The sequence below is a fragment of the Nomascus leucogenys genome, chromosome 17, assembly GCF_006542625.1.
Source record: "Nomascus leucogenys isolate Asia chromosome 17, Asia_NLE_v1, whole genome shotgun sequence".
In the NCBI taxonomy this organism is placed as follows: Eukaryota; Metazoa; Chordata; class Mammalia; order Primates; family Hylobatidae; genus Nomascus; species Nomascus leucogenys.
Window position 1 is genome coordinate 3,366,176 of NC_044397.1, and position 288,358 is coordinate 3,654,533.

The 288,358-nt window shown below is 45.5% G+C and overlaps 2 protein-coding genes, 3 long non-coding RNA genes and 2 pseudogenes across 15 annotated transcripts; 2 read left to right on the forward strand and 5 right to left on the reverse strand.

The window, feature by feature from the left end:
* The first annotated feature begins 1,059 nt into the window (after positions 1-1,059).
* On the forward strand, positions 1,060-114,282 carry DAAM2 (dishevelled associated activator of morphogenesis 2). 6 transcript variants are annotated; one of them, XM_030795785.1, is made up of 27 exons: positions 1,060-1,309; positions 35,116-35,235; positions 66,335-66,558; positions 71,001-71,090; positions 74,475-74,549; positions 75,038-75,132; positions 77,559-77,892; positions 78,874-78,984; positions 80,386-80,489; positions 81,554-81,620; positions 83,221-83,338; positions 85,306-85,444; positions 87,767-87,825; positions 87,965-88,149; positions 88,742-89,041; positions 93,516-93,623; positions 95,927-95,953; positions 96,961-97,067; positions 98,149-98,233; positions 100,848-100,954; positions 101,142-101,230; positions 106,310-106,478; positions 106,641-106,748; positions 108,320-108,380; positions 109,538-109,669; positions 110,751-110,921; positions 111,265-114,282. In XM_030795785.1, the coding sequence occupies exons 3-27, from the start codon at positions 66,391-66,393 to the stop codon at positions 111,487-111,489; spliced, it is 3,234 nt and encodes a 1,077-aa protein (XP_030651645.1). In that variant the 5' UTR covers positions 1,060-1,309; positions 35,116-35,235; positions 66,335-66,390; the 3' UTR covers positions 111,490-114,282. The 6 variants fall into 6 exon arrangements, with proteins under 6 accessions (XP_030651645.1, XP_030651642.1, XP_030651643.1 ...); XM_030795782.1 differs by lacking the exon at positions 35,116-35,235 and adding an exon at positions 63,825-63,959; XM_030795783.1 differs by lacking the exons at positions 35,116-35,235; positions 95,927-95,953 and adding an exon at positions 63,825-63,959.
* On the reverse strand, positions 91,377-98,525 carry LOC115830851. The gene is made up of 3 exons (XR_004026358.1): positions 95,256-98,525; positions 93,504-93,578; positions 91,377-91,901 (listed from the first exon to the last, which is right to left on the reverse strand). It is a non-coding gene; the product is annotated as an uncharacterized LOC115830851 (long non-coding RNA).
* On the reverse strand, positions 99,551-101,217 carry LOC115830850. Its single transcript, XR_004026357.1, has 3 exons — positions 101,131-101,217; positions 100,813-100,886; positions 99,551-99,681 (listed from the first exon to the last, which is right to left on the reverse strand). It is a non-coding gene; the product is annotated as an uncharacterized LOC115830850 (long non-coding RNA).
* Positions 106,759-109,528, reverse strand: LOC115830849. Its single transcript, XR_004026356.1, has 3 exons — positions 109,209-109,528; positions 107,669-107,879; positions 106,759-106,864 (listed from the first exon to the last, which is right to left on the reverse strand). It is a non-coding gene; the product is annotated as an uncharacterized LOC115830849 (long non-coding RNA).
* Positions 113,687-147,900, reverse strand: MOCS1 (molybdenum cofactor synthesis 1). 6 transcript variants are annotated; one of them, XM_003281494.3, is made up of 11 exons: positions 147,649-147,900; positions 140,694-140,820; positions 135,280-135,447; positions 125,328-125,492; positions 123,045-123,106; positions 122,587-122,698; positions 122,162-122,274; positions 121,534-121,644; positions 119,093-119,213; positions 118,441-118,503; positions 113,687-116,504 (listed from the first exon to the last, which is right to left on the reverse strand). In XM_003281494.3, the coding sequence occupies exons 1-10, from the start codon at positions 147,841-147,843 to the stop codon at positions 118,448-118,450; spliced, it is 1,230 nt and encodes a 409-aa protein (XP_003281542.1). In that variant the 5' UTR covers positions 147,844-147,900; the 3' UTR covers positions 113,687-116,504; positions 118,441-118,447. The 6 variants fall into 6 exon arrangements, with proteins under 6 accessions (XP_003281542.1, XP_012351974.1, XP_030651648.1 ...); XM_012496520.2 differs by having other exon boundaries at positions 114,734-116,504; positions 118,456-118,503; XM_030795788.1 differs by lacking the exon at positions 118,441-118,503 and having other exon boundaries at positions 114,734-116,504.
* A 19,709-nt stretch (positions 147,901-167,609) lies between these two features.
* Positions 167,610-168,034, reverse strand: LOC100593079 (annotated as a pseudogene).
* Positions 168,035-202,013: 33,979 nt separating this feature from the next.
* Positions 202,014-209,539, forward strand: LOC100594801 (annotated as a pseudogene).
* The last annotated feature ends 78,819 nt before the right edge of the window (positions 209,540-288,358 follow it).

The following is a 288,358-nucleotide window of genomic DNA, read 5'->3' on the forward strand; positions in this document are numbered from 1 at the left end:
CCATTCATGGCGAGATGAATACCTAAACACTTAACGTTGTCTAACCATATAAGTATTTTGCATCTCACGTGTATCATTTTAAGTTCATTACATTCTCCAGTCCTTGGGAACCATGAAGGATAACACACTACATTCTCTCTCTTTTTTTTTTTCCTCTGGAAGATCATGCGTTACATTCTCTTTTTTTCTCTGGAAGGGTGGCCCTTAAACCAAGCCATTTCCCTAAGCCCCTTTGGCTAGGTGGAGAAACAGACAACCACAAACCCAGAACAACCACTGAACACCCCGAAAACTCTATACAGGTCATCACCCAGTGGGGGCACCATTTGCTTGCAGAGGGAGCTGGGGGAAATAGGAAACAGAGAAGATCAAATACTCCCCATGAGGCTGTTGCCAATCCCAGAGAGGACAATTGCTCTTGACCGAAGCAATCGCTAGTTCAGTCAAGTAGACAGACCACAATCGCATTAAAAAAAAAGAAAGAAAAAAAAAAACAACTAAAAGCAAATTTTAAAAGTATGAATAAGAGCTATTGTAAACTGCTCAAACTATGCATATAAGCAATGAAGTAAGATGAATTGACTGGCACTGAGTTGGAAAAGCTATACAGAGGCAGGGAGTGTGGAACATAATTTAATAAAAATAAACTTAAAAAATATATATATACACTCCCAAAAAAGAAATGGAAAAGTTGTTAGGGTGTGGACCAGGGCTCCTAATTAGCTGTTCTGTTGTGCCTGATTTCGCTCCCGTCTTGCCCAGCACCCCTTGGGACACATTGTCCAGTGCAGGGACACTTTGGGAAGGGACAGGGGATTCCTTGGCCTCCACCTCCGAGCCGGCCTCAGACCAGGCCTTTTGCCCGTAGCCCAGAGGAGGAGCCGGGGAGAAACCCGCCGCCCAGGTGGCCACTTTTGCCTCCTTGACCCTTCCATGTTTCCAAAACAGAAGGGGCCCTGAGAAGGCTCCCTGCCAAAGTGGGGAACAGCTACCCTCATTGTACGCCTCGCCCTGCCGGCGGCGCCCTCCCCTCCGCCTCCGTTCGGTCTGAAAGTGTGAAAATTACAAATCCCAAGAAACTGCAATCAGAACTCTACCTAGGGAAAATTCAGAGTATCCTTGCCATAAATATCCCGCTCCAAGACGCCTGACGTCAGAGCGGGGCGGGCGGACGGGCGCGAGGCCGGGCCTGGAGGGGCGGCATCCGCGGCTTCCCGGGAATAGCGCGGAGCACGCAGGAGCGAGCGGAGCGCAGGCGGCGGCGCCGGACCTCGGGCTGCGGGAGCGCGGGCGCCCTGGGGTCCTCGGAGTAAGTGCGGCCGGTCCTGGCGCTCCCCGTCTTGGGGCCGGGGCCGCGGGGAGCCCTGTCCGCTGGGCTCCCACACTTCTCTCCCCTCTGCTTTCTTTAGCGTGCCCCGCGGGGCTTGGGGAGGCAGCGGCTCCGCAGGCTGGCGGTTTTGTTTCTCCGAAGTGTTTGCAGGAGCCGCCGACCCCGGAGTGGGCTCCCAGGGCCTGTGTGTGTGTGTGTGTGTGTGTGTGTGTGTGTGTGTGTGTGTGTGTGTGTGTTGTGTGTGTGTGTGTGATTGCGTGTGTCTGTACTGGCACATCTGGACATAGGAAATGTCTTTGGAAAACTTTTTAAAAATGTTTTCTTGCGGCTGTGAAACCTGACTCCTGGTTGTCACAAGTGGACAAACACAGAAGATACCCCTGCAAAACTGACAACTTTTTGGTGGTGGCTTTTCCGGGTTCGGCTTGAACATTCACTTGGCTGGGCTGAAGTCTTCACAAGCCCCCAGCTCCCACTTGCAGGCCTGGCCTCTGGCCAGCGGGCAGGGCAGCCGTGAGGTTCTTGTTCTCAGTGGCAGTGGGACCCTGGGCGGGGGAAGGAGCATCTCAGGAATGGGGTCCCCGGACTCTGGGGCTCTCAGCACCTGCGGTCGCAAACCAACCTCATGCCCTGACCTTACCAGGCGTCGGGACTCTGACTTAACCAGGGAAAGAGGGACTTGGTCTGGTGGCAGGTAATTTTGTGAAGAGCATGAGAAGGAAGAGGGGGAGGTGGTGGTGATGGCCAGGACGCTGTGGCCCTGTGTCCAGCCGTAGCTTGGGAGTGGGATGGATGGTTCTGCCACATGGCCACGGTGAGGTACGTGCCAGGTTCTCTGGGAGTGCCGCGTGTGGTGCCCCAAACAAGATGCAAGCTCCTAACATAAAGAGACGTGTCTGAGTTGTGGGGTGGAGGAAGGGGGGCGGTGGGGGAGAGGGAGAGAGATTTTTATCAAAATTGAACACAGATTGCTGAGGTCTGGGCTTGATTTAACTCTTCTCTCTCTGCCTCGGCCACTTCTCCACAGTTTTGGAGTGGATTTGGAACGTTTCTCGGAGGGTTAGAGGAAAATCACACCTCTCCGGAAAAGAGTCCTCTTAGGTTTTCCTTGATGCCCATGTGGGAATGAAAGCAGCTTCCCATCTTTAAAAAGTTCAAAGTCTTGTGTTTTCCCCCTTCTGAGTTTGGTGTTAGTTTCCTGAGTTTCTTTGCAAAGCCAGCTGAAGCGGGGGATGGATTTTCCCTAGGGCCTAGGGCGGAAAGTGTGCTCTACGGAGAGTAGGGGAAAAAAGTAGCAGTGGGCTGTATGGATCCATCAGCCCTGAGTAGCACAGTGCCAGGCACTGCCTGTCAATAGCTGGGTTCCACAAACGAGTGACCACAGACAGCCTGAATTTTCAGCTTTGAGCTAGCCAGGTCTCTGGTTTTGTATTTTGCAATAGAGCCAACCTACAATGTTTGGGTGGGAGGAAGATTACTGGACTCTCCCTATGTCCTAGAAAAATGAGAGAATGAAGGGACAGGGAGGAAATCTGGATGTAAAAACAGACCCACAGGAAGTTAAGATTCAGGAAGGATTTTAGAAATTATATAAATTGACCCCCAGGGAAGCCCCATAAAAGATGGAGCAGGCAGCAATGTCAGAAACAGACTCATTCAACTTCAGGAGTACGTTGTCAACTGAAGTGTAATGAAGAGGAGGAAATCATCTCGTAGACAATGTAAACAAGGGTGCACGTAAACAGGAGTCACTGGTCCCCATGAGATGCACGTGCCTGCATGTATTTACGCATACATGACTGTGTGGTGATGGCCATGGCCTTAGGCATGAGAGGATAAATGGTCTATTTCTTCATCTGTGCTGGGAACTCCATCTAACCCCCATTTCTTCCTTTATGCAAACAACTGTGCTATTATTGTCTTGCTCCCTGGTAGTTGCAAACTCTGGCTCCTAACTCCCAGCTGAGTTTTCAGAGCTTTTCCTCCAGCGCCTCGGATGCTGAGGGAATACTCGTGCCCCCATCAGGACAAAAGGAGGAGAGAACATTCTCCTGGGCATTAGAACTTAGAGACTCAGGGGCTCAAGAAGGCGGAGGCTGTGCAGGCAGGACCAATAGGAAGGCCTGTAAATGATTTTGCTTTTGGTGAGTGTGAAGGAAGTTGAAATACTACTGCTTGCTGTGAGAACATGTTCTCTCCCCAGTCTCCTTTCCCAACTGTCTCCAAAGTTTTTGATGCAAAACAGGTTAAACTCCCCATTACTAAATAGCTTTGGATCCAGGTGTAAAAAATGAAGATAAAGGGTAAGTACAGGCAGTAGAGAAGGCATAGAGATAACGAAAGATGAGGCTTTCTTATTTGATTTTAGTAGAGCCAATGGAAGTAACAAGTTTAAATGTTCTCATTCATTTCCATTATTTAAACATAGAAGACTACCCAGGGACAGAAGGGACCCCTCGGAGCAGGATTCCCAGAAATACTCTTATCCCAGCATATGACGCCTCAGGGACAGGTGCGGGGCAAGAAGTGGGCTTTCAACTCTTTCTACGTGTGGGGTTTCTGGGAGTGCTATGTGTGAGATCAGTGGAGTCCTGATGCTTCAGGGCTTGTACTAGGAGACATTTCACCATGGCTGGGGTGAATTCCCAGGCCATGGATGCCTAGGCTGACATTGAAGCCCTCTCATGGCTCATTCTATCAGTTCAATCTTCTGGCAGCTCTTTGGTCATCTTTGAGATTAGATTAATTAGATGGGATGCATTCCAAGACATCCTTGAAGATCCAGAGGGCAAACACAGCTGACAGAAAGAACAAGTTGAAGGATATCTTTGGCTTTGATAGCAGATGACCCTCTAGATCTCAACAGCCAGAGACTCTGTGTCAAGGATCCTGTGTCATTCAGTCCTGGACTTGAGAGGCAGCCCGACACAATGGAAAGAGTGCAGATTTCTGATCAGCTGCCTGGAGAGAGAGAACTGTGACCTATATACGAATTAGTAATGTGGGCTACATGACTTATTCCTTCTGAGCTTCAGCTTCCTCATCTGTAAAATAAGGATAGTATTTCCCTCCCCAGGTTATTATGAAAACAACATTTATGCACAAGAACTAAGAACAGAGCTCAGAATGTTGTAAGACCCTTAATAAAGGGAGTGCTGTATTTTTATTTTTCAGTTTTTCCGCCATCATGAGCCAGTATTGCTTGAAAAGAACCTCTCCCCAAATCTAGCTACACATTTTCCATGATTGAAGGCCAGTGGGTGGAGTTTCTAGGGCTCCGATCACCCTTACTTCCTTCCTGTAGAAAAGGTGACCAGTGAAGATTTTCCATGAGCATCCCTGGTCCATTATCCTGAGGGGTGGGAGGAGAAACCAGGGATCCTGGATGTCTGGCCTAGAAATCACTCTTGTGTTTGTGCTCTCTAGGGAGGGAGAAGGACAGAAGAGCAGGTTGTATAAGTCTGGTGGGGAGGGAAAGGTAGGGAGGTGGGGGCAGGGCAGGAGGGTCAAGGACCAGTTGAATCTTGAAGGACAAGCGTGAGGTCAGAGAGCGGGTAGGGAGCTACTCCTTGTCAAGGGTGCTCAGGTCAGAGTAATGGGGGAATCTGATGGGTTGTAAAGAATGAAAGCTTTAGTCATTGCAAACATCTTCAGTGGGTACGGGGTGGGAGGCTGCCCCCTGAACCCTGATTGATACATTATCCAAGGGAGTGACTACTCCAAAGGAACAAAGGAGCATCTGATGCTAGAGAGCAGCTGCAGGTCCTCTTGGCCCATCTCAAAGCTTGTAAGTTATCCTTCAAGTTGACATTTAAGACTTTGAAGATCACATTTGTTTTTGTTTTGTTCAAGCTCCCTCTTTAACCATGGCCTGGGATGACTTTTAAGCTTTTAAGAGGCTCAACCAGTGGCCAGCTTCTCTTGAGATGGCCCAGAGCGGGGGTCAGTGAATTCCTCACTCTTGGCAGCATCTATTTCTCCAACTCTCTCCACATTTTTTGGTTTGTTTTTTGTTTCATTATGAGGTTCTAAAACTGCACAGTCAAGATGCTGTGGGGGGAGGAAGTAAGTGCCTGTTCTTGGAACCTGTGCAGCATTATGCTAGCACTGGCCAAGACTTATCAGACTTTGGTTATTAATAGGTGTTATGGGTTTCTTTCTGGGTTCCCCCTCCAAAAAAAAAAGAAAACAAAGAACCTGTAAAAAAAATGAACTTTAGGCAGTTTGATATCTCTTTCAATCCTGGCCAAAGAGGAGCTGAATTATTTGTGGTACATCCTATGGTTCCAAGGAAGAGCTTTAGAATCAAGCAGACAGAGATTTGAGTTCTGGCACCACCAGGTCACAAGCTTGCTAACCTCTCTGAGTCTTCTTTATCTGTTAAATGAGAACAATAACTATTCTCATTCCCTAGGGTTGTTCTGAAAATGAAATGGAATAACATATGGGAAGAAGCTAGCAAACTGCTCAGTAAAATGTTAATGCCATTCCCCTCTCCAGTTCTAAGTTCATGAAAGTACATAGGTTTAGACATTTGTCCACAGGTCAAAGTAAATAAGCCACTTATTCAAGGATGAACAACTGTGCTCAGAGGTCAGATATCTCAGCCTGGAGATGGAGACCCTTTATACAAAAGTGGGGCACAGAACAGTGCTCCCCATGCCAGCCAAATGGCAGCCCCATGTGACCCTCTATTGGAATAAAGGAAAGGCCACTAGCTCACTCACCCATGAATTTGGGCTATTTAGTGAGCTCTCCATAGAGCTTGTTTAAAAAGCTCAAACACTGTCCTGAGAATCAAGGTCAAAACTGAGGACAGAAATCATTGAGGCAGTACCTAACATTAAAATCTAATAATGATGTCACAATGACAGCAGTACTTTATGTAATATTGTACCATTTGAAAGGTACATTGTCTCATTTAAACATCATTGACAATCGTATGAGATTGGTATTAACCACATTTCACAGCCCAAATTCTGAGGACTTAAAAAACTTACCATATTTCACACATTAAGTAAGCGGAATAAACAGAAAACAAACTATTCCCCAAGCAGTGGGTCTCAACCCTGGCTGCACATTAGAACCACCTGGGGGAGCTTGTAAAAGTATCAGTACTTGGGCCCACCCCAGATCAATTTAATTGGACTCCCTGGGAATGGAACCTAGGCATCCATAGTTCTGTAAGCTTCCCAGGTAATCTGAAGTCTAAGCTGAGAATCACCGGTCTAAGAGGAGTGAAAAGCACCAAAGTTAGGACCCAGGGTACCAGGCATGGGAAAAAGAAACAGCCAAGACTTTGCTAGGATTTAAGCCCTATGAGGGTGCGGACTTTGTATCCCTGTATCCCTGGAGCCTAGGACAGTGCCAGCTACAAGGTAAGTGCTCAATAAGCATTGGGTAGATGAACAAATGAACAAGATACCGTAGATTAGAAGTTGTCAATTTCAACAGTGAAACCCAGCTTGTCATCTTGTTTTATAGATAAAGTTTTATTGGAACACAGCCATGTCTGTTCATTTGTGCTTTGCCTATGGCTGCTTTTGTGCTGCAATGGCAGAGTCGAGTAGATGGGACAGAGACTGCGTGGCCTACAAAGCTGAAAACATTTCCCATCTAGCATTTCACAGAAAAGGTTTGCTGGCTCCCGCTCTGGATCCCAGACATGAACAGAGCAAGTATAGTAGCTTAGGGAAGGTCATTACTGCATGGTCGTTAAGAATATGGGTTCTAGAATTAGATAAACCTATGTGTGATTCCTGGAACACTTACCTATTAAAAGAGCTTGCAAATTATTTCACCTTTCTGATTCTCAGTTTTCTCATCTGAAAAGTGGGGATGATAATAAAATACCTCCCTCATAGGATGACTGTGAGGGTTGTCAGCCCCTGGCGGAGAGTAACATTAGCTATAGCTATGGTGGTTGCTGTAGTTACTAGCAATTAGCCACATAGAGAACTAATTAGACAAAAGTCAAAATCTAAATCCAATATCACAAGGTAGATCAAGGGATGAGGTAGGAAAAAATAAGCAGTCAGTAAGCTTGTGTGAAGAAAGACTAATGTGAGATTTCTGAGATAAAACGTGTCTTTTTAAGACAACACAGATCAGGCCCCAGGAGGTGTGAGTGAGGTGCTTTTGTATGACCAGTTGCTGTGTCGACCAGCAATCCCCATCAGTCCTCAAGGGTTAACTTAAGTTTTATTGCACCAAATCTAGTCTCAAGAACAGTGCACGTGTATACATAGTTGTTTTTACCTGGAAGTCCTTGCCTCAATCCTGGTCTTCCTGATCTACTCAGCCTCCAAGGCCTGCTCAGGTGTCCCTTTTTTTTTCTCAAATTCCCTCTGCAAGGCTCATTCCAACCCCCTTTTCCTCCTTATTCCCATGAACCTGGCACACAACTCTGTTATCACATTGAACACATTGCATTACCGTTGAGGAAGGACCAAGTCTTCTTCATGCTTTCTACATGTTTGCAGCTCATAAAAGTCAAATTGCGTTATAGAATCAATGCCTGGAAGCCAAACCGTGTCAATTAGGCCCTTAATCCAAGGCAATCATGTCTGAGTTTGAGGAATGAGTAGGACTTGCCCAGGTGGGATGGGCTTGCAAGAGCTAATCTCCATAACCAGAGGGACACGAGCTACCCAGTTTATCGACTATGTGGATGCTTTGTGTCCTCATCTCCCCATCCTTTGGTGGCTCCTGCCCTCCGGAACACTTTTAGGGGGTAGCCACGGACAGGGAAAGATGGAAGAAACTTAAAACCAACTCTTTGATTTCTTGTCAGCAGATGTGGTGAAAAGTCGGGTTTTGGCTTCTTTAGGCTTTTCATGAATATGTGCCAAGATAATTGGGAATTGGTTTGGTATGTGCCAAGAGAATTGGGATTTGGCTGTTTCGTTAGTGCCGTAATAGAAATATGGCCACAAATAACAGCAAACAAATAATGCACAGTTTTGCTGTTTGACTACAGAATGTGTTGCATAATTTTTATAGGCTTTAGTGGCAGACTTATTTTGGTGGCAGATATGTATCGTATGTGGAATAATGCAAAAATGAAGTTCTATTCTGATGGTGAAGGGGAGGGCACAGAAAACTCTTCACCTTGAGTTAAATATTTCTTTTAATCATCCCCAAATGAACGACTGGGAGCTGCCTCCTAAGAGGGGCAGGAGGAGAGGAAATGAAATACTATTTATCTATATGCTTCACTATGCACATGACACTAGGCAGCTCATTTTTAAAAATATATTCTTCATTTGATTTTTCCATATTATAAAGGTAATTCTTTCTTGCTTAAGCAAGTGAATTAATACCATGCAAAGATACATAAAGACAAGTAGAAATGTATTCACCCCCCTCTACACCCTGGTAATTAACGTTAATAGCCTAGTAATATATCCTGCTGTAACTTCATTTGTCCATACAAATACCTACTGGTATATACAGGATGGAGGTCTTTTGCCTGAGTATTTTTCACTGAAAGGGAATCTCATAGTACATGTTACTCCGTAGCATACTTTTCTTTCCCTTGACCATATGTCAAGGTCATCCCTACACTGGATGTAACTAATTTTTATTTTTTCTGACGTCTTTATGCCTAGACTTACACAGCTTTACATATTTGGGATCACATTGTTCCCGGTGAGGTGTTCATTTTGTCATCAGTCAGCTAGTAAGTGTGGTTTCATTCTGGATGATCACTGGTTTGGGTCCCTAAGCTGCTAGATCAAGCATCATCCATCACCCAGGCAAGCTTTGCTTTGGCTCTCAGGCTGCGTGATGGATATACACAGCCTGCTGACCACGCTGGGGTGTGACTACCTGGTGTGCGTGGCCTCCTTGTGTCTCCTGGGCCTGGGGTAGCTATCAAGCATCAGGCCCCTGTGACTGCCCTTCCTGCTCATCAGAGTTAGGCTTACCTCCTTGGACCTCCTTAATTACTGAATATGCAGGAAACATAGCAGGCTGATCAATGAGATTGGAGAACAGTTTTGATGGAGCAAATCAGGCAGCATAGTATAGTGGCCAAGCATGTGGGCCCTGCACTCAACTTGCCTGGCTGGGTCCACATCCCTGTGTAGTGGACACTGGGCTGTGCTCTCTGACCCCCTTGAGGACTGAGTCCCCAACTGCAGGGAGTGCTGGACATGGTTAGCCTTTTTGGAACAGCCCCTGCTAAAGAGACTTGCTGTGTCAGGCACTCTTGCCCATGCTCCTCTCCTGGGTCACCCTGAAACCAATGATGGTGGGGAGCTGTGCCTACCTGGCCCCTCTGCCGCAATGTGGGACAATTCTAAAGGGCGTGCCAGCTTCAGGGCTCCCTGTGGGTTTGGCGGAGGCCTTAGCTGAGGCTGCATCCCAGCTCCATTTCTCCGTCTGCCCAGTGCTGCCTCCAACTAGCCCTCCTGCCTGGAGGACTTGACTCGAGGAGCCCTTCCTAACAAGCCTGCTGCCCACTGTGCTCCATCCCAGAGTCTGCCTCCCAAGGAGAAACCCTACCTACTTTGCCATTTAATAACTTGCCCAACAAGTTATGAACCTTGTCTGGGCTTCAGTTTTCTTATCTGTCAAATGAAGATAATAACATTTCCTTCCTCATGGGGTTGTTGAGACAATTAAATGGGAAGATGCATGTTAAGTCCCTGGCACAGCACCTGGAAAAATGCTACAAGTTTTAGCAATTTTATATGAAATTGTTTTAGAGGAGTCCATTATTTTCTAGGTAATTGTTGGTAGCTATGTCAGGATATGAAAAAGTACATCTTCCCCCCTGTGCTTTGTGTGGTTTTTAGGTGACTCTCAACTGATTTCTCTACAAATAGACTTGTATCAAAACTGGGCAGACCGAGTGACTGTCTTGACTTTTATTGGCAAATTTGCTTTTGTTCCCCAACCCCATGCTAATCTGAGGGTCGTGGATGTATCTGGGTGGAAGCATAATGAGATGGCCTTGTTGCCGACCTGCCTGGAGACAAATGGCTGGACAAGTTGACCTTTGGGAATTCCTCTCTACCTTACCTGTGCTTCTGCAGTATGAAGGGGGTGGTCCCAAGGGACCCTGCTGGCCCACTGGGAGCTGCCATCCTGCCTGCGTGCTTATTCATGTCATGCCTGCATGGCTGTCTGCCAAATCTGATTCCTCCCGATGGGTGTTTGTTTCTTGCTCCTTTGTCCCAAGCACAGGCGGTCTTTGGTGCTGTGCTTTGAACATTCCGCCTTTCAGGTTATGTACACCCGTTGTCCATCCTGAATGCCAAAGCAAAGCTTGCCTGTGTGATGAATGCTTGATCTGCCAGACTCTGGGATCCAGACTCACAGCTCATGTCTGACCACATTCCTGGGGGGTCAGTGTCAACACTCCCTTCCTTGTTTCCTCCCAGACACCACAGCCCCCTGCCTCCAAGTTCCCTTGACCAGGGCAGGGAGGGGAGAAAGTAATTCCAGGTCAGTGGGGAGATACGTCAATATTTTCACAGTGCCAGAGGCAGCCCCGAAGTTATTTTGAAACAAATTCAGAGTTTCTGTGGACTTTGGGCTGCAGAAGGATCCGGCCATTATAACTCTCTATTTCTTTTGTAATCTCTGTCAGTGTATTAATCAGACTGTTCCCCACCAGGAAGCATTGCACTAGCAGCTGCCCAGAGATAGAGTTAGGAACTGCTCGGCCCTTCCAAGACACAAAGTCAGTAAGTTACCATCCTCGCTGCCCTGAACAGAGGTAATGTTATTGATGTCTGTGGCTGCCTAAATGGAAGCTGAGGCTGACAGCTGATAAACAGACCAGGTTTCTCAACTGTTAGAGGCAGCATAAGGCTGTTTTTCAGAGCACAGGCCCTGGATTCAGATGGCCTGGATTCTGATTCTGGCTCCACTTCTTGCTAGCTGTGTGACCTTGCACAAGTTACTTTATCTCTCTGTGCCTCAGTTTCCTCATCTGCAAAGCAGATTGTTTTGGAGGTAAAGTTAATACATTACTTGGTTAGAAAAAAGAAAAGTCCTTGACATCATGTCTGGCCCATAGTAAGCCCTGAGAAATGTTAGTGAGGATGAAGATGATGATGGTGGTGGTGGTGGTGAAGATAGTAGAGAACAGAGACCGCATCTCGTTAGCTGTTTCCCCAGCATCCTGCATAGTGTCTGGCACAGAGTTAGGGCTCAACAAACATTTATTAAATAATACATCCCAGTGCCTTTTGCTGTCTACTGCCTACCTAGTCCACTCAACTCTCTACCAAAGAAAGAAATATACTCTCCATTAAAAATTTTTATTTTGTCTTTTTATTGAAGCCCAACATAAATCAGAAAAAATACACAATTTTTGAGGCTGTAGCTCAATATATTTCCATAAACTGAACATCCACCACCCCAGCCCTGCCCAAGAAGCCCCCTCGTGCACCTCTCTGGTTACTACCCTTCCATGATCCTGACTTCTAGCACTATAGATTAATTTGGCCTTTTCCTGCACTTCATATAAATGGAATCATAGGGTGCTTATTTGTGTCAGCTTCATTTGCTCAGCATATTGTTGTGTAGATCATTCATTCTCATTGTTGTGTAGTAGTCCATTATGTGAATATAACACACTTTACTTTTTCCATTTTTCTGTCGATGGGCATTTGGGTGGTGTCAAGTCTGGGGCTGTTGCGAGTAGCCTTGCTGTGAACATTTGTGCACTTTTAGGTGAACACATGAATGCATTTCTTTTGGTATGTTCCTGGGAGTAGAATTGCGAGAGCATTCAGCATGCATATGTCCAGCTTTAGGAGGTATGGCCAAAGTTTTATAAAGGAGTTGTGCCATGTTTTGCATATTCTTGACAGATGAAGAAGCTGTTCCAACTCAATAGTGCAGAGGGTTGACAGTGATATACGGGGGTTCCTGGGACGTTCACAGTTCCCAGGCTCTTTCTAGCTGAGAGTTCACATGTTCTAGAAAGTCTGCTGGGGTAGGTAGTACTCTAAGAAGCAGGCACTGTGTCAGGGGTTTTCACTTACACTGTTTCACCAAATCCTCACAGCAATCCCATGAGATGGGGCGTGGGGGTATCACTCCCTTTTCACAGATGAGGAGACTGAGGCTCAGATGAGGAAACGAGTGATGTTAGAAGCAGAAACTGTCAGGGTCAGGATATAAAACAGGGATGCCTGAATCTGAAGCTCATGCATACTGGATCCCATGGTGACTCACTTGAGCCTCAGTGCTAACACTGGAAGGAAACACAGACACAGACTTGGGTGCTGTCCCCCTAGAACCTGTGCAGGCTGTGGGGTGGGGTCTGTGAGGAGAAGTCCTGTAAAGAGGAGCAGACATAAGCAACTCAGTGACCTTGGGAAGCCAAATTGTTTTCCTGCCCAGGGGCTGCTGGAGAGTCATGAATTTCCTGGAAGGCAAAGGCGACCATATAATTTACTTTCTAAACCAGGACTCTCAACAGTGAAAGGGGCATTAACTGGATGGGACACTGGAGGGAATAGTAACAGACTGAGACTGCCCTGGGCAGCCTGGGACAATGCTCACCTTCTGGAAGTCTGTGTGGGCATTGCTGTCCTGGTCAGTGGGGCTGTGTGGGTTATTTTTAACTCTTTCAGAGCACTGTCTGTCTGGAGTTTGGCCTGATGTGGCATCCTCCCCAGCCTCCTCTGTTTATGGGAAGAGTCTGGCAGAGCCTGGCTGTTTTCTTCCCCTTTCCACACCATTTCCTGTTCAAATGGGGCTCTGACAAGGTGAGCTTCTTTTCTCACATTCAGTTGCTATTGAGACTCTTCTGTCAACAGATTTGATACTCCTAGAAGGCTAGGACTGTGCCTAAGTCACTGCAGTGTTTACAGTGTCTGGTGGCAGACACAGAGTTAGCGCTCAGGGGATACTTATTGACTGTATCTATCAATTATCCATGTGTGTATTCGTTTACTGAGTCACTCGCTCACTCATTCATTCACAGTCCATAAACAAGAACTTGGTTTAGATTCTTTCCTTTTTTTCTGAGCTGATGCCTATTCCACTGGTCCAGAAAGAGAGATCACTTCTCTCTCTCTCTGTGTGTGTGTGTATGCATGCATGCGCACATACACATACAAAGGACAAAGAATAAAAGGGATCAACTTAATTAGTAACAAAAGATGTGGTATCATGGGACTTGGTGTCAGGACTTCGGTTTGAATTCCAGCCTTCCACTACTTAGCTGCACCGCCTTCGATGAGCTTCTGAGCATTTCCGAGCCTCAGTTTTAGTCATGTGTGAAATGGAAATGACAGTAATACTGGTGGTACCAGACTGAAGTGAGCTGGAATGGTGTAAAGTGTATGAAAAGTGCCTGGCACACTGCAAAGTGCTGTGTAAGTCTTATTTGTTAATGCTTGTGGTCATTCAGCAAATATCTGGGAAGCTGCCTGGTATGAGACACTGTGTGCTGAGTCAGGTGTTGTGGAGTGAAGTCTGGTGAGCAAAATTCCCATGCACCTCCAGAGCTCCAGTCTGTTAAAGTGAGGTGACCGCATATGAGGCAAACCCCTGTGACTGGGAATTTTTATTAATAAGAAAGGAATCAGCAAATTCCTCCAAGGCCTTAAGGATTTGATGTGGGTTTCCAAGATAAGGATGCAAAGGATAATTAATTTCTTATTAAGCCCACAGCTGCATTTTCACCAGAACAACAGCAAGAAGCATCTAAGGGCTTGTGTGTTTCCAGAAGTTTTGGTATAGCGTGGTGATTTCTAGTGCAGATTCCGGGAGTCAAACTAGTGGGACCCAAATTCAAATTTCACCACTTGCTAGGAGTGTAGTCTTGGAAACCGAGCCTCAGTTTCCTCATCTGTAAAATGGTGATGGTAATGATACCTACTCCCAAATGAGGATAAAATTAATATATGTAAAATACTTAGAACGGTGCCTGGAACATAGTATGTACTCCATAAATATTATTATTTGCCACGTAGTTTTCTTTCCATTGGAATGCTAGGTATTATACTATATGGTGTTACTGCAACACATGGATGAGGAAAGATCATTTTGAGTTGGGGGAAGTTAGGGAAGGTTTCATGGGAAAGAAGTATCCTAAGGTACTTTTTTTTTTTTTTTTGAGACAGAGTCTTGCTCTGTTGCCCAGGCTGGAGTACAGTGGCGTGATCTCAGGTCACTGCAACCTCCGCCTCCTGGGTTCAAGTGATTTCCCTGCCTCAGCCTCTAGAGTAGCTGAGACTACAGGCACCCACCGCCACACCTGGCTAATTTTTTGTATTTTAGTAGAGATGGGGTTTCACCATGTTGGCCAGGATGGTCTCCATCTCCTGACCTCGTGATCCACCCGCCTCAGCCTCCCAAAATGCTGGGATTACAGGAGTGAGCCACCACGCCCGGCCCCTAAGGTATTTTTAAGGTATCTTTTATAACCTGAAAGAGACTGGCTTTTTTATTTCTATCATTACTCTGTTCTTAAAGCTCAGAGAAAATTCAGTGTGGAAGAATTTCCTTCCCTTAAGAAACATAAATCAAATGCCTCCTGAAACTTTGAAGTTGAATAACATGTGGTCCCTACTCTCAAGCATTTCCAAACTAGTTGATCTATTTTGCTACCATCCTTGAGCCAGAGATAGGGGACATATAGATGAGTCCTCAAGGTACTCAGCAATGTCATGGGAGAAGGATCTAGAAGTGAAGATTATTGCTATAAGAGGGAGATGCTCAAAGTGGATGGAAATTAAAGAAGTCCGTCTTGCTCAGCATGTAAAAAGATACTTGAAAAATACCTTAGGATGCCTCTTTCTCATTTCAGAGTATTTGAGAGTTGAAGGACATTGTGGAGTCTCCTTCCAGGTATCTGTTATTAGAGGAGCCATTTCATCTTCTGATATGATCAGTATATGGTGCTTCTTGCAGTAGGAAGATGGACAAATGGTTCCTATGGTTCCTCCAGCCTATCTGCTATACCCATATAGCTATGTGCCTTGCAGGTGAAGCGTACGATGAAATCATTCAGAGCTGCTCCTAGACAATGACAACAAGGTCTAAAAAATGCATTCCCCACATTGCCCAGGAATGGCTGGAATTTCTGCTTCATGTGATTTATCTCTATTATGGCTTATTTTAAAAAAAAATCCCTGTCTCATAGCCAGGATGCAAAAGGAAGTCTTCCCTCTGCCTCTATCCTCTACCCTTCTTTCCTCTGCAAGTTTTCCAATGAGGATTAAAATAAAAAATCCTTTAGTTTTTTAAAGCATGTAAACATAATGCTAACATTAAAATAATGCCATAGAATCATAAACATATGAAAAGATGCTTAACCTTACTTGGAATCAGGGAAATACATAAATTAAAATCACAAGGAGACTGTTTTATACTCATCAGATTGGCAAAAAAAAAAAAAATCATGCTCATCATACTGGATGTGGAGCCAAAAATAACTCGTCTTCACTAAGGGTGGAATTAAACTGATAGGAACACTTCAAAGGGCAATTTAACACTATCTGGTAAAACTGAAGATGCACTTACCCTAAGACCCAGCAATTTCACTCCTAGATAAGTCCAGACAAAGTCTAATACATATGGAAAGAAGATATGTTCAGGAATATTCACTACAGCATGGTTTTTAAGAGCTAAAAAGCAACCCATATACCTATTATCAACCAGAAGACTGGTTAAATAATTGGATACATACATACTTACAGTGGAATACTATAGAACACAGAAAAAAAAAAGGGGTGCTAGACATTGTTAAAGACAGATACTAGTGACATATAATCTCAAATGATATGAAGTGGAAACAATATTAAGTATACATATTATATGTATAATTAAAGCATAAAATTATGTTTGTGAACAACCACGAAATTCAGAGAAGTGGCTCCTTGTAGGAAAGGCAGTAAGGCAGACCAGGGGAGATGCACATAGGGGCTCCATTTATATCTGTAATATTTTATTTCTTAGACCGAAGGGTGGGTATACAAATGTTTATTTTATTTTTGAGACAGAGTCTTACTCTGTCACCCAGACTGGAATGCAATGGCGTGACCTCCTTTCACTGCAACCTCTGCCTCCTGGGTTCAAGTGATTCTCCCACCTCAGCCTCCTGAGTAGCTGGGATTACAGGCGAGCACAACTATGTCTGGCTAATTTTTGTATTTTTGCTAGAGATGGGGTTTTGCCAAGTTGGCCAGGCTGGTCTCAAACTCCTGACCTCAAGTGACCCGCCCACCTCGGCCTCCCAAAGTGCTGGGATTATAGGCTTGAGCCACTGCACCAAGCCTATTTTATTATTTATATTTTTTAGATATCTAAAATATTTTTTGGTTTAAGCAAAGCTAATTTTAAAAACTAGGCGCATACTCCTAGTTCATCTCCTTTGACCATTGGTAAGTAGTTATGCTGAAGAGTGAACAGGAAGCTGTCTCCTATTGGCTGTAGGTCCATCTGGAAAATTTCAGGTAAATGTGACATCTCCAAATAGGCTGTTCTCCAAACATCTATATCTCATGTGCACATGGTAATCACTGTTTTTGACCTTTTTTTTCTAATTTGCGGATTTGTTGGGATCATATTTTGATATACTGGTGGAGATGCCAAATAGGGTCATAGTAATATAGGTCGGTCCAAAAGTTATGGCAAAAACCATGATTACTTTTGCACCAACCTAAAAGAAACCAAACAGCAACTCTCTGGCTTATTCCCACACAGCAAATTGCTGGAGCCTTCTTTCTCCCATCCCTTCCTTGAGAGCTACTGGGATTTCTTGCAAGTGCTAGAAAGTGACCACAGGCTGTCCTTTTGATAAGGACATGGGACCAGATAATGTCAAGTGCTTCTCTTTGCCACAGGGTGAAAGAATTTCCCTCTCTCCACCATCACTGCCTTGTCTCCATGAAGTCCTCCGTCCCTTCTGATTTTCATTCATATACAGCCATTGCTCTGTTCCTTTTGTGAACACCCCAGCCTGAGGTGGGAAAGTACCCACCACTGGGAGTTGCTTCGCTTTCTTTTACTTGACAATGAAGCCATGCTGACTTCTTCTCTGGTGTCTTATTGAAATGCAGTCGATTCAGCTCTTTCATGTCCCTTACTTTTTATGATAGCTTCCTTCCCTTGAAATCTGGTCTGAGCCCAATCCAAGTGACATACACTGTGTTGGCCCTGAGGGCCCTTGTCCTTGTTATATGGCCTTTGTCCTTGACCCAGTCCGTGAACCTTAACTCTCAGTTCAGCAGCAGTGAACCCCTTATCGGGTCGGCATGGTGCTTGCACTGGGGACTAAAGTTGGGGGTGGCTTTCCTCCCTGCATCCTGCTTATTTCTACATTGTATAATTCACCTTAATTAAAAGACAAAAATCATGAAATTGGGACTTGTTTGAGCAAATCGTGGGAGCATGGTTGCTCTAAGAATGTGTATTGTTGTCTCTGTCAGTCAGGCTCCAGGCAGGAAGCAGTTGGCACTCCCAAAAGGGTTTGATGGATAAGAGTTTAATGAGAAGGCTATTTACAGAGGAGGGAGTAGAGAGATGGTGACGCCCTCGGGAAGGAGCAGCACCAGGAAGCTGTTAGTGCTCCTCCACCTGAAGGTGTGAGAGCAAAGAGTGGTGTCGTCAGAGCTCTGCCTGCTGGAGCTGTGCAGGAGAGACCACTTGGCAGGAGCTGTGGACCCAGAGGGCCACAGCCTCTGCCAGACTCACGACTTAGCAGAAAGGGAATGGGGGAGTGGGCACTCCAAAATTTCAGGGGACTTGGCACCTCCCTGAGTTTAATTTACCTAGTTCATTGCTCTTCCCTGACCAACCTCACAGGCCTCAGTTCTTTGGCTCTCATTCATGTCTCATTAAAGTCACGTGCCAGGGCTGCTTATAGACCTGGCTATCTGCTCGGTTTCTTCTAGCCGGGTAATGGTGAAATGTTCAGGAGGAAAGAAATCTGAAGAGGTCATCTATTGTAGCATTTCCCAGACTGCCTTTGATAGAACATGAAGTTCTCACAATGGTTGTCCTAGGGAAAAAGAAAGTTCTGTGGTTAAAGAAGTTTAAGCAGCCCTTTTCCATCTCCCCTACTTTTCCCCCTAGAGAGCCACAGTGCTCAGAGAAGCACTGCAGTAAAAAAACAAAAACAAAAAACACCCTAGTTTTACGATGTCTAAACTAGCACTTCTCAATTTATCTAAAGGGACTTTTTCCATGGTATACCCCACAGAACGAGTGTTTTGAGGTTTGTATCGGAATTTATATTCAGCTATAGCCACATGGAACAGAAACCTGGCTAGAGTTGTTCTGTCACCTGGGGTTCTTTATTTTTCTTACACCACCAGTTCAGCAGACACACTCCAGAGTTGGTAGGGTGGTTCCACAGTGCCATCAGGGACCCAGGCTCCCTCTCTTTCTCTCTCCTTCAGCCTTCTTTAGAATGGAACCTTTGTCTTTGTGTTCATTGCCTCATGGTTACAATGTGGCTGCATCACCTCCATCTTCAATCTGCATTCCAGGCAGGAAGAAAGAAAATGACAATGCATAAAAAGTGCATGCCAGCTACTTCTAGTCTCTTTAATAAGCTTCTCTGAAAGTCCTGTCCATATACATCAAAATTCTGTTGAATAGAGGTCCCTAACTGCAATGGAGTCTGGGGGGAAGCTGAACGTTTTTTAATTGGGCATGTTGCTGCTGCAAACAAAAGCAGGGACCCATTCATAGGAAGAAAGAAGAAGAGACCAGACATTAGGTGAACAATGAGCATCAAGTGTCACATCGATCAAACCTTTGTTTCTCTCTTCAGCAGGCTGATTCTAAAATCTTCCCAGGTAAAACAAAATAAAAAACAAAAACCTATGTAATCAATAGAAAAAACAAATTCTAAGCAACAAGCCACTTGGTATGGCAGAGTCTGTAGAAAATACTACTGGTGCGCTGCCCAGATCCCCGGTTGCTGTGGGTGCTCCAGCTAACGGTTCACGCCTGTGTGGACTGCCCTTGGGTTGTCCATCTCCCTCTACCCAGAGGTACCTGGAAGTTACACCCACCTGCCCCACCCCAGCCCACCTCTCCCCTGCATCCTGTGACCAATGACTCACTAGGAAAGGCGAAAAGCCCCATTTCTTTGCCCCTTAGGGGGACAAATGTGTCTCAGTTCAAGTCACCCTTCAGAGTTCCTCACAGCATAAGGCTGAAGTTAGACCTCACCCGAAACCACATTCTTTCCCGGATCCCTCCCCTGCCTTTTCCTATTTCCTTCATTCCCTTTCTGGTTCTTCCTGAGAGCTCAGTTTCACCAAATCACACATACACCCATCCTGTCCGAGTCTCTGCTTCTAGGGAACCCAGTCTAAAATGTCCTGGGTAAAGCAGGCTGTTCTTTATTACACCCTAAGGGAAGGGATCTAAAACCCTTCCCCTCAGCCCAGTTTGTGGCCACTGGTGGGCTTTGGCTTGGCCTGGGTGTTGTGGAGGCAGGCTCCTCATTCCACCCTGATGATGGCTGTGGGAACGCTCCTTGCCAAGTCCTCAGATATGTTTGAGGAGGCCTCCTGACAAGGCATTTGGCACAAAGGGTCCAGCATTGTCTCTTCTCAAGGCAGATATTCTTAGAAACTTTGATTTGCATTTGTAAGCCTGTAAACTGAAGGGAGTGTGTGTGTGTGTGTGATTTTCCATCTTGTGGCAATGGCAGCTGGGTATTTATAGCTGGATCTTCAGGGCCATTCTCACGTGGCTAAAGAAAATGAAAACCTCATGTGGATGTTGTTTTGTTTTCTCTCTGCCTTCGCCATTGCAAGCACTCCAGTCGTTAAACCCTTATTGTTGTAACTGGAGCCACCCTGAGCATCCCTGCGATGGAGGGGTTATGTACATTGACTGTTTCAGGACAAAGTGCCCGTCCTCCTTCAGGCAGGCCACAGAGTAAAGGAGGGGACTTTTGGGGAGAGCTCGTGGGCAACACCAAATGGCAACCCCACCCGGCACCCTCCTCTCTGGAACGTCTGCCTGGATTGACCCCATGGAATGTGGATTCCTTAAATCACCTCATGATCCCTCTGCATATATAAGCTCCTTTGAAAGCAAACTGTTTTCTTTCTCCCTTGTTTTTCTGTATTTTGAAGTCTTTTGTGTCTGGGTTTGGCCTTGTCTGTTAGGCTGAGAACACCCTGGGGGCCATGGTCTGTTTGCCCAGGTTACTAGAGCTCTTGGCAGGGGATGTTGGCAGGGAAATCTGAGGAGGGTGGCAGGAACTCAGCCCCTGGCTTTCTCCAGGGTGGCTTGAGAACTCATGGAGCTCCTTAGACACCAGGGTTGGATAGTTTGCCTAATGTTTACTGAGAAGCCAGTCCCCTTCCTGATAACTGAGGGAACTGAGGATGCAGGGCACCTGTAGACCGTCTGTGATTTCATTCTGGTGACCTGGAACCCACACGTTTACTCCTTGGACTTAAGCACTGAGGCTACGGAGGATTCGCATCTGGGGCATAGGGCAGGGCGCATAGCCCAAACCTGCCAGAACTAACAAAGGCCCCCCAAAGAGCGTGTTAGGAGGGGGAATATAAGCCTAGTTGCTGTGGACCCCGGGAGCTAGGTCTTCCCACTCCCTGGCCAGACCCATGGCGGTCAGACCTTCTGCAGCTGTTCTCCTATGAAGGGCTTTATACACTCCTACTCTTCAAATTCAAATTCTCTAAATAACACCTACTATGTGTGGAGGGCCCACTGGGTGCCAGACACGGGGCTAAGCCCTTGCCTATTTCAACACATCTCATTCTAACATCTCTGCAAAGTGGGTATTATCCCATTTTACAGAAGAGGAAACTGAGGTTCTGAGAATTTAGTCAACTTTCCTGAAGTTGCACATCTAGTTTGTGGCACAGAGGGGATTGCAAGTAAAGTGTGCCTGACCCTAAGACCTGTGCTTTCTGTACCGTACCTCAACCATTTCACTTCATGATGAACTTGACAATCGACTGTACCTGAATTCTGCTTTGTTATAACTCTCTAGCCTCCACAAACACTCAGTATCCCCTGCCTCCCCACCCTGCCCCTGTCAGCCTTCTATTCTTAGTGTGGATGGTGACCTCTGACTGTGGGGTCAGCAGGTAGCTTTTGGAGTGCGTAACTTGAACAATTTAATCTGACATCTCAATCCTGCCACCCTCCCCTCTGTTGCAAACATACCCTCAACTCCCTTTTCCTGCCTGCCTCTGTCCTCCTCCAGCTCCTGTGAGTTCTAGAGGGTTTCCAAACCTAGGATAGAGCCAGCAGTTCATTAGTCTTTGTCCTGTTTCCAAGAATCCCAAATATACAAGAATTCCTCATTGAAAAGCCAAGCATTCTTGGGGGAAAGTGTGTGTCACCAAGAAAGCACGATTCCTCACATTGGGAAAGGGGATCGTAGCCCAGTCCAGGAAAATAAGTGTAGATTTCAGTGCCAGGTGGAAGTGGATTGGCTCTCCCTGACACCTCCCCTCCCCAGCCACCCACCCCTCACAAACCACAACCGGGGAGCTTGCCTTCCCAGTTCATCTGAGGGCACTAACCGGATGACATTTTCCTCTGGAGAGAGAAGGAAAGAAGAGGCAGATTGTGTGTGTGTGTGTGTGTGTGTGTGTGTGTGTGTGTGTGTGTGTGCGCGCGCTTATGTGTACACAGTTCTCCTCACCTACAGGCCACTTTCTGTGCAGTTCCTTTTGGCATGGACCACTTACTGTATGAAGAGCCCTCTAGTGAGTTTTTGGGGTGGGGGTGAATCATAGGCGATGAGTCTGGCTGCTCTTCCACTAGGAGGAAGCGTCTCCTTCCACTTTGGGGCAGCTCAGCTTACCAGAAGATCTAAGGTAAATGAATAGGAAATCTGCTCGAAAGCATTTAGAAAGCAACCTCTTATGGCTGCGTTATGCAAATTCATAGGCTAGAAACAGGACAGGCGCCAAGAAGGAAGCACGTGAGCTGAGTGAGCAGAGTGCGTGTGGAGTGGGTTATAATCAAGAAAAGCTTTAGGAGGATATGAAGTTGCTTTTTAAAAAAAAAAAAATTTCTCTCCTTTATTATAAAAGAAACATGGATTTATTATACAATATACATAGAAGCAGAAGACAAAAATAAAATTAGTTTATGAGCCCATCACAGAGCACTGAAAAGAGACTTTGATCTTTCTGTTCCTCTGCCCCCTTTCCCGCAGCTTCCCACCTGGCCACAAACAACACTTGGAGAATCTGCCTTCCCAGTTCACTTAACATTTGGCAATTAATGTTTCCAGTCTTTTCTCTCCACATACATTGTAAAAGCGTGGTTGAGTACATATTATATGTGCAGATGTTAGACGGTTTTGTATTGTGGTTTTATCTTCTGCTTAGTATTACCAACTTTGTAAATGAGGAGATAAGTCCAGTGAGGTGTGGAAAAGGGTCATGGCCACTGTTTGGTAGAGAAGAAACTGAGAACTGGGGGAAAGGGGCCCTAAAAGACCAGCTGATACCCTGTGGGATGGAGGATCTTTTAAATCAAGCTTGTTCAACCTTTGGCCCATGGGCTACATGCGGCCCAGGATGGCTTTGAATGAGGGCCAACAAAAATTCATAAAATTTCTTAAAACGTTATGAGATTTTTGCAAGGTTTTATTTTTTTAATTTAATTTTTCTTTTTCTTTTTTTTTTTTTTTTTTGCTCATCAGCTATCGTTCATGCTAGTGTATTTTATGTGTGGCCCAAGACAATTCTTCTTCCAGTGTGGCCCAGCGAAGCCAAAAGATTGGACACCCTGTTTTAAATGATAGAAGATGAAGAACATCTAAACCTCAACCTCCCAGCTCCTATGTGGGTTGGGAGCAGTAACAAAACCAGCCTCCCCTTTGACCTTGGCTTGGTTTTCCTGGCCACAGATGGAGCTCTGATGCCTTTGTTGGGGTTGGCGTTGGCGTTGGGTGAGCACTGTGGTGAGCACTTCACATACAACTGATTGTCTGTTTTACAGATTTGGAAACTAAAGTTTAGAACAGCTAAGGATCTGGAGTAAGATCCATGTGGCACAGCAGCAGAGCTGCAATTCAAACGTGTTCATCTTTCTCCTAACCAGTGTCCTAGGCAGCTTCTAGTTCCATGGAAGAGAATGTCTTCTGATTCTTCACTTTCTGCTAAGCCTTTCTGCATTGACTCACCAAAGAACAAGGGGTGCCCTTCCACCATTTCTCTGGAACTCAAATGCCTGAGCCCTGCTATATGGAGTGTGTATCAAGGAGATTTGAGGAAATAAGTAACCTCAGCATCTGTTCTCACCACGTGGCTTTTCCTCCAGGAAGTTTTCCAGGTTGAATTCCACTGGATACTCATCCCTCTCCTCCTCCATTCTCTTCAGTATTAGCCTGATTCAATTCAGAGCCACTCAGTCATTGATATTGTGACCACATGTCACCCAAGGAGCCCTGTCTTTGAGCTTCAGAATAAATTAGCTGAATCTCACTGCCACAAACAGAGGGCAGTGGTTCTCAAATTGTGGGACCTTAGACCAGCAGTATCAGAATCACCTTTGAACTTGTTAGAACTGCACATCCCTGGGCTCTGCCCAAGGCTTCTGGATCAAGCTCGAGGGGTTCAGCCCAGCAGTTTGTGTCTTATCAAGCTCACATGGTGATCCTGGTGCACACTGATGCCTGGGAACTGCTGGTCTGGAGATTCCAAAATAAGTGGTGGTGGCTTATATTTTTCACATCACCTCTGGCTCTGAGTTCCTATTTCCATTGAATTCGTTAAGATTATTAACACCCCTAGGTGACAAGCATGGTGGCCCAGAAATTAACATGAACTCTGGAGCCAGACTGCTGAGATTTCAATTCTGTCTCTAAGGCTCATTCATTGTATGGGTGTCCCTGAGCGAGGGGCATAAATTCCCTCTGCTGCAGACCTCTTATCCCTAATATGAAATAACAATGGTATTCCCCATAGGGCAGCTGTGAGCATTCAATGAGACTGTGTCTGTTAAGTATGAAATACTTAAACAGTGCCTTGCACATGGTAAGCTCACAGGAAACATTAACTCTCATTGCAAACCACGAACTCTTCTGCACTGTGTTGACCCAGATGTGGAATTACTCCCATACCCCTGGTTTACACACACGCACACACACACACACCATTTACAGAAGGCTTCGTGAATGCGGTGAAATTTAAGGAGGTCTGGGGAGACCAAGGGTATTTGTATTACAACAATTTAGAATTGAATACTGGATAAGCTTATTCTAAAAGAGATTGGCCAAAGGTTACGTCATTTGGTCTTCCTCCTCTCTCCCTTGGTGCTCACCAGCAACTCACTCAAACAGGTCCCCCTCTTTATTATGTTGAGTAATTCAGCTGTCTTTACTCTCCAGCCCCACTCCTCAACTTTGCTCCTCAGTTCACTTTGCAGATCCAAAGACAACTTCTAAAGAATGGACCTTCTACCCTGATTCTCATGCTGGATTCCTCCCTCATAGGGAGAAGAGAGTAGCAATGAAGATTTATTTTTCCTACTGACATGAACTGTGCTACCTCTCAGGATGCTTTAGTGATAGTCAGTTTTGGTTTTTCTCTATAGGTATATGAATCACACATCGTATTTTTTCTAATAAATACTTGAGAAAGAATTTGATCCAGGAGTCTGGGGCAGAGCCCAAGGCTGTGCATTTCTAACATGTTCACAGGTAATGCTGATACTGTGATCTGAGGTCCCACAGTTTGACTGCAATGTATTTTTTTTGCAATGGGGCATATTGCTTTACAAATGTTCCTCCTGCTCTTGTTCTAAACCTTCACACCCTCATAACTAGGGATTCGATGGCAGCCACAGGTTCTCAACCTTGATACTAGGCCACATAATTCTTGGTGGTGGGGGGCTATCTTTTGTATTATAGGAGGCTTATTAACACCCCTAGCCCCTACCCGGTAGATCTCAGTAACATTTACTAGTTACGAGAACCATAAAAGTTCTCCAGACATTGCCAAATGTCTCTGGGGGCGGGGGGTGTGATGGGTAGCCACCCCCAGTTTTGAGAGCTGCTGGTCTAAGCTAAGTAGCTCCTGTAATAGTTCAAGAACATTATATCTTATTCTACCCCACACTTTATCTCAGTATTTAAGTTCAGGGGCCTGGATTTATTCATTGAGAAGAAAGGTATGGAGGAGTCCCAGCAGCCTCTGGATCACCCTTGATCCTTGGAGGAGAATCATCAACACTTTGTGACTGCTTTTTCTCAAAGGGTCCACACTTAACCCATCTGCAGTGGAGCCAAGGACGTCCAGGTCTGTTTCCAGTACCGTCTCTAGTCCTGTTAACCCTCCCCGTGTGGCAGGAAACCTCACAGGAACTAGGGAATGGCCTTTGGTTTTTGGCTTATAAATACTCATCATCACATTTCTTTTACTGAGAACTTTTTCAAAATCGTGTTTAACATTCTTGTTGCCGTAGTGGAAACTTTTGTTCTTTGGAGGGCTTCCCATCCTAGGCCCAGGTCAGATTCCTCTGCAGAGCTCTGAACATTTTCTAGGGAAGTTTCAGCAGTGAGATTGTACCTTAGATGCACTTACACAACCGTGGTTGGATTCTGGGTTAAGACTCCCAGGATTCCAACACAGACAACAGGGAAACTATGCAGCTGGAGGAAGGGCCATGTGTCTGGGAGTCTTTCTGGGAGGCCAGGATCAAAATCCTTTTATGGTTCTATTACTTTTCTGGGTTTCTCTCCTTGCCCCCTAATGTCTTAAATCTAAGATAAACAATGAGCACTTCAGTCAGTAAAAGATTATGCGTAATAACACACAATCTCCAAATTTCAGTGACTTAATACACCTTACAAAGGTGTATTTCTTCCTCATGTTATCTGTCGGTAGTGGATCAACAGAGAGTCTCTGCTTGTTTTAGTCCCTCAGGAACTGAGACTGGCAGAACAGGCCCTGACTTCAATGTTGACAGTTGCTGTTCTAAAGGAAAAGGGAGTCTGGTCCTCACAATTAAAAGCTCTAGACCACTAATGATGCTTGTGTTCATCAGTGTTCTACAGTGAAACAGAACCAATAGGATCTCTCTCCACATATATCTGGATTTGTTTTAAGGAATGGGCTCCCATGGTTATGGGACTGACAAGTCAAAAATCTGCAGGGTAGGCCAGCAGGCTGGAGGCCCAGGAAAGAGCTGATGTTGCAGCTCAAGACTGAAGGCAGTCTGGGGGGTAGAGTTCCCTTCACTGGGGGACCTCGGTCATTTTCTCTGAAGGCCTCCAACTGATCAAATGAGGCCTACCCACATTATGGAGGGTAATCTGCTTTACTCAGGGTCTACTGATTTAAGTGTTCATCTCATGTTAAAAAAAAAAAAATCTGGGCATGGTGGCTCACACCTGTAATCCCAGCACTTTGGGAGGCCGAGGTGGGTGGATCACCTGAGGTCAGGAGTTTCAGACCAGTCTGGCCAACATGGTGAATTCCCAGCTCTACTAAAAATACAAAAATTAGTCAGGCATGGTAGCACATGCCTGTAGTCCTAGCTACTTGGGAGGCTGAGGCAGGAGAATTGCTTGAAGCTGGGAGGTGCAGGCTATAGTGAGCCGAGATCGTGCCACTGCACTCCAGCCTGGGCGACAGAGTGAAACTCCATCTTAAAAAAAAAAAAAAGACAAAACAAAAAACTTCACAGTAACCTTTATACTGGTGTTTGACCAAATACCTGGTCCCATGGCCAAGTTGACACATAAAATTAACCCTTATGACACTCACCTTCTATTTTCAGCAAATGGGCCAAAATTAGCCACATGGCCCCACCCAACACAAGGACCCAGGAAGTACGATCCTCTGTGTGTAATCGGGGTAGGGACCAACAATATTTGACTAAGCACCAACAACTAGAACAACTATAAATTATTTTATCTGAGGATGAAAGAAATTATTAATCTGTGGTATTTTGAGGTTAATGCATTCTACTAACACAATTGCAGAAATAGTGTTAGACTTAGCTCTACCTGCTCAATTCATTCCTAGGGGAGGTCATGGAAGAACATGGGTTGTAGCATGGCCTGGCCTCCAGGGTGAGTAAATTTGAACACTGTTACTGAACATCGTCCTGTTATTCTTCTGTATTGTTTTCTTTATAACATGTTTTCTGTGTGTGATGTTGCATTTAAAGCCCATTTGTGTGCTGTGTAATTGAAGAATGCCTCACAATTAATTTGGCCTTTGTGACCTCCTTTTAGTATAAATTCTTTAGGTTCCTTTTTCTTGCTTGGATCAGAATCATCCGAAAAGGTTCAGGAGCCAGCTGTTGCTCTGTGTTTTTTGCTACTGAGTCACTGTGTTTCTGACAAGTCCATCCCGAGTCTGGGCCCTCATTTCCCTGTCTAGAGTGGGGTTGAACGATGTAATTTCCAAGGTTCCTTCTGGCTCTGACATTCTGTGTGCCTTTGTTCCACACCCTCTCTCAGTGATGTCAGTGCCAGGGGGTACAGCCTCAGGGATGTGTAACAGGGTTTTCCTCCACAAAACTGGCAGAATTGTTCTGGGTTCTTATTTGAAAATGTGGCCCCTCGTCAGTGCTTTGGCCATTTTGCATGCGCTAGCTCACAGAGAATGTGGGCTACACCCCAGCTGGTGAGCATCATCATCATCTCTATGCCCACTGGCTTTCTGCTTGGCTGGAGGGAAGCTGAGGACAAGAGGATGTTAGGTTGGAGCGTGGGGAGGCCTGTGGAAGGCAGGGACGGGGTAGAGTCTGGCCCAAGTGAAAATGGGCTTGGGGAGCCTGGTCAGTCCTTCAGGTCCATCTGGGCAAACCTAGTCTTCAAAGGGCAGAGTTACAAGGACCTCAAATGCTACTTACCTCCTCCAGTACTAACACTGGGCACATCTAATGCCTATTCATTTTTGTGAAGTTCAATTGAGGTAACTCATGAGGAAGTGCCCGCAAAACTAAACACACTCTCAAACAATAAGAATTACTATCATGAGCTGCCTGACTCCACAAGATTTTAGTGCTAGGTGCTAGGGACAGAAAAGTGAAAAAAAGATGATCAGTTAATTAGCATACAATGTGATTCCACCTCTAACAATAGACTTTGGATGATGTCTTAGTTCAAGCTGCTCTAACAGAATACCATAGATTGGGTGACTTACACAGCAAACACTTATCTCTCACAGTTCTGGAGGCTGGAAAGTCAAGATCCAGGCACTGGCAGATTTGACGTCTGGTGGTTCAGCCTTCTCACTGTGTCCTCACGTGGCAGATGGGATGAGACAGCTCTCTGGGGTCTCTTTTATAAGGGCATGAATCCCGTTCAGGGGAGCTCCACCCTCATGACCTAATCATATCCCGAAGTCCCCGCCTACACATAGCATCAGATAGGGAATTCTGCCTCAACCTATGAATTTTGAGAGGACACACACATTGTGGGAGCACAGAGGAAGGAGTTTTTAACGTTCAACACACTGCTCGTGGGGGTGGAAGTCTCCATAGCAGCACTGACCGTTGAACCTGGTCTGGAAAGATGGCAAAGACTGCACAGGCGGAGGGAATGGGCATCCTAGCCTGAGCGAGTGGCAGCGTGCTGGAGAGGCTTATGGAAACCTCTGGTAATCTGGCCTGGTGGCTGGGTGGGGTGGGTGGGACCATGTGGGGGAAGCTGCAGAGGGAGCTGGTGATCAAATTAGGAAAGGTCTTGGATAATCTATGAGGAGCCTGGACTTCACTGTATTTTTCAATTACCAGGTTTTAAGAAACTTTTTATTTCAGTTTTTGGCTGAAAGAAGAAGCTATTGCTTTAATTTTATTTAAAACCTGCCTGTGGATCTATAATAGGCAAAACTTAACTCAAATAGATTTAATCATAGCCTTGCTGCACTGTCCTGTTAATTTTGCTACTCTCCTTCCTCTTAGAGCTTCCATGTAGAATACATTTATCTTCTCACTCTAGTCTCGTCTTGGTTGAAATATTGGAATGAGAGATAGAAAGTGGGATCTTTATTTTATTTCTCTTTATACAGAATAACGCTTATTTTAGAATGTGGAAAATACAAAAAACTATAAAGATGAAAAAAGAAATCTACCCTCCGGACAAGGTTGGTGGAAGATGAGTGGTTGAGCTCCAGTAGAATCAGTTTTGTTCAAATCCTAACGTTTTCACATGTTACCTGTAAGACCTTGGCAATTTACTATCTCCAGGCCTCAGTTTCCTCATCTGTAAAATGGGAATAATAATCACAATACCTACCTCCTAAAGTTCCTATTGGGACTAAATCATTTTCTTCATGCAAAGCACTTAGAAAAGTGCTGTGTACATAGTAAATAATTAATATTTCTTATGGGTTATTGCAACACCCTCTGGGTGAGTTCAGCCCTAGAGTTGGAGCTACAGGAGGACACCTTCCCCTGGGGAAGGGTCTTTCTGCCTCCATGTTCCACATCAGGAAAGTGGAAAAGCTTGTCATACCACAGGATGAGGCTAGTGCCGAGTCACAGACTGGTGTGTGTTCAGATTTTTCCCTAGAGGATGCTAGCTCATCCTCCCTTGCTCCTTCCTTTCTAGCATTTCCACCCACCTCGGGCTCTTGGGGCAGACTGTCCCTTTAAGAAAGACAGCCACACATTCTGCTCCTGACAGTGGCCCTGCCTCCCTTGCTGGATACCTTGCTGGGCTGTGGCTGGGACACTCCTGGGCTGGATTTTAGTACTGAAGCCTCCAGAGGAGGGGGCACTGCTTCAAATCAAGCACACCCCACCCCAGGAATCCATGCCCACAGAAGGACTCCCTGTCTGCAGCCCTCTGCTGTGGCCCTGGGCTCCCAGCACCCAGCTCTGGGACATCAGAAGATAATTCTTGAGGACTGAGCTCAGGATCCCTAAAAAGAAAGTTGGAAAATAGCTGGATAAACTTGGTAAGTGAAAGAAAGCCGCGTTACATCCTCTTCCTTGGATTGCGGATTGCAGATTTTGGGTTGAGTTCTGGTGACTCTTGCCAATAGTATCTGATGGGCAAATGTGAGGAAGAGGAGACAGAGGTGGGGACTGGGATCCCCAGTGGGTAGCGAGTCTGGAACTTGGGGATAACCTCCCCACCTTCTCCCGGTGGTTGTTAAGCTTGAGGCAGGGAGCTCTGGGGGTTGACATCTGAACGTAGCTGGAGCCTGGCCCAAGGAGTGAAGATCCGGGAGGGGCAGATGTCAGATTTCTCCCTCATTTGGGAAAAACAAAGTGTGGTCAGTGAGTGCTATTTGTGACGATGCCAGAGACCAGTGACATTTGCAGCCTGAGGGTGAAATGAGTGACCCTGTGGGTCTGTCTCAGCAGAGGACCAATTCCTCTTCTTCCTATAGGGTCAGGGGACACACCAGGCCTGGGCCCCAAGAAGTCTGCGTTGTCTCCTTGGATTGAGGCAGCTGCCCATGAGCAGCAGCAGACGGTGTCTTAGTGGGAGGAGGCAGGTCTGCCAAGGGCAGGGAAGAATGGAGGGCCTGTTACTGCTGAAGCCTGGGAACGCTGCCTGGGGGGAGGCCCACGCTCCCCAGAGCTGGAGTGAGAAGGAATGGGAAGAGAAGTCTATGCAGCAGGGGGATGGGCTCAGCCAGCATCCCCACCCTCTGCAGAGCAAATGCCCCCCTGCCCCATTTCCTGTGGCATGGACACAGGTGAGCTTCCTGGCCTTGAATGCTCAGGTACAGTTTGGAGGGCTGGGGTCTGTTACAAAGAGGTGGCCTCCCATGGAGGAGGCAGGAAGTGCTAGAAGCCTCAGCCCCTGGCACTCACCCGAGGCCAGGGTTTCCAGATCAGAGACACTTTCTGCTAAATTACGCTTCAACAGATGTTTTCTGTGTTCCTACTTGTGCCAAGCTTTGTGCTTGGGATTTACCAAAATATAATATGGCATGATGGAATTGGGAAGGTGTGTAGAGCTGGAAAGATATTTTGGATGTGAGATTAAAGCCATTTTTGAAAAGTAACAAAAACATTTATTCTGTACCTTGAATGCACCAATCACTCTGCTAAAGGCTTTGCATCTCCTTTAATTCTTGCAGTAGTTTATTGACTTGTGACTAATTTTGTAGATTTCACAGATGAAGAAACTAAGGCTCAGAGATTAAGGGCCTTTCCTTAAAGATACAGGGCTGGTAAATGGCGAAGCCAGGATGGACCTCTTAATTCATCTAACCATTCATTCATTTGTGTGTTCAACAAAGTCAAATTGCTGGCCTACTGTGTGACAGCCATTGTGGAGGGCACTCAGGACACAGCTGGGACAGGGAAGGGTCCAGCCTAACTCCATAGCCTGGGTCCTCACCCCCAGCCAGAGCCCTTCACACTGGGCCCCAGAGACCCCTGGGAACATTGTGTGATTGTTTTCTCCAAGGTCTGAGACTCTGCTTGAGAATGTGCTTTTCCTTGAGAAATGTTTCTTTGTTTTCATTTTAATAATGATACTGTAAAAATTGAAGGCATTTATTCTGAATCATCTGAATGACCACCATATAACCTACTATTGGCATGCGATTTTAGTCCCCAGGTTTGTGTTTCTGTGCAAGTTGGCACCGAGTGGTTTCCTAAAATGATAGTTTTTAACTTTTAATGCTTTGTTTCTCAAACTGGGCTCTACACTGTGTGCTTCAAAGGCCCAAAGATTAAGGAAGGCTACATCGACTGATTCTACTGCAGGAAGGGAGATGTGCAGTATGGGTGTCCCAGGAGGAAATGGTTCAACATCCCCCTCTCCTGGGGGGTGAAGAAAACTGAGGGGTTTAGGTTGGGGCAAAGCAGCTTGGGGGTTCTGAATCTTCCAACCTCCTGGTCTCCAAGCTCAGGATGGACCTAGGCCAGAGACTCAGAGAGGAACAGGCAAGTCAGGAAAAAGGAAGGCTCTTGAGTTCAGATTGGTATGCTCTGCTCTGACATAGCATCTCTGACCTCCAGCAAACTTGCTCCTTTCTGGGCCTTTGCAGATGGGACGACTTGTGCTGGGAAGGGGAAGCGTGGGGCCTCCCTGGAACACTGTGTGACTTCCTCCCAAAGAGGGATGTTTTCTGGTCATTCAGAACTTCTGACCTCTCCTGAGGCCCAGCTGTTAGGTGAGAAGGCCATCGCATGATCCCTGGTGTAGAGAACTGTGCATGTGACTTGGGCCTCACCACCCTGGGGGCATCCAGGGCTGTATCATGCTAGCCTGGTGCCTTGGCCCTTAGATGGGGCTGGGCAATCAGCATCCTTTCTGGATCGGATGTCCTGCCAGTCTAGGAGGCTGGAGGCAGGAGACTCAGGACCCCTGCCTCTCCATCCTCTTCCACCTCCTTTCCCTCCTTCCCCTGCTGGAGTTTTGGGTCTTCTCTCATCTCTGCTTTTGAATGATGCTCCATTGTATCTCCACTCTCTGGTTACCGTCCCTCAGCTGGGCTCTGGGTGGTCATTCTGGTCATCTTTTCTGCAGACTCCACTCTACCTTTTTCTGTCTTGTACATTAGGAGTCAGTGAACACTATCTGCAAAGGTCTTGATAGTAAATATTTCTGCTCTGGGGGCCTTCTGTGCTACACATTAGTAATTTGTTCCTAATTTTATCTCTTTGAGCGCAGGAGTCAATAGAACTTGGCTATCTCTGCAGCCTCCCCTGCCCCCAGCTCCGTGCCTGCTGGGCAGTAGGCACTCAGGAAGTATCGCTGGCATAAATCCCAATGACCTCTCCCCATCCCCCTAGAGCCCGTGCCCCAGCAGAGGGCATCTTGGTGTCTAGCTGTACCATTTTGGGAAATCAGGATCTGGTCACCTGTTGGTTGCTGTGGCATCCTGTAGCTAAATCCATCTCTGGCCCTGTAACCTGAACCTGCCCCAGGCCCTGTGCTCCAGGATCAAGTGTCCCTGTTTGTTTTGACATCCCATGTGGGGCATTAGAGATCCAGATTTCAAAGCAAGAATTTTTTCTAGCAGCCGTTGAAGGCCAGGCCCCTGCCAGCTCCCGGGCTCCCATGTTAGCATTTTCAGTTAATTAAGAAAACAAACCCCACATCCCTGACAGAGGTGGTTCTGCCAATTCAGGACAGAGAACTACAACTGAGGGAGGCAGATGTTTGAGCTGGAGAGGACCCACTGGTGCCTTCCCAGCAAGAGCAGGTGCCACGGAAGTCACGTGGTTGGGAAGCCAGCTCTAGGCAAGGTCCAGAGCATGGAAATTTCTGTTCCTCTTTCCCCCTCCAGGGTGCATTTATTATGGGTGAGGGCCATGGGGGAAAGGCCAGCTGGATGAGAATAGCAGGGGGAGACACAAAGACTTTCTTGGGACTTGCCAGTCTTCCTCTCCAGAGCCAGGTTATCCCAACTGTCTAGCTTCTGGAGGAGAATGATGAGAAGTGACCTGGGGTGGCTTCAGAGGGGCCCAGGTAGCTGACCTGCCAGCTGCCAATGGGGAGCCTGATCAGAGAGGCTGCTTAGCCATGCAGGGCCTGGGTGCGAATTTAAGAAGGGTCTTTGTCAGGCTGGGTGTGGTGGCTCACGCCTGTAATCTCAGCACTTTGGGAGGCCAAGGTGGGAAGATCACCTGAGGTCAGGAGTCTGAAACCAGCCTGGCCAACATGGGGAAACTCTCTCTCTACTAAAAATACAAAAATTAGCCAGGCATGGTGGTGTGCACCTGTAGTCTCAGCTACTCAGGAGGCTGAGGCAGAATAATGCTTGAACCCAGGAGGTGGAGGTTGCAGCGAGCTGAGATTGCGCCACTGCACTCCAGCCGGGTGACAGAGCGAGACTGTTTAAAAAACAAACAAACAAACAAAAAGGTTGGGGGGTGGGGGGGCCTTTGTTTCTTGAAGGAAACATAGTTAAGCATACTCCTGTAAAGTAGCCCAGCTCTGCCAGTGTGTGTGTGTTGGGGGACACTTTCCTGAGCCTGGCTGTGCATTCACCTACAGAATCACCCTCTCACCTGATCACACACTGTCTCTGTCGTACCAGGGATAAGATATGCCCTTCCCCTGCTCCCACCATGGCTGTGATTGGGCAGGTGGGAATGGAGGGGAGTGGAGGGAGCATAAGTGGGACTGGCTTTCTGCACCCCGATATCTGAGTGTACTGAGTGTACTCTTTCCCAGGTGTACAAGCCCTGCAGGCAGGGTGGGCTCATGTATCTCCTTGGATGTGGGATTCTCTTGCAGTTCACAGCCTGCACACTACATGCAGTGGTCCTGGTACCTCTTGGGTAGAATGGAATAGGAGGGAGACCCAGTCCCGCTCTATCATTGCTAAATGGCCCAGCACACATTATTTGGGCTTTGTGAACCTCCGATTTCTAATGGGAAATGGGGATGAGGTTCACATTTTCTGTGTCCCCATGGTGCAGGTGTGTTGGCAAATTTGAGATAAGGCGTATTTCATGCCTGGTGCGGTGAACCTGGCCTCCATCCCCATTGGACATGTGTCTTGGTCCAGCTTCTGCCTGCTGGCTTGGGATGTGGCTGCCTTAAAAGATAGTGGGGAGAAATGATAAACACACGACTGGCGTCTGCTCGGCTCAGGAGAAGTGCCCTGGGGAAGAAGCGATTGTATGGTCTGCTCCTGGTCTCTGGTATAACTAGTTCAAATAACTGCCAGTTAGTAGCAGATTTTTTTTTTTATTTTACTTTTGAGGGTCTTCTCCTTACCTGCTGGAACTCTCTGGGCTCCCTGCCATGAGTACTTTGTCATTCACAGCACAATCCCAGAGCGAGGGGCTGGGGCTATTCTAGGAAAGCAAGTCTCTTAAAAGGTGAGCCTGCCTGTGGTGTTCTAAAGCTGGCGAGAAGCCACTTAGGGTTTTGGGGGACTCTCGACTCCTTCTCTTTCTCTCTTTTTCATTTCCAGTGGAATCCTCAGGTGATCATTTGTGTAGCTGATACGCCCAATAGCTCCCCTTTCCTGGAGAACACATCTAATTTGCCTCCTGATCCTCCTGAAATTCTCGAATCCGTGGACACCAGGCTGGTTTGTTTGCTTTTCTCCTTTTGCCAGTGATTTTTTTCACTTCATGTTAGGACTGTTTGCACACAAAAATTAAGAAAAATGTACGTAAAAAATCAGATGTGAAATGTGAAAAGGCATACTAATGGTAGGCAAATAATAATAATTAGTATGCATAGTCACAGGTGTCTGTAACTTCAGCTTGGCAAATCCAAATCTCTTGGAATGACTGTCAGGAGCACCTTCTCTTTTTAAAGAGAAGTTTCTAAGTACGCTTCAGGCTTCAAAGAGAAAATCTGAGGTGAGGAAATCAGGAGAAGTTGGGAATCAGTTTCCTGGAGTATTTGGGAGTATTTAAAGAGAGAGACTGTGCAGCTTGGATCCTAGCAGGGCTCACAATATTTAGGGGAAATATTCATGAATGAATCTTGGCTAAGATTTTTGGAATTTTTAATTTTCGTTTTTATATTGCATTTTTGTAGTTGTTGTTTCCACTTCAGTAGAAACTCAGGGGAAACCAGGAAGCAAAGCAGGATTTGTCTGCGACTGTTCTACAGTGGGAGAGAAGAGTTCTGTGCTGTGAATTCGATAACTGGGTTCTAGACATGGCTGTGGCATGAGTTTGCTGTGGATCCTGAGGCAAGTAGCCTGCTTCTTGGGCCTCAGTTTTCTCGCCTGTAAAAGGATCTTGAAATGGTAGTCCCCTTCATTCTCAACATCTTGTGCACGCCAGCAGCTGTATGAGAGGTCTCCTGCAGATCACGGCGGAGAAAGGAGGAGTTGAGTCCATTCGCACACAGGTGGGGAGTGTGACATCTCAAGAGGGGAAGGCACAGCTATCCAGGAGCTGAAGGGAGGGGTAGTCTTTTTCAGAGTCTGATTGTTGGGTCTGGGTTTGTGGAATGGTGCTTGGTCACCCCAGGGAATGGTGGCCCTCACTCACGCCTTGGCTGTGTGTGTGTTTGGGCTCATGGAGGTGCCCCCCGGCCCGGTAGGATGCGGGGGCCTGGGCTTCAGAAGCAGTGGCTGGAGGATTCTCCCCAACTCTTTTCCTTGGGGTCCTCATGCCTGGATTACTCTTCAGGGTCTCTGTCTTTGTGTGAAGCATGGTACCCCTTGACCCCCTTGGTCCGAGAATGGATTCTCTTAATGGACCAAAGGGGAATCTGGAAAATCCCAAACCCAGTTTCAGAATTCAAGGGGTATAGTCCCTTCATGTCTGAGCCCTGGACTACCTCTCGGGTCATCTCCTTGCCAGCTGCCCAAGCTCTGCCTGCTCTGCCGCTCACACTTCGAATTCCTGCCCTCCCCACTACCTGAAGGCTCATACCTGGGGAACGACTCGCTGTCCTTCGAGACTCAGTCCAAAAACCACCGCACCTGTAAAGTCTGTCTAACCCCTCCTCCTCCCCACCAATTTCAGGTAGTAGGGTTCCCTCTCACCTCTGCTCCCACAGGCCTGTCCCTGATGAAGCACTGAGCACAATGTTTGAAAACCACTGTTCTCTCTGACTCTCGCTGGACTATTAGCTTCCAGAATGCAAAGCTCTGACTGGTTCAGTTTTGCATTTCCAGTATGTCTTAGTTCATTTGTGCCACTATTCCACACACTGGGTAATTTATAAACCAAAACAACATTTCTCATGGTTCTGGACTTTGGGAAGTGCAAGATCAAGGTGCCAGCAGAGTTGGTGTCTGGTGAGGGCTGCCCTCTGCTCCTAAGGTGGTGGTTTGTTGCTTCTTAATGAAAAACTGTAAAGAGCATAGGTACTCCTTGCATTTTTGCTATTCATTCATACAGCCAATATTTAATAAGGACCTACTTTGCATTAGCCCCTGCCAGTGGAACTATGCTATGGTTTGCATGTCTGTGTTCCTTCCCTTCCTCTGGAGGGGAAGAACGCTGTGTCCTTACATGACAGAAGGAATGGAAGGGCTAAAAGGGCCTAAGTTAATTCCCTCCAGCCCCCTCGGTCTTTTTTTTTTTTTTTTTTTTTTTTTTTTTTTGAGACGGATTCTTGCTCTGTCGCCAGACTGGAGTGCGATGGTGCGATCTCAGCTCACTGCAGCCTCCGCCTCCCGGGTTCAAGCGATTCTCCTGCCTCAGCCTCCCGGGTAGCTGGGACTACAGGTGCATGCCACCATGCCCGGCTAATTTTTGTATTTTTGGTAGAGATTGGGTTTCACCATGTTGGCCTGAATGGTGTCGATCTCCTGACCTTGTGATCTGCCTACCTCTGCCTCCCACCCTTTTATAATGCACTAATCCATTCATGAAGGTAGAGCCATCATGACTTAATCACTTCCCAAAAGGCCCCACCCTTAATATTATTACAACAAAGATTAGGTTTCAACATATGCATTTTGGAGGGAAAGCAGACATGCAAACCATAGCACAGTTCCACTGGCAGGGGCTAACGCATAGTAGGTCCTTATTAAATATTGGCTGCATGAATGAATAGCAGAGATGCAAGGAGAATTTATGCTGTCTACAGTTTTTCTTTAAGAAGGAGGCAAGAATGGTTACTGTTTGGATAATTCACCCAGGGACCAGCTTCATGGGCTGCTGTTTAAACAGATAAATCCAATTGGCATCTCTTCCTTGTATACTTTTGCTGATGGCAGAGGCCTGGGGAACAGGCTGCGTGTTTCACACAGGATGTGTGGATGGGCCTGCACATGTGCCTGTGACTGGTTGTGGGTAGCAAGCACAGAATGATCCTGTTTTTCTGTAAATACCGAGCCACAAACATTGGCAGCGACTTTCTGGCCATTATCCTCAGTGGTGTGTGATTTTTGTGGCTTTTCCCAGGGTGTACCAAAGGAGTGCGACTGTGGTGACCATCGATGGGGAGGCTGGCAGCACTCAGGGTGATGGACAGAACCCCATGATTGGTTCCTTCTAAAGAGGCCTGTGTTGGAGGCTGAGTGATACCTCGTTTGGTACCAGTTGGAGAGTTTATAGCCTGTGAAGGTTCTTACACTTACCAAGAGGAAGTTGGGCAATAGAAATTTATGTTAATGTCTGTGGGATAACAAAAAAGCAACATGTCCCTGGGTCAGTAGTGATCTTACCTTCAGGGATTTGCTTATTCATTGGCACACTCAGACATTTCTACTCAGTGCCTGCCATATATGCCTGTCCTCATTCTAGGGATGCAGACTGAACCTGGTCCCTGCCCTCAGAGGGCTTAGTTTCTGATAAAAGTGCTTGAAGATTGGGAGGATGGGAGCTGAAGCTGGCACCCTTCCCAGAGCCGTTCTGAGCCAGCCCCTTGGTGTGAAATATCATTTCTCCATTCATTAGCTCCTCTATTCTCCCCCGAGTTGTTGCTGGCCAGAAGCACCTTGGTACCACCCTTCTGGATTTCTCATGCTCCCTCCTTCCCCATGCTGAGTAAGAGACCCTTCATCCATACTCGCGTCATTCCCTGTGTAGCTCCACCAAGATACTTCTGCCCACTACCCCGGCCACTTCTGCCCACTATCCCGGCCTGCTCACAGTTGTACCCCCTTTCTGACTGGGAGCTTTTTGATGATCAAGTCTGTGTTTTATTCACTGCCGCATCCTACAGTGCACAGTGTCTGGCCCAGAGTGGGGGTTCATAGATGGTTGTGGAACGGATGACCATGGGACAATGCTGGACTGCATTTATTTCATCTTCAGCATTCACACTGAAGCCTGTGTCTATCTATTTTCATCTCTTTCTGGGTCCGTCATGGAGAGGCATGACTCTCAGAGAAGTTGCTGAAAAGCTGGGGCATTGTGCGAAATTGGAGAAATCTGGGAAGCCACTGTCTGGAGTCACTGGGCTCTGGTGAGTCCTCTGTGACTGTCATTCCACACACTCCCTCCCAGGGAGGGAGGCAGGTGGGCTTCAGGGCTGACAGAGTGGGGCTCTGAGTCCAGACTGCTTGCGCTGAGGCCCACGTCTTCGTCGTGAGTGGGGACAAGAGATGCTGACAGACAGACCTAGCCCTGCAGCCCTCCGGCTCAGGCAGCGCAGCTGGGCCAGCAGGAGAGCGGGCCGCCTGGGAATAGCTGGGAAGCAAGTCCAGGCCTTGGGCCCACCTCCCCCAAGGCCAGGATGTGGCGTGGGACCCAGGCCTGCGGAGGTTCCCACCGCTCAGCTCCTGCACTCTCAAATGCTCCAGGCCCAGGCAACATTGCTTAGCAGGAGGGGGTGGAGAGGGGCTCCAGCTGCCTGGGTCAAGACTGCATCAGGACCAGGGCAGCTCTGCAGGCACACACCTCTGACATTTAGCCTCCACCTGGATAGCTGCCAGTGGCCCTGCAGCCCAGACCAGCTTTGCATGAGGGAGGAGAGTCAGGGATTAACCATTTCAGGCCCTTCCTCCGTCAGGCAGAGACTGGTCCTCCCAGGTCGACCATGTACCAATGACTGGAGTGGGCATATTTACAAATGTTGCCTCATTTAATCTTCACATCATTGTGAGGGTGTGGGCATCATCTCCATTTCTCAGATGAGTAAACTAAGGCAGGTGGGGAGTTTTGTAACTTGCCTTAAGTCTACGCAGTAAGTTTCTTATATTCCTTCTTTATTACAAGGGCCTATGATGCACCAGGGAATAATTCTAGTCACTGCGGATACAGCAATGAATGATAGACAAAAATGCCCCATGGAATGTACATTCTTGTGGGAGGGATAATGAATACATGGGATGTATAGTCTCTCAGATGGTGATAAGTCTACGTGGAAAATGAAGGGAAGGGAGATGGGAGGTGCTGGGAGCGGGGCTGCTACTTCAGATGCCCTTGAAAGACCTCATTGAGAGGGTGTGAGTTATTCACACTTAGTGCTGAATAGGTGCCTGGTGCTACCCTAATCACTGTACCTGACTCACTAAATTAATCCCCACAATTAATCCCCACAATCTTTGAGGCAGATTACTATTATTATTCTCATTTTCACATGGGGGAACTGAGGCACAGGGAGGTTAAGTAACTTGCCAAAGATGACACAGCAGATGAGCAGCTCTAGGATTTGCACCCAGGAAGTCTACCTCCTGAGCTCTGGCTCTTAACCTCGGTGTGTTACTGCCAGGGCCACAAAGACAGGAAATGGGTGGGAAGGTCAGGAGGCTTGTAAGACCCCAGCTGAACAGTCCAGGTCCGTGGCCTTGGGGGCAGGCACGCTGAGGGACAGGTGCACTAGGGGGCAGGTGCACTGTGGGGACAGGAGCAGTGGGGGGCAGGTGCACTAGGGGGCAGGGGCAGGTGCACCGAAGGGGCAGATATAGCGCGAGGGACCGGGGCACTGAGGGGTAGGTGCACTGGGGGGGTATGTGCACTGGGGAGGCAGGTATACTGGGGGGACAGGTATATTGGGGGGACAGGTGCATTGGGGGCGCAGGTACACTGCGGGGACAGGTGTACTGAGGGAGTAGGTGCACTAGGGGAACAGGTGGGCTGAGGGGACAGGTACACTAGGGAGGCAGGTGCACTGGTGCTCACTCCTCTGCAGCTCCCTTGGTGAGGAAAGGGTAGAGGGGCCGACAGGTCAGTTGCAGTTAAACCTGAGAGAAAGTGGGGCTTGACTAGTTTGTGTTGAATAAGGAGAGGATGAACTCCCCAGTGAGGGGGTCCCAGAGGCTCCCCTTCTCCGCTCTCCTCCTATGCCAGCCAGCCTCCCTGAGCCCTCTGAGGACTCAGATCTGAAACAAAAGTGGGACTATTTTTTGCTCTTGTCCTCTTCTTCCCTTCCTTTTGTCTATCTGGGAATAACCCACTTAGTGGTGATGATGATGATGATGACGTAACAGCAGCTCATATTTATTGAAGACTTACTAAACTGGGCGGCGAAAATGAATAATGACACTCAGCTGTGCAGGAAAAAGTAATTGATTCTTATAATGGATAATTTTCAATGAAAAACTTAGTGTGAAAAATAAAGGTACTTTAGTCTCTGATTTAAATAAGTTGCTTTGGAGCAAGGTCCCATCAAGTCAAAATTCAAACTTCCTGTGAGGGCAGCTCCCAGTGCCCCTCCCCTGAATGGTCTGGCTTCCTGGGGAAGCTCCAGTATTTCCCTGGTGACCAGGGAAAGGCCTGGGGGCTGCAGGGTTTCTGCAGATCTCCACGGAGCTGTATCTTGCTCTCACTGATGCTTAGGCCTCTGTGCTGAACTCCATTGAAGGAGCCAGGTCTGGTCTGGTCCCCAGGGCCTCTGAGGGTAGATTTGGCACCCACTGCTGAAGCTTGGGGCTTCCTGAGGCTCCTGGCTCTTCCAGGACGTCCACCCACCCCTGGAGGGCCCAGGTGTCCAGTGGCTGCTCTGGGACGTGAGGGTTCTAAATGGGTGGGCCCGAGGGCAGCCCCCAGGTAACTTCCTCAGCTGTCACCAGCCATGTTTGCTCAGAGCTGGGTTTAGGCAGGGTTTCTCCACATGACCTTTCCCCAATCCTGCACCCCATTCTGAAATTCTCCAAGTCATTGAGTTATTTCTAATGACACTGCAAACCACCCCCCTCCTCTCTTCTCTGGAGGTGGGGAAGGAAGTGGAATCCTGGGCATTTACTTTCTTTTCCTCCTAGTACTGGAAAGATTTTTTCTTTTCTTTTCTTTTTTCTTTTCTTTTCTTTTCTTTCCTTTTCCTTTTCCTTTCTTGTCCTTTTCTTTTGCTTTGCTTTGCTCCCTCCCTCCCTCCTTCCCTCCTTCCTTCCTTCCTTCCTGATGGGAGTCTCGCTCTTTCGCCCAGGCTGGAATGCAGTGGTGCGATCTCGGCTCACTGCAACCTCTGCCTCCCAGGTTCAAGCGATTCTTCTGCCTCAGCCTCCCAAGTAGCTGAGATTATGAGTGTGCACCACCACACCTGGCTAAGTTTTTTTCATATTTTTATTAGAGACAGAGTTTCACCATGTTGGCCAGGCTGGTCTCGAACTCCTGACCTCAAGAGATCCGCCTGCTTCAGCCTCCCAAAATGCTGGGATTACAGGCTTGAGCTACCATGCACGGCCTATAAAGGTTTTCTATTGCCCTGTCCTGTCTAGAGGAGATGACATTACCTCGTATCAACTGTTCCTCCCTCTATGCACCATTTTGTTCTGGAAGCTATCAGTCTTCTTTTCCCAGGGAAAACAAGGTCCTGGCTTAGCTCTGATATTAGAAGTGTACAAGAAAAGGAAGAAAAGGAAAAAAAATGAAACACTGGCATTTTCCAGAGGCAAATATGTTGGGAAATATTTTAAATATTTTCCTTGTGAAATCCTCTGTATCTGACAAGCAGTGCTATGCCTGAATTCTCACTCAGTGCTCACCACTACCTTGGGGTTAGGTCCTGTCATATTCTCTACAGATGAAGGACACAAGGCTTAGAGAAGTCAAGCAAGTTTCCCAAAGTCTTGCAGCTTGTGAGTGGCAGAGCCAAGTTTAGAATCTAAAAATTCTGGATTCTTGACCCCGTCGTATGCCTGAGGCTTTTGCTGCTTCTCAGAAATGAGTCTTCGGGTAATGGTTCTTTAGCACTCAGTGACATGTGATGTAGCTCTTTGAATAATGTACAACATCCCCCAGAGAAATGGGGATGGGTTTCAGTTGGCTCCACCAGGGGTAAATATAAGGGCATACCTCTTATATTGTCATAGGATATCTCATTTCAGATTTAGAGAGGGGCTTGTTGGTTTTCAAATTCCCCTATTTGTATGCACGTGACTGCCTACATCCTTCTTTTTTCGCTCATTTTGACTATGATTTTTCACTAACTGTTTGGGTGACTGCACTGGAGAAAAAGTGTGATGTGGACATCCTTCAACTCCACTCTGCTTCCCTAGTGAAAGAGGCCTTTGATTTGCAGCTGTAGCTCCTGTTTGCCGAGCCTGGTACAGCCCTGACTCTCAGTGCTCTAGTTGGCCAAAGCCCTGCCCTTTTCTGTCTGCTGGTAGCTGTTGAGGATCGTGTGCGACATTTGAAAACTCAGCTCTGGCTTCACTTGCACTGGAGTTGAAAGGCGAAGGAGGTATCTGGGCACCACCTAAAAATAGTCAGGGGGAAATTAACTCTCACTTTATGTTTTAAGCTTTTTTTACATAATCAGCATCATGCTATTGGTGTTACATTAACTCTATATAAGAGGAAGGAGAAAATCCAGCCATAATCACACCACATGCATTTGGATTCACATTTCCCAAAGCTCCAATGCCCTGGGAATTCTGAGATGGAGGGCAGGGAAAGGAAGGGAGCAAAATCAATGAGAGGTGATTAAAGTGACCTGAAGTGGCAGGAGTCAAGCCAATGCACGGGCTCAGTTTCACACTCACTTTCCCTTAAGACTGAGCTCTGGCATTGTCTTCTCCGGAAAGCCTTCCCTGGTGTCCTCCTTGTCAATAGCCAGCTGTATTAGGTGCCTCTCTCCACCCACACCACAATGCCTTACTTGGGTCACTGTGCGCTTCCCACATTGTGTCATGACTGTCTCTTTCTGTGCATGACTCTCCCACTGGACTGTGAGCTGCAGGTGCTCAGGAATGTATTTTGTTCATCTCTTTATCTCCGGGGCCTGGCACATCTGAACAGGCCAAGAAATGCTGGTTGACATAGTCATTAAGCTAAGATGCTGGACATAGGGGTCCAGGTAGTGACTGAAGATGGCATGCACTGAGACTCAAGACAAATTTCTGAAGTCTGCAGGGTGGAGAACAGCATGGAGTCATGAAGTGTGTTATCCATGTCTGATACGATACGTTTTATTTTATGTATTTTCTGTGTGCAAGAGAGAGCGCAGGAAGATTTGACTGTGTCTCATCAGTGGCTGGGAGATCTCTTCCCATGTTAGAAGAGACTTGATGAACATGAGCTGGGGCTCTATTTTTTCCTTATGACAATGTGAGCTCCCAACTCTGGACTCCAAATCTAGTGCTCTCTTCTTTAGCCTGCAGGAGAGCAGGGACTGTGTCTTTTTTCGTATTGGTGCCAGGTCACAGATTTGGTGCTCAGAGAACATTTGTGGAATGAGTGGCTGAATGAATGAACAAATATATGGAGGAAGAAACTCTTGTCATCCAGTGAGATTCATCAGGGAAGGCTTGAGGGTTTGCGCATTGAGCGTAGCTATGAAAGAGACAGGGGCATGGGTTGGCGAAGATGCAGAGAGGACTCTGTGGTTGAGTGGTTGGAAGAAGGCTGTTGGTGCCCCTCTTGATGCCTCCCCTAATGAGATGGCCAGGCCGATGATGACTTGGAAGGGCCCTGTCTTGGGAGAAGGGGAGGCTGGGGAACTGAGGGAAGTCATACAAAGACACAGGCCCAGAGAGGGCTTCCCCCTTATATTCTGCTTCCTTTCCTCCAGAACTTGGAGACATTGCTAAGATTCCTTGAATCCCTAGGGCAGGGTTGGGGGTGGGGTGGTGGTGGGGGCAATTCTAACAAATGAGTCTGGACACAGGCATGTGGAGTGTGGCCCAGAGAAAAGGGGAGGAGGGGAAACACGGATTGCAAGCTTGGAGAGAAGGAAGTTCTATTTTGGGTGACTTTAAATCCCAGCCCCTCTGCCGGCCAGATTCACAGCAGATCTCCCCCCTGTGCAGAAGATTCCCTCATTCTCAGTTCTGTGCACTGGCTTTGGCTCCATTTTGGCTCACATTGCTGCATCCTTTAAGACTTAGTTCATTCATACTTTGGTGTTCTATCTCTCGGTATTCTTGCCTGCATCTAAAACCTCCTCCAGGCTTCCAGCCTTCTTAAAGAAGGCATCCCTAAATAAAAGCAGCAAAAATGACATCTACAGTTTATCCACATTTCTACTATGGCCCTGCACCACCCTGGGTACCTTATGTGTCCTTCTTCAACTCACAAGAAAAACGCGAGGTCATTATTACTGTGATCTCTAGTTGACAAATGAAGACACTGAGCCCATGAGAGGTCAAGTAAACCAGGCAAGGTCATATTGTTAGTTGGTGGCAAAGCTGTACCTAGAACCCAGGTATGCCTAACTCCAAAGCTCCATTGTCTTCTCTTCTCACAGCTACAGAGCCTTCTCTCTAGATCAGAAACTCTGGGGTGGGGCCCAGCAATCTGCATTTTAACAAGCCCTCCACGAAATTCTGATGCAGGATAAAGCTTGAGAATGGCTGGCTGATCTGGCTTCAACCTGGCTGCAAACCTCCAAGTCCACCCTAAATTGGGAGAAAGCCCATTTGTTAACTGCCGTTACTCATCCTTACTATTCTATTTACTAGCTCTGGACTTAGGGCAAGATACTCAAGTTTCCTGAGCACTTGTTTCCATGGTTGTCAAATAGGAACCATTCCAATTCTTCTAGAGGCACTGCCCTGGTTTCTGGTTTCCAAGAGAAGACCTGTGAGTGGCTGTCAATACTCAGCACCTTAGCATCACCTGGGGAACTTTTACAAAATATTAATGCCCACTCCCTCCCTTCCCAGACTAAATCAACATCTCTGGGAGTGGGCCTGGGGCATGAGTAGCTCTGATGTGCATGTGGGTGGAGAACCCTGCTGCCCACTCTCAGTCTTCTCCCTCCCTATCACTTCCTCAAGGGAAGAGCCAAGGCATCTCCAACTGGTGACTCTCGAAGAAGTATGAGCTGGGCCTGCCAACTGCCTCCCCGTCTCTCTTGGATCTGCCACCTGCAGGGTGGGTGCATCTTGGCAGTGGGGTCAGGAGCTTGCTCCTATGGGGAGGTCCATGGTCCCTATCCTATGCCAGTGATTGGATGTGTGAATTGGCCTCATTCATGGGTGGAATATTAGGAGTGCATTTGGCCAGTAAAGCCACATCCTCCCAACAGCTCTATCATAAACATAGCTGCTATTCTCGAACTCCTGACCTCAGGTGATCCGCCCACCTCAGCCTCCCAAAGTGCTGACCAATATGATGAAACCCCGTCTCTACTAAAAATACAAAAATTAGCCAGGCGTGGTGGCATGCGCCTGTAATCCCAGCTACTCGGGAGGCTGAGACAGGAGAATCGCTTGAACCTGGGAGGCAGAGGTTGTGGTGAGCTGAGATCGCGCCATTGCACTCCAGCCTGGGCAACAAGAGCGAAACTCCATCTCAAAAAAAAAAGAAAAAAAAGAAATGACTGCTATTTTGACTTTTATCAGGGGCTTCATGTGTCTATTTCTCAATTGGTCCTGAACTTGAGCATGAAGGGGAAACTTTTATGTATGGCCCTTACAAAACCCCAATGCCATATATTTTACAGAGTTATCGCTGAATTTAATGAGATGGCATATTCAAGCCAGTTAGTTAGTTGGTGGTCAGTAAATGTTTGCTGCACCAGAATCAAAACAGGCCCCCGCTGATCATCTCCCTGTGGGATGGACCTCCCAGCGTCAAACCACCTGTACCACCAGCCCATGGCTGATAGATAATTCCCTAATCACCACTTCACTCAAGTCAGTCCACGTGGATGCCTTCTGGTAGGGATTTGCAGCAGATCTGCAGGTGAGGGAGTAGCATGGGGCTGTTGAGTTAAGCATGTCTGGGCTCTAGGCACAGTGTTGCCAGCAACTAGCAGACCTCACCTGGTTCCCTCAGCCTCTCTGGGGCCCAATGTCTTCATTTGTCAACTAGAGATCGCAGTAATAATGACCTCACGTTTTTCTCGTGAGTTGAAGGAGGACACATAAGGCACCCAAGGAGGTGCATGGCCCATAGAAGAAATGTGGATAAATTGTAGATGTGGATTATTATTATTATTGAAGATGGTGCCACCTTTTCAAACCAATTCCCAGGTGATGCTGATGCTGCTGGCCCAGGGACAAATTTTAAGATAACCAGTGCTCAATGAAAACAAAATGCAGGTGAGCTCTGACTTTTGGGAATTGTAGGGAGAGTGGGCTGGTTGGTTGAGGCCTTGCCTGACCTGGATGTAGTCCAGTGTTTGGTAAACTTGCCTACAAATTAGTGTCACCTGGAGAGATTTTACAACTGTCAGAGCCCAGAAGAGTGACCAACCGTCCCAGTTTGCCTGAGACTGAGAAGGTTCCTGTGATCTGGGACTTTCTTTTTTCTTTTTTCTTTTTATTTTTTGAGAGGGAGTCTTGCTCTGTCACCCAGGCTGGAGTGCAGTGGTGCAGTCTCGGCTCACTACAACCTCCACCTCCTGTGTTCGAGTGATTCTCCTACCTCCGCCTCCTGAGTAGCTGAGATTACAGGTACACACTACCACACCTAGCTAATTTTTGTATTTTTAGTAGAGACAGGGTTTCACCTTGTTGGCCAGGCTGGTCTCGAACTCCTGACCTCAAGTGATCCACCCACCTCGGCCTCCCAAAGTGCTGGGATTACAGGCATGAGCCACTGTGCCTGGCCGGGACTTTCAGTTTTAAAACTAGGGTGATCTTGGGAAAACCAAGATGAACTGCTCACCCTAGTGGCTCCCCCTCTCTCTCCTCCCACAGAGATTGGGTTTAATTGGTTCAGGTTGGGTCTAGGCTAGGCATCTTTTTTTTTTTTTTTAAATGCCCCGTGATTCTACTTTGCAGCCAGGCAGGAAAACCTGAGGGATCTGCTCATAACTTTGGATAGAAAGTGTGAATTGTTAAAAGGTTTGTAAAAATTCTGGCGAAAAAGAGGAAAGAGAAACGGCAGTAAATTAAACTGCCTGCATCCAAATCACCTGGGGGAACTTGTTAAAATGCAGATTCCTAGGTCTTCCCCCAAGATCTGTTTACTTAGAAATTCTGAGGGCAGGGCCCTGGAATCTGCATCTTTTGTAAGTGCACTAGGTAGACTCAAAATGTGCACTTAGTTTGAGATGTTCTGTTGAAAGTGGAAAAAACAGGAATTAAATTGAGAGAAGAGAGCTGGGAAACTCAGGATATTGTTTAAGCAGGTAGTCTGTTGAGTGGTTCTGACCTGAGAACCAAGCTCAGGACCTGAAGCCAAAAGGAAGAATGAGAAGGGTACAGATGGAGTCCAGAAGAAAGGGGTCAGCCTCAGCCTGGGCTGGAGGTCAGCCAAACTGGCAAGAAGGGACAATGCCTGAGATAAATGGTTCCAAGTTTAGAGCATGTGCAGCTCACAGAGCAAGTATGAGGTGAGTCCACACTGCCAGCAAATTGCAGGGAGGCTCTACACAGCCAGCCTCCCAGAGGCCAGTGAGGGGAGCCCAGTGTTCACACAGGTGAGCACAGACTTGATGCAGGAAGCATTTCTAAGTAGAACCCAGTAGACTGGATATGAAGACTGGATAATCTATAAAATAGAGAACTGTGTGTGGGTGCAGGAGTACCTGGGTGTTGGGGGAGAAGAATGGGAGTTTAAGACAGCTGGGTCATGGCCAGGCGCAGTGGCTCACACTCATAATCCCAGCACTTTGGGAAGCTGAGGCAGGCAGATCACTGGAGGCCAGGAGTTCGATACCAGCCTGGGCAACATGGTGAAACCCTGTCTCTATACAAAATCCAAACATTAGCCAGGTGTGATGGTGCATGGCTATAGCCCCAGCTAATTGGGAGGCTGAGGCAGGAGGATCGCTTGAGTCTGGGAGGTGGAGGTTGCAGTGAGAGATCCCACCACAGCACTCCAGCCTGGGCAATAGAGTGAGACAACATCTCAAAAAATAAAAGAAAATAAATAAATAAATAAATAAATAAGACAGCTAGGTCAGAACCTGCCTCTAATCTTGGCTCAGTCAGTTTTGTGCTTGTGACCTTGGGAAGGTTGCTTCACTTCACTGAACACTGGTTTCCTTATCCTTAAAATTGGGATGCTAATGCCCACATTTCGGAGTTTCTTGTGAGAATTAAGTGAGATAGTACATATAAAATACCTGGTATATAGCAGTATTTAAGACAAAGGAAGAGTTAAAGATGCTTCTCTGGCTTTGAAGTTCAGGGTGGTCCAAAGGGGGAAGGAAAGGAGAGGTCAGTTGTAGGGGAAGTTGGTGGCACCAGCATCGGCACATCTGAATAGAAATGCAGATCGTTGGAAATATGGAGCTGCAGATGAGGGAAAGGAGAATTTTGGAGTGACCATTGCTGAATTAGTCTGAAGGAAGGAGATGGAGGGGAGTTTTGGAGGGGAGAGGGTACAGGAGAAGGCCAGACAATCCAGGGTCTGCACCTCGGCAAAGCCCTGGTCTACCTACTGTGTGCCAGGCTCTGTGCTGAGCACCAGGGTTCCCATTACACTGTGCGACACTGTCCCTGACCTAAGAAGATCACAGCCCAGGGAGAGTAGCTATAATTCCGGAAACAATAGATCTGCCTAATGTTTGATTATTGGAGAAACACAGGATGCTAAGGAGGAGGAAGGGTGGCCGGGAAGGCTTCCAGCAGGAAGTGAGGCTTGCTAGGTGTTTTAGCTGAGGTTCCAGGGGAGGGGCTCCAGGAGGAGGGGCTCTGGGGGTAGGGGTCCCACAGGGAGGGTTCCATGGGGAGAAGCTCCAGGGGCAGGGTTCCAGGGGGAGGGGCTCTGGGAAGAGGGGTTCCAGGGTGGAGGGAACTCCTTGGGGAAGGGTTGGGGGGGGAATCCTAGGGGGAGGGGCTCCAGAGGGAGGGCCTCTACATGGAGGGATTCCTGGGAGGAGCTCTGACCTGAGTGGCTTTGGCTGAATCAAAGAGGCTAGAGAGAGCTTGGAGTTCTCAGGGCAGGTGGATCAGATTTCACATCGTTCACAACTTTGAGGAGGGAGAACTGAGAGAAGGCTTCTGAAGGAGTGACAGGATGGAAAAAGGCGACACACAGGCACTTTCCAGGATGAGGTGGGTAAGTGGCTTCAACACTGGGCACTGAGGAGGGGGATCCCTTCGGTGGCAATAATCAGCATAGAGCTTGCAAGGATGTCTGGGTTGAAAAAAGGCAATTTAGAAACGGGGAATCCATTCAAGGACTGTTCTCAGGGCCTGAGGATTGGCCTGTGTTCTCAGAGGAAATCTCAGCTTCTGTAGCCTGAAGTCCTGGAGCCAGAGTCTCATTTCCGTCAGAGAAAGCATCCCTCAAAGCACAGAGATAAAAAACATCTCATACCTTTTACATGCAAGATGCCTTTTGTTGACAGGGAGGAGGGGGAAATTAAAAACAGAAATGAAACAAACAAATGAAAACATCCTGCATTTATCTAGAATTTCAGGACCTGATTTAACCATGCAGGTTTGTAAAGAAGCATTCCTTTGCCACTTGCTGAGGGTCACTTGAGACACCTATTGAGGGTGCCTGGCCAAGGCCTGGATGCCTTCATGGATTGAAGGACCTGAGTCATTGGGTGGGCCATGAAGGTTCATTCCTGGGGTGTTAACCACTTTCTTCACTCTGCCTCTCCCCACACACTGCTGTTAGATGTCGTTCCTTCAGAAGAGCTCACGGAGGACTGAGGACCTGCTGCACACATTCCACTGTGCCAGGGGCTATTCTCATGGACTCAGAGTCTAGATGGAGGAGAAGTTAATTGGTATAAAAAACATAAACGTGGCCAGGCGAGGTGGCTCATGTGTGTAATCCTAGCACTTTGGGAGGCCAAGGCAGGTAGATCACTTGAGGTCAGGAGTTGGAGACCAGCCTGGCCAACATGGTGAAATCCCATCTCTACTAAAAATACAAAAAATTTGCCAGGCGTGGTGGTGCATGCCTGTAAACCCAGCTACTTGGGAGGCTGAGGCAGGAGAATCGCTTGAATCCGGGAGGCGGAGGTTGCAGTGAGCCATGACTGTGCCATTTTACTCCAGCAGGGGCAACAGACAGAGAGTCCGTCTCAAAAAAATAAATAAAAATAAAATCAATGACTATAAGATATTAAATAACATATATAATGAAGCATATAATGACGTGTCCTATAAACAGCAGACAAAAACTGCTTTGACTTTATTTAGGAGAATGCAGGTAGATTGGAGTGGTTAGGAAGGCTGCTTGGGGAAGGTGGGATCTGCAGTGGGGATGGATGAGAGAAGAGGGGGAGGAAGCAGGGGAGGTGGGCGTGAGATTGGGGTGAGGGATAATGTTGAGAATCCACATGCGGAACGAGCAAGTCTATTCTTTACTATGTTTCAAAGCTAAAATAGTCTCCTGCTTTTATTATTTATTTAATTTCAGAAGGATGTACAAGCTTCGTGTATGCTTAATGTCATGTCATCACATTGATGATATGTCTTATAATTGATAGGGTCAAGAATTCAGGAAATATAGCAATTTATTTTTTATCATACCAATTTTTAAAAACTTTATTTCTTAAATTGACAGATAACATTGTAGCAATTCATTTAATCCTTTAGCTCTTACCAAGTTCCTGCTGTGTGTATGGAAAGAGCACTGTGGGGGAGTTGGAGATAAAAATGTCCCTGCCCTCTAAGAATTTCAGTCCCTTGAGCAATGGTGCATTTAAGGAGGAATGAGTGGGACAACGTGGCCGGAAAGCAGGGAGTGTGGAGTGGAGGAGTGGGGTGCGATGGGGAAGAAAGATCAGGGTGGGGAGTAGTCCAGCAGTTACTGAGATGTAGATCAATGCCACTTGAACAGGAAGCCACCCCAGATTAAAGTAACTTGTCTCTGTTCAGTCCTGACCATTCAGGGACTGTGGGTGACATTTTTGGAAACACACAGGGAGTGGCCAGCCAGGCTGCTCTTCCTGGGAAAGGCTGCCTGCGCTGGCTGCTGGAGAAGATGGGCAGGGCCAGCTGCATGATTTGCGGGCCCAGCACAAAATGAAAATGCGGGACTCCTTGTTCAAAAATTATTAGAAGTTTCAAGATGGCAACAGCAGAGCTTTAAAGCAAGCGCAGGGCCCTTCTGAGTGTGCCCAGCTCGCATGCCCAAGAGGCCAATCCTGAAGGTGGGACAGCCTGGACCTTTCTGTGACTAAGTGTGTGGTGAGACGATGGGGCCCAATTGCTGTCTGTGATTAGGGACAGGGTTTCGTCATGTAAGCACTGAGTTCTTTCCTGTGAGCTGGGATGGGGAGATGGGGAAGAGATGGGAAGTGCACCATAGGAGGTGCTAGGGCTGTGGGGATGCCTGTGGTGTAATGCTGCCATTTACGAGCTGGTTCTGCTTGCAGTGGGAAGGCTGTATCTGAATGTTGGAATCAGTCAGACTGAGGTCACATGTTTTACCAACTTTACTAACTTGGGCAAGTTACTGATCTTCTCTGAGCCTTAATTTCCCTATATGTAAAAATGGAGATCATATTACTGCTTTTGCAGGATGCTAGCATACTCAAATAATAGGTGTAAAATTTTGAGCCTAGCCTAGCTTTTAATAAATACTAGTATTCTCTTTTCTAGAAATGTGTGAAATATTTATGTTTTAAAGTGTGGAGCATGGAATAGTTTGGGATACATTATTGTCAGCAACTTGCTTTTTCTATTTCAAGCTCAATGGGGATGCAGCTAAAACCTACCACCCTGATTTCAAATAGCAGAGGCGGGGGGTTGAGGGGAGGTATGCCCCATTGTAATATACACCCAAGGGAAACCCAGTTACACACACACACACACACACACACACACACACACACCACCCAGAGCTAAATCGAAGCTGGGTTGGAATGCGATACTGTGTTACAGGAAGAGCCCTAGTTTGGGCACCGTCTCTTGGTTTTGAACCTCAGGGTCCTCAACGGTCAAAAATTCTGACCTCTCTGGGTTGTAGTAAGATTAAACGAGATGCATGTGTGGATACTCAGTCTCCGGTCTATGGCGGATGTAAGCATCCTTTGAATGGGTCTGTGCTCCCAGGCCATAGTGTGGTTCATGGGAAAAAGAAGAAGAGACATCGCCTTCTCAATAGTCACATTTCCTAAATACTATGCTTGGGCAACTCCCTTACAAACGAAGAGTGGGCTGATCAGACACTGGCACGGGGGCTGATTCCCAGTGATCTTACTGTCTCCTCTGCTCATATACTTCGGGGTGTTGCCTGGGTGCTCTTTCTACTTAGATGTGGAAGTCGGTACAAGCATGTGTGTTTGCTTTTTGGAGATGAACACACATGTATGCATACCATACATGCACACATACATCACCTACGCCCCCACCACACATACATACACCACACACACCACACGTATACACCATACACACACCACATGTACACAAACCCCATCACACACTACACACACCACACATACACACCCCCGACACACATATACATACACCACACATGCACATATACATCACCTACACCCTTACCACACATACATATACCACACATATACACCATACACACACACCACATGTACCCAAACCGCATCTACACACACACTACATACACCACACACATACACCATACACCACACATGCACATAAACCATCTACACACACATCCACACATCCACATACCACATTACACGCATATCACACACACACACCACACATACACAAACCCCAGCTATACACACATCACACAGATACCACATGTATACACCACACATACACATCCCATACATATCGCATACCACACATGCACAAACCCCATCTACACACACATCACACATATGCCATATGTATTAACCAGACATAGGCACACCACACACATACCACACACCACACACACATCACACACACACCACACACATCACATACACACCCCACATTCACATATACACTCATCACACATACACACACCACCTAAACATACCCTGCCACACATACACATATCACACACACTGCACATACTACACATATACACCACACCACACACATACCACACAAACAAACCCCATCTACACACACGGCACACACACAGCATGCACATACCACATAGACCACACATACACATATACACACCACACACAACCTGCACACACCCCCTACATACACACACCACACACACCACTCGTACAACACACACACCACATGTACACAAACCCCATCTACACACATTCCACACATAAACACCACATATACACATACCACACACACACACCCCACACATACCCATATCCCCATATCCCACCCCGACAAATGCCATACACATACCACATATATACACCACAATACACATGTCACACACACCATACATACACATGTACACACACCACACATGCACATACACATACACCACCTACACACACACCACACATATGCACCACACATACACATACTACACAACACATACAGCACAGCACAGCACAGATACATATAGACACGTACCAAACATACATATATACACACATACATACACATACACACACCACCTATACACACACCACACACACCACACACATATCACACATACATACCATATCACACCACACATACACATATACACACACCACACATGTACATATGCCACCTACACGCACGCCAAACATACACATACCCCAGTTACATACATGCTACATACATACTACACGTACCCTACGTACACCACATGCACACCATACGTATATGCACACACCATACATACCACATCTGAACACACACACACCACACATACACACCACATACGCCACACATCCAATACACACACCACACACACATCCCATCTACATACATACCAACACGCTACACAAACATACCACAAATATCCATACCATATCACACCATACGTACACACACACCACAGACACATACCACATGCACATAAATCCCATCTATACATATACCACCTATGAACATATACCACCTACACACCAACACATATGCCACCCACACACGTGCCACATACACACCACACATACACCACATACACACACCCCATCTATGTACACACCACACACTACACAAACATACCACAAATACACATACACATACAATATCACACCACACATACACACACCTCAGACACATACCACACACATATAAACCCCATCTACACACACACACCACACATGAACATATACCTCTTACACACCACACATCATATGCCACACACACACATGCCACACACACCACACATACACATACCCTATCTACACACATACTATGTAACCACGCACACCACACACACATCACACATGCATACCATATCACACCACACATGCACATATACTGCCTATACACATCACACACACCTACCCCACCACACACGCCACACACATACTACACATACACACCACACATACACCATACCACATATACACACACATATTAAACACACCACACATATACAACCTAAACATACACACACCACACACACCACTTATACATGCATGCACACATCACATACACATCACACATACCGCACACACCACACATCACATATACACACCACACCTCACATACATATACACACACCATACGTGCACGTACACCAATTATGTGCACATACCACGTATAGTCATACCCTACCTACACACACACCACACATACCACACATATACCCACCATACCACAATACACACATACACATTCCCCACCTACACACACCACACACTCACACACACACCGCACACATGCCACAAATATGTGTACCACACCACATACACATATACCACACATGCACATACACCAAGTACACATACCACGCATATGCTACCTACACATACATAAACATACACCATACCACATATGCACATAAATACATACCACACACACATACCACTCCCCACCTCTTCACCCAGAGAGTCTAAGACATGCATTCATGTCTTCTCTCTCCTCCTCCCTCTCTCCTCCCGTCTTTAGTGAGCATCTCCTATACTTGCTTGTCCAGTGCACAAGGACTCAGGGTCCCTCCTGGACCCCACTCAATCCACATCCCTCCTGATGCTTTGTCCTGAAAACTCCATTACATGGCTCCCATTCCTAGTCCTCTTTGCCATCTCATCTGCCTCTAATAAATTTCTGGAGTATGACCTAGGCTGTGAGTGCCCTGTTCTTATCCACCCAGGGCCCTAGGCTGCTGTCAATTCAGCTGAACCCAGGAATGCAGAATAACTCGAGAAGCACATCATTCAGAGAGCTGTTTGCAGGGTGGCTAGGAAAGGGGGAAATGAGAGAGGTTGGTACTGGTTTCAGCACGAGATCATGTGGGGCTGGTCTGGAGCCTGGTGTTTGGGAATGAAACAAATGCATCCAAGGCATTTTAGAAAAAGGTGGTGAGAATCATTCACAGGATGGGGCATTAGGGATTGAAGACAAAGGACAAAAGGGACTCTGAGCTCGGGAGACTATAGTTCTGTGAGGGCAGGAGCTGTGTCTGATGTGTTTACCTGCATGTGCCCAGCCCCAAGAGCAATGCGGGGCATAGAGTAGGTGCTAAAAATCAATGGTGGTCAGATGAATGAATGAGCAAATGAGTGAATGATGAACTAAAGGGAGCTCATGGGATAGGATTCAATTCAAACAGCATCATTTAACACCTCATATACTGTCTGGCACAGATCCTAGTGACAGGGGTAGAAGAAACTCCTAGACAATATGTAGTTTGACTGGCTCATTTACTGGCAAGGCCCAAAGTACTTATGTTCTCTTGCCCAAGGTGTTTTCAATCTCCTATGGCATCAATAACCCTAGCTTGGACTTCTGTTCTTCATCTTTGGTAGCATCTCTGAGTATTCCCAGCTCTCATTCTACTCTGTGATGCCTCCTCTAAACCAGGTTTATGAGTAGAAGGTTTAGGGTGGACTAGAACCCCCCACTGGGATACAGTTCTGCAGACATTCCTCAGATTCAAACCTTTGTACTCCCTTATCATAACCACATCCACACTTTTTTTTTTTTTTGAGATGGAGTCTCGCTCTGTCGCCCCACATCCACACTTTATTATATTTATTTGTCTCTCTTCCTAACCAAACTGAACTCATGCTTATTTTGCATTTTTACAGCTCTTAGCACAGTACTTAGGGGCCCAACAAATATTTGTTTGAAAGAATGAATGAAGTGGTGAAATTGTACACACAACATTTAGGAGGAGGAAAGGAGTCACCCTGGATCTACATTTTCAACCACATTTGCCTTTTAGGGGCCAGCTCAGCTCCCATCCTACCCCCTAGTTACTGCCCCATCCCAGTCTGCCCTCCCTGAGGAGATGGACTGTGCCTGTGGGTCCTGAGGCAGGAGCAGGGGCCTTTCTGGTAGAAAGGCAGGAAGGTCACCTTGTACTGCAGAAGGCGCAGTCCCGGGGGCCAGGTGGGGCCATGTGCACAGGCCCCGCTGGGTTTCTAGGGCAGAGTTGGCCTGACAGAACCTCGAGGTCCTTCCCTCAAGCGTGACAGAATGCTTTTTGTGCTGGGACCCTGGGAGAGAGGATGAGGAATAGCAGCCAATGGGGGCTTCTCCCAGTCCTGGGCTGTGGAACGGTGCTGAGGCCTCAGTGATGGGTTGCTCTGGTGGGAGAGCTGGGAGTGGGGCACAGAAGAAAGCTGGAGGCTCCTTTCCCCGAGCCTTTCAGTAACAGCAGCCCCGTCTGTGTGAGCCAGAGGAGGGGCTTGGCGTCTGGAAGCAGAGGAGGCGAGGCCTTGGGTTCTTCTGTGTAGGGTGATTTCCCTTTGGCCAGGAACCCCAGACTTATGGGGCTAATGGGTAGCAGAGACATGGGTGCTAAAATTCCTTCTGTTTCACTTCATAGCTGTTGCCCAGAGAGCTCTCCATGCTCCCCAGGTTCATAGTCAGCCCAGGTCCTTGCTCTGTGCATCCAGCCCCTCATCCTCTCACTCGCGTGCCGGCACCCCTCCATGGCACCACCAGCATCCACCCCTTCCTCTCTATTCTTGGCGGTTCAGGGTCTCATTCCCTTCTACCCAGACACACAGGCTTGCCTCCTAACTCTTCCCCTCTTCCACTTCTCTCTCCTGTCTTCCCACCCCATACAGTGCCACCAGAAATGCCTCTTCTAATCTCAGACCTCACAAACTCTCTCTACCATAAGCCAAGGAACTAATCAGCAGCAAGCCACACACTCTGTAATGGCTTCTTCCTTCTTCCCCTGGCACTCAAGGCCCTCCTTTTTCTGGCTGTAGTTTTGGTTCCCACTGCACCTCTTTGAGCCCTGAGAGGTGCAGTGGGAACCACCCTCGTAGAGCTTCTCATTCATTTGGGCTGTCATTGGTGCCAGATTCTCACTCTGGAATGCCACTTGTTGAGAATGCTTTCCTGGACACCCCCCGAGCCCCTGACATGTGCTGATGCCCTCTCTTCTTCTGAGGCTCAGCTTCGTTCCCACTTCCTCTGGTGAATGTTCCAGATCCTTCCAGCCAGAAGTCACTCTTCCCCACCTACAGTCCCAGGGCCTGGAGCCATACCTCCTTGCCTCCCTTACATCCTAGGATCTGATGTCAGGCTCATCTAAGACACCCAGAACATTGCTTTATACATGGCATTTACTCGGAGGGCGGGTGGGTGGATGAATGGATAAATGAATGAATGAATGAATGAATATTTGACCATGACCTTGGAGAACTATCATCTGCTTGTTTAGGGCCCTAGTGAGTCAAAGAAACCTTTATTCTCTTTATCATTTCTCAAAATGAGAAAAACAGTTGGAAAATCCTCAACTCCCACCCTCATCCCCAAGTTTGGGAAATGCCACTCTGAGAGATTTTCAGTTTCACTTTTCCGGAAAGACGTTCCTTTCTCTCCTTCCTCTTCTCGGGTCTTGGCGATGCCTCCCTGTGTCTCCCACCCCGAGGCCTGCACAGAGGGGACTCAGAGGCTGAGATAATTTGCTTTTGCTTTCTTTGCCTTTTCCAGAGCATAGGGGGAAACCGTAATTTAGGTGGCTGCTAAGAATAGCTCCCCCAATCCTGGAAAGAGCATGTGCTTATTTTTGAAAGTGTTCCTTGTCTCTCCCCCAGCCCTGGCCGAGGCTCACAGTACAAGTCAGTCAGATGGTTCAGGGCAGCAGTGGTGTCTGGAGACCTGGTTTGAGTTCCTAGGTTCACACCTACATCCTTCTGAGCCTCAAGTTTCTTCGTCTGTAAAAAGGGAAGATGAAAGTTTGAGATAAACCTCGAACATGGTAGGTGCTCAATAAATAATTATATCTTTATTATGGTTGGAATCACTGGATTTAGAGGGCAACACTCTCAATGGGTCAGATAGTACAAGTGAGGAGCCAGTATGATATATTAAGTGGAATCATATGAAATGGGTGTTTTTATGAGCTATAAATAATTGGATATTGTCAGTTGCATAGGAATCAATCCAGTAATCCAGGAGTTGGCAGTCTTTCTATAACGGGCCTGATAGTAAGTGTTTTTGGCTTTGTGGGCCATACGGTCTCTGTTGCATGGTAGTAGCCGTAGACAATTCTTAAATGAATGTGCATGACTGTTCTAGTAAAACTGTATTTACAAAAACAGTCTGTGGGCTGAACATGGCCTCTGTAATATCTGCCAAGCCCTATAGTAATATGTAAAACTAATGAAATTACAGAAAGAAAACTCTGTAATACCATCAACATTCAGGTATCTTCACAAGTAGAACAGCCGCTTATCTGTGTAGCTATTAATAGTCTTTACTTTTACTAGGCTGTGTTCCAAATGCTTTACAAATATTAACTAATTGAATCCTCCTGACAACCCTATGAATTATGTACTATTATATTCCCCCTGTTTTATGGCTGGAGAAACTGAGGCTCAGAGAGGCCAACTTGTTTGAAGCCACCTGGTTAGAGTTGATGGCAATTGAACAGAATTCAACCGAGCGTGTAGGGTAGACTTGGGTGATGGTAATTCAACAGCTTCAGGGAGGAAGTGGATGGATTAGAGCTAAGAGGAATCCCCAGGCCTGCTTGCTGTCCACCAGCTTGAGGACATGGTCTGCAGAGGCTTGGGATGGAAGCAGGTGTGGTATAGGTGGGCAGTGGGGAGATGGGTGGGCAGAGAGTCTGGTAGTGTCACTTGGGACATGGGATGGAAAAGCATAGATTCTTCCTTTGGGAGCCAGGCCCCAAGCTGGGCCTGGGGCCATTTCCTGGGTGACTCCCAGCAGCACATGGCACGTGGAGGGTCAGCGTATAGGGAGCAATGTCCGCCTGTGGAGCAGGAAATTGTTTACATTCCTTATGTTCCATGCAGCAGCTCTGGGAAGCTCTGAGCCCCATTCCCAGCCCCAGCCCCAGCCCCAGGGGACTTGGTGGGGAGAGGAGGGCAAAGGAACAGGCTCCCCAGGATGCCCACAGCTCTGCCATCAAACCAGGATACTCGCATACCCTTTCCATTTGCTTTGCCTGTTGATTTAGCCACCAAAGGATGAAGCCACTGGTCAGGACTCTGGGCTCACACATGCCGTGCTCTTCCTTCTGTGCCTCTGCTTATGCCATTTTCCTTGCCTGGAGTGCCCTCTCCCCCTCCTTGCACCCTTCCTTGATTCTCTCCTCTCTTTTAAGGATGGCTCAATGTCTGCTCCTCCTGGAAGCCTGCCCTGACTTCCCTTTTACCCTCCACCCCCCAGGCTGGACCAGGTCCCCTTTCTCAGGGCTGCCCAAACACCTCGCTCTCTAACTCTCTTCGTTGTCACTGCCTGGACTCCCCTTGCTCCCCCACCAGAAGGAGACCTTTAGGAAAGGGATCACACCTTGTTTACTCCTGGGTCCTCATCACAGGTCAGTGTTCAACACATGGCTAGAAGCTGGTGAAAAGCACATTTGTTTGAATGAGACACTACTGTCCTCAAACCCAGCCCATTCACTTCTAAAACTTGGTCTTTGGGCAACTTGCCTGACCTTTGAGACTCTTAATGTCATCATCAGTAAGAAGGGATCAAGATGTCATTGTAGGGTTGGGAGAATAAATGAGATAATGCAGAAAATTATCAGTATAGTACCTGGTTCTCAGTAGGTACCTTGGAAGTGACCAGGGATAGTCAATACCATGTCCTTGTCCTGTTACCCCTGTGTCTGAAGGTAGGAAAGGAGGCAGTTTGATAGGAGGCAATTTGAATGTCCCAAAGCAATAGCATTGTCCCCAAGAGCTAGAGGAGGGGCTCATGAGTCAGCTTTGGTTCTGTGACAAGACCACTAGGCTTAGAGTAAGAATACTTACTTGTGAGTCCTAGCTCTATCTCTTAGCAGCTGGGTGTCATAGACCAAGCCATTTAACAGCTTCTGAAGCCTCGGTATTTTTATCTGGAAGAGGGGATAATAATAACCACCTTACAAGGTCACTGTGAAGCTGAAATGAGATTGCCCAGCTGTGAGAACACCTGGCCCGCTCACAGGAAATGCAGAATCATGAATTATTGAATATGAATCTGTGTAACACTTGAGAAAACTCTGAGCAGATCTGAGCTTAGGATACTTTCTGGACATGTGCCTAAAGGCTTAGTGGCTTACCACTTTAGAGTCAGACAGTCCTGGGTTTGAATCCTAGCTATGTCCCTAACTAGCTGTGTGACCTTAGGCAAGCTACTTAACCACTCTGAACCACAGTTTTTGTGGCTTTTGTTTTTGTTGTTGCATTTTTGTTTTTTTTCTCCATAAGTTCTATAAAATGAAGCCAATTATCTCAGAGAGTTGTTGAGGGAATAAAATGTTGACATAGCCAGTGTCTGGCACGTAGGAAAGTCTCAAGTGTTAATATTATTCTGCTTCTATGTAAGACTGAGGGATAAACACTGATGATATGGGGCTTTTGAAGTCCTGAAATGTAAAAGCTGGTGTGCGCAGTGGCTAGGGGTTAGGGTTTGAGGGTAAGGGCCAGGATTGCATCTTTACCAACCAAATGGAAGGAATCAGCTCAAGTGGTAGGAAGTCCTTCTTGGCTCGGAGAGCAATGTGGGGGAAGTGCTCGGTACAGGCAGAGGACAGCCTCTTGGGAAGCCTTTGGGAATAGGATTGTGCAGGCAGTATGAAAGGTCAGAGCTGGTAAAGTCCTTGGAGGTCTTTAGTCAAACCCTGCCATTGCACAGAAAGGAAACTGAGGCCCAGAGAGACTAACACCATGGCCTGCTGAACCCCCGCTGGTGAGTGACAACTGGGACAGGCAATGTGCTTTCACTACGATGTAGAGGGACTGTGACAATGATGGGTGCAGTCAGGCTGGAGTCACGAGAAGCGTTGCTTAACTGGCTGTGACTTACGGTTTGGTGTCTTAGGCCAGTTGGTCTGTGCTTGGGGACTAACAGTCCTGAGGAGACCTTGTCCCCACAGGAAGAGGGGAGGGAGCAAGAAGACAGGATGTGGAGGGCAGGGAGCTGCTGGCGCTGGGGAAGTTTTCATGGAGAGAAAAGTGGGTGGAGGTGGGGGCAGTTGAAATCTCTCTGGTCTGAGTTCAAGTCCACTGGGTTTCCTTCTGTCTTTGCATCCCCTTTTCTCCAAATTGCTTCTCAAATTCTCCTCCGAGGTGGAAACCTCATTGTTCCTCTTCTAAAGAGGTTTTGAGAAATGAATTCCTGTGGCCACTTCACCTTCTCCTCTCCCTGTCCAGGGCCAGTGATGAAGATTTGCTTATCTTTCTACCTAGAGATAGCTCAGAGCCCAGGGAAAAGCACAGCTCCCCTGGCCTAGAGGAAGGCAGAGCTGGGTGACTTCATAAATATGGCCAGGCACATTCCCAGAATGCCAGGCCTCGGTCACCCCATCGTCGCCTGGAGAAGCGCTGAGGCTTGCAGGCTCTGGGCAGGGCGAGTCTCACCTTGCTGGCGATGATGGGAATGGAGGCCCATTGCAGGGTGGTGCTTCCTTTAGTGTCGCCCAGTGTGCTCCAGACATTTCACTTCTGTTACTTCCTGTACTCCTCACTGAAACCCAGTGAGGAAGACCCTGTGATCAGGGTGTCACAGATGAGGAACCTGGGGCTTCCAGAGGTGAAGAGTACTCACAGGCACCAGCTGAGAAAACAAAGTTGGGGGAATCCCAGTCTCCTGACTTCAAAGCCTCTGCTCCCCACCCCACCCTGCCACTAGGAAGCTAGAGTGAGAGAGGTGTCAGAGCAGGAGCGGGTGAGGAATTAGGGTTCAGATGATGGAAGCAGCTCCTATTGACGAGGAAAAGGAGGCGGCCTTTGGAGCCTCTATAAACCTCTCCTGCTCTCTAGAGGAATTTCTAAACTAAGCTGTAGAGATTGATCTGCTCTAGCGAAGGGAGGCCATGGCTGTGGGGGAGCTGAAGGCAAGGTAAGAAAAAAGGCCCATTGATGGGGAAGACAAGGTCTGCTGGGGCAGTGACCAGACCACAGCCTGGCTGCTGGAGACCTAGGTTTTCATCCCAGCTCTGTTCCTAGGCCTGTGACCTCAGATAAGACAGTTCCTCTTTGGACCTCCATTTTTGCATCTCTACCATGAAGTGACATGATTTCTGAGGCCTCTTTCAACAGAGAGCCTGTGATTTTAGTCTTGGATGTTCAGCTGGGGCCTTAAGAAAGGGAGGCAAGGAAAGACTTAGGGTTTGGTTGGGAGGGTGTTGTCCTCAGGAACATAAACATACTTGGGAGCTGTCACACACGCAGCCCCTCAAAAAGACACATATGCAGCTGCCCTCGAATGCATGAGGTCCTTCTCTCGGGGGATGATACTTCCTGTTCGCAGGGTCTGTGTCTACTTCTCCTCTCCTGAGGGCCACTGTGCCTCACTCCACATACTCAGGGGAGATGCTCTAATATTTAACAACAGGTATGGCACAGGCTCTGGCCAGTCAGAGCAATCATGGCTATAAACAACTGGTGTAAGACTGTGCCAAGGTGCACCAGCTATATGCCACCCCTGCCCCCATGCCTGATTCCTCTGGTAGAGCCAAGAAAGGTAAGAGACTAGGGAACAGGAGGCTGGGGAAGTAAAGGCAGGAAGAGGGGTCACAGGTTCTCCTTGTCCCTCCCTAGAACCCCGTGGTGCTGTCATCCCAGCCTCCCAGCTGCCTCTCGGAGCTCCCTTCCCATGCCTTGTGCCCTGAACAAAGCAGTCTTGCTTGCTAGCTGCAGCTGCGTTCTGGAGGCTGATGGAAACAGGAGGATCTGGTCTGTATTCCATGTGATGATCCCACGCTTTGACAATGGACAGGGGACCCCAGGGATTCCACCCCTACCTGCCTGCAGAGTTGGTGCTTTACTAACCCTAATGGTCAGAGGCCAGGGCTTTGTCTTACCCACTCTTCGCCATTGGCTATCAAGTCCCAGGGGAACCCCAAAGTCCCCCTTCCTCTCTGTTTTACTCTAATGCTAACCTACTCCAAGTCTTTGCTGCCATGTCCCTGGATTGCTGTGCTAGCCTGCTGGCTGCTTCTACCCTCAGCCTCTAGGACAGTTCTCTTTTTCCTTACAAAGGTTCTTGATTGCTTATTAATTGCTCGTAGTCAAGATTTCCATCAATATTTTTCGACTGATTAATAAGGACCCCTCTTTCCTCCTTTTCCATGAGACTAGGTCATTTCCCAAATGGTCAAGAAATATTTATTGAACCCCCATGAAGCACAAGGCTTTTATTGGCTATAGAAATGGGGATGGCTGTCAAAGAAGCAGGAGACACAGCTCCTGCCCTCCAGGAGCCCTCACTGTATTTGTGAGAGCCAGTAGCAAAAAGATAACCAGTAATACAAGGGCAATCTTCCATAATGTGTTATTTGAGGCTTTTCTGGGCCTATTAAAAATTCTGTCACAAAGTTTATAAAGAAAGAGAAAATGGAGCTGGTAAAAAATTCTAGAATGGCAGTTAAAATAGAGCATGATGTATGAGAGGCCAGATGAGATTATACTAAATTATTAGCTAGGACTTAGGAAATGAAGCAGTGTTCTCTAGAAGTTACTCTGAGTTCACTAGGAACAAATTATGCCACATTTATCTTGTTCTCTCTTTTGATAAGATTCTAGAGCTTGGTTCAAAGGAGTGTCATAGATTTAGCATATCTTGAGTTCTACAGGGCTTTAGGGGAAATCTCTCATGTTGACTTCATAGAAAAGAGGGCTAGATGAGAGCATAGTTACATAGATTTAGAGCTGGTTGAAGGACTGTCCCCTGAGAGTATTGATGAAAGTTCCCTGGCATTCCCAGATCAGGTTTTTGTGTCATTAGGGTCTGTGTCCTTGATGTGGTCAACATTTTTAGCAATGATGTGCGTGATGACTACAGAGGCATTCTAATCTGTTACTAATCTGAGTCCAGGAGAAATAGTTAAGAATCAGAATTCTAAAATATCTTGACTGCAAACCAATGATACTCAACAGGAATAAAAACAGAATTCCATATTTATGGCCAAAAAATTAAGATCTATAATATGGGATGGGGAGAATCTGGCTGGGTAGCAGTTTGGTGCATAAGCTATGGTCTGTCTACTGAAACCCCCTAGGTTGTCAAGAACCAGTGGTTGAGGATGGTTCTGCCTCTCAGGAGGCATGAGTACCGGTTGTTGGATTGAATTGCTCTAGAGGCCATGTGGCACCAATGACAGGGGTAGTATTCTTTCTCAAGCTGGTCATCATTGGCCTAGGCTTTCCTAGTGGTGAGCCAAAGCCTTAACCCTTTCTGTTCCGATGACTACTCGGCTGTTAAATGTCCATCAGTTCTGGTCTCTGGACAGAACAGTGTTCTCTGTGGTCGGTTGGTATGAAAAGAAAATCTGAGCAGATTTCTTCCGAAAATTTGAGCAGATGTCAAATACCATTCCAATGCTCAGTCCTACTTCTGTACCCAGGCTTCGCTCTGACTCCCTTGGGTAACTCTCTGAGGACAACTGGCCGCCTCCTTCTAGAAGGATCAGTGAACCACTGCCTGTTGCTATTTCACATTCATCCAAACATGCCTGTACAGAAAACTGAGCAGAAAACTGTACAAGCCTCTGTGGTCTTCTGTCTTCTCCTGCTCTGGAGACCCAGGCACTAGGAGCTATGCCACACCATTAGCTCAGTGTTCCCTCCGCCAGCTTTCTTCAACCCTTTCCTCCCCATTGGTCCATGCCTTTAAATCAGTTATCCCCAGACCCAGAAATGAATCAAGTGAGTAAGTGAGCCTTTGCTGGAAGCTGATCTTACAGAAGACAGGGAATAGGATCCTGTCCGCACATTTATGGAAAGTCAGCTCTGGCCACATGGAAGTCACATTCAGTGACCCCAGCCTTTGTCCTTCTCTGAGGGCAAGGAAGGGGAATATGAAACTGTCTTGGCAGGTAACACTCAGAGGACACGGTGGGGAGGATATATAAATGCCTCCAGGTGGGAAGAGCTGGAGGGAACAGAGGGATGCTGTGGGAGGAAGGGCAGCAGCGGGGTGGGTGGGGCTTTGCTATTGGATTGAGGGCTCCCAGCAGCCTGTAGGACAGAGGTTATGAAGGCAGAGTGACCTCTGCCCTGGCCTATCTGACTGTATGCCTGACCACCCTGTGTTCTCTCCTCCTGTCCAGATCACAATGAGGACCTAGGGCATCTGCCTGCTGACACCCCCTGGCCTGCAGTGACCATGGCCCCCCGCAAGAGGAGCCGCCATGGCCTGGGCTTCCTGTGCTGCTTCGGGGGCAGTGACATCCCCGAAATCAACCTCCGGGACAATCACCCTCTGCAGTTCATGGAGTTCTCCAGCCCCATCCCAAACGCAGAGGAGCTCAACATCCGCTTTGCAGAGCTGGTGGTCAGTGAGAGGGTGGGGAGAGACAGTGACAATGGGGAAGAGGGTGGATGGAGAGGCAGAGCTGGACAGAGGGCAGGGCCCCTGTGCTGGGGTCTCCATCTCTCAAAACTCTTCTTGGGAGGAGGTAGGCCCCCAGGACACCTCAGCTATGTTGGGGAACCAGAGTCTTGCGCTGGGATGGACAGCATAAAGTGTGTCCCCAGAAGAATGGTCCTACCTCCTCTCTGCATTGGATTGTAGACCACATGGTGCAGTAATTAGGTTAGCATAGGAAGGGGCGGCTCTGGGTTTTGCAAAATAAGATGGTGAGACATCTCAAAGAACACCAGAACACTTGACGCCTTTCTCTCTTCTGCTCCTTGGAATTTCCCTGGGATCTTTTAATGTCCGATGCACAAAGAAGGGACAGAGTGGGATTCTGTGGGCAGACACTGTGCACCTCTGAACAGGGGATGATTGGCGAGGAACCTGGAGGTAGAAATGCCTATGTCATGCCTGGGGTCCCAGTTCAGGCCTGGGATGATTATATGCTGTGCTTAGCAAGGGGCAGGCGGAAGCTCTGCCATTCACACCCAGACCAGCCTGTGATGATTCTGCAATGCCCGCCAAGACCAGCCTTCAGACTGCCCTTGTGAGAAGCCCCTGTGTGTGCAGCTTTATACCCTGGCCACAAATAGGCTAGGAAAGAAGCACGATTCCTTCTCTCTTTGGAGTCTGGTGGTGAGACAAAGTCTGCACAACAAGGGAGGTCCCAGGCCTGGTGAAGAGCCATAAGTACATGTTCATCTACCATTAGCTCTTGGTCACTCATTCTGTGATGGGCCATTAGTAAGCCAGTAAAAAACAAGGCCATGTGGTTGGAATGTGGTTTTATACTTGTATTTGCTAATAGATATACCTGGTTAAGCCAATCCAGCTCTTTAAGTAACAGGGTCCCTGTAAGATGAGATTATGCAGGTTATATGAGAAAGTTGTCCAGCTTCCTTCTCACATCAGGTTTAGGAAAACTCATTGTTTCCCGATTTTTAGCTTTCCTCTGGATGGGGCAAGTGGTGGGGGACAAAGCGTTTGCTAGTGTAGAATAATATCTGGAGCCTGATTAGTGTTAAGGATATTTTCTTGAGTAGAGTGAGTTTTGAAAGAAGGACATGATGGGCAGTGTTCCTTTCTTTGGCTTTTTTATTTAACAGATATTTACTGAGCATCTTCAGGACAGGGACCCTTGCATAGCACTTTAGCAATAACAAGGGTGAGTCAGACAAGTCTTGCCTGCAAGAAGAATAGCATCAGGTATCTCTCAAACAAGTGAACAATATTTCTTGGAGAGACTGCTGGGTGCTGGGCTGTATGGGGGTCCTAGGGATGTAGTGATGAGCCACCAGAGACCTCCCCTGCCTCCAAGAATGTGAAAGCCTAGTAGGGAAGACTGATCTTGAGGAGCAGTGACAAGTGTGATGAGTGCTAGGACAGGGAGCATTTGGGAGGTGGGGGCATGGGAGTGTCTAGCAGGGAGCTGTATTCTAGACTGGGAGAAGTCACAGTGGCCTCTGTGAGCAGTGACATTTCCACCGAGATGATTAGATCAGTGAATGAGGTTAGGGACAATGACAGAGGATCTCCTGCAGAAGAAACGGCATATGTGAGTCTCAAGTCAGAAAGGAGCTGGGTCCTTCTGGGGTACACAATGAAGACCAGAAGAACTAAAGTTTTTGGATTAAACTCTAAGGGCTGTGGAAAGCCATGGAAGATTTTAAGCAGGGATTTGAGGTGATCTGATCTGCTTTTCTAAAAGACCACGCAAGGTGCTCTGCTAAAGAAGGGTTCTGGGTTGACCATTTGGAGACTTTTGCCTCCTAATCCTACAGGTTAGAGAGAAGGGTGCCTTAGACTAAAGTATTAGCGGTGAGGATGGAGAGAAGTGGACAGATTCAAGAGCTGTTTAGGAGGAAAGATAATAGGACTTGGTAGGATCAAAGAGTGAGTAGGAATCAAAGAACACCCTGGTTTCTGACATGAAGTGTTGGATGGATGTTGGGGCCCTGGACAGGGTAGGATATACTGGAGGAGATTCAAGTTGAGGGGGCTGGGATGATGAACTCAATTCACACATTCTTTCTGTACATCAGTTTCCTTATCTGTAAAATGAGTTGTTATAAGCTGTTATTTATTTACGAATAAACATTACACACTTAGAACAGTGCCTGGGAATAGTAACTCTACGTAAGTACATCAGATGTACCGGAGACAGTTGGGCCCCAGGGTCTGGAGCTCAAGAAACTGTTGGCCTAGCTGTACAAGTTTGAGAGAATTTGAGATAATAACGGAGTCCTGGGGAACAGGGGAGGGAGGATGGTGTCCTGAGGGACTTCTGCATTTAAAGGTAGGAGAGAAGAGGATAAGTCATCAGGGAAGCCCATGCAGGAACATAGGGTGAAGCAGGAGAGACTGCTCAGGAGGGTGGTTGCTAAAGAAACCAGGGAAGTGAGGTTTAATAAGGAGCGAGCAGTCAGCAGTCAGTCATATGCTGCCTAGGCTGAGCGAAACTACCATTGATTTAGAGGCATAGAGACCACTGGCTGGAAAAGACAAGTGCATCAGTAATCTGAATACAAGCTCACGTGGAACTGCTCTGTAGTTCAGGAAGGGAGAGATTCTTCTTACCTGGGAAGGTCTACTGAAGACTTGCGGGAGGAGGCTGACACTGTGCCCTAGGAATTAGACCAGATCCGTCTAGTGTGAGTGGGTGCGGAGGCCTGTCCAGGTAGGACTCACTGTGGAAACAAAGGCACAGAGGTTAAAGAGGTGCAGAGTTTGTGTTGGGAAATGTAAGGTGCACATAACTCTCCTTTTTCTTTTCTTTCTGATTTTGATCGTGGGAAAGAAACCTCAAACAGGGTTCTGGGAATTTTGACAAATAACTTCCTGGGCTATATAGAGAGCAGTTCTAGGGAAGAACTTTTGTTTGGGATTAAATCCGCAAGAGTCTTTAGTTCCAGAGGCAGGTGAACTGATGGGTATTATTTCAAATAATCCTTGTCTGTGCTGTCTGAATGGCAGTCCCTGGCCACGTGGGGCTACTGGCTCATCTGAATTGTGCTGAACTGTAACTGTAAAATGCACACCAGATTTTGAAGACTCAGTGTGAAAAAAGGAATGTAAAATATCTCATTATTAATTTTCTACATGATTATATGTTTAAATGATTATATCTTAAGATTTACTGGTTTAAAATGTACTATTAAAATTGACTTCACCTATTTCTTTTAAATTTTTTAATGTGACTAGAAAAAATTGAAAATATATGTCGCCCATGTTATCTTTCTATTAGGCAGTTCTGATCTAGGTGAGAGAATAAAGTCTTAATATTCTCCCTTGAATAGAAGTATAGGGAAAAGATTACAGATATCAAAATTTAAGACTATTATACTTCCTTAGATATTGTTTTCACTGTTTATTGTATTTGAAAATATAAAGATTAGTAATATTATGCTTCATTATGCTTAATTTATGCTTAATGCAAGTTTTGCTTTTGATTTTAAAAAAAGCACACTATGTTCTCCATGGCCCATTAACTAGTCCTTTGATTAGCCCTGGCATTGCTCATGAATGACAGGAGAGGCAGCTTCAAAAAGAGAGCTTTTCAGGGGCCGTCTAGCACAGCAAAACCTTCACATTCACCCTAACATACCTATGGAGTTACCCCAAATATGACCTCATAAAGTTCTAGTTAGCTCCTTGGAAAGTTTGGACTAGCCTGATGGAGCCCCGCACCTTCTCTTGGTGGTCCTGCAGTGGGAGGGGCTGCCTCCAGCAGGCACTACCGTCCTCAGAAGCAGATCAATGCCTCCCTGGGCATGGCTCACCCATCCTACTCTGATCAACCCCTTGTCCTCACCAGCTCTCTCCAGCCTGTGCTAGGGCCCATGCTGAGTTTGGGGGAGCCAGAGAATGTCTAGGGGAGAGATTCGAAGGGCAGGTAGACGTGAAGGATGGGGCAAGAATCTAAGAGAGGCAGAACTAGATCTGCAGACAATGCCCTTCTTTGTTAGGCTTTGTATTATGGTGTCCACAGCTTAAGAATGAAAATGGATGGAAGACAAGAAACCCCGGGGCAAGAGGATCAGGAGCTAGCAAAGCAATGCAGGGGATGGGCAGGGAACAGGGTGACCTGAAGCAGGAGGGTGATTTGCAGAGACAAGGTTGGGGGTGGACAGGAGGTAAAGGGAGTGCAATAGAAGACACATAGGGTTGGTTGAGGCAAGGGGATGGGGCTGTATGTCTCATAGAAAAAGAAATGCCCTATCATTATCTTTGATGCTCTTCGGGAGGAAGATAGTAGGCTGAGGAACTGATTTGGGGGAATTGTAATTTCCTGCAGGGCTGACTGTTCTAATCTCAACCATCCCTAGTGTCGGACATATTTTTTCTTATTGTCTTTGCAGGATGAATTGGATCTCACTGACAAAAACCGAGAGGCTATGTTTGCACTGCCCCCTGAGAAGAAATGGCAGATCTACTGCAGCAAGAAGAAGGTGCCCTCTCTGACCCCTCTGGCCACATCTCAGGGTTCATGGCATGGGGTGGCTCTTGCTGCCTTGCCTGCTCATGCATTCACCTGATGTTTATTACGTGCCAGCACCGTTCTGGGTGTTGGAGGAACAACAGTGAATAAAATAGAAAAAGGAAATTCTGCTCTCCTGGAGCTTACACTCAAAGAAATAGGATTCTCTTTTTCAAAAACGCTTAAAGCAGGACCTGCTGCATCCCAGGACTGGGGCTGGCTGGGAGGGAGACAAAGAAGCAGAGTCTGGACTCTCTCGTGCCTGCTCCCAGGCAGGGAGGGTGGGCATCATGGACCATACCTGGAGCAGCTTTGCTATAAGAAATCAGTTTGGGGGGCAGGGGTGTCCTCTTTTGGATCTTTAGCCTCCACTCTGTCCCAGGCCAGGGCTCACACATCCGTCCATGTTCTCCTCAGCATATCCTCCCTCTCTTCTTGCTCATTAAAAGATGCTGTTAGCCTCCTGCTATGGCCCTCCCTAGAAAGGGGTATGCTGAGCTCTAGTCGGGATTAATTGGACTTGATCTCCTCCCTTCTGCTTTCCCAGCGGCTGTGCATTCTTCTCTCTGCTGTCTCCATCTCCGTGTTTCTTCAGCTTGCTTCTGTCTCTACGTCTCTCTCTTGCCCCCTTTCTATTTTAGTCTGTTTCTTCTACTCCTGAATTTTCTTTTCATGGCCTACTTTCCTCCTCTCCCCTCCACCCTTCCCGTTTTCAGACTTGAGTCCCAAGTCTCAAACTTGTTATTCTGCCCTCCTCCATTGCTTTGGTGTTTGGGGACCAGAGCCTGGCTATTCCCACGCCTGAGGCTTAGGCTCCCTCCCTCCTGGGAGGATGCAGGAAGGTCTGGGCGGAGTCTGAGCCATGTCTCCTCTGTGCTCCTGTGCCCACTCATAGCTCTTCTCTTACTCTTCCTGCTGAAGACCTTTATCCCATTCTCAGGTCTCCACACTGAGCCAGACTGACCTTGTAACATTGGAGGATTCAAATATACACCATTTCAGAGTTGCAGGAACCTGGAAAACAACACAGTGTCGATGCAGTCGCATTCCTTATTCTACAGATGAGGCCAAGAAGGCCTAGAGAGGCAAAACTCACCCATAGCCCACCCGGTCCGTTATGGCAAGTGGCTGCCCATTGCTAGAACCCGAGACTGCTGGGGAAAATAGTGCTAGAGGCTAAGGACCTGTGACAAGAGGCATGGGCTGCACACACTATAAGCCATTGTCTGGTATACTCAATGCACGCTTATAAGCACCTGCAGAATATAACGCTCTGTGTTTATGCATCTCATTGTGAGAAAAGCAGGTCTTTAAAAAGCTCAAATCATGGAAAGAAGGAAGGAAGGAAAGAAATTTCAGGCGTAATTAATCATATCTCACGATTCTCCATTTTCCAAATTGATTTACTATGGAGTTCCCTTAAGTTGGTCTCTTCTACAGCTGCTAAAAAAAAATAAAAAGACCAGGCACGGTGGCTCACGCCTGTAATCCCAGCACTTTGGGAGGCCAAGGTGGCCGGATCATCTGAGGTTGGGAGTTTGAGACCAGCCTGACCAACATGGAGAAACCCCATCTCTACTAAAAAAATACAAAACTAGCCAGGTGCGGTGGCACATGCCTGTAATCCCAGCTACTCGGGAGGCTGAGGCAGGAGAATCACTTGAACCTGGGAAGTGGAGATTGTGGTTAGCTGAGATCATGCCATTGCACTCCAGCCTGGGCAACAAGAGTGAAACTCCATCTCAAAAAAAAAAAAAAAAAAAAAAAAAAAGATTTATTAAAATAGAAGGCATCTCTCACTGCCTTCCAAACCAAATTGTAATTTCCCCACACGCTTTCACACCTTCCCACATGTCACTTCCTCTGTCTATAACACCCTCCCCACCTGTCTCAGCTGTAATGCTCTTTAATAGCCCAGTGTTCTTCGACCACTCACGCCAACCCCCTATGGCCTTCTGTGTTGGATGGATCACCCCCTAAGGTCTGCTATGGGTGGCTTTACCATAGAACATTTACCACCCTTTCTCTGGCATTGGACTGTTACATGGAAGGCAGAGACCATGACTCTTTACTCTGTACTTTCAGAGCTCAGCACGGTGATTGGCATCTAGTAGGTCCCCATTCAGTGCATATGGCATGGGTAAATGATGAGCCAGCAAATGCAGGAAAGGACGTGTTTGCCAACGCAATTGTTTTTGGTGCTGATTCCCCTCCCCAAGGCAGAAGGCGGAATGTTTGGCCTTCAGTCATGGAGAATTTAACACGTGTAACCATGGTTAAATTTAACGTTTAACCATGTGAAGTCATAAAGACCCAAACAAAGCAGCTTTTCTACTGGTCTAAGATTTGTATTTTGTGAAACAAAATAGAAAACATGGAGTGGATGGAGCTGAGAGCTGCAGGGCCCGCTGGCAGCTGGCAGAGAGGTGTTTTGTCAGGGAGGGTCTGGAGGAGGTTAAGTTTTCATGCCGATTTGGAAGCAGGAGAGTGGAGAAAGCAGATGGGGAAGAGCCTCCAAAGTGACCTGGGGCACAGGAACAGGAATGAGCAGGACAGGCGTGAGGCCCAGAAGAAAATCCATTTGGCTGGAGAAGGCTGGATTTTCAGTCAACATTAATATTTCTTTAACTCCCATCATTCTTGCCCATACTTGGGGAAGAGTCAAGCCTGTCTCTTGAGGGCTGAGCACTGGGCCAAAGGTCCTCGGATCTGGGCTCTGCCTCCCTGCTGCACATCCCCCTCATTCAGGAGTTTGCCAGGAATTAAATCACAGGCCTAAGGGGGTCTCCTGAGTCTTTTCAAAGCCCAAGGCCTTGGAAATTTCTCTATTTTTCTAAAGTTACTATTTAGTGAGTGCCTACTATGTGCCAAGTGTTTTCTATTAGTGTTCTAGAACTACCTGAAAAACTAAATTTTTAAATTTCCAAATTGTCACAGACCAATACTTTTGTAAAATATGAGAATGAGAGTATCAGAAAAAGTAAAAAGATGTATAAAAATAAACAAATTTGAATTAGATTCAATAGCCAGGAAATTATATTTCATTAAATACAAGCTGAGCAAACAGAACAAGAGAAAAGAATTTTTAAAAAATGGTGCATGTTGCTCACTGAAAGTACACACACCTGCATAGTTTCTGCCCGTGTTGTTGGCTGGCCATGAGAGTCAATGTTCATCATCCGTATTTCACCAAGGGAGAAATGGAAGCCTGGGAGAGCGTGTAATTTCCTCCAACCCGCCCCACATGGGCAGAGCTGGGAAATGAATCCCTCTGCTGACACTGAATGAAGCTCAGGATCTCAGGCCACGGGCCTGTCTTGCCTGTCGGTCCATGCTGTCCTTTTATTTGTTTCAGGAGCAGGAGGACCCCAACAAGCTGGCGACCAGCTGGCCTGACTATTACATCGACCGCATCAACTCCATGGCTGCGGTGAGTGGCTGCCCCTCTCCTGCCCTGCCCCTACCTGGAAAGGCTACGGCAGACAGTGATCCCCCCAGCCCCTACCCCCGACACACGAAACTGCCTTTTACTGCTCCTCAGCGCCCCACTGCCCACTCACTGGAGTTCAGCAGCTTTCCAGTTATTCATGAAATTTTAAGGTAATCCACCCCTCCTCTGGGCAATCTCAGAGTCCCCCAACCATTTAAACTTTTTAAAATCCATTTGGGCATCACACAAACTTGGGAAATAAACCGGGCCAATAATTCTCCCCATTTCACAGATGAGGAAAGTGAAGTCCCAGCCCAGAACCTAGGTCTTCCCAGGGGCCGACACTCAGTCTCAGTAAACCATTCCCTGAGGCCTCACCCTTTCTGAGGCGAGCATGGCCCCTGGGTCACACCTGAGCTGGAGTGCAGGGGGTTGGGAGACAGGCATCCCAGCATGACTTCTGCCTCCTTCTACCTGGTGGCCCTCAGATGCAGAGTCTGTACGCGTTTGATGAGGAGGAGACGGAGATGAGGAACCAAGTCGTGGAAGACCTGAAGACGGCCCTCCGGACACAGCCTATGAGGTCATTCAGTTTCCCCCTCTTGCTTCCTGCCGAGTCCCTTCACAGTTGGTCTCCTTGCCTTCCCGAAGCCCTGTGCAGTGCTCTGCTCCCATGCCGGTCCTCCTGGCCAACTCCGCCTCACCTGACTTCACTTCCCAGCCCCTACTCCTCTCCTGGGAGGCTGCCAGGGCTTGGGAGGAGAGGAGAGAAACCTGGGAAAGTGGGATAAACCTCAGGTCCTGAGGAGCTCTCTAAAGAGGAATCGAGGGCGAGTGCTTTTTAAAATGTATTGATTTATTTTTGGTAAGGGGGTAGAATAGGAGTGTGACCAAATGGACAAGGTACAAAAGAAAGAGCCTTCTGAGGATGAGGGGGCAGGGTGAGTGCCCCATCCAGGAAAGGAGGGACGCGCGGGTAGAGAAGTACTCCAACCACTAGGGGGCGGTGTGGTGTCTCTGGATGGGATTTGCCATCTAGAATGGGAGCAACGCAGGCATGGAAAAGGGAGTAGAAGTCCTGGAGCCATAGGAGGACCCCTTTGCCTTCCCAGGCCACAACGTGTGGGGCCCAAAGTGGGTCTCCTTGTGTTTGGGTCTGCCCTGTGGTGTGCTGGAACTGGCTCGTACCAGCTGGCGAATGCCAACTGTTAAATTTTCAGCAATTTTGTAAGCCGGTTGTTAAACGTAGCTATGATTAAAATTTCAATTATATAAATTTAAGATTCAATAAGTTATATCAAAACAAAGGTAATAAATACTTGAAACTCTTCATTCCCAAATTACTGAATTATTTTTCTACATTTTACTATAAGGTATACTTTTGAGTTTACATGCATTGTATGTGCATGGAAACACTATGAAATATGCATCTCTTCCCAACTCTGCATTCAATGACATCACATCTGTAGCTTGAAATTGGCTATGCTGGGACTATTTACACCATAGAAATGAGCAAACAATCGGGAGCCACCCTCCACCCTTCCCCTGGCGAAAAGCTAGCCATCCATTGCGTGGGGGTGTGTATGTTGTCTGAGCTGAGCTCTCTCCCCAGGAGACTAGAAACAGCCTCAAGAAGAATGGGAGCACCCTAATTGTCTCTTGTCATTCTGGTAGTGGTGGGGTTCTGGAATGGGAAGGGGATAGAGGAAAGGATGAGGTAGTCAGGAAATAAAGGGGTTGAGGGGAAGTTGCCAGGTTTGTCTCCTACCCCAATTTATTGTAATTTCCCTTAATATTCTGATAACAAAAGTTACACATTGTCATCGTGGAAATTTTATGGAATGCAGGAAAGCATATAATAGAAAAAAGTAAAAAATACCTATTGTTAACAGCTTAGTTTGAGAGCACATTCTTTTATTTTCTAGGCGTATTTGTACAATAACATAGACACAAATACACTTGGGATAAGTAATGTTATTTATAATAATTTTCTTAGATCATTAATTATTTTACTAAATCAAGGGTACCTGTGTGTGTGGGCGTGCCATGGACATCCGGCGCCTAGGTGAAACTTATGGACTGCTTCTCAGAAATGATGTTTTAAATAATAGATAAAAAGGAATAACAAATCAATGAAAATACAGCTACAAATAATAAAAATGAGATAGCAATGAATTGTGCTTCTTTACACCTTAAATAGCAAGAGCTAGCTGCGAGTCTGATAACCATCATAATTTTGAAGTACTGAGGAGTGTAAATGGTATTTTGAGACACCTGGTACAACTGTAATTTGGTATGAAAATAGCTGTGATTTCTTGGGGTGACAAAGTCACAGATTATGCTAATACTACTGTCATTTATTGCTGACATTCATCATTGAGGAAAATGCTAAATTTTAATTAGAAGTTACCAAAAATAAAAATGTAATTTTCTTTTCCCACCCAAGTCCTTGGATCTGTGAATGCTATCCATAGATTCTTCAGCAGAACACAGACTCCAAATTGAGAACCCCTGAGCTAAATGGGTTTTAATGTTTTTTTTTTTTTTTTCTAACATTCAAGATAGATAACTCTGCTATTTTCTTTAGGATCCCTTGAAATGCAGCTTCCCTAGGCTTAACCCCATGACTTGATGATTCTGATGGCCTTCCTATCTGGAAGCCCTCTTTGTTATCTGACTGTAATTCTCTTAATCTCCATCCTCACTGGAGAGGAGTGTTCAGGTTTAACAGCTCTGATAGTTATCATGATCATCCCCTTCACATTCATACCATTTTAGCTATGCAACTGACAATGATATGCAAATACACAGTATTTAAAATGCAAATAAGACACAAGTCTTTTGTGAAGATGATAGGATTTCAGTGCTTTAGATAAACTACGAATAAACCAAGTGGCTACTGTAGGTGGGACAAGGTGCATGGTGGTACACAGGGAAGGGGGTAACTATTTGCATAGTGTACACAGAATCATATGCAAATATATATTTGTTAATGGCTCTGATTTGTAGGTTTGTGACCCGCTTCATTGAGCTGGAGGGCTTGACCTGTCTGCTAAATTTCCTCCGGAGCATGGACCACGCCACCTGTGAGAGCCGCATCCACACCTCACTCATTGGCTGCATCAAAGCATTGATGAACAACTCCCAGGGGCGGGCACATGTGCTGGCACAGCCTGAGGCCATTAGTACCATAGCCCAGAGCCTACGCACAGAGAACAGCAAGACCAAGGTGGCTGTGCTGGAGATCCTGGGTGCTGTGTGCCTCGTGCCTGGCGGCCACAAGAAGGTGCTGCAGGCCATGCTGCACTACCAGGTGTATGCAGCAGAGCGAACCCGCTTCCAGGTGAGGGGCCTGGCTGGAGGCAGGATGCCAGGTGGGTGGGGCAGAGGATGTCACATGTGAGTGAGAGCCTGAAGATTCCTTGCAGCAGAAATTGGGGGAAAAAGAAGGTAATGTGGTCTGCATGCCTGCTCCTGGAAGGTAACAGGTGAAGAGTACTGGGACCTGGAAGGCTTGCATAAAAACACATGCAGGGCCTTAAGAGTTATGAATTTGGCTGGGAAATGGACTTGTCCTCCTTATTAGTCAGTGGGTTCCTGGAAGCTGGAATATTGGCCTGCATTATTTTTGCGGCTCTGCATCTCCAACCTCAACACCTGGCTCATGATAGGGGCTCAGTCAAGAATTATTGAATTGAATGCAATTGCCGAGATCGAGATTTTAGGTGCTGTACTTGGGCCAGTGCCTAATGTGGGACACTGGGACCATCCCTGGGAGCTTCAGCCATGCTATTCTCTTTTCTTTCCCTGACCTGCCCAGAAAAGTATCAATGAGATGAACAGTAAATATGAAGTGTCTTAGCACAGTGCTGGCACAGAGTAAGTCCATAGAGACACGAACCGATGTTACAAACCCTATGGTTTATTGCCAAAAACTGGGTCCTGACTCTTTGCAGAAGATGGAAAGGGATAAAAGCAGTGTCCATACCGTAGAGGAGCTAGGCAGGGAATACATATGAGCTGTAAACAGCTGGAGCACGATGATAAAGCAGCACTGAAGCACTGCTCAACCATGTAGACCAAGCCCCAAAGGCTGAGTGGAGAGGAAGTGAGGCAGCACTGCCACTAGGTGAGGAGAGGCAAGGGGATTTTCCAGGCAGAGGTGAGGTTTGAGGCAGCCCAGAGTAAACTGGACAGACCTGACTGGGGGGAGAGAGCAGATGGGGCATTCTAGGTAGTGGAGGCGACAGGAGTAAAGGTGCAAAGGCCACACCTGTTGGGGACTCAGCCCTCTCTTCCTGCTGTGTCCTGCATTTCCACCTAGACCCTGCTGAATGAGCTAGACCGAAGTCTGGGCCGGTACCGGGATGAAGTGAATCTGAAAACAGCCATCATGTCCTTCATCAATGCTGTCCTCAATGCTGGAGCTGGAGAGGTGGGGTGCCTTCTCCTTGCCCTTGCTGTTCCCTGACTTTCTGGACCTGGGGTAGAGTGTGTGAGTGTGTTGCTTCCCCAATAATTGTTTTTGCCACTAAACCTGGGAGGGCTCCTGGGGAGTTGCCTACATAGGTAGCATCATGCACTGTGGACAGACCCAGAGCTGAGCTGGCTGCTGATGGCTCAGGGTGGCGGAGAATCATTGGTGGGAGGAGGGCGACTTTGGGCCCTTGTTTGTGGAGAGCTGTTTCTGGACTGTTTTCTGGTTGGCTGGTCATGTTCTTCTAGTGCCTTCTGTTAGGTGTGCCTTCTGGTTTTCCATCCTTTGGGGCCAGAATGGGATTCTTGACGTATAAAAATAGCAACAGGCTGGGCGTGGTTGCTCACGCCTGTAATCCCAGCACTTTGAGAGGCCTAGGTGGGTGGATCACCTGAGGTCAGGAGTTTGAGACCAGTCTGGTCAACAGGGTGAAACCCCGTCTCCACTAAAAAAATATAAAAATTAGCTGAGTGTGGTGGCGGGCACCTGTAATCCTAGCTACTTGGGAGGCCGAGGCAGGAGAATCACTTGAACCTGGGAGACGGAGGTTGCAGTGAGCCGAGATTGCACCATTGCACTCTAGCCTAGGGGACAAGAGCAAAACTCCATCTCAAAGAAAGGAGAAAAAAAAGCAACAGTAGAAGAACTTGAAGAGCAGGTGAACGTTCCAAATTCTAAGGCAATCAGATGCCCTGGTCAAGGTTAACTTGAAGGACAGAAAGGGCAAAGGGAGCAATTTAATGATATTTACTTTCCCCCCTTTTCCACCAGTATACTTTTTGTTTGTTTGTTTGTTTTTAAAAAACAATTTGTCCTTATGCCCTGGGTTAGGGAAGGCCGGTTGGGGGAATGATCTGCCCCTCAGATGCTAACATCACCTTTGTTGGTACCACATTCTCATGGCTGGCATGTGCTCTGATTAGCTGGTAACCACACCTCATCAGGTAATTATAATAAGTGTCATCCCTGTAGATTAGTTATGCTATGACCATTTCACAAATGGGGAAACTAAAAGTTTTCCCAAGGTCACAAAACCAGATCCAAGTTCTGTTTGATTCCAAAGCTTGTGCTCCATGTCACTCTACAACACTGCTCTTTGGTGCTGAAGGCTAGAACTGGCAAGGGGCTTGAGGGAAGTGGGGCAGGAGACCTAAAAGAAGCTGGGCAGTGGGCTTGCTTTAAACTGAGAAATAAGGTCTCCATTCTTTCTTGGAACTCTGGGACTTGAAGCAGCTCCAGGTGAGTTAGCTGTGGGAGATGTGTTGGGTCTGTGGCTAGGGTGGTGATGAGGGCTCCACTGGGGATGTTGTGGAAATTGAGATCTGCCAATGAGTCTGGCCCTCCCTTGGTGACCCCCAGGATAATCTGGAGTTCCGCCTACATCTACGGTATGAATTCCTGATGCTGGGGATACAGCCTGTGATTGACAAGCTCCGGCAACATGAAAATGCCATCCTGGACAAGTAAGGTCCAAGCACCCGTCTCCATTGCAAACCTGTGGGGACAGTGCCTCAGATGGGGATGGTTGGGACCTTTGTGAAGGCTGCCCTTCCCTCTGGAGACCAGCTGCCATTCCCAGCGTAGATTCAGAATCAGCTGTGTCAGGGGAAGGAGGTGCCCTTGCCTGTCCTCTTTGCTGACCTGCTTGTCTCATCTCTGATGTTATAGACAGGTGAACCCAGTAGCCCTCAACCATTGCAGTACTGCCCCCTGGGAGGCATGTGGAAATATATGAGGGTATTCTTTGGTTTTCAAACTGGTTGATGGTGGGCAATACTGGTATTGGTTGTTGGGGGCCAGGAATGCTAAATGTCCCGCAGTACCTTCCTGCTCAACAAAGAAATGTCCTACCCAAAATGCTTGCTATAAAGCCCTTGTTGATCCAAGGGCACAATTATGTTCCCATGTGATACCAGGGAGGCCCCTCTGGTTCTGTCCCATTAGTTTAGGCTATTTTATTACACTAGGTTTTAAGGGACAGAGGATGGATCCTTTTGAGGTGGAATGAGTGGATGTGTGCATGAGGATAGAAAATGAGGGAGAGATTAATTTTGAGGGCTGACTTGGAGACCCTATGAAAGTACTGGGGAAAATAGTCACAGGGCTGATGTCCTCAACTGAGAGACATTGGGCGACGCCTGCAGACATTACATTCTTGGTTGTCACACTAGGGGGTGCTGCTGGCATCTCGTGGGTAGAGGCTGGGGATGCTGCTAAACATCCTCACAGATCAGCCTCCCACAACCAAACATAAGCGAGCCCAAAATGTCAGTAGTGCCGAAGTATAGAAGCCCGTTCTAAGGTGAAGGGACCCTGGATTGGCCTCCCTGAAGGAAGGTCACGGGATCTTATAAAGGGCAGACAATGGGTGTCCTACAAACAGTGGCTTCTTTCCCATTTTGCCTTCGCCTTGCTTGAATGAAGCTTTCAGATTTAGCCAGTGGGGGGCTCGAAGGGGTTGTAACCCTCAACCAAGGGTGTGTCCTGGCTGTAATGTCTACTCTCTCTGTCTCCCCATTCTGTCTAGACATTTAGACTTCTTCGAGATGGTGCGGAATGAGGATGACCTGGAGCTAGCCAGGAGGTTTGACATGGTGAGGAGCCGGCAGGGTGGAGTGATTGCAGTGGGGTAGTAGGGTTCCTGGTGGCCCCACAGCCACTTTTCTAGACCCTGTGCTGTGGCAGGGCTGGTGTGGGCTGGTTCCCTGGTGGGCAACCCCATGGCCAGGTCCTGTGATCAGTCATAGTTCTCCACAGAAACACAACCAATAGGATACATATATAGAGATAGGCAGATGAGAGGGCATTTATTAGGCGAATTGGCTCATACAACTATGGAGGCTGAGAAGTCCCATGACAGGCCGGAGTTATTGCATGGAGAAACAGGGAAGCCAGTAGCATGGCTCAGTCCAAGTCCAAGGGCCTGAGAACATAAGGGGCCACTGGAGCAAGTTCTGGAATCCAAAAGCTGGAGAGCCTGCTGTTCTGATGTCCAAGGGCAGGAAAAGAAGGGTGTCCTGGCTCCAGAAGACAAAATTCACCTTTCCTTGGCCTTTTTGTTCTCTCCAGACCCTAAGCTGATGGGATGGTGAGGAGCCCACAGGGTGGAGTGATTGCAGTATGGTAGTAGGGTTCCTGGTGGCCCCACAGCCATTTCTCCAGGCCCTGTGCTGTGGTGGAGCTGGTGTGGGGTCTTCCTTACCCAGTCCTCTGATTCAAATGCCAGTCTCTTTGGGAAACACCCTCACAGACACACCCAGAAAGAATTCTTTACCAGCTATCTGAGTATCCCTTGATCCAGTCAAGTTGACACCTAAAATGAACCATCACATCTCGCTTCCAGAGCCTTGGTAGTATGCTGGCTGTGGAAGCCTCCCCTGGGAAGGCATCGGCCTAGGAGGAGACTGAAACCCCCAAAGGAAAGGGAGCAAGTTATTGTATGTGATTAGTCTCAAATACCTTTCCTGGGCTGACTTTTCCCCTGCCTTCCAGCAACTTCCTGAGTCCCCTCTCCCCATCCCTAACCAGATCATGCTTAGCAAACCAAATTGTATTTTCATTTTAACCTCAGCAACCCTGCAAGCACACAACTCTGCTTTATTGTATTATAAAATCCCCATCCAAATAGAAAGCTACTTTTGGGTGGTGCTTTACAGTCACTGAGTGCATCCATTATATTTTCACAAAAGCCCTGGATTTATAGGTACAGAAACAGAGGTTAGAGGGGATAAGCAGCTTGCCTGTCATTACACAACTAAAGCGTAGATCTGGGGTTTGAACCCAGGTGGTGGACCTGCGCCACATGCTACTTTGAATCTTCTATGCCCCTGCTGCCTTCCCTGAGTTTGGATCAGTAGTTCTGAAGCAGGGACAATTTTGCTCTCCTCCCCGCCGGGAACATTTTGACTTGTGTGAGGGGGTGCTGATACACAACCTACAATGCACAGGGCAGCCCCCACAATGAGTAATTATCTGACCCAAGATGCCAACAGTGCTGAGACTGAGAAACTCTAGTTTATAGAATTGACTATCTGCCTCTTCCTTTTGCCTCTCTCTTTTTAAGCATGGGCCAGAGGCAGGGGAAGAAAACCTCTCCTATGAGACAGGGCATAGTGGATGGAAGCAGGGTCTTCTCTCCCCTGCTGACTTCCTCTGCTGTCTACCCCCCAGTCACTGTGCCCTCTTCTCTCCCAGGTCCACATCGACACCAAGAGTGCTTCCCAGATGTTTGAGCTGATCCACAAGAAGCTGAAGTACACAGAGGCCTACCCCTGCCTGCTCTCTGTGCTGCACCACTGCCTGCAGATGCCCTGTAAGTACCCTGCACTTGCTGCTTCCCTCGGCTGGCCTGAGCCTTGACTTGGGGCAGGTTTAGACAGGACTTTGGGACCTCCCTGGATTGGGGAGTCTGACCATGTCTCCCTGTGCACTTGCTTTTGGGAGGCCAGGCCCCATGACGGAGGTTCCTGCTTTTCCTTCCCTCCTTGGGGTCAGGTCTCCACTGTCATCTGGGGAAGGAGCTGGAGACTTGGCCACGAGCAACTCCAACATCCTACTCCAAAAACAGTAGCTTGATCATTGCACAATTAAATAGCTCAGCTTTCAGCTCATGATGGGGGAGAGATCAGTCATGTTGGAGAGTTCCAAAAAGTTTTGTGCTTGGGGGAGTAGCACAGATGTGGAATGAACACGGTTGTTTTTTTCCTTAAGGATTTATCAACTCCTTCATCTAGTCCTTGTTGGCTTCCACTCTTGCACTCTTGCCCCAGCTTCTGCCTACAAATACCAAATGTTGGCATCTATGGGAGCAGATGGCTAAGTTCTTAAGATCCAGGTGTGCACAGTGATTGAATAAATTGTACGTAATTGCTAATAGCCACTCCAGAATGCAATTTGAAATGAGCTTTAACTGTACCCCTTGATACTTAAGCTCTTCACAAAAGAGAATATTTTGAAAACCAGGGTGGCCCACCATAATGGTTGATGTTGGTGGTGTCAGCAATCATAGTGACAGTGATGACAACTGTGACGTATTGTGTGCCAACTCTGGGCCAGGCATGATGTGAGGTCCTTTAGCACATCATCTCTGAACCTTAGAATGACCTAAGGAATACACATTATTATGTCCATTTGAATAGTGAATGAACCTGAGGCTCAGTGAGATATTTACATATAGAAAGAATTTTGGTTTCTGTGGGGTCAAGGGTTGAGATAAAACATGTTCTGCCTCTGTGAGCTAGTGACCTGGCTTTACACGATTTTGCTGGGTGAAAGGTAGACGGTAAATGATACCACTTTGCAATGCATGTGTCAGTAGACTGGTGGACAGGATAGATGCAGTGACCTGAATTAAGAAGCTGTCAGTTCTCCAAAGCTCAGAAGATCTTCATGCAGGGCATAGAAATCTCTGGGAAACCTGACTTGTGCTCCCAGGCATTCCTGTGTTTCCTGTTCCATGGGCAATGTGAATGAGTTCTTCTACTCTGCCTCAAAATGGGGCTTTGCAGACTCGATATTCTACCTTGTAGGCATTGTGGTTTGCTTTGATGTCAGGATTGAACTTGTTGGCTTTTTATGATGGTCAATAAAGTGCTAGGGATCAAGGACTAAGGAAAGAGAGTTTGTGGTTATTACATTAAAAGGAAGTCCATGTCCAGCCCGATGACTATCATTAGAGGGGATGAGAGTGAGACTCTATGAGATCACACACAACACACTATGCCTTTAGCTTCATAGTTCAAGGTCACTTCCACAAGAAATTTTCTCGAATTCCATTAAGCACTTCTCTAACACATTTTGACTCTCAGTGCACACCTGTAATCAGTTTCCCTTCATCTTTCTCTGTACAGTAATAATGTGGATAATCCTAAAATCTTTTTTTAAAAAAAAACTTCCCTGGAGACTTCATTATTCAGCATGTAATATTTTGGAGCAGGTGGTTTTTACAGATAATGTAAAAAGCAATCTGCATTTCCTGGGCATAGTATGCCCAGGGTCCAAACAAGGAAGAAAGGCAGCCAGAAAGTATTTCAGGGAGTAGAGAAATATATTGGGGAGGTGGCTGACACATCTGCAGAAGTCTAGTTGCCAATAATCAAGAGATGACTGAATCAGTGAGTTGCCATTATCAGCAATGGCATTGCCTCTTCTTCTAGACTGGGAGCTTACCATGGGTGGAGAAGGGCATGCCTCACCAGCCAGAGCCCAGGCAGTGACTCTAGCGTGGGGCCCTAGCGGACTACAGGGCTCAGGAAAGATATGATACCTGTCATCCCTCAGACAAACGGAATGGTGGCTACTTCCAGCAGTGGCAGCTCCTGGACCGCATCCTCCAGCAGATTGTCCTCCAGGATGAGCGGGGTGTGGACCCTGACCTGGCTCCCTTGGAGAACTTCAATGTCAAGAACATCGTCAACATGTGAGCAGTGGCCAGCCTTTGCCCTGTCTTCCTCCACCTTCCTCATCTCTCTCCCACTCTGGTCTCACCAGCGAAACCTCAGCTCCCTTTCACAACCCAGTCGTCCCCAAATGAGTCTTGGGCTGCATTGTCCAACATAACTCTCTAAGCTAATGAAAAAAGTGCCATTTCGCTACTATTCAATGTGGCAGCCAAATGTGGTTATGGAGTACTTGACACACGGCTAGTATGACCAAGGAACTGAATCTTAAAGGTTGTTTCATTTAAATTTAAATAGCCACATGACACGTGGCTAGTGATGACTCTCTTGGACGCCAGCATAGGTGGATTGGGCATGTTCTCAACTCTCCACGATCCACTGCATGGGTTGGATAGATGGGGAATTTAAACACATTAACATAGAACAAGAGTCAGCAAACTATGGGTACATGGGCTGACTCCAGTCCTCCAGCTTATTGTGTATGGCCCATGAACTAATAATTTTTACATTTTAAACAACACACACACACAAGTATAAGTGACAGAGACTGTGCATGGTGTGTAAAATCTAAAATATTTACTTTGGCCCTTTGTAGAAAGTTTGCTGACCACTGACATAGAGCGTGACCATTTGATCATGAGGTTGCTGGATAAGGTTACCAGAGCCTAAGGCCTTCTGGTTTACCATATTTTATGGTAAAGGTTTACCGTATTTTATGGTAAAGGTTTACCGTATTTTATGGTAAACCTTCTGGTTTACCATTGACCTTGGATAGAGAAACACAGAGAAACAAATTTAAATTTACATCGATTAATAATAAGGCCTTACATTAACAGAGTAATTTTTAATTTTAAGCTTTTACTTAACTTTCAGTATGAGTTTGAGCCACTTGCCCTTAAGGAGATAAATTGGCTCTCAGTGATTCATTATGTTGCATTCCAAAGCCAAGTACACAATTATTTTCCAGCTATTCTTGCTACTAACCCTCTGAAGAGGCAGCCTGGGGACAGGAAGGAAAAAGGGAAAAGGTCTTACTTGATAAGATAATTTAGTAAACAGGCTCCCTGCTCCCTCGCCTTTTTGGCATATGGGTAAAGACGTCAGTGTGTTCCTGGAATCTTCAGAAGTTCCTTGCTGGGTGCCTCTCACTACAAAACCCAGCTCACTGGCCATGCAAGATTTTTGTTCCGGCTGGCTGGCTCCTTCCAGCCCTTCCATCAGCCCCTGGTTCCCTGGCAGTCCACTGCCTGTAGACTTATGGCGTGGATGTTCCCACTTTTTGCTCAGGTGAAAATAGCTCCCCTTGCATTGCACAGGACTGTAATAGCTGCACCCCAGTTCCTCCATGAGGCTTATATCTGACCCATGGGCAACACTCATGCAATCTCTTGTGCCAACAAACTCTAGGAGTGCTGGGAGGGCCCCGCACAGCAGTGTTCTCCTTCTTTTGCTCCGAGGGCTTTGCTTGGCTCCAAGTAGGGCCCCAGTCTACCCTGCCTCCCTCCCAACTTCAGGGAACATGAGTCAAAACTCTTGGGGAAGGCCCGAAGACACCCCTCCCCTGGCTGGTGGTGAAGGAGGTAGCATCTTGGGGATAACAGCAGTGGCCCTCTTCAAAGAAATGTCTTCACGAAATACTCTCCCTCTCCATACTCTGTTCTCTATGTCCTCGATGTGGTTGAAGAGGCCAAAAGTCATGGGTCTAACTCTTCTACATTCTCAGATTTATAAAGGAAAGGATTCTTGGGATCTTGCTTTGGGATTTCACCTCTGTTAGGCCTTGGTGTCAAGGTAAAAGCTAAATTTGAACACAGTTTCAAGAGCTTGGCATGAACAAGGCTGTCCTATGTGTCACCCGGAACACACTCAGTCTGTATTGCTGGTGTGGGTGATGTTTCTTGCTCTTACACATTGGTCTTTGGGAACCTGCACCATGGTAGGGCCAATAGTTTGATCTCTTTGAAAGGTAAAACCTATTTTTACAAGGAGGTGTAAGTCATGATACAACTCTTGGGAGCCTGAGGTTCAGTCCTAGTTCTACCATTAATTAGCTCTTGCCCTATCCCTGTTCTCTGAGCCTCAGTAGCTCCAGCTGTATCACAGAGGGGCCGGGTTATAAGGTATCTAAAGGTCTTTTCTCTCACGGTCTCCATAGACACATAATGTGAACAGGGCAGGGGACCTGGAGAGACACCTGGGAAGTCTAAATCCTAGCCCCGTTGATGTGGCTGGACAGATTGGAGACCAGGGTCCCCACCTGGAGGGTAGAGAGATGATGCCTCCTGGGAAGCTGTGAGTCAATGGTCAGCAGTCACATTGCCCCTCCCTCTGTGCCCTGCCAGGCTTATCAATGAGAATGAAGTGAAACAGTGGCGAGACCAGGCAGAGAAGTTCCGGAAAGGTGAGGGGCTCTGCTTAAGCCTGCTGTCCACTCCACATGCCCTTCCCCTGCCCAGCCCATAACTCCATGTCCTTCCAGGCAGGGGGCCACATTACTCACATTCTCTCCTGTTTCCTCTCCTGTCCCACCCCCATTCCAGAACATACGGAGCTTGTGAGCCGTCTGGAGAGGAAGGAGCGGGAATGCGAGACAAAGACATTGGAGAAGGAAGAGATGATGCGGACGCTGAACAAAATGAAGGACAAGCTGGCCCGGGAGTCCCAGGAGCTGCGCCAGGCTCGGGGACAAGTGGCAGAGCTGGTAGCCCAGCTCAGTGAACTCTCAGTACGCAAGCATCTCCCCCTTTACATAGTTGAGCCAAGACCCTGGGCTTCAGGACAGAGTGGGCAGAGCAGGTGTGGGGGAGGCCAAGGACCCCAGCATGAGGGATAAGAGAGATGGAGACCTCGGGCCAGGATAGAAGAGACCCTTGAGGCTGTACAGGTGGCACCTTTGTGTTAGAAAAATAATATCCCTTCCTTTGGGCGACACTATCCCAGGAAGCACACTTGGACAGCAGAGGGCAGCTGGAATTGGATCCACTTCCCTCCCTCAGCTGGAGACCTTGTGCAGTCAGTAACCTACACAACTGCATAGATCGATCCTGCTGTTGCATTGTGATGGCTATAACTCTGATTGTCCAGTGCCCGTGTGCATGACTTGTGTCTGTCTGTGGTGGTGGTGTGTGTGTGTTTGCGTGTGTTAGATGTTTGGATGCAGAGAGAGAAAATGGGGCCAAATGTGTGTAGAAGGTAAGGGTAGGATTTGGGATCTAGTATAGAAAGAAACTAGGAGTAAGGAGAGGAATCATGGTGGGAGACCTGAATGGCATCAGTGCTGATGGCTTTGTCCTTGCAATTTTTCTGTTTCCTCGCAGACAGGCCCTGTATCTTCCCCACCACCCCCTGGGGGCCCACTCACCTTGTCTTCCTCAATGACAACCAATGACCTGCCTCCACCCCCTCCTCCTCTGCCCTTCGCCTGTTGTCCCCCTCCCCCACCACCACCCCTTCCTCCCGGGGGACCCCCGACTCCCCCAGGTGCCCCACCTTGCCTCGGCATGGGCCTGCCCCTCCCTCAGGACCCCTACCCCAGCAGTGACGTCCCACTCAGGAAAAAGCATGTCCCCCAGCCTTCTCACCCGCTGAAGTCCTTCAACTGGGTGAAGCTGAATGAGGTGAGCATCTGGGAAGGGGCTGGTGGGCCCATTCTTCTACAGCAGGGCAGTCAGCCTCAGGGACCGCCCACCCCTTGTTTGCAGATCTCCACTCCATGTCGTTTCTTTGGTTGGGGGTAAGGGCAGTCATGTGGATGTACAAAGTGGGTTTGCTGTGCCAGGCAGCTCACGGTCCATGGAGAGAACACCTACCCTGGGAGAGTCGCTTGACATGGGGCAATGCTCACGTTGACAAAGTCATCTACAAATGGAATTTGTGTTTGCCCAGGGTTAATGGAGTCACAGGCAAGACAAACACTGAGTAGAATTCAAAGACAGGGTCCATTTGAAGGAAAGGATGGAAAAATAAGCAAAGAGCTTGGGCCAGCATCTAGGTTTTGGTAAAGATCAGGGTAATGTATACAAAGGACTAAAGAGTTTGATGGCAAGACATAGCTATTTTGGCATCTTCCTGGGGGAAGCCGCACACACTGGCCTCATGTCTGGACCAGCAGTGAGAGATCCTCATGAGTATTATCCACTAATAATCACCAATCCCAGAACCACAGGTAGGGGTTGATTCCTCTGTGGGACTCTCATGAGCACAGAGTAGAGACGCCCTTGGTTGCATTAGACCTCTAGCAATTGAAGGCCAGTTCTAGCCTGGACCAAGGCCTGCCTCTGGTTCTGCACAATGGCAAGTCCTATTAGGAGGACTAGGAGCTTTGTCCTTGAGGTAAAGACCTGCATGGTAACTGGTTTCAGTTAGGTTGGCTCACTGGGATTTGGAGCTGGGATGAATGGATTCCACACTGACCTTTATCCTATGGGCCTGTTGGACTAGCTCTTGGGGAACTCATAACCGTACCATTGTGTTTGAGCTTCAGTGAGCTCGAATGCGGAGTCAAGTGGGAAGAGATGTGAGATTGCTAAGTAGGTGGTCAGCTATCTGCTAGGGGTCTTCTCCTAATGGTAGACCAGCTAGCCTGTCAATCTGAGGTCTGCTTTTGTAAAGCTTTGTGCTGGAGGCTATGACGGATAGTAATACAATGACATTGTCCTCTCAGGGCTTAGGATCTGCCAAATTAGGAAGCGTGTTCAAAGAAACACCTAGAGAGCCTGGGATGAGTTCAGGGTGAGGTTCTAAGCAAACCAGGTGTAGCGTTAGCAGTACAACTTCTGTAAATCACTCAACTTGTCTGTAACTCAGTTTGCTCCCGTGTGAGATGATCTCGAAAATTCCCTCCGCCTCTGGCTTTATAATCTAGGTGGAAAGACGAAGCATGAACACAGCCCATTTGTAGTTTCCTGGGCCTCTGATAACATCTCCAATCTGAGTTACTTAAGCTTTAGAGCCACCTGTTAGCAGCATTCAAAGCAAGATTGTTGAGGCTGGTGACAGGTGCACTGCACAGTTGTGCCCTGTGGGTGCTCTGTGGCCATGAAGTGAGCCGGAAAGACAAACTGCACATGAGTAGGCCAACTGCTCTGCAGAACGTGCAGAAAGGTTCATTGTTCACGGTCAGAAAATAACATTTTGTATTGTGGTAAAAAGAGAAATAACATTCTGTCTCGTATTGTCACGATTTATAACATAAGATTTTAAAGATGTAATAAAAAGTTATGCACATCAATGATGAAGGAAGACAGCCAAAGCAAGTAATATTTTTGCAACATTTTCATCATATGAAGCTGTGTGCTCAGGAGGTTCTCTGGGTCCAGTAACAGTAAGATCTATACAGATTGCCCAGGAGCCCAGAGCAGGCCAGAGTTTCATTTCTAGACTGGAGAGTATGGGTTTGTTGGAATACACAGTGGGGGCCATTTGGAGAAGTAGGGCAAGGTGAAAGGCCTTTGAATAACATTTGAGAACTTATCACCCCAATGCCAAGCTTTTAATTGTGTGACGGGCAGGTTATGGAATCATTTGGACTTCAGGTTCCTGATCTGTAAGTGGGTCAATAATAATGTCCATCTCCAGAGATTGCAGCTGGGTGCGGTGGCTCACGCCTGTAATCCCAGCACTTGGGGAGGCCAAGGCGGGCAGATCACAAGGTCAGGAGTTTGAGACCAGCCTGGCCAACATGGTGAAACCCCATCTTTACTAAAAATACAAAAATTAACCGGGTGTGGTGGCGCACACCTGTAATCCCAGCTACTCTGGAGGCTGAGGCAGGAGAATTAAACCTAGGGGGCGGAGGTTGTAGTGAGCCAAGTTTGCACTGCTACATGCTGCACTCCAGCCTGGGCAACAGAACAAGACTCCGTCTCGAAAAAAAAAAGAGATTGCTGTGAGGATTAGTTGACTTCCTACATACAAAGTACTTGGAACAGTGACTGACATATAGAAAGTCTTCATATAATAAATAGATTATTATTAGTGGCCCTACCATCTATGTTTGAAGTATGTTATCTCACTTAATTCTCACATCTACTCGGTGAGGTAAAAAAACATCATGGAGACTCAGTTTCCTTTTATGTGACATGGGAGAAAAATCTCATCCCTCCATCTTCCCACAGTCCCACAAAATGGCAGGGCTGGGAGCGTCAGCCAGCTAGGCCCGCCTGACCCCAAAGGCAGTGCACCACAGGGGAAACATAACGAAACGTGCTTTTGAGAAACCTTTCCCTGGCATGTGAAGGATATCTCCAGCGGGCAGAAGTCCCAGGAGTCTAGACTAGAGATGATGGGCTCTTGGCCAGAGTGGTGGGAAAATTAAATTTGAGAATTATGCAAGGTGGGCACATCAGGGCGACGTGGTGAGTGTCAACATGTAGGGAATATTAGGAACAGACTTACCGCTCTCTGGCTCCAGACCTCAGTTATACCTCCTCGAAGAGCCTCAAGTCCTTCTGGCAGATGCTGGAAGCTGGGGGTGGGCTGAGCAGTGTTTGGGAAGAAGTGAGAGAAAGAGCCCGAGCTTAGTCAGCTGTCTCATGGGAAATTCTTCCAGTGTGAAGCAGCCAGCTCTCTCGCTCCAGCCTGTTTCTTCTCACCCTGGCCTCACCAAGAATAGAGAAGGATGGGAAGCTTTACCTCTGCAGGCTTCTCTCTCCCCTACCTCCACGTTTGTCCTAGCTGCAGAGGGAGGCCTCCCTGCAGATGAGACTCTGGCTGCACACTGCTTCAGCCAGCTCCGTCCCTGCCTTCCCTGATTCCATTCCCTTCTCATCTCTCTACCTCCCACACCCGCTTCTAGAAGCCCGACTCCTCTCCTAGTCCCTTCCCCATCCCACATTTGCTTCTGTGAGTGTGTGTGCGCGTGCACACACACACACACACTCATACACAGTGGTGGTTTCTGCCATGAAAAGAATGCATCTGTGTTGGGGTTGGCCAGCTGCCTGTATCCCTTGCTGCTCCAAGCTTCCCAGCCGGCATTCCACAAGAGGGTCCCTGGCCTTCAGAAGGCCACAGGAATGTCCCCACCCCCTGACTCTGGCCTAGCCTCCCCTTTCCAGAGTTTAAGAAAATAACAGTGAGTGAAAGGTATGTTTCTCTCTCCAAGTCTTTCTGAGGGGGAGTTGTAGGGAGGAAGAGGAAGAGGAGGCATTAAACAAGGTTCCCCGGCTGCGCTCTAGGTAGAGGAAGGCAGAGAGATTCTGTGCTGAAGGACAGCAAAGCTCTAGATGAGGTGGGGATTCCTGAGAGGGGAGGGTTGGAACACCCTGTCAGGAGCTTGGCTGGCTGTGCTCTGGGCCATCAGCGGGGTGCTAGGAGACTGCCAGGGCTTTTTTTTGTTTTTGTTTTGCTCGACTAACAGCTCCTTTCCAGACCCTAGTGCAAGGGTCCTACACAGAGATGGGGCAAGGCCTAAATGCAGAGACCCTGGAATGTAAAACCCTGGACATATCCCAGTTGTAAAGGATAGTAACACCTTCCCTGGGTCTGGCCAAAGGAAATTGTGGCAGAGTCTTGCTGGTCTCAGCAGTGTCACTACAGGTGCCAGGTCCCAAACTTTGGTATTTGTCCACTTTCTGAGAATCTGGGAAAGTGGGAGGGAGACCCTTGGGAAAGAAAACCACCATCTGAAATACATAAATACAGTCCATGCTGCAGCTTTGAGGATCCCAAATATGTATGGCTTTAATCTTCCAATGATGACAGCCAAGGACAGGAGTGACTCCCAGGCACCCGGCCTGTGTGAAGTACCCTGAGAGTGCAGCTTCTGACTTTGCTTTTGGAAAAAGTGAAGTGCACCCCCTCTCCTACTGCCTACCCATCCCCTCAGCACCCCCCGTGATTTCTAGAACATGCTTATGTGTGGCTCTATGCACAAGGGAGGAGAAGGGGGTTGTCTCTGGCCTTTACCCTGGAGCAGAGTATTCAAGAGAGTTGGAGGTTGAGGGGAGCAACCGACTCTCTTCTGAAGGTCTGATATCCTGGTCATCTTAGTGTGTGCGGTTGGGAGATAAGTGGGGTCAGGGAGGCATGGGGCATCCTCATGACGGAGTTGGGCCAACTATGGGTTCTTCTCCCTACCCTGAATCTTAGGAGCGTGTCCCTGGCACCGTATGGAATGAGATTGATGACATGCAGGTATTTCGGATTCTGGACCTAGAGGATTTTGAAAAAATGTTTTCAGCCTACCAGAGGCACCAGGTAAGACCCTATACCCTCTGGCCTCTTGGACCATACCCTTGAACCCAAACCTCAGCTTCTCCTTTTCTTTCTGCCTGCCTGCCTGCCTTTCCTTTCCTTCCTTCCCTTCCTCCCTCTTCCCCTTCCCTTCCTTCTTTCCTTCCTTCCTCACATGTATACTGAATGATTTTATTCTTTATGAGGTGATGATTTTATTCTTGCTGAGGATGCAGGTATGAAGTAGAGGTGCACAGACCATAGGGGGAAACATCCTTGTATTATGGTTCATATTTATACACCAAGTATTGAAATGGTGTTTTGTCCATTTCTCTCTTCCATCCTGGAGCATCGGAGGTAGAGTCACAAGGCCTGACCACTGTGGACCCTTGCTGTCTTTGGCCCAGGATTTAGGGACTAGGCTTAGAAGGCATAATAACTTCTCAAACCACTTTTCCACCACATTTTGTCTGTCAACACCACTGTGAGACTGAGCAGGGGATGTTGCCTTGCAAGGAAGGCAGAAGGTGCTGCTCCACGTCACTCAGGGGGCTGAGGCTGATGCTGGGGCTGGGCCTGGGAAGGCCCAGGGAGGCCTTGGATATATATCTCAAGGCTCTATGTGCAGGTGGCTGCCAGCAGTCTGGTCTTCCAGTCACAGAGAAAGTAGGGGGTGAGTTGGTGGCAGAGCACAGGGTGTTTCCTGAGGTGGGAATCTGAAACTGTGCCAAGTACCTGTGGGGATTGCCAAAAGGGTTGCTTCTCAGACCTCATCCTCGAATGTGATTCAGGAGATGAGTTGGAGCCCAGGAATCCGCATGCTAACTAGCAGCTGGGGGCCTTCCCTCTAAGTCCATTTGGGGAATGACCAGCTTAGAAGCCTCAGGGAATTGCTTTCTCTCTGGCCCGCCCCAGAAGGACTTCTCCCTCTTGGGGCTGGGCTACCATCTTCCTTGTTTTCTTTACTTAGCCTAGGACCTCAGTCTTGAGGGTTTCCCTGGGTGCCAATGAGTGGGTCCTGGCAATGGCTGGCTGTTGTGGCCTGGCTCCCCACTGAGCTGGAGAGGGTGCCCTAGCTCACTTTCTGCCCAGCCCCGATCTGTGGATGACCAAGGACACATGCAGCTGCTCCTAGGGCTCTGGCCAGATGATTGTTTATTTAATTTAAATGTGGGTGCCCACAGCATCGGATTCTCTACTCCTAATTCCAGGAGACATTTTTAACCCCATGCCCATGTCAGGCTGGCAGCTAAGGCTGCTGGAGCTGAAAGGAACTCTCATGAGCACTGGCTCCTGGGAACCAATTCTCCACGAGTGGGGCTGAGGACAGAGGAGTGTGTGGCAAGTGTACCAGGCTTGGTGATCGCAGGCCACCTCCTCATTTGAGAGTCTTTCTGCAGGACAGGGCTCTGGCTCAGCCTACCCCGGCTCCAGGGCCCTGAGGTGAGGCTGGGATGGGGCCAGTCAGGAAAGAAGGTTATGGATTTTGTACAAACTGGGTCTGGGGCCTCCCAGCTTGGTGAGTTGAGAAGAGTTAAGACTGAAAGACCCCCTGTTCTGTTCCCCTCACCTCTCTGAGCCCACACAGTCCAGTCACCTGCCTCCCCTCATCTAGTCTCTGGGACTGAAATCCCAGCAGCAGGAGGCTGTATTAACCTTGTTGCCTCTTCTCTCAGTTGGTTGTGGGGCAGGGGAGGTCCCTGGGAGTCATGGTCTTCTGTATGCCCCATGCGGGTTTTGAGTTGGTAGCTTCCACTCCATCAGCGTCAGGGAGAACAAAGGTGCGGGCTGTGCCTCTTCAGTTCCCCTTGCACATCAAAGGACAGATGAGGGGCAGTGAGCAAATTCAAGGACACTTGCTTTTCTCTGCCTCAATAAACACAACTTTCTGGAGCTTCCAGATGGAATTCATTTGTGACTCCTTCCCTATTTGGAAAGGTGAACTCATCCCAGGATGGAGGAATGTCCTCTACCCTCTCCGCAGGTTTTCAGCAGAGGGAAAGGAAGAAGAGGCAGCAAAGCCTGGGGTGGGAGAACTCAGGGGTTTGGTCTGCCCTGACTGGGGAGTGGTGGTCCCACTGGGCAGATGGGAGAAGCTGCCTGATCTCCGCTTTGTTTGGCTTCTCCGTGAGTGCATGTCTGCTAGAAGCAGCTCCCGTCTCGTGCCACTTACGGGTGCCTGTCTACAACCACGGGTCTCACTGGGACGAAGTGGACAGTGTAGATGCTGAGGGATCCCCGTGTCTGTCATGCTATTTCTGGGTCCCCAAATGTCTTGGCTAATGTTTTGCATGTTTAATTCTCTGTTGGCTGTGGCTGCTGCCTAGGAGCTGATAACTAATCCTTCTCAGCAGGTGAGTTACTCTCGGGGCTCTGACCACTCCAACTTTTACCTGCTGTCCCGGGCTGCTGCTCTGTACTGGGCCTGACAGAGAGGACTTGTCCATTCCACTTTCTACCTTATTCCCCATTCATACAGGGTGGTATGGGAGAGGGTCCCCAAAGAGAAAGAAGAAATGTAGCAGAGGGAGGTAATCAAATAGACCCCTGGCAGCAGTGGAGGTCAATGTCTCCTGGAATGAGGAGAAGGCTTCTAGGTCTACTGTCTTACCCACCAGGCCAAAGGAGAGCCTTTCCCTTAAGGACACATAGGGTAGGCATGACACAATTCACAAAGATAACCATGCAAGGCAGCCCCTGAAGTTGTGCAAGAGGGACCTCCCAGAGGAAGAACAGCACACTAGACAGCCTCCTGTCTACTTCGCCAGGGGCCCAAGAGAAGGAGTGGGGTGGGATCAATGATTTCTCCGGAATCTGCCTGCTGGGACTCAGAGGAGAGAGTTCTGCCTCAGTTTCCATACCTCTGAACTTGTGGATGCTCTCTACCCTGGGCACCTTGGGCTGTGCCTGAAGTCCCTAGGAGTCAGCAACTGTTCCCTAGGGGGGTTTGCAACCAGCTTCTCAGCATAAGCCTGAGGAGGGTCTCTGGGTTGGGCAGTGGGAGTGGGTGTGGGAGACATGGTAGGTTATGTCACATTGCCCAAAGCCACGGGGATCAGTCATACCCTGACCAACTGGCATAGCCCCTTCCCTCGTTGCCCAGAGTGGATAATTTCTAAAAAAAAAAATAGGGGGGCTCCTCAGTGTCCTTCCCCATCCCATTGGAGCCTATGGAAAAGTCCCAGATACCTTCTCTTAAAGTTAGCTATTAGCCACCCTCCTCTCTCTCCCGTCTTTTTCTTCCCCCTTCCCCTCACACCAGGAGCATTCCTGGATTGGTAGGAGGTGGCTCTTGTGGGGTGGGAAAGAGGAGGATTGGAGAACACACACCTCAACTGTCCACTTGACTTGTTGGTTGCAGAAAGAGCTGGGATCCACTGAGGACATCTACCTGGCTTCCCGCAAGGTCAAAGAGCTGTCGGTCATTGATGGCCGGAGGGCCCAAAACTGCATCATCCTTCTTTCCAAGTATGTGCAAAAGAAGGTGGTTGAGTTGGATGCCTGGGGGACAAAGGGGGTGGAGGAACGGAGTGGTGGCAGTCTTGGGCCTCTCCCTCTCTGCTGTCCCCTGGGAGGGGCAGGCATTGATCTGGAACTGTCTCCTGGGAACCTGCCTTGAACAGCAGTTTGGGGCTCTGCAGGCAGGAAACTGCCCAGTCACGAGGCCCTTGCCCAGCCTGGTCAGCGTCTGGCAGCTGAGTTGCTCTAAGCCCACGGAGGGCCTCGCTTGGCTCAGGCCATGGAGCAGCATGATCTCAGCCCCTAAGCATTTCCCGCGGCTGCAGAACAAACAGGGCAGTATCTGCGCTAACAGCACAGCTTCTGTACGGGGGGCCTCCTGCCTGAGCCAGGGTCAGAGGGCACCACCTCCCATACTATTCTTAGTGCTGCCCCAGCTGCCTCTGAGACATCCTCCTCCCTTTCTTCTCACAAGCCCCCGGCCTCAGTTTCCCCCACTTGATGGTGGAAAGAGTTCTGAATCCCCAGGGTTCCTAATGGGGGTGCATGTGGAGGGGATAGGGAAGGGCTATGGGGGTGTGTGGCTTCTCCCTCTCCCAGACAGCAAGACTGATTGGGACAGCTGTGTGGGAGCTGAGGCGCTGTCAGAAGACTGAGAGCAATTCTGTGTTCTGAGAATGAAGGCAGCAGGAAATTGCCCTCTTAGTGGCTTGCCGATAATCCTGTCCTCCCGTGGAGATGCTGTGCATTTTTTAAGCATGAGGAGGAGAAGGATCAGGAACCCTTTGCCCTGTCCCTTTGGTCTACATTGAAGACATCTCTTTTACTCCCAAATGCCCCATCAGCTCTGATGGATTATCAAGAGAACAGAGACCCTCGCATCTCTATTTTGACACTAAAATGCTCATTATCAAGTTTATGGACTGAATCATACTAGTCTAGTCTAAGAAGGCTTTGTAGAAGAGGTGAGGGGGGAATACTATTAAATATATTCCCAAGTCCTGTTAGGGAATAAGGGAAGGCGGAAGTGGTACCTTTTGGAGAAGAAGGTTTGAGGGCTGTCCTGGATTGAGGTGGGGTTTTGCCTTAGGTTGAAGCTTTCTAACGAGGAGATCCGGCAGGCCATCTTGAAGATGGATGAGCAGGAGGACCTCGCTAAGGACATGCTGGAGCAGGTGAGGACCCTCGTGGGAAGGAAGGGGAACTGAACCCAGGGGGCAGCCATGCTCCTTCCCAACAGCCTCCAGAGAGGCTGCGATTCTTGGGTCAAGGAGAAATCAGGCTGGAAGAGTTAGGGAGAAGGTTTATAGAAGCCTCCTAGGGCCAGCCTTTCTCGGGGAAAGCTGGAAAAGGCTAAGTGTTCTCAGGAGTCATTCTCCCATCTGACTCCAAGGCAAAGTCAGATGAGGAATAGTCATATCTTCCCCAAATCTCTTCCCTCTCAGTTTTTTGGATCCTTTGGGAAACCTAGAAAACACACACACACAAAGAAACATCATCAAATGGACTTCATTACAATTAAGAACTTCTGTTCATCAAGGGCATGGTTACTGAGTGAAAAGAAGGCAAACCTTAGAAGAAGGTATTTGCTATACATACATATAACAAAGATCATATTCAGAACAAAGAACTCTACCAATCAATGAGAAAATGATGAAATCAACTTAAAAATGAGCAAAAGACTTGGTGCTTCATGAAAGAGGATTTCCAAATAGACAATAAGCCTATGAAAAGGTGTCCAATATGATTAGTTATCAGAGAAATACAGTCAACCACAATAAGGGGGCACCACACACCCACTAGAGTAGCTAAAATTAAAAAGACTGACAATGCCATGTGCTGGCGAGGATGTGAAGCAATTGGAATTCTCATTTGGCACAATTATTTTGGAAAACTACTTGGAAGTGCACTCCACAGCTAAACATACACCCACCTATTGCCTAGTAATCCCACTCTTAGGTATAACTCCAGGGAAACGAGTACAAATACTGACTAAAATAAATACACAAGAATATAGTTGACCCTTAATAATGTGGGGGCTGGAGGCATTGACCCTCCACGCAGTCAAAAATCCACATATAACTTTTGACCTCCCAATAACTTAGCCGCTAATTGCCTACTGTTGACCAGAAGCCTTACTGATAAGATAAACAACCAATTAACACATATTTTTATGTTATATGTATTATATGCTGTATTTTTACAACACAGTAAGCTAGAGAAAAGTAAAAGTTATTAAGAAAATTATTAGAAGGAAGTCCGGGCACGGTGGCTCATGCCTGTAATCCCAGCATTTTGGGAGGCTGAGACAGACAAATTACTTGAGGTCAGGAGTTCAAGACCAGCCTGGCCAGCATGGTGAGACCTCATCTTTACTAAAAATACAAAAATTAGCCAGGCATGGTGGCGCATGCCTGTAGTCCCAGCTACTTGGGAGGCTGAGGAAGGAGAATCACTTGAACCCAGGAGGCGGAGGTTGCAGTGAGCTGAGATGGTGCCATTGCACTCCAGCCTGGGCAACAGAGTGAGACTCCATCAGAAAAAAAAAGAAAATCATTAAAAGATACTGTTCATTGAGTGGAGGTGGATCATCATAAAGGTCTTCATCCTCATTGTCTTCACCCTGAGGAGGAGGAAGAGGAATGGTTGGTCTTGCTGTCTCAGGGACGGCAGAGGCGGAAGAAAATCCACATACAAGTGGTCCTGCACAGTTCAACCCTGTGTTATTCAGGGGCCAACTCTATTTATAGCAACTTTATTTATAAATTCCCTGAACTGTGAACAACCCAACTGTCCATCAATAGGAAAGTGAATAAGTAGACTGTGGTATATTCATACAGTAGAATCCTACTCAGCAATAAATAAACTACTATGACATGGATGAACCTTAGACATTATGCTGGGGAGAAGTCAGACATAAAAGAGAGCATACAGCATGAGTTCAAGGACAGGCAAATCTGGCTAAGGTCCTAGAATTCAGTTGAGAGCCTATATTCACTTGAATGGCTTACTGAAGTGACGCAAAATCACTTTCCTGGGGGATGGAAATGTTCTCTATCTTAATCTGAATGATGATTCAATGGATGGAGATTTGACAAAAGTCACTGAACTGCACATTTAAAATGGGTGCATTTTATTTTATGTAGATTATACCTCAAGTTTGTTTAAAAGGAAAGAAAAATCATTGAGCTGTACATTGAAGAACAGTGTACTTTAGGCCAGACGTGGTGGCTCCTACCTATAATCTCAGCACTTTTGGAGGCTGAAGTGAGAGGATTGCTTGAGCTCGGGAGGTAAAGACCAGCCAGGACTACATAGTGAGGTCCTGTCTTTACAAAATAAAAAAAAATAAAAAAAATTAACCCAGTATGTGCTACATGCCTATATTCCCACCTACTTAGGACCTGAGGTGGGAGGATTGCTTCAGCCCAGGTGGTCATGGCTGCAGTGAGCTATGATCATACCACTGCATTCTAGCCTGAGTGACAGAGTGAGACCCTATTTAAAAAAAAAAAAGAAAAGAAAGAAATACTCTATATAAATACCAGCCAGCCCCAGCTCCCGGTAATTTTTAAATTAGATTTAATTTTAAAAAAGAAAAAAGAATTTCAGAGCTGGGTGCCCTGTCATCCCCTTCAGGCAGATGAAACAAATCTGTCCACACGAGAGTGCCTCTCTTTTTCAAGGCACCCTCCCCATCTTGACCCAAGTCAGTACAGCTTCTCACACCCCGCACCCCATGTCTGCTGCTCACCAGTTGCTTGTGTGACTTGCGCCTGCTCTTTGCAGCTCCTCAAGTTCATCCCAGAGAAGAGTGACATTGACCTCCTGGAGGAGCACAAGCATGAAATCGAGCGGATGGCCCGTGCTGACCGCTTCCTCTATGAAATGAGCAGGTTGGGGCCGTGGGCATGGCGGGGATTCGAGCAGGTGGGGTTCTGGCAAGTGGGGCAGGTGGGGCTTTGCCAAGAGGACGGGGATGGAGGTGGGCAGGCTTGAGAGAAGGCTGGAGCTGGCTCCGGGAGCTAGGGCTGGCCAGGATAGGGGTGGGATACCTCAAGATATGGCTCACCTTGTCTGCAGGATCGACCACTACCAGCAGCGACTGCAAGCCCTCTTCTTCAAGAAGAAATTCCAGGAGCGGCTGGCTGAGGCAAAGCCCAAAGTGGAAGGTAGGGCTGAGGGTTGCGGGAGGCTTAGAGTGGAGAGGCAATTGAAAAAGGCAGGGTGGGTGGGAGCCAGTGAACAGGGGCAGAGGGAAACCCCTTTCTTATTCTCAACCCAAAAACAAAAGCAAAAAGTCAAAGACAAAATGTAAAATGGTGATTATTATAAAAATATGCACTTGCTTATATTAGCTCATGCACCAACCATGTGACATGTTCCTTATGCCTCAGCATGCAAGCTCTCCAAGGTGGGGTGTCTGTTGACATCTGCCCCAGCATGGGATAGAAAGGTAGAAAAGATAATAATAGCCACACCTACAACAGTGCCTGGCTGGGACTGAGCTCATCAGTCTTTACCCTACTTGAGAGGTACTAGGCTCATAGAAGACTTCTGGGCACGTTAGTTTAAGTGTGAGCCATTCAGAAAGTAGGAAATTGCACAAGCTGATTTCTAGAGGCATCTGATTTTCTGAGTCAGGAACACCTCCAACACAGGCCATTTCCAGATGAGAAATTTGTAGTTCAATGAGAACCACGCGCCAAGCTCTGTGTGAAGCACTCTGCTTGGTTGGTCCTCATTTGGTCATCACAGCAATCCCACGGGTGGGTGCTATTATTAATTTCCGTGTGCCTCCATTCTCTCCTTTCTAAAGTGGGGCTATGTTAATGTCCCGAGCCTATGACACTGGTGAGTGGTGGAACCAGGGTAGGAATGCAGATGCTGATCTTCAAAATCAGTCCCTTCCCTCTTGTCCCGTAGTACTCCCTAGGGGCTGCCTATGCTGATGGCAGAGTAGAGAGGGGCGTGGAGTTGTCGGGAGAGGCAGGAGGTCAGGACGGTGTGCAGAGACGTGCGGATCCAGGAGGCAATAAGCAGGAGAGGCTGGGAGGCTCATTTGTGGGGAGGACACGGTCAGCAGAGTGGAGCAAGAAAGCCTGTTTCCAGGATGTTGAGGTTACCAGGCTGGGGGCAGAACAGAGCATGGGCACCCCCTGCTGGACACCAGGGCCAGTCAGTACTCCCTGAGATGCCCAGTCCAGAGAGCAGCCCTTCCTGAAATCCATTGAGATGCTTCAGGGAGAGTCTGTGGATAGGGTGGAGCATGCAGAGCTAAGGCAGACATTTTCTGTAATCAGATCTCGTTCCCCCTCACACTACACACACACACACACACACACACACAGCAAGGGACCGGCAGGTGGTAAGCATAGATAATCAGTCAAGAGGGAAAGAGAGCAGCAGTGACTCTCTATTTCTAAGGTCTGGCCATATCTCCTGCCATGGTGATGGGTGAATCCTTATCTTCTTCACAACTTTCTTTCATCCTGCTGCAGACTGCCTTTGGAGCATGCAGCACAAGTAATGGGTTCAGCCCAAGACCTGTGTGCACAACTATTTCTATGTCTTGGGTCAGTGGAACAAATGTGAGCAATTGCCATTTGGAGATTTGGAACCAGAGTAGCTTAGCCACCAGAAAGGTTTAATCTCAGGCAGTTTCCTGCTCCCAGGAGCCTTAGAATTAGTCAGTGGAGGCTGGGTGCGGTGGCTGACGCCTATAATACCAGCACTTTGGGAGGCCAAGGCAGGCGGATCACAAGGTCAGGAGATCGAGACTACTCTGGCTAACATGGTGAAACCTCGTCTCTACTAAAAAAAATACAAAAAAATTAGCTGGGTGTGGTGGTGGGCACCTGTAGTCCCAGCTATTCAGGAGGCTGAGGCAGGAAAATGGCATAAACTCAGGAGGTGGAGCTTGCAGTGAGCCGACATGGCGCCACTGCATTCCAGCCTGGGCAACAGAGCGAGACTCCATCTCAAAAAAGAAAAAAAAAAAGAATTAGTCAGTGGATACTCAGGAAAGGAGTCTCCATTTGATATCAAGCTAAGCCGAGTAAGATGTGTTTGGGACAGCAAGATCTGCTGGGGAAAGCTACTCTTCTATAGCTCTGCTCTATAATAATTGCTCTGTATAGCAATGGCTGCTGTCCTTGTATAGTCCAGACATAGGTCTCTTTCCTCTAAGAGCTAGATAGGAAAGATATGCCTAAAGTTGTGTATTATAGAATCAGATCAGTGTGTGTGACTGTAAGTGGAGAAAAGAAGATTGTGCAAAGATGGGATTCTTATTCTTCCTTCCAGTTCTCCCAGGAAGTATTCCTGGAAGAGCTAAGATTTAGCCTTTCCCAGCTAGGTGATGAGCTGTTGACACCTCCCCTCCTACTCCAGCAGGGGTTCTGAGTCCATATGCCAAAAGCCAGTTCACCAAATTTGACAAATTTACCAGTTCTTCTATGAATATATTCATGAACTTATAATTCTTGAATATATTCTTCTTATGAATATATTTATTGCTGAATATACCACATTTACCGATTCTTATTATAAATACATTCACCGAATATAGTCAAGATGAATATGGTTGCAAATGTAATATTCTTATGAATATATTCATGAATATATTATTCTTGTGAATATATCTAAAATGTCAGAACTGCATCTGGGCGTTTTCCCATTTACACTGATTTCCTTTGAACTCTTGTCATTTTCTGTTTTGCCAACATTTTAGCATTTTTAGGAGGATTCCTTTGCAGATTTTCCAAATAGCATATAAACCTTAGAGAAAACATCCCAACCAATATAAATTGCCAGAAACTTTCCCAAGTATTCTTTTTAAATAAACTTTTTTTGAAACATAACATGCATATAGAAAAGTACACAAATCATAAGAGTCCTACTTGAGGAATTAAAAAAGGGAACCACATGTGTAATCAACACCCAGGTCAAGAAATACAGCTTCCAACCCCCCAGAGCCTTCTTCATGTCTCCCTCCCAAACTTTACCCCCCTCCCTCCTCTCTAAAGCTCAAACCCATCTTGACTGCTAGATTAGTTTTATCGGTTTTAAACTTTATTTTTTAAATTTTTACTTATTTTCGAGACAGGGTCCTGCCCTGTCACCCAGGCTGGAGTGCAATGGTGTGATCTTGGCTCACTGCAACCTCTGCCTCCTGGGCTCAAGGTATCCTCCCATCTCAGCCTCCCAAGTAGCTGGCACTACAGGCACATGCCGCCAGCCTGGCTAATTTTTGTATTTTTGTAGAGACAGGGTTTCACCATGTTGCCTGGGCTAGTCTCAAACTCCTGGGCCCAAGTGATCTGCCCACCTCGGCCTCCCAAAGTGCTGGGATTGTAGGCATGAGCTATCACACTTGGCCTGTTTTGAACTTTATATGAAAGGAATGATAGTATGAATAATTTTATGCTGGTGACTTTTGCTCAACATTATGGTTGTGAGTTGTCCCTACTGTTACATGTAGCAGTGGGTTATTCATTTTCAGTTCTGCATTTTATTCCATTATACGAATACACCATAATTTACCCATTCTATTTGGAATTTTAAAAACCTACAAACAACCCACCAAGAATAATGTGGCTTTTAGGTTATAGGGTATGTACGTGTTCAACTTAAAAGCTACTGACAAATCTTACTATTCATTTTTACAACTTTTGTATTTATTTATTTATTTATTTTGAGACAGAGCCTCACTCTATCATCCAGGCTGGAGTGCAGTGGTGTGATCTCGGCTCACTGCAACCTGTGTCTCCTGGGTTCAAGCAGTTCTCCTGTCTCAGCTTCCCAAGTAACTGGGATTACAGGTGTGCACCATCACGCCTGGCTAATTTTTGTATTTTTAGTAGAGACAGGGTTTCACCGTGTTGCCCAGGCTGGTCTCGAACTCCTGACCTCAGGTGATCTGCCTGCCTCAGCCTCCCAAAGTGCTGGTATAGCTTCTTTTTAACAGTTACTTATTTCTAACTGTGTTCGAAGCTTTCTACAAACTTTTAGCACAGTCGTTTTCATTTTATCTTCCTGGCAGCATCTTAAAGAAGGTTCAGTTTGGCATAAGCCATAGATCACAGGATAATCCGGTCTTTTTGTTGCCACACTGAATATTCAAAAATCATATTCCATAACTAGCAGACAGAATCTCAGTTTAGGATTTGTGTCCCCCTTCTGTGCACCCACCATAAAGACATCATAGCTGAGGAAGGGCCAGAGCATACACAGCAGAATGAATTATTGAAGTTTTGGTTACTGTTAGCTTAGTTTGTATTTCTAGCAAATATATCATTTAGAGCATTGGGGGAAAGTGGTTAAGATGCCCAAAGGTTGGAAAAATCTTAAAAATGACATTCAACAGGATGTCAAGTAGCTTATTTCATCAAATCTTAGACACTCTCAACTGAAAAGCATGCCATTATTTTATAGAACAAAAATAATAGAATATTATAATTGAGGATATGTTAATTAATTGATGATTTTTTTTTTCTTTCCAAAAAATCCAATAGAATATAGTATTTCAAGACAGGCAGAAGCAATCCCATAATAGGTAAAATGCTGAAGTGCTAGGTTTAGAAAAGTAGAAGTGTCATATTCATGAGTATATTCATGGAAAGAATATCTGAATAATCTTTTTTTCTTTTTTCTTTTTTCTTTTTGATACAGAGTCTCATGCTGTTGCCCAGGCTGGAGTGCCAGGCAGTGATGCAATCTTGGCTCACTGCAGCCTCAGCCTCCTGGGTTCAAGTGACTCTTTTGCTTTGGCTTCCCAAGCAGCTGGGATTATAGGCATACGCCACCACACCTGACTAATTTTTTTGTATTTTTAGTAGAGACGGGGTTTCACCATGTTGGCCAGGCTGGTCTTGAACTCCTGACCTCAAGGGCTCTCCCTGCCTCGGCCTCCCAAAGTGCTGGGATTAGAGGTGTGAGCGACCGCACCTGGCCTTCTTAATAATCTTTAAATACATGTAAGAAAAGATCTTCTGAAATTGTCTTCTTAAGAAGAGCTGGCATGTCCTACAAATGGGGTGTCTGGTGAATTGGCCTTGGTGAATGTGTCTGCTTCCCCTGGAGGTGGGTGAATGTGAAATCGATGGGTCTGCTGAGAAGTGGGTATAATCTCTGCCTCACTGAGAGACAGCCCCTTTTCTGAACTTTGCGGTGGCATCTTCCTGGGGTGCAATGGGAACTGCTGCCCTGCCTAGCCCATGCAGGGCTCTGACCTGTGCCTCCTCTCCCAGCCATCCTGTTGGCCTCCCGGGAGCTGGTCCGCAGCAAGCGTCTAAGACAGATGCTAGAGGTCATCCTGGCCATAGGCAACTTCATGAACAAAGGGCAGCGTGGGGGCGCCTACGGGTTCCGGGTGGCCAGCCTCAACAAGATCGCTGACACCAAGTCCAGCATCGACAGGTGAGGACCTCCCTTCCCGGCCACTTCCTTGGTATCTATCTCACCCTAAGACTCATCCTAAGACTCACCACCCCTTTCTCTTAACACTCCATCCTAGTTTCCCTCTGACCTTCGTGCCCAGTTTCCTCTGTCACTTACCACTGACCTGACTTTTGTCCACAGAAACATCTCTCTGCTCCATTACCTGATCATGATCCTGGAGAAGCATTTTCCTGATATTCTGAACATGCCTTCAGAGCTGCAGCATCTTCCAGAAGCTGCCAAAGTCAAGTGAGGGTTCTCTCCAAGACTTCCTTCTTCCCATGATGACCCTCATTCTTGTCTTACTTTCCTCTTTTGGGGTCTACTCTGGGCTTGATGATGGCTTGTGTGAGACCTCGGTTCCTCTGAGTTCAAAAGAATTTAAACAGACACACAGCAAAGGGGGTTTAGCATAGAACAATGTATTGCAAAAGAAGAAGAATATCTTGTAAGTTAGGTGCAGAATAGACAGTACACCCTGAGAGAGAGAGGATTCAGGGCAGGCTGCTTGTAAGGATGAGACAGCCAAGACTGGCACTAGGAAGACTCCCATTATGGGACATTTACACGATTATTCATAAAGAGGTGGGAAGAGGTGTTATTAGGAAGCAAGCTCTGAGTGGTCCTCTGGGTGCACATGTGTAGTAGCTGTGCGTGCTTTTTCATACATCGCATGTCTCATTAGCATCTTAAATCTCCACCTAGGGGTATGTTTCCTTACTATTATATAATGAGCAAAGGGCCAGTTTGAGGATAGGTAAAATCAAAATGTGCATGCTTTCTAGAGGGGAAAGTCCCCACTGCAGATAGCTTTGCTTGAATGAGCTCAATTACAATGCGAATGCTGAGGTTTATTGTGTTGACTGCATGGGCACCACCACAGCTGCTGTGTTCTGAGAAGTGCTCACTTCCTTGACTACCTATCCTGCCTCAGGCTGAGTAGGAATGGGCCATGTCTCAGGGTCTGCTTCTGGGAAAACCAAACAAAGACAATTTGCTCTTAAATCCTTATTTCAGAGATGCTTCCAGAAAATACCAGTAGAAGAATGGGGAAGTGAGCCAGAGATAGAAAGAATGCCAGTAACAAACATTATTAAGCCAGTTACCACTCACAGGCAATTGGTGCTTAACCCCATGAGGAATTCTGGGAAACGGTGTGGAATACTTACTTCAGTTTTCCCACCCAAAGGGCAAGGTTGCTGGGGCAATCAGAGAGCATCTCCTCTCAGTAATTGGCCGAGGAGCTCTGCAGGGGCAGGGAATAACTCTCTGGCCACAGGTACAGTTGGTCTCAAAAAGAGTGTGCATACAGTTGGAAGAGTTGGGGCCATGCCCTACAGTGGATGGTCCAAGGAAATGTGGGTGGGGCACCAACAGCATCTGCTAGGCAAGAAATCAGACATGAACATCTAGGCTGATAGATGTCATCTCCAGGAAAACTAGAAACATAGTGGTAAATAGCTCACTGGTATCGAATGCTATTGCTTGCAGGATCACATAAAGAGTTTATAAGCATTACCTGGTACTAATAAAAATAAATAGGTCTAAGTCAGAGGCCACAGGTTGGAAATCTTCTGCTATTGCAGCATGACATTTCTGACCTGGAAAGATCTATAGAATGCAGGTTTCACCTTGTTAATTTATGGATGCACAGACAGAGGCATGAAGGGGAGGTGCTTTGTCAGGGCCAACATCAATGGCCACACCAGGGCTGGAACCCAGGCCACTGTGCTTGGCTCTGCCCTCTCCCTGAACCAGCTTTAGCACCTCAAGGCGGGAGCTGATGGTCCTCATTCCCTTCCCTCTGTGTCTCCTCACAGCCTAGCAGAGCTGGAGAAAGAGGTGGGCAACCTCAGGAGGGGCCTGAGAGCGGTGGAGGTGGTGAGTACCTCGTCAATGCCTACCTGGGTGAGGGCTGCTGTAGGCAAACACTGTTCGTCACTGCACCCTAAACTCCTACACAGGGGCAAAAAACAACAGGCACAATGGGTACAGTACAGCTTCTAGCACAGGGTCAGCCCTTCCAAAGGATAACTGGATTACTGGGGCTTAAGTTTGAGCCTTTTAAAGGGGATTATCTAAGACTATACCCATGTTACTGTCTAATTCGGTGTCTATTTGGCAGTGGAGTGGAATAAACCATACATCTGACCCATGCCTACACTGGATTCAAGTGCATGGGAAAGAGAATCCTCATCCCTTGACTGCCAGCTAGGGGCAGGAAGCACACAATGTGGCAGCGGGACCGATGTCCCCAGAAGATTCTTCCTGATGTCTTTCTGCCTCTTTCCTGGGCCAGTGGAGGACCCAGGTCTCTTATTCCCACCATTTCTGTTCTGATGGCTTCTCGGCTGATACTATCTCTGGCTCTAGCCTTCCACAAAACACCAGTAGAGGAGTGGGGAAGTGAGCCAGACTGGCCCAGTATGGGGATGTCTCTAAGTCTTGTTCCCCACACCTAGGAACAAGAGACCCTTCCCGTCTTCACTGTGGAGACAGGCAGTGGGTAAGGGGAGAATGGACTTTAGAGACTGAGATTAAGGATGACAAAGAACATTTTGTTGCCACTATGGTGGGGGAAGATGATTTTCCAAATTTACGATTTTATAGTCCTGTTAAGTGCTACTCAAAGTGTGGTACATGGACCAGCAGCCTCTGAATCAGCTGGAAGCTTTAGAAAAATGTCTCTTTAATTTGTGCATGAGTCACCTGGAGTCTTGTAAAGATGAGTCTTGTTAAAATGCAGCTTCTGATCCTGTGGGTCTGAGAGTCTGTATTTCTCATAATTTCCCAGGTGCTGCTGCTGGCCCCAGGTGACACGTTGGGTCTCAGTGCTCTAGAGAAAGAAAGATGGCAGGGTGGGCTGGCTGCTAATGCTCATAGTCTTTGCCATCCTTAGAACTTTGAGACGCAGGGTGTTCCCTCTTCCAAAGGGCTCAATGTCCCGTGAGTGACAAGGAGGGGAGATGTGGTGATCCCTGCACCCCTGACTCTCATCTTGGCACCAGTCTAAGCAGCACTTCACCCACCCTCCTCAGGAGCTGGAATATCAGAGGCGCCAGGTACGGGAGCCCAGTGACAAGTTTGTCCCCGTCATGAGCGACTTCATCACGGTGTCCAGCTTCAGCTTCTCCGAGCTGGAGGACCAGTTAAATGAGGCCAGGGACAAGGTAAGAGTGCCCCAACCCCCACTGCTTGCCAACCCAGCCTTATCTAAACAAGCTCCTTCACCCATTCCTACCATAGACAGCCCAGGAGGGACAAACCCAGAGTTACAGAGCTTTGAGAGAAAACCATTTCCTCACTCTTAACAAGACAAGCAATGATAACCACATACCGCAAAGATCATGGTCCATTTATCAGATATCAGGCACCATGTTAAGTGTTTTAATGATTTGTCACCACCTACCTTATGGGTTTGTTGAAAGGTTATTTCCCATTTGACAGATATGAACGCTAAAATCAGAGATGCTAAGTAACTTGCCCAAGATTGCCCAGCTGTAAGTGATAGAATCTGACAGCACAGCTCAGCGGTGGACATGATTACTATGCCTCTCTATCTGCTTCTCACACTAATGTGCCCATAGACCTCATGTATGGGGGTCTTATTAAAACATGGATTCTCATTTAGGAGGCCTGGGGTCTGAGATTCTGCATTTCTAACAGGAGGTGAACCTGCTGCTAGTCCATGAAGCACACTTTGAGTAGTGAGATCTTTCTTAGAGGACACTGAGTGGGTTGAATTAACAATGGTAGCTCTCAGTAAGTCAGAACAGTGCCTGGCATATGTAAGTATAGCCACTGTTTTATAGCCACCAACTCCTCTAACCCCCCAACACCACTATGATGTAGATTCTATTATTCCCATTTGACAGAGGAGGAAGCTGAGGCACAGAGGGGTTATTAACCTGAGAACTAGAGGATCTCTGAAGTTCTGCCAGGCTCTTCCTGACCTCAGGAAGGGCTTCCCAAGGTCTATACCCCTGATCGCATGCCTACCCCTTACAGACCCAGGGGTGGCTCTAAGGTGGACTGTGAGTGAGCCCAACTCTTTACCTGCCTCTCCTTAGCCTTGTCTCTGATCGCAATGATGATGGGGGCGTCTTCTCACCTCTTCCAGCCCTGCCCCCTGTGCCAACAGTCCCCAGCCTTGCACTGGGCTCTGCTCTGGCTAGAACCAAGCTAACCTCAGGGGCTGAGCCCAGCATGCTCCAGGGCACTCTCCACCAATCCTGTTCTCTCCCTTGACAGTTCGCCAAGGCCTTGATGCACTTCGGGGAGCATGACAGCAAGATGCAGCCAGACGAATTCTTTGGCATCTTTGATACCTTCTTGCAGGCCTTCTCAGAGGCCCGGCAGGATCTAGAGGCCATGAGGAGGAGGAAGGAGGAGGAGGAGCGGCGGGCGCGCATGGAAGCCATGGTGAGGGGCCGTGCCAGGCCTGGGACTGAGGGGAGACAGGGGTGCCACTTGGGGAGAACACCCCCAAACTGGGGTGTGTGGGAGGAGGGCAGGGACTGAGGAACTGAGGAACACCATAGGGGGTGGATGTCAGCCCCAGGAAAGAGAAACTTCTTCCCAGCCTGAGGGAAGAGAGTGGTGTGAAACGGGGAGCCTGTATGTCCTAGGCAGGAGGAAAGTGGGGCCAACAGATACAGGCAGGCAGCATGACCACGGCCTAGGAGTTAGCCCAGGGCTGGGGGGGCTGCCCTGGCTTCAGCGCCTCTCCCTGAGAGGGTTCCTATCTCTGGCCCCCCACCTGCAGCTGAAGGAGCAGAGGGAACGTGAGCGGTGGCAGCGGCAGCGGAAGGTCCTGGCTGCGGGCAGCTCACTGGAGGAGGGAGGCGAGTTTGATGACCTGGTGTCAGCCCTGCGCTCTGGGGAGGTCTTCGACAAGGACTTATGCAAGCTCAAGCGCAGCCGCAAGCGATCAGGGAGCCAGGCCCTGGAAGTCACCCGGGAGCGGGCAATAAACCGGCTAAATTATTGACCTGGGGAACTAGCCACACAGGAGGCCGGGAGACAGGGATGGGTGAGAATGGGGCTGAGTGGAGGAGGTGGTGATATTTAAACCATTTGGTGCTTGGTTTAGAGCCCTGGGCTGGGTCCTGGGATGGGGGGCTGTGTGTGGCTGGACCAGGTGTCTCCCCACGCTTACCTTAAGGGGCTCCTCTCATCTCCCCTTCACACGATTCCTTCTGTGCCCTGGCCCCAGGGATTATTCTGAGGCTGAGTTGGACATCCCTGGAGGGCCTCAGGCCAGGTAGCCCCAGGCTGAAGGGGCCCTGCTCCCCATGCCCTACCATGGGCACCCATGTGCTGGCACAGAACAGTTCCAGATATAGACTGGAGAGGTCCACAGCCTTGTCCAGATTTCCTGTGTAGCACGGGGAGTAATGATGGAGGGAGCCCCTGAGAGGGAATCTGGTGAGGGAATCCAGACTCCCGTCTCTCAAGGGGAGACTCAACAGAACATTGACCTGGGGGCAAACTTTCCTCTTGAATGGAAACAGAGGAGGCATTATATATTCTAGTTAGATCAGCTCTGGTAGGTTCCAGAAAATAGTCAATGTTGGAAGGATGATGCAGGGACCAATGCCATCAGGACAGAGTAGCAGTGTCTGTTTCCCATGTCACAAGTCCTCTGGCCTCTCCCTGCATGTCTTAAGTATCTTTCCCTTCCTTCTCTACCGTCACCTCCATCCTGTCTACTAATCCACAGTCCTAGAAGACTCACCTTGGGTTTCCACAGCTATGGCTCACTACCAGGTGCTTGATGAATCTGGCGAGGGGCTCAAGACAGACCTCATTCATCACCACACCTCATGCCTTTTGGGCATCTCCCCATCTCCTGGACACCTGGCCATTGTTGTGAAGCCAGACAGTGACCTCAAATGTTGCCTTGGAGTCCCCTATAGCCCCTCAGCAGAGGGCAGCACTTGAATGCTTAGCTCCATCCCACAGCTCTCTACTTCATATAAATCGCTCAGGCCCTCCCACCCCTTCTCTAACACTAGCCTCAAGGCAGAAGCCACAGCGGCCTCTGTCCAGCCTGCAGGTGGCCACTTGGAACCATGTGTCCACTGGCATTGGAGAGTTGGTTCCTGAGAGGTCTGAGGGCCAGAGCTGCCCTCCACATTAACATGCTGTCTCTAAGGGTGGCCCCTCCTCTCAGGCGTTCGGATGGGGCAAACAGCAGAGCAGGCAAGGGAAACTGGGGAGATGGGGATGGAGGAGGAAGGCTGACATCCTCTGGGGAGCACATCACCTGAAGGTGCCAAGGAGGAAGGCTGAGAGGGGGGCCACCCCACCTCTGGTACCCAATTTGGTTCTTCAGCCCGACTTGCGAGGGGCTCCTTCTGGTCCTCCCATCCACTCCTACCTTCCATTTTGTCCATCTCGTGCTGGCCTTCGTGGATGGGATGGCTGTATCTAGACAAGGTTTTTCTAAAACTCCCTCAAGGCTCTTATTCAATACCACACTCCAAGTTGGCCTTTCATCCTCTTTGAGACTGGCCCAACCAGCTCTTGGCCCTTCTGCCCTTCCCCGTGTTTCTCACTTTCCAACCTAATCCCCGGCTCAGGGTTATTGCCAGTGGAGACCGGTGAGCTGGGCCTACTCTCAGCTGCCTATCTTCTGCCTTTCACTTGCATCCAACTCCTGGGGCTGGGACTGTAGTAGCTGCAGGGGGAAGAAACACAGGGTTGGTGAGCCCAGCATGTGCGTTGGTTTGAGGGGGCGGGCAGCGTGTGTGTTCTGGTGGGAGGGATGTGAGCAAGTGCAAGCCTGACTGACACAGGTGTGAAGAGGCCATCCTGGAACCCAGGTGAGGGCAAGATGAAGGCTTCCAGGCAGAACAGCTGCAGAGAGTTTGGCTATACCCATCTGCAGCCCCAAGAGCTCCCACTGCAAGACAAGCATTGGGGAAGATGGGAGGTTGTGGGTGAGGCCTCTAAAGGCCCTCTCCCAAACTGACCAGGCTGATGTCAACCTAACCCCCTCGGGCAGGGAATAGGGGAGGGCTCCACAAGCATGTCTGGCATTCCCACCCACCACGGAAGACTGGGTACGCACCTGGAAAGAAAAGGAAGCTGTTCAAGACACACTTGATCTTCAGAAAAGCAGAATTTGGTTCAACTCTTGACAGAGGACACAAATACGTTGTTCCAGAGCCCAGCCTTCTCTAAAAGGTATTTTTCTATTTATTTTCTAGATCTGGCCAGTGGCTCTGGTGCTAGATGCCACTGTAGCCAGATCTCCAACAGTGCCTTGGACCATGGACTCATACTCAACTGAGTAAGAAGGGGCTGGTGCCCAGTCGGGGTAGCTGAGCTGGTCCTTAATATGTTTTAGCCTCAATGTTTCTTGGTCTTGCTTTTTTCATGCCCTCCCTACCACTTCTGCCACCTTTAGATAAGTTTCTCCAGCTAATTTTGTGGCCAATGTAAAATTCATCGTCAACCTAACACAACCTTCTCAGCAGCCTTTCTCCCCTGCGATGGAAATAAAGTGTTTAGGGCAGTGGGAGAAAATTCTCCAGGTGAATAGGGAAGGGTCTGGTCCAGCCTCTCCCTACTCCCATCCCATTTCCACCAACTGGGGAGCTGTGACTATCTCCCCTGACCACTACCAGGGATGCCTTCACACCAAGGCTGTTCTCACCAGCTGCCTCAGATGACAAATGAGGCTAATGGACAAAATCTACAGTGTCCTTTTTCACTTGCACCTTTTTTATAAGAATATATTGTAATACTAAAAAATATTAAATTCATACCATCCCTACCCACTCTGCCTTTAAAAACTTGTGCCTTCTTCCTATGAGGGGATCTGGGGTGGGCTGAGAGTGGTGTGCTGGAGCCAGCTTGTACCAGCTCTGTGAGAACCAATTGTTTACATTTTCAGGAATTTTGCAAGCCATTTGACATACTGGTAGCTTGAAATTATTCAACATGGGAGTATTTGTATCACAGAAATTCTTTTCCAGAGAGTTGGTTGTTAAATATTTGCCAGCACACCTTGGCATAGGGCAGAGGGGAGGCAGGCAGGGGGCACTAGAGGACTCAAAGACATCCAAGTTAGAGAGCCCAGCAGGCCAGAACTGTGTGTGTGTGTGGGATGTGAGAGCCAGGAGCCTCTAATTGCCCTCTCTGATCTCTAATAGCTGGTGATGCAAGCAATCAGCTTTGAACACCCCTGGCCACCACCTGACAAAAAATTTCCCTCAGATGGTGCATTTCTATACCCCCTACTCCACTTTCTTCTCCCATAGTGGGGCTATACAGAGAATATGCCCTTAGGCCTTTCCAGGTCCCTCCTCTTCTTCCCTCAGGGGAATGTGTCTTGGGATAGGGTTGATAGGTGCAGCCTTCCCTATGAAACTGCAGCAGCCCAGTGCCCTACCCACAGTGTCTTCATTCTTGCATCTGCAAAGTTGGCATCGTGGCTTTATTTGTGCGCTGTGAGGGCGAAGGCAATCTATCATCAACTCTTCTTTCCCGAATATGCTCCAGAATAAAGAGGGGTGGGTGGAACAGCCGTGAACAGGGCCAGATGTGGGCCGTGTGGTCCGGCAGGAGTCCTTAGGGCTATGGCCCACGTGTGCACATCCTGTTTCGGAGGAGGGGGGCCTGAAGAAAAGGGGCTGGCAGGACCGGGCAACTGTTAAGCTGAAAGGCTGCAAGTCTGATGGGACACAGACTTGGGCAGAAGGAGAGATGAAGTCAGGACAGGGCAGGGCTGTGGCTTCACAGACTTACTTAGGGAGGCAGAGCTGCTGGGGAGAAGTTGGGATCCATTCTTCAGGCAAGCTTGTGCTTTGCTCTCCTCAAAGTGGGCTCCTCTGCTTAATGAGCCCTTAATCTCTCCCCAGGAAAGTAGGAGAAGAGAAAACCCAAAATGAGAAGGAAAAGTTCCAGGCTGGACTGTCAGAACCTGGTTGTCTGAAATAGTCCACAAAGAACATGATTTCTCAGTTATCTGGCATTGCTTGTTGCAGTCCCGCTCCCATGACCTTAGTGTCCTGGAAGGCTTAAGGGCCTGCTGGTATCCTCCCTATGAAAGGAAGCCCCATTGGTCATTAGAGATCATCTAGCAGCAGGCTTGTTAGTAGTAGAGCAGGCTGACTTCGGGTTTACTGCTCAAGGTAAACAGTGACTGTGATTAAAGGAACCTGACGTCTTTCCCTCAGCCTACATTGCATCCCAGCTCCAGGCCTGGGTGGGCCATGGGTGAGAAGGGCAGGTGCTAAGCCCGATGGAAGTCCCCCCGCTGACCGCCAGTCTTGCTAATGAGCTTGATCTCCTCCAACACGATGTCCCTGCTGACAGCCTTGCACATGTCATACAGGGTGAGGGCGGCCACTGCAGCAGAGGTCAGGGCCTCCATCTCCACCCCGGTGGGGCCCCGAGCCCGGCAAGATGCTTGGATCTTCACGGCATGGTGCGTGCTGTCCAGCTCCAGCTGCACCTGGACGTGGCTCAGGGCCACGTGGTGGCACAGAGGGATCAGCTGGCTGGTCACCTTGGCTGCCTGGACTCCAGCCAGCTGGGCCACCACCAGGGCATCTCCTTTCTTGAGCTGGTTCTGCTGGACAAGCTTGAAGGCTACGGGTCCCAGGAGGACCACGGCTGAAGCCACAGCCACCCGCTCTGTGTCTGGCTTCCTGCCCACATCTACCATAGCTGCCCGTCCTTCCGAGTTCACATGAGTTAGTTGTTCTGAGGTTAGCTGGGGTCCTGAGGGGGCAGCAGGAGCCCAGGAACCTGGGCTAAGGCACTTTGAGTTGGCATCTGAGTCTGCATGGGAAGTGTAGTGTCTCTGAAAGGAGCCAGACCCCAGCTGCTGCTGAGCTAGAGGAGGGGTCTGGGGGACCCTGTATCCTTTCCATAAAGTGGCCATCTGGCTGGAGAAACTCATTCTGGGTCTTAGACCCTGAACATGGAGGGGGTCCCAGGAGGAAATGCTTGGATTGCCTGGTGGGGAATCATGGAACATCAAAAATAACTCTGCAAGGCAAGAAGAAAAGAGAAGAAAGACTAAGTCCAAAAGGCAATTCTTTTTCCCACCTCTACTCCCCAACCCTCTCCCTATCCCACCTCAACTTCTCTTTCACGCCGGGGAAAGAGGAATGAAGAACAAAAAGCGCAGTGGGACAAGACAAAGCAGAAGATCCACAGAGAGATGGCACCCAGAGTCCAAGTTCACAGCCCTTCTCACCCAGTGATGCACAGGGTAACAGCCCTCCTAGAAACTGCTGTGCCACCGTGGCACAGAGTTCCCCTCCTCATGAAAACCTTCTCAATTCCCAAGTTCTCTCAAGCAGCACCAAGCTGAGGCCTGGATCACATTACCTCTGACTGTCCCTTCATTTTCTTAAAACTAGAGCTAGGTCTCACTCTAAATTACCAATTATACTTATTTTTATCTTCACATTCTCCATGAAGAGTTAATATAACCACTTAGTTTACAGGCAAGATAATAAGGGGAATATGTGATCTTCTTAAATGTTTTTCAAGTCCCCTGAAGCACATCAAAAGCACATACAAACTGACGGGCTAATTCAGATGGTGCAGAGGACCTAGGGAACGGTGCAGGCTCTTGTTACTCAAAGGGTGGTTGGCTTATGGACTAGCAGCACTAGCAGCACCAGCAGCACCAGCACCACCTAAGAACTCACAAGAGATGCAGAATCCCACCCTAGACCTTCCAAATCAATCCAAAAGGACAAAAAATCCCCAGTGATTCCCATGCACGCGAAATTCTGAGAGGCCCCGTCCTAGGCAACTCTTGGTTGTATAGAAAGCAGACTGGTTACTCTATATCTCTGAAAGTATGAAGTAAATGCTCCCCCAGCTTCCCACTTCGCATCCTACTCTAAGACCCAGACTTGTCAATGTCAGAGGGGCAGCCTCCCTTCTGGGGAGATGCCATCAAGGCCATGAAGGTGCCTCAGCATGGGTCAGGGCCCAACAAGAGGACTTGGATGCTGGGGGTGGGAGGAGAGGAGATGAGAGTCTTCTTCCCAGTGGCGAGCTACCTTTGCTTTCCCGGGCAGCCAGTGGGCAAAGATGGTCCTTGGGCTGTCTCTAGCCTGCCTTCCTCTGGGCCACTGAGCTCACTCTGCTCCAACCTCTAAAGAAAGGATCTTTCCTCTCATCTTTTTTTTTCCCCCTGCTTTTTCTTTCCTAGTGGCACCGTTCAGGGGGCTCAGAACTGACTGTGAGCAAAGGGTCAAGGCCTCACCTGCTGTAATCTGGGCACCGTGACACAGGGGCAACAGCCACCCTACAGCTCCTCAGTGACCAGCCCAGCCCCCAGGGGTAGGAGACCACATAAGGACTTAAAACCAGGGGGCTATTGTTTGAAGCATCCTACACACACAATGATACATCCTATGCAGATGTTCCTGAGAGTTAAGGAATTGGGAAGTTGAGGTCTTGGCCATCTCATTACATCATGTTACATGTGAGTAACATTATTAACTTGCTGCCTCAAGATCTGCCCCGCACAGATGTGTGGCCACACATCCACCAGTGGGGGCTAATGGTCCAGATACACCGTGCATGGATCAGTGTGTACTACAGAGGACACCTGTCACATTATCCAAATGGGAGATTTTAGAGCCGAGGAAAAGGCCTCTGTTTTAACCAGGAGTTCAATTCTTAGGGAGCCACTAACTTAGTGATCATTAAATCTGGCAGACCATCCCCCTGCTCCGATGTCTGGTGAGATAGAAGGATCATTTCTGTGGCAGGTATAGTAAGGGGGATCATGAACAGTAGCGGAAGAAACAGTAAAACCTTGAAGGTTAAGAAGAGATGAAGGAGGAATAGAAGAAAAACAAGGATGAAAAATCAGCATGAAATGCAGGAGCTGGGGGTGCCTATGGCACGGCTCCCACCCCACGGGACCCCCAAATGACAAGGGTGAGTGGTTACGTACTGATGGGTCACCCACCGATGAGGATCATGGGCCGGTTCTTCATCTGGGAAATACTGAACATGCCTGGGGTGAGGGAAAGATGGGGAGGGAGAGGAAAGCAAGGGATGGGGAGAGGGAGAGGAAAGCAAGGGATGGGGAGAGGGAGAGTAAAGCAGGGGAGGGGAAGAGAGAGAGGGCGGGGAGAGGAGAGTTCACTGAAACAAATGCGCTTGACAGCCCCAGAGCACATGCACTCAGCTATATGCGCCCTGACAAAAGGCCCCCACATGTGCACTGTGAGGTCGCTCAAGGCTGAGCCCAAAGAACAGTCTGTGGACATCAGGACCCTACCCTCCCTAAACAGAAGGCCACGTGTGGGATGAGAAAGAAGCAATGACACCCCCTTCTCCCCACCCAGTAAAACAGCCCAAGAGAATTTGGGGTCCCCTCTCTTATGCAGCCTCTGCTATGACATTTCCCCATGGAAGGAGAAGCATCACTGTACCCTGAGTCCAGAGGGCCAACAGGATTGAGTGGTAGTGGGGGTGATGCTGACTCTCGCCAGCATCCCCCCTAGGCATTCCTTGGTCATCTCACCCCACAACTCCACACCTCCCTCCCGGTGACAAGGCCCACTCACCATCCAGGCCAGCCCTCCCCACCCTCCCCTTACCTGCATGCTGCCGCTTCTTCCTGCCCACGGCAGCCCCAATGATTCTCAGCAGCTCCTGCTCGGAGGCCCCAGCTCGCAGGTGATCCCGCAGGGATACCTCAGAGTTTCCAAAGAGGCAGACCTACATGTGGGTGAGGACAATATGCCTTCCTTACCCCTGAGCCTTGGGCTCCTGGCCTCTGAGAAGCTAACTCCTTCCCTGGTCCTCCCTCCGGGAGGAGCACCAGGGCCCAGGCCTCCCATGGCAGGGCCTCCAGCAGTGAGAGACACAGGTGCTGTAGGGAGGTCAGAGAGGCTAGAAGAGCAAGATGCAAAATTCGACTTCCCAATACCTACATGTGAGTTACAGTCATACTTCCCTCAGTGTATTTTTAAAAAACTAAGTAGATGCCAACAGAGATAGCATGTAAAAATCCAGATCTGTACCTTCTGAGACACTTGCTGGAATGGCCACTTTATCACCATGAGAATGGCCCCCAACCAGTTGGAGCTGTGTGTGTCCTGGAAGTCTCCTACCCCTGCTGTGGCACACACATCCCATTTCACCTCAGCCCCTCCAAGTCCCTTGTGGACATCACCTGCCTGCCCTGTACCTATCTGAGTCTGTGATCACTGCTTGGAAGCTTCAGCTGAGGGCTGCTGGGCATGACAACTTAAGGTCAAACTTCACTCAATGCTTCTCAGCTTCTGTAAGAGGGATGGATGAGACAGCCCCAGAAATCAATATACCTACCATCCTTCCACCAAAACTTATGAAGCATCTACTCTGTGCCAGCTCTGCAGAAGGCACCGTGGCCACAGAGAAAAAAGAATGTCTGAGAAGCTTCTGCAGGCAGAGACCACTGGAGAAGATACCAGTGAAATCTAGGACAGGTCTAACTGCTTCAGCGTGCCCATTATTCCTCATGCCTCGCTCCCCAACCAGTCTCCAGGTTCCCTTCTCTGCAACAAAGAGGTTCCTCCTGTGGACTTCACCTGGTGCGCCAGCCACCCCCCCCCCCCACCAACCCCCCCCCCCCAGCTGGCTCCTGCCTGGGAGATCAATGGGCAAAGGGAAAGGAACAATCTTGAGGCATTTATCCCCTGCTTCCTCCCTGCTTTGATGTATCTGGCAGCAGCTGCTTCTCTGCATAGCTCAGGTGCCAATGAGGTGGCCTCTATTCTAAGGCTCCAGCCCTTCCTGGGCCCCAGTGACATCAATGCCTCCCCCTTGTCCTTCCTAAGTGGGAACAGCACTTTGCTGCTGCTGGGCCCAAGTACCTCAATATCCTTTATTGGTTTCCTTAATCTTATGTTATAAATATGTTCTTTATTACATTCTCTTCAGAATCCCACCTTCCATTTCCTGCCAAGACCTCACAGATACAGATAACACCTCTAGTCCAAGTCAATTCCGTATCTCCAGCCCAGAAAAACCCCCAAGCTTTTCAGCAACCTGCTGGATGGTTCCTTTGGATTCAAACTGGATGCATCTAAACCCAAGCCACCATCATCACCCTGCCACAATTGTAAAAGATCCCAAGGCCTTCCAGCTACCTTGACGCCTTCCTCCCCTCCTTTCACAAACATTACCGAGCTCTCTGAGTCTTCCTTCCCTTCAATTCATACTCTAACATATTTGGAGAACCACTGAATGGCCACCTAATTGGTCTTCTTGTCATCACACCCAGCCTGCGGCTTATACAACATACATGGGGGATGTCTCCCCTGTTCAGGAACCTTAGTCAGCACACTATTGTCCACAGAACACATTCTGAACCAAAGCCCTCTACAATGTAGTCTTCCCATAGCTGACTTTAATCTGCCCTAGTCCGCCCAACCAGTATGAACCCTATGTGAGCACCCTCCCCTCCCCACTTCTGCTCCACCCATTCTTCAAGGCTTGCTGAGGTGTGTAGTGCTCTTGATGCCCCGCACCCTCACAGCCTATCCAGCCACGCGTGTGGCAAGGACTCTGGTGCTGCCACACATTGCCTCTGTTTGGTCTTGCCTGTGAGTCTGCATAGCCCTGACGAGAAGGGTCCCGACATCCCCCACAGGGCCAAATGCACAGGACATGCTTGTTACATATGAGTAACATCCATTTCTGGTTTCAGAGCTGAGCCCCTGGCCTGGTGGAAGGGGCTAACCATGGTGGGGGCCAGGCAAAATGCACATTGATCCTGCAGCTCCATGAGAGCTGGAAAGGAGCTTCCAATAAACCAGAAGCTACTTCAGGGCCCCACAGAAGGAAGGAAGGAATCAGGGTGACATTTCCAGAGGGGCCATGGTTCACCCTCACCTGCTGCTCCCATCATGCCTCCAAACCTGACATTATTGCACCAACCACCTTCCCCCACACTGTGCCCTGCCAGCCTCCTCTCCAATCAGGGAGCAAAGGTGGGAGGAGACATGAGAACACAGAGATGGCAAGGGGTCCCCGTGGAGGAGGGGATGCTCACCTTGAGGTTCCCATCAGCTGTGATTCGCAGGCGGTTGCAGGTCCCACAGAAATGCTCAGACATGGATGTGATGAAGCTGATCTGGCCTTGGAAGCCAGGGATTTTAAAGGCCTGGGCAGGGGAGAGTGGGAGCAAAAGGGCAGTGGAGGGGATGGGCTACTGAGCCCAGTCTCTCACTCCATGACATCAGAACCTCCACTCCTCAACCCTCTCCCAGAGGACCCCATGTGAAGCTCCACCCAAGGCCCTCAGGTGATAGAAGACTCTGGTAGGATGGATGACCCATGGGTTGACCTATGCCTGGCTTGCCCTAGATAAAAGCTGCTAAGGCAGGGACCTGTGGGCAGCATGTTTAGAAAAGTCTGTGTGTAAGAGGGATGAGCACCCCTCTCTGCCACCTCCTGGAGTGTGTCCTCTGACATGTTACTGAGCCCCCCACCCTAGCCGAGCCCACATCTTCATCCATGAAACAGGGAGGTGGTTGTGATAGCACTGATGCTTCCTGCTTAAATGGTACCATCCCACATCACAGCATCCCCACCACAGTGCAGCCCCCTGCTAGCTCTCCATCCTAGGGTGGAGGCACGACCTTCCTCCAGGCCTGCCCCACACCCTCCTGCTCCCTAACCTTGGCTGTGCTGGATTCCTCCTCTGGCAGCTTCTCCAGCTCTGGCCACTGCTGCCGGACAGTGTCTAGCATCTCCTTATAGCTGACCATCTTCTTGAAGTTCCACTTGTTGCCTGTATTCGGGTTGGGGGAAGGCAAGGGGAGCTTCTGAATCAGAGTTGAAGGGGCCCCAGGGTCCTTGAGTCCATCCCCTGCCACAGCATAGCAATCAGTTCTCCACCCTCTTGGATGGGAGGGACGGGAGCCCTGCCTAAAACTGGTGGATTGAATCACACCCACAGTGGACTCCGAGAAGCCACCAACAGCCCATCATAATCCTAGACTCACTGCCCCTGAGGTCAGCCATACCCAATGAGTGAGCCACCCCACGCGACCTGCAGGCCCAATCCCTTCTTCCCTCCCTCAACCCCTCCCTGATCACTGACCATCAAAGGGCATGTACTCTATGAAGCGCACGTCCAGGGGGAGGCCCTCGGTCAAGGCCGCAAAGTCCAGGAGTTCATCCTCGTTAAGGCCTCGCATCACCACACAGTTCACCTGGCCGGGGGACAATGGGACCATGAGGGCTGTGCCCCCTGCATTCTTTTGTGGAGATGACCCTTGGGGGCCTGGCACTCATTGAGGCCTTCCACTCAGGGACCCATTCCTTGCTTCTCCCACTCAGTTCTCTAAGTTACGGGATTTCCTTGGGGTCACTGATTTTCTCATTTCTCTCGAGGGTGGGTGGGGCTGGACCAGCAGGGAGAGAAGAGGTGGGAGGGTGCACATACTTCAGCCATGCTGGCCAGAGCTGAGGGCTCTTAAGTGGGCCAAGGGGCAGTGAGGGGAAGGCCAGGGCAGTGTGGAGGGAAGTCGGGAATCTACAGCAGGGGCACGGCCTCACCTTCACAGGGTTGTAGCCCAGCTCGATGGCCTTGTGGATGCCCTCCATGACCTTGTGGAAGCCTGGGAGGGAGAAACAAGGATCCAGGAACTTCTGTCCTCTCTCTTCTTCCCCCACACCCCCACAGAAAAGCACCAGAGCCCATCTAGTCTGGAGATTGGCAAACGTTTTCTAAAACAGGCCAGAGTAATATTGTAGGCTTTGCAAGCCAAGAGTCAAAATTGAGGATCCGTGTAAGTATGTCACAAAGTGTTGGCTAAATTCAAAATGTAGTAGTAATAACTGATTACAGTGTTTTGTAAAACAGATCTGCAAATGGGATACAATAATGCAATTCTTTCTGCAGGGACAATATTTTGCTTAAATGGAGTTCATAGTTAACATTCAAAATCAGTTAATGATAGGGAACATTATCTGTAAAATGCATTCTTGGCTCAAAGGCTACATAAAAACAGGCAGGGGGCTAGATGTGGCCTGTGGGCCATGGCATGCTGACCCTGGATCTAGTTGAACCCTCTTGTAGTCTACAGGAGGAAACCAAGACCCAGAGTGAGGCAATGCTCTGCTCAAAGCCCCATGGCTCCATCTTTCAGAATGCAGGTTTTCCACTCCCATTTCAGTGTTTTTTCTTCAACAGTCCATCAATTATTCACTCAACACATACTCTCTGAGCACCTACTACGCACAGGTGCTGTTCCAGGGCTGGTAAGCAATTATTGTCTCAACAATCATTAACCACAGTCAATGTGACCCCAGGTGGACTTCTCACTGCCCAGTTCTCTCATGCATCCAATCACTTGATCACCTACTGCATCCTGGCCCCCTCCAGCACCCCCAGCCTGCACAGCCTGGGTGGTCACCTGTGAGACAGGGTGCCTAGAAATGGCCTCCATGGTTTCCTTGCAGCATTTTCAGACTGCTCAGTGAGAGGGTAAAGGGAAAAATGTGTAGCTTTGAAAAAAATAATGCTGCTAGGATAACCTAGAACTATAAGTTTTCTTTTCTATAAAATACTCCCCTCCAAAGGCAGGTGGTGGACAAAAGAGTATGAATGGGAGGGAAGATCCAATGTCTCCAATCCACGTGCCAGGAAATGAGAGACAAAAAGGGAGAACGTGTATGCGGGCAGTACAGCCCCCAGATCTGCCTCCTACTTTCCCACCGTAGAGCCCTTGCAGGTTCTGTACTCCTGCTCCCCCTCAGAGCATGTGCCATTGATTCAAACCCTCCTGCTCCTCAAGGCCAGCATCCTCCTTGAAGCCCTCCTAGTTCTCTCCTGCTAAGAGTTCTTTCTTCCTCTCTGTAACGCTTTAATCGATACCACAAGACAAGCAAAGGCTGTCCCATGGAATGACATCTTTTGGCCCTTAGCCGCCTGTAAGGCCAAGGAAATGTCTTATGTGTCTTCTGTCCCCTCCACAGCACCTGGAGCAGGCCTCCATAGAGGAAGGAGACACCATAAGTGCTTCCTCAGCACATGGAGGGTATTAAGCAAGGCATCACACCCCGTTTAAGAAAAGGAAGGAAAGAAGGTGGTGGGGCTGATCTTGAAGCTGCTTCCAAGGAAGAGGAAGGAAATCCGGGTCTCCCTGCCATCCCTCTGATCCTCCAGAGTGCTCAGTCATGTACCCTCTCCCACATATCAAAGGGTATCCAAACCTGAAGAACCTTTGCCCCAACATGAGGTCCATGCCAAGGGGAAGCCAGGCACTGGTCTACTGCAACCCATAGCTCGAGGCTGGCTCCACCTGTCTACCTTGGGCCTCCTGAGGCAGGTGAGTGGAAGGTATGGGTGTGCTTGCAGTAGGGGGTGCACAGGAGGGGCTTATACCCACGTGGGCACAGGGACAACCATGGGGGCCTGCTGGGGGACCCCACCTGGCAGCATACACCCAGACCCTGGAATCCCAGGGTGGCTACTTCCACCCTGGCCTGTCCCGTGTTTCTTCAGAGCTCATCGTAGAATGACCAACTCGGCCCAGTTTGCCACAGACTGTCTTGGTTTTAAAACTTCAAGTCCTTCATTCTAAAACCCCCTCAAGTCCTGGGCAAACTGGGGCTGGGGTGGTGGGGAGGTTGGTCACCCTAGGTCATTAGTGTCTGACCCCCAAAGTCCCTGACATACATTTGGCAAGGATGAGGGGTGAGAAATAAGTGCTTTGACTTACTGATAGCCCAGACACCAAGAGGAAGTGACCAGGCCCCTCGCTCAACAATGGCCACGCCCTCCCCAGCTATGCGCAGGCCCCGGGAGGCACACCCACCCCATCCACATCTGCTCACCTTTCCTGCGGACGATGAACTCAAACTTGGCAGGCACCAGGGTGTCCAGGCTGATGTTGATGGCACTGAGACCAGCCTTCTGAAGCTGGGGCAGCAGCCGGGCCAGGTTGATGCCGTTGGTGGTAACACCTATGGTCCTCAGCCCTTCCAGCCGCTGGAGCTGGGCTGTAAGGACAACAGAAACGGGGGCAGACTGCTTGCTTGTTCTTGGTGAGGCCGGGCAAAGGGCTGGAAGGCAAAACCCTTTGTCCAGACAAGATGGATGGAAAAGAGGCTCTCTGCAGACCTATATTAACCAAGCGTAACTTAAAAAGAAAGCTAAGAATCAAAACTGACAAAAATAACCAAAATATTAAGCATTGAGTGCTCTGTGCTAGGTGCTCTGCTGAGGGCTTTGCATACATTTAGATCCTTGAAGCCTCACAATAACAATTATCTCATTTAGTAGATAAGGAAAGAGGTGCTCTGAAAGATTATGAAAATTGCTTAATGTCACACAGTAAGAAGAGTTGGCATTTAAATCCATGTGTGCTTGACTCAGGACTCTGCTCTTAACAACCAAGTACTACACAGGTCTTGATACTCTGTATAATGGAAACATAGAAGTGTTTGAATTAAGTGCTATTTGACAGCTCCATTCTACCAAATATCCCTAGAAATAATTGAAGGATTTTAAAAATCCATAATAGCATTGGAAGGTAAGAAAGAATGCTGTAATAGCCCAGAAAGGTAAATAAGTACTGAAAGAGAGAAAGCAGATGGGACCGATCAGACGGATGGAGACCACAGCTCAAAGCGCACCCAGGAGAAGGTTCTGTAAAAACAGGGAGAGACTAGTGTGCACGCAGCTTAGTAGTCACATGTACAGGAGTAGAGGGGTCCTACTGCATGTCAGGGAGGTTGTGTAAGAGGGGAGTTATATTTGAAGGCTTTGGACAGGTTGGCCTCATCCTTCCCTGTTGGCAGGGGAAGGCAGCAGAAGCATTTGCCTCAAGGACAGAGCACCAGTGCAGACACTTAAGCCAGCCATGGGGCTGTATTATTTCCTTCTCACGCTGCTGATAAAGAAATACCTGAGACTGGGTAATTTAGAAAGAAAAGAGGTTTCATTGACTCGCAGTTCAGCATGGTTAGGGAGGCCTCAGGAAACTTAGAATCATGGCAGAAGAGGAAGCAAACACGTCCTTCTTCACATGGCGGCAGCAAGAAATGTTGAGCAAAACAGGAAAAGCCCCTTATAAAAATCATCAGATCTCGTCAAAACTCACTATCATGAGAACAGCATAAGGGTAACCACCTCCATTATTAAATTACCTCCTACTGGGTCCCTCCCATGACACGTGGGGATTATGGGAACTACAATTCAAGAAGAGATTTGGGTGGGGACACAGCCAAACCATTTCGGGGGCAAGGCCTGAGTCCTGGTGACACTCAGCAGTACCTCACACCCCTTCTCCACAACCTCGGAGCAACCCACAGAAACACAAACAACATTGCCAGGCAGGCCAACAGAGACCTCAGGCACTAAGATGAGTACGTCGCCAAGAATCAACAAACATCTAAGGAAGAAGCATGAAAGAAAGATAACTAGTTCCCCAAATAGAAGAATGAAAGGAGGAGGAGAAGGAACAGTGATAACAGAAGACAATTCTTTTAAAAAGCAGAGGGAATATCCTCATTGGGATACATATTCAATCTTGAAGATAAACCAAGAAAAAACCCTAATTAGGGCTCTTGAAAATTAAACAATATATAGTTACAAAAAGAAAAAACTTGAGAAGCAGAATGGACACAGGAATGAATGAGCAAACTGGAAAATTCAGCAAAGGCATTCTTGAAGAGCTGGATACAAAAGACCAAAGAATGAAAAGAATGAGTCTGAAGAAACATACCTGCTCACATTCAAATCCAAGAAGATCTAGAGAAAAGATAAGCTATCAAAATGTACACAGTAGTTAAACTTTGATCAGCAGGATCATAGGTGATTTTTACACTTACTTACAGGTAAAATTTCTTTCTATAATGAACACGTTTTTATAATGTTGGTGTCACACATATACACCCCTCCCCCTGAATTTTAGCTGACCTTTGCTACATGGACAGTGCCACTGACTACACCCTTCCAGCCACCAGACCAGTTGTTTCCAAGAAGCTATGTAAACATATGTCTCTATGAAGACCCAGCTCAGTGCTGCAAGAGACAGGAAACCAAGAGTAAAGTGCTCAAGTGAAGCCAAATATTAGAAAAGGCAGAATATTACAAAATTCATCATCAGTTTAAGGTAGGGTGCATGGGAATGCACACATTCATGGTGTAAGAATAAAATCATATAATCTTTCTGGAGAGAAGTTGTACATGAACTTTTAAAGCCTTTGACCTGAAATTCCACTAAGAATTTAAGGAAATAATCATGGATGTGAATAACATTTGCCTACAAGGATGTTCATCACGGAGTAATGCATAATTAAGGGAAGTGGGAAATAATCTAGAAAGCCAACAATAGCAAACTGGTTAAATTATGTTTTCTCTGGATGATGGAACATTATGCAACCCAAGATGACTCTGTAAAATCATACATTAGGGTGTAGGGAAATGCACGCACTACAGTAACAAGAGATGCAGTAAACACAAAAAATAGTAAACACAAGATGCAGAGAAAAAATGGCAGGCGGGTCATCAAACCAAAATGTCAACAGTGGTTACAAACAGGCAGTAACGACATTCTTTCTGCTTTTCTGAAATAAACATAAATTACTTTTGTAAAAAAAAATAATAATAAATTTTACAAATAAGAGCTGTTTGAAAAAGGAAAGAGTTTCACTCTGGCTCTGCCAATAAGGAAAATTAGCAGTTGTTCATTTCTGCCAAATCAACCCTGGAGGAACACAATCTAGGAATCTAAGAACTTAACAATCTAAGTCCTTAAGAAGGCTAGTTGTTCTGAAATGGTATGAGTTAGGGGATGAAGATGAGCAAAGAATGTGAGTAGATAAAGGAAAATGAAGCAGGTTAAGCTGTATTCTTTCCCTTGCCCACTGAGACCTCAGGACCATCACTGATTATCTCCTTACTGAAGAAATCAGCAGCAACTGCCCAAAGAACTAGCTTAAAAGTCAACTGGAGGCCAGGCACGGTGGCTGATGCCTGTAATCCCAGCACTTTGGGAGGCCAAGGCAGATGGATCACTGAGGTCAGGAGTTCGAGACCAACCTGCCCAACGTGGTAAAACCCTGTTTCTACCAAAAATACAAAAATTAGCCAGGTATGGTGGTGGCACATGCCTGTAATCCCAGCTGCTTGGGAAGCCAAAGCAGGAGAATTGCTTGAACCCAGGAGGTGAAGGTGGCAGTAAGCCGAGATCGTGTCATTGCACTCCAGCCTGGGTGACAGAGTGCGACTGCCTCAAAAAAATATAAATAAATAAAATAAAAAAATTAAAAAAATAAAAACAGCAACAACAAAAAAAAAACTTGATAAGCTGATTTTTAAATTTACATGGCCAAGCCTTAGTATATGTAAAACACTGCTGAAAAAGAATAAAAAGAACTTGCCCTACCAGATAATTGACTGATGAAGCTACAGTGATTAAGACAGTTGATATTGGCACAGAGACTAACAAATGGACCAACAGAACAAAGTAGAACCTGAAATAGATCAATACTTACAGAATGGCAGATTTATGGAGGAAGTAAGGATTGTTCAATATAAAGAACTAGAAAAAAATGGCTATCCATATGGAAAAAAATTACATTGAATTCCCAAAAATCATCTACAGACGAACTAAGGACCTATATGCAAAATTTAAAACTTTTAGTGAAGAACAAAGGTAGGTGATCTGATCTGGGGTTAGGTGTTTCATTAACAAGATATGAAAACACTAACCATAAAAGAAAAAAACACTGATAAATTCAAGAACTGCTACTGATCAAAAACAATCATTACACATGGTGTAACTTGTTTTTTCAGATTGGGAGGAGATATTTGCAATATATACAAAGAACCTGTACCAAATAAATATGAAAGGACAAAGAACCAAATAGAAAAATGGGCAAAAGACATGACCAGGAATTACACAGTAAAAGATATTTTATATTTATGTATAGCTAATTAACATGTGAAGAGATGCCAACTTCATTCTTAAACATGAAAATACAAATTAAGACCACAATGAAATATAATTTTACACTTGTTCAGCTGGCAAATATCAAGAATAATACTGAGTGTTGGGAGGTCATTTGGCAGGATCTTTTACATAGCGCTGGTGAAAGTGTATTTGGCACAACCATGTTATTAAGTAATGCCACATTGTTTTCCAGAGTTAAACATTCACCTATTTCATGATCCGGCAGTTCCACCGCTAGATAAATCGTACACCAAGATACGTTAATGAAAACAAGAATGTTCAAAGCGGCACCGTCCACAACAAAAAAGCTGGAACCAACTCAAATGCTCACTAAAAGCAGAAAATAGGGCACATTCACATAATGTAACAGTAGACCACGGAGGAAAAAAGAACTACAACTCTGTATAACACTATGCATTTTACTTGAGTCAAAAACAATAAGCCCTGAAAGACTACACAGAGCATGACACTTACAAACTTCAAAACGCTCTATCTACTTTTTTTTTTTTTTTGAGACGGAGTCTCGCTCTGTCGCCCAGGCTGGAGTGCAGTGGCGCGATCTCGGCTCACTGCAGGCTCTGCTCCCCCGGGTTACGCCATTCTCCTGCCTCAGCCTCCTGCGTAGCTGGGACTGCAGGCGCCCACCACCTCGCCCGGCTAATTTTTTGTATTTTTAGTGGAGACGGGGTTTCACCGTGTTAGCCAGGATGGTCTCGATCTCCTGACCTCGTGATCCATCCGCCTCGGACTCCCAAAGTGCTGAGATTACAGGCGTGAGTCACCGCACCCGGCCCGCTATATCTACTTTTTAAAAAGCAAGGGAATAGGCCAGGTGTGGTGGCTCATGCCTGTAATCCCAGCACTTTGGGAGGCCAGGGCAGGAGGATCACTTGAGCCCAGGAGTGCAAGACCAGCCTGGGTAACATGGCAAAACACTGTCTCTACAAAAAATACAAAAATTAGCTGGGTGTGGTGGTGTGTGCCTGTAGTCCCAACTACTCTAGAGGCTGATGTGGGAGGATCGCTTGAACCCAGGAGGTTGAGGCTGCAGTGAGCTGTCGTGCCACTTTGTACTCCAGCCCGGGCAACAGAGCTAGATCCAGTCTCAAAAAAAAAAAAAAAAAAAAAAAAGGAGGGGGGGAACAGGGCAGCAAGGAAGTGATAAATAGAAAACTGAGGAACGCTTACCTTAGGAGGCAGTGGGGTGGGGGCAGGGTACAGCATAGGGAAGGCCCCATAGGTAGTTAAAAGTTATTGCCAAATGGCCAGGCGTGGTGGCTCACGCCTGTAACCCCAGCACTTTGGGAGGCCGAGGCGGGTGGATCACGAGGTCAGGAGATCAAGATCATCCTGGCTAACACGGTGAAACCCCGTCTCTACTAAAAATAGAAAAAATTAGCCGGGCATCGTGGCGGGTGCCTGTAGTCCCAGCTACTTGGGAGGCTGAGGGGGGAGAATGGTGTTAATCCAGGAGGCGGAGGTTGCAGTGAGCTCAGATCACGTCACTGCACTCCAGCCTGGGCAACAGAGCAAGACTCCATCTAAAAAAAAAAAAACTTATTGCCAAAAAATTGGTGGTATAGTGGGTTTCCTTAGGAATTATTAACATGATTAAAGTAAAGCAAGTCATACACGGATCAATGATGAGAATATCTCATGAACCAAGGATTATGATTTAACCTAATTCTATGCAACTGGAGCCCATCAAAAATAAAACAAAATGCTTTACCCCTTTTCACAATCTGTCATTGGCTTTCCGTTACATTAAGCCTCTCATGGGCTTTAAGCTGTGAAATCAAGCTATACTCTACAAGAAAGGCAGGAAGGAATGGAGGGAGCGAGGAAGGGAAGGAAAGAGGGAAGGAAAGAAGGAAGGAAAGAAAAAGGAAAGGAAGAAGCTGCAGCAATGAGTGATTTTTTTTTTTCAACTTTTTTTTTTACGTTCAGGGGTACATGTGCAGGTTTGTTACATGGGTTAACTTGTGTCACGGGGTTTTGTTGTACAGATTACTTCGTCATCCAGGTACTAAGCCTAGTACTCAATAGCTATTTTTTCTGATCCTCTCCCTTTTCCTACCCTCCACCCTCAAGTAGGTTCCAGTGTCTGCTGTTCCCCGAGGAGTGATTCTTAAGCTAAGTCCAGCTCATCTGGCAGTGGCCAGTCGTTCGGGAAGTTAGGATGGAAAACAAGGGCCCTGCAAACTCCTCCAACACTCTCACAGTACTTGTGCACTTAGTTCCTTCTTTCTTCCTTTGGAAGACCCTAACTTTCACAGTCCAACACGGCAGCTGCTGGCCACATGAGGCTACTTAAATGAATGAAAAAGTCATAAAACACAAATTCAGTTTCTCAGTTACATTAGCCACATGTCAGGCCCTCAAGAGCTACGAGTGGCTACTTTATCAGACAACACAGATGCAGAACATTCCATCATCCTGGGAAGCTCTATGGCAAGCTTGTCCAACCTGTGCCCTACGGGCTGCACGTGGCCTAGGACGGCTTTGAATGTGGCCCAACACAAATTTGTAAATTTTCTTAAAACATTAGATTTTTTGGTAAATTTTTAGCTCATCAGCTATCGTTAGTGTTCGTGTATTTTATGTGTGGCCTCAGACAATTCTTCCACTGTGGCCCAGGGAAGCCAAAAGATAGGACACCCATGCTCTATGGGACATGCTATTCATGGCAAAACCCACCATAACTTTTGCACCAAGATAATGCTTTAAACCCATCTCAGCTGAAAAGAAGGGGCATGGGACTTTGTCTACACATGAAGCAGGGTGGAGAAGTGCTGGAGAGGCAAGGGGTTGGCAGAGGGAGCCAGAGAGAGCTGAAGAGCCCAAACCCTTCCCGTGGGGCATTCTGCAGCACCTCTCAAAGGCTGACAGAGCTTCAGACATGGACCTGAGGTGAATAGGACCTCAGGCTCAGCAGAAACTGTAACCTGCAATCCTTTTGCTCTGCCTCCAGGTGGGAGCCCCTCAAAACTCTCACGTGAGAGGGTAGGCACAAGCGTTCTGGAACATCCTGGCCCTGACTTCTGTTCCCTCTCTTCCCCTGTCCCTCCCTCCTCCACCAGCACCCATCTGCCCTGCCCTTCAAGGCTGCTTTGCTCTGAAGCAGCTCCTCTGTGGAAGATCAAAGCCTAGCCCCTGAGAGATGTCAGAGTGCTCACAGGCACAGCGACACAGGAAGTCAGGGGGTGCAGCCGCCATTCTTTTTGAAGCACTGGGGAAGGGGCAGGGGGAGGTGTTTCACCTACCCCCACCCCCTGGGAGGCAGGAGGTAAATCCTCAGAAGCAGGTCACTGCAGGCAGGGCCTTATCCTAACTAGCATCCACGTGGTGATCACCCCTTGCCCATCTCATTCCATCAGCCAGGACCAATAACCACAGAATATCAGAGCAGAAAACATCCTTAAAGTGGCTCAACCACAACTGAGGAAACTGAGGCCCTGGGGTGGGGAAGGAACCTGCACAAGTTCACCCAGCCAGAGAGTGGCAGAATGGGGACAGAGCTACCAACTTTCCTGGCTCCCATTCTTCCCACTGTGCATGCTGGGGTTTCCGGGGAGAGCCCCAAGTCCTCATACCGGTGCTCAGCCATCCTGTACCTCCCTGACCAGTGAGTGATCCTCAACCCCTCTGCTCTCTCACAGGTCCTGGCACAAGGTAGCCCATGCCCGCGGGTGCCAGACAGAGGAAGTGGCCTGGATGAGGGGGCTGGACCTGGCAAGCAGCTGGTTCAGCAGGTTCAGCCCTTTCCGTAGCCAGCCTGCCTTTTAGCCCTGAGGAGCTGCCTGGAACATGGCATCAGCTTGCCTGGGCCAGCTCAGCCAGCACAGGATGACGGAGGTTCCCAGGCCAAGTGACCAGTCGGGGCTGAAGACAGCTGGCCATGGGGCAGGAGGGAGAAGAGGGCTGTCAGGGGGACCCGGGCCCCTCCTTGGGACTCTCACAACACCTAGGCTCCCCTTATACAGCAGCTGCTTCCTCCAGTGGGCCATGGGTCCTCAATAGCAGGGCTGGTGCTCATTCATCTTCATGTGCCCAGCACAGTAGGAGGCACATAAGAGGGTACTCCAGTGAACAATTACTGAGCCAGAGAGCTGAGGGGTTGGGGGGGTTCCTGTCCAAAGCAGCTGGACGGAGCAGCAATCAAGAACATGGAACCTCATAGCCCCGATTTCATCACCTATAATTACATGAGCAAAGGTCTCTTTCCTGATCTTGGGGTTTAGAAGCTCATGACAAGAGGCCCTTTAGAGCTACCTTTACAGAGCACTTGCCACAGGCTGGGCATTTCATTCTCATTCCCTCCTCAGGTCAACCCTATGAGGTAGGTACTATCACTGCCTCAAGGCTTAGAACAGATTTTAAAAGTTGCCCAAGGTACGCTGCTTTTAAGAGGCATGGTGGAGACTCACATAGGAGTATGCCGTACTGCAGAGACTGTACTCTGATCCAGTCTCCATTCATTCAGTGAATCTCAGGGAGCATCAACCATGTGTCAGGCACGGTACTGGATGCCAAAAACAAAACCTGCTCCAGCAACGCGAAAGCTTTCACCCCAATGAATGGGGAGACAGACGATTAAAGAAATCAAACACACAACCCGATCACACAGTGCCAGGATGAGATAAATGCTATGAAGCAAAATGAAGTAGGGTAAGTGGGTAGGGCAGGGGTTACCACACTTTTTCTGTGGAAGTCCAGACAGTAAATATTTTCTACTTGGCTGGCCAGCTTTGCAACACAGTCTTTGTCATCATTATGCAACTCTGCCAAAGCAGCCATGGGCAATATGTAAATGAATGGGCATGGCTATATGCCAATAAAACTCCATTAATAGACACTGAACATTTAGGATTTTATAATTTTCGTGTGGTAGAAAATGTTACTCTTTTGATTTTTTTCCCCATTATTTAGGAATATAAAAACCATGGCACGATGCAGTGGCTCACGCCTGTAATCTCAGCATTTTGGGAGCCCGAGGGGGATGGATCACTTGAGGTCAGGGTTTCGAGACCAGCTTAGCCAACATAGTGAAACCCCATCTCTGCTAAAAACACAAAAAATTAGCCAGGCATAGCGGTGTGTGCCTGTAATCCCAGCTACTCGGGAGGCTGAGGAAGGAGAGTCACTTGAACCTGGGAGGTGGAGGTTGCAGTGAGCCGAGATCGTGCCACTGCACTCTAGCCTGGGTGACAGAGTGAGACTCTATCTCAAAAACAAACAAACAAACAAACAAACAACACTCAGTTTGCAAGTTAGACAAAAACACATGTTGGCCCAGATTTGGCTGCTGTAACTTGCCAATTTCTGGGAAAGAGTGGCTGGTGTGAGTACATGAAGATGCACTTTAGACAGGATGGTCGAGGAAGGCCTTGCTGAGATGACATGTGAACAGAGACCTGAATGAGGTCGAGGAGAGCGCCCTGAGCTCCTAGCAAAGGGAACAGCACATGTCAAGGTCCGGCCATGTGAGTGGGAAGGAGGGGGAAGGTGGAGAAACCTGCAAGGGTTTTGGAGTTCAGCAAGAGCCAGGTCACGTGGGCCTCCTGGAGAGGACCTTGGTCTCAATGTGACAGCAAGCTACTGAGGTCTGGCATGTGCGAGCTTCATGACCTTGGGCAAGTTATCCAACCTAAGCCTCATTTTCTCATCAAAAATGGAAAGAATAATAGCACCTGTCTCAGCAGGTGTTGTAGGACCAAGAGAGTGTCATGCGCTAAATGAATGTCAGCTGCCAATGTTAACATCAGCATCAGTGTCCAGCCAGATGAGGTGGCGCTGGGAGAAGTGGCGATGACTTTCGTCCAACTCACCCACAATGTCCACCACGTCTGGCCGGATGAGCGGCTCTCCGCCTGTGAGCCGGATCTTGTCGACGCCTTCCTTCACAAAGAGCCGGGCGAGGGTCAGGATCTCCTCTGTGGTCAGCAGGTTGGCTTTGGGGGTCAGCGGGACGCCCTCCTCGGGCATGCAATACTGACCTGAGGGAAGGATGAATGGGAATGTGGAGGGAGGAAAGAGGCACGGCCAAAGCCCCGTGACGCCTCCACTCCCCAACTCTCCATCAGGCCAAAGGCTTCTCAAACCCATCTGGATGTGAGCGGAGACCTCACTAAACCTGAGGTGGAAAAACCCCAGGCCAGCATCTCCCCAGGCCTCACCTTTCTCATTTCTGAAATGTTAACACCTTTCCCTATGCCCAACACACACAATCTGGCCAAAACATCCACCAGTGGGAGGCCAAGGGCATGGGTTAGAGATGAAGCAGGCTGAGGGCAGAGCCTGGCCGATTCCTGGGCTGAGGGTGCCTGGGCAGGGGCGTTCCTCCTGGATGGGGGAGAGGAGGGGAGAGAGGAGGAGAGGAGGGGGATGGGGGAGAGGAGGGGATGAGGGGGATGGGGGAGAGGAGGGGATGAGGGGGATGGGGGAGAGGAGGGGGATGGGGGGATGGGGGGGATGAGGGGGATGAGGGGGATGGGGGGAGAGGGGGATGGGGGGGATGAGGGGGATGGGGGAGAGGAGGGGGATGGGGGAGAGGAGGGGGATGGGGGGATGGGGGAGAGGAGGGGGATGGGGGGGATGGGGGAGAGGGGGGGATGGGGGGGGGGAGGGGGGGGGGGGATGGGGGAGAGGAGGGGGATGGGGGATGGGGAGAGGAGGGGGATGGGGGGATGGGGAGAGGAGGGGGATGGGGGGATGGGGAGAGGAGGGGGATGGGGGGATGGGGGAGAGGAGGGGGATGGGGGGATGGGGGAGAGGAGGGGGATGGGGGATGGGGGAGGGGGGATGGGGGATGGGGGAGAGGAGGGGGATGGGGGAGAGGAGGGGATGGGGGAGAGGAGGGGGATGGGGGAGAGGAGGGGGATGGGGGAGAGGAGGGGGATGGGGGGATGGGGGGGATGGGGGAGAGGAGGGGATGGGGGGATGGGGGAGAGGAGGGGGATGGGGGGATGGGGGATGGGGGAGAGGAGGGGATGGGGGATGGGGAGGGGGGGAGGGGGGAGAGGGGGGGAGAGGGGAGGGGGGAGAGAGGGGGAGGGGGGAGAGGGGGGAGAGAAGGGGAGGGGGAGAGAAGGGGGAGGGGAGAGGGGGAGAGGGGGAGAGGGGGAGGGGGAGAGGGGGAGAGGGGGAGAGAAGGGGGAGGGGGAGAGGGGGGGAGAGGGGGAGAGGGGGGAGGGAGGGGGGAGGGGGAGAGGGGGGAGGGGGAGGAGGGGGGAGGGGGGAGGGAGGAGGGGGATGGGGGAGTGGAGGAGGGGGATGGGGGAGAGGAGGGGAGGAGGGGAGGGGGAGGGGAGGAGGGGGAGGAGGGGGGATGGGGGAGAGGAGGGGAGGAGGGGATGGGGGAGAGGAGGGGGAGGAAGGGGATGGGGAGAGGAGGGGGAGGAGGGGGATGGGGAGAGGAGGGGAGAGGAGGGGGAGGAGGGGGATGGGGGAGAGGAGGGGAGAGGAGGGGGAGGAGGGGATGGGGGAGAGGAGGGGGAGAGGAGGGGGAGGAGGGGGATGGGGGAGAGGAGGGGGAGGAGGGGGATGGGGAGAGGAGGGGAGGAGGGGGATGGGGGAGAGGAGGGGATGGGGGAAAGGGGGAGGGGGAGAGGGGAGAGGAGGGGAGGGAAGGGAGGAAGGGGGAGGGAAGGGGATGAGGGAAGGGGGAGGGAAGGGGAGAGGGAGGGGAGGGGAAGGGGGAGAGGAGGGGATGGGGGAAGGGGGAGAGGAGGGATGGGGAAGGGGGAGAGGAGGGGATGGGGGAAGGGGGAGAGGAGGGGATGGGGGAAGGGGAGAGGAGGGGATGGGGAAGGGGAGAGGAGGGAGGGGAGGGGGAAGGGGAAGGGGGAGGGGAAGGGGGAGAGGAGGGGATGAGGGAAGGGGGAGGGGAAGGGGGAGAGGAGGGGATGGGGAAGGGGGAGGAGGAGGGGAGGGGGAGGGGGAAGGGGGGGAGGGAGGGGAAGGGGGAGGGGAAGGGGGGAAGGGGAGGGGAAGGGGGGAAGGGGAGGGGAAGGGGGAGGGGGGGGAAGGGGGAGGGGAAGGGGGAAGGGGGAGGGGAAGGGGGGAAGGGGGAGGGGAGGGGGAGGGGGAGGGGGAGGGGGGGAGGGGGGGGGGGGGGGGGGAGGGGGGAGGGAGGGGGAGGGAGGGGGAAGGGGGAGGGGGAGGGAGGGGGAAGGGGGAGGGGGAGGGAGGGGGAAGGGGGAGGGGAGGGAGGGGGAAGGGGGAGGGGAAGGGAGGGGGAGGGGGAAGGGGGAGGGGAAGGGAGGGGGGAAGGGGGGAAGGGGGAGGGGAGGGAGGGGGGAAGGGGGAGGGAGGGGAGGGGGAAGGGGAGGGAAGGGGGAGGGAAGGGGGAGGGGGAAGGGAGGGGAAGGGGGAGGGAAGGGGGAGAGGGGGATGAGGGGAAGGGGGAGGGAAGGGGAGAGGAGGGGATGAGGGGGAAGGGGAGGGAAGGGGGAGAGGAGGGATGAGGGGAAGGGGGAGGGAAGGGGGAGAGGAGGGATGAGGGGGAAGGGGGAGGGGAGAGGGAGGGGAGAGGAGGGATGAGGGGGAAGGGGGAGAGGAGGGGATGAGGGGGAAGGGGAGAGGAGGGGATGAGGGGAAGGGGGAGAGGAGGGGATGAGGGGAAGGGGAGGGAAGGGGGAGAGGAGGGATGAGGGGGAAGGGGGAGGGAAGGGGGAGAGGAGGGGATGAGGGGAAGGGGAGGGAAGGGGGAGGGAAGGGGGAGAGGAGGGGATGAGGGGAAGGGGAGGGAAGGGGGAGAGGAGGGGGAAGGGGAGAGGGGGATGAGGGAAGGGGAGAGGGGGATGAGGGGAAGGGGGAGAGGAGGGATGAGGGCAAGGGGGAGAGGAGGGATGAGGGGCAAGGGGGAGAGGAGGGGATGAGGGGCAAGGGGGAGAGGAGGGGATGAGGGGCAAGGGGGAGAGGAGGGGATGAGGGGCAAGGGGGAGAGGAGGGATGAGGGGCAAGGGGGAGAGGAGGGGATGAGGGCAAGGGGGAGGAGGGGATGAGGGGGGGGGAGAGGGGAGGGGGAAGGGGAGAGGAGGGGATGAGGGGAAGGGGGAGAGGAGGGGATGAGGGGGAAGGGGGAGAGGAGGGGATGAGGGGGAAGGGGGAGAGGAGGGGATGAGGGGGAAGGGGGAGAGGAGGGGATGAGGGGGAAGGGGGAGAGGAGGGGATGAGGGGGAAGGGGAGAGGAGGGGATGAGGGGGAAGGGGGAGAGGAGGGGATGAGGGGGAAGGGGGAGAGGAGGGATGAGGGGGAAGGGGGAGAGGAGGGGATGAGGGGGAAGGGGGAGATGAGGGGGAAGGGGGAGAGGAGGGGGATGAGGGGGATGAAGGGGAAGAAAGGAAGGGGGGAGGGGGGGGGAAGGAGGGGGAAGGGAAGGAAGGAAGGGGGGAGGAGGGGGAAGGAAGGAAGGGGGGAGGAGGGGGAAGGGAAGGGGGGAGGAGGGGGAGGAGGGGGAAGGAGGGAAGGAAGGAAGGAAGGGGGGAGGAGGGGGAAGGAAGGAAGGGGGAGAGGAGGGGAAGGAAGGAAGGGGGAGAGGAGGGGGAAGGAAGGAAGGAAGGGGCAAGGAAGGAAGGAAGGGGAGAGGAGGGGAAGGAAGGAAGGAGGGGGAGAGGAGGGGGAAGGAAGGAAGGAAGGGGGAGAGGAGGGGGAAGGAAGGAAGGGGGAGAGGAGGGGGAAGGAAGGAAGGGGAGAGGAGGGGAAGGAAGGAAGGAAGGGGAGAGGAGGGGGAAGGAAGGAAGGGGAGAGGAAGGGGGAAGGAAGGAAGGGGGAGAGGAAGGGGGAAGGAAGGAAGGGGAGAGGGAGGGGGAAGGAAGGAAGGAGGGGGAGGGGGAAGGAAGGAAGGGGAGAGGGAGGGGGAAGGAAGGAAGGGGGAGAGGGAGGGGGAAGGAAGGAAGGGGAGAGGGAGGGGGAAGGAAGGAAGGGGGAGAGGGAGGGGGAAGGAAGGAAGGGGGAGAGGAGGGGGAAGGAAGGAAGGGGGAGAGGGAGGGGGAAGGAAGGAAGGGGAGAGGGAGGGGAAGGAAGGAAGGGGGAGAGGGAGGGGGAAGGAAGGAAGGGGGAGAGGGAGGGGAAGGAAGGAAGGGGGAGAGGAAGAGGGAGAGAAAGGGGGAAGGAAGGAAGGGGGAGAGGAAGGGGGAAGGAAGGAAGGGGGAGAGGAAGGGGGAGAGGAAGGGGGAGAGAAAGGGGGAGAGAAAGGGGAGAGAAAGGGGGAAGGAAGGGGGAGAGGAAGGGGGAGAGGAAGGGGGAGAGGAAGGGGAAGAGGAAGGGGAAAGGAAGGAAGGGGGAAGAGGAAGGGGGAAGGAAGGAAGGGGGAGAAGGGGGAAGGAAGGAAGGGGAGAGGAAGGGGGAGAGGAAGGGGAAGGAAGGAAGGGGGAGAGGAAGGGGAGAGAAAGGGGGAAGGAAGGAAGGGGAGAGGAGGGGCGAGCAGAGGGGGGAGCGGAGGGGGGAGAGGAGGGGGAGGAGGGGGAGGGAAGGGGCAAGGGGGGAGGAGTGTGGGAAGGGGGAAGCGGGAGGAGTGTGGGAAGGGGAAGCGGGGAGGAGTGTGGGAAGGGGGAAGCGGGGAGGAGTGTGGGAAGGGGAAGCGGGGAGGAGTGTGGGAAGGGGGAAGCGGGGAGGGACGAGGGGGATGGGGGGAGGGACGAGGGGATGGGGGGAGGGAGGAGGGGGATGGGGGGAGGGAGGAGAGGCGGAAGGAAGGAAAAGAGGGGAAGGAAGATCAACTTTGGAAGTCCCTCCAGCAGTGGCTACAGATCCAGAGCACTCTTTGCGAGGATTATGAAATGAGGCCTCTTTGTTATTAGCCTGGCCCCAGCTGATTTGTCACGGGACTGGGGCACCTCCAGAGTCAGCAGTGCTGGCATGGGCATGGCTGTCTACTTCACGTTTATAATGTTCACCACCCCACCCCTGGCCACGTCCTGGACTTCGGAATCTACAGGGAAACAGGAGGAAGGACCCCTGAAGACTGACAGGTCCAGGACCCAATCTTAATTCTAAATCCAACTGCATTTATGTTTTCAAATCTAATCCCAAGTAGGACACAGCTTCTACAATCATACAACTCAGCCTTGACCCCTGTCTTGTCCCTGAAGCCCACCTGGCCTGGTAAGCAAGGGGTAGGGGTGAGGAAGTGAGAAGGCAGAACTGGAGGACTCAGGAGGATTTCCAGGCACAGGGAGATTTCAGAGGCTGCTTCAGCAGACGGACACCAGCCCAGAGCGGGCCCAGGAAGGTGACTCACATCTGAGGTTGCACTTCTCCGTGAGTGAGATCCGCAGGTAGCTGTGCTGCCGGCCGAAGGTGTCTGTGAGGAAGGCGGAGAAGGGGGCCGCATGCTCCCTCAGGAACTGCCTCCGCCTGGACAGCTCCTGCAAGGACGGGCCAGGGAGGAAGCATGGGCCCCTGCTACCGGGCTGGGAGGAGGCACAAGGAGAACCGCCTGCCCCCTCCCTTACTCTGACATCTGTACAGAGCTTCCAACTCTTCCACATGTTTGGGCTCTGCAATGTTGGGGAAGCCGGGATTGTCCCTCTCATTGAGAAATGAGCTTGATGGGAAAGACCCACCCCTTAAGTATTCAGCTCGGGGGTCGAGGGCGGGTGGTGATCTCTGCTGGGAGGATTTCTGGCTGGGCAGCAAGGTGGAGGCAAGGGTGTGGGGGAATCTATTGGCCCTTATTCTTCACTCTAGCCAGTGCCAAAAAAAAAGGATTGTGCACCCATGGTCTCGGGCATAAATGAGAAGAGACTGCTGAAGGCCACAAGCAAGGCCCAAACCCGTCCTGCAGAGAGAAAGGAGGGAGCCAGCTTCACCCTTTCCCATGTACAAGTCTGATCTAGTCTGATCTGTCTCCCCCTGATGTATCGGTCCTTGGAGAGTACAACCTGGGTCCCGATAGATGCTGATGAGATAATTGCTCTAAGGAAGTAACATTTACCAAGCATCTTAAAGTTTCCAAAGAACGTTCTGTTTCGTTCCCACACCCACTCCACAAGGGATTATTATAACTAAGGCTTGGATGGGGTCCAAGAACACCCTCGGCAGAAGCAGGATTCAAATCCAGGTCTTCTGATTCCAGGTTCTTTTTTTTCTGAGATGGAGTCTCGCTCTTTTGCCCAGGCTGGAGTGCAGTGGCGTGATCTTGGCTCACTGCAAACTCTGCCTCCTGGGTTCACGCCATTCTCCTGCCTCAGCCTCCCAAGTAGCTGGGACTACAGGCACCTGCCACTGCACCCAGCTAATTTTTTATGTTTTTAGTAGAGACGGGGTTTCGCTGTGTTAACCAGGATGGTCTCGATCTCCTGACCTCGTGATCCACCTGCCTTGGCCCCCCAAGGTGCTGGGATTACAGGCGTGAGCCACCGCGCCCGACCCTGATTCCAGATTCTAAATTACTCCCTTCTATCACACAGAGAGAGTCCAAGAAGATAGGGAGGATGACAACTAGGGTGGGTAGAAGTCACTTCTCTAGAATATTTCAGACAAAACAATCATGACCCTGGAAGTCACGCATGAGATCTACAGACAAGGCTCTGGAATGGGAATAAGAACCCCTGGTTTCTGCAGCAGGTATGACCTGGCACACTGTGAAAGTCCCTTAACTTCTCCAGGCCTGCTTTCCCAGTTGTAAAATAAGAATACAGCTACAGGCTAAGGTTGTCTTGCTAGGAGTAAAGACAGGGGTTGGGTGGTAGTGGTGGTATCAGAAGATGGTAGGTGAACACTTAAAATTATGATGGAGAGCAGAAGGCCTCAGGCCCTCCAAAGGTCTAGCGCAACTATGCCTACATTAGGAGGAAGAAGCATTTGCTTCAGTAAGTTCCTCAGCTCCACCTGCACATTAGAACCATCTGGAGAACTTTAAAAAAAGATTCCAGTGGAGACCAACTAAATCTGGATCTCTGAAGCTGTTATGTTTTCAATCTCTCCAGGTAATTCTCATTGGCAGCCCCTGACTGGGTCAAGAGCCACTGAGTGGTTCGAAGATAAGAGACATAAGAGTGTGTGTGAGGCTGCTCTCAATTTTCTAGGCCCATAAAACATTCCTCACTCTACCCACCACGGGAGAATTTCCCACCTCCTCTGAGAAGCCCTGCTCACCATCCTGTGGGGAGTAAGCAGCAGTCACTTCTCTAATTGCAGTCTGCTATAATCACAACAGTCACTTCCTCCCTCCCTGCGGTGTGACGGAGAAAACTCAAACTCACCCCAGACAGCCTCAGGGGTGGGGTGGGGCGGGGCGGGGGGCACTCCATAATCAAGAATCCCATCAGCCACCAGAGTCCAGATGAGATACCTGGGAATCTGGATGTATTGCAGTGCTGTGCCCTCTTTTACATCAACAGCTATTTGCAATTCAGTCATGTTAGTCACCCCAGATTCTGTCTATTCACTTGCCAAGATAACCCCCTCAACCCAGTCTTAACATGTTGGGGGGATGGGGTGGCTGGATGGGGGAGGAGTCAAGATAAATCAAAGAATTGGAAGTTGAGAGGACCAAGGAACATGATTCAGCAGAAACCTGAGAGCAAGCAGTGTGATGGAGCAATCAAGAATGGAATTAGGGGCCGGGTGTGGTGGTTCACGCCTGGAATCCCAGCACTTTGGGAGGCCGAGGGTGGCAGATCACTTGAGGGCAAGAGTGCGAGACCAGCCTGGGCAACATGGCGAAACCCCGTCTCTACTAAAAAATACGAAAGTTAGCTGGCTGTGGTGGCGCGAGTCTATAATCCCAGCTACTCGGGAGGCTGAGGCAAGAGAATTGCTTCAACCTAGAAGGCAGATGTGGCAGTCAGCCAAGATCACACCACTGTACTCCAGCCTGGGCAACAGAGCTAGACTCTCTCAAAAAAAAAAAGAATGGAATTTGGTGCTTTTGTTCTGGCAATGGGAGAGGGTGGTCAGATTTCACTTTTAAGAACTTTTGTGACCTTATGTAGACTTATGCAGACTGCACCACCCGTTCTGAACCCAGCCTCCTAAACACACACACTCTCACCCTGCCAGCAATGCAAACTCATTATTTAGATATTAACGAGCCCCATTCCTGCATCTTCTCTCCTCTAACACTGCATGCCCTACTTTCATTCTACTTTTTTCCCTGTCCCTTAAATCTCCTGGAGGAAAAAAATATCAGCACTAGCCAAAGGAGCCCAAGATTCACAGGGAATTATAGGACAGAGTAGACAGCACCCCTGCTTGCTCAGGAGGGCTGGGACATGGCAGAAGTAGTAGGAAGCCCTCAACGGATCATATTCCCAGGGTCCTAGGCTGGCCCGGGCTGTTTCCTCTCTGTGAGAAGTCATTCTGACTGATTTAGTATCCCCAGTGTCTAGCACAGGATGTTGGTACATTTTGAATCACATGAACAAATAGTCCTGTCCCTGATGTAAACAGAAAGTTCGTATATGCAAAAGCCAGTTACATGGGGGTAATCATTTCCTGGCTGGTCTCTACTGTCAAAATGGTTTAACCTGGTATAGTGGTTCGAAACCCTGGCAGCACATCAAAATCACTCAAGGAGCTTCAAGAAGGACTGGTGACAGAGCCCTGTCCCAAAGATTCTAGCTCAATCTAGTGCCTCAGCTGTGCAGCCAGGGCTGAGAACCATCGGCCTAGTGACACCAAGTGCCAGGTGCTATTTTAACCCAGGGCAAGTTGTGGTTCTGAGCACAGGATTTGGAGTAGGTGAGCCTATATTACAAGCCTGGCTCTATCTGTTGAGCAAGTCACCTAAATTCTTGAAACCTTAGTTTCCTCATCTATGCAGTGGAAATAATAATCCAACCTAGCTCAACTGGAGGAGTTCCTGGCACAGAGGTTTTCAATCAGTGATCCATGGGGGAACACTGTTGTGTGCTGTGATCCGTTTTTCTAGTTTGTCAGCTTCCCTTCCCTCCCAAGACCCTGGCCTTCCAACCCTACTAACAGCAGATGGCCAGAGGCGGGGTTTCAAAGCTGCTGCCACACCACCCAAGTGGGGTCTGAGCATCCCCAGGACCACCAATACTGGCGTGCATCAGCAGGCACTAGGCAGCCTGCCAGACACTACTGGTCATCTCATGTCTACCCAATGCAGATTGGGGTGAAGGGGGTGGGGAAGGGTGGGACAAAGGAGTTAAAGCGGGACCCTGCCCTCAAGGTGCCTTCCTCTACTAGTCACTCATCTTAGGCATCTGATTTGACTTCTAAAGGCTAGCCCTCAAATAGCTCCAAAGTCTAAACAGAGCAGCAGGGTTATTCAGGAGAAAAAAAAGCACATTCCAAATCTAAGTATCAGTGGCCCTGATTTACCCTGCTATTGGGATGATGTATACTAAGGGTCTCTTAAAATTAATCTCTTTTAAATGAGAGGACCCAGCAAAAAGCCTAGCCTAGCTTGATTCTCCTTCCCCCTCCCCTTATTCCCACCCTAAGTGTGAGGTCTTTACACCTATGGCTTCTGACAAGGACAGTCACATTTCACTGAAACATGGATTTTGAGGAGCTGGGCAGATTGGAAGTCAAGATGACCCCTGAAAGCCCTCTTTCCCTCCTCCCCCTCATTCTCCCTCACTAGGCCCTGCTGTACTCCTACCTTCACCCACACCCACTTCCTTGCAGCCTAACCCCTAGCCAGCATTTGTTTTTTCTGGCCCCCTGAACAGATGGGTGCCTTTGCCTTGCCTAGACTCACCCTCCCTGCTTCCCCCGCCACAGGCACCGGGCTTCATTGTTGCCCAGCAAAGCCTGTATGGAGCCTCAGAGGGAGAAAGAGGGATACGGCATTCCCAGACTAGGCTGAACCCTGCAAAGATTGTCTGGGCCACCCCAGACACAGGCTGGCAGGTTGCTGTGTCTCCCCCACCCACCTCCCCATTGACCCACACACTACCCCTTTCCATATGTAGAAGCTACTCGACCTGTTCTTGGACTTAGCCCACAACCCCCTTTCCGCAATCCTCACAGCCAGCTCCCACTTACACCTCACTTCTCTCCCTCACACCCTCACCCTGCCACAAAAACAATGCCCAGTGGCTTTCCATCCTAGCTCTCCAAGCACCTCCCATCCCAAACCAGACTGCCAAAGCCCTGTGTGGGCGTGTTGGGGGGGACAGACCCTGCAAGAAGGGGTTCAAGGTGTCCCCACCCCAACTGGCAAGCTCTGGAGATAAGCAGAACATATCCATTTCCAGACTCACCTCCCCTTAGAGTCTCCTCAAGACAGGTTTCTGTGCCCTCCCCCATCTTAGGATGGGCTGGCCCAGCCCTCTCATTTTATAAACATGAAGCAAAGGGAAGTGACAGCCCCAGGAGCCAGGTGAAATTGGAGGCGAAACTGGCGGGTGAAAACATGGGACTCCCTGTCCAGTGTGGTCTACTATGCCACGTGACTCCTCACTAGTTAAAGTTTCAAGCAGCTGCAATTATTGGCTGAATCCACTGCCTGCACAACCCTACGTTAAGCGCTTGCGGGGATAGAAAGGCGGAGGTGCACCCAGCCCTCAGGAACTCCCGGTCTGCTGAAGATAATCCTAATGAGATGTCCAGGATTCAATGTGAGTTGACAGAATAGCTATCCAACAAGTCCAGATGGGAGGGGACTCACAGGACACAGCATGTGCCAGTGGCAGCATGGATAATAGTAATTACCACCAACATTTACATAACACAGCACTTACATGGGCTAAGCTTTGTTCTAAGTATATACGTTAACATATGTTAACTCTTTTAATCCCTGTGACATCCTATGAAGTAGGCACTTTTATTCTCACTTTGCAGATGAGAAAACAGACACTGAGAGGTAAGTGGACTTGGTGAATCCCTAATAAGGGATGGGGCTGCCCCAGAGTCTATGTTCTCCTTTTTGCCACATTACCCCTCCCTTCACAGTGTAAAGGGATGGTTAGGAGCAGGCTCTCTCCCTGGCCTCCACACAGGGAGGTTGGAAAAGCATTAGAGTTGAGTTCCTGCCCTCTACTTTACAGCTCTGCGACTGGAGGAAAGTTAACTTCGATTAGCCCCCTCATCTGAACATACAAACTCTGCTCACCTCACATGGCTTAGTGAGGACTAAATGCTTCCACATGTGAGTCGCTCAACACAGGTTCTCTCATGAAAGACCAGTACAAAATAAACTGGGGGGTGGGGGGTGGGGGGGTGGAGAAGAAACGTCCCTTTTCTTGAATTCTTTAAAGATCTCTCAGCCATCTTTGCTTTCCTATCTCTTCCTCAATGATGTTCAGAGTTCGAGGATCCTAAAAAGTCCTCACTTCCCAACCGTGGGCCTGCTTATCCGAGGATCCCAGAGGGGCTTAGATTTGGGGAAAGCAAATTTGGCGGAAGTCATTGAGCAATATGGGGGAGGAGGGAGCAGTGATCTTATGAATCCCAGGACAGGAAGCCTAGTTCTGGGAGACGGGGGGGGGGGGGGGGGGGAACGCCTAGATAGGTACCGAAAAGAGGTTTCACTAAATGAAAAGAGATGCTTTTTCCCCCAAATTATTCCCTAACCACCTGAGCAGAACAACCAAAACCTAAAACTTTTCATGACTTGAAACACTCTGAGGGGTGCTGGCAAGGACTGAGGGGTCCTACCCAAAACCCTGAAGACAGAGGAATTAATTTCTCACCTGGAAGAGGCCACGTCCTGCCCTGTTCTGCTCTAGGACAAGGCTGAACCCTCCCAAGGGTAATAAAAAAGACAAGGAGAGTCAGCAAAGGATGGGTTACAGAGCCCTGGGACTACACTAACAACTCACCGTTGGTGACACCGAGGTGACATGTTTAGTCAGTCACACTATGAAGCAGATGTCACAGGGACACCTGATCTCTGAGCTCTGGGGATAGGGAGGGAAAATGTTTAAGAAAGAGAGTTGGGTGCAAGGCAAGGCTGAAGGGTACTAAGAAGACACCTCACTGGACTCAAAGTCCCAGTCCTCTGCTTACCCCAATTTCTGGCCAAGCTCAGGGCTGGAAGGGGTGGCGTGGCTGGGGGGCAGGGAGGTTCTGAAGCGGGACTCCCAGGAGCCTCTCCCGCTGGGCTAGCGGGTGAGACCGGGCGGTCCATCTGGAGAACATTGCACCACTGAGGAGTGCCAAGGCGTCCCTCCCAGAAGCGGTCAAGCAGATAGGCCGGGAGCTACTGGGGGAAAAGGGCAGTGTGCCCGGGCCACTCCTGCCCGGGGAAGCTGTGGACGCAGATGGGGTGGGCTCACCTCCGAGGCAGCTCGCGCGGACTCCCCGGGGCGGGGTTGTGTCACCGGAGCCCCTGAGCTGCAGCTCCGGGCGCTGGACCTCAGGGGCCGCCGCAGCATCCGGGACAGTGGCCGCGCCGCCATGAATCCTGATCCGAGCAGAACCTCAGCCCGCTTCCAGAGCACACTGGCCGGGCACTCACCCCCTGGGGTCATCCCAGCAAGGGCGGGGAGGGGCAGGGGGAGGGCGGGACCCGCGCAGCCAATAGGCGAGGACGCAGTCCCGCGTGGCCTTGTGGGAGCTGTAGTACGCTCCCTGTGCCCACTTTCCTGGGCCGGGGTAGCACTCTAGGGCAGAAGGGTAAACTCAGGTAGGGAACGGGGTTCTTTTCCTTCCAGTTTTTCTGGCTGCTCTAGTCTCAGATTTAGGTCGTGGTGTGACAGTAGGGCAGGACAGGACAAGGGCCAAACGAATGAGGCACTGCCTTGGGTGTAAAATTTAAGAGGGTGCCAGGAAAACTCCGGTTATCAAAGTAATTTTTTAATGTAATATTTCAAAAAATAGTAATAAAATTTCAAAAGTCCTTGAAATATCAACATTCTAAATAAAAAGATCGATCCTACACTTGCATGACTCACGTCACTCAGTGCACCATAGTGCAGATTGTGGTTGTAAAACAGTCAGTTAGGTCTTTCAAGATACACTTCTCCAGTTGTGCCCCAAAAGGATATTAACAGTCTTGCCTTCTCCATGGAAAAAAAAAAAAGAGTATATGAGAAGTCACAGAATGAGTGGACAACATTTTTGAAATGCTTCTTATACACCAAGCACCATGTTTAAATGTTATTTAAAACAATCCTGGTATGAATAGAATGTCCATTTTGCAACTGAAGACACTGAGGCTTAGAGAGACCAGGTAATTTTCTCGAAGCCACACAGCTGATAGTGGGTTTCAAACCCAGGGCAATCTGCTTTCTACAGTCATTCAGTCAAGATTCAGTATGTGTTGGGAATGGTGGGGTGTGCCTCTTCCTCTCTATAAAAAACAGAGTGCTGTAGTCCTTTAAGATTTTGGATAACACACACAATAATGAGCTTATGTACTAAGAATAATTATGCTCAAACCAGCCTGTTGTATCCAAAACCCTATCCCTGTGGAATTGCAAGAATAAAACACCGGCTGGAACATACAGCTGCCAAGTGTATGCTTAGGAAGTGGGAATATAGCTCCTGATCTTGAAGAATTGACCGAATAGTGGGAGAGGAAAGAATAACTGAATATAACTGACTTTTACAAATGCAGTGAGACTGTCGGAAAAGCTGAGATGATTTTAGCCTTAGATTCAATGTGAGTTTCTCACAATGATACTCAAAATTCAGAAAATACATTGTGGGGGATGAAAGTGTATCTGGGGTATGTTTGAAACGGATGCGACAAGTATGCCAGAGGTCTGTTTGCAAGGGGCCTGAAGACCAACTGAGGACTGTTCAAGCTCTGTCCACCGCTAAGTTTAGATATGTCTGGATTTATCAGGGAAACTGGGTATGGGAGAGAGAAGGATAAAAACTTTTTTTTTTGGTAGGTATGGGGCTTGAAGAGCCTTCTAGAGAGGACTCAACCTCAGGGAAGAAGCCATCTGACATATGAACTTGATCCAAGAATGTCACCAGCTCCATGGAGCCTCCCTAGATTCCACCCTCTTCATACAAATTGTATGTGTTCATCCCTTCACTTGGGCTTTACTGTCATCTTTTATAGAACTTGGGTCTCCAAGGCAAGACCTAAGGCTTACTCAGTTCTGTTTGAAGGCTGAAATCCTCTCCATATTATTATACATCTACTTGGACTCCTCTAGTGCTGGGAAACTTTCTGGCTTCCCGATGTTGTCTGGTCCACTTAAATGTCTCCCTGCCTATTAAAGTTCTTACTTGTATTCAGCAAAATAGTGCCCCTTTCTGCCAACATATGGTGACTAAGTGTCATCAGGGCCAAATCCTCTGCTAATGGCTGGGAATAAGGAAATACTTTCAAGGGCTCACAGCCTGCGGTAGGGCTCTGATGTGGTAAGTCCATGGATTGATTTGGAGGGTTCTGTAGACCCCTGAACTTGAATGAATAATACTGTATGTTTTTTTTTTTTCCTGGGGAGTGGTGGCTTTTTGTCACATACTCAAAGAGCTTCATGGAACATACTGTCCTAGAAATCTCTCTTTTGTGATACCCTCCTATTGGCCCTAGTTTTAGCCCCCTAGGCATATACATCCTCTCTTTGAGACTTTAACCCAAGTACTCTCTTAATGATAAACAGCAGCAGTTATTGCCAACCCTTGTACACAATGTCTTGTGAGCCACTGCACCATCTTCTCTAATACAATTTGGTTTGCCTAGGTCCTGGTGGCAGACTGTATTTGCAAGACGGCTGCAACAATATTTCCTGTCTCGTGTGTTCTAGAGCTGTGTTGTCCAATAGAAACTTCTGCAATAATGGAGACATTCCATGTCCTGACATAGCTATTGAACACATGAAATGTGGCTAGTGTGACTGAGAATTGGATTTCTAATTTTATTAAATTGTCATTAATTGAAGTGTAAACAGCCATGTGTGGCTACTGGCTACTGTATTATTCAGCACTATGATAGAACTTTGCTTTCTCCAGTAGGGGTGGAATTAACTTTCCTTCCTTTGCATCTGGGTCAGTTTGTAACTTGTTTGTAACAGTGTGAAAGTGATACCGCATGGCTTTTGAGACTAGGTCAGAAAAATATGATGCAATTCCCACCTTACAATTTATCTCAAGTGATCTGATCTCCGGCTGACAGGAAGATATGTTTCTACTTGTTGCCCACCCATTTTCTCCGCACTTGACTTTCATCTCCCAACTCCCCCTCAAAAAAAGATCCAGGATGTGATTTCCAGCCATATGTCCATAGTCTCTTCTAATAGGAGCCTCAAGTGTCCAGTCATCTGAATATTCATTCAAACCTATCCCCTATTCTATCAGTAACTGTGGACTCTCCTTGCAATTTTAAGCATTTTAATGGAGCAATAAAGTTTCAAAAAATATTGTATTAACTATTCCTATCATTTCTCTTTTGAGGACCTCATTCAGGATAGTCTTTATTTGCCCCTCCAGATCCTTCTCCACCCTGCTCTGAGGACCAGGAGGTTGACTTCTACCAACTGCATTGATGGCATCATCCAGATGCCCTGACCTCTGGTTTCCAGGTGGATCTTGCCAACAGGGAGCATGGCAGGAGATCAGAGGGCAGGAGGAGAGAAAAGCTGGAATATCTATTCTTCCTGATCCGCCGCAGCCTCCCCCACCACCCCATTTTGCTCTGGCTACAGCTGTAGTTGGTGTCATCTGGCCCCTCTGCCATGATTCCACCTCCCACTTAGTCCAGTAACACTTGTTTCTTCATTTCAGACTGGGGTGAGATTGGCTTTCCTCTGCTGATTGTCCTTGGATGCCTCAGCATTCCTGTTGCCCTCCACCCTACCTACCTTAACCTTGCCCACACCTCCAAAATAGTCTCTCTTAATGATAAACAGCAGCAGTTACTTTTTATTAAAACTTTATTAAAATATCCCTTCAAAAATTTTGGCTGAGTATGCCATTTCTTGCTGGTTCCCTGATACAGGATTCATGGACTCCTCCCTTCCATAGTACCCCCTTTGTTAATAGTGGCAATTGCAACGAGTGATATCATTTATTTATATGCCTTCTGCACTATAAACCCTCTGAGGGCTGGTGTCAAATCTAAATCATCTGTAATCATAGCACCTAGAGTGGTATTTAATGCACGATAGGCTCACAATAAGTACATTAAATGGCAGATTCCATATCCTTGATTTGCCTGTCAGTAAGATGGCTGTTATGGTTTGGATATGGTTTGTTTGTCTCCACCAAATCTCATGTTGAAATTTGATCCCCAGTGTGGCAGTGGTGGGAGGTGTGGGTCATGGGGGTAGATCCTTCATGAATGGCTTTGTGCTGTTCTCATGCTAGTGAGCAAATTCCCAGGGGAATGGATTAGTTCCCATGAAAGTGCGTTGTTATAAAGCCAGGACACTTGTCCAGTTTGGCCCTTTTGTACTGATGCTAGCTTCCCCTTTGATCTTCTCCACCATATCTTGACATAGCACAAAAGCCCTCACCAGAGGCTGAGCAGATGCTAATGTCATGCTTCTTGTAATGAGATAAATAAACCTCTTATCAATTGCCCAGCCTCAGGTATTCCTTCTATAGAAGTACAAAACAGACTAAGACAGCTGTGTCAGTAAGCCTAGGCTAGATTGTACTGTTGTAACAAATAACTCCAATATCTCAAAGGCCTAATTCCTCTGCAGGCAAGATCAAGTTGTACTGTCTGGATTATGCAGTGGCTGTTTGTTAAATTGAGTTGGGGCAATTATTGGGGTGGAGATATAAAACAAGAAGTATCAAAGGCTGACATTTTTAGAAATGCCTCAGAAGTCCTCATGCTCACGAGAATTGGCCCAGCTGAGAATGCCACCTGACATGCTCCCTCCTGGGGCAGTGAGTGAAGGGCAAGCCTCTGTGAGTAAGGCAGGCGGTGGCTTGGAAAGAGCCCTGGCTCAGCAGTGGGGGCAATCTGACTGCCAGTCCTCACTTCGCACAAATTCCCTGCTTAACCTTGGGCCAATTACTTCATTTCTCTGGTTTCATCATATGTCAGAGAGGAAACTGCCTGTCTTATCTACTTCACAGGGTGGTGGTTGCACGAAATCAATTAGAGAGGATTTTACTATATTATGAAAATATAAGATGAAGCACAAAGAGGTGAAGTAACCAGCCCAGTGATGCATAGCTGATAAGGGGTGAAGCTGAGAACCAGGGGGGTTAACATGTCCGTCTCCCAAATCCATGCTCTGAAGCCCTATCCTTTCTGTGTCCTTGACCCTGACCACATCCCTGCAAACAGTCCCTTTAGTACATTCTGAGTGTCCCTTTGGCTTCCCCTTTCTTTCCTCCTACAATCCTGTACTATACTTGATTGTCTTCCACAATCTCATAATATTCAAAAGGCGCAGAGGAATACTTAAAAAACTCAGCTTGAGTTAAAAAGAACTTTACATGTTGTAAAGTTCAATTTATAAAGCCACATTCTAAGTAGAAAAAGTCTATCAATCATAAATGTAAAACATAACTTTCCCTATCTTTTTTCTCTCTTTTTTTTTTTTTTTTTTTTTTTTGAGGAGTCGTCTCGTTTTTGTCGCCCAGGCTGGAGTACAATGGCATCATCTTGGTTCACTGCAACCTCTACCTCCCGGGTTCAAGCGATCCTCCTGCCTCGGCCTCAGCCTCCCGAGTAGCTGTAGCTGGGATTACAGGTGCCTGCCACCACACCCAGCTAATTTTTTTGTATTTTTTGTAGACATGGGGTTTCACCATGTTGGCCAGGCTGGTCTTGAACTCCTGACCTAAGGTGATCTGCCTGCCTTGGCCTCCCAAAGTGCTGGGATTACAGGCGAAAGCCACCATGCTGGGCACCCCCCCCCTTTTTTTTTTTTTTGAGACAGAGTTTTCCCTTATCAGCCCAGGCTTGAGTGCAACGTCACAACCTCGGCTCGCTGAAACCTCCACCTCCCGTGTTCAAGTGATTCTCCTGCCTCAGCCTCCCAATGGCTCATGCCTGTAATCCCAGCACTTTGGGAGGCCAAGTTGGGTGGATCACTTGAGGTCAGGGGTTCAAGACCAGCCTGGCCAACATGGTGAAACCCTGTCTCTACTAATACAAAAATTAGCCAGGCGTGGTGGTCCCTATCCCTTTTCTAAAGAATATTATGGAGTTGATGTGAATCAGAACATAAGTTCAAAGTCTCTTTTCTGAAGGCTGAGGGGCCAGATAGATTTGGAATTTAGGAGTGTTTGGGGTTTGAAATGTCATACACTGTACATTATATACATTTTGTATGTATATGTAAAAGCACATGAATATAGAACATAAGACAGGGGCTAGGAGAGCCCCCAGTAACCAAGCAATTTTTCTGCAAGAAAATATTCACATGAAGTAGGGTAATAGTTATAAATAGTTCACATCACACGGCCATGTTTTGTTGACAGATGAAGTATGGAAAAATTTTCAGTGTACAGAAGTAGTTTAATTTTGGAATTACACATAAGGGATAATAGACTTGAGGTAATATAGAATTGGGCCAAGGGTAATCAAGATAAACTCTGTTTCATTACTGAGAAGATTACATACTTTCCTTTTCTAGTTCTAGTTACCTCTCCAGGAAGGAGAAACATATTTTACAGCTTTGTTCCCTCCTCATGTCAGTTGAAGTTTGGTAGATTGGAACAGTCCCTACTAGCCACATCAAGCCATGAAACACTGATCCTAAGGAAGTAATCAGAGATTTTGCTTTTGACATGGGGATGTCTTCCATTTGCACCACCAGGCCTCCCCTCCATCTTCTGCACCTTGCTCTGGCCTCAGAAGGCTGACCTGCAGGGATGACCCTCCCCATCTGGTTCTGATGGGGCTTGTCCAGTGGGAGCCCTGGCAGGAGACCAGAGAGAGGGAGAAGAGTGTGTGAGGGTACCAGGCCTTTGGCTGCTTCCCTTAGTGGCTGCCTTGGGACAGCTGGGTCCCTCAACTGCAGTTATAGCTTCTGAGGGTGATCCTCTCCAGGTAGTTCTCTTCCTCACGCTTCTTCAGGTCTAGAAGTGGGACACCCTCCACCACTCCCCTCAGTACACACCCAAACCCACACCACTAGCTCCAGAATACCACACTTTCTCTCGAGGTTTCCTTGCACCCAGCCCAGACCTTTATAAATATTACTTTATTAAACTCCCAACTTGAGTGTGGTCCTGACAGGACATTGACTGGTACAAAAGCCAAGATCAATTAAAAAGTAATAAGAGTTGGACCAATCTGTGCCTATGATTAAATTTATTTAAATATCGCTTCCAAGTGGTAATTTGGTAGACAGTTAATATGGAAATAGTATTTTATAAAACCATTTATTAAAGAGTATTTTATGGAAAAACTATAAACTCAATTTTGTGAGTGTGAATAAACTTATTCCATGCATGGTCTGTTTTAAATCCTTTCTAGAACAAGGTCAAATACAGGCATGGTGCACAGTGAGCCTGGGGGCTTGCTGCCATGACTCTAGAAAACATCTGAGCAACTGACTCTTGGTCTGCGTCAACAGCTCTGAGTGCTAGAAAGTTGCATTGGACCAGGCTGTACTATCAGAGCATGGGGGTGGTGTCCTACCTATGCAGAGCCCCTCAGCAATTACACCGTATACTTGAACACCCTAAACAAGATAAGACACGCCTAGCTCAGGGGAGGAGTTCTGCAGCACATACATAGGTTACAGGAGTACAAAGACTGGCCCGGCCTGATGTGTATAAGGTGGGGCCATGGAAGGGAATGACTTGTGCTTTCAGAAGGCTTAAGAGGCCTCTGACTCCGGGTGAAGGCTTGTGGACCAAGGAGCCCACAGACCTCTCAAGATGGAAGGGGAGTATAGTCCAGTGGTTATGAGCATGGGCTTTGGAGCTAGGATGCCTGGGGTTAGATCCTGTCTCTAGCACTTACCAGCTGTGTGACCTTAGCAAGTCATGTCCCCTTGTGCCTCAGTTTCTTCATAATTAGAAGGGGACAATGGTATCAACTTTCTATGGGTACATGAAGGTCAGATAAGTCAGCATTTAGTCTCAGAGCTAAGCCTGGCATATTGGAATGCTTAGTATTGTCACCTACTGCTATGGTGGGAATGTTTGTGTTTCCTCAAATTTCATATGTTGAAATGAAATCCCCAGTTCAGTGGTAGAGGGGAGGCATCTAGGAAAGGACTGAGTCATGAAGCCTCCTCTCTTATGAACGGGATTAGCTCTTTATAAAAAGAGGATAGAGATGCCCTTTTGCTCTTCCATCATTTGAGCTATGAGGAACAGGCTCTCAGACACCGGATCTAGTGGCAGCTTGATCTTGGGCATCTTAGCCTTCAGAATTGTGAGCCATAACCTTCCATTGTTTATAAGTTACCCATTCTAAGGGTTTATTTGTTTGTTTTTAAATAGCAGCCTGAATGCATCAAGGTCCTTATTGGAGCTGGCTGCTGACCTTGCTGCTGTGTCCTGGCCACTGGCTTCTTTCTGTATTCTCTAAGTAAGTACATCTGGGCCTAGCCTTTCAGTCGCCCCATCCTACCTCTGACATGAGTCTGTCTGCTGTCAGTCTTTTGGGCTTTCATTAACATCCCTGTCGGGCACCACCAGACCCCTTAGTGACATCCCTATAACACACAGTCGGCACCTAGGGAGGGCCAGGATGGCCTCTAGGAGAAGAGCTCTGTAATTTCAAGCCTGTGAGTTATAAAAATGGACATTTCCTATGTGGGAATCAGAAACCAGAGAGAATATAAAAAGTAATAGAGCCACTGCACTCCAGCCTGGGTGACAGAGCGAGACTCCGTCTCAAAAAAAAAAAAAAAAAAAGTAATAGAGACCTCAAATGAGCTAATAGAGAGGGTAAAAACTGTTCTCCGTCTCTGAGGAGTCAAAGAGCAAGGATAAATAATTTGTTTCTCTAAATAACATTTTGCACAGTCCCATCTCATTTTGCTAATCAACCAAGGATAATTTCCTAGAGCTGCAGTTTGGCTTTCTTCATGAAGACAGGCAGGGGACTTAGAAAACTAGGAGCAGAACAGGTAAGCCTAGGGAGAAGCTAGGCAAAGACACAAAGGCAACACCTGAGTAAAGGCTATATGTTAGCTCCTTGGAGAAAGATAAGATGAACAGGAGGAGGGGCTTCCATTGGAGAATTAAGGAAGGAGAGATGCATGACTTTGAGCAGTGAGTGGTACCGTCTCAGTCATGAGTGTGACAGTTTGACAGTAACTAAAATGTTTACTCCAACTCTAATCACAGACCTTAGGTCTGGTAAAACCTTCCATTCCACTTCTAAAACAGTTTACAGTCACTTCCTCCTAAATGCATTTAATTCTCCTTTCTTGTTTCCTAGGATTTGAAACATCGTATGTATGCATGCTTCTCCACGTGTTGTTCCTAATGCAGAACTTTTTTCTTTTTCAGACACAAGGAGGGCTCTTAGAAATGCGTGAGGAGATGGTGATCAGGCAAGGATATCAAAGGTGAGATCAAACCCAGGATTGCAGGTGTGCAGTTGTTCAGCTGGCTTGTTAGTCAGCCACCATAGGGATCACTCTTCCTAAGAGTCTACCCCTAGGTTGCCCAGCTCTCCCAGTTTTTGCTGTTCCTCTTCCCCCAGAGTGTGTATTCGGAAGGTCCCTGGCTGAGATGTGTTCTCACCGTTCTGCCTCTGCATTACAAAAGAAGGAAGACCTCACAGTGCAGCTGGAGACTGTGCTCAGGAGATCCACAATGCTACCAAGCTTCAGCTCAGTGTTTAGTACTGCCAGCCTCTTCCAGTGCTCTCCATTTCACTCCTTCCCCAGCCACACATTGTTTTTCTTCTACCTTTGACCTCTGGAGAAAGGGATGGGTGTAGGGAGGGAGGGGGGAGTAGTTGTCTGCTGTTTCCATGCTCATTGCAGGACTGTGCTGCTGCACTCCTATACAATAATCACCATTTCCTGACTGGGTCTAAGGCTCATTGCTCACCTTTAGGGCAAATGTTTTCTTCAACTCCTGGTGTATGGTGCATGATCAATAAACATTGAGGAACAATGATGGTACAGATATTATGTTGCTACAAAAGTAATTGTGGCTTTTTGCCACTTTCAGTGACAAGAACTGCAATTAATTCTGCACCAACCTAATGTATGCAAGAAAAGTCAAGTCACTGGGTTCTCTATTTTAACATAGAGTGTACACAGTGCAGTTGTAGAAAGGAACGAAACATGACCTAACAAGGTGCTGACTACATACCTTCTTATGCTTTCGAAACAAAGGGTCAAAGGGTGGAGCACGGTGATAAAATCTGCACCTCTGCCTGCTCCTGCCCTTAATTCTAGCTCCCATTTCAGGAAGAGAATGTGGGGCTGAGAAAAGTTATCTATTGCTAAATTGGACCTCTCCAATTTCTGTGAGACTTAATGTCCTGTGAGTACATTGCATTATCATCCGCCCATTATGCTAAAGTCTCTATCATGCCTACCTTGAGTTACATTTCAAAAGGTCCCCTGCTGTGACCTTAGCCATGTGACTTGGTGAAGTTGTTAAGGGGTCCAGCCTGTGGCAGACACCAGGCTGATGCCCTACCCCACACTTCCTGAGCTTTCCAGAGTTCAAGGCAGTTGCGCTGATAGCTCCAGCATGCGGAACTCTTCCCACCTGCACTGAGGGTGTTCTCAGAGCCACAGGAGCTTGCTGGGCAAACTGTGAGGGGATGAGTATTGTTGGGAAGGACGCTCCAGCCACAGCCGTCTGTCAACAAGGCATGGGAGTCAGTGAATATGTGGTCCATGGGAACTATTGAGTCCTGGCTCACAGTTTCCTGGGAGCCCCAGAAGAGCTGTGCCTCAGTTGTTTGTGCACATGAGTCTTGCCTATAAGTGCCCTGTTTCACTGCCTTTTCTTTCTTCCTATCTCTCTTACCCTACACTTCAACTTGGAATTTTGTGGTTTACTTCCCAATTAAATTAGCTGTACCCAAGTACTGGTCTAGGGTCTGCTTGTGGAGAAAATCTAAACGAAGATAGTTGGAAAGGAAGAAAAAGTCTACAGTGGCTCTCACCTCTTCTTTCTTAGCTTGAATTTATTCTCCTACCCACTGAAAGCTAGCTTCTGGCCCTGTCACCCTGAAATTCCCCATACTGTCAAATCCAGTGATTTTGCCCAATCATAATTGACCTCTAGGTAGCAGTTGACCAACCATCACCTCTTTGGAGCACGCTTCTCTTTGCTCCCAGGACAGCCTTTTCTCCTAGATTTCCCCTTTCCATTAAGCTTTCTGCCATTCAGAGATGCCTTTTTTCACTTCCCCTTTGAGAGGCCCATGTCCCCCAAAGCTCCACCTGAGCCTTCTTCTATTCATACTCCCCACACTCACTAGGCAGTCTCAACTTCAGTGGCTTCCATGATAACAAATGCCAGTGATACCCCAATCTGTCTTCCACCCAAGGCTTCTGTTTTGAGCTCCCCCTTCTATGTTCAACTGTCTACGAGGTAGAGACCCTGAACACTCCATGGAGCCTTCCCCAAGCATGCCCCCTAGATAAAGTTTCTGTGGTAGAACACTTTTCCCCAAGAAATTTGGCAGGAAAGAATAGAAGAGAGGCAAGAAAATGAGGTGGTGAGGTTGAGAACAGTTATGGACTGTTCCATAAGAACAGTAAGGGGCCGGGCATGGTGGCTCACACCTGTAATTCCAGCACTTTGGGAGGCCGAGGTGGGCAGATCACCTGAGGTCAAGAGTTCGAGACCAGCCTGGCCAACATGGTAAAACCCCATCTCTACTAAAAAATTAGCCAGGCATGGTGGCAGGTGCCTGTGTAGTCCCAGCTACTCAGGAGGCTGAGGCACACAAATAGCTCAAACTTGGGAGGCAGAGGTTGCAGTGAGCTGAGATAGCACCATTGCACTCCATCCCTGGTGACAGAATGAGACTCTGTATCAAAACAAAACAATGGTAAGAAGGCAGAAAGGCAGAGACACATGAGAAGCCAAGTTTCTGAGAAGGTAGAGGGGAAAGGCTTTAAGGAAGGAGGAAGACAAGTTCAGATTCAGAAGTACTTAACAGTGTCAGAGAGGCAGGTGATAGAGTTCTTGCTGGATGACTTTCATCTCTTCCCTGAACTGGGAGGCAAGATCATTTGCTGTGGCAAAATGGAAGATTTGAGGGTAAGAGGTAAAATTTTGGAAGAGGGCATCAGTGAGGATGCAAGCATGGAAAGCTCAACAGAAAGTGGCTTAAAAAGCAGTAAGATTTATTGACTGGTATTCTTGAAAGTCTAAAGGCAGACCAGGGTGTTGGCACAGTTTTATCCAGTAGCGCAAGATATCAGGACTCCAGCTCCTGTGATTCTCTTGCCCCTGGTTCTGCCTTATGAGTTCCAGCAGTAAGACATTATGCCCACATTGCAACACCCAGACAGAGTCTCCTCTGGGGCTCAAGAAGAAGACAGGGGAAGTATATTTCTCAGAAGCCCTTATGGTCATCTCCTCTTGTCTCATCAGCCCATCTGGGTGGTGTGCTCATCTGTGATGCACCCATCAGGTGACCACATAAATGGGAGAGGTGATTTGCTGAAGCCCATCAGTGCCTACTCCTGGAGATGGAATGAGGTCAAGCCCACCCAAACAGCATGATTGAGAATGGAAGAGGTACACCTCCTCGAGGGAAAATCTGGGTGCTTTTGGGAAGAAAAGGGAAGAATGAATACTGGGAAGTCAACCAATAAATGACCACCCATAGTTAGTTTCTGAGGAAATGGTGAGAAGCAGCTGTTGAAGGATTTGTTAAGGTGTGATAATACTGAAGTGGAGGTTCTGATGAGTGTGCAGGAGAGAAATTTGTAGTGGCTCCCATCCTCCTTGCTCTATGATAGTCCCAGCAGCCTGAGTAGGGGGGTTGTAGGAGTGGAGAAGGTAAACAGTTGGATTGATCCAAAGTTGGAGGTTTGCCAGGTGTATGTTGTATAGGGAGAACTGGGCACAACGTGTGTTGAGGGTAATAGAGTGCTTGAAGTGATGGATGGGGGAAGAACGGAATTTGGAAGAGAGTCAATAGATTGGGATAAAATGGGCTGTGTTCAAGGACTGAATTTTCAGATGAACTCAGAAGGCTGGCTTGAGGGGAGGGAGAAAGGATGAGTGCATACACATAAGACAGCCAGTGAGATACTGTGAGCTAGGGAGCGTGTGAGTGAGAAAACACATGGGAAAGGGTAAGACATCATCATTTCACATTCGGAGGGAGTCAGTGACAGCAAGGGCTTCCTGGGTTCTATTTTCTAAATGAAGACATCACGACACGTTTGGCAAGTTACAGCGGGATTGATAACACAACAGGTGTCTTCAAGCCTAAACCAGCTTCAGAAATTAGAGCCATATCCCTGCTGTTTCTCCTGCCTGGGTGTCATTCCCACAAATATCAGTCCAGCTGGGTTCTTTGGGACAAAGAAGCTGGAGGCTACTGGCCATCCCTTTGCCTTCAAAATGGAGTCCTTAGGACTCTGAGACCACATCTCACTTTTCTTTTGTCTAAGGGCTCTGCAAAAAGGTTTGGTTGTTATCTTGTCTTTTTCTTCCAAAGATGTGTCAGGCCACTTAGGTTCTTGGAACAGAAAAGAATGGAAAGGGAAGATGCTAGGAACAGATATATTCCAACCACTTTTTATTATTTTTTAATCAGATTCTTATTCTGGGTTAAGGAGATACACATGATTGAATGGGTCTAAATTTGGAGGCTTGCCAGGTACACATTCTGTAAGGAGAAAGGCAATGTCTTACGCTTACCCACTGTGAGTTTTCTTGTTCACGCTCTCTCTAGCTGGCTGTCATGTGCATGCACTCATGCTTCCCAGAAGCCAACCTTCCGAGTTCATGTGAACATCCAGTCTCTGAACCCATTCCATTTTATCTTAATCCATTGACTCCTTTCCAAATTCCCTTCTTCCTCCATCCATCACTTTAAGCACTCTATTACCCTCAACTCAAATCGTGCCCAGTAGAATTTCTATAGAATGAGCAGGCAAAGAAGTTGGAGAAGGAATCTACAGGCCTAGACTGAATGATTGGCTTGACTACTAACATACTCTGTGAATTGAATTCAGTGATCTAAATCAGCAGAGCCACAGTTTATACATACATACAATGAGTATAACAGTCTCTATACCGTGGGTCAGCAAACTTTTTACATAAAGGTCCAGAGAGAAAATATTTTAGGCTTGGCAAGCCATCTGGCCTCTGTTGCAACTACTGATTCTGTGGTTGGAGTGAGAAAGCAGCCAAAGACAATCCCTAACCAAATGAGCATGGCTGTATTCCCATAAAACTGTACTTGCAAAAGTAGATGGCAGGAAGGATTTGACCCCCTGAAGCAAGGGGCTGTGGGAAGGATCATGTAGCCTGTGTTCATGGAGTCCTTTTGCTTTGGTCACTAATGAGACTAATCACTCCTGTGCATTAAGCTGACCTCTCACCTATGTATTTGAGAGGACCAGTAGATGTTTCAAAGATGATAATAATACCAGTAAATATAACAGATGCTATGTTTTCCTTGATCATCTTCCAGCCCCCCACCTTCACATGATGTTAGTGGCCATGACCTACTCTGCCAAATAGAAGACCCTTAGCCCTGCTTCCACCTTCCAGAGTTAGTTGCTTCTCCAGTGCTGCTGTGTACCACTGGGTGGTGGCATCTTGAACTGCCAAAAATCATACAAATTACACCATATTCATAGCAAATGGAGTTGAAAGTCTCTTATTTGTGGTGTTGTTAACATCTAACAGAAAGCTACAAAACCAAACATAAATGAGGTCAAATGTAATGGGGGAGCTATTTAAGTTTGGGGTAGAATAGCAGTAAGGCGGATGTATTAGACTACATAATGCTAGATACTATAATTGATACACTTATTGTCAGACCACTAAAACTTGATTGATTTTTTTATTTACATCATAGTTCTATGTACCTTGGGAGAAGAAAGAGAATCACTGCTCCATGTAACTATTCAAAGACCGAGTCTTCTTCCATCACATGATTCTACCATCTTTTAGGAATTTGTCTTTTTTTGCATTTAACCAGAGCAGGAAAAGGATGAGGAGAGGAGACAGAGGATTGTGTGGGGGACATTTTATAGGCCAGGCCTGGAGATGACAGCGTCACTTCCATCTGTTTTGTTGTCCAACTGAGCCATGTGGCCATATTTAACTGCAAAAGAGTTTGGGAGATGTGGTGTAACTGCAGATCTAGATAAAGAAGAAACAGATTTACTGAACATGTGGGCAGATTGCCACAACTGGGGACAAACTAAGTGACAGGCATGCCCTACTCAGAATTACTTTTCCCAGTTGACCATAGAGGCTATGTTACTGTTGGGAAAAAAAACAAAACAAACAAAAAAACTCCCTGTGGATAGCATCTTCTGAGAAGAGGCACTGACAACACTCTGGGCTATCTTTTCATGGATATTTGTATTACGAACGGTATTGGTGGATGGAAATACTGTCTCCCTTTGGAGCAGAGGGCAGTTTGATGTCCAGAATAAAGATATTCTCTCTTTCTGGGAAAAAGTTTAGACAGGTTTGCTTACAAACCTTGTTTAGATTGAAGTTTCCTAAGTTTGAGGTTTCTTAGGTGTGACCCTAAACCGTAATATGCTCAGCATCCATCTGCACCCAGCCCTTGCCCCACAATCCTTGGTAGGCAAGAAGAACCAACGCAAACACAAAACCTATGCTGCCTGCTGTGCTACCAGTCACAAAATCCTTTTCTTTTGCCTAGACATTCTGTGTCTTCTGGAAGCACCCATGAAACAATGCCAGGCTAACCTGTTAACTTGCAAGTAAAGCCTCAGACCCATTACAGTTTTTGAGAGTTACCAGTTCAAGTTTATCATGGTCAACATTTAGTAAATGTCTCTGGCTAGCCAACCATTTTTAGCTTTCCAGGATCCCAATAGCAGGCTTAAACTGACCTTTCATCTTTGGTTAAATGAAATAAGTGATAACAGTGTAAATTATGAAGCCCCCAGGCACATGTAACATAATACCAAGGCCTCCACATTGTACAACTCCAGGTGCTCTGTTCATATCATAGTCTATGAATATGAAATGTAGCTGCTCTATTATCAGATTTCATCATATCTAACACCCTCAATAGTAAAACACACCTTTACTTTAGGTATAACAGGAATGAAAAAGAAACTTCCAACTAAACTATGACAAAATGCTCTTCTGTTGTTTTGATTTTTTATTGTATATTGAAAGAGCTCTTTTATGCTTTTTATTTATTAATTTTTTTCAGAGATAGGGTCTCAGCTCTGTCACCCAGGCTGGAGTGCAGTGGCACAATCATGGCTTATTGCAGCCTTGACCTCCAGGGCTCAAGCAATCCTCCTGCCCTAACCTCCAGAGTAGCTAGGACTACAGGCATGTGCTACCATGCCTGGCTATTTTTTTTTTAAATTATTTGTAGAGAATAGGTCTCACTATATTGCCCAGGCTGGTCTTGAACACCTAGGCTCAAATGATCCTCCTACCTCAGCCTCCTGAAGTGCTGGGATTACAGGCATGAGCCAGCATGGCCAGCTTTTTATGCTTAGACAGATTTATCATATATCAGTCATGTACACATATAAGAGAAATACCTATTTCTATTCAACATTATACTGGGGAATCTAGCCAGCACAATAAGGCAAGAAAAAAAAATAAAAGTTATATGAATTGGAAAGGAATAAATAAAACTAGTTGCAGACAACATGATTATTTACATAGGATGTCCTAAAAAATATAAAATAAAAGCTACTGTTGAGCTTATCCTGGTTGCAGAATACAAGGTGAATGTACAAAAGTCAATTTTATTTCTGCATACTAGCAATGAACAATTATAAATTTAAATTTAAAAAGAAATGCCATGTATACTAGCACCAAAAAAGCTCACAAAATGTTTAGAGATAAATCAAAATATGTGCAAGGCTTATGCTGAAAATTATTACAACAGTGAGAGAAATCAAAGACCTAAATAAATAGACATACTGTCTTCTAGATTGGAAGACTCAATATTATTAAGATGTCAATTCTCAAAGGAACACTTATACACTGTTGGTGGGAGTGTAAATTAGTTGAACCATTGTGGAAGACAGTGTGGTGATTCTTCAGAGACCTAAAGACAGAAATACCATTCAACCCAGCAATCCCATTACTGGGTATATACCCAAAGGAATATACATTGTTCTGTTATAAAGATCTGTGCACATGTATGTTCACTGCAGCACCATTCACAATAGCAAAGACATGGAATCAACCCAAATGCCTATCAATGATAAACTGGGTAAAGAAAATGTGGTACAAATACTCCATGGAATACTATGCAGCCCCCCAAAAGAATGAGATAATGTCCTTTGCAGGGACATGGATGGGGCTGGAGGCCATTATCCTTAGCAAACTAATGCAGGAATAGCAAACCAAATATCACATGTTCTCACTTATAAATAGGAGCTAAATGATGAAAACACATGGACACATAGAGGGGAACGACACATTGGGGCCTATCAGAGGGAAGAGGGTGGGAGGAGGGGAAAGATCAAGAAAACTAACTAGCAGATACTAGGCTTAACACCTGGGTGATGAAATCATCTGTACGACAAACCCCCATGACACAAGTTTACATATGTAACAAACCTGTACATCCTGCACATGTACACCTGAAGTTAAAAAAAAAAAAACAAACACAAAAATCCAAACCCTCCCAACCTCAAAAAATGCCCAAAACCCAAAACAAACATAAACCAATTTGGGAAGAACTGACATCTTTTTATAAGTTTAACACAATCCCCAGATCCTAGAAAGGTTTTTGTAGAAACAGAAAAGCTGATTCTAAAATTTATAAGGAAAAGCAGTGACAGGAATAGTCAAAACAATTTTGAGAAACAAGAAGAAAGTTGGAGGACTAATACCACTTGATTTCCAAGTTTGCTATGAAGTTGTAGTAATGAAGACAGCATGAAATTGGCAAAAGAACAGAGAAATAGATCAGAGGAACAGAATAGAATAAACCCACACTTATATGGTCAACTGATTTTCAATAAAGGTTGAATTCAACAGAGAAAGAGTAGTCTTTTCAACAGAGAAACAATAGTCTTTTCAACAAATGGTAATGAAATAATTGGTAACAAATGTTAACACATCTCTTGTGCCATATACACACAACTTGAAATGGATTATTGACCCAATCGTAAAAGCCTAAAAACCATAAAATTTCTACAAGAAAATATAGGGGATGATCTTTGTGACCTTGGGCTACACAAAGATTTCTAAGATAGGACATAAAAAACATGAGCCATAGAAGAAACTTGACAAATTTTACTTTATACATTTAACTATTTTGCTCTTTGAAAAACACCATAAAAATAAAAAAAGATTGAGAGACTATTTGCAAAACATATACCTGATCAGGAATACCCAGAATATATAAAGAACTCTCATAAGTAATAGAAACACAATCCAATTATGAATGACTTGAACAGCTATTTCAAAGACACGGGTAGCAAATAAGCTCATGAAAAGATGCCCAACATAATTTGCCAATGGGAAAATGCAAATTAAAGCCACAATAAGATGCCACCACAAACTAGTACAATGACAATTTTTAAAAACTGATCATACTAAGTGCTGGTGATGTTGCAGAGTAACAAACTTTCATTCATTGCTGGTGGGAATGTAAAATGGTATAGACACATTGGACAACAGTTCAGCAGTTTCTTAAAATGCTAAATCTACATTTACCGTATGACCCAGTAATCCTATTGCTAAGTGTATGCCCATGAGCAATGAAACTGTATTCACACAAAAACCTATACAGGAGTCTTCTTATCCATGGTCTTGTTTCCCATGGTTTCAGTTACGTACAGTTAACCAGAGTCTGAAAATAGATAGAAAATTCCAGAAATCAGTCATAAATTTTAAGTTTCATGCAGTTGAGGTCAGCTTGGTGAAATATCTTGCTGTCCTGCTCAGTCCTGCCAGGGATGTGAATCATCCCCTCGTATAGTGTATTCACACTATCTGTGCTACCTCCTCATTAGTCACATAGTAGTTATCAGATCAAAAAACAATAGTATATGGCATAGGATTTGGTACTATCTGCAGTTTTGGGCATCCACTGGGAATCTTGGAATGTATCCCCTGTGAAAAAAGGGGGACTACTGTACCTAAATATTTACAGCTTTATTCATAATTGCCCAAAACTGGAAACAATCCAAATATTGTTCTACTATGAATGGATAAACAAGTTATGGTATATTGGCACAATGGAATACTACTCAACAATAAAAAGGAATAAACTAGTCATAAATGCAGAGATATTATGCTAAGTGAAAGAAGCCAGATTCAAAATGCGGCATGATATTATAGAAAAGGCAAAATAGTAGAGATAGAAACAGATAAGTGGTTGCCAGGGGCTGGTAGTATGGTATGGGATTGACTATAAAGGGCATGAGAAAACTTAAAAAATACTCTATCTCTTCATTTCAGTGATGGATACACAACTTCATACATTTTTAATAATTTGTAGAACTTTGCATCTAAGAAGTATATCTCCCCCTACTCCCCTAAACTCCCTTTCAAAAGAGTCATCTCTTGCTAGCTGTATCTCTTGACTTGAAGGTCACCCTTCTCAAGGTAGTCTGCTGTACCTGTCTCTCTTCTTACCTGTTCAGGTTTAGAGATAACAGCTCAGCTGACTCTAATATTGTGTTCCTATGCTGTTCTTCATGATTTTCATATATTCTGCCCACGTTCGTCAGTAGTCCCATATATAAAACCATCCTAAGTTTTACTAAGTTCAGTGTGACATCCATTTCCTTGCTGGGACCCTGATGACACAAGGCACAGGTCAGTTGAGTCAGCCCCTTTTAGAGTTTCCTGAAAGCTCTGCCCACCATTTTTTACTCATAGTTAGAAGTTAGTCAGATGGCCATCCTGAATATGAGAGGTGGGGATATGTAGGTGGTATATTATTGTTGTTGGCTTTTTGGGGGACTGGCAATTAGCAGTTATGAAGGAATACGGGATACTGGGTAGGCAGCTAGATGTCTGTGTCACAGAGGGAAAGAAAGAGAGCCTACAAGGGAAGAAAAAATATTAATGTGTAACTAAGTAGACTGAGGAGAAAGGGAATATACATCAATAATCATTGAACTCTCAGAAACACAGTCACATTTTAAAGGTCACTGGCAAATCCATAGGCCCCTGCCTTTGGAGTGCCCCGCCTTAAGGCCTTTTTTTTTTTTTTTTTTAATTTGTTTAAAGTTTTTTTTTTATTTTTTACAAATATACTGGAGAATCATGCAATGCTGCCAGCATTGGATGCAACCCGAGGTCACAAGTCTGCACATTTCTTTGCTACTGGTCCTGTAATGGCAGAACCTTTTATTTCACCTTTATTGTTTCACTGTGAGCCCTGCATTATCTTCAAAATAAAGAAACATGCCATCTTTTCTACGGTATGACTTTCGTTGTTGAATGACCACTGCTGGATGTACCTTTTTTCTGAGCTCTTGTTTGCCTTTCTTGACTGTGGCCATCACTGTGTCACCCACACCAGCAGTGGGAAGTCTGTTCAGCCATCCCTTGATCCCCTTTCACAGAGATGATATACAGGTTTTTGGCTCCTGTGTTGTCAGCACAATTGATCACAGCTCCTACCAGAAGACCCAAGCATATCCAGAATTTCGCACTGGAGGACCCACCACATCCTTGCTTCAACATCTTGAACGCCGGAAATTAGAAAAAAGCACCTTAAGGCCTTTTTAAGTGTGCTTTTCCCTCTTGTACAGGCCCATGAATCCAATTGATTTATAACTTTCACCCTGAAAGAATACAAACTATATGCACAATTGTTTAACTTAATATTCTTTCTGTACAAAGAATGTGAATTTCCAATGCAATAAAATCTTATTGAACAACAAAAAAGCATGACATAGTTGTTAAGAAGTTGTGTCCCAGAGTCAAAGTACCCAAGTTGGAATCCTGTTTCCACTAGGTGCCAGCTGTGTGTTCTTGAGCATGTTGGTCAACCTCTTTGTGTTTGTTTACTCATGCATAGAGTGGGTGTGGTGGCATGAAAATGCACCTGGCAGACCTTCCAGTACAGAGCACATAACTAGCCAAGGGTCCCAGTTGCTGCAGTTTGGAATCCATCATAGCATGTGTGCCAGGGTCACATCTCTTCCGGGCTGCTCCCCGCTAATGACTGAAAATGGCAGGGATACTAAGTTACATCTATTCCCGAGAGACGCAGGACTCCCTTCTTAACCAACTGTGGCTCAAAGACTCTCCCCAAAGGTTTTGCTGAACATTTCCGAAACTGCAGTGTAGTCTAAGACATTTCTACCCAGGCTTTTCTCCCTTTCTCCTTCACTCAGAGTCAATCTTGGGTTATGATATAGTGATTCTCCCAGCCTTTACCCTCTTTCCCCTATTTTTCAAAGGCATTTCCCTGAACAGACTTGCACATCTATTCTGGTCTTGTCACCTTTGTCTTGGAGGACCCAGACTAACACAGTGGAGACAGTAGTACCTACATCTCACAGAGTTGAGAAGATGAGTTAATTCATTTAATATGGTAATAGTCGTACTTGAGAAATAGTAATAACTCAGTCCATTTTGGCTATTATTATTAAAGATAGACCCCATCTTACATTTCTAGTATTACATAAATGCTGTAGCATTATAGCAGATTAGATAATCCAGAAATCTTTTCATTATAAAATACCAATGAAAGTATAATTAAATATTGAAAATAGTCTTCTAAATGCATAGCGGAGCTTATAACATAAATCCTGGAGCAAAAATGAATAGAGAATTGAAAACCAGAAGTATTCTTCAGTTCACATTGCAGCTGTCCTTAGGTTTGTCTACCTCAGAGACCATGATGGAGGCTTTGCACATAAAGCCAAAAACTATCAAAGAACTACTACTATATTTTCAGAAGAAGGGTAGCAACTAAAAACAAGATCGACCCTTCAGCAAAGAGGGATATCAAGGAAGCTTGCCTGTTTTTACTTGTATTTGAATAAAGGGATAGGATTCCCCCAGACACTTGCTCTCTCTGAAGGCAGAGTTTCACATTTATATCTCTTATGTGGCTGAGAACTCCCAAGCTGGTAATATCTGTAACAAAGTGAATGTAAGTCCTCTCTGGTGGGAAAAAAACCTTATCTAAGGTTTCTCAGAGTTCCCTTCAATACAGCCCTGCTAAAAGTGAATTCACAATCCACAATCACAAAACACATCAGAAAAGAATTCGCCATGAGTGAGAGTTGTCAATATCAAAGTGGGATTAGAGTCTCAAATTTAAAAGATAGTAAGCATTTTTTAAACTTTTAAGTGGTACATGGGCAGATTTGTTACATAGGTAAACTTGTGTCATGGGGTTTTTTGCACAGATTATTTCACCCAGGTATGAAGCCTAGTACCTATTATTTTTTCCTGATCCCCTCTCCTCCCACACTCCATCCTTTGATAGGCCCCAGTGTGTGTTGTTTCCCTCCACGTGTCCGTGTGTTCTTATCATTTAGCTCCCACTTGTGAGAACATGCAGCGTTTGGTTTTCTGTTCCTGTGTTAGTTTGCTAAGGATAATGGCCTACAGCTCCATCCATGTCTCTGCAAAGAGCATGACCTTGTTCTTTTTTATGACTGCATAGTATTCCACAGGGAATCAATATCATTAAGCGTCTTTTACAGTCTCTGACTGGAAGTTATAATAGTTTTTTTTTAAATATAAGAGAAGGTCTAAATTCTCAAAATCAAAAGTGTTAAAGACTCTCTTAGTTTAAGTTCTCTAGAAAGCAGAGCTTGAGACAAGGATGAAGATGGAGATATTTTATTTAGAAATTACAAGCCCAATGACATGAATGTGAGGGAGAAAAGGGGGAAGTGGGGCAAACAAAAGATGTGAAGCAATGTGATATGATGCATTACTGCACTAGCCACTGCTTCTTGAGAAGCCATGAAGAAACACAGCTGGTCACATAGAAGGTATATTTGCTTAGCACACAGTACCTTTTTGGAAAGTTTTAAAAAAGAAACACCACCTCTGATTAGAAGGGAGAAAAGAAGGGGAATTTCTCTGCCCGGCTCCTTCCTGTTTCTCATTTCCCATTGCTCAGATTTCACACCATGAAGACCTAACTCATAATTATTGCATTATTCATCCTTTGATGTCACTCAGGAAGCCAGATCCTATGTCCATAAGTGGAGGAGCAACTTGTTGCAGACAGGCATGGCATGTGAGATGTGAGGTCCGTGCAATCTCAGGCCCCCAGCCAGTCTGGGAAGCTGAGTAGAGGCAGCACTGTGCCTGTTTACTCCAGTGAGTTATCGCAAATAGGAGGAATTTTGAGAACAAGGGAGGCAGTTTGGCTCTGAGAAAGTACACAAGGTTTGTGTCTGATGTGAAATGAGAAATAGAGCCATTGAAATTAAGGAAAAATTCCCAGTGGAAAGATTAATCAGATCCAGATGAAGATAGAATTGGGAACTGGAAGAGAAGTGATTTCTCTGTGCTACATTTTGGGTAAGGAAACATTAAAAAATGAGAGGCATGAGAGATAGAGTGAATAGGTTCAATTTATACTCAGCACAAATTTCAGAAGGTGAGATTAGAGAGAATCAGCAAGAGACTGCATCAGTAAAGAATATGAATCCTTAGATTCAGTTTCTATGTGAGAATTTTTTTTAAGTCCAAGGGCAGCTTTTGTGCACATAGATTAAAAATCAAACCCAAATAAATAAAAATAAAGTTTTGTTTACTAAAATTATAAATGTAAACAGTTTTCCCTAAACCTCTAAATTTATCTTATAAATTTTATTATACTGTTTTAAACCCAGTAAGTTTTATATAAAATAATTATTTTCAGGGAGCCTTATTAAATTGGACTGATTACTTAAGGGAGTTTGATTTTGATTAATGTTAAGTAAACTTGAATTGAACAGACTAGTTTTATGTAAGCACTTTAACATTTATAAATTTAATATTCCATTTTCTTTAAGAAATTAGAAGTCTAAACTCAACAAACTCATGACCTAACAAACGAATCCTTCCCTCATTATTAAGCAGCTACAGTTCTTTTAAATATCCTTACACTCTTTATGAGTTAAGTCACTTCCTCTTATACCATCCAACCTCAAATCCAATGCACATTTAATTTGGAATGACAGGCCAATTTGTCATTTACTTTAATATGCCACATTCAATTATATTTTACCAGCATTTTAGATAGCCACCACTCAGATTATCTTGACTGTAACATAAACTAATGTCATGGGTTTGATGCACTTCATAATTTCTATATTTCTGGGGTTAAAAGACACTTAACCCACTAAACTTCAGTGTTATTTTAGGTTACTGAGACAATTCATGGTGTGATTGTCACCCAAGGCAAGTTGGAGTTGCAATTGGACGGAGACATAGAGACATTTGGCACAGGGATACCAGACTTGGAACTGCCTGTGTCAAGTGTGGCTTCATGCATCCCAGATGGATGTACTGAGTCCAGTTTTAATAATCTCTAGATTGTTGTTATGGACCTTTCAGGTAGGGTTGGTACCTACTGTTTCAGTTATACACCATCACACAATACTTTTTGTAATCTTTCAGTTTTATTACTTGATTTGAATCATCTGAATTCTACAATCTCCAACCAAATTTCAGCTGATTTTGTTCACTAATGTCATCACTACTTGACTAAACTACATATTTTTCATGGCTACCAAGAGCCTGGTATTGGCAGACTCTGCTTCTCTCTTTTCTTTACCTAGCTCTATGGTCACAACATCCCTGAGTGGTATAAATAAAAGTAGGTATACATTAGACACATTGAAGTGGAATCAGAAGCAATGGCTACCAAGAGGTGGAAGTGGCCCAGTCAAAGCAAAAGCAGACCAGTGAAGAACAAAGATCACGGCAAAAGCTTCTTGGAATGCTCAAGGCATTTTTCTTGTTTACTTTCTGGAGGGCTGAAGAATGATATCATCTGATATTATTATGAGTGTTTTGAGAAAGTTAGCCAAGTTTTATGAGAAAAACACTCAGGAAGACTGCTAGAGAGTCTTTCACTACGACAATGCTCCTGCTTATTCCTCTTAAACAAGGGCAATTTCATGAGATTTGATGGAAAATTAGGCATCCACCTTACAGTTCTGATTTGGCTGCTTCTGATTACTTTTTGTTCCCTCATCTTACAAAATCTTTAAAGGACACCCATTTTTCTTCACCTAATAATGTAAAAAAGGTTGCACTGACATGGTTAAATTCCCAAGACCCTCAGTTCTTTATGGATGGACTAAGTGGCTGGTATCATTGTTTTCAAAAGTGTCTTGAACTGATAGAGTTTATGTTGAGAAATAAAATGTTTTATTTTTATCTTTTAATTCCAGTTTGCATGAAATTTTGAGGTCCCTTGTATCTTTTAAGTGCTGAGAGAAGGTAAGAATGAACCTACAATTTTATACCTAGTCACACTATCATTCAGGACTGAGGAAAAAAGGTCATTTTCACAAAGACAAAGACTAAATTCCCTAACAGACTGTTTCTGGAAAAAAAAAAAGTTAAACTACATAAATTCCACTCTATGAAAACACTTGCTATTTGCTATCTAAAATGCAGGAACGAAATAGACTTGCATAACATGATATACTTTACAGTCTCAGTATCCAAATTCGTTATCCAAACCTAGGAACCAGAAAGTTCAGATGGTGAGGAAAACATAACTAAAGGAAGAAAAATTAAACCCACAAAAAAAGAAGTGAGATTCTCAAGAAGGAAAGGTGAGCAAGGAAACTGATTAACATATGGGTAAAGCTAAATGACCACTGTTTGAAATAATACAAATAATCATTGTTTTAGGAGGTATACAAAATAGTGGAAATAAAATATGTAGTGATTAATATATGAAGTAGAATTGGTAATTGAAATGAAAAGTTCAAGGTTTTGGCAATAGGCAGGAGGAGATTAGAAATATACTAATCATAGCAGGCACTGTTGATACCGGTTTCCCCAGTATCCTTTCTGCCCACCCAAGTTCATTTGCAACTGTAGTAGACAGTTTAACAGGCTGACAGCTCCTGCTCAAGCACATGTCTCTCTCCTATGCCCAATGTCTTTCTCCTGAACCATAGAAACGTGCTCTGCCTTAAGCACCTGTAACCTGGAAGTTTAGGGAAGTTAACACCCGTGGATAATGTTCAACCAATAGAGGAGTCAGATAAATGTCCTGACCTCCTTATCCCCTGGTGGGAAAATTGTCAGACACATTCCATTTGCTTATTCAGAGGGTTTGAGCACGTTCTCCACAACGGCTGCCTGCTCATGAGGGCTTCCTATATTGGCTTCTCTCTCTTCCCCATCTCACTGTCCCATTCATTCACTTGTGCCTCCTGATTTTACTTCCAAATGCCTATACTCAAGTTCTTGTCTCAAGGGCAGCTTCTGGAAGCATCTGAATAAGACACCAATTAGCTTTAGAATTTAGCTAAAGCATGCTTGCTACAATTTTAAGAGTAATCACTAAAACCATACAGACAGAATGTGAAAATTCCAAGTATAAGGGAAAAAAGGAAATGAAAAACCTTAAGTCAATAAAGATAAAAGGGGTGGAAGGGGAAGAGAAAGTTAAGAAAATCTGAGTAAATATTGTATTTCTTAGAATCTAAGAAATCTAGGATGACATCAGTTGTAAAATGTACTTAAATTTTACATGCTACTAAGTTAAAAAAAGCTGCTAACTACAACATGAATTGTAAGAAACACTTTAATTTCAAAGATATTGCAACATGGGGAAAATGTATATCTTTTGGCAGCACCAAAAAGATTCTAGAAATATATAAGTATTCAATAATCATTATATAAAGGGGCTAAGTCATTTGAAAGATCAGATTGTCCAATTGGATTATATTTTAAAAATTAGCTCAATGCCATCGTTAAGAGATACTTCAAACATGAAAGAACACAAAGGTCACACATAGAAGAATGGAAAAAAGATAATATCAGGCAAATATTAACTAAAAAGCTGGTTAGGTATCTAAAAATACCTCTAGAAATGCTTTTTTGCTTTAAGGAGAGCTTCTCCATAGTTGTAAAATTTCAATTCCTAAGGAAGTTGTGACATTTCTAAATATTATGTGCCTAAAGCAGCTTAAAAACATAGAAAGCAAAAAGAGAAGTACAAGGAAACATAGAAACAGCCTAAAAACATAGAAAACAAAAAGAGAAGTACAAGGAAAAGGTCAACTCCAGGCAACTCCAAAACAATCTAGTATTGACAGATCAAATAAATAAAAAATTAATAAATGTTTAGCAGATGTTAACATAATGACTATTATATAATGAACATATAATGAACCCCATATCACAAATTAAAAAAATATATACTCTTACACACATGGAACATTTATGAAAATTAGCCACATATTAAGACATAAAACAAACCTTACAAATAGTGAAAGATCAATATCATACAGATTGTATTATCTGACCACAGTATAATTAACTCAGAAAGCAGTAACAAAAACATTATAAAAATACATTTGGAAATTTTCAAACATGTAGTTTTTGGGTCAAGGACAATATTGTAAGAGATATAAAGAAGCATTTCAACTGAATAATATTGAAAATCTGTGTATCAAAACTCATGCAGTACAGCTAAAGCTACCTTTAGAGAAATTTACAGCCTCATATGCTCAAAGAAGTCTGAACATTTATGAGTTAATCATCCAACTCAAGAAATTAGAAAAACAACAGAGTCCAAAGTAATTAAATGGAGGACAATAAAGATAAGATCAGTAATTAACTGTAATATCTTGCATTGGACTCAGTTCTTTTTACTCTCCTATGATAGGATTATACATCCACATCCTCTACATACAATGGAAAGATACTGTAAAGTTACTGGGCAGATATAGTTCCCTGCCCCACTGAAAAAGGGCTTCACTATCAAGGCCAAGACTTCCCACTTGGCCTCTGCTGGCCTCAGGACCACCAAAACTCAGTATTTAAACAACAAGCATTGATTTCTTACTGCAGGGTGTATGAGTCAGCTGGGATAAGCTAAAATCTGGGTTTCAGCCTCCAAGTTGCCGGTTGTGTTCAGGTCCTTAAACCTGGAGCACGTTCTTCCCTTAGTGAATGGCAGGCAAGCAACAGATTAAACTAGGCCGGGCACGGTGACTCACACCTGTAATCCCAGCACTCTGGGGGGCCGATGCAGGCATCAGATCACCTGAGGTCAGGAGTTTGAGACCAGCCTGGTTAAAATGGCAAAACCCCATCTCTACTAAAAAAATACAGAAACAGTAGGGCATAGTGGCATGTGCCTGTAATCCCAGCTACTTGGGAGGCTGAGGCAGTAGAATCACTTTAACCTGGGAGGCAGAGGTTGCACTGAGCCCCGATCATGCCACTGCACTTCAGCCTGGGCGACAGCAAGACTCCATGTCAAAAAAAAAAAAAAAAAAATTAAACAAAACTGTGCTAACGTATTTAAATCTCCTGCTCCTATCAAATTTACCCACATTCCACTGGCTAAAGCAGAGTTTTGGTGGTCCCCAGGCCAGCAGAGGCCAAGTGGGGAGACTTGGCCAGACTGTAAGGAAGCACGAAAATCTCCTGTCCTCCAAAAACTGGTATCAAAAAAGGCCAAGTGAGAACATTCATCCTTCCTGGCAGTACCAGGCACCCTCCACCCACGTGGAAGCCTCGATTTCCATGGCCCCTTGGCAATAATAAGACATCTCTCCTGTCCTGCTGGAGGGTGGGTGTCAGGAAGCCTATGGAGAGAGCTGGGCCTTTCGCCACCACCCAGCCATAATGAGGCTACCCTCCACCCCTATGGTGTCACTGGAGGCTATTTGGAGAACACTCATGAGACACTCCTATCCCTCCCTCAACCAGGGAGGCCTAGCTGGGAGCTGGAACTTGCACCCCTGCCCAGCAGTAACAAGGAGTTCTCTCTCTCAGGTGTTAATAAAGGCCAAGTAGGAAACCTGGACTTCCAGCCCCACCTGGCAGTGGAACCCCCATTCCCCTATCAGTGCAGTGTCAGAGGAAGCCAGTTAGAACAGAAAGTTTAAATAAGATCAGACTCTCATGACATAATACCCCAAATTTCCAGGGTTCAATCACAAATCACTCATCATACCAACCACCAAGATCTCAAACTGAGTGAGAAGAGGTAATAAATGCTCATACCAATATGACAGAGACGTTAGAATGATCTGACAAATAGTTTAAGATAGTCATTATAAAAATCAATGAAAAACAACGAGATTTTTAAAAATGGGCAAAAGATTTGAATAGACATTTCTCCAAAGAAGATATACAAATGGCCAGTAAGCACCTAAAGAGATTATCAGCATCACTAAACATTAGGGAAATGAAAATTAAAACCACAATGAGATACTACCTTACACCCATTAGGATGGCTAGTGTCAAAAAAAAAAAAAAAAATAACAGCGTTGGTGAGGATGTGGAGAAATTAGAATCTTTATGTGCTGTTGGTGGGAGTATAAAGTGGTACTACTACCGTGAAAGCCAGTAGGTTGGGTCCTGAAAAAATTGAAGATATAATTACCATATGATGTAGCAATTCCACTTTCACCCAAAAACTGAAAGCAGGATCTAAGAGAGATACCTGTACGCCCATATTCATAGCAGCATTATTCACAATAACTAAAATGTGGATGCAACCCAAATGTCCATCAACAGATGAACAAGCAAAATGTGGTATATCATATAATGGAATATTATTCTGCCTCTAAAGAGAAGGAAATTCTAACACATGCTACAATGTGGATGAACCTTAAGGACATTTTGCTACAGTCACAAAAATATCAAATTCTGTATGATTCCACATACGAGGTAGAGTAGTCAAAACTAGGGAGACAGAAAGTAGAATGGTGGTTGCCAGGGGCTGGGAGGAGAGAGGATGGGACATTATTGTTTAATGGGAATAGACAGTTTGAGTTTGAAAAGAGATGGATAGTGATGAGAGCTGTGTAACAATATGAATGTACTTAATACCACTGAACTATATACTTAATGATTAAGATGATAAATTTTACATTATGGGTATTTTAGTACAATAAAAAAAATAGAAGAGGTCGGGCCTGGTGGCTCACGCCTATAATCCCAGCACTTTGGGGGGCCGAGGTGGGTGGATCACCTGAGGTCAGGAGTTCAAGACCAGTCTGACCAACATGGTGAATCCCCATCTCTACTAAAAATACAAAAATTAGTGGGGCATGGTGGTACGCACCTGTAATCCTAGCTACTTAGGAAGCCGAGGCAGGAGAATTGCTTGAACCTAGGAGGCGGAGGTTGCAGTGAGCTGCGATCGTGCCACTGCACTCCAACCTGGGCAACAGAGCGAGACTGTCTCAAAATAAAAAAAAAATAAAATAAGAAAAAAAATCAAGGTGCAATTACGACCACATTTGAAATGAATAAAAAAAGTCTCTAAGACACAGAAGATATAAGAATTAAATGACAATTTTAGAAGTAAAAATACAATTAGTTAAATAGTTTTTTAAAACTATCTCTTCTGGGTCTTTGTAGTCAGAAAAAAAAACCCTTAAGGGATGATACTGAATATCATTGCTTCTAGAATCTGAAGTCTGAATTATTTCTTGCAAAATTGAAGAAATAATCAGTGAACTTTAAGATAGAAATTATGCAGTGTGAACAGACAGAAAGTAGACCAAAAATAATTAACAGAACCTCAGGGATTTGTGGAAATATATATATAAAAAATCTAACATTTACATCACTGGTGTCTCAGAGAGGAGAAGGAAGGTGAGTCTGAAAATGTTCTTGAAGAAATAGCTGGTACAAACTCCTCAAATTTGGCAAAAGACATAAAACTACAGATTCAAGCAGCTAAGAAAACTCAAAACAGGGTAAACCCAAAGAAATAAACACCAAGTCATATATACTCTAACTTGCAGAAACTATAGGAGAGAGAAAAAAAAAAAAACCCTTGAAAACAGCAAGAGAAATGATACGTTAACTATATGAGAAAACCAACTTCAATGGCAATGATTTCCCATGAGAAGCTCTGGAGGCCAGAAGGAAATGGCACATTTTTCAAGTATGAAAGAAAAGAACTGTCTGGCACAATATTTTTCAAGTAGGAAAGAAAAGAATTGTCAGCCAAGAATTCTACATTCAGCCAATATATTCTTCAAGAATGAAGGGTAAATCAAGACATTCTCAGAAGGTAATGAAATAATATCCAACAAACCATATACAGGATTCTGTATGCTGAAAACAAACACTGATTAAATAAATCAAAGAAATGAATTGAGATACACTGTTCATGCATTAGATGTCAACAGTTAATATACAAATTCCCCCAGGTTTAAACGAATTTCTATCAAAGTTGTTCCAAAATTTAGACAGGAAGGCAAAGTAATTGGAATGATTCAATTATATAAAAAAAATGAAATAGAAGGAATCTGTCTGTCCAACTTTAAGACCTTATATCGATAGTAATCAAGTCTGTGATATTGGCAGAGATCAATGGAACAGAATAGAGAACTGTACAAACAGATTAAAGGAGATAAATGATATATCTCAATGGATGCCATTCTATGAAATTCTCAGCTAACAAGGAATACAAGGCAACTGCTTAGTCCAACAAAGTGTACCTTCCAAAAACCCGTAGGAAGTAACATACTTCATAATGAGTATTCTTTTAAAATCAGGAACAAGATAAGGATCCCCATTACCACCATTACTATTTAACCCTGAACTGGCAATCCTAGTCAGTACAATAAGAAATAAAAGAAATAACATTGGAAAGATAAAAGCAAAGCTTTTACTAATTGTATATGTTATAACTGTCCTCATTAAAAACTCAAGAGAAGCTAAAGATTACGTGCAAAAATTAATGGTTACTTGCAGAAAAAATCTTTAATCCCAATATCCCTGATTTCTCCACTCATAAGTAGCCAGCCTTCCCTTTTAGAGATAAGGGTATAAAACCTTTCCAATTGGCCATGGGAAATCCATTCTTCTAATCATGTTATCTGCTCTTCACAAAATTTCACAGAATCCCTATACAAATGATGCAGTTCCAAAATTCTTTAAGGCATTTTCTGCTATCTACACATTGCTTCTACTGGCTGTTGCTGCTCTTATCACACTCGTTTTGGCCAAGTCTGGCCACTGCATCTTTCCTTTTTACAGTTAGACTTAGGCTATGGTGTATCTTACTGAAAGCTTTAGAGTAATAGAAGATGGTCACAAAGCAGAAAGGAAAAAAATTGATATTGGATACTGTATATCATTGCTTCTAGAATCTGAAGCCTATGTGCATTCACAAGAGGTCTCCTCTCTGTTCTGGCCAAACCATCCCTTCTCAGTCCTGAGAGCCCCTACCCTCCTTCTATAGAAGGAGGGCCTACCTTCCTTCTATCCCTTTTTTTTCTCCCCTCAAATAGATGCATTTTTTCTTAACAGCTCAGGTTTTGATCCTAAGCCTTCATATATTTGCTTGCATGGCTGACCTACCCAATACATAGACAACCCAATACAACTACTCTAAAAGAATAGCATTCAGTGTTGGTTCATCCCCTTCTCCTCCTATGCCCTTGGATGATTGACAGCCGTATCCACTCTATATCATTTGGTCATGGCTCTGTCCTTCAGACAAAGCAATCAAAATAGATAAAACTTCATAATCTAAAGTTTTTTTGTTTTCTAGAATGACACTTTACTTGGTGCTTATATCTGGGAATGAGTTTTGGCTTTAATCTGTGATTATTTTTTAGGATTCTGCTACCAGCATTAGATAAAAACAGGCCAGAAAGTTCTTCATGTGACTGTCCTCTGTATACATATTCCAAGAATTACTGGCAGGGAATCAGAAGTGAACCGGCTAAGAACAAACAATTCAGAGGCAGATAAAGTTACTCATAAACATCTATTTAAATCACACTGATATGGTTTGGCTCTGTGTCTCCACCCAAATCCCATCTTGAATTGTACTCCCATAATTCCCACATGTTGTGGGAGGGACCTGGTGGGAGATGATTTGAATCATGGGGGCAGTTTTCCCCATACTGTTCTCATGGTAGTGACTAAGTCTCATGAGATCTGATGGTTTTATCAAGGGTTTCCGCTTTTGCATCTTCCTCATTTTCTCTTGCTGCTGCCGTGTAAGAAGTGCCTTTCACCTCCTGCCACGATTCTGAGGCCTCCTCAGCCATGTGGAACTGTAACTCCAATTAAACCTCTTTTCCTTCTCCCGTCTCGAGTATGTCTTTGTCAGCAGCATGAAAATGGGCTAATACCGGACATTGGTACCAGTAGAGGAGCGCTGCTGAAAAGATAGCTGAAAATGTGGAAGCAACTTTGGAACTGGGCAACAGGCAGAGGTTGGAACAGTTTGGAGGGCTCAGAAGAAGACAGGAAAATATGAGAAAGTTTGGAACTTAGAGACTTGTTGAATGGCTTTGACCAAAATCCTGATAGTGATATAGACAATGATGTCCAGGCTGAGGTGGTGTCAGATGGAGATGAGGAACTTGTTGGGAACTGGAGCAAAGGTGACTCTTGTTATGTTTTAGTAAACAGACTGGCAGCATTTTGCCCCTGCCCTACAGATTTGTGGAACGTTGAACTTGAGAGAGATGATTTAGGGTATCTGGTAGAAGAAATTTCTAAGCAGCAAAACACTCAAAAGGTGACTTGGGTGCTGTTAAAGGCATTCAGTTTTAAAAGGGAAACAGCATCAAAATTTGGAAAGTTTTCAGCCTGACAGTTTGATAGAAAACAAAATCTCATTTTCCAAGGAGAAATTCAAGCTAGCTGCAGATATTTGCATAAGTAATGAGGAGCCTAATGTTAATCCCCAAGACAATGGGGAAACTATCTTCAGGGCATGTCAGAGACCTTTGCTACAGCCTCTCCCATTCACAGACCTGGAGGTCTAGGAGGAAAAATGGTATTGTGGGCAGGCCCAGGGTCCCTGTGTTATGTGCAGTCTAGGGACTTGGTGCCCTGTATCCCAGCCACTCCAGCTGTGGCTGAAAGGGGCCAGTGTAGAGCTCAGGCAATGACTTCAGAGGGTGCAATCCCCAAGCCTTGGCGGCTTCCATGTGATGTTGAGCCTGCAGGTGCACAGAAGTGAAGAATTGGAGTTTGGGAACCTCCTCCTAGATTTCAGAAGATGTATGGAAACACCTGGGTGCCCAGGCAGAAGTTTGCCGCAGGGCCAGGGATCTCATGGAGAACCTCTGCTAGGGGAGTGCAGAAGGGAAATGTGAGGTTGGAGCTCCCACATGGAGTCCCTACTGGGGCACTGCCTAGTGGAGCTGTGAGAAGAGGGCCACCATCCTCCAGACCCCAGAATGGTAGATCCACCTACAGCTTGCACCATGAACCTGGAAAAGACACAGACACTCAACACCAGCCCATGAAAGCAGCAAGGAGGGAGGCTATACTGTGCAAAGCCACAGGGACATAGCTGCCTAAGACCATGGGAACCCACCCTCCCATATCAGCATGATCTGAATATGAGACCTGGAGTCAAAGGAGATCATTTTGGAGCTCTAAAATTTGACTGCCCTGCTGGATTTCAGACTTTCATGGGCCCTGTAACCCCTTTGTTTTGGCCAGTTTCTCCCATTTGGAACACTTGTATTTACCCAATACCTGTACCCCCATTGTATCTAGGAAGTAACTAGCTTGCTTTTGATTTTATAGGCTCATAGGCAGAAGGGACTTGCCTTGTCTCAGATGAGACTTTGGACTACGGACTTTTGGGTTAATGCTGAAACGAGTTAAGACTTTGGGGAACTGTTGGGAAATCATGACTGGTTTTGAAATGTGAGGACATGAAATTTGGAGGGGCCAGGGGCAGAATGATATGGTTTGGCTCTGTGTCCCCACCCAAATCTCATCTTGAATTGTATTCCAACCTGCTCACATTTAGAATACCTATGTCATGAAAGATGAGAAAATTAGTGAGCTGCTACTTCTTTCCACTTTCCTTCTCCCCTTCCCCCATCTGACCCACTGTATTAAACTTTAACGAAGTGAAAAGGATAGTTTTTTTTGTTGTTGTGTCCTTCAACTAAAATGACTACTGTGCTTTTCTACAGATTAATTCTGTAAGAAACAAAAACTTTATGATTATGATTATTTGGCTTTTATTTGTAGTGAATTCCAAGTGGGGTGATTGAACCCTTAGTGGAAGGAAGTGTGATGCTTTATAGCCTGTGCCACCTGAAGGGTACTGCGCCAGGCATTGAGGTTACATAGGCTTTCTTTCATAATTTTCCAGCTTCCCTTGCTGTTCTGGGGTGAACTCAGTGCCTATTATTTCTCAGGTTTCCCTCTCTTCTTTTGGGATGTGTTTCTTTTGTGATGAAGTATATCCTTTATTTTTAACACACAAGGTTAGTTGGTTGTAAACTTTCTGAATCTTTGTAAATCAGAAGACACCTGTGGCTGCTGTGAGACTGTGTCCCTCAGAAGTTCCATTGCAGGGCATATAATTGACCCGCAGACTCTGATGCTGCCTCTGAAATCCATCAGCACGTCCACACTGGGGCTTCTGAGAGGTTACTCCCAGCCAAAGACTGAACAGGGAGACAATACTCCCCGGGGGCTTGAGGACTTCCCACAGACTCTTCTAACTAAGACTGCAGTGCAGTCTAAATATGCCCACCCGCCCTGTCTTCCTTCACTCTCTCCTTTATAGGGGGTCAGATCATTATTGCTGACTGACAGCTTGCTGAGCCTATCCTGGCCTCGTGTCTTTACAGGTGTTTCCTCTAATAAATTTCTTGCACACATAATCCTGTCTTGTAATGTTTCTCAAAGGACCTACCCTAGCACATCATCTTTATACTTCCTTATACTTTATTTGATATTTTTGTCCCAGGGATTCTATAGCCATTTCTCTCAGATTTTTGAGGGCATTGTTCCACTGTCATTTAGCTTCTGGTATTGGATGAGGTCTTATGACTTTTTGATCCTTGTTCCTTTGTGGAAGAATTTTTTGCATCTCTGAAAGCTTTTAAAATTCTCTATCTTTGAGGCACAGAAATGTCAACAGTATATATCTAAGTGTATGTCATCTTAGAAGTTCAATACTCGATGGGCTCTTTTGAAGACATATTCTTAGTGATTATCTTAATATTTCCTTTCCTCTTGGTCCACTCTTTTTCCATTCTGCTCCTCTTTGACTTCTATTAAAACTGCCTCAGTTTTAAACTCCTTCATGTTTAAAACTCCAGAACTACATGTTTTGGAGAAAGAGTTGCATTTTGTTTTTTGTGGTAGTTAGTGGTAGAAATATGAGCAGGCCAGAGCAGGATTTCCTGGGGGAGAAGCCCCAGGAGAGCCACAGGAAAGCAGATCCAGGCCAGGTGCATGTGGCTGTGGATTCTCGCCAGGTGAGGCACTGTGCTTAGAAAAGTGCTGATGCCCTTTGTGGTCATGGGTCATTTGTTTCGGTACAAATTGTCTTTATTCTCTGGATTTACAGTGATGAGAATACGCAATTGTATAATGGGGAAAATTCACTGTATTCAAAAGTCACCCTGGCTGCCCCTTTTCCAGGACCCAGTGAGCCCGGAGTCTGGAGCAGAGCAGGCCACCTCTGATGGCAAAGGAGAGGTGCGTACCCAGAAGAGCCAGCTCAGAAAAGGCAGGCCTCAGAGAGAATGTGCCAGTCAACCCCTGTTTATTGGGATGCTAGCGGCAAAGCTAGTATGTATATGTGGCCCAGGGTTATTCTAGCACTAAATTTGCACATATCACTAAGAACTGTGACAACAGTTCTTGGGGCTCAACTGGGATCTCCTGAGCCCCATTCTTACTCATAGCCTCTCATTCCACTCACAGGAGGGGAAAGGAGCACTGGACCAGGAGCTATGAAATGAGTTTTAATCCTGGAGCTTAGGCAACTCGTTTCCCTTCAAGGCTCTTAGACCTCTCATTTGTCTGCCCAAGGGGTGGATCTGATGCTTCCCTCTTCCTGTGAAGTGCAGGATTTCCCAGGGCTGCTTTCTTCCTGTCCCCACTTCGAGTGTCTTGGTCCTGGCCCTCTTCTCTCACCTCCATTGCACTAACAGCCTCCCTGCCAAACATCCAATGTCATCCCCCTCCACAACTCATGGTGGCATACATGCTTCTCCAATCACCCCTTTCTCCACATCACAACCCTACTCAGAATCACTTTGCCACAGAACCATGATTTCTGGAAAGATACTTGCAGTGAATGGTCTGACAGAAAAATAGACATTTGAAATAGAACTCGGGAAAACACAGCGTACTGCCTAAAGGATGATGTCCAGACCCTTGAGCCTGACCACCAGCGTCCTTTGAAATCCTTGACCCCAACAACTTAGTTTTCCTAGCATCATCAGAACCATCAGTTCCAGCCACACTGGCCTGCCCATTATTTACCAAACATTCCAGACCCATCCGTACCTAAGGCTCCAGCTCGAAGCATTTCCTTAGTTGTAAAATCCCTCCTGCAACTGGCAGCCAACCCCCAGCCCAGCTTAAACCCAATTCCAGTTTTGAGCCCCTTTTAAGGGTAAGGCTCTGTGGGGTAAGCAGAGGTGAATATGACCACTAGTGAACTAGCTGTGAGTCTAGTGTGAGTGACAGACAAGGGCACTGTAATGACAGGCACAACAATAGAGGAACAAAGTCTATGTGGACAGAGGAGACAGCAATGAATTCTGATTGGTAGAGGAACTGGGGCAGGGAGGATATGGTCTAGAAAACATCAAAGGCGATAGCATTTGAGCTGACATGTTGAAGCCTTCACAGTAAAATCCAGGCATAGGGATTAAGTTTGGCCTATGGCCAAGAATGTACACAGTATTTTGGGGAGGTTTATGTTCCCCACACATAGTGGAGCACTGGTGTACAGCAGGAGACAAGTTGGAGGACTGAGGAGTCAGACTGCAGCGGGTCTTAAATGCCCTGCAATAAATGTGGACTTTCTCTAGAATAAGCCTCTGAAGTCTATGAACAGGGAAACACTATGACCACCAGATCTGACTTTGATAAAGTGGAAAGCAAATTAAAAGTGAGGAAGCTAGGAGCCTGTCCACATTAGAGATGAACCAGTCTTTCTGTTTCCAAGGCCGGGACTAGGCAGCCCATTGAGGGCAGGGTGAGTAGTTGGTGATCTGTGCAGGTTTTTGGCCACAGGGAGTCTGGGATACTGAGAATCCAGGTGGCAAATGTGGGACTCTGCCCAGAGAAGGAAACCAGAGCTCCACCTCTGCTCCTCTGACAGAAAAAGAGAATGGAAGGCATTCTGATGTGAAGGAAAGGAAGTTCTCTCATTTTCTAACAAAGGAAAAGCCTGTTTGTAGGATGTGAAGGGGTCAGGGATGGAGAAAGCAAAAGAAATACTGTGGGACCTGGTCAAGGAAACTACCCAGCGAAGGCTGAGCAGAGGACCCAGCAGCCCCAAGACCCTGTTGGGATGGAAAGTATGGCTATGCAGGGTGAGCACACTCCCTGGCTCCCTGGGCCATCTTAGTGACAGCCAGGCACATGGAGACAGTCAAAGGGCTCCTTCTGACATGCTTCCTTCCTTCGCCTCCAGGACGTTGGTTCATCTAGGTTTCCTTCTATCCTTCTGGTGACTTTGTCTCAACATCCTTGCTGGTTTTCCTATCCCTCTGGACTCTAAACATCAAGATGTCCCCAGGGCTCCATTCTTCTACCTCTTTTATTTATGCCCACTCCTTAGAAAATCTCCTGTGGCACTGTGGCTTCAGACATTATTGGTAATCTGATGACCCCATTTTTGTTTTTTCTTTTGTTGAGATGGAACTTCGCTCTTGTTGCCCAGGCTGGAGTGTAGCTGGAGTGATTCACTGCAAGCTCTGCCTCCTGGGTTCAAGCGATTCTCCTGCCTCAGCCTCCTGAGTAGCTGGGATTACAGGCGCCCACCACCACACCCAGCTAATTTTTTGTATTTTTAGTAGAGACGGGGTTTCACCATGTTTGCCAGGCTGGTCTTGAACTCCTGACCTCAGGCGATCCACCCGTGTCAGCCTCCCAATCTGCTGGGATTACAGGCATGAGCCACTGCACCTGGCCACCCCATGTTTATATTGTATATTAAACTGCCTACTTAATAGCTTACTTGGCTGTCTAAGAGACATCTCAAACATGTCTAGGAAACAACTTCTAATTTCCTTGCCACTCTGCCAACCTACTCCTTTAATCCCCCATCTCTTAAGATGGCAACACTCTTCACTTTGGAGTCACTCTGGATTCTGTCTCATGATTCCCTGTGACTCATGCCCGGTTCTTTCACAGATTCTGTGGGTTCTACCTACAGTCCGTGTCCTGCACCTGAGCCCTTCTCATCACTGCCACCCTCCTTGCATGGACCCCCACTTCTCCCCAGGATTTCTGCAACAGCACTTGCATTGGAGGCTCTTTTCTCTAGTGATCACGTCACTCCTGCTGAAATATTCCCTCTCCAATGGCTTCCCATTACACTAGAATTCAAATACAGCTCATGAGGCCCTATGTGCACCCATTCCTGGCTTTCCACTTCCTACCACTCCTCCTCTCCGTTAGTTCACACAGCCACACTGTATTCCTACCTCAGGGCTTCTCTTCCTGGAGTTTTTTTGGGATGGAGTTTCGCTCTGTTGCCCAGGCTGGAGTGCAGTGGCGTGATCTCAGCTCACTGCAAGCTCCACCTCCTAGGTTCATGCCATTCTCCTGCCTCAGCCTCCCAAGTAGCTGGGAATACAGGTGCCCACCACCATGCCCAGCTAATTTTTCCTATTTTTAGTAGAGATGGGGTTTCACCGTGTTAGCCAGGATGGTCTCGATCTCCTGACCTCGTGATCCACCCGACTCAGCCTCCCAGAGTGCTAGGATTACAGGCCGCCCGGCCCTTGGAGTTTTCTTATTCAAGATATTCTCCTGGCTCACTCTTTTACTTCATTCAGGTCAAAGAGTCTTTCCCTGACCCCTCTTATTACTCTTCTTTGTTTTCGTGGCCCTTATGATATTTTATTGCATATTTTTTACTATATATTTATTGTTTATATGAACATTTTCTACTGCCTGTAGAACACAAGCCCCAGGAGGAATTTTATTCCTCACTAATGTATCCTTAGCATCTAGAAGAGTGTCTGGGGCCCATGGCAGGTATTTAAAGAATATTTAAGGAATGGATGAAAAGCATGGGTTGCATTTAAACTGGGACTTGACAAGTTGGAAAGATCAAGGTCATCAGGGATATGAGGAAGTTGTTAAGAATATAGCTGGCCATGGATTCGCAGGAAGATATGAAGGTAGGGAGGTAAGGAGGCTGAGTAATCTGGGAGCTGTGAGATGGGTGGTGGTGGGGGTGAGTCAAGGAATCAATGAGTGGGTGTAGCAGAAGGAATGGGAGACAGGAACTTGTAGTAAAAGGGATGCTGGAGTTGGATATTCTAGAGAAAAGAAGTATGAGTCAATTGAGTGATTATGAATTTTCTCAGAACAGTGACTACATTTTCCTCATCTATCTATTTTCCATGGTCAGTATTGAGTTTGGCACATACAACTCAATAATTCATTGGTGAGCTGGGTGCTGTGGCTCATGCTCATAATCCCAGTACTTTGGGAGGCTGAGGCAGGTAGATTGCTTGAGCCCAGGAATTTGAGACCAGCCTGGGCAACATTGCAAGACCCCATATCTCTGCAAATGAAAAAATTAGGCATGGTGGTGCATGCCTATGGTCCCAGCTACTAGGGAAGCTGAGGTGGAGGATCACTTAAGCCATGGTGGTCAGGCTTTAGTGAGCTGCAATCATGCCATTGCACTCCAGCCTGGGCAACAGAGTAAGATCTTATCTCAAAAAAGTATTAGTCCACTGGTAAATGAAGAAACCCTATTTCCACCAGACTCCGGGGACACAGTTTTATTCTGGTTCCTTGTATTTCCCAAATGCTGCAGTGAGAACATGTTATTCTTATGCCCTGTTCCTGTCACAGTCAATGCTTTCCCCCTCCATTCATTGCCACAGGGGACACCTCCCTTCCTCTTACAGGATCCTGGGCAATGTAAATCAGGCCACCGGAGGATAGAAAAACTTGCCTGATGTTGCCCAAAAACTGGTGGCAGGATCAAGACGCGGCCACTTTATTGGTTGTAATAGCAGGTTCAACTAGATTTCCTCAAATTCTCAATTTCTGATACTAAGATTTTAGACTTATTCTAAATGTCTCTGCTGGACTTATTTTTGAATTTGCACTTTCCAGTTTCTGCTATTTCTTTTCAACTACTAAATAGCTTCCTCCTTCATTGTTCCTACAGTTTTGCATAGAAGATCCAGATTAACCCTCTAGGTATCTCCCCATAACCTTGACATTGTCTGTTCAGTTCTATTCAGCAAGCTCTTATTGCATGCCTACTCTGTCCTAGGGCCTCTGCTGGGTGCATGAAGTCTGCACCTTAGCAATATTTAACGCACGGACCATGATGCAAGTAGAGAATTGAAAGCCAGGCCTTCTTCTGTGGACCTGAGCCCTTGCCTCCTCTCAGGCCAGCTCAAGTCTTGCCTCTGCAGAAGCCATTCAACTCCCTGCTTTTCTATGTTCTTCCCCAGGAGATGGGTGGAAAAGACAAGCCCAGCCTCTCAGAAAAACAGGGTGAAATCTTCAGCCAACAAGAGAGTAAACATAATCCTTGGCAATCTTGCAAAATTCATGACCAAATATAGACCCAAGGCAAAACAAACACATCCCTTTACCCTTTCACCCCTGACAATTAAAGGGAGACCAAATCAGTCTATTTCAACAATTTTGATTCCATATTACACGAAAGGCAGGAAATCATGTCCACCAAGCGACCTGAAAAATATGGACACTTTCTACTTTTTCACGGAGTTTTCACTGTATTCTTTTTGTTTCTATCTCTTTCTCCCTTCTGCCCACTCTTCCTTGCCCTCCCCATCCTCCTCCCTCAGTTATGTTCCAGGCTGAACATAGCATACAGCAAGTGGATGATGTCCAAGGCAATTCCTGGGTCTAGAAATCCATCAAGAATGATGCCCAGAGTCCAGATCAGAGGATCCTGAATCATCTGCCCTTTTCTCAAAGTGAGGAACAAAGTAGTGAGACTTGGCTCTCTAGTTTTTCTCCTACCCAGCCTCAAACCTGGCCATGTCTCAGAATTAAGCACTGGAAAAGAGAAGAAGCACAACTCACTTTGTTGGAACTTCATCCAAAGTTGCAATAGAAATATTGTTCTTCTGACCCTAGGGTTTGAAAAAAGTGGATAGAAGTTGGGGTATAGAAATAAGTAGAATTAGAAGTAGGAATAATTTTCTCCAGTAGAAATATTTCATCAGCCTTTGGACTGTAGAGCAGAAAACTTTTGTCTTCATAGAACATTGAATATGTAAGAGAGCCAATTGATGACAACTGCTGATAGTGAGGGGAGACGGTAGGGGCGGTGGGTAGGGATGATGTCCTGATAATGGTAATAGCCAATACCCTTGACAATGACACTAGTAGCTCAGACACTAGAGGACATCTGGTGATGGTGGCCTTTTCAGCATAGATAACAGTGCCTCCAGTATCTTACATGGGCTTTGGTATCTCATTAAGCAAGGAGCTGTAATATTTATGGATGAATGCCAAAAGAACACATCATTCCAGTGAGTGAACATATAGTTGATAAAAAATAAACATGGCATATATTACAGTCACCCAGATGACTGGAGTTGTCAACTGGCATTGGCAATTTCTAAAATTACTAGGGAGGAATATGAGGGGGCTGAAGGCCACTCAAAATAGACAGCGAAAGATACAGAGGAATGCCATGTTTGGACACTATTGCCATCCTATGTTTACACCAAGATGACGAACAGAGCGAGGAAGCACGGATGTACTGTTTTAGATGAGGGCCTCAGAGGCTGATATGTGAGCACTGCTTGCAGGTTACAAAGCCTTATTCCCACGTAGGGAACTATGTTCATGTGCATGGCAGTGGAAGACTGGGGTCAAAGAGACAGTCACTGAGAGACCAAGCAGAGAATGGGACGTTTCTGTCTTTTATAGAATCTGTGCAGTGGGCGGCGTGGAAGAGGGGTGTTGATCCTGTGAGATGATTTCCAAAGGTTCCCACTAGGTGGAAGTGTTGGTTAGTACATGAGTCAGCAAAGGTTTCTCAACGAACCTTTTTTTTTTTTTTTTTTTTTTTTTTTTTAAGGGCTGAATGGGAAATGTCACAGATAAGAAGATGGGGGTGGGGAGTAAGGGGTAGGGTTGGTGGTCAGGGAGGCAGTAACTTGGTTCAAGATCACCAAGGAATAGCGCTGTCCCATTCTCCCTTGCCTCAGACTTCAAAGGACAATGCAATGAGCTCAGATTCTGCTTCCAGTTATTTTTAACTTCTAATCTCTACTTCTACCACTGAAAACAAGAAGTGCCAGTCAGAGGCGTATTAGTTGTTTTGACGGAATAGAGAGGTTAAGGGTCTTGGATGGTAGACCCTGTGGCTCCCCATCGCCTGTGAGATAAAGTTGAAATGCCATAACATGGCTTGTGAGACATTTTTCATGCTGCAGAATTTCCTTATTTTTACTTGTCTGTTACTTGAAGCTCCTTAAATTCTCCCATGGTGCTTTTGGGGTTCTGAAAACGTATGCCTTTAATAGGCATTGCTTCTTTGGGAAGCATCACCTGACCTATTTATGGAGATTTGATCACCGTTGACTTTGTGGCATTCCTTTACCTAATCTATACTGTGAAGGATTTAGGTCAGAGGTTGTATGATGGCCAGGGACCCAGAACCACCACACATCCTCTGTACTAAATCAGTCAGGACTCTGTTGCTTGTGACAGAAATCCAATTAAGTCTACCCTAGACAAAAAGGAAATGTTTTTGGCCTCAGGGAGGGCATGGATACAGCTGGGAAAGACTGGATGAGTGACAGTTATGTTTTCTGGAACATTCTCACCGATTTTTCTATTGCTTTGAATGTCAAATTCTTTCTTTCTTGTGAAAGACTGACTCTCTCTGGTGGGAGATGGGGTCCTGGCTGCTTTATGCTCATCTCTTACCAACTTCACTGCAGGAAAGGTAAAGGCTCTTTCCAACCAGAATTCAGTTTAACAACAACAAGGACTGACACTGGCAAAAGATGAGCATATGCTCAAAGCAGGGTCAATCATTACTGTTGCTCTGATTGGCTTATCTTGGGTCACATGCCCACCTTATAGACTGTGATTGACAATCTCACTCAAACTGAGTGATTAAAGTCAGAATAGAGTTTTTCAAAAGGAAAGTGCTCTTACCAAAAGAAAAAGTTTTTCTTTTCACTGGGTGAGGAATAGTGGATGTCTAGTCCTCTGCTCCCCAAGAGACATTTATAAAAAATGAAGTCAGAACTCAGAGTGTCTCTTTATTACTTGACAGATCAATGTCTTAGTCCATTTTGTATTGCCATAAGAGAATACTATGGGTTCGGTAACTAGGAAAAGAAACTCATTTCTTACGGCTCTAGAGGCTGGCAAGTCCAAGATTGAGGGTTTGCATTTGGTGAGGGTCTCCTTGTTACATCATACCATGCCAGAAGGCATCACATGGAAAGAGAGGAAGAGAAGGGGGCATAACTCATTTTATCAGAAACTCACTCTGATAATGGAATTAGTTTATTCATGAGGGCAGAGCCCTGAGGACCTAGCCACCTCTGTTTATACCCTACCTCCCAACACTGTTGCATTGGTGATTAAGTTTCCACACATGAACTTTGAGGGATACATTCAAACCACAGCAGTCAGTGACATGTAACCTTCAATACAGAGCTCTGAATTAAACACAAGGCTGGGGTTTGAGGTTTTGGCACAGCTTGCTACCTACCCTCCACACTCAAAGGCCATGGATTAGAAACCAAGATACTTAGCTAAAGAGAGCTGAGCTTCAAACTGCAAGCAGGAAGGAATTTGATGAAGACATTCAAATAATAAAGATCATGAAAAACTTCCTAGAGCTCTCATTCCAGTTGACAGAATGAGTGCACTGAATCAGGAACCCCCTTATAGGCCTAGTCCTTCATCAACTAGTAAATGAGACCCAACCAACATCTCAGCAATATCTATAGATGGAACAGGTCTTCCTTGTGTGTTGAGTAGAAATTAAGAAGGAGAGAGTTGGTTGGTGGGAGTGGTGGAAGTGTTTCCTCATCAACATTTACCTGCTTTGTGTTTTATCAGAACTGTGAGCTCAGGTTTATTGTCCTCACTCAAGGCTATAGTCAACCAGGAATGAGACCTGCTCCTTCACTTGGGCAAGTTCCTCCCTTCAAGGTAAACACTTAAGGCTGCTTCCTAGTGCCACTGACTTTTATAAATTCCTGAGCCCAGAGAAATGGGCAGTTCTTCTGTTGGCTCTAATCTAGAAGCTTCTGAAATGGATAAACCAACACATTTGGCCCAAGCTCATAGTCAGATATTGACCCGTCAATTTTATTTCTTAACTCAGATTGTTGACTGCCATGGATAAACCCGGTTCACTAGAACAGTGGGCACCTAAACTAGCACACATAGAATGCTCAGTGTGAAAAATGTCCCAAACAAACCATATGAATCTTCTCCTTTTATTAAATTCTCTCAGATATTTAAAGCTCCAGTAATGAACACTTTCTTTGCTGCCATGGAGAAAATAAAATCTCCCTTCCCTTGGGAAAATTAAAATCCTAGATAAATTAAAGGCCAAAAGTCACTGTAATTTTCTTATTTTGCTCAACCTCAGCTAGGGACAGTCTCACTGTGTTGAGTCTGCTTACTCCCCTAGCCCCAGCCCCAGTCCCACTCATCTTTCTCAGATCATTTCCTGCACCTCTCTGTCCAGGAAGCTGGTGCCTGTGAAGTGCATCACTGGAGCCCCCTTCCTAGCTGGCTTCTTTCTCAACAGGTTCAGCCAATGAGAGACAATGATAGGAGATTGACAGGTGGGAAAAGATGATGAACTATTTCTCTTCCAGCTTCCTTCCTGCTTTGGGCCGTATTTCTGGCAGTGGCTCTGTACTTGAATAAGCATAGATCTGGTCAGCAGCCCCTATTCCTCAGTTCTAGCTCTGATGAGCTAAGATAACACTATTTCCTCTTATGATTCAAGGGATTACCAGGTTCCTACAGATGCTAGCCTTGGATGCCTCAACAACCTGTTGATTCTCTTAATCCTGCCCACACTTCTGAAAATCCTTCCATTAAGTCCTCTTCCTTTGAACCATTTGAGTTGCATTCTCTTCCCTGCCAGGGGCTTGACTTCATACTCCCTAAGTACCTGGCACCAGGCAGCCTTGGAAGAGTGGGCCCTTCTCCAATGGCAGCATCCTGGGATGTCTTCCACTGGAGGGGATGGAATTATTTTAGCACTTTCACTGTTAAATTCCAACCTTGAGTCTCATCTGTTCCACTTTTCCTAAGGGTAGTCTTCCAAATAAATGGTAGATAGAATCTATGGATGTCATAGCACCAGTTCTACCTATACCATCTAGGTACAACCATAGCATTTCCTAAACAAGCATAATGTTTCCAGAACACAGCATATATTACCGTCTCCAGCCTCACATTGCTGTTGCCAGCTACAGACACTAACACAGATGCAGTGCTATCTGGGCGAACTGAAGTAGACAAAGCAAAAGAAGAGAAAATCTGGGCTTCACTTTTATAGGATGCCAGTTGTGGTCTTTAACAATGCTGTTCACCAATATTCACCTTCTTCACTCAAGGCACATATTAATAAAAAAAACAACCTATTTCCTGGTTCCTGGTTGGTTTGGATCATATAACTCATGAAGTCCAAAATGATGAGCAGAAATGACTGGAAACAATGTCTATTTGGGACAGAGGATTTAGTTTTTGGTGGGAGGCTCTCCAGAGTGTTCTTTCGTTAGGGGCATTATGACCTGGCAAGTTCAAAATGGTGGATGCTTCACCAGCCTGAGTGATAATGAGCAGAACACTCAGGCCAACCCCTTATGGACATGAAGCATGAGAAAGAAATAAACCTTTGAGCCACCAAAATTTGGGGGTTGTGTTACTACAGTACAATCTAGCCTATCCTGATATAAAATATTTTTTAACATAGCGGAAGTCCAGTAACCTCATTGAACTTTACCATTTGCTTCTCTTAAGCCTTTCAGAAGCCCAACTTGAATAACTGTAGAAGCCAACTGTGATTCTGTGAAATATATATTTAGCTCTCTTTCTCAGTTTCCAGACATATACATACACATCTATAGCTTCTAAAATCCTTGGAACCTCCAGAGTTTCTGGAGCATCTTTGGTATACTAATGAGATGACCGATGGCTGAGTCACTTAAGTAGCTTCAAGGTTGGGAGCTGGTCACTGGAAAGACCATGACAGGATTAGAGGGTTGGAACTTTTAGCTCCATCTCCAGCCTCCTGAGAGGGAAATGTGGCTGAAGGTTGAGTTGATCACCAATGGACAATGATGTAATAAATCGTGCCTTTGCAAAGAAGCCTCCATAACAACCCAGAAGGACTAAGTTCAGGGAGCTTTTGGATAGCTAAACTCAACACATGAGGGTGCCTGGAAGATGTTGCCCAGAGAGGGCATGGAAGCTCCTTCCCACATGCCTTACCTTGTGTGTCTCTTCCATCTGACTGTTCACCTGTACCCTGTGTAATATCCTTTATAATAAATGGGCAAATGTAAGTGTTTCCCTGAGTTCTATGAGCCACTCTAGAAAATTAATCAACTCCAAGGAGGGGATTATGAGAACTCCTGCTACATAGCCAGTTGGTCAGAAGTGTAGGCAGCAACCTACTACTTGCAGCTGATACCTGAAGTGGGGGGCAGTCTTGTGGGACTGAGCCCTCAGCCTGTGGTATCTGATGCTATCTCCAGATAGATAGCATCAGAATTGAATTAAAGGACACCCAGCCTGTGTCTGCTGGATAATTGACTAGTTTTGTGTGAGGAGAAATCCCCACACATTGTAGTGACCAGAGGTGAAGTATTCTGTGTTGATTGTTGAGTAAAGGAATAGGAAAAACACCTTTGACTTTTTCTGGTATCTTAGACTGCCCCTAGTTCATGCTTCAAAAACCCAGTGAAATACATCAGGACCTCTACTCCACATGCTGCAAAATCTCATCTTACTTTAGCCTTTGGATTCCCTAGGCCTTGGTTGATTTTACTACTCCAGAGGAAGCATAAAAATCCCTTTCCTCTGCTATGTTGCTTGCAACATCAGAACTATACCTCCCCTGGAGAAGCAAAAAATTCCTGAGCAGCATTTGAGAATATATATTTTTTTGAGAGGAGGGAGGAGGAGTTGTGATAGCAAAAAGCCATTACGTCCACCAAAGATTAAAGGACTTCTTTTGAATTACACTTGCTGTGGCCCAGATGAGAGCCCTGCCCTTCTCTATCTGGAATGAGGTTAGCATGCAAGGCCTCATTGTAGGTGTAGCCACTTCCAGTCTAATGTCCCAGAGTGAGACTCCCCTGACCCTAAAAATTCCAATGCAGGCCAAGATCCAAACTCAATTTATGATCCTAGACCAGCTCTACATCAGAGACTTCAACTTTCCAATATAGTGCTTAACTCCCAAATTCTACACATGTACTCACTTGATCTGCCATGATTGTAGTTATAGCATTCAGTGGTATTTCCATGGGATCCAAGAATATCAGTTATCCCTTCAGTTCACAATGATCCTTGGAGGAGGATAAGGAACAGGAACTGAATGAAAAGCAATTACTGCTGATTAAGTGGAATAGGACCTCCCTGCTCTGGTATTACTCTTTGCAAAAGCTGGGTAGGAGGTATCAGAGGACATGACAGCCAGCTTTCAAGATGGTCCTCAATGATCCCCACTTACTGGTATTTAGGCTCTTGTGTAGTCCCCTCTTGCTTTGTACCAGGGGTTGGTTCTGCAACCCCAATATGCAGCAGAAGTGATGGCACTCCACTTATGAAATTAGGTTATAAAAGATGCTGCAGCTTCAGTTTTGGGTTCTCTCTCCCTCTTGGATCATTGGCCTGACAACAACCATGTGAGTGAGCTTGGAACAGATCCTCCAGGCCTGGATGCTTGAGGTCCGGTCCCAGTCACAGCATGACTGCAGCCTCTAGAGCCACGACCAAACTAAGCTATTCCTGAAGTTCTGATCCTTAGAAACTGAAAAAACAAAACTTTTTAAATGGACACAATTATACATATTTATGGGGTACACAGTGATTGTTGTTTTAACCTGTTAAACGTTGAAGGATTTTCTTTCATAGCAATAGATAACTAATAAAACGCCAATGGCTCTTTGAATCCTGGGACCTTCCCAAGCTTCTGATGGCTTTATTGTACTGGAGCTTGAAGCAACATTCAGCCTCTTGGCTATGCATCTGGGATTGGGAGGTATGGCCTTGGGGACTAGTAAGCATGGCCCGCTTAACTATTTTAGGTGCTGGGGGTCAAGAGAATAGGAAGAAAATGGGCATGTAAACAGATCTATGATAAGGGAAGGCAGTTTGAGATTTTCATTTTTATATATACCTATACTAATACTGATCTTTTCTGTATCGTTTTTGTTGTTGCTTGAGCTGGGCCTTGCCCATTGTACAGACAATGCCTCACTCTGTCTCTCCCAAATGTACCTATGTACATGCATAGATACAGGATGGGAATTTTTACTTTGTAATTTGGGGGAGCAATTTTGGTTGGGTTGGAAAGAAAGTAACAAAGGTAGTCTGAGGTCTTCTTCAGGAAGAAAGTGTAACAAAGGTAGTCTGAGGTCTAAGTCCTGTCCAGCCTCAACAGAGAGAGAGAGGTCAGACCTGCTCTTCAGAAGACACTGATACACAGAGCAAGGCTTTTGAGCCTCTGGGCCTAGGAGAACTCTTCTGGAGTTGGAGAGGAGGATTTTCTTCTTCCCCTTCCTGCTAGCATCCAGGAACTTGGGTATCTCTAGGATGGAAAACCTAGTGTACATGCCCTGGGTGCATACCTCAGGAGGTGGCATGCGCTACCACCGCCTCCCCCCTCCCACCGTAAGTCCCCAGAAGCAAAGCAGCTGAGACCCACCCCAAGTTTAATCCCCCATCTTGAAGTACCTGGAGTGTTTATTTTCCTGACTGGACCTTTGTTCACACAGACCCCATTGCCTAGGAAATCAGAGGAGGAGGAAAATGAAGCTAATAAACATGAGATTCTAGAATAAAGTAGCATAGAACTGAAATAACTTTTACATCTTACCAGGAGCACATACTGGCCATATAGTTCTAGGCTTCCAGCCACCTGTCCTGAGTCTCCAACCTGGTCCGCTCCAAGTCACAGGCATATGTCTGAGAGATCAGCCCTCTCATTGCATGGTAGAGTATAGGAGCCAGAATTGGGAGATGGTTTCAGAAAAGCAGCACTTTACGCCGAAAGTGCTGTATTCTTGCAAGAATGCCTTGCCCTGCCTGCTTCAGTGTTTCTACAAACAATGTCCCAAGTGAGGGTTTCCTTTAAGGTAGGCCAATCCTGTGTTATGGAAAGAATACAGACTCACCTTGAGTAATTTTTTTTTCCTGGGAGGTTTGAAGCATAAAGAAAAATAAGAATTTATAATACACGAAGCAAACAATTCTTGGCACCAGGAAAAATCAAACTAAGCAATGGTTGGTTTCAGCACAACCCAGTCACCTCTACATTTTGGCGAACAGTTCCTATAAGAAGCCTGTAATTTTCTTTTTAAAAAGGTGTTTTTTCTTTCATGTTAATTTTCTAAAATCTGAAGTTGAAAACGAGATACCAATACTAAAACCCATTTATGGTTCCTTGGTATATTTGATTGGATGATACTGATTTTGTTGGGTTTCTAATGTGGCCATATTGCACACGAGGAGAATCATGTCTGTGCTGCTTGTAGGGAGGAGTTGGTCTCACCCCTCCCTGGGAGTGGGATCATCTTCATTTGCAGGTAAGATGTGATGCACTGAAGTGAAGGGAAATAACTGAGGTTATTTCACTGTAACAATTTTCTATAAGCAAGGTCTCCTGGAAGCAAACAAAAACTTATTGAGAGTTACCTTATGACAAATCCATTGTATATGAGCTTCTCAAAAAAAAAAAAAAAAGTGAACTAGAGTTTTTTAATTTCCATGTGGGGAAAAATATACATAGCTATGGTAATAAACATACAAATCCCAAAATGTATGCATTATAGTCAGTAATTTTTTTTTTTAATATTTTAACTTTTATTTTAGGTTCATGGGTACATGTGCATGTTATATAGGTAAACTTGTGACTTTGGGGTTTTGGGTACAGATTATTCGATCACCTGGATGCTAAACATAGTATATGAGTTGTTTTTTCTTAACCTCTCTCCTCCTACCCTCCCCTTTCTGAAAGGCCTAGTATCTGTTGTTCCCCTGTATGTTTCCATGTTATGATTTAGCTCTCACTTATAAATGAGAAGATGAGGTATTTGGTTTTCTGTTCCTGTGTCAGCTTGCTAAGGATAAAGGCCTCCAGCTCCATCCATGTTCCTGCAAAGGACACGATCTCCTCCTTTTATGGCTACATAGTATTCTATGGTGTAAATGTACCACATTTTATTTATCTAGCCTATGACTGATGGGCATTTAGGTTGATTCCGTGTCTTTGCTATAGTGAATTTTACTGCAATGAACATACATGTGCATGTGTCTTTATGGTAGAACAATTTATATTCCTTTGAGTATACATCCAGTAATGGGATTGCTGGGTCAAGTGGTAGTTCTGTCCTCAGTTCTTCGAGGAACCACCACACCACTTTCCACAATGGTTGAACTAATTTACACTCCCACCAGCAGTGTATAAGCAGTCCCTTTTCTCTGCAACCTCACCAGCATCTGTTATTTTTTGACTTTTTAATAATAGCCATGCTGAAGGCTGGGTGCAGTGGCTCACACATATAACCCCAGCACTTTGAGAGGCCAAGGCAGGTGGATCACCTGAGGTCAGGAGTTCAAGACCAGCCTGGCCAACATGGTGAAACCCCATCTCTACTAAAAATACAAAAATTGGCTGGGCATGGTGGCACATGCCTGTAATCCCAACCACTTGGGAGGCTGAGGCAGGAGAATTGCTTAAATCCAGGAGGCGGAGGCTGCAGTGAGCTGAGATCATGCCACTGCACTCCAGCCTGGGCGACAGAGACCCTGTCACACACACACACAAAAAAAGCCATTTTGACTGGTGTGAGATGGTATCTCATTGTGGTTTTGATTTGCATTTCTCTAATGATCAGTGATACAGAGTTTTTCATATGCTTGTTGGCTTCATGTATGCCTTTTGAGAAGTGTTCTTTCCTTCGCCCACTTATTAATGGGATTGTTTGCTGTTTGGTTGTATGTTTAAGTTCCTTGTAGATTCTGGATATTAGATCTTTGTCAGATGCATACTTTGCAAATATTTTCTCCCATTCTATAGGTTGCCTGCTTACTCTGTTGATAGTTTCTTTTGCTGTGCAGAGGTTCTTTAATTAGGACCCACTTCTCGATTTTTGCTTTTGTTGTAATTGCTTTGGCATTTTGTCATGAAATCTTTGCCCATTCCTATGTCCAAGGTGGTATCTCCTAGGTTATCTCACGGAGTTTTTATAGCTTTATGTTTCACATTTAGGTCTGTAATCCATCTTGAGTTTTTATATATGGAGTTGATTTTTATATATGGTGTAGGGAAGGAGGTTCGGTTTCAATTTTCTGCATGTGGCCAGCCAGTTATCCCAGCATCATTTATTGAATAGGAAGTCCTTTCACCATTGCTTGTTTTTGTCAGTTTTGTCAAAGATAAGATGGTTGTAGGTGTGTGGCCTTATTTCTGGGCTCTATATTCCATTCCATTGGTCTATGTGTCCATTTTTGTACCAGTACCATGCTGTTTTGGTTACTGTAGCTTGGCATAGTTTGAAGTCAGATAGCATGATGCTTTCAGCATTGTCCTTTTTGCTTAGGACTGCCTTGACTATTCAGGCTCTTTTTGGTTCCATACGACTTTTATAATAGTTTTTTCTAGTTCTGTCAAGAATGTCATTAGTAGATTGATAATAGTATCAAATCTTTAAATTGCTTTGGGCAGTATGGCCATTTTAACAATATGGATTCTTTCTGTCCCTGAGCATGTTCTTCAATTTGTGTCATCTGATTTCTTTGAACAGTGTTTTGTGGTTCTCCATTGTAGAGCTCTTTCACCTCCCTGGCTAGCTGTCTTCCTAGGTATTTTATTCTCCTTGTAGCAGTTGCGAACAGGATTTCATTCCTGATTTGGTTCTTGGCTTGGGTGTTATCAGGGTAACTGAATGCTGCTGATTTCTGTACATTGATATTATATCCCAAAACTTTAAAGTTGTTTATGTGCTCAAGGAGTTTTTGGGCTGAAACTGTGGGGTTTTCTAGATACAGAATATCATCTGCATATGGGGTTAGTTTGATGTTCTCTCTTCCTATTATATTTGGATGCCTTTTATCTTGCCTGATTGCCCTGGCCAGGGCTTCCAATATTTTATATACTTGCAAATGTTGAGATAAATGTCAAAATACTTCAGCCTTGTACTACGTATGTATATGCAAAATTTTGTGTGTTTATTTTGCTCATTATTAGAAGCCTGTGGCTTTATTATTTTATGGTTTGGAGGACTTAACTCTTATTTGTGGATTTTATATGTCTTTTCAAATTTTTGCCAAAAGGTCTGTTATTGTTTAAGGAGATTAGTCAGGACATTGAAATATTAAAATGTTTTTAGAAATTAAGAGAAAAATGTACAAGAATAAAATCTTAAAAATACTCTATTTTTTGAGAGTCTTGCTCTGTCAACCCAGGCTGGAGTGCAGTGGTGCTATCTTGGCTCACTGCAACCTCCGCACGCACCTCCTGCATTCAAGCAATTCTTCTGCCTCAGCCTCCCGAGTAGCTGGGATTACAGGCATGCACAGCCATGCCTGGCTAATAAGCCACCATGCCCAGCCTAAAAATACTTTTTAAATCTTGCAATGGAGATGCTCGGAATATTAGGGTAACATAAATCTGATTTTCTATTTGACAATGACTTAAACACTGAATATTGGCACTAAACTTTTAAGAACAATTATTATATTGAATAAAAAAAGAAATATCAGTTTAATTAGCTGTCTGTCCACTTCATTTTTACCTTTTAGGACTCAGCTTCCTCACCTGTAAATTGAAAATCTTGTCTAAGATTTCTAAGGCCAGAAGGAAACAAGGGTCTGTTTTTAACAATTCTTTAATGTCTGAGAAAACCCAGGTTCTCAAAGTCAATCATGTAACCGCTTTATCTTTACTAGCTATAGGTCACTAGTTCTCAAAGTTGGCTGAACACTGAAGTCACTTGGGGAGTCTTAAGCCAGAATCCAGGAGTGAGATCTGGACATTAGCCAGAAGGTTTAATTGGCTTTGGGTGTGGCCCTTACATTGGGAATTTCAGGAGTGCTCCAAGTGATTCAAATGTGTAGCAAAATTTGAGAACCACAAGTCTAGGTCATGTGTTAAAATCATCTAGGTTGCTTCTTAAAGGTGCAGCTGCTTTCTCCCTCTCAAACTTCCTGCCACTGTGTTCTCACCTTGCTGTTCCAGCCTCTGGGGCACATTCCAGCCTTCCAACCTGCGACCAGCAGAGAAAAAAATTACATGTTTTCTTGCCCCATAGATACCTTGAGGTGAACAAAAAATTAAATTTTAACCATGAGGGAAATCGTGCATATCCAGGCCAGTCACTGTGGCAACCAGATCAGTGCAAAATTCTGGGAAGTGATCCGTGATGAACATGGCATTGACCCCACCATCACCTACCGTGGGGACAGTGACCTGCAGCTGGACTGCATCTCTATGTATTACAATGAAGCAACAGGTGGCAAATACGTTCTTTGTGCCATCCTGGTGGATCTAGAACCTGGGACCATGGACTGTGTTTGCTGAGGTCCGTTTGGCCAGATCTTTAGATGAGACAACTTTGTTTCTGGTCAGTCTGGGGCTGGCAACAACTGGGCCAAAAGGTCACTACACAGAAGGGGCTGAGCTGGTTGATTCTGTCCTGGATGTGGTACTGTAGCGGGAAATCAGAACTGGAGAGATCGATAGGGTTACAGGAGGATTTATTAAGGTGTACAATGGCTCAGGGGACTCCCATCCAGAAAGTCTGAGCCCCGAACAAAGACAGACAGACCCTTTTGAGTGTTTGAGGCGAGAAAAATGTGAAGCAGGAAGCGGGCTTACAGAAGCAAGAACAAAAGTAGTTAATCATCATGTGACAGGTCTTACATCTTAGAAAATGAAAACATGTTTTGCAGCTCATGCTTATCTGTCTTGTGACCTTGCAGCTGCTCAGCGAGAAAAACAGGAACTTACAGAACTTACAAAATAAGCAGAGCAGAGATATGGTTAATGTTTCAGAGAGAGGCAGTTAATATTCTTTAACTTCAACTTTGGTTGGTGGGTTGGGGGAGGGGGGATGCTGGTCACCAAAAACCTATTTCAGCCTAACTTTAAACAGCAATTTTAGGTAATCATAATAATTTTCTCTATTTCATTCCCCTCTTTGGTGCCTTTTATAAATGGATTTTAATAGAAGGCACCACTATCATTTGTTTCTTCCTGGGTTGGCACATATTTCTCCTTGGGTAGAGGCTGATATTTAGTTAAGGCCATTATTTGGGTGGTAGTATGTCTGGCCACAATTGCTTCTGTAGTTGACTGTATACTTCCGATTAGAAGAGGCAGAAGACAAGGGAGAGTTAGGCGTCTGCCAAGGATAAGGACAAACCCTCCTATTAAGGTTTTAATCCATCAAAAGATGAAAACCATCCTCTGAAAAGGGAGTCTGGAGACCAACCTTTCCAGGTTTGGACTGGAACATGAGCTAATTTCTGCATCCCAGCAGTTATTTCCATGACAGCTTGTCCATTATCATCAATTTCTAGACAGCAATTTAAGTTAACTTCCCACATACTCCTCCTTCTGAGGCCAGGAGGTAGTTTAGTGCTAAACTGTTTTGATAAAGGGCATTTCTCATCTGTGTGGCTTGCATGGCCAGCAAATTCAAGGCCCTTGATGTTTCATTGGTTATAACTTCAAGAACAGCCTGTAACCATATGATAAAATTTATCACATAAATGGGGTACAGTAGCCCCATGTTTCATCCTCTGCCCAGATGGCTGGGTCATAATACTTAATTCTCTCAGGAGGTCATTCATTTTTTCAGTCTCCTATATCTATATCGTTTTTTATGTTTGTGTCCTTTTTTGTGGTTATGCTTTTCTTAGTTTTTTAAAAAATACATAGCTCCATGGGCATGTAATGTGGCAAAGGCATAGAGTCAGTATAAATATTGACCACTTTTCCTTTGGCTAACAGCAGGGCCCTTGTTAAAGCTATCAGTTCTGCTTTTTGAGCTGAAGTCCCGGAAGGTAGAGGCTGTGCCTCTACCACTGAATCCCATGTCAGTACTGTATACGCAGCTCACCGGACCCCTTCTGAGACAAATCTGCTTCCATCCATGAAGTACTCAACATCTGGGCCACCAAGGGGCTGGTCTTTTAAGTCTCTTCAGTTAGAGAATACCTCATCTACTATGTCCACACAGTAATGCTGAGGTAGGGGGTCTTTTGGTCTATGGGCAGCAGAGTAGCTAGGTTTAGTGTATTTACAGTCTCTATCATTATGTGAGGATTTTCACATAATGGTCCTTGATATCTAGTCATTCTTGGGTTTGATGATACCTAATGATGTTCTCTCTGATCCATTAAGGTGATAACTGTGTGTAGCACTTGAATAATCAATTTTTGTCCTAGGGCCAATTTGTTAGCCTCTTGTGCCAGCAAAGCTGTGGTGGCTAAAGCTTTGAAACAAGGAGGCCAGCCTAGTGCCAATGGGTCTAGTTGTTTAGATAAGTATGCCACAGGTCGCTGCCATGACCGCATAATTTGAGTTAGGACCCCTATAGCCATTCCTTTCCATTCATGGACATACAGAAAGAAGCGCTTGGTTTGATCTGGCAGTCCTAACCCTGGGGACTGAATCAAGGCCTTTTTGATTTTCTTAAAAGCCTTTTTTGGTCCGCCTCCCAAAGGAGGGCTCCCCTTTTCCCCCACTTTGTGGCTTTATATAGGGGTTTTGCCATAAGTGAGAAGTTTGGAATCCAAATGGAGCAAAAACCTGCTGCTCTTAAAAATTTATTTGATGCTGGGTGGTTGGGATGGGAAGTCACACAGCCCGCTTTCATTCGCTGCCAAGTTCATGTTTCCCATGACTTATTTCAAAACCTAGATATTTGACTCCTTCTGAACAGATTTGTGCCTTTTTCTTAGATACTTTATATTCTGCTTTCCACAAAATGTGGAGGGGTTTCTTGGTGCCCTGTAGGCAGTCCACTCAAGTTGGGGCTGCAAATAGGAGATTGTCTATGCACTGCAGCAGGATGCATTTGTCATTAGGTGGGACAAAAGCTGAGATCTGATGCCAGCACTTCTTCAAAGATCGTAGGGGAATTCTTGAACCCCTGTGGGAGCCTTGTCCAAGTGTGCTGTGTTTCATCCCAATGAAATGAAAAGATAGGCTGGCTTATTGGTGCTAGCTGGAGACAAAAGAATGTATTTTTTTTAGGTCTAAGCAAATAAGCCAGGTTGCACTAGCTGGTATTTTTCCCATTAAGGTGTATGGGTTGGGCACTACTGGGTGGATTATCCCCATGACCTGGTTTATAGCATGCAAATTCTACACTGGCTTATATTTACCAGATGGCTTCTGCACTGGCAATAAAGGAATGTTCCAAGGTGATCTGCATTTAACTATGATTCCATGCTTGAAAAGCTAGTCTATGTGCTTTTGAACACCTCCGATGGCTTCTATGAAAATTGGGTATTGGCAAACTCATATTGGGGAGGCTCCCGGTTTTAGCTCTACTAGGACTAGTGCCTGCTTTACAGCCAGCCCAGGCGGGTTGTCCTTTGCCCACACTCCAGGTATTTTAGTAATTAGCCCATATATTTCAAGAGGTTCTGACAGTCCTGGCTTAAGTGGTGCTTCTGCATATAGCCTCCACTCCTTGGCCTTTGGGAGTGTGAGGGTTAACACCACAGCCTTTGGCTGACTGAAGTTTAAGGACATGTTTTCTTATGGCCTGAAGGAAATTTGTGCCTGTAGTTTTTGGAGTAAGTCTCTTTCTAGCAAGGGGACTGGGCATTTTGGGAGGTATAGAAATTCATGCTGACTTCCCACCCTCCAGTAATGCACCTCCTTGACAGAAAGGCCTATTTTTCAGTGATTCCAGTTGCCCCAATAATAGTTGTATAATTCTTGGATAGTGGCCCTATGGGTCAGGCCACTACTGAGTGTTCAGCTCCTGTATCTACCATAAAGTCCATCTGTTGGTCTCCTACCTCTACTGAGACCACAGGCTCCTCTGGGGGCCTGAAGAGATGGAGCCTGGTCTGCCTCAGTCCTCATAGCCTGCAGCCTTTGCTAGGCTGATCAGGTCAGCATCTGGTTTTGGAACACAATGGCTGGCAGCTGGTGGCTCTAGCCGAATTCCCTGTTCACAGCTATTTCCTTTATCTTTTTCTGGACATTCATCCTTCCGGTGTCCTTTTTGCACAGTGCACATTGATCCCTCTCCAGCCTAATCCAGCCTTCAAATCTTGGTCTAGCCTGACCTCTTCCATGACCACGACTGTGGCCCCTCACAATGCCAGTCTCTCTTTCAACCAGGGCTGCCACCAATAGCTCGGACTTTTTCTTAAGCCTCTGCTCAGTTTCCTTTTCCTCTTGCTCACAGTTGACATACACCTCGGTAGCCACCTCTATAAGCTCAGTAGCATTTATGCCTGCGAAACCTTCCAATTTTTGAAGGTTAATGTCACCTTGTACCTGGACAGCAAATGAGGTACTCACCATGTACTGATTTTCAACAGCCTCCAGATCAAATAGAGTATAGAGCTAGTATGCCTTACAGAGCCTCTTGTAGAACTGACTTGGGCTTTCATTAGCTTTTTGTAGGACCTCTGAAATCTTTCCTATTGTCATGGCCTTCTTCCCACCGGCTTTCATTCCATTTAAGAGTGTTTCTCGGTACCTTTTCAGGTGTTGGAGCTCCCCTGCCTCATTTGGGTCCCAGTTAGGATCTGTCTCTGGGAACCACTCCTGGGCATAACGCCGGACATCATTTGTGCCATCTGGCACATTGTTCTCTAACCACTGGAGAGCTGCTTGGGTCACTCTCCAGTGCTCTTCTGTATTAAGCAGTGTCAGAAGGAGCTGCTGGCAGTCTGGCCAGGTGGGGTTATGAGTCAGAAAAATGGACCTCATCAAGTCTATGAGAGCCTGGGGCTTCTCTGTATGGGAGGGAGGATGTTGTTTCCAATTTAGGTTGTCTGTCATAGAGAAGGGCTGGTAGATGAAAATCCATGGTCTTCCCCCAACCTGGCCTTGCTCATTATAAGTTTGTGCTCAAGTCTCACAGAGGGGTATTTGTAAGGCTTGGGTGTGGCCAGACTGGAGGTGGCTTGCTACATCGCCTTGCTTTTCCTCTTTAGCTTTCTTGGGCAGGGGTTCAGGCTCTCCCCTGTGGGGAGATGCTTGAGACTTGCTTTCCTCTGAGCCTGACTCCTCAAGGGCAATTTGCTGTGTACCCTGTCCTAGCCCTGACAAGGACAGGTATATTGGAACATAACGGGGAGGAAACTCTTTCCTCTGGGAGGTGCTTGTAGGACTGGCTTTTCCTGGCTCTCCTGTTACTTTTTCTTTTCCTCTGAGGTCCCTGGCATAATTGGCTTTTCTACCACCTTAAGCTCAGCCCAGGCCACCAAGGCTTTACAATAGTTTCCCAAACAAGGCTGTAGAGCCATTTGGGGCAAGTCTGGACCACGTTTAACCAGGAGTCAATGTATGTAAATTGATCTGGATGCCAAGGCTGTCCTTGACCCCACTTACCACCCAAATACATGGCCAATTGCTTCCCTATCTATTGTTCCTTCAGCTGGCCACCCTGTATTAAAAGAAGGTCCTTCTAATTCACAGAGTTCTCAACCTTTTGGGGGTCAGTTTAACTCCATAATCTCCTCCAAAACCTTTCTTAAAATTCTTTAACATACACTCCAATGGAGTGCGTTTTGACAATTTTCCTCCCATTCCTCCCTTTACAATGCACACTTACTCAGCCTTTTGTGCTGGCCTGACCAGACTGGTTCCTATTATGGGAGTTTCAGGCACCACTTAGCTGGGAGAGTACCTTATTCCTGTTACAACTGCTGCAGTCATAAGGCAGCTCCTATCAACCATATGTGGATCACCCTAGGCCTGGTCAGTCACACACTTGCTTTGGAGCACAATGTCAACACTAAGAGATCTGTGCCTCCCCACATCATGCCCCGCATTGGTCCCTCCTGGAACTGTCTCTTTCACACACTTTCACACACCTCCTCACTCCCCAGTACCTGTTCCTTAATTAGAGTGGTGAGCCACTCTCACTACCTTCAGTTTTAGTTTCCTTTCCTAAGTCAACTTAGCGAGTCTCTCACATCCTGTGTCGGTGGGGGTATAAGCTTCATCCAAATTGGTGAGCCACCTTCTCTGCCCTCAGCCCCTCTGGGCCAAACTAGTAGTTACACCCTGGGAGGCAATCAGTCTCCCCTTCTGTCCTTATGGGAGGGGTCCTGTCTTGGGGCCCCAAACCTCACTGTGTTTCTGAAGAATGCATGCTGCTCCTGGAATCATCCTGCAGCCCCTTTTCTGGTTCTGTTGCACTGTCAGGGAAGGGCACCGGGATGTGGGAAAACCAATCTCCTCTCTGGGCTGAAGTTCTCCCATTGGTGCCTAGGGTCTTGTGTCTCCCCCAGCCCGGGCTCTAATCCCACAGGCAAAGGAGACAAAATCTGCCATCTCCAATCCTGGACGAGCCCTCAGAAAATGTATCAGGAAATCAGAACTGGAGAGACCGATAGGGTTACAGGAGGATTAAGGTGTACACCGGCTCAGTGGACTCGCATCCAGAAAGTCCCAGCCCTGAACAAAGAGGGACAGGCCCTTTTAAGCATCTCGAGGCAGGAAAAACATGAAGCAGAAAGTGGGCTTACAGAAGTGAGAACAAAAGCCATTAATCATGTGACAGGTCTTAAATCTTAGAAAAGGAAAACATGTTTGGCAGCTCGCACTTATCTGTCTTGTGACCTTGCACTACGCAGCAAGAAAAACAGGAAATTACAGAGCTTACAAAATATGCAGAGCAGAGATATGGTTAATGTTTCACAGAGAAGCAGTTAATATTCTTTAACTTCAACTTCGGGGGTGGGGGGTGTTGTTATCAAAAGCCTATTTCAGCTTAAACAGCAATTCTAGGCAATCATAATAATTTTCTTTTCTTTCTCTCTTTCAGTATGGAAGTAGGCAGAGAACTGTGACTGCCTGCAGGTCTTCTAGGTGACCCACTCACTGGGCAGGGGCACAGGCTCTGGAATGGGCGCTCTCATTAGCAAGATCTGCAAGGAGTACCCTGATTACATTGTGAACATCTTCAGTGTAGTGCCTTCACCCAAAGTGACACAAAGATTGAGCCCTCAGTGCCACCCTCTCTGTCCATCAGTTGGTAGAGAACACTGACAAGACGTATTCCATTGATAACGAAGCCCTGTATAACATCTGCTCCTGCACTCTGAAGTGGACCACACCAACCTACAGGGATATGAACACCCTCGTCTCAGCCACCATGAACAGTGTCATCACCTGCCTCTGCTTCCCTGGCTAGCTCAATGACGACCTCCACAAGTTGGCAGTCAACATAGTCCCCTTCCCACATCTCCATTTCTTTATGCCTGGCTCTTCCCCTCTCACCAGCAGGAGGCCAGCAGTATTGAGCTCTCACAGTGTCTGAATTCACCCAACATGTCTTCGATACCTAGAACATGATGGTAGCCTGTGAACCCCACCATGGCTGATACTTCACCATGGCTGCTGTCTTCAGTGGTCAGATATCCATGAAGGAGGTCAATGAGGAAATGCTGAACATGCAAAATAAGAACAGCAGCTACTTTGTTCTTGATGTTGTTGGAGATCCATTCCAGTCTGACATCCCATCTCGTGGCCTAAAAATGTCATTCACTGGTATTGTCAACAACACGGTCATCCAGAAGCTCTTCAAGTACATCACAGATCAGAGAAAGGGATCAAGTGGGGAAAAGAGACCATCCTTGGTCCCTAAGCCTCCAGAAATGTCCTAATCCCCACCTTTTCTTACCCCTGAAAAAGAATTAACATCCCTGACTATGTGCAACAGTGTATACTGCCACATCAGTGTTTGAATCAATCCCCAGAGGAGAGGGGAACCCTCCTCCATCTTTTCTGCAACATCTCATATCTTCCTTTTGCTGTTGCTTCCCCTACCCCTACACTTGGTTTTGTTCTATCCTACATTTGAGATTTCTGTAATGTGTTAAACTTGCTGTTTTTCATATTGAAAAGATGACATTGCCCCAATAGCCAAAAATGGGATTTCTTAAAAAAGTAGGTGCAGCTATCCTCTCAGAGACTCAGATTCAGATTCAATGGGTGTGGAATGGAGTCCCCAAATCCACCTTTTAAACAAGTTCCTCCAGCTCTTGGGGCAGTGGATCTCAGAACCACACTTTGAGAAGCATTGTTTTGTTGCCAATCTTTGGGCATTCCTTTAAGGCTGGTTTCATTTAACTTGCACTATAAGGAACAGATTCTCTAGATTAGGATCCAGCATTGGGAAACTGGGAGGGTGAAGTGCATAAGGAGCCAAGAGGCTCTTCCTTCCAAATATTACGAATTGAGGTTTGCTTGAGAAATCAAGACAGTTTTAAGATAACAGGCTTAGGAGAAAGAATCCTTTCAAACACATGAAATCCTCTGTAAAAGAGACACTCAGGTCTGAACTGTTTAGATATGACCACAGGAGACCAGGCTCAGACCAGGGTGTCTAGGGCTCTAGCTTCCTGTTTCTTCATAATCCTGAGTTCTTATACATTTGAATATAAGTAAGATGCTCAGTAACATCTTGCCGTAAAGTCTCTAGTGCAGTGTCCTTGACTCATATCAGGATACTCAGCGTGTTATGTCCTCCTGCTGGTCTGGTCCAATATAATCACCCAGTGCCCTTCTGTGTCATCCAGGGCACTCATTCCATCCAGGCCCTCTAAATAATGGTAGAGAGGGCCAAAGGTCTGTGGTTGCGTGTAGCAGACACTGCTGGTACCCTGCCCAGGCTTCTTCGGCCCCTTCTATTTCAGGGCATGCTGGCCTGACTCCTGTTCACCAGCACCTGCTTCTTAGCCTGAGGACTTCGTCTATCCTACAACAGTTGATTAACACATACACTAGGAGTCCTCAACTAATGACTGATGGGAGTTGGTGTTGGCTCCCTTGCCTCTTGGGTGGGATAACTCTAAAGCTTGTTTCCTACTGTGGCTCCCAGAATCCTTCAACAGGAATAAGCTTCAGGAGCTACAGTGGTGAGTAAGGTAGCCTTTGTTGGATGCTCCCTTTCTTGTCTCACTCCCCAACCAGTTTCTTGGGATCACATCCAAAATAAACTACATGCACTCAGATCTTAGTCTGAGTTCCTTCACAAAAAGATGCTAAGACAAAGACATTGGTATTGCTAGCTTCTTGTAACTAATCCCCAGTGTTTATAGATCAGCTACTTCTGAATATTTAAATGTGATGCTCTGGGATAGAAATACACATCTTTCATTACAGAGAAGGTTCTGGTGCTGAGATATCTGAACTAAACATCTTTAATTGTCAAATAATACTAAAAGGGTTCTTGATCTTTAGACTTTATAGAGAGAATGGTTGTTACAAATTGCAAATAATTTATGATATGCATACTCAATCATTTTTGGAATAAGTAGGCATGGATAAATTTGAAGTGGCTGGTAGGCTATTTTATTAAGCTAAGTTTACAAACATTATTTCAAGCTACAGATGCATGGCATGAACTTTGTGTCATCAATTGCTGCATCCCTTACTGGATTTTTTTCTCCATTCTGGTCTATACTATTTGTTGATCTTCCTCTGGGCCCGTGCTGTTCCATACCCCATAGAGGCCTGTATTAGATCCTCTCTATTGCAGTAAGGAAAACAGGTATAAGGTAAACTTTGCATATCCAAGTGATTACACACACAAATATGTATTTAACACTCAGCTGCTTTTATGATTCTAGTCATATATAATTTGGTAACCACATGCCTCTGATTTGGAGCACAACCATTTCCCTTTGATGATACACTTTGTGAAAAGAATGGCAGCCCCCGGTAATGTAGCTCTCCTTTTTGGATAAAAAGACAGCTTCCCAACTACCATTCAGAAGTCTTACCTGTTGTGCAGGACATCAGTGAACATTTGCTGGTTGAACAAATGTTCAACCTCTGGGAGGTTCAGTCAGAAGCCGACATGACTCTGGTATCACATAGCATGTGTGGAAAACCCACAGCTAATGTCTTTGGAGATATTCATTTTCTCTATTTCCTGTCTTATCTCAGAACTAATTGAAAGGTAAACACGAGGGACATCTCAGTCGAGATCAAGCTATAAACTTTATTGTTGGGGCTGGTGGCCCAAAAAATGTGACTTGGGTCTAAGCCATGATCAAATTCCCAAACATCCTCCCCTCCTACAACCCTGCAAGTCTAACATTATACCCTTAGAGGGGAGAGCTGGCCTATAGAGCAGAAGCACATGCCCAGGATCACTGGGTGAGATATACAGCCAGAGGATATGAGGGACCCTGGCTCAGCTGACTAACTCTACTCATGGTCAAGGCCATCATAGGATGTGGATGCTGGTTGAAAAGAAGAGAGCGAGGGAAAGTCATTCTGCCTAAGAGCACTGATACGTGTACCTATCCATCAGAGAAGCATGGCCCTGTGAATGTCAGATTCTAACCTACTGCATTAACCATTACTCTCCTAAGGAGGAGTGAAGGTGCTACAGGGTGGTAGATATTCCTGAGCTCTCCTGTTCCCACATGGAGGGGGAAAGGAGGTCCCTTCTATGGACCATGTCTGTAGTACTTCTGTGCTCATCACCCCTTGGAAACAAGTCCTGTAGTTGGATGGACTTACTAAATCTCATTCAAATCTTCCCATTTCTCTGCTATGCCATCTCCCTGTTCAGCCCGCCATAATTCTGGAATTACCACTAGAGATTTGTCTTAGTCAACTTCAGCTGGCATAACAAAATACTATAGACTGGGTAGCTTAAACAATGGACATTTATGTCTCAGTTCTGGAGGCTGGGAAGTCCAAAGTCAAGGTGCTAGCAGATTTTCTTCCTGGTGAGGGCCCTCTTCCTAACTTACAAAGTTGCTTTTTCCTCCCATGGGAGGAAGAGACTAATCTCTCTTGCTCTAAGGATATTAATCCCATCATGGGTTCCACCCTCATGACTTCATCTAAATCCAATTACCTCCAAATACCATCATATTGGGGGTTAGGGCTTCAATATAAATTGCGGAGTGGAGGATGCAAACATGCAGTCCATAACAAACCTCCTGTGCACGTTTTCTCCTCTACATCCTTCTGTGTCCAGGAGGCTGACCTTTACAGATTGCATCACCTGGGCTACTGTGCCATCAGTCTTCTGGTTGGATTAGGCCAATGGGAGGCATGGGCAGGAAATCAGAGGTTAGAAGGACATGGCAGTTGGGGTATCCCTCCCTCTTCCTTCTGGGCATGGTTTTGGCAGTGTCATTCCTCAAGAGCCACAGCTTGTTAGGGGGCCACTTACCTGGCTCCAGGTCTCACCAAACCCTGGTACACAGCTGTGCTACCTTGACCCTCTGGTCTTGGTGTGGTAAAGGCTCTGCTCTTGCCACTTCCTGGGTGCTGTACCGTCCCTTGTGTGGTTGCCTTGATCTGCCTACACTTTTAGAAGTAGCTCTTCCTTAAACTTTCTTCAATCGAACCCCATAAGTATGCTGTTTCCTGTGGAAACCCTCCTCCACCCTCTAAGTGATCTCCTTACACATATCAGCCCAGAGCCACTTTTCTGAAATGCAAATCTGACATCACACCTCTGATTAACACACACCAGTGTGACTAACTGCCTTCAGGTTAAAATCCAACTCATGCAAGACCCTGCATAATCTGTTTATTCTCACATTTCCTCTTGTCATTATCCTCTTTGTTCTTTTCTGTCCAGCCAGACTAAACTTTAGAGTTGACCAAAACCTCCTCAAGGTTGTTGCTGCAACCTCAAGCTGCATATACTGCTTTCTGCATGAGATACCGCTCTTTTTCTTTTATCTTCCACCCTTAATCCCCCATCATCCCAACCTTTTATCTGGATAGATCTTATTTGTACCTTAGGCCTCAGTTGTGGTGGTGGTAGGAGTCACCTCTCCTCCCATTAGCAGTCTAGATTAGGGACCTTCCTTTACTTTCCATAACGCCCATTTTGTTTGCCGGCACATCCCAACAAGCAGATTTCCTGGCCTTGAGAGCTCTGGTGTACCATCCTATCCCCAGGCTTTGGAGCAATGCCTGGCAGAATAGGAACAAAGGAGTAAGATGGTCAACAAGTAATTACTACATCATTAATTTTCCTGTTCATGCAGAAATTACCTCCTGCTCAGGCTTTAACTAAGAACTTATATAACTAAGAATCTTATAGAAGAAATATGATATATGAGTGTTCAGGCAGATTTGGATACTATCAAAAAGAGATCCTTTTGGTCACAGGTCACCCTACTCTCAAAATTTAATGCTGGTAAAAGGCGCACATTTGTATTCTAACTGAACTCTGGGTCACTGAGAACCCATCCACATATATGCTCCTCTTTCTGCAAAGATAGTGACAAGAGGACCAGTTCTGTCATTATGTATAACTATCTCAGGTACAGATTTAGAATATGAATTAGCTATGATTCTAGTTCATAAAGCATTCAATCATGAATAAACTGCCATTTAGCTATTTTTAATAATATCATACTTATAAAATACTTCTGCTACTCCTCAAAAATCGAGATCTTGATAATAGCCTACATATAACAATGCACTTTTCATCCTACGCCCTTGGATCTTCCTGCCTCAGGTAACTATCATTCTGAAACTTGTGATTATCACTTTTCTGCTTTCCTTTTTATATAATTTTATGATGCCTATACGTATTCTTAGTATTTGAATTTTAGTTTTCTGAAAAGGGCATCTTGTTATACATATGAAAATACATATTATATTTATAAATTATCTTTTGGATTTACTTTCACTTCATTTACATTGCTAAAGCTCATATGTATTGTTACATGTCACTGTAGTTATTTTACTCTCACTGCTGAATAACCTACTGAGTAAATATGCCACAGTTTAGTCATCCTCCTTCAGGGGACAGGTATTTGGGTTGTTTCCAAAGCCATTGTGAACACTGGTGCTTTAAAACAGTCTTGTCCATGTCTCCTATTGTGTATGTATCAGTTAGAATAGGTTATGGTATTCTGTAGTAAAAACCAACCCTCAAAATCTCAGCAGCTTAAATCTACAAAGACTTATTTCTTACTTACGCTGTATGTCCTTTGTATTCAACAGGAAAGAACGTGTATTATACTGAATCAAGGACCTAGGCTGACAGAACAGTCACTGTCTCAAAGGTTGACAGCTGCCAGAGGGAAAAAAGCTCTGAAGAATCTGGAATCAACATTTCAGTGCCCTGGCATGGAAGAAACGTGTCACTTCTACTCCCAACTCACTGGTCAAAACTAGACCTATGGCTCCACCTAAGCAAAAGGGGCTAGGATGTATATTTGACGAGGAGAGAAGATCAGATATATTTGGAAAAGAATTTGGTGGCATCTCCTTAAGCTGAATATTAAAACACTTTATAATCTAACAATTCTTGTCCTGTATATATATACGTGAAGTATTTCATAAGTTATGGTATTAATGTTATCTTCTCAAGTTATTGTTCATAAGATATAAGAAATCTTACAGAATCACAGCTTTCTCAACTCTTGGCATTGTCAGACTTAAAAGTTTTTGCCAGTTGAATGGATATCAAAATGCAAGTCAAGATCACAATGAGATGGCATTTTATCACCAATAAAAATCTCATTTTATTGGTTTTGTTTCACCTTCAGTAAATGCCCATTTATGTCTTTTGTCCATTTGCTCCTTATTTGTAGGACTTCTTTGCATATTCTGAACACATTTTTTAGTATATATTGCAAAAATATCAATTCATAATTTCTCTTAACTTTTGACAGCTCATAAAGTGAATTTTAATGAAGTTTATTAATTTTCCTTCATAGTCAATATTTTTGTGTCTTAGGTTTTTCTTAACTCCCAGGCTCAAAAAATAAAGCTTCTTAAACCCTCAGTAGAAAATACGTGAATTATTAATTCATGTGACATTATTGGGTGTGGTGTGAGGTAGGCATTAAATTGTTTCTCATAAGGTTAAAATAATCCAGCTATATGAAAAAATTCCCTCACCCATGACATGACATCTCACTTTCAGGATCTGTTTCTGGGACTCCCTATTCTATCACATTGGTCAATTTGTCTACCCCTGTCAATATCAACCAATTTAATATAGCATGATAGTTATTTTTTTCTGATACAGAAATGTACCCTTCCTACTATTCTTTTATTGGACAATACATAGAATAGTAAATATTCTAAGTATAAAGTTTGTGACAGTATTGAGTTCTATAAAAATTTAAACATTAAGCCTTTAATAAACATGCTATAATTCTCCATTTTTGATATTTCAGAGTTAGGGCTTTTTTTTCCTATAGAGGTCTTACATTTTTTGTTGCATTTATTCTTATATCCTTGATATTCTGTACTTGTGTTCTAAACACAGTCTTGATTACATTTTTTAATTATTTGCTACTAGCATATGCATATACAACCAAATTTGAATACACTATCTGAATGCTATTCTTATAGCCATCTTAATGTGTATTTTTTCTTATAACTTGTCTGTAGATTGAGTTTGAGTTTTAGTTTATCCTTTCCAATCCTTATGCCTATATTTTTGTTTTATTATACTGGCTAGGATCTTCAATACAACATTGAATTATAGTAAAAATTCTTCTCTTGATTTGAAAAAGAATGCTTTTAATGTTTTCTTATATAAGAACTTTTATCACAAATAGTTGTAGAGTATTATTACATTCTTTATCCTATACATTGAGATGAAACGAAAAGTTTGTCAAGAAATGAAAAGTTTGAGATTTTACTTTTAGTGAGTTAGCCTGCCATAGTTTTATAGATGTTGGGAGAAGACATGAGACTCATGGGTAAGAGATAAAAGGACTATTGTGCCACAGCAGGCAACATCATGCTGATGTTCACACCACTTCCCTTTGCCCCTCATGCCCCATGAAAGCAATAAAGGGAAGGCTAGGTGGATGCTGCACATGTAGTGGGGATTGTATCACAGCCGAGGAATCCTGAATCTTTTAAAATGGGCTAAGAAGCAGACCTGTCTAACATTTGCCCTGAAGTGAGACATCATATTTATATTGAACTGTAAAAAACCTGCCATCTGCTTCAGAAGGAGACACTATCTTTGAAGGCTATTTTCTATACAGTGATCCTTGAAAAGTTAGTTTGGAATAAATGCCATGGGAACTTCTGCTCACAGATGTGAAGAAACGAGATCTATGGAGAATTCTCTCAATATTTGGTTTTTCTGTTAATCCGTGGATGTGTCAGATTATGTTTATGAGCTTTCTGATAGTAAAAGATCTTTGTATATCCCCAATAAGCACTTTGATGTACTAACATTAAGATTTTTGCATCTATGTTTATAAGGGTAACATGCCTACAATTTTGTTTTTGCATAATGTTTTTCACTAGATTTGGCATCAGGACTGGTAAATACTGCCTCTTTTCCTATTGCCTTATATTCTATAAGATAGAATATGTTCCTTGACAATTTGAGAGAATTTGTCAGTAAAACCACACAGGTCTTTTTATTAGAGAGATTTTTTTTCAATTCTTTTTTAATAGAAATATGAGCTTTATTTTTGTATCAGTTCTAAGTTGTCTTTTTCTAGGAATTTACCCTTTTTGTTTAAATTTGCAGAGTTGTCAGCATATAATTGATGGTATTTATGTATTGTCTTTTGATCTTCTGCTGTGTAACTATGTCCCCTATTTTATGTATGTTGTCTTTTTAAAAATTTTAATTTTTGTGGTACATAGTAGGTATATGTATTTATGGGGTACATGAGCTGTTTAGATACAGGCATACAATGCATAATCACACAGTAAATGGGGTATCCATCACCTCAAGCACGTAACCTGTGTTACAATCAAGTTATACTTATTTTAAAGTGTACACAAGTTGACCATAATCACCCTGCTGTTCTATCAAATACTAGACCTTATTCTATTTTTTTAAAACCATTAATCATCCTCGCTTCCCCCTCCTTCTATACTTCAACTTCTGGTAACCGTCATTCTACTGTCTCCATGGATGATTCAATTGTTTTAATATTTAGCTCCCATAAATAAGTGACAACATTAACGCAACGACCCCTAGTTCCAACCATGTTGCTGCAAACGACAGGATCTCATTTTTATGGCTGACTAGTACTCCATTGTATATATGTACCACATTTTCTTTATCCATTTGTCTGTTGATGGACACTTAGGTTGGTTCCTAACCTTGGCTATTGTGAACAGTGCTGCAATAAACATGGCAGTGCAGATCTCTCTTCAATACACTGATTTCCTTTCTTTTGGATATATATATCTAGCACTGGGATTGCTGGATCATATGGTAGCTCTAGCTTTAGTTTGGGAAACCTCTCAGCTATTTTCCATAGTGGTTGTACTAATCTAAATTTCCATCAACAGTGCCCGAGGGTTCCTTTTCGTCCACATCCTTGCCAGCGTTTGTTGATGCCTGTCTTTTAAATAAAAGCCACTTTAACTACACAAAGCTACAATGAGATTATCTCATTTGTAGTTTTGATTTGCATTTCTCTGATGATCAATTACATCGAGCACCTTTCCATATACCCATTTGCATGTCTTGAGAAATGTCTGTTCAGATCTTTTGCCCATTTTAAAAGGGGATTAAGTAGGGTTTTTCCCTTTTGAGTTGTTTGAGCTTCTTATATATTCTGGCTGTTAATCCCTTGTTGGATGGATGGTTTATAAATGTTTTATCCCATTCTGTGGGTTATCTGTTTCCTTTGCCATGCTAGAGCTTTAACTTGATGTGGTCCCATTTGTCCATTTTTGCTTTGGTTGCCTGTGCTTGTGGGGTATTCTCAATAAATCTTTGCGCCATCCAATATCCTAGAGAGTTTCCCAAATGTTTTTTTAATTAGTTTTGGTTTGAGGTCTTAGAGTCTTTAACACACTTTGATTTGGTCTTTGTATATGGCAAGAGATACAAGTCTAGTTTCATTCTTCTGTGTATGGATATTCAGTTTTCCCAGCACTGTTTACTGAAGAGACTGTCCTTTCCCCAATGTGTGTTCTTGGCACCTTTGTCAAATTGAGCTCACTGTAGATATATGGATTTGTTTCTGGATTCTCTAGTCTGTTCCATTGGTCTATGTGTTTGTTTTTATGCCACTACCATGCTGTTTTGGTTACTACAGCTCTGTAATATAACTTGAAGTCAGATAATGTGATTCTTTCCTCCAAGTTTGTTATTTTTGCCCAGGATATCTTTGGCTATTCTGGGTCTCTTCTGATTCTGTATAAGTTTTAAGATTGTATTTTATATTTCTGTGAAGAACACTATTGGTATTTTGACAGGAATTGCATTGAATCTGTAGATCGATTTGGGTATTATGAACATTAACAATATTAATTCTTCTAATCCATGAACATGAAATATCTTTCCTGTGTCCTCAAGTTTCTTGCGTCAATGTTTTATAGTTATAGATATCTTTCAGTCCCTTGGTTAAATTAATTCCTAGGCATTTAATTTTATTTTAGCTATTGTAAATGGGATTACTTTTTTTTTTCAGATTACTTGCCACTATCATAGAAATGGTACTAATTTTTGATTTTGTATCTTGCAACTTTACTGAATTTATCAATGCTAATAGTTTGATGGAATCTTTAGGTTTTTCCAAATAAGATATCTTCAAACACGAATTTGATTTCTTCCCTTTCAATTTGGATGCCCTTCATTTCATTCTCTTGTCCAATTGTTCCAGCTAGGACTTCTAGTACTATGTTGAACAACAGTGCTGAAAATAGGCATCTTTGTCATGTTCTAGATCTTAGAAGAAACACTTAAATTTTTCCCCATTCAGTATGATACTAGCTGTGTGGGTCTGACATATGTAGGTTTTATTTTGTTGATATATATTCCTTTTATACTCAGTTTCAAGAATTTATTAGGAAGACATGTTGAATTTTAATCAAATACTCTTCCAGCATTAATTGAAATGATTTTATGATTTTTGTCCTCCATTCTGTTGACATGATGTATCACATTTATTGGTATTTGTTGAGCCATTCTTGCAACTCTGGAATAAATCCCACTTGGTCAGGAGGAATGATCTTTTTGATGAGTTGAATTTGGTTTGGTAGTATTTTAAGGATTTTTGCATCAATGTTCATCAGGGATATTGATTTTTTTTTTTTTGGATGCATCTTTGGTTTTGGTGTCAGGGTAATTCTGGCCTCACAGAATGAGTTTGAAGATACTCCCTCTATTTTTGGGATAGTTTGAAGAGGATTGATTAGTTCTTCTTTTAAATGTTTGGTAAAATTCAGCAGTGAAGCCATCAGGTTTCAAGCTTTTCTTTGTTGGAAGACTTTACGTCAGCTTTAATCTCATTTGTTATTGGTTTGTTCAGGTTTTGGATTTCTTGATTCAATCTTTGTAGGTTATATGTCTAGAGATTTATGAATTTCTTCTAAGTTTACTATAGATGCTTATAGTAGCCTCTAATGATCCTTTGAATTTCTGCACTATCAGTTGTGATGTCTTTATTTTCATCTGATTTTATTTTAGGTCATCTTTTTATCTTAGTCTGACTGAAGGTTTGTCAATTTTGTTTCTTTCCACAAAACCAACTTTGTTTCATTGATCTTTTATACTGTTTTGTTTCAATTTCATTTATGTCTGCTCTCATCCCTATTTCTTCTAATTTTGGGTTGGGTTTTCTCTTGCTTTTCTCATTCTTTAAGATGCAGCTTTAAGTTTGAGGTTTTTTTTTTTTTTGATGTAGGCATTTATAGCCATAAACTTTCTGAAGTTTCACTGTCTCATAGGTTTTGATATGTCAATTCATTATTTGTTTTGAGAAACTTCAGTTTTCTTCTTAATCTCTATCCACTCACTGGTCATCCAGAAGTATATTTAATTTCAATGTGTTTGTGTACTTTCTAAAATTTATTTCTACATTTATTCCATCATGGTTAGAGAAATGTCTCAGTCTCACCCAAGGCCCATAGCATGTACTACTTGGTTATGGCTGATTATTCAGGGTCCAAGGGCTCTTTACTCAGCACATAATTAATCCTGCCAGGATTGGGCCCTTCTCTTTAAGATGGGTTGTTTTCTGGCCCAGGGTATGTCTAGTAGTGTCATCTGGGAGCTAGGGCCTAGAATGGCGGGGGCCTCATGACTTTGCCTTGTGCCTTATCTTACTGTGGCTGAGCTGTATTCAGGTTGCAAGATGAAATGCTCTTTACTCTTCCTTCTCCTCTCAAGCGAAAGAAGTCTCTTTTGGAGCTGTGAGCTGTGCTGTCTGGGGTTGGGAGAAAGGGTGACACAAACACTTTCTTAGCTGCCTGGACTGGTATCTCACCAGGTCACATGCTCCCCAAGTCCACTGGTTCTGAGCCCAGCACAGCACTAGGAATTGCCTAGGGGTTGCAGTCCTTGTGACCCAGGCTGCCTTTCAAGTTTATTTAGAACTCGAAGACTTTAGCCTTCCACAGCAAGACTTGCTGAAACTCAAGTTGCAACCACTGCGATGACTAACTCCCCTCTGGCTAAGGTTGATAAATGCTCCCTCTGTGGGCACCAGCTGGGTTCTGCCTGGGGTCAGCAGTACTGAGTTCCAATGCAAAGTCCCACAATCCTGCATTCTCCCTCCTCCAAGTGCAGATTCTCTCTCCATGCCATGTGGCTGCTGCCAGGGTATAGAAGTAGGGTGCTATGTGCTCTTCCCTACTATGGCTGAGCTGGTATCTATGTTGCAAGACAAAGTCCCTTTTACTCTTGGAAATTCAAGGCTGTCTTTCCTATTCCCTTCAGTGCCTCTTTTCAGTAACAGGAACTTAAAACCAGGTACTGTGATCCCTCACCTGGTTTTTGGTTCTTATGAAGGTACATTTTTATGTAGATGTTATATTTGGTGTTCCTGTAGGGAGGATGATTAGTGGAGGCTTCTATTTGGCCATCTTGCTCTGCCTCTTCTTTTGATCAGTCATATCAGAGGTGTCTATTATATTATTCATTTCAACAATCTCACTTTAGCTTATCTTATTGAAGATTTGTTTTTAATTCATGTTTGAGTTTATTCTCTAATGTTGTTAAGTTCTTGGCCTTTTGAACATTCCTGTTTTTAAAAAGGTATCTAATAGATATTAGCTTTATCACAGAGGCTGTTACATCACCATTCAGTTATAGGTATTTTTTTGTTTATGGACAAATAGATGTACATATTTGGGGAGTACATGTGATATTTTATGTATTCATATGATGTGTAAGGATCAAATCAGGGTAGTTGGGATATCTAGCACTTAAATATTCATCTTTTTATGTTAGGAGCATCTGAATTATTTTGTATTTTGAAATATACAATATTTGAAATATATAATAGATTGACAGTCACCCTACTGATCAAACACTAGATCTTATTTCTTCTAGTTGAATGTTTATTTTTATCCATGAATCAATCTCACTTTCCCCCTTCCTGGCCTCTGGTAACTACCAATCTATTCTATCTTCATGAGATCGCTTTTTAGCTCCACATATGAGAATACACAGTATTTGTGTGTGTGTGGTGTGTGTGTGTGTGTGTGTGCTTGGCTTATTTCACTCAACATAATTGCCCCCAGTTCTATGTTGCTAAAAATGACAATTTCATTCTTTATGACTTAATAGATTCTACTGTATATATATACAACACTATCCATTCATCCATTATGGACACTTACATTGATTCCATATTTTGGCTGTTAGAGTACATCGCCACAAATTGGGTGGCTTAAAATAATGTATTCCATCAGTGTTGAGGCCAGAAGTCTGAGATTAAGGGATGGCCAGGGCCATGCCTCCTCAAAGCTCTAGGGAGGATTCTTTCCTTGCCTCTTCCAGCTTCTGATGACTCTGGGTACACCCTGGCTTGTTGCGGCATAACTCCAAGCTCTGCCTCCACCTTCACGTGGCCTTTTGTGTGTCAGATATCTCACTTTTCTTATAAGGCTGCTCGTCATCAAATTTAGGCACCATCCTAAATTCAGGATGATATCATCTAATTTTCAAAGATTCCATATCCAAAAGCTCATATTCACAGGGTTCTGGGGGTTAGGACTTTTACATACTTTTGGGGGGCAGCTATTCAAACTTATTATCTATACTATACTACCTCTTTGTACAAAATATGAAAATAGCCAAGCACTTTGAGCTGAGAGTGTCAGGATCTGAAAACCTAGAATAGAAGGTAGGTGAAAAGAAGGTGTGAGCCCAAAGACAGTGCTAGAGGAAGACAAGACAGCTGGAACAGTGGGGATATGTGACCAAAATCAGAGGTTGAGAAGCAGCCTGGTATGCCCAAAGTGTGCATACCTCACCTGGAACCTGAGGCCAGGGCCTGCAAGTAGGAGCAAGGCACCAACAAACTGGCCCTTGAAGCTCTCAGGGGTACATAGGTCCCATCCAGGATGCTCTGAAGCTTCATGAAAGAGCAGAGTGCACAAACCTAGGAGTGTGAACTAGATTGCTGTGAGTGGAAGCAGACCACTGCTAAGAGGCTAAAAAGTTCAAGCCCCAAAGAAGAAACGGGTATCTTCCTCTGGACTAAATGGTGGCAGTGTATCAATGATATGCAAAAAGTAAGCTCCTGCGTTTTCTAGAGAAAAAAGGAATACGAGATTGAGAGCCTGAGTAGAAGGGAAAGAAATGGAGGCAGAACAGACTATGAGCATTGGCACTCTAAGAGTTGGGCACTGTGGTAGGAGCTGTCCCAAATCTAATTAAAGATGTGTAAGAATACAACTAGAAATTTAAGTTGCACAAATTTGAACACAAATACTGTTACATACTTTATAGGACTCAGAAAAGCATAAATTTTGCCTGTAATTAAGCCAAACAAAAAAGCCAGTTATATTTAGTGTTTGCAAAAATGGATTTGTACTCTCATGTTTATAATTCATCACATTTTGTGTTTTCCCATGTCAAAGTACATTTCAACATTATTTTTTCATGGCCATAGAGCATTCTGTTTTGAGCTACCATAATTTAACTATACTGCTGAGCATTTAAAAGTTCTATTTCTGTATTTTTCTATTATAAGCACTGCAATGAGTTTTTATATACTTGCTTAATGACATGAGACAAATTCTCAGTAGAATTTGCTGAGTTAAAGGAGGCATGTGTATTTGTTCCCTTCAAGTCTAATTCTCTTTTATTGGGGTAAAATTTACGTATAGAGAAACGCATAGATCTTCCGTGTACAACCTAATGAATTTTAACAACAGTATATGCCTGTTTAACCACCAAACACTCAATATATAAACTACAGCCACGTGTGGCTTAACGATGGGGATTTGTTCTGAGAAATGCATTAGGTGGTTTAGTCATTGTGCAAATAGAGTACTTAAACCTAGAAGGTATAAGCCTACTACACACCTAGGCTATATGACACGGCTTATTGCTCTGGACTACAAACCTGTACAGCATATTACTGAATATTGTAGACAATTGTAGCATAATGGTAAGTATTTGTATATTTAAATGTATCTAAACATAGAAAAAGATATGGTATCAATCTTACAGGACCAACTCATTTGGTCCATCGTTGACCAAAACATCATGTGGTACTTGACTATTTCTACTACCCAAGAAACCTCCCTCACACTCTTAGTAGTTATTTTCTATTCTGACACCTTATAGGCAAATCCTATTCTAATTTCTATCACAACAGGTTTTGCCTGTCCTTGAACTTTACACAGAATCACAGCTTCTGTTTCGTGCCTGGCTTTTACTGGAAAAAAAAAGTTTTGAGATTCATCTATCTTGTCACATGTATCCATTCTTGCTATGATTTGAATGTGTCCTCCAAGGTTTGTGTTGGAGACAATCCCCAATGCAACAGTGCTGAGAGGTGGGACCCTTAAGAGGTGATTAGGTCATGAAGACTCTGCCCTTTTGAATGCATTAATGCCATTATCATGGACTAGAGCTGGTTATCAATGGAATACAGTTGGTTATCACTGGATTGTGTTTCTGATGAAAAGGATGAGTTTGGACCCCTTCCTAATGCTCCCCCCTCCCATCTCCCTTCCATGTTCTTGCCATATGCTTTCCACATTATGAGACAGCAAGAAGCCTTCACCAGATGTGGTCCCTTGACAGACTTCCCAGCCTCCAAAACTATAATAAATCTCTAAAGTTACCCAGTCTCAGGTATTCTGTTATAGCAAAGAAATGGACTGGCAATTTATTAGTTTGTATTTTTGTATTATGTTTTTATTCCTTGTAGGGCAGACACAGTTTGCCTTCTGTTATTTTCTAAATTGTATGACTGTATCACAGTTTGTGACCCTGCTCCACAATCTTGGCTTACAGGCTTACAGAGGGTAGTAGAAAATCTCTTAAGTCCTGGAATGACAGTCTAAAGGGCAATTCAATGATCAGAATTTTTGTGTCCTCCCAAAATTCATGTTGAACCCTGATTATCAATAAGTTGTTAGGAGGTAGGGCCTTTGGTAGGTGATTAGATCACGAGAGTGTAGCCTTCATGTATGAGATTTTTGACCTTACAAGAGAACCCCAGCCCCAGACAGCTGCCTCACCTCTACCAGCAAGAAAGTATATCTATAAGCCAGAAAAATGGGACGTCAGACAGCAAATATACTGGTGCCTTAATCTTGAACTTCCCAGCCTCTAGAATTATGAAAAATACATTTCTGTTAATAAGCTATCTAGTCTAAGGTATTGTTATATCAGACTGAATAGACCCAAAATTGGTGCTGAAAAGTAGGATAGGTGCCCCTGCAACAAATACCTAAAATGTGGAAGCAGATTTGGAGCTAGATAGTAGGTAAAGACAGGAAGAGTTGAGGTCCATGCTAGAGAAAGCCTGCATTGGATGAACAGACTGTAAAGGGCGATTCTAGTGGGGGCTTGTAAAGAGTAGGAGAGCTATAGAGAAAGGCTCAGTCTTCTTAGAGAATACTTATGTGCTCATGAACAGAATTCTGATAGAAATATGAATGGTAAAGGCCATTTTGATGAGGTATGAGATGCAGAAAATGTTAGAAACTGGAGGAAAAGCAATCAGTCACAAAGAACTTGACTGAATTATGTTTATCTTCTAGTGTTTTGCAGAAGGTAGAATTTGTGAACGATGAGATAGGATATTTGGCTGAAGAAATTTCTAAGCAAAGTGTCGAAGGTGTGACTTGGCTTCTCTTGAATGCTTAAATGCTCAAAGAAACAATTTGAAGATGAAATTTGTAATCAAAAGGAAAGCAGAACTTAAGTTTGGAAAATTATCAGGAATGAGAAAGCATGTTTAGGAGAAAGCAAGGGGATGACCATCTGATAAAGAGATTAGTCAGTAATCTAAAGAGAAGCCAGGACTTATTTTGTCCCAGGCAATGGAAGATAAGCCCTGAAGACAATTCAGGAATCAGGGTACCACCCAATCACAGGCCCAGAATGCAACGGTCTATGAGCCAGGATGATTTTAAAGGAGGGGCTGCTATAGTGGCACCACCTCACATCACAGGCTCCACTCCCTGAGCTCCATTGCCACACGCGTTGTCCATGCTAGGTGCAGTGTGCACTGTACCACGAAAAGCTATAGAGGTATGGCAGCCTCTACCTAAGATTGCCAAGGATGCCCCAGAGAACTGTGGGGTAGGGCCTGTCATAGAAAGCCCCTACCAGGGCAATGCCCAGCAGAGTCATGGGGGATAAGCCATTCCTAAGACCACAAAACTGGTAGAGCTACTGGTGTGCAATTCCAGCCTAGAAGAGCCAGTCACCCACTATAACCCACGAAAGCTGTGGCATGGGCTGTACCTAGCAAAGTCATGAGGGTGGTGCCACCGAAGGCCTTGAGGGTCCAACTCCCAACTTAGTGGGTCTAGAGGTGGGACATCAAGTCAGAGAAAGATTCTGGAGCCTTAAGACTTGTTGTTTGCCCTGTTGAGCTTTGGACTTGCTTGGGCCCCAATACCCTTTTCTTCCCTATTTCCTTATTTTAAAATGGAAGTGTCTATCCTCTGTCCATCCCTCCAGTGTGTTTTGGGTACATATAATGTATGTCATAGGTCACAGCTGGAGAGCAATTTGCTCTAAGATGAATCATTCCTTGAGTCTCATCCATATCTGATTTAGATAATATTTAGATGAGACTTTGAACTTCAATTTTGAAGTTGATACTGGAATGAGTTAAGAATTTTGGCACTATTGAGATGAATATCTAATGTGAGAAGGACAAGTTTTAGAGGGCCAGGGGTGGGATACTATCATCTGTTTTCCCCAAATTTGTATGATGACACCCAATCACCAACGTGATATTAGAAAGTAGAGCCCTTTGGGAGGTGATTAGGTCATGAGGATGGAGCCTTCATGAATGGGATTAATGCTCTTATAAAAGAGACCCCAGAGATCTACCTTGCCATTTCCATCATGTGAGGATACAGTGAGAAGGCATCATCTATGAACCAGGAAGTAGTCCCCTACCATTATCTTGATCTTGAACATCCCAGCCTCAAAAACTGTGAGAAATACATTTATAAGCCATTCTGCCTATGATATTCTGGTACAGCAGTTTGAACACGTTAAGATTCCTATGTATTTGCCCCTGAAAACAACAAGTTAGAGATGATCATACCCAAAGGAACAGGCATTCACTCATGGTCTTGCAGTTCTATAGGATCTGAGTCTCCTTGGCAGCGTTGAGTCAGAAATAGCTCACTTATAACAGTAAGATGGGAAGGGATAGAGGAGAGAACTGAATATATAAGGGTTAGGCTTCTAGATAATAGAATTTCCCCCTGCCTGGTGATTTAACAACTCCAATACTCCAGGGGGAAATAAGTCTGGGGGAGGTTGGTTAATTATTGCCAGGCTGAGGAATCAAGTTTCCCCAAGACCCCAGTTTTCTGGGCTGCATTTCATACCAATTAAAAATCTAATCCAATGGGACCCCTTACCCAGCAAGTTAACTTCATGGACTTTGATGAACTGATGCTTTTAATAGACTTGTATTTTGGTGGACTCTGCCACAGCTGTAACTCCTCCTCAATCAGGTCAGCAAGACCAGATCTAGGGGACATCGGCCACTGGCACAAGGTGGGATAGAGCAGTGAGGGTGGAGGAAAGTAGGGAGTTAGAAAAAGCACTTTCTGGGGGATCATTCATTTTTTTGACCAACTATTTATGGTTAGCAGCAACTGACTTGGGAGTCAGTTACGCTATAAGATTTCATTCAGTTAATTGGGTTTTAAATGCCAGACACTGGGGATAGATTTTTCAGGAGCTAGGAGTATATAGGGGAAAAAGCCTCTGGTACCCCCACATACCCTCAAATACACATATTCGTGCCCTAGACTATGCCTCATTTCTCCACTTTACAGTCGTACCTATGAACTAAAGCCTTATGTCTAGAATGTTTTGGTTAATCCCTTGCCCCTCCCAGGAACATTTCTACTTTAAGTTATGATCCAGTCATAGAACCCAGATAGAGAGCTGGAGTAAGAGACAAATGAGGCTAATGGAGACAAACCACCATAATGTATTGAGAGTCACATGGTATTTAAGAAATGGCTTGGGTGATACACTAGTTAGGATTTGACTCCTGCTTCTCAACATACTTTGACAAAAGTGCCACAATGGAAAAAATTCTAAGATGAACTATTTTCTTGGCTTATGATTTCTAATGTAACTTTAACAAGTATTTATAGTATGGCTGTGATACCAGCACTGTGGGGGTGGAAGAGGGTATAAAGAAGGAATAGAAACTCTGGCTAAAAGAACCACCATTTCTAGTCTGAAGGATGGCCCTATAGACTATTTGGTTGCCTTAATTTCAGATGGAGCCCTTTCTAGAAATTATTTCAGGGCTTAAGCCCATGCAGACATCAGGAGTTAGGATTGATAAGACTGGGGTAGCTCGTGGAATTCCAGATGTCAGACTAAGTAGCTTTAACACTGGCCCCTATTTTCTGAATAAAAAAATCAGGGACCTAGGGTTTGAAGTAGTATGTTCACTCCTACTACAACTTCAGTCCATTCCTTTTTGTTATAAAACTGGTTCAGGCACAAAAGCAGCTCTGACCACCACCTACCTCATTGGGGATAAGATTATGATGGAGACTATCCAGCTGTCCCTCATTTGGTGGTGGGGAAGGGATGGAGGTTTTAGATAAGTCTCTATATAAGGGATCTAGTAAATTACCCAAAGATGATCTTGCAGAAGAGACATTGGAACATCTTCATCTTTGCTAATAGAAAAAATGGTAGCTCGAGTGCCCTGAGCTTTCTGGAGCTAGGCAAAGACAACTGTTTGCTGTAGGCAGGTAACACTGTAAATACAAAATGACAGGCTACGACAGAAAAAAAATGAAAAAGTGACCCTAATTAATTTTATACAGTCATTCAGGTGTGTGGTGAATATTCCTATTGTGATGGTTAATATTAAAGTGTCAACTTGCTTGAAGGATGCAAAGTATTGTTTCTGAGTGTGTCTGTGAGGGTGCCAGAGGAGATTTACATTTGAGTCAGTGGACTGTGAGAGGCAGACCCACCCTCAGTCTTGGGGGGCCCCAATCAGCTGCCAGCACTGCTAGAAAAAGCAGGTGGAAGAAGGTGGAATGAGTTGACTTGCTGAGTCTTCTGGCCTTCATCTTTCTCCCATGCTGGATGCTTCCTTCCCTCGAACATCAGACTCCAGGTTCTTTGGCTTTTGGACTTACACCAGTGGTTTGCCAGGGAGTCTCGGGCCTTCGACCACAGACTGAAGGCTGCACTGTTGGCTTCCTTGTTTTTGATGTTTCGGGACTTGGAGTGAGCCACCACAGGCTTCCTTGTTCAACTTGCAGATGGCCTGTCCCTGGGACTTCACCTTGTGATTGTGTGAGTAAATCCTCCTTAATAAACTCCCTTTCATATATGCATATATCCTATTAGTTCTGTCTCTCTGGAGAACCCTGACTAATACACCTATTTTGTACTAGAATGCCTCCCTCCAACCACCCTGAATGTTCTGTTCCTTGAATTCACCCTACTCTTCCTTTACAAACAAGGCAGCCTGTGAAGGAAGGAGCATGGTTTTAACAAGTATTTATGGTATAGCAGTGTGGTGGTCCATCCTAGGGGTGGAAAGGCTGAGAGGAAAACAGCATAAATAGAAGATGAGAGAATCCCCCTGCACCTTCCCAATAAAATTTGCTGCCCATTCTACTCAGTAGCTTCCATAATAGTTCACTGGGCCAGGCATTTTCCACGAGCTCTGCCTTGTGCTCCAAATGTCAGAACTGTAATTACTTCTTCCCTCCAAGGACCCTGACATTTACAGAGCCCAACTATGAGCTCAAGCTCACCTCCAGCAGCCAAGATGGCTCCCAGGAGTCCCTCCATTCAAACATGCATTTTCTGAGCACAAACATGGATCACATTTATCAAAACATCTTGCTTGTCACTAGGGACTAAAGATGAGAGTCCTGCCCTTGAGGGAGCTTATAGTCTTACATTGAAGTTTGCCACCTTGGCCTGCTTTCTGGTTCTCTTTTCTATCAAAATTTGGCCATTCCCACTAGGTCCCACAAAGATTCACCACAGCTCTACTGAAATGGGACATATGAGGGCATCGATGCTAAAGATTCACCTTGTGCCCCAAGAATTATTTGTATTCCTTTCTAGGGCAAAACAGTAAACTCCTTGTCCCCATATATAATTTACTCTCAGGTCCTCAAGGTATACCTTCAACAAAGTTGATCTTCTTCCTTTCTTCCCATGACAATTATTGCTGTGAAGTTATTTAAGTTGGGGATGAATTAGAAACACAGAAGTCACAGGAGTCTAGTAATCTAGGCAAAGAACTAAGGGAGATGTCCTAAGGGGCTCGAAATTTAAGGAATCTTATCACACCCTTAGCACCTCCCGTCTATGCCACATACCTCCACCTTGCCATCTGCCTTGCTCCTTTCCTATCCATGATGGCACCTCAAGTGCCACCTCTTATTAAAGGTCACACAGGGGGAGGAGGTGGAGTGGTACTTCCATGTACCTATGAACAGAAAGTTAATGGGACTGATACAAAAGTGATGCCACTGGATGTAATACAGTAGCGGCAATTTGTAAATGATATTTACCTATAAAAAACTGGTCACCATTTTCAAATTAAAAATTCAAAGTTTCCCTTGTGAACATCACTCATGACTCTCCTCTGCTCCTTCTTACCAGCTCAGTTCCACTGAACTGCCCTATCTCTGGCATCAGTGGTTATACACAGAGGGAGGAGCCCTGTGCAACAGGCCTATCACATCATCTAGGGGACAAGCACCTTCCCCACCTCCACCAAAACAATGACATTCTAAATACCCTTGGGTTATCTGCAGTATATTCATAGAAGGAAATATGAGGGGCAGGAGAAGTAGAGAATCTGTCAACACTATGAAATCTCAGCCAGGCCCAGATTGAAGTGGCAGTGAGCCATCCTAGGTTTTTCCGCCTGAACTTCAACCCGAGCCCTACTCAAATTGTGATTTTGCTACTCAAGGAGTTTTACTTCTATTAAGATAGGAGCAATTAACATGCCTTCTGAATTTGAATCAAGAGATCAAATTAGTTTGTGGACAGAGATAATGAACTGAATCAATATTAATAAAGAAAGTAAACTGCTGAAATGGGTACCTTATATATGAAAATGTCAGTAGCCATAAGACATTGATAAGAACCTCTATGCAAAGATGTAGTTATCTCAGTTTCCCTCAAATCTTCCCAATAGGTTGCATCCTCCCTTGTAGGGGCGTGGGGAAATCATTGCATAAAAGTAGGCATATTTTGTTCAAGTTGATATATGGATAAAGTAAAAGTAGGCAGGATTTTGCTAAACTTTGAGACGGGATCTTACCACGTTGCCCAGGCTGGACTTGAACTCCTGGACTTAAAGGATCCTCCCGCCTGAGCCTCCCAAGTAGCTAGGACTACAGTCATGTGCCACTGTGCCTGGCAAATCTTGTAGTGTTTCACTTGGTTGTATTTTGATTTAGTTTTGAGAGAGCATCTTGCTATGTTGATCAGGATGGTCTCAAACTCCTGGGCTCAAGCAGTATTCCCATCTCAGCCTCTGGAATAGCTGGGATTCCAGGCCTGCACCACCACATGATGCCAAGAACTTTGCTAAGCCTTTAACCAAGAATACCTCTCCCCACCGATCCTGTGGGTAGAGGGAAAAGCAGGACTGTCTGGTAACAAGAAAACTCTCCTCAGATGGGCAGTAGCAGACATCCACACAGCAGCTCCCCGTCAAATGGACTTCTCAGGGACACAGATGCCAGACTCATCTTAAGAATCTAGAAAAGTCAATTTATCTAAGACTAAGAGGTAAGTATTTCAGGATAAGGTGATTAAGAATACCTTGCTCCCTGTGGCAATCTGTGCCCTGGTTCTGGGACTTGAGTCTTCAACAAATAGCCAAATGGACCCTTGGCAGCTTTCCTTAGAACAGATCCTCAGTCCCAAATCCCATGACCCCACTATGGCACGGTTTGAGGGCTGCACTGCTCCTCCTTGAGATCTTTGGAGACAAAATGTAGGTGTGCACACAGAGAAGGGGGCCTGGTATTCAACAATCTATAATAGGGCTGATAAGGGATTGACACAGCCAGGGACTTAGTTTATGTTTCCTCAAAGGATTCAATGCAGGTTTATTTGGGAGATGTAGAGGAACTGGTAGGGACATAGGAAGTGATACAGAGAAGGGAAGGAAGCCAATAAAGCTACAAAGAGCAAGGGCAACAGGAACTTACTTCCTTTTGGAGACCCTAGGTACTGGTGCAGAGTTAAAGTCTCAGAATTATCTCCCCCAGGTCGGGTGTGTGTTTAAGAGGAAGTTGGGGTACTTATGTTCTTGCCAGTTACTGGTTGAGGGCAGCTCTAAGGTAATGTCAATTGCCTTACAATTTCAGAAAAAAGCTATCAGATGCAAATGCTGGCAAAAGTCAGCCCTGAGTACTCTAAAGGTCCAAGGAAAATAGGAGGGTCACTAACAGATTCTGTGTAGCCAGTTATATATACATACACACACACACATATACATACATATACATATATACACATATATACATACATATATACACATATACGCATACACACACACACACACACACACACACACACACACACATCCAGAAGAGTCCCAAAAGCAGGGCTGATAAAGGCAAGGTCAAGGCCTATGGCAAAAAGAGAGGCCTATAGGACTTGCATAGCTCCTTGAACTCTCCCCCATACTTAGTCAATGATCCAAGAAATTCTTCTGAGAACATAACTCGTTTTGTAATAAAAGTAGTAATTGGAAAATGGTTTCACTAGTCACTTTAATAAAAACAAATCCATTCCTCTCATGAATCCTCCAACATGAGAATCATCCTGTGATGCAGGTTAAATAGCAAGCCTTCTCCTGGTGCATTTACAGTGATTTAATCTGCGTAGGTTCAAGAACTTGTCTAGGGTGGGCATGGCTATGTGCAGAACCTCAATTTGTAATAAATTTCCTGGAATGTAATTTGTATTTTTCTTAGATTTGAAGGAGATCAAAACATTTTTCATACCTATTATCTACACCTCACTGCTAATGAAAATCCCTGATTGGGCAGTGAGATACAAGGTTTTAACAGAAGAGATTTGGAAACAAAACTGAGTTTTTGGTCAGAACAAGGCTCACCCAAAGTCTAGTGGGTCTGAAAAACAAGATTAGTGCACATCCCTCACAGGGTTTGAGGTGACTTTAGAACCTTCTTATCTGACTACCCATCCAAGACTGTCTCAAAACCCTTTGCAACAGCCCAGCCAAGCAATGATCCTGCAGCAGCTGCTGCTCAGTACAGGAGAGTCTGCTGACTCCTAGGGCATCCACTGTTATTCAGACAGTACTTCGAATGTCCAGTGTGTCTCCCTGTAACTTCTAGTTCCTGGGCCGTGTAGTCCAACTTATATCCCTCTTCTGCCATGTCTTAATCCATTTTCTGTAACTAACAGAATACTTAAGGTTAGAATGGGATGACAGTGACTACCACTTGGTGACCATTTACTGTGCGCTAGACATTCTACCAACATGGTACTTTAGTCCTCTTAGCACCCTTAGGAAATAGTTGTGAATCCCCATTTTATATATTAAAAAGCTGATGATTGGAGCGGAAATCATGAAAGTTGCCCAAATGCTCTTAGCTTGTAAATTGGCTAAATTCTAACCCAAGATTGACTTGAAGGCAATATGATGGCTTCCACGACCATCCAGCTTCTTCTGAAAGCTTCAATTTCTTAAGCTCTTTCTTATAAGCCCCTTTTCCTGCCAGCTTACATTTCTCCCTGAATCCCATTTATCTCAGTCTTGCTTAATGTACTTCACCTCCAGAAGTCTTTCTTGGACTATATCCTATCTAGAATCATCATCTGGACTGTAACCTTATCCAACCACCTTTGAAAGTATTAGCCTGCTTCCCATATTGGCTCTGAAATTCTCTATCATAAAAGACCATTATCTCCCAACACCTTTCTGTCGCTCTCACCCTGGGATGGGATGTTAATTTCAGCACCAAGACAATAGTTTTGTCAGACTCCAAGCAAGTAAACAGCAACATTAGATCAGCATCTGTCAAAATAAAGTTAGCATGTACTGTGAATCGATTGATACGGTGAAATCAAGATCCCCACAATTCAGTAATTCAGTCAAGGTACATTATATTCCAGATACTTCCTGTGCCACTTCCTGGCTTGTAATGTATTGTGTTCTGAAATTCCATGGAATGCCTGTTCCTAGGGGCCAACATCAGATTTGGCATTGTCATCCATGGAAAACTGACAGATTTGGCAGACAGTTGTCCTCAGGCTTGGGCACCCAAAGGACCTCGCTTGAACCCATTAATATCTTGAACCCAAGAGGGCCATCATATGTGCTATGTCTTAATCCATTTTCTGTAACAGAATGCTCAAGGTTAGAATAATTTATAAAGAAAATTCGTATACAATTCTGGAGCTGAGAAGTCTAAGGCTGAGGGGCTGCATCTGGCAAAGGTCTTTTTTCTGCATCATCCCATATCAGAAGGCATCACATGGTGAAAGGGCTTGTGAGAGAAGGCCAAACTGGCTTATGACAGACCCACTCATGACCCATTCCCCTCAAGAACCCAATCCATTAATCCATGAACAGATTAATCTATTCATGAGGGCCGAGACCTCAACTCAGTCACCTCCCAGAGGTCCCAACTCCCAACACTGCCACATTGGAGACCAAGTTGCCAACAATGAAAGTTTGGGGGACACATTCAGACCATGGCATACCACCAGTTCCAGCTACTTGCCCCAGTGAGGTGAGTCAGCCTCTGCCTCCGCCCCATTCAGGCTCCTTGGGGAGCAGGACACTTTCAGGGGCTCTTTCCTCATTTTCCACTCTTGCTTGATCCACTGAATCACCTGTAGGGCAGCACTCTTGACCACACTGTTGACAGCACAAGGCCAAAAGAGTGGTGGTTATTGTGCCCACACTAGGGGCAGAGGCAGAGATTTCCATCTAATCATTCCATTCCAATGACTCAGGATTCATGTCAAATGAGCTCTTGGGGATTTCTTACTAGTCTCAGTCAGGATATCAAGAATGTGGCATTCCCATCTTATAAATGAAAATTGGGCAGAGGCATCCTGCTTTCAAACCACAAAGTCATACAGCAAGTAAGCAGCCAAGTGAGCCATTGGAATCAGCTATCTAAGCCAGATCGAGGGCTTCCCTCAGGCCACCTCAAGTCTGAGTGTCCAGTGTCTTAAATTGGGTTTTGACAGAGGAGCCCCAAGCTCAAGATTTGAGCAAGTTATTTAGAGGGGAGCCAAGGAAAGGGAGGGAAGAAGTGAGACAAAGGAAAGATAATCAACAATTGGTGTGTTAGCAAGCTCATTACCACCAAGGGCAACTGGAGTACACCTTTACAGGGGAATTCTGAGAGCCACTACAGGACACAGAGTTGTTGCCATGGAAGGAAGAGGCAGCTGGGGTATTCATACATCAGCTCCTGTAAGTCACTGGCTGAGGACTTCTCTCAGTGGTATTAGTTCCCTAGCTTTCTGGCCTACCATGTGCTAGATTTCAATAGCTAGAGAAAGCTCTCAGGTGAAGAGTCATAGATGCTAGTCAGTAATTGAGCTAGGGGGCACTGAAGTGGTAAGAATGAGTGGATGTGGGCAGGCCACCAATACTGTCTTACTTAAATGAGTTTCTCACCCATAATGCCAAAACTGATAAACATGTTGTGATGCACTTCAAACATGTGTTAAGATATCCGAACAGGTGTTAAGATATCCATGCTTCAGAGCTTTGGAATCTCCAATCAGGTGGGATCCTGAGACTCTGGCCCTAAATACCTGTGGGGACAGGCTTAGCTCAGTCCTGAGGTGGCACCTACAGATGTGTGTTCACCAAGGTAGAGCATCTGCTACAAATGTAGGGGCCAAGAAGCTTTTCTTTCCTCGAGTTGATTCTCAGCGTGAGTCTATGTCAAGGTTTGGCAAACTACAGAAGGTGCCAAACCTGAAGTATTCAGGATTTGAGGGCCAAGTGGTCTGTCAACTAGGCAATTCTTCTGTTGTAGCTTGCCACAGCTGCCATAAACAAACAATACTGGGCAAACCAGGATGGGTTGGGTCATCTGAGCTAGGAGTGTGTGAATCAGCCACTGTGGAAGCAGATGATCCAGTCCCAGTCAAGCCTGCAGATGAAACTCCTCAGATACCCTGTCCCAGATGCCCAACCCACAGAAACCATCAGGTCATAAATGTTTAAGACACTAAGTTTTAGGGTAATTTGTTATTCAGCAATACATAAATGCAAGCACGTCAGAGACCAGCCTTTTAGCCAGCCCTTGGGAATGAGCTTTGATAGGGATACACACACTCGAAGAGGAAGCTAAAACTCTGTACCCATGTGTCCCACTTGCTCCAGATAAACTCTCCATCTTTCCCCACTCTACCTGGGAAGGCTGAGCTGTGTGAATGGCATCAACTGGGCTCCCTGGCTGTTTTCAGTTCATGGGGAAACTGGAAAGAATAGTAGGGAAGGGCAGGAGGGTCACCTCCAGCTGTGTGTACCCTTGGCAAAAAGTCGCTGTTCCACTCAAGGCTGTATTTTCTTCTGAACTGGCTCCCTGGGTTCTGGTGACCTCCCCAGCTGGACACCCCCAATACCTTTGGGCTCAGGTGTGGTACCAACTTCATTGATGTTTTTGATCATTCTTCGCGCTTCCTGCTATGGTCTGAATGTTTGTGTTCTTCCAAATTCATGTTGAAATCCTAACCCTCAAGGCAGTGTTAGGTGGTGAAGCCTTTGGGAAGTGATTAGGTCATGGGAGTAAAATTATCATGAATGGGATTAGTGCCTTTGTAAAAGAGACCCCAGAGAGCTCCCTTACCCCTTCTGTCGTTTGAAGACACAGCAAAAGGTGTCATCTATGAATCAGGTCCTCACCAGATACCAGATATGCCAGAACATTGATCTTGGACCTCCCAGCTTCCAGGACTGTGTGAAATAGACCCTCTGTTTATAAGCCACATCGTTAATGGTATTGTTATAGAAGCTCAGATGGACTAAGACAGTTCTTCTATCACTGACCCATAGCTTCAAAGTTAGCTCTTTTGGAAGTCCACATTTTTTGAATGATTCAAATTTTACTGAGCCATCAATTCCCTATCAGGGCCCCTTTGACAGATTCCAAGAGCTGAGTGACTGCTGAGCTCCACCAGCCTCAGTGTCAGCAGCATCCGTTGGCAGACAGCTCCCTCTAGCCCCTCCAGAGGCAGGGGGATTTGGGAGTCAGTCCCAACTTAACTGACAGGTGCCTCTAGGAATGGAAAAAGTAGCCCTAGAAGCAGCATTTTAGGCCACTCAATGATCCGTGGCATCAGTGTGCCTGAAAATAGCCCCTGCCAGCGGGCTATGCCCCAAGAGTGGCATATGGTATAACAAACTGCAGGTTTTGTGAAATAGTAGCTTCAGGGGCAATATCTAGGCCACAGAGGCTTGGAATCCTCAGCTAGGCAGGATACTGATTCTTGGGGAAATCTGGCTCTGGGCTTAGAGCTCAGTCCTAGGGTTACCCAGGCACATTTCTGATTACCCTCCCAACTATAGCTGGACAAAAGTAGGTAATGCAAGCCTCATCTTTCCAGACTGCAGCTCAAGGAGACGAGTGACATGGTGCTCATGTAGCTGTATACCAGGTGGTTGGGGACAAAAGCAAATAGGCCCTCAGTCTCATCCTGACACACAGCATAGCCTTGAATAAGTGTCTGCAGATGGGGGAAGTTGGGGAAAGACTACAGGAGCTCCGAGGTGACTGCAGCTTCTCCTGAGCTCAGTACACAGCCATTCCTTGTCTGTGGGGCTACGACAGGAAGCAGGGGGATGGTGAGAGCAGCCTGATCAGAAGGGCTCACGGTGACAGCATAATCCAGTTCCTCCAAAGCAGAAGCACCATCCAGATGATCACGGGGGGGGAAACAGGGGCCAAGAGAGGGAAAGCACTCTATTTAGGGAATGGCAGTTTTGCTGACACTCAGTTACTAGTGTATATCTAATTATCCAGATTCTTAATGTATTTCCTGCTCTGCAATCACTAGTCCCATGCCTAAGGAGGATACCTATAGTAGGCTTAGGTGTCCTCAGTCTGAGTCTGACTGTCTTAGGGAGGAGGGGACACCAAGGATGTGCCAAGGAGGCTGAGTGTAGGTTCAAGCTGAACTTCTGAAACAAATTCAAATTGCGCTTTACAGACTAATAGGAACTACTGTGATCCATCACAGAACCCCATTGTCTCGTGCAGGAGTAGCTCCTATTCCACCTTATCAGGGATTCAGGGGCTGTCATCCTTTCCATCCATAGTCTGGGGTCTGTACATATTGGTCAGAGAGCAGCCCCATCCTATAGGCTACCAGAGTGAGAACTGGGAAAGTGTTTTAAACATGGAGATGTGCCACCCAGATCCACCAAGAAAGGACTTGAGTCCATCCCTCCCTCGGGAAGTTTGTGCCCAGTGACAGAGGGGTAAGGTGTAGAGGGCTGCTCATTTTGGCCCAAAACTGGAGGGCAGGAGTGGCTGCAGAGTTCCCCACAGGATCAACTGAGGCTTTGTTGAGTTTGCATTATTATTCAACTTCTATTCCCTTTTCTACTTCCTCCCTGCTTTCATAGGCATTGACCTCTAATCAACACCTTGCACCCTAAAGTCTGTCCTGGAATCTCCCTGTAATGGGGAGAAACTTAACATATGGAAGAATTGCATCATTTAAATCCAAGAAAATCTGGATGAAATGCGGCATTACACAAGAGGGCCTGAGGGGACTCAGAACAAATGGCACAGTACTGACAACTGACTATGCCTTAAGCTTGTGTCAGTCCAACAGCTCCCTAGCTCTGGCCTGAGGAGCACAGCAGCTCCCCACCACCCCTGAGCAGAGCACCTTGGTGCAGAGGGAACTGTTCCCCCCAAAAAGGGCAAGGTCACCTTTCTCCTGGAACAAGTTGCATTCACCACCTTCCTGTGCTGCTAGCCAGCTCCCTTCACTGGAACCCTGTTGTGATATACTCAGGCGTGTCCTCAGGAGCCTCCTGTTGCTCTTCTCCCTGGGAGGATGCTCCTGTCCCTGAACTGTTTAATCATCCCATTAGAGCTGCATCATTTAGCACCATTGTAAAGTTTTCCTTGACAGCACTCAGGGGAGTCTCACACAGGGCTGACACACACACAGACCACTGGAGACAGCACCAGCCATTTGCAGACAGCCTTGCACACTGCTATGTGACACGCATGCACATCTGATAATAATAGCTCCCCAGGTTCCTACATATGTCCCCAAGTGGTCCAGGCCCTCAGATTGAAGGGCATCAGGTTAACTTCCTCTCTTCCTTTAATGAGTTAGAAGAGTTGAGCACAGGGAGTGGCAGCTACGTGTAGACTTACGGGTTATTCCGTGTTTTCCCCCTAGAGCCATCCTGTCTTGCTCTGCACACAGGAGGCTAACCTGTGTGATTGTATCACTCATCTCTCTTGCTGTTATAGGTTGGACAGTTTGGGATGCAAGGTGTTTATTAGTTATCGACACCTGTGAAAGGAAGGGAAAGAAGCAGGATTAAGCAGAGAAAGCTATCTGACTGCCATGCAGGCCCAGAAAAGCTTTGGCCAGCTTGGTGGAGAGCTCCAAAGCAAATATTTTCCATTTGTTCTGTGTGTGGGTGACACACCTGGGCTTTTGCCGCCACACCTCTCAGTCACTGGTGGCTTCATGACCTTGGGTAAGTGGCTTCCTGTACCTGGGCAGCAAGCCTGTTCTTGTTGGGTGTCTCAGTGACACAGTTGTGTCTTCTATACTTGCCCTGTGGCTTTTAGTGGACTCAGCCCCTAGAAGGCACTCACAAGAGCCCAAGGATGAGGAGAACAGGATAGGGTATTATTCCCTCTGTTCCTTTCCCTATAAGGCCATCTTTGGCAGGGTTGTGCTCCTTTACCAAAAAAGCTTTAGTTCCTGCTTGGTGACCTAGCCCCCATGGCTGAAGCTTGTACTGGGTTCTAGCAACAGCTTCTCCTGTACACCCCTCCTGGTCCTGGTGGCGGTAAGTGCTCCTTTTGCTATTCCGTTGGTGTTTCACCATTGTTAGTTTCCTTCACCCTGCCTCTACTTCTTTAAAGTGTCCCTTTATTAAACACTAAGCCTATTAACTACGTCATCTCTTTTCTCCGAGGACCCAGTAGGACCAGTAATCAAATAATTTTGTTCTCCTTGCTGGTTCTCCCCTGTCCCATATTCCTTACAATATCCAAACTTTTCTACAAGTCAGATAGGGGTTTAGGGATAAACCTATTTTTCTACTATGAAAAGTCATGTATAAAAGAATACCTTTTTTTTTTTTTTTTTTGGAAACCCCGAGAAGCTATAAGCTGCTGTTTGCATAGAGAAATACAGTATGTACTTTGGGTCTTAGGAACAGCCCCAAAACAGAGCCTAGAAACAGACCTTGAGGTGAAGATAAGTACAAATGATTAAGGAAAGGTTGCCAGGAGGATCTAGTAAAGAAGTCACAAAAGCAGGCAGGGAAAAGAAAGCCAATCAAGTGGGGATATGATTTAGGCAAGGTTCCGGAGACCAGCTGCAGCCTGATCCCACAGGAGGGCTCTGCACCCAAAGTCAGAGGCATAATTTTCATTCCAGTCACTGGCCAAGAACTGTTCCAGGAAGACAAGCTCCCAGGGATGTTTGGCTTTCTCTGCCTACAGATGAGGTGGTCCCATTCCTGAGGTCAGTTCTCCCAAGAAGAGGCACATATGCAGGCTACTGGAAGTGAAAACACAAAGCCAGGAAGAGATGCACAGGAAAGGTAACAAGGAATTGAGGAAGTGACAGCAAGATGGCAGAATAGAAAACACTGGCTTATTCCCCCATCACGGAAACATGAAGTATACAGGTCAGAGTAGCATTGTGAGAACTCTAGAAACCAATTTAGAAGCTGCAGCAATCAAGCTCATGCTCAACCCAAGAAACCACACTCAATGATAGGAAATTACTCAGCATTTTTGCTCAGCCTTGCTTTACCACATCTGTGGGTGGTTAGAAGAAAGCTGCCCAAATCCTGGCCCCTTCCTTGGCACGTAAAGAACGGAACTTGCCAAGTTCTGACTTGTCTGTGAAAAACCTGAAGGATTGGTTTCTGTGTCACTTGACTGAGCACTGACAGGAGTGGCAGCATAGTTGGAATATCAGGTTGGAAGACCCTGAAAGCAGTGGCAGGTTCTGTAGCATGAGATTCAGGGGGCTGCAGACCCATGAGCTCCTGAGGATGAGAGATTCTGGGAAGAGAGGCACAATAGAACAAAGGTCCTGAGAAGGGGTGAGGCTCTTAACATGTTTAGAGGTAAATGTGCATACAGTGAGAAACATACCACATATCAAAGCTCCTAATTATATGAAGCAAACATTGACAAAATTACAGAAATAGACAACTTCACAACCACAAATTAACACCCTACTTCCAATACTGGATATAACAACCAGACAGGACCAATAGGGAAATAGGTCCTGAATACCACTACAGACAAGTTGTACCCAACAGACATGTACAGAACACTCTTCACAGCAGCATGCACATTTTTTTCAAGTGCATATGGAACATTCTTCGGGATAGACCATATTATTAGTCCACAAAACAAGTCTTAATAGACTTAGGAGGATTGAATTTTACAAATTATCTTTTCTGATCACAATGGAATAAAACTAGAAAACAAGAAAAACTAGAAATTAGATAATACACCCTTTAATCAAAAAAAAAGAAATTACAAGGGACGATAGAAAATCTTGATAAACCAAGATAGAGAATATATCAAAACCTATGGGATGCAGTGAAAGCAATGCTGAGAGGGAAATTTATAACTGTAAACATTTAAGACAGGTCTCAAATCAACAATGTAACTTCACAACTTAACCCAGACACGTTACGGATTAAACCTAAAAGCGAGCAGACCAAAAGAAACAAAAATTAGTAGAGATAGAGAAATCGAAATATGTTCTTTGCAAACAAAATCGACAACTAGATTTAAAAGTTAAATAACTAAGATCAGAAATGAAAGATGAAACATTACAATTGACTTTACAAAAACAAAAAACATGAATACTAGGAATAATTGTATGCTAAAGGATTGGATAACCTAGATGAGATGGATAAATTCCTAGAAACATACACACCAACTTATTAAGAAAGAAAATCTGAACAGGCCTATAACCAGCAAGGAGATTTAATCAGTCATTTAAAACCTCTAAACAATTAAAAGCCCAGGACCAGATGGCTTCACTGGTATGTTCTAAAACATTTAAAAATTAATAACCCTCCCAAAACTCTTCTAGAAAATTGAAAAGGGAATACTTCTAAACATTCTGTAAGGCCAACATTAGCCTGACACTAAAGCAAGACAAAAAACACCAGACCAGTATTAGTGATAAATATTGAGACGAATTTATAACAAGATACTAACAATTTAACAGCACATTAGAAGGATCATACACCATGACCAAGTGGGCTCCATTCCTAGAATTCAAGGATGATTCTGTATATGAAAGAGAAAAGTCAATGTAGTCTACCATATTAACAGAATGAAGGAGGAAAAGCAAAACTGATGTGGAGAAAGAACTTCAATTTACCTGTTCATAATTAAAGACAAACTAGGAATAGAGGGAAACTTTTTTTAACATAAATGTTTTATATGAAAAGCCCACAGCCATCATACTCAGTGGTGAGAAACTAGAAACTCAGATCTAAGATTGAAAAAGGCTAAAGAATACCTTGTCTTTGCCACTTCTATTTAACACAGTACTGGACGTCTTAGAGCAATTAGGGAAGAAATAGTAACAAGGCATCCAAATTGGAAGTAATTCTCTGTTCAGACATGATCTTTCATGTAGAAAACCCTAAAGATTCCAACAAAAATGCCTGTTAAACCCCATTCTAAAAGTAGGCAAAGGACATGAACAGACACTTCTCAAAAGACGGCATTTTTGTGGCCAACATGAAAATAAGCTCAACATCACTGATCATTAGAGAAATGCAAATCAAAACCACACCAGCCAGAATGGCAATTATAAAAAAAGTCAAGAAACAACAGATGCTGGTTAGGCTGTGGAGAAATAGGAACACTTTACACTGTTGGTGGAAATGTAAATTGGTTCCACCATTGTAGAAGACAGTGTGGTGATTCCTCAAAGACCTAGAAATGAATACCATTTGACCAAGCAATCCCATTACTGGGTATATACCCAAAGTGATATAAACCATTCTATTATAAGGACACATGTATGTGTATGTTCATTACAGCACTATTCACAATAGCAAAGATGTGGAATCAACCCAGATGGCCATAAGTGATAGACCAGATAAAGAAAATGTGGTACATGTACATTGTGGAACACTATGCAGCCATAAAAAGGAATGAAATAACGTCCTTTGCACAGACATGAATGGAGTTGGAAGCTATTATTCTCAGCAAACTAATGCAGGAGCAGACAACCAAACACTGCATGTTCTCATTTATAAGTGAGACCTGAACAATGAACACATGGACACAGGAAAGGGAACAACACACATTGGGACCTGTCCAGGGAACAGGGAGAGGGAGAGCATCAGGATAATTAATGCGTGTGGGGCTTATTACCTAGGTGATGGGTTGATCTGTGCAGCAAACGACCATGGCACATGTTTACCTATGTAACAAACTTCCACGTCCTATACTTGTATTCTGGAACTTAATTTTAAGTTAAAAAAAGCCTGTTAAATAAGCAAATTTAGTTAAGTTGCAGGATGTGAAAACAAAAATAAGTTGTGTTTCCATACACCAGCAATTTTAAGAAGAGGAAAACTTATAGTCACAAAGAATATTTAGGAATAAACCTAGGAAGTGAAAAACTTACACTGAAAACAAAACACTGATGAAAGACAGTGACACAAAGACATTCCATGTTTGTGGATTGGAGTGTTATTAATGGCAATACTATCCAAATTTATCTACAAATTTAGTGTCACCTCCATCACAATCTCAATTTTTTTTGTAGAAATAGAAAGTTTTAACTAAATTCATATGGAATTTCAAGATACCCAGAATAGCCAGAACAATTTTGAAAAAGAAAGTTGGAAGTCTTATACTTCCTGACTTCAAAGTTATAAGGCTACAATAATCTAGATACTGAGATACTGCCATAAAGTCATAGACCAACAGAATAGAAGAGTACTCCAGAAGTAAATCCTATCATTATGTCAAGTTATTTGACAAGGATGCCAAAACCATTCAATCGGGGAAAGAACAGCCTCTTAAAATGGTACTGAGTAAACTAGATGTCCCCACGCAAAAGAAAAGTTGGAACTTTACCTTATAAGGCTCATCCCATATATAAACAGTCAACTGATCAAAGACTTACATAAAACTATAGAACTTAGAAAACCAGTTTGACATTTAATTTGGCAATAGTTTCTTGGATATGACAAAAGCATAGGCCAAAGTAAAGACAGATACATTGGACTATAAAGTTACAAATGCCCCTGCAAAGATCACAATGAATACAGTGAGGAGGCAACCTGTGGGATGGGAGAGAGTATTTGCAAGTCATATCTTACAAGGGGTTAATATCCAGAATATATGCCAGGTACTCTTGCAATTCAACAGCAACTAAAAAAGTGGGCAGAGGACTCATCTGAGGGATGTCTATTCAAATGGTGAAAAAGCACACAAAGAGATGCTCAACACCACTAATCATTGGGGAAATGCAAATCCAAGCCACAATGAAATACCCCCTAACACTCATTAGGAAGGCTACCATAGAAAAAACCCTACAAAATAAGGGATGCTGAGGATGTGGAGAAATTGGAAGCCTTGTTGGTGGGAATACACAATAGTACAGGCACTATGAAAAAGAGTCCGGTAGTTTATCAAAATTAGAATTATATGAACCAGAAATTCTACTTCTGGGTACATACCCCAAAGAGGTGAAATCAAGGCCTCAGATGTTTGTATATCCATATTCCTAGCAGCATTATTCTCAATAGCCAACAGGTAGAAGCAACCCAAGTGTCCCTCAGATGAACAAAGTGTATACACATACAATGGAATATTGTTCAGCCTTAAAAAGAAAACTGGCTCATGTCACAACGTGAATGAGCCTTGAGGACGTTACACTAGGCAAAATAAGCCCATCACAAACTGACATACTGTATTATTCCACTTATGAGGTACCTACAGTAGTCGCATTCATAAAGAAAATGGTTCTTACAGGAGCTGTGGGGGAAGGTACAAAGGGGTATATAAGTTTCAGTTTGGGAAGATGCAGAATTCTGGAGGTTGTAAACGCGAACGTACTCAATTAATTGTATTCCTAAAGTGGTTAAGATAATGTGTATTTTACCTCAATTTAAAAGGAATTGGAGGATCTAGATCGAGCACAGAATGTCCACTATACTTAGGAGAAACTTCTTGTAAAACACCCTTTAGAATAAGGTTAAGGACAAATAATCAACTGTTACCCTGGGATTCATTTGTAACACAATAATCTGCAATGCGAACTTAGCAAAGCTACTATGTCTTATCTTGGTGTGCAGAGTTGAGAGATAAGGGTGAGCTATTTGGAAATCTCTGGACTTCTTACAATGTCACTATTGGTTCTCTAGGTTAAAAGGGGAAAGAGTCCCTGAAATAGGATTCCCCAGAGAAAGGGAAATTCGGGCCCATAGTCTGGGGTCAAAATAACATTTAATGAATGCTGGGTTCTCTTTTGAACATGAACATTGTATTTTAGAAACCGTGAGCAGGGGAAATGAATTTTAGTCAGCTGTAACTTTGTCACTCCAATGTGGGATCCCATTGCAGCTTTTACTGGATTTGGATCAGTAGAACTGAAAGGCATCCAGGATAGCTTAAGAGTGCCCTGCCAGTAGAAATAACCAGCAGAAGTGGACAGGTCAAACAGGGCTAACTTTCTCCAAGGCCAAACATAGCCCCATATTTTGAGAGCCACGGGGATTATCTTCAAGAGGTAGATATTGGACATATGGAACAAAAGTGAGTATAAGAGGAAGTAATTGATAAGGCCTGTTTTATGCTCATTTGAGTTATATAAGTAGCCAAAGTTCAGGACAAAGGCACTTTCAGTGGTTAGTATTCTAGTCCGTCCCGCGACAAGCTGGTCAGATAAACTTAACCCCAGCACTCAAGGACACTGACCCCCTTTTTGGAGTGCAGATACCACTCCCAGCTACATATCAAGGGTTCTACAACACGCCTTTCTCCTTGGGTTCATTTAATTTGCTAGATGCCTCACAGAACTCAAAGAAGCACTTTTTTTTTACTTTAAGTTATGGGATACATGTGCAGAAGAGAAGCACTTTACTTATGCTTACCCATTTTTTATAAATGCTATTACAAAACACATATATGAACAGCCTGATGGAAGAGACTCATTGGGCAAGGCATGTGGGAAAGGTTGCAGGGCTTCCATGGCCTCTTCAGCATGCCACCTTCCAGGCACATCCATGTGTTCAGCTATCCAGAAGCTATGAACCTGTCCTTTTGAGCTTTATGGAAGTTTCATTACATAGGCATGATTGATTACATCTTTGACCATTGGTGATCAACTTAACTTTTAGCCTTTTCTTCTGACAACCCAAGGTTGGGGGCTGGGGCTGCAAGTCTCAATCCTCCTAATCATGCTTTAGTCTTTCCAGTGACCAGCTCCCATCCTGAAGCTATCTAGGGGACACTAGTCGTAATTAGCACCATCACTTCAGAAGTTTTAGGACCTGTATATTAGAAAACAGGGATAAAGACCAATTATCTAATTTATACCATACCATGTCAAGCACACAGAGCTGTCAGGTGATATTACGGCCCTAAACAGAACATATGGAACTGCCCTCATAGGGTAAACAAGAAGCACAAGCCAGGCTTTCGGTAGAATTAGTTAGGTGTTAAGGTGTATTGGCACATTTTGACCCACTTTCTTTGCAGTTGCCAACTGAGTCACGTAGCATGCTGACTACTTACTTCTGCATTGTTCCTGTACATAGGTTCTCTAATGCTAGAATAAGACTTTTGCTCAAACATTGCTTAAGTTACTTCCAGAACCCCAAATTCCAGCAGAATATCTGGTGTCAACCAGACTGAAGACTACCTGAGAAACTGACTCAGCTCAAGGATGCCATTTCTTCATCTCCTTGTCACATGACTTAACTTCTCATTTTCAGGACAAGTCAGTGATCCCCCACACCTCAGCCTGCCATCTGTCCAGAGTCCTTAAAAGCTCTATTTCCAAACTTCTCAGGGAGGTGGATTTGAGGTTTCCTTCTCTCACATTTGTCTGGCCCTGTGATTAAACACTGCTGCAACCCTCAATTTCTCAGTATATTGACTTGCCAGGCATCAGGCAATGAATCTGTTAACAATTATGACATTTAGTGGCAATCTATCCAGGAGACCCCTTGTGGGAATCTGTCCATGGCTTGGTTTCCCTACTTGTCATTTCAGTCTGCTCAGAGACAAACTCAAGAGGTCACCTGGCTCCTAAAGCCATGGACTATCTCTGAAGCCTTCCCTGCTGGCTGGGCATTGCTCAGCATTGGTGCATATACTTGTTTCCAGCAGAAATATGGTATCTGGACCTGGAAGAACTTACTTTTCCTTCTGACTTGTTTACCTCCTTGGAGGTCCTGTAGCCTCTCCAGAGGTCTTGTTGAACCTCCCTTATCACTAGGAAAAGTCTTGTTGGGGGCGAGGGTCAGTGGGTGGGACTTATTCCAACCAAAACGGGAAGGATCCTCTCTGGGAGAGGTACTCTTAGACTTGTCTGGGTCTTAGTTTCAAAATCAAATTACGGAACCGACTTGTGAGACCTTATGTTTCGTCGTGTCTTGTTTGTATGAAAACCCCGAAGGAGTTGCTGGTGAAAGCTCAGTTGGCCTGACTTGGAACCTGTTCTGTCTCACTACTTGCAGTTAGTGAGCCCCGGAGTAGTCAGCAGCTTGGTAGCCTAACTCAGAGTGGCCATTTGCTCTATCACACTGAGTGACCATTTGCTAGATTACTGGCTGGGGGTCATGTCTCCCCCACCTTGTATGGATCAATAGTGTCAGGTACTAGCTGGGGCAAATGTGAGCCTTGCCAGGTTGAACTCGGGCATTGAGCAGAGCAGCTCGTGTTTGTTGTGTGTACAGTGGAGTTTTGTCTTGGTTGATGTGGAAAACACTAATTTGATTCCCCCCAAGCAGTCCACTGGGCTGTATCCTCCAAAATTGGATTTCTTACCTACAAACCTATAGAAACTGATTTACTTTGTAATACAGCCTGGCCCCAGCACTCATTAGAATACAGGGAAAGAGTCCAGAAAATGTTTTCCTTAATTGTAATACCATCTTGTAGTTACACCTGTTGTGTAAGAAAGAAAAATGGAATGAAATCCCTTATGTACAATGTTTTGTGTTGCTTTGACAAAAGCTGATACAGAAAAATGCAAAATCGTGGTACAATGCAATGTTAATGCAAATAATTTTGTATTAGTGGAATCACAGGAGAAGGATGACAATACTTTGGCTAGTTCAGTTGAATGAGCCATGGGTTTCACCTCCCCCACTTCATGGGAGAGATGTGACCATGCCGCAAACACTTGAATCAGACTCCCTGCCTTCAAAAGGGCAGGAACCTGGAGCTACAGGAATGGTTTCCCTTGTTGCTACTGTCAGAGAACCAAATTTGGCCAGGGCACCACTTTAGCTCTAGCAGGGCAATTCCCCCATTAATAGCCACCCATAGTGGGACTGATGCTGACACAGGGCAATCCATAGGGCTTGTTTGGATCCATTCATTATCTATTTCTGACTTAATTGGAAAAATGACATGCCCACCTACTGGGATGATCCAAAATGAAAAATTTCCCCTTTATCTTTGCAACTTACAACCCCACCAGGATCAATGTCTAAAGCTTGTTAAACACACTTAACTTCTGAGGAACAGAGAATGGTCTTAGAAAAGGCTAGAGAAGAGGCAGATCCCCCCAGTATGCTGATTCCCCCAGTAACCCAGTGTGGGCAGCTGCCCAGGTCACAGTGCCCACAGCCAACCCTAAGTAGAATGTTAACACTGGAGGTAGGATAAGCTTGGGCATTATTGCGCTCATGATTTCACTCTGGCCAGACACCATGAAGGAATACCAAAGCAGAGAAGCCTTAAGTTTCAAGAAGTGGGACAAGAGCCCAGGTAGAGCCCTTCAGAAATCCTGGAACACTTTTTTTAAAGCACTCAGGCAATATACTGGTATTGACACTAAGGCACCAGAAAATTAAGATAATAAACATGATGTTTATTAGCAAAAGTGCCTCTGATATTCAGAGGAAGGTGCAAAAAGGAGCATTGGCCATGTCTTTGTCCCAATCAGTGAAGATTGTTTTCAAGGTGTTCATCAGCAAAGATCGATGTCAGAACAATGAAAAAATGCAACAGCAAGCCACCATGCTGGTAGCTGCTCTGACTCAAGGAAACTCTAGACCACCCTGAGGGTACTCCCCAGGAATTCCTCTTAAGGTAGGGCTCCCTGGGCCCCATGCTCCCCACAAGAAGAAATACCCCACTGGGGGTCCTAACCAGTGGGTTTATTGCAGACAGGAGGGTCCATTGGAAAAAAGATTACCTACACCTCAAAAGGGCCAATATGGGGGTGGGGATAGGGGGTTAAGAGGGGAATCAGTCTCCTGTTCAACAGATGCCCAAAATAGCTGAAGGGTCTAGAGGGCTGAAGATTTTGAGGGTTAGAAATGACAGTACAAGGTCTCCCTCCAACCCAACTAATACACTTCATATTTCCCACATGGAACCTTGGGTCACTATGACCATGGAAAGTCATCTTCTGGACTTTCTAGTAGATACTGGTGTCACCTATTTGGTATTAAGTACATGCATATCCAAACTGTTGTCAGAAACTATGAAAGTGACTAGGGCCTCAGGGGAGACCCTGAAGACCATTCCTCCAACCCCTGGATCAACTGGGACAAGTCCAGTTAAAAACAGCTTATATGTGCCTGAATGACCATTTTGAGACATTATCTCTTGACTAAACTGAATGCAAATGTTACATTTTCTCTGGGATGGCTGAGTATCAGAATGCTCACACGTCAAGCTTGAACCTTGCGAGCTTCAGTGTTATAAGCAGCTTAAAAGCCTGTGCCTATTTCTGAAGAATTGCCATAAGAGATGAATCCTGATACATGGGCAGATGGGAGGCCAGGGAGGGCCAACTCCACAACCTTAGTATAGGTAAAGGTGTACACAGGGATGGTACCAATCTGAAACACCCTTTGAGAGAACAAGCGTGATGAACCATTCACCATTTGCTCTCCACTTTCCTACATGTTGAACTTATATGGGGACTGGCAAAGTCTAATAACCTATCCCCCCAGTTCAGAAACTCTAGACCAAAGAATATATGTTTGTTCAGGATTTGAGTCATTCATCAAGTTATAGAAGGCATTTATCCAGTGGTCTCCAGCCTTATACATTACTCACAACCTTAATTGGTGAGCCTTGCTGGTTTATAGTCTTAGATATGAAAGATGCTTTCATTTGCATTCCAAGTCCAGAGTCCAGAGAATTATTTGGAAGGAAGATCCATATAACTAAGGAGAAAACAATATTGTCATTTGTCATCCAGGGCTTTACGAACTCCAACCACTATTGGGGAAGTTTTCCCTAAGGCCCTCCAGGGTTAGCAATTAATATATGGGGCTCTGCTCCAATATGTTCACGACATTAGTTACTAGCACAACCAGAGAGGCTTCCAATCCAAACACCATACTGAAATTTTCTGGCTAAGTGGGGTTATAAGACATCCAAGAAAAAGGCTCAAACCTCAGACCTTGGTTAGATAGCTTAGATTTAACTCTCAAGGACAGAAAAACCTGCTCCCTGACTGAAGGGAAGCTGTTTGACCTATTTTGTATATGAAAGGCAAAGTTGGTTTAGGACTGCTGAGGTAGGACATGGGGAACACCAAGAGGCTAGTTGCTTACTTTTCAAAAGCAGTTGGACATCACCAAGGGATGGCCATCTTGCCTTTGGGCAGTTGCTGTCACCTGTGATCTACTTTGAGGACCCTGGGCCAGCTTACCACAGTGTATACCCTTTACTGTGTACATTTTATTGGAACAGAAAGGAGGCTATTGTCTGACCTCTGGAAGGCTAGGCTATCCTTCAGGATGACCCAAATGTGATTTTAAGAGCTGTTTCTACCTTAAACCCTGCTACTTTACTCCCGCAGATAGCATCTGAACCTATAGGTGACTGTTTACAAACTATGCAACAAGTTTATTCGAGCCAACCATATTTGGCCAACATACCCTTGGAAGATCAATTGAGATATGTTCACAGATGGAAGCTTCATGGACCAGGGACAGCAGAAAGCTGTATATGCCGCAATAACACATTGGCCAATTTTAGAAGCTGAAATACTTCCTCATGGGAAGTCAGGATGGAAAGATGAACTTGAGGCAGGATGGGTAGTCAAGGAGGTAACCATGTTCTTGGGACATGGCTACTGTACAGTTAACACAATAAGCCCCAGCATTCACATTGTAGTCAAGCTTATTCAAGCACAGCTATCTCCAGTAGGCAATTTCCCCTGTAGAGAACATGCATTTTTATCTGTCCTCAGACTGGCCCTTTGCTCATTTGAATAGTAAAAAAACACACCCCTGGGTGGATATTTAAGATGCTAATGCGACATATGTTTTGAACAAGCAGGTACCACTACTGCACGTGTGTGAACCACCCAGAACATGCTTACCAATAGCTCTTCCCACCCCCTTATGAATAATCATGTAAGACTCCCATAAAGGGAGTCTCTAGTGCCAGTCTTTGCTGTCTCATCCTTATGAGCATCCTACCCTGAATCTCAGGGTATACTATCTGTTCTGTACCTAACTTTCAACCTATTCTTTCTCCTTTGCAATAAATTACTCTATGTTGCATTTCCTTTGCTATATGACTTGTTTAGATTCTCGTAAACTAAGAACCACCAAGGTTTCACAGCAGCCATCAAACTCATCATCCTGACCTGGGTGCTTCAACTAGATGAAGATCCATGAGCCACAATCTATACTGATTCAAGATTAGCCTTTTCTGTGGTTCATGCTCATGGAGCCATTTGGAAGGAAAGGGGATTTTTAACCTCTGATAACAAATTAAACATGCTAAGGATTTTAAACTGTGGAAGGCAGCCCTGGTCCCTAAAGAAGTAGCAATAGTTCATTTCCTTGGGCATCAGTTGACAGTTTGGTTGCAAAAGACAATTGGGCACACAAGGTTGCAAAGACAGCAGCAAGAGAAAAGGTCTAAAACTTTATTAATGCCTGAAATAGATCTTGAATCACCTATATACTGTATTTGAATGATCTGAAAAGAGCACTTGACTGGGGTTGACCCCAATCAACAAACCTAGGACAGATAGATATATAAAAGAATAGTCCTGGACAACTCACAGATGGCACTGGACATTCATGACATCAATATGACTGGGATGTCACTCTCCAATGGATTCAGAAATATCTTAGCCCACATATGAATATGGCTGTTCAAAGTGTATTTGTGCCTGAAACAACTTCAAAACTAGTCCTCTACTCTTGATGCAAGGAGTCCAGGTGTGAGATGAAAGGCCAACTGAAGATTAGCAGGTTGACTTCACCATGATGCTAAGGGTCATGGGAAACTATCTACTTATGTTTGTAGACACTTTCAGGATGGATTGAAGCATTCCCTTGTGAAAAAGTTATTAAAGCTTACTCAAAGTTGTCCCTCAGTTTGGCCTGCCCATTTCTACCCTAACAATGGTGCTGCCTTTGTGGCCAAGGTAACTCAGGATGTTTATGAAGACCTTGGCACAACTTGGAAACTACACTGCTTGAAGACCACGGTACAGAGGAAACACTGAAAAGATGAGTCATACCTTGAAAAAGGCTAAGATTTGTCAGGAATCAACCTGACCTGGAATAAGGCTTTGCCTATTGCCCTGATCAGAGTAAGAGTGGTCCCTACAATTGGGTCCAAACAGAGCCCTTTTGAAATTTTACATGGGAGAAACTTTCCGTGCTTCTCCTCTAAACTGAAAGGCCGCAAAAGCATATGGGTAAAAGAGCTAGACACTGTCAGGTATGTGCAATCCTTAGGTTTGACTGTCATAAGTCTTCTAGCAGGTTGTTTAGAAACCAGCACCCTGATGATCAACTGAAGCCCTAATAGAATGGACCATATGAAGTGTTGCTGGTGACTTGCTCCTCCATGAAACGTGTGGGAATTAAGGCTTGAGTCTACCACAGCTGTGTAGAGCTTGTCCCATCTGACCCACATTCAGAGCCGAGTCATCCAAAGGCTGCTAAACACCACCTCAGCTCCTCAGGCATACATGGAGACCCAGAAGCTTTACATATTCCAGCTCTGGGCTCCCCGGCAAAGGCAACTGCAACTTAGGCAAGGCAGGAGGTTGGATCTCTCTACATACCCCTAGGAAGGGGGCTGAGTAGCAATGGTCTGCAGGCCCCACTTCCATGGTGCCTCACAGGATAAGACCTACTGGTTTGGAATTCCAGCCAGCCACTGGCAACGGTGTTACAACACCTACCTGGGATGGAATGGAGTTCCCGGGGCGGGGTTTGGGGGGGGTGGGGGGGTGGGGGCAGGCCACTATCTTTGCTGTTTGGGCAACTCAACTGTTTCAGCCTGCGGGCTTTGAAGAGTCCACACTGACTGGGAGTGGAAGAAATCCCCCAGCACAGCTCTCTATCAAAACCTGGCCAGACACTGCTTCTTTAAGCAGATCCCTGATCCTTTCCTCCTTACTGGGCAGGACTTCCCAACTGGGGCCTCCAGCCATGCCTGCCCGTGTTCTCTGGTGGACAGAGATTTGAATTCTCCCTGGGATGGAGCCCCCAGAGGGAGAGATGGGATGCCATCTTTGCTGTTTGGGCAACTTAGACATTTCAGTCTGTGGACTTTGGAGTATCTGAGGCACTTGGGGGTGGAAGCAGTACCCCAGAACAGCACAGTTGCTCTATGAAAGTGTGACTGAACTGCTTGAATCCCCAATCCCATTCCTCCTGGCTGGGTGAGACTTTCAAACCAGGGTCTCCAGCTACCTCCTACAGGTGTGTTTGGGCCAGCAACAGGTCTGTAACCCCTGGGCCTGAGCTCCCAGAGAAAGGGGCAAGGCTGCCATCTTTGCTGTTTCACAGCCTTCAGTGGTGATGCCTTTATGTACTAGAAAATCTAAGATGACTAGGGACTAGAACAGACCCCCAGGAAAATATAGCAGCCCTATGGAAAAGTTGCCAGACTGTTAAGGAACCCACTCAAAGGTCAACAACCTTAACGATTGAGGGTAGAGAAGAGGCATTCTGGTTTTTGGACTTTTCAGCCTTTTTGTGCTCGTTTCTCCCCATCTTCGTAGATTTATCTACCTTTGGTCTTTGATGTTGGTGACCTTTGGATGGGGTTTGAGTAGACGGCCTTTTTGTTGATGTTGATGCTATTCCTTTAGGTTTGTTAGTTCTCCTTCTAATAGTCAGTCCCCTCTGCTGCAGGTCTGCTGAAGTTTGCTGGAGATCTACTCCAGACCCTGTTTGCCTGGGTATCACCAGCAGAGGCTGCAGAACAGCAAAGATTTCTGCCTGTTTTTTCTTTTGGAAGCTTTGTCCCAGAGAGGCACCCACCAGATGCCAGCTGCCGCTTTCTTATATGAGGTGTCTGAGCCCCTGCTGGGAGGTGTCTCCCAGTCAGGAGACATGGGGGTCAGGAACCCACTTGAGGAGGCAGTCTGACCCTTAGCAGAGCTAGAATGCAGTGCTGGGAGATCCGCTGCACAGAGCTGGCAGTCAGGAATGTTTAAGTCTGCGGAAGCTGCACCCACAGCCACCCCTTCCCCCAGGTGCCCTGTCCCAGGGAGATGGGAGTTTTATCTATAAGCCCCTGACTGGGGCTGATGCCTTTTTTTCAGAGATGCCTTGCCCAGAGAGGAGAAATCTAGATGGGCAGTCTGGCTACAGAAGCTTTGCTGAACTGCAGAGGGCTCCACCCAGTTGGAACTTCCCCACAGCTTTGTTTACACCGTGAGGGGAAAACCTCCTATTCAAGCCTCAGTAATGGCTGACACCTCTCCCCCCACCAAGCTCGAGCATCCCAGGACAACTTCAGACTGCTGCGTTGCCAGCGAGAATTTCAAGCCAGTGGATCTTAGCTTGCTGGGCTCCATGGGAGTGGAATCTGCTGAGCTAGACCACTGGGCTCCCTGGCTTCAATCCCCTTTCCCGGGGAGTGAACGGTTCTGTCTTGCTGGTGTTCCAGGCACCACTGGGGTATGAAAAAAACTCCTGCAGCTAGCTCGGTGTCTGCCCAAACTGCCACCCAGTTTTGTGCTTGAAACCCAGGGCCCTGGTGGCGTAGGCACCCGGGGGGAATCTCCTGGTCTGTAGGTTGTGAAGACCATAGGAAAAGCAAAAGTAGTATCTGGATTGATTTCAATCTTGGAGAACATGATCACATAAACAGAACTAAAGACAAAAACCACATTATTTCAATAGATGCAGAAAAGGCTTCAATAAAATTCAACACCCCTTTCATGTTAAGAACTCTAACTAGGTATTAAAGGAACATACCTCAAAATAATGACAGCCATATATGACAAACCTACAGCCAACATCATAATGAATGGACAAAAGCTGGAAGCATTCCTCTTAAATACTGACAAGATAAAGATGCCCTCTCACCACTCCTAGTCAATGAAGTATTGGAAGTTTTGGCCAATCAAATTAGCACTCTGGCCAGGGCAATCAGGCAAGAGAAAGAAATAAAAGGCATCCAAATAGAGAGAAGTCAGACTATCTCCTCTTTGCAGATGACATGATCCTGTATCTAGAAAACCCCATCATTTCAGCCCAAAAGCTTAAGCTGATACGTAACTTCAGCAAAGTCACGGGATACAAAAATCAATGTGCAAAAATCAGCAGCATTCTTACATACCAACAAACAATGAAATCATAAACTTTAATTCATGATTGCCACAAAAATAATAAAACACCTAGGAATACAGCTAAGAAAGGAGGTGAAAGATCTCCACAAGGAGAACTACAAACCACTGTTCAAATAAATCAGATTACACAAACGGAAAAAACATTCCGTGCTCATGGATAGAAGAATACCGTTAAAATGGTCATGCTGCCCAAAGCAATTTGAAGATTTAATGCTATTTTCAATCTAACTACCATCGACATTCACAGAACTAGAGAACTATTTTAAAATTCATGTGGAACCAAAAAAGAGCACGAATGGCCAAGGCAATCCTAAGCAAAAGAACAAAGCTGGAGGCATCATGCTACCTGGCTTCAAACTATACTACAGGGCTACAGTAACCAAAACATGGTACTGGTACAAAAACAGACACGTAGACACCAATGGAACAGAATAGAGAACCCAGAAATAAGACCACACACCTACCACTATCTGATCTTAGACAAGCCTGACAAAAACAAGCAATGGGGAAAGGATTCTCTATTCAATAAATGGTGCTGGGATAACTGACTAGCCATATGCAGAAGACTGAAAGTGGGCCTCTTCTTTACACCACATACAAAAATCAACTCAAGATGGATTAAAGCTTTAAATGTAAAACCCCAAACTATAAAAACCCTGGCAGACAACTTAGGCAATACCATTCAGGATACAGGCACAGGCAAAGATTTCACGATGAAGATGCCAAAAACAGTTGCAACAAAAGCAAAAATTGACGAATGGGATCTAAAACTAAATAGCTTCTGTACAGCAAAAGAAACAATTACAGTACACACAACCTACAGAATGGGAGAAAATGTAAACTATGTATCTGACGAAGGTCTAACATTCAGCATCTCTAAGGAACTTAAATTTACAAGAAAAAAACCTCATTTAAAAGTGGGCAAAGGACATGAACACTTTTCTAAATACACACGTGGCAAACAAGCATAAAAGACTTAATATTACTGATTAGAGAAATGCAAATCAAAACCACAATGAGATACCATCTCACACCAGTCAAAATGGCTATTAATTTAAAAAGTCAAAAACAAACAGATGCTTCTGAGGTTGCAGAGAAAAGGGAACACTTATATAATGTTGGTAGGAGTGTAAATTAGTTCAAACGTTGTTGAAAGCAGTATGGTGATTCTTCAAAGAGCTAGAAGCTGAACTGCCATTCCACCTAGCAATCCTACTACTGGGTATATGCACAGAGGAATGTAAGTCATTCTATCATAAAGACACATACACACATGTTCCCTGCAGCACTACTCACAATACCAAAGACATGTGATATGGTTGGGCTGTGTGTCCCCACCCAAATCAAGTTATAATCCCCATAATTCTCATGTGTCAAGGGAGAGACCAGGTGGAGGTAACTGGATCATGGGGGCAGTTTTCCCCATACTGTTCTCCTGATAGTGAGTTCTCATGAGATCTGATGGTTTCATAAGGGGCTCTTCCCGCTTCACTCCTCATTCTCTCTCCTGCTGCCATATGAAGAAGGTCCTTGCTTCTCCTTCACCTTCTGCCGTGAAAGTTTCCTGAGGCCTCCCCAGCCATGTGGGACTGTGAGTCAATTAAACCTCTTTCCTTTATAGATTACCCAAACAGTGTGATAGACTGATAGAACATGGAATCAACCTAAATGCCCAATGATAGACTGGGTGAAGGAAGTATGGTAAATATACACCATGGAATATTATACAGCCATAAAAAAGAATGAGATCATGTCCTTTGCAGGGACATGAATGGAGCTGAAGGCTATTATCCCTAGCAAACTAATTCAGGAACAGAAAACCAAATATTGCATGTTCTTACTTATAAGTGGGAGCTAAGTGATGAGAATTTAAGAACACAAAGAAGGAAACAATATACACTGGAGTCTACTTGAGGGTGGAGATTGGGAGGAGGGAGAGGACCAGAAAAGATAATGGATACTAGGCTTATTACCTAGGTGATGAAATAATCTGTATAACAAAACCCCATGACACCCATTTACCTGTGTAAAAAAACCCTGCATATCCTGCACATGTACCCCTGAACTTAAAGTAAAAAAAAAAAAAAGTATTTTTAGACTTTGGGGGGAAAAACAGGTTACCCATCTCTGCCTTGCTAAGTGCCTAGATTGCATGTTTATTTCATAATTCCTTTGATCACGGTGGCAGGAGTCTTATGCATTTTACATATTTTATGCCATGCTAAAGTAGTTCTATGTATTCCTATGTTTAGACATCCATATGTTATGACTTTCTTCAGAGGACATTGCTATTTTACTTTGATGAGTCAAATACTTTACTACCTTAAAGGCAAACGCCAGAGATTGAGCAGCAGTTTCCCTGAATTTGTCTGGATTTATGCTTTCCCCTTCGTTTGAATTTTTAAATGGCTATTAGGAATAAAATATGTTACTTTTTGAACTTTTATGGATTATGTTTTGGTATTTGAGCTATAATAATCATTCAGCACATTAGCTATCTTTATTTTACTCAAGATATGAGAACTTCGATTAATAGCCTGGATAGAATTGAACATGCCATTTTTTATCTTGTCTTTCTGGAAAAGGATCAACATGATTCTGGTTTTTAATCACTCTTGACTCTTGTGCTGGCTTGAGGAGATAACCCCATGACTAGAATTTCCCAGACTTTGGCCTCTTTGGGAAATGACTGCTGAATATCATTCCAAATCTTTTGATTCATGACAATAATCCTTTAGTTATGCCTGTAATTTCATGGCTTTTCCCAACTTTGTCACAGAATATAAGAGACCCCCACCAAGTGACCTATATAGTAAAGGTAGCTATCCCAAGACTCTCTCTCCAATTGCTTCTAACTCCTTTATTGAAGAGTTGATTTTCTCTATACCCCAAAGTTATTAACTGTTTTAAGCCTGTTGATACCACTAATCATCTATTTGTTTTGTTTTCTGACCCACCTAATACTATATGAAAAAAGACACCATTATATGCCCCTGCTTCTTGGAACTACCTTGATCAATTTTGCCAAGGAAATACTTATAGCCTTCCCCACTGTTTAGTTTACTATCAGCTTGACAGGAATATTAGTAATCCATATTCTTGTATTTCTATCATCCCCTAAAGGCCTGCTCAGTCATACCTCTGAACTCTTGCCTTGGGTCTTGTCAAATTCAGTAGTTCCTTACAACAAAGCTGTGCTTGGAAATAAACTCCCTGGCTACAGATCTTTGGTTTAGTCCAATCCCCAAAGCCCTGCTTAAGATCCAGGCTTAACCTATACAACTTGTCTAGGGTCCTGTGTGCTTACAGTATGCCTATTTTTTGTGGGGGTTCCCAGAGAATCCCTTCCCTGGGCTTACGAATGCATTGACAGCTAGTATATATAAGGAACTTGCCTATTGGGCTAGTTTCTTTCTCTAGGTAGATCTGCTGAGACTAAGCACTAGACTAGCCCTGAAATTTGTTAGAAGAACTAAAAGATTCCTCATACCTGCTTTGGAGATTCATAAGCCAGAACTCGCCTGGGTACAAAGATGGAGCCGAGTATTTCTTTGGGCAGACTGTTCCACTGGTATGGAGTAGTGTTCCATGAATGTGATTAGAAACCTCTCCCTTACCTTAGGAATTATTGCTGATGAAACTGCATCTGCAGTAGCCACCCAAAGAAGTTAATCCATTGGCTTGGGTTCTGTTAGATGAGATTGCTCTTGACTATCTTGGCAGGACAGGGTGGAGTCTGCTATAGCTAATACAACTTGTGTACATACAATGCCTCAGCTGAAGCCAAAACCCCTGTGGACAAGATTAGACAACAGGCCACCTGGCTACAGCAGTTCTCTCCAGAAGCCCCAGAATTACCTGATTGATTTTCTGGACTTCTCATGAATGCCCCAGGCCTTGTGATCAGTTTTACAAGAGCTCCTGAAATTAGAGCTTTCCTTTTCACTAATAGGGCTCATAATTTACCTCATAATTCAGTGTTCCATTAAACGTTGTGCTGAAACTATAGATGAGAGGACTAATGTTTTCATTATGCAGGGTGGGAGCCCCAGGCCTGCATGAGTACCTATAGGCTATTGCAAAACAGTTTCATTTCTCTAATCCTGATCATGGTACTTCCATGTGTATCCCATTCAGCAGGAAGCTGACAGCAGTCAGACCCTGAATCCTTCCTTATTGATTCCTGCCTCAGGATTCAGAAAATAAGTGAGTCGAGGGATACCAAGACCACCCTCACAGGGCTAACACTAACAAGCCAGGCTTTAGGCAGAATTATAGTTAGGCATTAACCAGGGCACACTGGTGTATTTTGACCCTCTTCCTTGCAGTTGCCAATTGAGAATCACGTAATATGCTGATCACTTGCTTCTTCATTGTTCCTATAGAGAGCATCTCTGCTCAGGCTAGAATAAGACTTTTGCTCAAACATTGCTTGGTTTTTCAGACCTCCAAATTCCAGCAGGATGGCTGGTGCCAGCCAATCTGAAAATCCAACCAAGGAACTGACTCAGCCTAAGAATGCCATTTTTTCGTCTTTCTGTCCCATGACTTTACCTTTCACGTCTAGGGCCAATCAGCAATCCCCTCACACCTCAGCCCACCATCTATCCCACCATCCTTCTAGATCCCTTAACCTTATTCTCCAAACCTCTCGGGGAGGTAAGATTTGAGGTTTCCACCTACCTCATTTAGTGGCTCTACAATTAAGTTTTCTTGGCTTCAACCTTGGTGTTTTGGTATATTGACTTTCTGTTCAATGGGCAATAAATCTTACTGTTACATAAATCCTGAGGGTCCAATCTCTGCTTGAGTCTTTTCAAAGGAGCAGAATCTGACAAGTCATCACAAGTACTATGCTTTCTTAACTTAGGAAGATCTCAAAGAGTAAACAAGTCTTTTGTTCAGTAAGACCTTAACCATTCTCCCCACTGATACCCTTTCACCTTTCTTCGAAAGGAGGAAGCTCCTCAGAAATTGTTCTACCTCAAACTTATTCTTGCCAGTATTTCTTCCCCTTTTAAATTCTGCAATAGTTTTTTTCCTTGCAGACTTCTCTTTCTAAATACAGCTTCCATCATTCTGGTGTTTTCTTCTGAATGCCCAAATCTGAATAGGCCCAGGAACTTGGGGGATGGCAGAGATAAAGGAGGGATTTGTCATTTGACCCTACTACAGTAGTGACTAATTGCTCAAAGTTAGCCATGTGTCATGCAGCATGCTGCATGAACTGAATTATGAAGAACATGTGGCATATGCCTGGATATTAGTTCCCCTTCAAAAAACATCCCGTAGGATAGAGAAAGTCAAATTAAGTGAAAGTATTTACAAAAACTCCATTTTGGTATAGTCTCAAGTTTTGAATACAAAATGCCATTTGGGGAAGATATGTTAACTGGAAGAGACCTCAATCAATGCTGGTTCAAGACTGTGCTATAGGTCTCAACCACATTAATACAGGAAAGTGAGCAGTTTCTCTCACATTAACACCAATTCAGTAGTTGTTTCTGAGGGTATGCCCTATGTCTCAGTCAAATTTTAGATGTTATTACAAATAGGCCTTTTATACGTTTTTTTAAAGCAATGGAGTTACATTGTAGGAAACAAACCCATGACCATTGGAGGAATAGGGGTAAAGACTGATACTTGTATCATAAAAAAGGTCCTTGTGGTTTGGGTTCAAGTTTCCTGCAGTTGTATCTGATTTAACTAATATCTGTTATATGACTAAGAGCACACAAGCTCTGGAAAACTTAGGTGACTCAGCTTGTCACTAGCTATGACAATGCCAATGTTGAAGCTATATATAAATGCATGAATAATTGTATAAAATGAAACCACAAGTTTTAAAATCATGAAGACATTTAAAAATGTATATATAACTAATCCAGTTGGGAGACATTTGACAGTTTTTCTTTAGCCCTGGAAGTTGTATATTTAAGATATGCAAGGAACATTTGCAATTCAGTGGAAGATGGAAGTGCCTTGCCTTTGGTATCGTATTCGGGCAAGAGGGTACCTGTTTGCCTGTATTGAGCCTAGAGCCTTCCTCTGCCATTCTTTCCTGGTTTCAGGACCTCTTGACTTCTCCAAACAGATTTCCATGAACCAGTTATTTCTTAGAGGGACAAGGTGAATATCTTGCAACAGAGGGGAAACTTTTACCCTTTGTTAATGGTGTTATTGTAGACAGCAGCTGTTGCAGACCTCCCACAACAAATCTATATCAGCTCTTTTTTTCAGCATAGATCCCTGCCTCAGGCTTCAGAGGGAATGGGTTATGTAGCTTTGAAGGGATGCCAAACAGTTTAAGCAAATGTATGTTTTGCTGTAGTAAGAATTTGGAGTGTATTCCCCACCCACCTTGGGAAGGTGAGGTCTCAGACTCCACTGAGAACTTGGAGTGAACTCCCCCTCCCCTCATAAGTGTGAGGTTACCTCTTAGACTCCATATATGAGTTACTGACCCTCAACTACTAGACTTTGAAATACACATAGACTCAAGATTTGACACAGAGCTTAGGCTGGGGCAGGATACACTGTCAGCTGCCTCTGAAGATCAACAGCCCCTCCCATCATAGGCCCAGAGGCCTAGGAGTACTGAATGGTTTTCTGAGCCAGACCTAGGGCCCTGTCACCCTGCACAGTCCTCAGACACTGCTCCCTGTGTCCCAGCTGCTCCAGCCCCAGCCATGGTTCAAAGGGTCCCAGGTACAGTTTGTACTGCTGCTTCACAGGCTGTAGCCTTAATCCTTGGTGGCTTCCATGTACTGTTAAGCCTGCAGGTGAACAGACTACAAGAGTTGAGGCTTGAAAGCCTCCTCCTAGATTTCAGAGGATGTATGGAAATGCCCGGATGTCCAGGAAGAAGCCTGCTGCAGGAGCAGAGACCTCATGAATATCTGACTAGGACACTCTGGAGGGGAAATGTGGGGTTGGAGCCCCGCCTTCCCCCAAGTACCCACTGGGGTACTGCCTAATGGAGTTGTAAAAAGAGGGCCACTGTCCTTCAGATCCCGGAATGATAGATCCACACTGAAAGCTTGCACCCTGAGCTTGGGAAAACCATAAATACTCAACAGCGACCCATGAGAGCAGCTATAGAGATCAAACCTGCAAAGCCACAGGGGTGGAGATGTCCAAGGTCTTGGGAGCCCACTCCTTACACCAGCATGCCTTGGATGTGAGACTAGAAGTCAAAGGAGATTTTGGAGCTTTAAGATTTAATGGCTGCCCTGCTGGGTTTGACTTGCATGGGGCCTGTAAGCCCCTTCTTTTGGCTGATTTCTCCCTTTTGGAACTGGAGTATTTACCTAATGCCTATACCCCATTGCATCTTGAGTGTAACTGATTTGTTTTTGATTTTACAGGCTCATAGGTGGAAAGGACTTGTCTTGTTTCAGATGAGACTTTGGACTGTGGACTTCTGAGTTAATGCTGGAATGAGTTAAGACTTTGGGGGACTGTTGAGAAAGGATTATTGTACTTTGTAATGTGAGAGGGATATGAGATTTGGGAGGGGCCAGGGGCAGAATATGGTTTAGATCTGTGTCCCTGTGCAAATCTTATGTCCCATTGTAATCCCTAATGTTGGAAGTGGAACCTAGCGGGAGGTGATTGGATCATGGGGGAAGTTTCTCAGGAATAAGTGTTGCACCATCCTCTTTGTACCATCCTTGTGATAGTGAGTTCTCATGAGATCTGGTCCTCTAAATGTATATAGCACCTCCCCCCTCTCTCCTGCTCCAACCATGTAAGGTCTGCTCCACCTTTACCTTCTGCCATTGGAAGCTTCCTGAGGCCTCCCCAGAAGTAGAAGCCATTATTACTTCTACAGAACTTCCTTTACAGAACAGCCTGCAGCAGAACTGTGAGACAATTAAACCTCTTTTATAAATTACCCAGTTTCAGGTATTTCTTTACAGCAGTGTGAGAACAGACTAATAAAGCATGTGATTGAAAGATTGTTACAGGGAAGCCAGGTGTGGTGGCATGCACCTGTAGTTCCAGCTACTTGGGAGACTGAGGTGGGAGGATCACTTCAGCCCAGGAGTTTGAGGCTGCAGTGAGCTATGATCATGCTACGGCACTCCAGCCTGGGCAGTGGAGACCCCCATCTCAAAAAACATACTGCTAGAGTGAAACTACAGATTGAAGAAGCTGGTATAAGCACCTGAGAGCAAGAGCTGACAAATTACTTCTAGTATGTTTTTCTTCAATAGCCATATAAGGTAAAACATTAGCTCTCCCAATAAATCTGCCAAGGGACTCTTTGAAATTATAGAGACTATTAGGGTAAGATTTTCTAGATTAGCATAGAAATGACTTCCTTAAGTATATACACAATGACTTGATATGTTAATGTTTCTGACATCTTGCTAATCCTGATAACTTCATACTAAGTACACAGAGCATGTATCTACAATTCTGTTAGTGTCTTGTAGAGTTATGTAATTCTTACTCCAATACTCTAAGACTTCACTAATTTAGCAATGATATGTTGAGGAGTGAAAGATAAAGATCCGTTTACCACTGAGGAAACACTTGTTTCTATGATAGAAATTGCTACAATACACTGGGAACGATAGAACCATACGTATCAAACACTGTTGGCAGATAAACAGCAAATACTGAAGATTTGAAGAAATGAGGTTTAGAACAAATTATAGTGTGGGAGGTTGCTATACAGTTGGAAGAAAGTATAAATGTTTTGAACATGTCTCAGTTTGTGATATCTGCCACTTTCTACTTCAAAAATGATATAAACCTAAAATTACTTCTGTGAGCCATATTCAACATTAAATAACCCCTTCAAGGAAAATGTAAGTAGTCACTATTGATACCAGGGTGAGTTTACAGATGTATCAGGATGTGCAATTCATCCATTGTGTCATTCACAAACAGGAAGTTGCCAGGAAGAAGTTGAAAACGGTGTACTATTGTACTAGATGTCATCATTGAAGGGACTAATTTAGTGAAAAAAAGATTTTGAGACCATAGAAGCCCTGTGATTCTTTGCAATTAGAATGAATATCTGTGGTATGAGAATTTTTCATTATGGCCTAGCTCAAAAATAAAGATTAAGGTAAGTTAAGCATTTATCTTTTCAAGTGTCAAATGTTCCATGTTTGCTAACCTTAACACAATTGGATACCCTTGGAGAAATCTTTCCCTTCAAGATAAAAGCAAAGTGACAATAAAGCAAAAAACTGCTTTGAGAATAAATTCATACTATGAAGAGACTATCAAAGCAGATTTTCAAATGTTTCCAATATTGTAATTGTGTTCTGGAGAACAGTGTCTAAAGAGTCTCATGTCTGCATGTTAAGATCTAGGTGTTTTAAGCAGGTTAGAAAGTGGCTTTCAAAATTTCAGGAGGTTTTGGACTAATTGGTTAAAAGCGTAGAAGTGCAACACCTTCCAATTAGTTTGCAACAACAGTGACACCATGGGAATTTCAGAAGAGTCTCAGTTTTGTGTAATAAAATGGTACTACACATTGAGTTTCATGATTTAATAAGAACAGCCAATGGTGTAGTTTTTTCATCTGGAGCTACCCCAATCTTCACAAAATATTTCTCAGCTATGACAACCCTTAAGACCAAGAATCAAAACAAACTTAGTTGATCTTCAAAAATGCTGTTTCACAGGATCTTAAACTTTAGAACAGCATTTTTATTCACAGCACTAAAATTAGTGAGGAAAAAGGTTTGCAAACATTAAGTATTTTGTGACATTTGAGAATGTTTAACATATATTGCAATATTGTATATACATGTGGCAGAAGTATACAAATACTAATGTCACTGGTCTACCCAGATCACAATTCATTTACTACTTAGTATTTTGCAAACTTGTTTTTCTCATCCTAGGGACCTGACTTTAGGGACTTCTCAAATCTATTGGTCACAACTGACCTCTTGATTTTTGCTATGTTTATTTTCTAATCCTTCCTTTTTGAGAGCTCTTCTCTGAGGCTTGTAGCAACTTGTTCCTCAGGGGCTCAACTGTATTTTCTATGTTGCCTTCAAATGTATTGGAAACATTTCAGTATTACTTCAATCAAACCCTTTGACCTCACCTTTCCTTTGAGCCATACTGGGACCAGTTTCACCCAGGAGCAATCCAATCTCTTCCTCATGCGGCACCTTCTCCTGGACCCTCTGACATTGCTGCATAGATGCCCATGGGAACCTGCACTGCACTCCCATGTATAAACCAGAAAGCCCAAGGAGTCATGCTTGAAAACACTTGATCTGGGGGTGGGGCGGGGGGTGAGGGCAATAAAGCCTCTGGGTAAATGCTTCCTCTTTTCTTCCTGTTGCATAGCTTTGAGACCTTTCCTGGAGTTTCTGTGGGATGAGGCAGGCAGTTGTCACAGTGGAAGCTAACTCAAAGCACCTTTGTCTTTCCTTATTTCTTGCTCCCTTACTCTTGCTGTGTTCCTAATAGACTACCTGCATGCTAGCCTCAGCATCACTTTCCCCAAAAGCAGGGTCTGAAGACATGGGGTCATCTCAATCATGAACCACTTTATATACCCTCCTTACTTACATATGCCCTCTCTTTACATTTCTATGGAGCCTCTAATTGCTAGTATCTACTTCCACCTGAGTGACCTATAAGGAATCTCAAGCTCCAAGAGAATGAACTTTCTTCCCCTTGTCTTGCCCCTTACTTTAATAAATATCATCTGAGCGCTTCTGTGGACCTTGGAGTCACCCTTGAAATGAGCATTTTCTCTAATATTCCACAGGTCACCTCTTAACTACTTACCAGTTTTATATGTTTCTCCCAAACCCCTGGAATCTTACTTTGAATCTTCCTGAGGATATACTGTAAGACCCCAAGTACTGCCCCATCTGATTTTGCTCATCCAATTATTTTAGTCTGTTAATTTTCTTATAGAAAGTATTCAAAGCACAATTTTGAATAAACAAACCCCTGTGTTTAAACAATTCATTAATAAACAGAGTTGTTTTGGTTTTAAAAAAATGGAGTTTGCTACCTTTGGAGCCCCTACTTTTGAATCAGGGTCCAAAAATTCAACCCCCATAGTTCCTTTTAACTCAGTTCCTTGAGATTTGGTCATCTGCTCTGTAAACAGAAAATCCATTTTTGTTTTTAGTTATATTATGGATTTTGTCTCCATGGTATAATAGTTTGTCATGTTTATCTTTTTAAAATCATTTCAATAGTACTACTTGTTCACCATAAACCTAAGTGGATAAGTTAGTGATTTCTGAGATTTTGGTGCACCCATTCCCTTGAGCAGCGTACACTGAACTCAGTGTGGAGTCTTATCCCTCATGCCCCTCCCACCCTTCCCTAGTCCCCAAAGTCCATGGTATCATTCTTATGCCTTTGCATCCTCATAGCCTAAGCTCCCACTTGTGAGTGGGAACATAGGTCTGGTTTTCCATTCCTGAGTTACTTCACTTAGGATAATGGTCTCCAATTGCATCCAGGTTGCCGCAGTTGCCATTATTTCATTCCTTTTTATGGCTGAGTAGTATTCTGTGGTGTATATATACACTACATTTTCTTTATCCACTTGGTGATGTGCATTTGGGCTGGTTTTATATTTTTGCATTCATGAATTGTGCTGTTATGAACATGCATGTGCAAGTTTTTTTGTATAATGAGTTTTCCTCTGGGTAGATACCCAGTAGTGGGATTTCTGGATCAAATGATAAATCTATTTTTAGTTCTTTAAGGAATCTCCACACTGTTTTCCGCAGTGGGTATACTAGTTTACATTCCCACAAGCAACGTAGAAGTGTTCGCTTTTCACCACATCCATACCAACATTTTTTATTTTATTTTTTTGAGACAGTCTCACTGTCGCTCAGGCTGCAGTGCAGTGACGTGATCTCGGGTCACTGCAACCTCCGCCTCCTGGGTTCAAGTGATTCTGCTGCTTCAGCCTCCCAGATAGCTGGGACTACAGGCAACTGCCACCATGCCCAGCTAATTTTCGTATTTTTGGTTGAGATGGGGTTTCACTATGTTAGCCAGGCTGGTCTCGAACTCCTGATCTCAGGTGATCTACCCACCTCAGCCTCCCAAAGTGCTGGGATTACAAGTGTGAGCCACCGCACCCAGTTTTTTTTTATGGCCATTCATGCAGGAGTAAGGCAGTATCACATCGTAGTTTAGATTTGCATTTCCCTGATAATTAGTGATATTGAGGATTTTTTCATATGTTTGTTGGCCATTAGTATATCGTGTTTTGAGAATTGCCTATTCATGTCCTTAGCCCACTTTTTGATGGGATTTGTGTTTTCTTGCTGATTTGAGTTCCTTGTAGATTCTGGACATTAGTCCTTTGCTGGATATATAAAGATTTGCTCCCACTCTGTGGGTATTCTCACTTACTCTGCTGATTATTTCTTTAGCTGTGCAGAAGCTTTTTAGTTTAAGTGTCACATATTTTTGTTTTTGTTGCATTTGCTTTTGCGTTTTTGGTCATGAAGTCTTTGCCTAAGCCAAATGTCTAGAGGGGTTTTTCTGAGGTTATCTTCTAGAATTTTTGTGGTTTTAGGTCTTAGATTTAAGTCTTTGATCCATCTTGAGTTGATTTTTGTAGAAGATGAGAGATGAGGAGTCAGCTTCATTCTTCCACATGTGGCTTGCCAATTTTCCCAGCACCATTTGTTGGATAGGGTGTCCTTTCCCTACTTTTTCTAAGATCAGTTGGCTGCAAGTATTTGGCTTTATTTCTGGGTTCTCTATTCTGTTCTGTTGGTCTGTGTGCTTATTTTTATACCAGTATCATACTGTTTTGGTGACTATAAGCCTTACAGTCTAAAGTTGGTTAATGTGATGTCTCCAGATTTGTTCGTTTTGCTTAGTCTTGCTTTGGCTTTGCAAGCTTTTTTGGTTCCATATGAATTTTAGGATTGTTTTTGCTAGTTCTGTAAAGGATGATGGTGGTATTTGGATAGGAATTCCAAGGAATTTTAGATTGCTTTTGGCAGTGTGGTCATTTTCACAATAATGACTCTACCCACCTATGAGCATGGGATGTGTTTCCATTTGCATCATCTATTATTTCTTTCAACAGTGTTTTGTAATTTTCCTTGTAGTGGTCTTTCACTTTCATGGTTAGCTCTATTCCTAAGTATTTTATTTTAGCAGCTATTGTATATGGGGTTGAGATCTATTTCTCAGCTTGGTTGTTGGTGTACAGCAGTGCTAATGATTTATGTACATCAGTTTTGTATCCTGAAACTTTACTGAAATCATCTATTAGTTTTAGGAGCATTTTAGAGATGAATTTTTAGGGTTTTCTAGGTATACGATCATATTGGCAAACAGTGACAGTTTGACTTCCTCTTTACCCATTTGGATCCAAGAGATTAAGTCCTTTGTCTTTAGCTATCAGGGCTGGTAGAGAAAGACCATCAGGTGGGGGCAAGGGTTAGGTGTGTCTAACCTCAGACACTCGTTGGGTGAAGCTTGCTGCTGCTGCTGCTGCTGCTGCAGAGAATGGGGAGGTGGGGGGTGGTTCTAAGGTCAAAGAAATTATGTTCCTAGGAGAATTATGGCTGTCTCTGCTGCTTCATACAGGTCACCAGGGAAGTGGGGGAAAGCCAGCAGTGACAGGCCTCACCCAGCTCCCCACACACCCAGAAATGCCAGTCCCACTCCCACTATGCCCACCGCTAACAGCACTGAGTTTATTTCCAGGCAGCCGGTGAGCAGGGCTGAGAACTTGCCCCAGACTACGAGCTTCCTAGCTGAGAAAGCAAGCAGGGCTTTCAAGGTTTCATGCCTCCCCCACCTGCCACAGCTTCTGTGCTCGTATCCATATTCCCTGCTTTCCCCCTCCCCCAAATTCTGTCCAGGAAATTTCACCTTTAGTTGAAATTGTTACACAGTTCAGCTGGAAGTTCTTCCTCTGTGGTCTTTCCCCAATTCCACTGGCAGCCCTCCCCAAGGACCCCTGCAAGACAAAGTCAAATGGCTTCCCTGGGGATAGAGAGTGCCCACAGGGCTCTTCCTGCTACTTCCTTTACCCCTATATTTCACTAGGGCCTCTAAATTCATCTCAGCTCCAGGTAAGGTCAAATCCTCCTCCCATGATCTAGACCTTCAGGTTCCCCAGTGAGGATGTGTGTTCACAGGTGGATATTTCCCCTCACACTTTGGACACAGTTTTTTGGCTATCTCACAGAGTCTGCAGTGGCAAGCCGCTTCTTTCAGACTTGTCTGATATGTTCAGCTTGCCTGGTATGTTCTTGTGACAGTTCTTGGAACAAAAGTTCAAAATGCGAGTCTCCACATGCTGCTCTCTGTCCGAGTGGGAGCTGCAAGTTAGTCCTGCCTCCTATCCATCATTTTCCTATTCCCCCATGTTGTTTCTTTTATCTCCTATGATTCAGATTCATTTCAAAATCTAAATTTTGGCAAGTATAGTTAATAGGAGGCTATTTCAGGCCAGGTGTCCTAGAATATAGATCCTGAGTCAAAAACATGTTTGCTGACATTTGAGTATAGTGAAGAATCCAAACAAAAACAAGAGGCAGAAGTTAAGGAGGAATAGTAAATAAGAGAAAGGGTATCCTGAGTGAGCCATTGCTTCCTAGCAAGCTGATTGCTCAGTCTGCCCGGAAGTCTTTATAGAGGCCAAAGTCATCTCCAATAATCCTGAATGAGTCAGAAAAAGTTCATCTGCTAGCCACTTTCTCATTGGGAAATTCTGCCCTGGAGAAGGTTAACTCCCCTGTATATTTGGCAAGCATTTAGAGGGTCTCCAAAGACCACACGTCCACAGGGTGGAACATTACTGGGCAATGTCGTGAGCAAACTGGAGGCTTCCCAGGCGGTAACTAGCTGAAGTAGCAGCTTTTCTCCCAAGGCTGCAGAAAAGGTACAAAATATCAGAGCCACCAGAGCCACAACTCAAGGCAGGCAAATCTAAAACATACCTGAATCCAGAGCTATGATGTGAACTTGTTCAGACACATAGCACCAGGATGTCTCTGAGGTCAGAAGACTGATGATCATTCTCTAGAACCAATCACTCATTTGTGGTATAGGGATTCCAATAAGTCTGCCTTAAGGTTTCTCCACAGGGTTCACAATGCTTATAGTTCATTCAGTGCTTATCTCAGCCCTCCCAGCCCTCAGGATGCCTGGGTTGATATTTACTCCTCAATTCTGAATGGTCCTGGCAGAGGAAGCATGAACCCTAAGTCCCTACTTACACAAGCTCCCCAAGCCACCTACCAGTCGTTCCCCTCCCCCCACACTGATCAGGAAGACCCACTGCAGATGGGTCCAGGAATTCTAACTCTGGGCACTGGAGTGAACACATGTGGTAGCAAGAATAGGACCACCACTATCAGGTGAGAAGATAGCAATAGGAAACCACAGGCCATACCAACGAATAAGATGAGCTGCAGAATGGACAAAAATACCAAATACTGACTTCAAAGGAGAAGCAGTAGGTGACTTCACTCAGATTATTTAAAAAGTACAGAAATAACCTGGCAATCTTGGTGTCCCAGGAGAGAGGCCACATGAGCAGACAGGAAATCAGGCAAATAAGTGTAAGGACATGGCCAAGGCTGCTGATGGGATGCTTCTTAGGCTTTCCACATGGCTTCAGAGCTTCTGCAACCCTGGGATCCATATGTCTACTCTCTGGCAACCCAAACTGGCACATGTGGCTATTTCCACCTATCACCTACCCTGGGATGTACAAGGTCACTAGCTTTGTTAGAATCTCCTATGTTCTAGGTATGTTCCTGAGGCTGCCCGTATCCTGTAACCGAGTGAAGCGGAGAAACAAGCCTGATCCTGTGGGCCCAGCATGGGACACTGATGAGCAACACTCATACTACGGCTTCCCCATTTCATGTTGGTTGAGGCTCTCTGGCCTGCTCCAGTGTTTGACTTTGCTCATCTACCCAATCTGAGGATTGTATAAACGTCTTATACCCCAAACTAGATGGGTACCTGCTGCTTTAGGAGGCCCAAAACCTGCAACAAGTCAGTGGTGATATTATATTCTTTATCGACCACCTATATTAGAAATCATTTACCCTAAACCCTTACTTGTGTGGTCTAGGGTACTTGCAAAGAGGGGTAATCCATACATTCGTCCTTAGAGGGTCTGAGTCCCTCTAAGGTTACAAACTGGTTATCAGGCCATGGTTACTGACATTCCTGATTGTCGCTAGTCATGGGATCACCAAGGGATGTCCAGTGAATCCCACAGAGGCCACCGCCTGGCTGTGTTATGGAGCAACTGCCCTTGCTCTCATGATCAATCTTTTACCTGTTGGTCCAAAATGACCTTGTGGCACCCATAGCTAAGTTTGATGTGGAGATCATGTGTCTCCCATGGTAGGAAAGTTTCTTTCTGTCCCTTTCCAGTAACAGTCTAGTCTAGAGCATAAAGCTGTGGCGAGGTGAAATACATGTTCCAAGTGGTCCCCAAAAGAGATAGAGAGGAGTCCCTCCTGTTTATAGCACCTTAATCACAGAATATGCTTTTATTGTTCCTATTGTTCACAGCAAGTAATGGCTATTTGTTCAAGTTATACATGCACTTTTCAAGACAGCTGGTATCAGAGGCACTAAAACCAATGCATCAACTTTGGACAAGAGGTTGTCAGGCCAGCCGCCTTTGAGCTCTGCAGTATACCATAGTAATCTAATCATTTATTGTTCATTGTTCTCTTCCATCATCATCTACAATGAGCCCATGTGACTTCTGCAGGGGCTGTGCAGGTAAACTGAACAGGGATATGATTGATTGGGACCACTACTTCTGCATCCTTTGAGACTATTAAGGAACATTCATCTCTACCATCCAACCCAGTTGTGATATTAATTCTGATTTACTGTCTTGGCCCTAGAGCAGTTTTATGGTCTTTGCAACCATTACAACCCTTAGTCTTCAGAAAAGGAAACAAATTGAGGGCTTTACTAAGTAGGTCCATCCATTTCAGGCATTCAGAGACCAGTGAAATATTCAGAGCAGACCCAGAGACTCACTGGACTAAGACTAACTTGGGTGAGGACTTTATTCTTACTACAGTGTATAGGTCAATTAAAGTTTCCCATACCGGCAGCATTTTAGGACTAGTTCCATGTATCCTCTCTAGACCATCAGTCCCATGAGGGTCCCTATGTTAGGCTATCCATTGTCTAAGCCTTATATTCTGCCTTCCCTGCTCCAGCACCCTCAAGGCTCATTCCTAGGTCTCTCTTCCTACTCAGAATAGCTGGGTCCCATAGATCTGTTGGTGAATAATCCCTTCCCCTCCTGTAGCAGGAAGATTGCCCCCGTTGGGTCACGCTGTGACTTGCCACCACTGTCCTGGAAGCCCCACAGGGAGATGGGGGCATAGCTCAAGAGGATAATGCATGTGTCTCAGGTGAAGCCTGTATTATCCTTAAGGGGAGAGGAACAGTAGATTCTGGGGGACTCAAGGATCTAGAGTATCTACCCAGATGTCAATATCACCCTACTCCTTCCACATCAGATCCTGACTTTAGGAGATTTGCCAGGTAGGACAATTTAATATTCCTTGTGCCTCTAATTTTTCTAGTAATAACTAGGCTCGACTTTCAGCACCATCTGCACTTTGGTTGTAGGAGATGAGAACTCCTTTAAATGACATCATAGCTTGTAAGTAGCTGGCCTGGGCTTCCATGTTCTCTTTAGTGCTAGTCTGGCAGTTAACCAACTTCTCAGTCCTGATTCTATTGCTTCTCTCACAAATGCTAGAGAACTTGTACATCTTCCATCTCTGTCATCCTCATTCTCCACAGGGGAGAAATCTCGACCACGATGCTTTGATACAGAGATTCTCAGACTCCGAGCAGTCACCTGGTATACCAATAAGGCAGAGACCCAGGCTGGATAAAGCAACAGTGTCTGACTTATATTTTTACCAAGTTCTTCAGGTGATTCTGATATGCACCAAAATTCAAGAACGATCACTACAGTATTCTGGGAGTTATTACTCCATTTGACATCTGCATTGTGGTCTTGCTGCCATAGATAGCTGGTGAGTGAATAATCTGATTCCAGAATCTCATCTACTTGCAGAGACTCCCACTGGCTAGAGATAATCTTGTTATTATAACCTTATGAAGCAAACTTTAAATGTTAGATTTAGATAGAGCTCTAAGGTATTGATACTATTAGTGTTTACTATATTTCTCTATTACTGGAATATTCAAACCTATTAAAAGAAAATGGGACAAAAATGTAATCAAAGGAGGCAGGCAGGGGAAGAAAATGTAGACCATGTGGAATTAAGTCTTAAATCCCAGTATCAGTAATAACTTCAAACAAAGGGCTAGTTAAGATACTGTCAGACTTCAGAAAATCTAGTTATCTAAGATATCCAAAACATGACAAATTGGAAAACAAAAAAAAAAGTATAGCTATATTAACATGTCAGGTGACATACGAGGCAAAAAATTAGAGATAGTTCCCTCAAAATGTCAAATTGTTCAGTTTGGATACATGTAATATCTTGATCAAGATATATAAACCAAAATGTGTAGCTTAAGGTGAAAGAAATTCTTAAACATACTAAGTCACTAAATATACTTCCCCCTAAGGTAGATATTGAAGATTCGAAGACCATAATGAATAGATATAGACAAATACATAGAACACTACACCCAGTAAATGCATACCACGTTCTGTTCAAGTAAATGTGGAGCTTTTGCCAAAATAAAAGGTCAGGTAGAAATAAAACTTCAGGAGGCAAGTTATACAAAGTGAGCTCTGATTAAATGAAAATAGGCTAGAAATGCAAGCAATTAAAAAATCATCCTATACTTGGGAATTAAGGGTCCCACTTACAAAGCAATCCATAGGTCAAAAAAACTCAGTGAAAGAAAATGTTTTGGGGTGAGGTATTACTTCTGTTTAGAAAGTAGAAAGTCTGCAGAATGAAGAGAACAGAACATTCCTCCCTTAAGGGCCAGGTAATTACACAATTCTATCTTTTGAGTCCTCAGAACTGAGGTTGCAAGGCAACCAAGTGAATTAAGTTCTGAAGAATGCTAAGCCCCTCTGAGCAGACAGACACAGCATGGTATTGCCTTTGGCAGAACACAGGAGGAAGAGAGGCAGCAACAGAGGTAGCTAAGTAGCAGTCAGGGAAGATGTGATGGAATTCTTAAAGGTAGCCTGTGGCTAAAGTTTGGAATAATCGGGGGATCAAAAAATGAAGAGTTTGCACTCAAGCTCTTTGCCAACAGCCCCCACTGGCTGCTCTTGAAGACAACAGGCAGAGACCAGAGTGCCTTGCAGGATAGGACTAGTTGCTGGTGGCCAGGCAGACTTCTCCATTCCCTGGATTCTTAAGAACAGCAAGAGTCTTATACCACTGGAAGGTGGGTGGAAAACTCCACCAGGGACTGCAAAAGACCCAGACAGCTTCTGGAGAAGGGAGAGAAGTAGAAGGCATCTGCACCTGTAAGGAGTAAAATATGTTCTCTCTTCCATCGCCTCTGAAGGTAAAACGCTCAGCTTCTTGGGGGAGAAGAGCAGGGAACCCCTAGTCTTCCCCGTTCCTCCACCAACAGGTGTGCTGCTACTGCTGGGGACAGGGGCAAGATATGCTTTGATGTCAAGGCCACATAGAGTACAGCTGCCATGAGGATGGTGGGCAGAATTGTTCAGGAAATGCCACCCCAGAGGCCCAGACACAGGGGCAGCCCGAGAGTAATGCTGGACAAGAGAACAGAGGAGCCCTCTACCCCCAACCATAACCCCAGCACTGGTAACTAGCATAGCAGTCTACTGCTACAGAGGGAAAGAACATGGAGAGAGCTTCCTGCATAGGCATGGAGGGCCAACTGAAGATGAATGGGAACACTGAAGGGGAAAACCGCTCTGGCACCATAGGCACAAGGTAAAAAGCAGACCCATGGGAAAACCTGGAAGCAATGGAAGTACCAGCAGCATCAAACATCTATGAGCCAATTAAGCATCTGACTAGACTGACTCACCACCCCACCCCCTATACATATGGTAGCCCACTTGCAAGTGTAAGTATCTCATTCTATATTGTTCATAATAGCCAGTGCTCAAGTTAACAGAGAGAGCCTATTGTAAAGAGATAATAGATCAACTCAGGGATCCCTCAGATGCTGGAATCAGGCAGGATCCTTGAAATTAGATAAAAATATAGCAGAAATGGTGGACAACATGCACAGATAGGAATTCAGAAATGAAAACAAAGTTAGAAAAGTGGACGAGCTTGAAGAGATGATATCAAGAAAAAAATGTCTTCAAGTGTCTCATAACACTGGACATAGCTGAGAAGCTAGTCAATAAACTTGAAGATAGTTCAATAGAAATCCAAACTGAAATGAAGAGGAAAAAATAGAAGAGGAGAAAAGCTACAAAACAGGACCTATGAGCTATAGAACAGTACGTACAATGATCTCATGATTTAACACTACTGGAGCCCAAGAAGAGCAAAGAGGCAAGAGGTATTTGAAGATAGAAAGGCAAAGGCAGGGGGTTTTACTTTCTGCTCAGTTTTGCTATAAGCCAAAACTCCTCTAAAGAAAGATGTATATGAAAGAAGGAAGAGATAGAAAGGCTGAGAACTACCAAAGCTAAAACCTCCGATCCTATAACCTCAAACACAAACAGACACCCAATCTTATAGATTCAGCATGATCCCAAGCTCTAAGTGTTTTTTCTTAGAAATTAACAAGTTGGCTCTAAAGTTTATGTGAGGAAAATTGTAGGGACAAAACCAGCTAATGCACTGAACAGTGAGGTAGAGGCATGTGCTACCAGATAAAGACTTACGTAGTAATCGAGACTAACAAGACAGAATGAAGAACCCATGGTAGACTCAAACATCAAGTCTGAAATACTTGCTCTAGCAGAGCAAGGGAAGGGTAGGAGGGAGGGTGAGGACAGGAATGCTCAAATGAGTCTAGGGCAGGCCACTATTCATATGGGAAAGAAACGAGTATGATTCTGCCTCTCACTATGTACAACATGTGTATCAGGCTCTAGATTAAACATTTAGATGCAGAGCCAACTATTCTCCTGTCTTGTCTATTTTACATTTGGGTGAAGAAAGCCAAACTATTTCCAAAATACGCCTTTGACAAATTGTTTCAGCTAAAGGCAATTAAGACATGGGGAACTTTGTCATGCTTTTAGGACAAGGTGGCAGGCAGAGATTTATAGAGTCAGAAGGTCTTTCTATCCTTTCCCCTGTCGTCCCCACCTGAAGATAGGCTGGACGTCTCCATTTGCCGCAGACATTCCTCATCAGCTCACACTTTGCCAGCAAGATTTGAAAACACGCTATTCCTTCCCAGTTTTTCTGCTTTTGGGGAGTCTGGCACTGCTTCTTATTGTCTTGCCACTCCTAAAATTTATTGTCCGTGGAAGATTTTAATCAGCCAGGACTAAGCCACCGCTTTTGAGTCGCTTTTCAGCTGAGGTTTCTTCCAAGTGATATGCACTGCATATGTTAAACTTGCTTCTCTTGTTAATCTGTCTTGTTACACACGTTTGTCCCAGTCACAAACTTATGAGGGTAAAGAAAAAAATTATGCTTTTTCTCCTTAAGGGGAGAAGTAGAAATATTTCATGTAAAAAGCATACCTTTAAAGAGTATTTTTACTATATTAAACTTAAGAATTTGTCTCAGAAATCAGAGGGAAAAATTGTGAACTGGTGGAAAGCATTTCTACCATGTAAAGTGACTAGTCTTTAGATATGAACATCTATAAATAAAGAACCCAATAGGTAAGTTGTAAACAGACTTTACATAATAGAAAACCAGTAAGTGAAGGTCGTCACATGAAAGTTATAGTGCCAGGATGAAGTCACTTGTCAGACACAGAGCACAGCACCAGGAAGGCACTAGGGAGAGGCGGCTCATGCTTACATCTGGGAGAAGGGCTTTTTAAGCATCACACCGCTAAGAACTCTCCCAGCTTGTCAAGAGAATCTTGACAGAATGGAAAGCTATGCCTACTTTTGATCATTTAGTTTGGTAAACCAGCTTGATGCACCCTCAAGAACACTAAGAATTTGTGATTTTTTAGTAATCTCCAATTTTCGCAGATGGAGGCTCCTGGACAACACTGGGAGACCTCCTGGAATGTGCCACTGTGAGAGGCCAGGCCACCAAAAGATTGCCAGAGAAGAATCTTTCTACCCATCCCACTCCCTCCCCTCCACCTGGGACCACTCTCGAGGGGCTCCAAGGATTTACAGTGTGGGTTGGGCTGGGTTGAGGGGGTGGGTTTTCCCAGTTTTCACTTAGTCATCCGGGTGAAACTACCCTTCAAATCGGGAACCAAGGTCTTAAATGTTCTCATAGTCACTGGAACATCACTCAGTCCTTACCACCCCCCTGCCTTAATCAGCCCCTGCCTCTGAGTAGTAAGAATCAAGTGATAGTTTAACAAGCCTTTGTCTGCTTTTGTCTCACATCTCATTTATTTCCTTCTTGGCCCTTTCAAAAATATCCACCCCTTTTTTTGCTTAATTTTTCCCAGTCTATTTCCTTGGACATTATTTTCTAGAAACATTTTTCCCCCCAAAAAGGGGATTTTAGAATTGTGTAATTTTAGAATTACACAAGATGCACTGACTCAACCGTGGAGTCTATCAACTCCAAGTTTCCTCTTTTGTTATGTCATTCCTTGTTCAGAAGAGGACTAATAAATGCAATCCCTTCACTGCTGAATCAAATATCTATCCCTTGATGGGCAAAATCATGCACTGATGCTGGCATTAACTCAGATTGGTCAAAACCTTTGTATAATATTTGAAAATACCCACTAAATTGGATGGCATTATAGAGTATTAAGCCTATTATAGAAGTATAAAAGAAACAAGGCCTTATTCTATAATACTAGTTCTTGTAATATCACAATTCTAACCTATTAAAGAGACCAAACCACCATGGGTAGAGATTTGTTCAAGACCTCTGAGCAATAAGGCGGCATATCATTATGCTAAGGCATCCAGTGGTTCCAAATATCCATACCTTATTAGACTCAATATTCATTGGTAGCAGGTTTTCTAGTCAATCTGTAGTGCATTCCCTCACTATTCTAGTGAATCAGGCCAGCCAGCATTCCTTTTCTCTTTACCTGAGAAAGCTAATCACCTGGATAGTAATTACCTGGGGTTTTACTGAAAACCCTTTCTATTTTCCTCAAATAGAAAAGGCAGACTTGGAGGATGTAGCTTTTTCCCCAAGGCTCCATTTTACTACAATATGTAGATGACTTTCTTTGTCCTCTCCCACAGGTATCCTGTGAAAAAAGACAGTATACATCCATTAAAGCAGCCGTATGTTCAAGGTCAAAATTTCTGAAGAAAAACTACAGCTAGTAAAGACTCAAGTGAAATATTTGGGCCATTTAACTTCAGACAATGGCCTGCATTTTAGACCCAAGAACAGACTCCAAACATTTTGCAATTACCTGAGCCAAAAACCAAACACCAATTCCATGGGTTTTTGTGCTTTCTGGTTGCTGTGGTACTTGGATTCCTAACGTTTCACTTCTGGTCTGGTAAGTTACCAAGCCTGACTCCTTTATTTAGGCAGAATCTAAATAGCAAGTTCTTAAAGGGGAAATTGATAAATCCTCCAGCTATAGGTCATAATCAAGTATTCTGTGTGTATGAAAAGGAAGGAAACACTTTGGGAGTCTTAATCTAAAAGCATGGAGGCCCACACTGTTCTCTACGATATGGTAGTCAACCATGTTAGTTGAGGCAACTGAGGAGAGTCATGGGATTCCTCATGCCATGGAAGCTCAACTCACTCAGCATCTTCCTGCCAGCCAACTTACTTTGTAAGCTACTATTTTACACTATAATACCTTAACCCTGTGACTCTCCTGCCCCTGCCTTTAGAGGGACCACCACAGGACTGCTTAACTCTGACAGACCAGCTTTTAACCCCTCAGCAGGATCTATGAGAAAGTCCCCAGGACAAGGCTGAGTTGTCCTGGTTAACAGATGGGTCATATTTTAAAGTGACTCTGGTACATACTCTGCAGGATATGCTGTCACTACTTTGAGATGGTGGAAGAACTCCTTTGCCCTTAGCCACTTCAGCTCAGCAGGCAGAGCTATTTGTCCTCACTCAAGTCTGTCTCTCCTTGCTAAGGGAAAAACCTGGTATTTGTATACACAGTAGGTATGCCTCGACTTCCTCAGGATTTTGGAATGTCAGAGGCAAAAGGGTTTCCCTCACTTAAAATGGAGACCAAATAATTGGCTGTACGTACAAGAATTAGATGCAAAACAACTTCAGTAGCCTTTAATTCTGTGTTGTGAATGGCCTTGAGAACTCTTCCAGCTTGTCGAGAGAATCCATATAGAATAGAAAACGGTGTCTGCTTCTGATCTGTTCTAGCCATTATCAGAGTTAAGCCATTTGAAGCTACATTCTGTGGAAGCTAGAGAAAAATCACCTTGCTGATAACACAGCAAAGAAGGCTGCACTTAAATGTCCTACTGATCAAATCTGTCGGCCCAGCTAGAAAGGTTCCCAAAAAATGATCATAGAATTATTAAGGATGCACAGAATTGAGCACAGGCCAACATACAAAACTGAACAAAATAATGGCTGTCGGTTTGATAAAGAACTCTGGTTTGGACCAAGTGAAAAGCCCATCCTGCTAGACTTCATGAAATTCCTGTTATCGACATTGTACACAATTTAAGTCATTCGGCTATAGAAAAGGCAATTACTTTTGTGAAATACTGGTGGGGTAACATCAATAAAGTGACCAAAAATGATTACTTAGCCCACCACACCTCTCCTAAATTCAATCCCGGAAAGCCAGTGAACATAGCCTCTGGCAGTTTTGACCTCTGATGGGGCATTTGAGGTTTGGCAGATAATCATCAAGCTATCCTCCTTCACATGGATGTTAGTTTTGATCTGTATATTGGATTGATATATATACCCAATAGTTTCAATGATACTAAGTGGGGAGGGGACTGTTATAGAAGACTTATGATGCTTAAGTACTAGCAAACATTTTAGAAATCCTTTCAGATTCTCAATGTCACTTGCTTTTCAGATTCAGTGGATGCTGGCCAACAACATGCTGACCTATATGTCATGCTGCTTAGCTGCATGTCAGAGCTTCCAGCTCCTTCCAGGGCCTTCTGGGCTCAAAGTGCCACACTGCTTGGATGGATTTGTGTTTCCGTCCGGCTGACAGGCTAACTAGACACCCAGAAGTTTACTCCAAGAAACTGACCAGCAAGTATTAGAAGATGGGAGCCCACAGGTGACTTCTACCATCTTTACTGGTCACTGGCCAGGCCTCACAAGCAGCTGTGATCTTTGTGAAGCAGTGGCTGACTTGGTAGTATAAGCTTGTGCATATTTCTCAGTTTTCCATCCTATATTCCTTTTGTTGTTGCTCCAGGATTGTACGCCTCAAGCAAGCATTAGCAATGAAGTCTTGCTTCAGTTCTGTCTTCTAGTGAACTCAGGTTAAGCCAACAACTAAATGCAATCATAAACTTGTTTGGAGCTTGATTTGAGTAAGCCAGATATAGGACATGTAAAGCAAGCTGTGAAATTTGATGGGAGTATTGGACATTAAGCAGTGTTGATTGTGCTATGTGCGACAGTGATTTTAAAGAGGGACCTTGTCAATCAGTTTTGTGACTAAAAGGATAGGATGCCTAGTGTTTAAAGAATTCCTGCAAAGCAGAATAAGGCAGATACACCTAGGGGGATAAATGAAGATGGAAATACTGAATTTAATCTGACTAACAGGTACGTGATTATGATTTTCTACTTATGTATATTTGAGGAATTCTACAAGGACAAGTTTAATTCTTTAGATTTCATCCACCATTTTTCTTGAATATAATGATTGTTTTGTAGATGATCCCTTGGAAGCTTTCATAGCTGAATTTGAATCTAGTTGTGGAGTTTCTCCATACCTTTCATGAAGCCTTTCAAAATGTGGTTGTCATTTCAGGACTTTTACCTTCATTATTATTAATTGTAAACATGTAGATAGTCTATCTACATCTTCTATCTCATTTTCTATTTTTTTGTGATGATTCAATCTGATCTTCCAATTCACTAATTTGTTCTTCAGCTATATCCACTTGTGTTGTATCAGCTCATTATACTTCATTTTTGTTCTCATTTGAATGTTAGTGTCTTAATCTTAGGTATCTGTTGTACTTGATAGTCTCAGTCTGAGTGTCCTATTATTTAGGCTTTCAATGTTTCCATTTTGAAATAGGTATATTCTTCCGGCATCTTATTTTAGTCTGAGAATATCTAATACCAGAGAAATATGATTTATCTAGTAACACATTGTTAGTCCAAGATCAAAAGGCACAGTTTTAGCTTGTTTCAACCCTAGTAAGTTTACATAAAGAAAAACCCTTAGTTACTGTCGTTTCTACAAAGAAGCCTATTAGGCCGGGGTCTCCCTTCTTGAGAGGGGCAGCATTGGTAGGAGGCAGGCTTCCCCAGACTGGAATCCACCAGCCCCACATGGGGCAGGATGGAGGTATAAATGGTCAAAGTTCAACCTCTACTTGCCTTCATCAACTCCTTACCTCACAGGGTTTTTTCATGCTAACCTGATTTTGTCCAGTGCATTAGCAAGCAGGGTTACCAGTTTCGGCCAGACAATGCCTATCTTAACAAGCAATTATGCCAAAGAGGCAAAAAGCAGAGATAAATTCACATTACCTTCACAGCACTGTCAGTTGCCCTTTGTTCCAGATCACAGCCATTACACTCAGGGACCACATTTACCAACTTGTCCAGACAGCTGGAGTTTTTGCCTGTTGCCCTAGTGTGATTAACAATGCCCTTTAACTCTTAAGTGTCCTAGTTTGGACAATCATGTAGTCCTTGTGGCAGCCATGGAGATGTACTATTCCAATCTCCCTCTGAAGAATATGCCTTGGAGTGCAGTTAGCCTTCAGCTGTAGTATCCCTGGGATCTGCCAGTGTTAGAACTAAGGATGCATTTTACCCAGGTAGATTCCTGCCAACAACTGGGCAGGGCAGGGCACACCAGGCCCTGGCCAGTCCTGCCCAATGGAGGACCAAGCATTCTTTGTACTAGGGATCCTTGTTAAGGGAGCTGAGACTCTAGGGCTGGACTGCAGTTTGGGTATCTTCCTGGTAGAATTCTACTGACCAGCATCTGATCTATATCCATTCCATACACTAAATCAAGCCCCTCTTAAGCATGTCCGAAGCCTCTTAATTCCTGGATTCCATGTTTGCTTTTCTTCAGGGTTGATGGTTGAGGAAGGAGTCAGAACTGTTTTTAACACCAGCAGTCCCAGCCCCAGTGTCCGTTCAATTGATAATTGTGGAAACTAGGTTTTGGCCATTTGGCTTCCAGCTGGGCTTGGCCAATGAAAAGCCCTGATGAGATTGAGGGCATGTAAAAGAAGTCAGGGTATTTTACTCTCTCTCCTTCCACTTCAGTAGAATCTGTGGGAGTGGCTATTTCATTTCTAGTCTTCTAGAGTCAGCCCCTCCCATCTCCCAGCTTTCTCTAAGCATTCCTTACTGTGGCTGTAGCCCCCTCTGGGCATTCTCTACAAGGCTACAGTAACACTCCTTTGTCCCTTTCAGGTCTAAAGGGAGAAGTGGCTTCTGTTAGTCTGGATTTCTTCAGCAGTCTATGTTTGGCTTTCAACTCTTACGATATTTGTATAGCTCATTTCCCACATGAAATTCTTTCCATTGAGCTATTTAGCTTGTGCTCTGGTTCTCTTAGTGGACCTGGACTGTTATACTTGATTTCTTTCAGGAATAAGCCATTAAATTGCTATCTCTTTTGGTTGGCATGGGTTAATGTTTAGGGCATGAAATATTTAGAAGCATCTTAATACATGATCCATTAATCAAGCAGCAAGTAGTATATCTAGAAGCAAACTGAGCAAGTTGATCTGTCACTATTAGTTGTACCATACAACAGGAGTATCCCTTGACAAAGGGCCACTTGGCACAAAGCCATTAAAGGGGTCAAAATCAGCTTCCAGAAGCACAAGATACTTTTAGAAATCAGCTTTCTCCAGCAGCGTTTCAAAAATTCTGAACAGTTTAGTTTCCAGTTTGAGGGACATATTTAGTTAAGCTCTGAATATACTAGATTAATCCTCAAACCTCCCTGTAGAACTTCTAGGCTCTAGTACAAGCTGCCAGCAGGTCTCCGTGGGAGCCATGTTCCAGAAGGCTAAGGCATAACTAACCAATATTTCTGATTGTCCCTCCAGGAAACCAGATAAGATATGTTGTCATAAGAATATCATGAACTCTAATCTTTAAGTTCCCTAGTTTTACCCATTGCACTAACTTCACTACTCGCCACATAACTCAATGCTACCCTATGCCCTAGGTATGCAATAGTAAATGGGGAAGTCCGGAATTCTGGTCATAGAAGTTTCCAAGATGCTCCAAGGTTGTCTTTGCTAGAGCAGGAATTGAGACACTGATGCTTAAAGGATATAGCCCTCTCCCCTTGTCTTCCACAAACTGCAAGTCACACATAGTCATACTACCTACAAATAGAGCATCCTCAGGGGAAGAGAGTCAAACATGTCCCACTGTTCCCATAAGGAAGAAAGCACCAGACAAAAACATGACTTCTCTCAAGTCATAGCACCTTCTTCCAGTCTGGCCCTGTGTACAGTTTCCTTACCTGAGACCTGCTTTTCTACCAGTCATTCTCAGGACAGTTCTTCCTTGAGGACTTCCTAGTCTATCCATGTTTGGGCATCTGTGCCAACTCTGGTTTTTTATTCCAGTAAGACTTCACAGTGGAGTTGTCTAACAGAAAGCCTACCTATGAAACTATCTTAACAGTCGTCAAGCCAGCTTGTTTTTGCTCTGTTATATATCAGATCCCTGGTTACCCCAAGTCAAGCCACAAGTCTAGAGGGTTCATGCTCACCTTGGTATACGCTTGTTTTTGTATAAACTTAAGGAACACAAGTTGTTCCATGGATATATTGTGTAGTTGTCAGGTCTGGGCTTTTGGTGTACTCATCACCAAATAGTGTACACATTTTACCCATTAGGTAGTTTCTCATCCTTTACTCCCCCACCCCTCCTAGTCTCCAGTGTCTATACCATACTATGTCCATGGGCATATATTATTTAGCTCCTACTTGGATGAGAACATGTATTTGAGTTTTGTTTTACATAAGATAATTCACATGTCGTCTAGGGGTTTTGTATGCTTCAAGCTCTGAGCATTCTACCTTGCCTCAAACTCAAAATATCAGATCTTGGGATGGTAACTGGCAGTGAGTTTTTGCTCTCAACCAAAATCAATTTTTAGTGACATGATTGCCACCTGTTATTTTCAAGCCCTGCTATTAGAGTCAGTGGCTACTCAACATCTAGAGATTTGAAATCAGTCTGCAGCTCCAAGACAGATCTACACGGAGAACATTAAATGTGACCCAAGTATACTTGCTTTGAATACTTACCTGGGCTCCTGGCTCATATCCAAGTGTCTACACAACATTTCTATGCAGATGTCTTAGATATCAAGTTAAGCAAATAAGTTGTCTTGTGCATGCTAAAGACTTTAGTCTTTCCCATTCTGAGGCACCAAAAAATTACCCATCTGGCCAGAAAAGTCATGGATCATTCTAGGTTTCTTCTTACCCTTCATTCCCTATACCAATTTGTCAGAACAACCCATTCATTCTATTTAAGACATTCTGAATCTATTCACTCTTCCATTTCTACTGCCCTGTCTTGGGCCTAGCTATGTACATTGTCTCCCTTGCAAGCAGATCATCGAGGATGGCGATTACAGAAGTCACTTATGTTACTCCACTGCTTCAAGATTTCCTAGTGGCTTTCCATTAGTGTAAAACCTACCCTCCTCACCAGAGTCAAAGTTCTGCATAATATCAGTTCCTGCCTCTGATGGGACTTTCCCCCTTCAGTGAGTACTATAGCCACATTGCTTCATTTCAGCCCTTCAAATATGCCACGGTGCTTCCTGCCTCAGGGATTTTATTTCCATACTCTTGACCAGGTTATCACTGCCTCCAACACCATTCCTGCCAAATCATCCTTCACTCCGTTTCCTTTGTGGAACCTGTTACTAATCAAAAGTAACTTGACTCTTACTCATCTCTCCCCTAGGGGCACAAGTCTATTTCTGTATACTTCATCTGACTGGACTTATGTTCCAGCACACAGGAATGCTGGCTGATTTCTCCAAGAAAAACAAGCATCAGGGAATATATCAGCTGATAGCCTCTATCTGCAGAACCTTTGGGATCCACCATAGCACTTGAGCTAAGGTAATACTCTTCCTGGAATGTGAAGCACTTTAATGTGGCATGACAGGGGGGTACTGGGAAGCTTCTGAGTGACTCCTCTGCAGGCATTATCTGCACCAGAGTTTCTTAGAATTGCCAAGGATTTCTCAGAGACACACAGCAGTCTGAGGTTGTTCCTATCCAATTTCTTTCCCTTCTCCTTTCACGAGTGTCAGATGAGCATCATGATGTACAGACTTTCCTTGCCTATTCCTGCTCTTTCCCTTTTTCATAGGTATTACCCAATGCATCAAGCTTCCAAATGTGCTTGGAAGCAGTTTTCCAGAGGACCAGAACACTCAAATCACAGTAGTAGTTTGAGATAAAGTGATACAGTAGGATTTAGGAACTGAATCCCCTTACTCCAAATGTCCAGAGCAGATCCAATCTCAACTTCAATCGATGTGTAGCATAAGTAGTTTGATACAAGGTGACAACATAATTGCTAAAGTTTTACCAATGGTGACTTGAATGTTCTATTGAGGGAAAATTTCCTGGCCAATGCCATGATTTAGACCTTTAAGTATAGGGGAAGTGGAATTACACTGCTGTAATGCCTTACTGAAGGAGGATAAGAAACAAGTTCTAACTATGTTAGAGTGCTGAAGGGTCCTTGGCAGCCAGCTTATGAGAGGTCTTTATCTCCTGCAGTAGGAGAGTAGATACAGCTGAGAAGCAAATTTAGGATTGGTAGACTTGCCAAGCTCAAAAGACAGTGGAATGCTCCAGTGAAGGCAGATCTGCTTAGTGTGTTTAAGCCCCACTTGGAAAAACCTGGGGATATCTAAGTGAACACAGACAAGAACTGTAGCTTGTCGGCCCTGAAGCATCAGCCTATAGAGGTGATCCACCTCTATTAGAAGCTAGACTTCCCCAATGCAGGAAGATGTTGCCAAGGCTTCTACCCTACAATGCAACCAGCTGTCCTATAAGGAGGCATCCTTTTCTGGATGCCAGGCTGATAAGATTCAATCCCAGCGCCAGCACTGAATAGGAGAAAAGTGATTACATCCCAAGAAGCTGAAAGAACTAACCAGCAAGTGGCACCAGGAACCCAGAGAATATCTCCAGGCTTTGATTTTGAGGGTGTTCCTCTCAAAAGGCCAGACTGCAAAACTCTTTCAGAGTACTGGGCACTTTTAGAGGATGGAAGTTATAGCCAATGAAGAGTCAGATCTGCCACTTCAAGAAAGATCTTAGCAGGCTAGTGTTAAGGAGAATGTGACAAACCCCTCCAGACTATGACAAGTTTTGGTAGGGGATGCAAAGTTGCAGGAAAGGGGAAAGCACAATGCCCGATAGGCATTGTGATCTAGAAACACCTTCAAACCCTAGGAATACTGCTTTAGCCCACAGATAGCACAAAAGGCTATCAGCCCTAAGATGAACCCAGAGTAGGAAAGGGCTCCATAGATCTAGGCTGTGATACAATCAGCCCTGCCCCGTGGGCCACAATCCAGCAAGGTGACAGATATGTCTTAGTACCTTGATTACAGTGGTTTCATGCATGTATGCAATACATGTTTTAATTTGACTTGTATTATATGAAGCTATTAATACCTTTAAGCTGTTAAAACAGATCATGAACTAGAAGAATGATTAGTGGGAAGTAGTATGGAATTTATGTCAAGCCCCAGTGGGAGAATCAATGCAGTCCCCTAGAGTTCAAGAGCAAGGCCATATTATCTGTAGCAGAGAGTTATGTCAGTTTAAAAATGGTTCATGTGC

Bases quoted from the DNA above. Each gene is read 5' to 3' on its own strand.
- DAAM2 (XM_030795782.1), top strand. The intron at 89,042-93,515 runs GTGAGCATCTGG...CCTGAATCTTAG, and splicing joins ACTGGGTGAAGCTGAATGAG to GAGCGTGTCCCTGGCACCGT. The intron at 101,231-106,309 runs GTAGGGCTGAGG...CTCCTCTCCCAG, and splicing joins GGCAAAGCCCAAAGTGGAAG to CCATCCTGTTGGCCTCCCGG.
- MOCS1 (XM_012496520.2), bottom strand. From the start codon at position 147,843: ATGACCCCAGGGGGTGAGTGCCCGGCCAGTGTGCTCTGGAAGCGGGCT. The intron at 122,275-122,586 runs GTCAGTGATCAG...ACCCGAATACAG, and splicing joins AGAGTACATGCCCTTTGATG to GCAACAAGTGGAACTTCAAG. The intron at 119,214-121,533 runs GTGAGCATCCCC...ACCCACATGTAG, and splicing joins CAGCTGATGGGAACCTCAAG to GTCTGCCTCTTTGGAAACTC.